General features: G+C 46.0%; 9 protein-coding genes and 1 pseudogene across 23 annotated transcripts; 5 read left to right on the forward strand and 5 right to left on the reverse strand.

Annotated features, from left to right (window-relative positions):
* The first annotated feature begins 3,214 nt into the window (after nt 1-3,214).
* Nucleotides 3,215-37,746, forward strand: ARPC1A (actin related protein 2/3 complex subunit 1A). Its single transcript, XM_066274273.1, has 10 exons — nt 3,215-3,349; nt 10,976-11,067; nt 14,411-14,515; nt 23,027-23,249; nt 26,051-26,158; nt 29,132-29,344; nt 31,851-31,926; nt 32,153-32,346; nt 35,222-35,312; nt 37,336-37,746. Exons 2-10 carry the CDS (start codon nt 11,004-11,006, stop codon nt 37,372-37,374), a joined length of 1,113 nt encoding a protein of 370 aa, XP_066130370.1. The 5' UTR covers nt 3,215-3,349; nt 10,976-11,003; the 3' UTR covers nt 37,375-37,746.
* Nucleotides 37,747-42,917: 5,171 nt separating this feature from the next.
* On the forward strand, nt 42,918-58,473 carry ARPC1B (actin related protein 2/3 complex subunit 1B). 2 transcript variants are annotated; one of them, XM_066274271.1, is made up of 10 exons: nt 42,918-43,262; nt 51,344-51,420; nt 52,173-52,277; nt 52,729-52,951; nt 53,665-53,772; nt 54,794-55,000; nt 55,085-55,160; nt 56,329-56,534; nt 57,770-57,860; nt 58,165-58,473. In XM_066274271.1, exons 2-10 carry the CDS (start codon nt 51,357-51,359, stop codon nt 58,201-58,203), a joined length of 1,119 nt encoding a protein of 372 aa, XP_066130368.1. In that variant the 5' UTR covers nt 42,918-43,262; nt 51,344-51,356; the 3' UTR covers nt 58,204-58,473. The 2 variants fall into 2 exon arrangements, with proteins under 2 accessions (XP_066130368.1, XP_066130369.1); XM_066274272.1 differs by lacking the exon at nt 42,918-43,262 and adding an exon at nt 43,929-44,081.
* Nucleotides 58,474-59,967: 1,494 nt separating this feature from the next.
* On the reverse strand, nt 59,968-71,048 carry PDAP1 (PDGFA associated protein 1). Of its 2 annotated transcripts, none has more exons than XM_066274278.1 (6): nt 70,893-71,048; nt 67,751-67,842; nt 66,385-66,495; nt 63,984-64,105; nt 61,786-61,937; nt 59,968-60,673 (listed from the first exon to the last, which is right to left on the reverse strand). In XM_066274278.1, exons 1-6 carry the CDS (start codon nt 70,903-70,905, stop codon nt 60,615-60,617), a joined length of 549 nt encoding a protein of 182 aa, XP_066130375.1. In that variant the 5' UTR covers nt 70,906-71,048; the 3' UTR covers nt 59,968-60,614. The 2 variants fall into 2 exon arrangements, with proteins under 2 accessions (XP_066130375.1, XP_066130376.1); XM_066274279.1 differs by having other exon boundaries at nt 66,385-66,488; nt 67,747-67,842.
* A 175-nt stretch (nt 71,049-71,223) lies between these two features.
* Nucleotides 71,224-85,271, forward strand: BUD31 (BUD31 homolog). The gene is made up of 6 exons (XM_066274280.1): nt 71,224-71,366; nt 72,725-72,844; nt 73,702-73,828; nt 82,744-82,866; nt 83,086-83,252; nt 85,024-85,271. The coding sequence occupies exons 3-6, from the start codon at nt 73,735-73,737 to the stop codon at nt 85,072-85,074; spliced, it is 435 nt and encodes a 144-aa protein (XP_066130377.1). The 5' UTR covers nt 71,224-71,366; nt 72,725-72,844; nt 73,702-73,734; the 3' UTR covers nt 85,075-85,271.
* Nucleotides 85,272-85,426: 155 nt separating this feature from the next.
* On the reverse strand, nt 85,427-104,491 carry PTCD1 (pentatricopeptide repeat domain 1). Of its 2 annotated transcripts, none has more exons than XM_066274270.1 (9): nt 104,298-104,491; nt 101,238-101,736; nt 98,664-98,804; nt 94,824-95,042; nt 92,956-93,057; nt 89,639-90,346; nt 88,427-88,543; nt 87,530-87,712; nt 85,427-85,877 (listed from the first exon to the last, which is right to left on the reverse strand). In XM_066274270.1, exons 2-9 carry the CDS (start codon nt 101,712-101,714, stop codon nt 85,695-85,697), a joined length of 2,130 nt encoding a protein of 709 aa, XP_066130367.1. In that variant the 5' UTR covers nt 101,715-101,736; nt 104,298-104,491; the 3' UTR covers nt 85,427-85,694. The 2 variants fall into 2 exon arrangements, with proteins under 2 accessions (XP_066130367.1, XP_066130366.1); XM_066274269.1 differs by having other exon boundaries at nt 104,275-104,491.
* A 193-nt stretch (nt 104,492-104,684) lies between these two features.
* Nucleotides 104,685-118,360, forward strand: CPSF4 (cleavage and polyadenylation specific factor 4). Of its 3 annotated transcripts, none has more exons than XM_066274274.1 (8): nt 104,685-104,925; nt 106,336-106,386; nt 108,224-108,376; nt 111,352-111,447; nt 111,836-111,929; nt 113,159-113,231; nt 114,766-114,936; nt 118,105-118,360. In XM_066274274.1, the coding sequence occupies exons 1-8, from the start codon at nt 104,823-104,825 to the stop codon at nt 118,171-118,173; spliced, it is 810 nt and encodes a 269-aa protein (XP_066130371.1). In that variant the 5' UTR covers nt 104,685-104,822; the 3' UTR covers nt 118,174-118,360. The 3 variants fall into 3 exon arrangements, with proteins under 3 accessions (XP_066130371.1, XP_066130372.1, XP_066130373.1); XM_066274275.1 differs by having other exon boundaries at nt 114,841-114,936; XM_066274276.1 differs by having other exon boundaries at nt 114,844-114,936.
* A 3,589-nt stretch (nt 118,361-121,949) lies between these two features.
* Nucleotides 121,950-131,773, reverse strand: ATP5MF (ATP synthase membrane subunit f). Its single transcript, XM_066274281.1, has 4 exons — nt 131,637-131,773; nt 123,793-123,900; nt 122,532-122,648; nt 121,950-122,075 (listed from the first exon to the last, which is right to left on the reverse strand). Exons 1-4 carry the CDS (start codon nt 131,647-131,649, stop codon nt 122,047-122,049), a joined length of 267 nt encoding a protein of 88 aa, XP_066130378.1. The 5' UTR covers nt 131,650-131,773; the 3' UTR covers nt 121,950-122,046.
* A 13,254-nt stretch (nt 131,774-145,027) lies between these two features.
* On the reverse strand, nt 145,028-204,263 carry ZNF394 (zinc finger protein 394). Of its 4 annotated transcripts, XM_066274311.1 has the most exons (4): nt 204,156-204,263; nt 203,537-204,050; nt 197,253-197,373; nt 185,574-186,642 (listed from the first exon to the last, which is right to left on the reverse strand). In XM_066274311.1, the coding sequence occupies exons 2-4, from the start codon at nt 203,987-203,989 to the stop codon at nt 185,582-185,584; spliced, it is 1,635 nt and encodes a 544-aa protein (XP_066130408.1). In that variant the 5' UTR covers nt 203,990-204,050; nt 204,156-204,263; the 3' UTR covers nt 185,574-185,581. The 4 variants fall into 4 exon arrangements, with proteins under 4 accessions (XP_066130410.1, XP_066130409.1, XP_066130408.1 ...); XM_066274313.1 differs by lacking the exon at nt 185,574-186,642 and adding an exon at nt 145,028-145,193 and having other exon boundaries at nt 203,537-204,227; XM_066274312.1 differs by lacking the exon at nt 185,574-186,642 and adding an exon at nt 173,079-173,195 and having other exon boundaries at nt 203,537-204,228.
* A 346-nt stretch (nt 204,264-204,609) lies between these two features.
* LOC136334294 (lysine--tRNA ligase-like) lies at nt 204,610-206,264 on the reverse strand (annotated as a pseudogene).
* A 5,008-nt stretch (nt 206,265-211,272) lies between these two features.
* ZKSCAN5 (zinc finger with KRAB and SCAN domains 5) lies at nt 211,273-232,760 on the forward strand. Of its 7 annotated transcripts, none has more exons than XM_066274283.1 (7): nt 211,273-211,908; nt 212,185-212,705; nt 216,546-216,684; nt 220,135-220,217; nt 220,496-220,631; nt 227,975-228,583; nt 230,987-232,760. In XM_066274283.1, the coding sequence occupies exons 2-7, from the start codon at nt 212,292-212,294 to the stop codon at nt 232,093-232,095; spliced, it is 2,490 nt and encodes an 829-aa protein (XP_066130380.1). In that variant the 5' UTR covers nt 211,273-211,908; nt 212,185-212,291; the 3' UTR covers nt 232,096-232,760. The 7 variants fall into 7 exon arrangements, with proteins under 7 accessions (XP_066130380.1, XP_066130381.1, XP_066130382.1 ...); XM_066274284.1 differs by having other exon boundaries at nt 220,499-220,631; XM_066274288.1 differs by lacking the exons at nt 211,273-211,908; nt 212,185-212,705 and adding an exon at nt 212,871-212,973.
* The last annotated feature ends 32,095 nt before the right edge of the window (nt 232,761-264,855 follow it).

Genomic DNA, 264,855 nt, shown 5'->3' on the forward strand with positions numbered 1-264,855 from the left:
AAAAAGAAAAAATAATCATCCTATGGCAGTGTTCAACCCTTCTCTTCCTCCTATTTCTTATTTTGAAGTATCACCTTCCCTGGAACTAATATTTTATAAGGCAGAGTCCTCATGTTGGATACCAGATCAATGTCATTACACAAGTCTAAAAAACAAACACTAATGCCTGACCAGGCGGTGGTGCAGTGGATAGAGCACTGGCCTGGGATGCAGAGGACCCAGGTTTGAAACCCCAAGGTTGCTGGCTTGAGCATGGGATCACAGACATGACCCCATGGTTGTTGACTTGAAACCCAAGGTCACTGGCTTGAGCCCAAGATCACTGCTTGAGTAAGGGGATCACTTGCTCTGCTGTAGCCCCCAGTCAAGGCACATATGAGAAAGCAATCAATGAACAACTAAGAAGCCGCAGTGAAGAATTGATGCTTCTCATCTCTCTCCCTTCCTGTCTGTCTCTATCTGTCCTTCTATCTGTGTCTCTCTCTGTCTCTATCTCCCATGCTAAAAAAAAAAAAAAAAAAAAAAAAACCCCAACAACAAAAAAAAACACTGAGAAATGTTCCTCAGAACTCCAAGGGCTCTTATGAAAGAGCACAATGGGATAACGGGAAATGCTCTGAACTAGGCATCAAGAGGCTAGACTTCTAGCCCGACCAGATGGTGGCGCAGTGGATAGAGTGTTGGACTGGGATGCGGAGGACCCAGGTTCGAGACCCCAAAGTCCCCAGCTTGAGTGCATGCTCATCTGGTTTGAGCAAAGCTCACCAGCTTAGACCCAAGGTTGCTGGCTCAAGCAAGGGGTTACTCGGTCTACTGAAGGCCCACAGTCAAGGCACATATGAGAAAGCAATCAATAAACAACTAAGGTATCCCAACAAGAGGCTAGACTTCTATAAAAACCTCATCAAGTCTCAAAATTCTTTGGTCCTGTTTCCTCAGTTACAGAATAAGGTGGTTCCACTTAAAGGGCCCAATTGTAGAATTAAGGTTCTACCATCTGAAATGACTCATAAAATATGAAATGAAATGTATCAAGTGTTAGGCTAAAATGCAAAATATTAACTCAAAAGATAGAACCCAGCGATTCATTTTCACTGTCTCACTGTTACATTTCTGAGGCTCTTTCCTTGTCATTTGTTATAAAAAAATCTGCTTTCAATTGGTGTTATTTTCATCTAGCCAAATTATAAACTCTTTCAAAGAAGGAACTATTCTTTGTAAAGAGCTAGGCTCTAAATAAAACACTTGATATTTTGACCCTGGGTACCACATACTTCCAATTGGCTCTTGTAACTTGCAAACACAGGCATCCTTGCTTTCATGTGCTGTCCTTCCTTTGCCAAATGTTGTTTCTGGGAGCAAGTAATGTTTAAAATGATCATTCCACTATCTCAATCTGTCCTCAATCTTCTAGGACCAAAAACTTTATAGCCATGGGACAAAGTAAAACCAGTTACTTAAAGTGCATTAGTGCTTCATGGCCAACTAAACTAACTCCAGAGGATATCGTGTGGCTCTGAAACTAGGAAACTGACAAGTTCACTTTTGTGAACATCACCTTACAGCCAAGCATTAGGGTCAAAGTCATAAACCACTAGAAGGAATAAAATAGGCAGATTAGCGGCAGTGTCCCCAAAGATGGGAGTGCTGCTCCTAAATTTCTGAGTTCAAGGGCAGCAAGTCTAGAGAGAAGTTCAAGGCATTTGTATGTTGATGAATGCATGTCTAAACCTATGGAAAAAAATTTTTTTTTCAGTTTTCTGAAGCTGGAAACAGGGAGAGACAGTCAAACAGACTCCCGCATGCACCCGACCGGGATCCACCCGGCACGCCCACCACGGGGGGGCGCTCTGCCCATCCTGGCGTCGCCATGTTGTGACCAGAGCCATTCTAGCGCCTGAGGCAGAGGCCACAGAGCCATCCCCAGCGCCCGGCCCTTAGCTGCGGGAGGGGAAGAGAGAGACAGAGAGGAAAGCGCGGCGGAGGGGTGGAGAAGCAAATGGGCGCTTCTCCTGTGTGCCCTGGCCGGGAATCGAACCCGGATCCTCCACACGCTAGGCCGACGCTCTACCGCTGAGCCAACCGGCCAGGGCCGGAAAATTTTTATATGAGTTTGAGTCAAAGTTTTAAAGGCATGCCTGGAAACAGAATCTCAACAGATTGAGGAGAATGCTCTGGAGAAGGCAGTTTTCGAGATCATTTTATACATTTAGAATCAAAGGGGAAACCTTCCCTCTTATAAGGAAGGTTACATGAAATCCATTGGTGGTAGATTAAGGAAGTGAGAAAAAGCAAAGCAGAGAAATGTCTAAGAGTGGATAAGAAGCAAACTGGAGAAGTACATACTTTTACTTTGATGGGTACAGGATAGTCACAGTACATAGATAAGGGTATGCAGACAAGATAGTTTCGTGGTTGTGCTTTCCAGATTAAAAAATTACTCCGATATATCAAAGGTACTTTATCCTAGCTGCATAAGAACAATGGACAGGGCTCACTTTAAGGTAGAGATTGAGCTTTGCTAAGGATGCCATAGGACTGGGCCATGACCTGCCTGCCCACTTAGGAATTGATTATTAGACCACCCCGCGTGGGTGATTACTTTAGTACAGAACTGAGCTTGTGAAGGGGTGGAGAGTGGAGCTGAGCTGCTCGGGTCTACTACGGCGCCCCTCTCTGTCACAGACTGGGCAGGAGGGATCTGCCCAGCAAGCAGTCTTCAATTGGGGGCATCCGGGAAGAGGATAGCTGCTGAATTCCCCCAACACCCACGTCCTGGGACGCCCATCTTGGTGCCAGGCAACCAGTGATTCTGACCCAGGACGGACCTCAGGTGCTTTCCACAGAGGGGGCTGGCTTTTTCTTTTTTGGGGAGCGGGGGTCTCTCTGAAGGAACGAACACATAGTCCTTCCTCGGGTCCCTGTGGCTGGAAAGGCCCCAATTATCAGTCATTTATTTCCTGGCAAAAGCTCTTATGAAACCACCAAGTATCCACACTATCGGTCCGCAAGTCTGAGGATATTTTGTAAGAAAGGAATAAGATGTCTACGCTTCTTTGTCACCACCTTGTAGCCCGTTTGTGACGCTACTTGAGATCGGGAAACACAGCTGCTCAAACGGGAGACAGGACCTCTCCGCACCAGCTCAGGAGACAATCGCGCGCCGAGTTCTACGCATGCGCGGACTGGCCGGCCGCCCTGCGCAGACGCCGTAACCGTTTCCGGGATCTGTCAGCCGCTCCCTCTGGGCCTCGGTCCTCTGCCAGCGCTTGCCGGAGCCAGTTCGCGTCGACTGACCAGAGTCCGCGAATTCTCCGCTCCGAGCCGGTCCGGACCGCCCCGACCCCAGGTAAGGGGCCGTTGAGGCGAGCTTCTGACCCTTTGGGCCTCCACTGGCCAGGCCTCGCGCCGGACTTGAGCCTGCGGGGACGATGAGGCGGGGGCTTAGGCCGCGGGGTCGGAGGCTGAGGGCGGGCCCAGGTCTCCCGGCCCGGCCTCCCGAGGGGCGGGGGATCCCGGTTCGCCGAGCTGGATCTCCTCGGTCACCATGAAGATCGCTTCTCTCAAAATTTTCGAGTTCAGGCGTTCTCCAGTGCTGGAATTAACAGCTCCTCCTCCTGCGCTTCCGTAGCCCTTTTTGCACCTCTGTAGTGGCCATTTATCACCAATCTGTAAAACAGTAGTCAGTGGAATACTCTCCCCCCAGTCGGGTGTCACGAGCGACCGTTCGTTTCTTTCTTTAGTCTCTAGAATAGATCCCTGCACACAATGAGCTCTCGTGGAACGTATGGCTTCTATCTAGGGCTGCCCTCGATCCTTCAGTTATTGGGGACCTTCCTAAACTCGAGGAAGACCGTCCCCCAGATTTCTTAAATTCCCCATCTCCTAAAGTAAATTGCAGATACCGGCTCCGTGGAACCTCGGCGCAGCAGCACCTGTCCCATCCCACCCCTCCCGTCGGACTGCCACCATTCTAATCCCGACACCGCCCCTTCCTGGTGTCACCTGGGCAGATTGCTTCTCTGAGTCCGTTTCCTCATCCTCAGGGAGGACAGTCATTCTTAGGGTTTTCTGAAGAAACAAGTGAGTTTATTTGCATAAATTGCTTAGAATAATGTCTTGCCCAGAGTAGGTGCTCAGTCAATATTAGCTATTATTACTGCTTCTGGGCATTCTGGGCATATTTATTTTCTCTTCCTCTCCTAACTGCCCTCACTCCTCACCAGAAAAGTGTCAGATTGATTTGTTTCTGGGCCCATGCTGGTACTTACTACACTGCTGGGAACATGGTAGGCACTTAAAAAATTATGGGTTAGGCTCTGACTGTAAAGCCATTTGTTCGCATACTGCGACTTTGGAACCTGCTGTTATCTACCTCAGCTCATTGCCTAAATTACTCTAGTTCTGTCCTCTTACCAGTTTCATCTAACATTTTGATTTCAGGTAGGGTCTGGGTTTTTCAGGTATATAGAAACAGAAGAGAGGATATCAGGAGGGTGCTTTTGCCCTCTTAGGGAGTAGGTGTGACTGGCTCCTTTCAATCACCAAGTATTCTGAGAATTTCTGAGGTTAATTCATCTACTTATCACAATTTAAGGAGAGAATCATCTTGGGAAAATTAAAACTCCTGCTTGAAAGAAGAGTGGAAGTATTTCAATCTAGTTGACTAATCCTATAATGAAACATCTTCTGCGTAAAGTTCAAAATGCACTGCTGGTGAGGCTGGTGCCAGAATTGGGACCTGTCTCTGAATGGGTGGAGGGTGTGGTGACCTTGTTGGAGTACCTGGTATTGCTGGGTTGGGTAATGAAAGCAATTAGACACTGGATGAATCATAGTCTTAAAAACTGATTCTAAACAGGGAACTGAAATTCTTACTGTACAAAGACTTTCAAGCTCCAGGGCCAAGTTCAGAGGATACTGACTGGTGTGTACTTGGGATGGTTCAAAAGCCTTGGGTCAAAGAAAGAAAGGGAACTAACTTATCGAGCATCTATTTTGAGTTAGGCTTTGTACATGTTACCTCATTTAATCCTCCTACCAATAGAGTTGGGATATCAGTGATATGTCCATTTTACAGATAAAAAAATGAGATTTAATTTTTTTATATTTTTTTATTTTTTTTATTTTTTCTGAAGCTGGAAACGGGGAGAGACAGACAGACTCCCTCATGCCTCCGACCAGGATCCACCCGGCACGCCCACCAGGGGGCGATGCTCTGCCCCTCCGGGGCGTCGCTCTGTTGCGACCAGAGCCACTCTAGCGCCTGGGGCAGAGGCCAAGGAGCCATCCCCAGCGCCCGGGCCATCTTTGCTCCAATGGAGCCTTGACTGCGGGAGGGGAAGAGAGAGACAGAGGAAGGAGAGGGGGAGGGGCGGAGAGGCAGGTGGGCACCTCTCCTGTGTACCCTGGCCAGGAATCGAACCCGGGACTTCCGCACGCCAGGCCGACGCTCTACCACTGAGCCAACCAGCCAGGGCCCAAAAAATGAGATTTAGAGATACTGAGTGACCCTCCCAAGTCTGAGATGTGTCAAAGGCAGATTCAAATCCATGTTCCCTTGGCTCCAGAGCCCATGGCTAACCATATAGCAGAATGAGTCTGTACTCAAAGTGACAGGTAAAGAAAGTAGTTTGAAAGTAGGAATCATACTGTACTATAGATCGTATCTCTTTCGATGCTGGACAATAAAAGGTTATCAGTAGAAGCTTGTTAATGTTACCACCTTTTTGTCCGTCCCTTTTTTTCCTCTCTGCCATCATTAAGACAAAGGTTTTCAAAGTTCACTTAAATATTTTTTTAACAAAATTTTTTAAGACTTTATTTATTCATTTGAGAGAGAAGAGAGAGAGAGAAGGGGGGAGGAGCAGGAAGCATCAACTCTCATATGTGCCTTGATCAGGCAAACCCAGGATTTTGAACCAGCGACCTCAGCGTTCCAGGTTGACGCTTTATCCACTGCGCCACCACAGGTCAGGCAAAGTTCACTTAAATATTAATCACAGTTTAGAAGTTATAATTATCACCTTATGACAGAAGGTCTTTTTCTTGGTATAAGATTCAAGCTATTATTCTTCTCCACTCAATGAGTTTCATGAATACAGGCTGTGTTTACTGGGTACCTTATAAATTTGACAAATAGGAGTGTTATCTTGGCCTACTGACTTAAAATAGCCACATAATGTATAAAAGAATTACAGGTCTGAGTTTTTGTCCTAATATGGAGCTTGAATAATAATAATAAAATTAGAAATGCAATTTTAGAAGTAATGAAACCATTGTATAAATGTTTATCTCTTTTGAAGGCTTTGTTACATTGCTTATAAAACTGAATTGAAGAATGAGGAAGGCCTGACCAGGCAGTGGCACAGTGGATAGAGCATTGGACTGGGATGTGGAGGACCCAGGTTCGAGACCCTGAGGTCGCCAGCTTGAGCGCGGGCTCATCTGGTTTGAGCAAAGCTCACCAGGTTGGACCCAAGGTCTCTGGCTAGAGCAAGGAGTTACTCGGTTTGCTGAAGGCCCGCGGTCAAGGCACATATGAGAAAGCAATCAATGAACAACCAAGGTGTTGCAACAAAAAACTAATGATTGGCCCTGGCCGGTTGGCTCAGCAGTAGAGCGTCGGCCTGGCGTGCGGGGGACCCGGGTTCGATTCCTAGCCAGGGCACATAGGAGAAGCGCCCATTTGCTTCTCCACCCCCCCTCCTTCCTCTCTGTCTCTCTCTTCCCCTCCCGCAGCCAAGGCTCCATTGGAGCAAAGATGGCCCGGGCGCTGGGGATGGCTCCTTGGCCTCTGCCCCAGGCGCTAGAGTGGCTCTGGTCGCGGCAGAGCAACGCCCTGGAGGGGCAGAGCATCGCCCCTGGTGGGCGTGCCAGGTGGATCCCGGTCGGGCGCATGCGGGAGTCTGTCTGACTGTCTCTCCCTGTTTCCAGCTTCAGAAAAATACTAAATAAATAAATAAAGCAGAAATTTACACACAAAAAAACTAATGATTGATGCTTCTCATCTCTCTCCTTTCCTGTCTGTCTATTCCTACTGTCTCTGAAAAAAATAAACAACAACAAAAAATCTTATTCCTAATAGAGTCTTTTTCTTTATTTGTGAGTTGTGCTTTGCTTTCTACAACATGAAAAATTTTAAAATTAATGACCTAAACATCTTTACCTCTAGGACAAAATGCAAATCATTGGCATTTCTCTGCCTGTTCAAGATGCCAGATATTTTATTTGAGGATGCACTTATCTCTCTTGGACTCTTGGGTTCTTTTGCAAATTAGCAGAGGCATTTTTTTTCTGCTTTCCACTGAGATTGACTTCTGCTTTTTTCTGCTGAACTTTGATTGTTCAGTTGACAACCTTCTGGTGGCCCTTCCATTCATTTCCTGCTTACATCAGAATTCCTATCTCACATTTCAGTCTCCACCCTAGGTTAACATGACTTGTACTATACTCAGTGTATTATTGTAACTTCAGAGTGCTATGAGAGTGCTTCTTAGAAATGATAAAATGGGTGGCTTTTTGAAAAAATTTCTTCTATTTCAGGTAATGCTTGCTTCTCCAATGGATCTAAATGCCTGCAAAATAGAGAATTTTATTTGATTTTTAATTCAATGATTTTTCACAGATTCTTGCTTTTTATTTAGTTACAATAAAAAGTTTCCACTAATATAACAAACGCTTGCATAGTTTTAGCCCGTATTCACCATTTAACATTTTGCTACGTTTGCTCTTTATATGTCTGCTTGTACTGAAGGATTGAAAACAAATATAGAAGACATGACACCTCACCCCTAAACACTTCATTATCTTTATCTTCTAAGTTGGAACATTCTCCCACCCAAGGGCAAACCATTATAGTTAATAAATTGAAAATAATTCTGTATTGCTACGGAATATGTAGCCCAAAATCAAATTTTCCCTATGATACAAAAATGTCTTTTTTTTTTTTTTAGACAGAGATAGGGACAGACAGACAGGGAGGGAGAGGAAGCATTAATTCTTCGTTGCAGCTCCTTAGTTGTTCACTGATTATGCTTTCTCTTATGTGCCTTGACTGGGGGCTACAGAAGAATGAGTGACCCCTTGCTCAAGCCAGCAACCTTGGGCTTTAAACCAACAACGTTTGGGATCAAGCCAGCGAACATGGGGTCATGTCTATGATCTCACACTCAAGCCAGCGACCCTGTGCTCAAGCTAGTGAGCCCGTGCTCAAGCCTATTGAGGCCGCGCTCAAGCCTGCAACCTCAGGGTTTCGAACCTGGGTCCTCAGTGTCCCAAGTTGACATGTTATCTACTACATCACTGCCTGGTCAGGCCAAAATGTGTCTTTTATAGCTATTTTAAAAGTACAGATTACAGTCCCTGGCCAGTTGGCTCAGTGGTAGAGCGTTGGCCCAGCATGTGGAAGTCCTGGGTTCGATTTCTGGCCAGGGTACACAAAAGAACCACCCATCTGCTTCTCCACTCTTCCTCCTCTCCTTTCTCTCTAGCTCTCTCTTCCCCTCCCACAGCCAAGGCTCCATTGGAGCAAAGTTGGCCCAGGCACTGAGGATGGCTCCATGGTCTCCATCTCAGGTGCTAGAATGGCTCCAGTTGCAACAGAGCAATGGCCCAGAGGGGCCAAGCATTGCCCCCTAGTGGACATGCCAGGTGGATCCCAGTCAGGCGCATGAGGGAGTCTGTCTCCCTGCCTCCCTACTTCTCACTTCAGAAAAATACAAAAAAAAAAAAAAAAGTACAGATTACACCTGACTAGTTGTGGCACAGTAGATAGAATGTCGACTTGGGACACTGAGGACACTGAAACCCTGAGGTTGCTGGCTTGAGTGCAGGCTCATTCAGCTTGAGCACAGGCTTACCAGCTTGAGCGTGAGGTTGTAGACATGATTCCATGGTCACTGGCTTGAGCCCAAGGTCACTAGCTCTGCTGAAACTCCCCAGTTAAGGACATGTGAGAAGCAATCAGGGAACAACTAAAGTGCCGCAACCATGAGTTGATGCTTCTTATCTCTCTCTCTGTCTATCTGTCTGTCTCACTTAAAAAAAAAAAATACAGCCTGAGCAGGCGGTGGCGCAGTGGATAGAGCGTCAGACTGGGATGCGGAAGACCCAGGTTCGAGACCCCGAGGTCGCCAGCTTGAGCGCAGGCTCATCTGGCTTGAGCAAAAAGCTCACCAGCTTGGACCCAAGGTTGCTGGCTCGAGCAAGGGGTCACTCGGTCTGCTGAAGGCCCATGGTCAAGGCACATATGAGAAAGCAATCAATGAACAACTAAGGTGTCACAACGAGAAACTGATGATTGATGCTTCTCATCTCTCTCCGTTCCTGTCTGTCCCTATCTATCCCTCTCTCTGACTCTCTCTCTCTCTCTGTCCCTGAAAAACAATAAATAAATACAGATTAGGTCTTGGCCGGTTGGCTCAGTGGTAGAGCGTCGGCCTGGTGTGCAGGGGACCGGGGTTCGATTCCCGGCCAGGGCACATAGGAGAAGCGCCCATTTGCTTCTCCACCCCCCCCCTCCTCTGTGTCTCTCTCTTCCCTTCCTGCAGCCGAGGCTCCATTGGAGCAAAGATGGCCCGGGCGCTGGGGATGGCTCCTTGGCCTCTGCCCCAGGCACTAGAGTGGCTCTGGTCGCGGCAGAGCGACACCCTGGAGGGGCAGAGCATCGCCCCCTGGTGGGCAGAGCGTCACCCCTGGTGGGCATGCCGGGTGGATCCCGGTCGGGCGCATGCAGGAGTCTGTCTGACTGTCTCTCCCCATTTCCAGCTTCAGAAAAATACAAAAATAAATAAATAAATAAAAAAGATTACAATCAAGTTTCATATATCAAACTTGATTTTCATAGCTCTTTTAATGTAGAACAGCCACCACCCTGAACTTGCCTTTTTTAAGTCAAGACCAATTGTTTTATAGTATGGCACACATTCTGGTTTTAGCTGTTTATTTCCCCTCTTGTGTTGTTTAAAGATTTTTATTAAAAATTTTTAATTTATTATGTTAACATAGTTTCAAGTGTGCCACTCAATATAACACCCTCAAACCTGCCTCCCCCCTTGTGTTCTTTAATTCTCTTTATTTCCTATAAACTTAAAATTGGGTCTGAATCTTGATTTGATTTAGAGTAAATATGTTTGGCATAAATACTTCATAGTAGCTTGTCTGACCTGTGGTGGCGCAGTATATAGAACATTAGCCTGGAATGCTGAGGTCGCTGGTTTGAAACCTTGGGCTTGCCTAGTTAAGGCACATACAGAAAGCAACTATGAATTGATGCTTCCTGCTACTCCCTCCCCCTCCTCTCTTCTCTTTCTCTTCCCCTACCATATCCCACCCCAGCCCCATCCTCTCTAAAATCAATAAATCTTTTTTTAAAAAAATAGGGTCCTCATGTGGAATTTATTTATAAAAAATACTTCATAGCTGGGTTGAAGTATTACCAGATTACACCAGCATAGTCCTATGACCTTTAGTCAAAGCATAATTATTAATAGTGCCTCCTTTTGCTCTCTTGAAAGTATTCTGGTATGGATGTTAAATGAAGTGGTCACTACTTATAAATGATGGTGTGTACTTTAGGTTGCTTCCCATCACGATGCCCTCAGATTATATTGTTTCACTATTTATGATATTAAGTTTGATCACTCGGTTAACGTGGTGACCGCCAGAATTTTTTTTTTATTGTAAAGGTATGTTTTTTCCTTTGTAATTAGTAACCTGATCACTTGAGACTGTGTACCCCAACAATCTTTAACCTATGGTTTTAGAGACCCTTGATGACCCTTGACAGAATAAATTATACATTGGTGGTTACAATGCTAGTTGTGTTTCAATGATTAAGATTTGGGATTGAGATTGATTCTTTTATTATAGGAGAACAATGTTTTATTTAACCCAAAACATTTCAAAATCCCCAGACAACTTAAATATTGGTGGCCTGCCATTTTAAACGCTTTTTTTCTGTTTCTCATTGCAGCTTTCTATCCTTTTAAAACACCAGGAATATGTCCCTACATCAATTTTTACTAGAGCCAATCACCTGTCATGCCTGGAACAGGGATCGTACCCGTAAGTATGCTATTAACTTCGTGCCTTTATTTTTGTACCTTTAATACTTTTCAATGTAGGCAATTTTAGGAATTATATATTTCATTATCACATGTGAAAAGGACAGGCAGATTCAGAAGGGAACTAGGTTACTCTTATGGTTTACAGATAAAGAAACTGAGACCTATACTGTTGAAAGGAATTTCCAGTGGTTACATACCAAGTTATTTTCAGAGCCATTGCTAGCACCCACGCCTTCTGGCTCTTTTTCCACTTCTTTTTCCATACCACTGAGGGACAGCTTATATCAGAGACATCTTTTATTGCCCTAAGAATCCATGCCTGACCAGGCTGTGGCGCAGTGGATAGAGCGTCGGACTGGGATGCAGAGGACCCAGGTTCCACACCCCGAGGTCGCCAGCTTGATCACAGGCTCATCTGTTTGCAAAGCTCACCAGCTTGAACCCAAGGTCACTGGATCGAGCAAGGCGTCACTTGGTCTGCTGAAGCTCTCTGGTCAAGGCACATATGAGAAAGCAATCAATGAACAGCTAAGGCGCCACAAGGAAGAATTGATGCTTCTCATCTTTCTCCATTCCTGTCTGTCTGTCCCTATCTGTCTCTCTCTCTCTGACTCTCTCTGTCTCTGTCACAATAAAAATAAAAGGAGAAAAAAAGCTTAAAAAAAAAAAAGGATCCAGTGTCTGGAATGGTTGTGCCATAATACCACACTCACCCAGCATTTAGTCAGAATTCTAGGACCTAGAAATAAGGTATTTCAGTAGGACATGGTTTATTCCTGAGGTACTAAGAGCAGTACTAAGTAGTATTTACTATGTTATCTCATAATAAGCTTAAGTTTCTAGTTTTGTAGCTCCAGCAAACTAGAAAGGGGTGGAAAAGACTCTTAGAAGTAGACATGGTACAGAAAGCAAAGTGACAGTTAATATGACAAGGAGGCGCACAAAAAAAATCTAGAAATATAAATATAGTATTAGGCCCATGAGTTATTTTTAAAAGTTTGGAGGCCCTGGCCAGTTAGCTCAGTAGTAGAGTGTCGGCCTGGCGTGCAGGAGTCCCAGGTTCGATTCCCGGCCAGGGCGCACAGGAGAAGCGCCCATCTGCTTCTCCACCCCTCCCCCTCTCCTTCCTCTCTGTCTATCTCTTCCCCTCCCACAGCTGAGGCTCCATTGAAGCAAAGATGGCCCAGGTGCTGAGGATGGCTCCATGGCCTCTGCCCAGGCGCTAGAATGGCTCTGGTTGCAACAGAGCGATGCCCCAGATGGGCAGAGCATCGCCCCCTGGTGGGCGTGTTGGGTGGATCCCAGTCAGGCGCATGCAGGAGTCTGTCTGACTGCCTCCCCATTTCCAGCTTCAGAAAAATACAAAAAAAAAAAAAAAAAAAAAAGTTTGAATTATATTCACTTTATTTTCTTCATTTATTTGAGGAGAGAAGGGGGGAAGTGGGAGAAAGAGAGAGAGAGAGGTATCAATTCATCCACTTAGTTCCATAAAGTTGTGCACTCATTGGTTGCCTCTTACATGTGCCCTGACCAGTGATCAAACCCACGACCTCCGTACGCAAGGACAGTGCTTTTATCCACTGAGCCATCTTGCCAGGGCCCATTCTTTTTTTTAATAATATTTTTATTGAGATACAGTTCACATAACATAAAATTCATCCTTTTAAAGTATACAATTCAGTGGATAGAGCGTCGGACTAGGACGCAGAGGACTCAGGTTCGAAACCCCGAGGTTCCTGGCTTAAGCATGGGCTCATCTGGCTTGAGCATGAGGTTGCTGGCTTGAGCCTAAAGGTTGCTGGCTTGAGCAAAGGGGTCACTCACTCTGCTGTAGCCACCCTGTTTTCCCCTCCCCCATCAAGGCACATATGAGAAAGCAATCAAGGAACAATGAAGGTGCTACAAGGAAAAATTGATGCTTCTCATCTCTCTCCCTTCCTGTCTGTCCCTCTCTCTGTCTCTGTCATAAAAAAAAAAAGATTGACGTGAAGTTTCACTTATAGATCCCAATTTTAATTCTAAGAAATCTTTATTACATATTTTTTTAAATGAGAAGTGGGAAGGCAGAAAGACACTCCCACATGCCCCCCTACTGGGTGATGCACTGCTCATCTGGGGCCTTTGCTCCGTTGCTCAGCAACTGAGCTATTTTAGCACCTGAGATGAGGCCATAGAGTCATCCTCAGCACCCAAGACTGACTTGCTCCAACTGAGCCATGGCTGCAGGAGGGGAAGAGAGAGAGAAGGAAGATGAGGAGGGGTGGAAAAGCATATGGTCACTTCCCCTGTGTGCCCTGACCAGGAATCAAACCCAGGACATCCATATACTAGGCTGATGCTCTACCACTGAGCCAACCGGCCAAGGCCAAAATCAGTTTTTTTAAATGTATAAACTAGAAAGGGTAAAAATCAGAGTAAGTCTAAAAATGTATTTTATATAGATACATGTTTTCTTAATTTTTTAGACTGGTCCAAGAGATTCCTTTTGAAAACAAGGATTTTATTTTATGATTTATATTGGCTTTATTTAAAAGAAACATTGATATAGTTTATCAGCAGAATCAAGTTTTTCTGATAAACTATGGTGGTTCCAACATGGGTTCATGATAGCTGTAATGAGAACCTATGAGCTATTTTTAGCATTTCAGAAAGTAACAGAAATTAAATATTTATTAATGTTGTACAAGTGAGCTAAAATGTCAAATATCTTTACTATGAGCCAAAGTTAAGTTGCTGCATGAATAACGCAGGGCTGCTAACCCCCCCCCCCATGCAGTTGAAAATTTATGTATAAGTTTGACTCCCCAAAATATGCAGAGGGCAACATCTCTTACATAAAATGGTGTAGAACAATGCATACAGTCAGCCCTCCACATCCCCAGATTCCCAACCACAGATGGAAAATCATGTTTTCTATCAGCAGTCTATTGAATACATGGCTCTGAAACCCATGGTTACAGAAGGTGACTATATTTATTGAAAGAAATGTGTTTATATTTGGACCTGCACAGTTCATACCTGTGTTGTTCAAGGATCAACTGTATATCAGCTAAGTATAGCAACATTGTGTATTTCTTACTGGTTAGAATCTTTAACTGACAGTTATATATGTCTCTGATAAAATGAAATTTTAAATTTAGTTTTTCTACAAAATATTTAAAATACAGGGTCCAAATAGAGTTAAAATAATAGAAGAAATTATTCAAGGGTGAATATTGAGAATCATTTTTTAAAACAGCTTTTCTATTCCTTCGATCTGTTTTTAAAATGCCAACTGTAACATGTCCCCTTTTTGTGTGACAGTTTCAGGTTCAAGTGTTAACTATTAACTTTTTCTCCAGAAATTGCCCTTAGCCCCAATAATCATGAAGTCCACATCTATAAGAAGAATGGGAGCCAGTGGGTGAAAGCTCATGAACTCAAGGAGCACAACGGACACATCACAGGTAACAGAAGATAACTGTGAGTTTAGTACAGTATTTTCAAATTTAGCACTCTTTTGTTTAAATAAAGAGCCTAATAAAGTAAGTCTGCCATAATATTCAAAGTTTGACAGCATTTACTGAGTTTTCTTTAGAAAATAGCATAATAGTGATCTCAATTTTTTTTTTTTCTTTTCATTTTTCTGAAGCTGGAAACAGGGAGAGACAGTTAGACAGACTCCCGCATGCGCCCAACCGGGATCCACCCGGCACGCCCACCAGGGGCAACGCTCTGCCCATCCTGGGCGTCGCCATGTTGCGACCAGAGCCACTCTAGCGCCTGAGGCAGAGGCCACAGAGCCATCCCCAGCGCCCGGGCCATCTTTGCTCCAGTGGAGCCTTGGCCAGGCCAGGCTCCTGTGTGCCCTGGCCAGGAATCGAACCCGGGTCCTCCGCACGCTAGGCCGACGCTCTACCACTGAGCCAACCGGCCAGGGCAGTGATCTCAATTTTTAAGTGTTTGTTTTAGTCCAGTTGATACACAGCAGTCTACTATAATGTATGGAAGACACTGAACCTACTGTGAGAACTAAAGAGCTTAGATTAGGAGATGAGACTGAGAGCAAAAACTAGACAGCATGTCAGGTGTATGAAAACGTCAGCCAAACTGTTCTGCATTCTAGTCCGATACTCTATCCACTGCGCCACCGCCTGGTCAGCAAACTGTGTTCCCATACTGCTGCAGGAGCTGACTGTCTTCCAGACATTTCCTATATGTTGTTATGGGGTCAAAGAAGACATTCCAAATACTGAAAAGAACAAAGAGTAATATAATAAACACGCATATTCCTGCCACCCAGAATTAACAACAAAAAAGATAAATATCTTCTTTTCTGTGCCAGAAAACAAGAAACAAGCATTTAATAATAAGAATATTGTCTAGATAATGGTAAAATCCCCTCTCACCACCAGTCCTGTTTCTGTCCCTCAGTAGGCAGTCTGTAATTTAGAGTGACATTGTGCCAGTCCATTTTTATTACTTTTACATACATGTATATATTCATAAGCAATCTCTAATACATACTAGTATTTTTAAATGCTACCAAAATGGCATTATATTATACATCTATTGCAGCTTACTTTTGCCCACATTGTTTCGTTTCTTTTTTTTTTTAACAGAGACAGAGAGAGAGTCAGAGAGAGGGACAGACAGACAGGAATGGAGAGAGATGAGAAGCATCAATCATCAGTTTTTCATTGTGACACCTTAGTTGTTCATTGATTGCTTTCTCATATGTGCCATGACCGTGGGCCTTCAGCAGACCGAGTAACCCCTTGCTCGAGCCAGTGACCTTGGGTCCAAGCTGGTGAGCTTTGCTCAAACCAGATGAGCCCACACTCAAGCTGGCGACCTCAGGGTCTCGAACCTGGATCCTCCACATCCCAGTTTGACGCTCTATCCACTGTGCCACTGCCTGGTTAGGCTGCCCACATTGTTTTCGAGCTCTCTATGTTGATGTATCTAGATCAAGTTTGTTCCTTTTAACTGCCAGTTGGCCTTTAATACCTTCATTTATTTATTCTTTTCTCCATTATGTTTCTAGTTTTGCCTTATTGAAGTGCTAAATCGACTGTTCTTGTGCATAGCATATCTCTTTGTACATGTGTGAGTGTTCATATATGGTAGAACTGTACTGCAGTCTCCCACAGGAATGTGTATATCTTCAACTTAGCTAGCTGTCATCAGATTGTCTTCCTCCCCAGTGCTTGTTTTCCCAAATCCCACACACACTTGATTATGGTCAGACTGATGAGTGAAAGAGTATTTATAAGTTGCATTTTCCTGATTAACAGAAAGGTTGAGCATCTTTTCAAATGTTTACTAGCCATTTGGGTTTTTGTGTATGTTTGTGACTTCACTATTTATAATTTCTGTACATTTTTTCATATTTTTATCTTTTTCTTGTTGGTTTGTAGAAGATTGGATCTTAAAGCATTGGCTATGAGGCAGATTCCTGAGTGTTTATTAACTTTCGTCTTTGGCAAAAATTATCTATGAGTAGATAAGTAGAAGTGGCATGCAGAACAGGGCTGAGTTTTATTAAGCAAGTGTCAAAGCTGGAGAATAGGGTGTAAAAATGTGGAATTTTTACAGTGGTTTTCAGAAGTTAGTGATCCAAATCCTGATACCAAATTTCAAGAGACTGTATTGCCCTGTTGTTAAGTCATGTCTGGCCGTTTAAAAATGTATATATATATAGACCCGGGTTCGATTCCCGGCCAGGGCACACAGGAGAAGCGCCCATTTGCTTCTCCACCCCTCCACCGTGCCTTCCTCTCTGACTCTCTCCTCCCCTCCCGCAGCCAAGGCTCCATTGGAGCAAAAGATGGCCTGGGCTGGGGATGGCTCTGTGGCCTCTGCCTCAGGCGCTAGAGTGGCTCAGTCGCAACATGGCGACGCCCAGGATGGGCAGAGCATCGCCCCCTGGTGGGCAGAGCATCGCCCCATGGTGGGCGTGCCGGGTGGATCCCGGTCGGGCGCATGCGGGAGTCTGTCTGACTGTCCCTGTTTCCAGCTTCAGAAAAATGCAAAAAAAAAAAAAAAAAAAAGTATATATATATAGATATTCTCTTATTGCTCTGTTCAGAAAGAACTCTTGTTCATTGATCCTTACTACTGTAGTTCCTTTTTTATTCTATTTTCTGGCAGAGTTGATTCAACCTTTTGCTTTAAACAGTTTGGCAAAGCACATAATAACTTATTTGTCATAACTTTTCAATTACAAATTTCTCACTGCAGTCTTTGTTTTCCCTTTCCTCACAATGATTTTGCACTTAAGTAGGCAGCAAAGGTACTGTTTTTTTTTAATTGGGCCTCTAGAATTTTGCTTCTGATCCCCTAACATACTGATTAGCTTAAAGATCTCTTTCCTCCAGATCAGAGAAAAACATGGCATGTTTTGACCTTCTGCACTCTTCACATTATATTCTCTAGCACAGGGGTTGGGAACCTATGGCTTGTGAGCCAGATGTGGCTCCTTTGATGGTTGCATCTGGTTTGCGACAAATCTTTAATAAAAAAATAATGTTAAAAATATAAAACATTCTCGCCTGACCAGGCGGTGGCACAGTGGATAAATCGTTGGACTGGGATGCGGAGGATCCAGGTTCGAGACCCCGAGGTCACCAGCTTGAGCACAGGCTCATCTGGTTTGAGCAATGCTCACCAGCTTGGACCCAAGGTCGCTGCCTTGAGCAAGGGGTTAGTCGGTCTGCTGTAGCCCCAGGGTCAAGGCACATATGAGAAAGTAATCAGTAAACAACTAAGATGTCTCAACGAAAAACTAATGATTGATTCTTCTCATCTCTCTCTGTTCCTGTCTGTTCCTGTCTATCCCTCTCTCTGACTCTCTCTGTCTCTGTAAAAAATAAATAAATAAAAAATAAAACATTCTCATGTATTACAATCCATTCATTTCCTACTGCTCATGTTCATGGTTGCAGGTGGCTGGAGCCAATCACAGCTGTCCTCCAGGACAACACCATATTTTTACTGGGTAATGCGTATGTACACGGGTCGTTGTATGGCTCTCACGGAATTACATTTTAAAATATGTGGCGTTCATGGCTCTCTCAGCCAAAAAGTTTCCTGATCCCTGCTCTAGCAGAAACTTGTGACCATCCCATTTTGCTTTTACTAGGACTTGTGTGTAATGCTAGTGAGCACCTTCAGCTGACTGGCTATATATATGTTTATTACCCAACCAGCACCAAAGAAATAATTTCTATTTTTGTTGCTATTGCTTTCTCACAACCTTATTTTTATTAGGGTTGGCCTATTTTCTCTGAGTCCCTTTGCCAGTGACCTTATGGCCTAAAAATAAGAACACTTATATTTTAAATCGGAAAGTTAGCATTAGGAAATACCTTTAAATGAGAAAGGGCTAAGATGAAAGACCAAAAAGATAGCCAAAAAATGTGAGATATTTAGTTGTGTCCTTTTTTTCTCCTGCTTCTTTTTTGGAATTCTTTGAACTTGGGCCTATTTTCTGTCCAAATGCTCAAATGATGTATTTTTTTTTAGTCTTAAAGAACTATTGTTGGGAAAATCTAAATATAACTCTGTGGCAGGAGACCAAGGATCAAACATATTTCCTCCAAAAGATAGTAACTACAAAAAAGGAAAAATTATCTTCTGGAGCTTTCTAGAAGAATAGACTAATCAGTACAACATAGAAAAAGAGTATGGCAAACATTAAAGGGATACCAGAGTCTTGGTGTTTTTTTCTGTGAGTTTATTCTTTTGTGTTAAAGTTTAATCACTATCTTTTTTAAAAAAAATTTACAATGGACAATTTTAAACAATAACAAAAATAGGCAATAATGTAATGAACCCCTCTATACCCATCACCCAGATTCAACAATTATCAACTCACAGCCAATCTTGTTCTCAGCTCTCTTCCTGTACAATTTTGAAGCACATCCCAGATGTTGTATCATTCCATATTTCAGTTTGTATCTCTAAAAGATAAGGACTCTTCAGTAATAACCAATACAATAGTCTGTTTTAGTTGGAATTCTAATAAGGTACACACATAGTTGTGATTAGTTATGTATCTCTTAAGTCTTTTGTTTTGTCTATAGGTTCACTATCTTCTCTTTCTTTTCCTTTGCAATTTATTAAGAAATTGAGAAATCAGGTTGTTTGTCCCATGGAGTTTTCCAGAGCCTAGATTCTGTTTGCAAGCCAATGGTGTTTTACATATTCCTCTGTTCTCTATATTTCCTATAAATTGTTAGTTGAGTTAGGTGATGGTAGGTTCTTTCATCAAGGAGGCATATAATGTCTAGTCATCTTTCTTTCTGAAATGTTCACAACTGTTGATGGTCAGTGCCCGTATCCATTAACTTAACAGTGACTGCAACATGGTGATATTTTCAATCTATTGTTTCTTCTCTACTAGTTAGAATATATTTATAAAAAATGCTTACCTCATCTACTGTTTGGTTGGCCTGAGATGTAGTTAGCATAGGAAAGACCGAATAGATGCTTGATTCCCCTCCTTTCCTTTTAAGTCTTTTATGCAAAGCTAAATTAATAAGAGATGAAAATTTGCCTTTGACTGAATATTTGCTCTTCCCATCTTTTTAACAAGTACGTGTTTTAAAAAGAGCTTAAAGCTATGGTCATCTAAAATAGTCTAAGGGGGCCCTGGCCGGTTGGCTCAGCGGTAGAGCGTTGGCCTAGCGTGCGGAGGACCCGGGTTCGATTCCCGGCCAGGGCACATAGGAGAAGCACCCATTTGCTTCTCCACCCCTCCGCCGCGCTTTCCTCTCTGTCTCTCTCTTCCCCTCCCGCAGCCAAGGCTCCATTGGAGCAAAGATGGCCCGGGCGCTGGGGATGGCTCTGTGGCCTCTGCCTCAGGCGCTAGAGTGGCTCTGGTCGCAATATGGCGACGCCCAGGATGGGCAGAGCATCGCCCCCTGGGGGGCAGAGCACCGCCCCTGGTGGGCGTGCCGGGTGGATCCCGGTCGGGCGCATGCGGGAGTCTGTCTGACTGTCTCTCCCTGTTTCCAGCTTCAGAAAAATGAAAAGAAAAAAAATAAATAAATAAAATAAAATAAAATAGTCTAAGGGTATGACTATGGTTTTACAGTTTTCGTATTCAAATGAAAGATGTAGTTACAGAAGTAGACTTAGCAGTCTAAGACTACCTGACCTGTGGTGACACAGTGGATAAAAAGCATTAACCTGGACTGCTGAGGTCACTGGTTCAAAACCCCAGGCTTGCCTGGTCAAGGCACATACCAGAAGCAACTACAAGTTGATGTTTCTCACTCCTTCCCCCTGCCTTTCTCTCTCTAAAATCAATAAATAAAATCTTTTTTAAAATGTTACAGTATTTAAAAAGAAAAAAGAGTTATAAAACTAAGCAGAAGGCAGCTTATATTTTTCTTAAAGCATAAGGCTCTATTGATTTTTTTTAAGGACCTCAAGTTTAAGCACATCAGGAATTCATATAAAACACATATGTGTTTAATTAGAGTGGTGGTCATATGGAATAAGGGGTGAAATTTGAGATTGTCAAAATCAAAAAATAACTAAGCTTTGTCTTACAAGACAGTATGCTGGATGGGTGAGGATATATTCATTTTTTATTGGTCTATAACAAATATATAAACTTAGCAGCTTAAACCAAACACATTTATCATCACACAGTTTTTGTGGGTTAAGAGCCAGGGCCTGGTTTATATGGGACTCTGCTTTGGGTCTCAAGCTATAAACAAGGTGTCAAACAGGGATGGGTCTTCATCAGAGGCTCGATCAGGGAAGGATCCACTTCCAAACTCCTTTAGGTTGTTGGTAGAACAGTTTTTCCTTGCAAGTGTAAGATTCATGGCAGCTTGCTTCTTCAAAGCCCACAATAAAGAGTGTGAGCGTCTTTGGCGAGAGGGGTCACACATTCTTATGTTTTGGAAGGGGGGGTGTTTGACACATTCTTATGTAATCTTGTACAGTAATCATGTACATCTCATCACCTTTCCCAGAGTCCACTGGTTAAAATTGAGTCACAGAACCTGCCCACACCCATGGGGAGGGGACCACAGAGAGGCATGAGCACCAGCAGACGGGGTCACAGGGACCACCCTGGAGTCTGCCCACCACAGTAATTTCAGAAACTTGCCTCTTGTTGTCAAGAAGCTTGTAATCAAGTTAGGAATATGAGATACTCGTAAAAATAACAATATTTTACATTACACTTCTAAGATACCATAAAGAGGTCATTTTAACCAGAGCAAAATGATATGTGCCTGAATGGTTGTTCCAGTGTTATCTATCTTAATAAGTGATTGGAAACTATCAAACTATCAACTTTCAAACAATGGGATGTTTAGGGGAATTATTATGATAAGATCATAGTTCTGAAATCATGAATAACCACTACTGATTTATAAAAAGCAAGAGAAAATGTTTGCCATAATATTAGTATTTTAGGGGGCAAATGTATGTGGACATAAAAAAACAGGGTAGGGCTTTACTGACTTTTTGCATGTTCCGTTGTGATTTTTGTCTCATAACAAAGTGTGGGTTTTGCTTTTGTAGTTATTAAAAATAAATTTTTAAATTTAATAAAAAGAGCTGAAAAATTATCCTATAAAGAATGAATTTGAGGCCCTAGCCAGTTGGCTCAGTGGTAGAGCATCAGACCGTTGTGTGGAAGTCCCAGGTTCAATTCCCAGCCAGGGCACACAGGAGAAGTGCCCATCTACTTCTCCACCATTCCCCCTCTCCTTTCTCTCTCTCTCTCTTCCCCTCCTACAGCCAAGGCTCCATTGGAGCAAGTTGGCCCAGGTGCTGAGGATGGCTCCATGGTCTCCACCTCAGGCGCTAGAGTGGCTCTGGTTGCAACAGAGCAAGGGCCCAGATGGGAGAGCATCGCCCCCTAGTGGGCTTGCCAGGTGGATCTCTGTCAGGCGGGAGTCTGTCTCTCTGCCTCTCCACTTCTCACTTCAGAAAAGTACAAACAAAAAAAGAATGAATTTGAAATGAAATACACATTTCTTAGAGCAAACTCCCTTGTGTCTTTTCCCCTTTAATGATGCAAATAATTGTGCTGACATTTCTTGTAGGTGAATGAATGAATAAACTCTTCATACTACTGTCACTATGATATATGACTAATGGAGATTTTGATTTATATTCGTCTTACTTGTATTCCATATATAGTAAATGTTAAGAATGTTAATTATTTTTAGGGAGATACCTATGATACTTTATTAGTAATACTTCCATAACTTCAGTGTAGAATTACATTTATAGAAAATGCCTCATCAATAGCTAGCTATAAAATGAGTGAGTCATAGCAGCTTTTAGTCTTGGTATATAACAAACTGACTGACTTTGGGATTCTTCATAGAGGCACCAAATAAGTAAAAGTATGGTCAAATATGAACAAGAAACCTTATATTTAGATGCATATGTAGGACTTTTCCTAGTTAAGATACAAAGATACTCAAGGACTCTTTCATAGAACTTGCTCAAACAGAAAAGGTATTTTAGGTTAGTTTAAATGACACAGACCTTCCAAAGAATATATAATAAAACTTACATTTCCCCTCTATATTCTGAAGATTTTTGTTTATACTGTATGTTTTATTTGGGTATCATATGACAGACTTTCAGTTAATATTAGATGTGTTAATGAATGAATAATAAAGGTACTTTGAGACCAAAAAAAATCTTAGAGAGAGGATAAAGGTCTTCAGACCAGATATCTTTAGAAACCTATGACTAGGTTGGGAAAACCATCCCTGCTTAGTTTTGTCACCTCTGCAGTTATAAAACAGCTCTGTTCTACCTGGCCTCATGTAGGATCCCAAGTTACAGAACTTTATAGAGAAGAAACATCTTTGCTTTTATGATGTATGTAATCAGGGCCACCTCTGTCCCTGACATACCAGTGCCCACTTCCCTATGTCCTGTCAGTTGTCATTGACTCAGGCAAAGCAGATGATGCCGTATCTCACTTACAGGTATCGACTGGGCTCCCAAGAGTGACCGCATCGTCACTTGCGGGGCAGACCGCAATGCCTATGTGTGGAGTCAGAAAGATGGTGTCTGGAAGCCAACCCTGGTGATCCTGAGAATTAATCGTGCAGCCACTTTTGTCAAGTGGTCCCCATTAGAGAACAAATTTGCTGTGGGAAGTGGAGCACGACTCATTTCTGTTTGTTACTTCGAGTCTGAGAATGACTGGTGAGCAACATCTGTTTTTTTATTTCTCTCTATAGAATCATACATTGGGACCACTATGTTCTTGGTGACTTCTTGAGACACTGGGTGAAAGCTAACTATAACTCATCAATAGCTAGCTATAAAATGAGTGAGTCATAGCAGCTTTTAGTCTTGGTATATAACAAACTTGGTATATAACAAACCGCAGTTTTGTTTTATAAAAACTGTTTTGTTTTGTTTTAAAAACTGAAACCGCAGTTTCAGTTTTTCTTCATCTGGAGGCTTTTTTCTCATAAATTTTCCATTCTTTCTGAATGAGCATTTTTTCTTCTAATGTGCACATTGAGTCAAATCTAATGTCTTTCTCTTACTGATATAGAGCTGTGGTTTCCATGCTCTGGTCTCCTAACTTGTATTACTACCCTTCTGACTCTGTACTGTCCACATTGCTGTTTTCTTACTCTGCTGTATAAATTAAGAATTTAAAAGATTCCCAGTGTCCTGAGAAATATTTTTTTCCCCTCACTATATTTATCCACTTAAAATATTTAGGATTCTTACAAATAACAATGTTCTCCTTTCTTTAAAGTTCATTTGCTAATCAAATCTGTGCCTTGGTATAATGCTTTACTTGTTTAAGCCATTAAAGTAAAAATTGACTAAGATCTTGGAAATATAATCAGTCTGTTATACATTTTTTTATAAATCACTTGTAACTAAGCCAGTCAAAATGCAAGAGGTTTATTTTATGACTAAGTAACATACTTCAACTACTCCTTCCTGCTTACTTGGATAAGAAAACGATTCTACCCTTCAACATGGAATTGTCATTTAGTAGGAAACTGGCAGTGTGTCTTTGCACTAAAAATAGCAGACTACACATCACTCTTTGTGTTAGTGTTACTGTTTGCTTTCTGCTGAAACAGTGGAAGGAAGGGATTATCATATTACACTTTATAATTTAGTAAAACCTCAGAAGTTTTTATTCTCTGGGGAAAAAAGTTTGAATTTGCAGCAAGATTGAATTATGACTTTAAGACATGCATTTTTCTTTCAAGCATGTGTAAAATTAAGGCTAACAAAATGTTGCCTGCTAAAAATGATTTAGAAGCTTCACTGTAATACATAAGAAACAATTTTTCTTTCTAGATAATCTTCAATGTCAGTGATTGTTCACATTTTTATTCATTAAAAAAAGTCTCAAATAGGCCCTGGCTGGTTGGCTCAGCGGTAGAGCGTCGGCCTGGCGTGCGGGGGACCCGGGTTCGATTCCCGGCCAGGGCACATAGGAGAAGCGCCCATTTGCTTCTCCACCCCCCCCCCTTCCTCTCTGTCTCTCTCTTCCCCTCCCGCAGCCAAGGCTCCATTGGAGCAAAGATGGCCCGGGCGCTGGGGATGGCTCTTTGGCCTCTGCCCCAGACGCTAGAGTGGCTCTGGTCGTGGCAGAGCGACGCCCCGGAGGCGCAGAGCATCGCCCCTGGTGGGCGTGCCGGGTGGATCCCGGTGGGGCGCATGCGGGAGTCTGTCTGACTGTCTCCCCGTTTCCAGCTTAAGAAAAAAAAAAAAGTCTCAAATATAAGTAACTTGGGCTTTACTGTAGTACAAAGTATTGTCATTGGAACAAATTGTATTTCAGGGGAGTTTCTCAGCTATGCAACGGTATTTTATTGCTATCATGTGAGTACTTTAAAACAACCTCTCAGTCTTTAATTTTAAAATAACTGCATTATTAAATAAGTCAAATATTAACTATTTTTCAGAATGAAATTTTTCAGATTCCTAAGAAAAGGATTCTTTTTCTTTTTGAGTGAGAGGAGGGGAGATAAACACACTCCTGCATATGCCCTAATCGGCATCTACCCGGCAACCCCTTCTGGGGTCAATGCTTGAGTACTAAGCTGTTTTTAACACCTGAGGCTGATATGCTCAGACCAAGTGAGCTGCCCTCAGTGCCTAGGGCCATGCTCAAACCAGTCAAGCCACTGCCTGCAGGAGTGGAAGAGGGAGAGAAGCGGATGGTCACTTCTCCAGTTTGCTCTGACCGAGAATCAAACCTAGGACGTCTATACACTGGGCTGACACTCCATCCACTGAGCCACCAGCCAGGGCCAGAAAAAGATTCTATAGAAAAATAATTTAACTTTTAAGGAAGGGCAGTTGGCATGATAATAAGTCTCTCATCTTGAACAACAGAAACAATTAATTTTTAAGTAGCAGTTTAAGGGCAAAAGTTGATTTAGTTATACCAGAATAATGACTATTTTAGACACGAATAAATTATTTAAGTGGAGCTAAAGAATTAGAGTCTAATCTCCAGCAAGAGGTCCTGCTGATTTCTTGGTTGTGTTTGTGAAAAAAGTGAAAAACTGCAGCTTCAGAAAACTTACTTAGCATTGGAAACTTAAAAAGGAAATTAATCTATCTTAACCTTTTAAAATAAATCACTAAATAGTTAAAATAAAAATTCAAGTAATTTTAAACCTCAGTTTTTATTTCCAAAGTTTAAGTCACACGTAATCTGAAACTCCATGGGACAGTATCAGAGTTAACCCATAAATATACGTACTAAAGAGGATCCCCTGGTAGCCAGAAAAGTTCAGAACTAGTTGATCTGATGGGAATATCAAAACCTAAAGGACAGGAAAATGGAAGTGACCGTCTATTGGTTCTTCTTCTCTCCCTTTAGAAATAAATGCAAACTTCTCTCTGGCAGACCTGGTAGCCACATAAGAACCATGCATTGATGTTTTCAATTGAGACATTTGTTAGGTCATTTGGGGATTGTTTGAAAATAAACTAAAATGAATTTTCTCCTTTTGTAGGTGGGTAAGCAAACACATTAAAAAGCCAATTCGTTCCACAGTCCTCAGCTTGGATTGGCATCCCAACAATGTTTTGCTGGCCGCAGGATCTTGTGATTTCAAATGCAGGTGGGAACAAATGAGAATTGGTAGACAGACTTGAACTGTTCATTGTTCACCTTTCAACAAATATTTTTAAAGTCCTTTTTTGCAAGGTACTATGCTCGGAACCATAAAGGTCTCAGAGATGAAAGGATCTTATGATCTAGAAAAGGGGATAAAGCAAGTGCATAAATCACTGAGGTAGAAAGAAGTGGACTTGGTAGAGGAGACGCACAGGCAGGGACTGGGAAGTTTTCCTTAGGCAGAACGTCCATGGTTTGGGGTGAGGGAAGTGTTGTCTGCTTCTCCCCGCCCCTCAACTACAGTAGTATTATCTTTTTTTTTTTTTTTTTTTTTTTAACAGAGTCAGAGAGAGGGATAGATAGGGACAGACAGACAGGAATGGAGAGAGATGAGAAGCATCAATCATCAGTTTTTCGTTGTGACACCTTAGTTGTTCATTGATTGCTTTCTCATATGTGCCTTGACTGTGGGGCTACAAGCAGACCTAGTAACCCCTTGCTCGAGCCAGTGACCTTGGGTCCAAGCTGGTGAGCTTTTGCTCAAACCAGATGAGCCCGCGCTCAAGCTGGCAACCTTGGGGTCTCGAACCTGGGTTCACTGCATCCCAGTCTGACATTCTATCCACTGCGCCACCACCTGGTCAGGCAGTATTATTACTTTTTTTTTTTTTTACTTTTATTAATTTTTAGAGAGGAGAGAGAGTGAGAGAGAGAGAGAAAGAGAAGGGGGAGGGAGGAGCAGGAAGCATCAACTCCCATATGTGCCTTGACCAGGCAAGCCCAGGGTTTTGAACCGGCGACCTCAGTATTCCAGGTCAACGCTTTATCCACTGCGCCACCACAGGTCAGGCCTTATTACCATTTTTTTTTTTTTTTTGTATTTTTTTGAAGCTAGAAACAGGGAGGCAGTCAGACGGACTCCTGCATGCGCCTGACCCGCCTGACCGGGATCCACCCAGCATGCCCACCAGGGAGCGATGCTCTGCGGCAATCAGAGCCATTCTAGCGCCTGAGGCAGAGGCCATGGAGCCATCCTCAGCACCCAGCAAACTTTGCTCCAGTGGAGCCTTGGCTGCAGGAGGGGAAGAGAGAGACAGAGAGGAAGGAGAGGGGGAGGGGTGGAGAAGCAGATGGGCGCTTCTCCTGTGTGCCCTGGCCGGAAATCGAACCCGGGACTCCTGCACGCCAGGCCAACGCTCTGCCACTGAGCCAACCAGCCAGGGCCCTTATTACCATTTTATAACGCAGGCAGCAGACTGCAAATTCCAAAGGGAAACTAAGAGTAACAAAACAGCTGAACAGTGGACTGCTGAACTATTATTATGCTATTATTTTTCAGTTAAAGCTTTTTATTTGTCATTAACATGAGGCCAGAAGAAACACAGCCACTTGGCTAAGAGCTTTAAGTACATACAAGTAATTGCTTTAAAAAAAAAAAAAGTTGTTCTTTATTAACAAGGCTTTTTTTCCCTTTAGCCAGAAGGAAGGCAGATAAATGTTGCTTCATGTTGACAATATGGTAGGTTGGGAGATGGGATGTATTTTTCTTTGGTAGGCTATGTGGAGAATTTCTGGAAAATCTAGCTAGTAATTTACATCCTAGAATATTCAAGGGACTTTTGTTTTGGGGTCCTTGAGTTTGGTTTTTGAGGGGTTTTTTTTTGGTTTTGGTTTTGGTTTTTAATATGTCTGTGGCAGTTTGACCGTGGGTAGGGGATACAGTAGTGTCAAGGCATTTTTGAGAAAAATACTGTTTATTCTCCATAAGAACCAGTATAACAGTGAAGAGCCTAGAGTTTTTCATATTTAGGAGTTTTATTTTTGTAATGTTACCCAGGGTTGTTCAAGCTCCCTTAGAAGATGGAGCTAAGTGGTACTGATCCATACCACCTGGATTATCAGGCTATGTCTAAAAAATCTGGTTGTGAAAACAGGTTACAATTCTTTTGTCAATAATAATTTCCAGAAATAAACTTTGCTTTGACATGTGCTCCTTTGAATATGGGTCTGTTCCATTCACACTCTCGAGTTGACAGTTGAGAACCACCTGTTCTTTCCCAGATTCAGATGACTAAAGAGGTAGCCATTGTGGTTCTAAGGTCACATCGTCTAGCTTACAGATAGGTCATTGTGCCCTTCCCCTCACTAGTGCCCTGAGTCTTCCAGAGCTGCTGCTGCCATTGTCATTTTGGGAGGAAATAAATACTCTGGATCATTTAGAGTTTCAGGTTCAGAAGTTTTTAAAGAGAAGCTTTATAAAGTAAATAATAGCACTGGAGGGCAAAAGGGAATAAAAGGATAGTGTCCCAGCTGTTCTTGATCCCATTTGCTTCCTGAATAAAGGAATTAGAGCAAGAGATTGATGATAACTGGCTGTAAGAGACCTACCTTGGACAGTGAGAGGGCCTGAGGGTCAAGCAAGCACAGCCCTGTGCCTGACAGGACTAGGAAAAGTCTGCCTGCTCTTCTAATGGTCTCCCTTAGCTAAGTGAGTTCATATAATTGACTTATTGCCGGGTAGTAAATAGTGTCCTTTCTTTTACCATTTGACTGTGTAGGATCCCTGGAATACTGTATTGAGAATGATGGTGAGGGAGATGGGAAAGAATGCTATTCTCATTCAGGCAGATTTCCCATGGGTGAGGGAGGGCGGGATAACACTATCCTTCCCAGAATGTACACTCCAGGAAGGAAGGGCTTTGTGTTCATTACCTCTAGAATGGTACTCTGAAAGCAGTGCCTGGCACATCGTAAGCACTCTGTAAATATGTGTTGAGTATGGATTTGCCACACTGGGATTGGCCTAGGCAACCTAGAGCCATTCTGTGTCTTAAGAGATTTGTGTATCTGAACTTGACCATCATATTTTGCTCTCTGCTTTCTGAGACACCTTGCAGCAGCTGCCTGTGGCTTATTTCTACTATATACATATATTTTCATTTACTTTTTCCTTCTCTCCCTGCCCCTTAAACTGCAGAGTGTTTTCTGCATACATTAAAGAAGTGGATGAAAAGCCAGCCAGTACACCCTGGGGTAGCAAAATGCCTTTTGGTCAGCTGATGTCAGAGTTTGGTGGCAGTGGCACCGGCGGCTGGGTGCATGGTGTCAGCTTCTCCGCCAGTGGGAGCCGCCTGGCCTGGGTCAGCCATGATAGCACCGTGTCTGTTGCTGATGCCTCAAAAAGTGTACAGTGAGTATTTGCTTTCTGTTTTGAGTTAGGAAGTGGGATATCTCAACAACTGGGTAAGGCTGCACTTCACTGGATACTTATGTGGGACACAAGTGTAAAAGTTTGACCCAGAACAGCAAGGCAGCCTTTTAAATCACAAGCACACATCTGAATTGTCCATTTGGGGAAATTTTAAAGAGTTAGATCTCACTTCCAGAAATACTTTTTTTTTTTTAAGTGAGAGGAGAGGAGATAGACTCCCACATGCACCCCAACCAGGATCTACCCAGCAGTCCCTATCTGGGGCCAGTATTCAAGTCAACCATGCTATCCTCCATGCCTATGGCTGACCCTCGGACCAATGGAGCCACTGGCTGCAAGAGGGGGAGAGAGAGAAAGGGAGAGAGGGAGGGGAAGAGAAGCAGATGGTCACTTCTCATGTGTGCCCTGATTGAGGAATGAACCTGGGACGTCTACACGCTGGTTTGACGCTTTGTCCACTAAGCCAGCCAGCCAGCCAGGGCCCGGAAACACTTCTTAATGGGAGTGCTGATAGTGATACATTTGAAGAACTCTCCTGGTTTGCTACCGATAAGAGTTCCTTTGCCTGACCTGTGGTGGCACAGTGGATAAAGCGTCGACCTGGAAATGCTGAGGTCGCCGGTTCGAAACCCTGAGCTTGCCTGGTCAAGGCACATATGGGAGTTGATGCTTCCAGCTCCTCCTCTGTCTCTCTCTCTCCCTCTCTCCTCTCTAAAAGTGAATAAATAAAATTTAAAAAAAAATAAAAAAAAGAGTTCCTTCAAATATCCAGTTAGTCTGTTACTATGAATTCCTTACAACTTATCAGTGTTACACACCAGCCTTACATAGGTGATGTGTTCTTCCTCTGTGTAATCAGTGAACAATGACTCCATTAATTTGGGACTTCATTCAGTAATACTAGAACATTCAAGCCAGTTCCTCTGGTATATGCTACAATTCCAATTGCTATGATTCATCTGTGCCTGCTCAGCCTTAAGGAGAGCATTAGGCATCTTGTTAGACACCAGAATTTGTATTTGTTCTACTTATGTCAGATGAAGAGTCTTCTTTCTGGTGCATACTTTTCCATGGGCCACCAAACGTAACCCTCCTTTAAAGGTTTCCTGACTTCTCAACCTATATTTTGAGGACTGGTCACATCAGGTAACTCCGGCTCCCTCTGCCACACAGTGACAACATGACACTAGAGAGGATGTTTTTTCCTAATGGATTGAATTGTATTTTTAAATTTTATGTTTTTTCAAAATACCTCCCCATTATAAATGATAGTCTTCTAGATTTTTATACTATATATAGGTACTTACATAGCTTTGGGTTTTTAATACAAGTGGCATTATGCTATACATTTTGTACAGCAGTTTGCCTTTTGTCATTCAGTAATGTTTTGATGTTATAGTTATTTGTGTACAATTTATTATAATGCATAACAAGCTCTTAGCACATATGCCCCTGTCTGCCCTTGCATTGATTTGTATTTGGCTTTTATGGTCCTGTAAGTCAGGTTATGTCCTCCATTCTTCCATTTCTCAAATGTAAATATTTCATATAGTGAAGTCCAGCTTTTCTACAGTAAGACCTTAAGATGAGGTGTTAGGACTTTAATCCAGTACCAGTGGTATTTGTTGAGGGTGGGAATGTTTGTTGAGAAATAGTTTTCAAAATGTATCATCTTTTACATGAAGTTATATGATCCTAATTCATCAACCTGCCATATCTGTATAACCTCTTGACCAGGTACTAGAGCAGATAACTACTAAATTATATACTTAGTATATATACTAAGTCTGCATGTGTGTGCACACACATACAGAACTTACCTATTGTGTGTAAGTTCCTGTCTGGTTAAGTCTATGTCTTGTCCATCAGTAGCCCTAGCTCCTAACCTAATACCTAGCAGAGGAAAGAGAATAGGTTTTCATAACTGTTTGTGGTCCCAGCCATCTAGGAGCCCACAGCAAGCACCGGTGAGGAGAAAATAACAGAGTTAAGGCATTCAGTCATGAGTGACAATAAGAACTTTAGAAGCTCAGAGAAAAGAGAAGCCACTTTAGGCTGATGTGGTCCAGGAGGGCTTCATGGAGGTAATCAGATTAGATCTGAGCTTCAGAGACTGGGATGGACTTCAGACAAGCAGGAGACCCGAGATAGCACGTTGTAAAGGGGTTGGGAGCAAAGGCAGAAATGGGAAAGAACAAGGGACTGGTGGGAAACAAGCTATAGACAACTTTTTCATGAGTTCAGGTGCCTTAGAAGAGAGTGGAGCACAGGCTAAAGAGAGCGGAAGGCCTCAGTTTCTGCAGCTTATCTCGGGGCCATCTCATGCTTGAGATTCCTGGAAGGCTAGGTCACGTGACTCTTTTTAAACATAAGTGGTCATTTATACTGCCAAAGCCCCTGTGAGAATTGGTCTTTTGTCATCTTCTGTATCTAAAGAAACTGAGTGGTTTGTTTTATCTTCATTAACAAGTGTTCTTGTGTTCAGGGTTTCAACTCTGAAAACAGAGTTCCTGCCCCTCCTGAGTGTGTCATTTGTTTCGGAGAATAGCGTTGTAGCTGCTGTAAGTATTTCTCTTAATCTTTCCTGTAGCACACTGTGTATAATTCTCTAGAACAGGAGTAATGCGTGCTCTGTGACTTTGTGCACTGGCACAGAATAGAACAGCCTTTTAGAAGAAACAGAGCTAGCCTGTAGGAGGAAGAGATGCCTGTAGTGGCAGACATTCTGCTGAGGGGTTTGTAGGTAGGCAGCATACCTCCCAGGGGCTGACTAATATCTTATTTCAGGGCCATGACTGCTGCCCAATGCTCTTTAACTACGATGACCGCGGCTGCTTGACTTTCGTCTCCAAGCTAGACATTCCAAAACAGAGCATCCAGCGCAACATGTCCGCCATGGAACGCTTCCGCAACATGGACAAGAGGGCCACAACTGAGGACCGCAATACAGCTTTGGAGACACTGCACCAGAATAGCATCACGTAGGTGCCACCCAGCCCCCTGGGGCCCCCTGGACCAGGACCTAAGTTCCTGGATGCCACTTGTAGCCAGGGCCCTGACCCTCTGGAGAGAAGTATTTAGGTGACCAAGATGCCCTTCTTCCCCTCTGCTTCCTGACTGAGTCTCTATGAAAGTTCTTTACACTACATGCCCAGACATCCTTTCAGGAATGAGAGTGAGAAGTTTGTAGCTTCCCACTTCAGGCTCTTATTTTCATCTCATGATAGAGAGTGAACTATACCTAGTCATTTTGTCTTTCAAGGTACAGATGGTACAAGACATCCCCCATGAAGAGTGCAGATACAACAGAAACTAACAAAGTAGAAACATTCATAGATACAGAGAACAGACTCTCAGCTGTCAGAGGCAAGGGTTGGGAGGCTGGGTGGAAAAGGTGAAGGGATTAAACAAAGACAAAAACACCATAGACACAGACAACAGCTTGGTGAGTACCACAGGGAAAGGGTAACAGGAGGTAGAGAAGGATAAAGGAGCAGTAAATGGTGATGGAAAAAGACTCATAGTGAACACACAATACAGATGATGTATTATAGTATAGAATTGTACACTTAAAACCTATATAATTTTATTAACCATTGTCACCCCAATAAATTCAATAAAAATTTTTAAGAATGCCTGACCAGGTGGTGGCGCAGTGGATAGCGCATCAGACTGGGATGTGGAAGACTCAGGTTCAAGACCCCGAGGTCTCCAGCTTGAGTGGGGGCTCATCTGTCTTGAGCAAAAAAGCTCACCAGCTTGGACCCAAGGTCGCTGGCTCTAGCAAGGGGTTACTCGGTCTGCTGAAGACCCTCAGTCAAGGCACATATGAGAAAGCAATCAATGAACAACTAAAGTGTCGCAGCGAAGAACTGATGATTGATGCTTCTCATCTCTCTCCGTTCCTGCCTGTCTGTCCCTGTCTATCCCTCTCTCTGAGTCTCTCTCTGTCCCTATAAATAAATAATAAATAAATAAATGAAATTTTAAAAAACTTTTAAGAAAGAGAATGAAAGAACTTCCTGTGTGTCACGTTCTTCTGGTAGTGAACCTGTAACAGGAAGATTAGTTATATCCTGTTTGAAAAGGTAATTCTAGCTATCATTTCAACCATGGATTTCAAGTACTGTGTGCAAGTAAGAAGATCATTTAATTAGAGAAACGGAATTCCTTAGTATCAGTATGACAAGCTGAGGTGTTTCTTATTTTTCATCAGGCATATTTGATTATATAAGGGAAAAGAACTGTGTTTTGTCCAAAAAGCTTGACTTTTTTTTTTTAAAACCTAGTCAAGAAATGCAATATACTTTTGGTATTTTAAATTGCTTTGTTCTGAGTTACGTTTCTCAGAACAAAGTTCTCAGATAGAAGTTTCTCTATTTGACTAGACTTTTCGTGTTGAGAGACTTTTAATGTGGTAACGATGGCAGAAAAAATAATGGAAACCTAGACTTTCTCTTTGAGAGAATTATTAATTCAGGTTATGCTTTTCACCATGGTCAGTGGAAAGGCCCACTGGACTTAAAATAGGCTGAAACTGTCTGTGCTCTATTTCAAAGTAATAACTTGAAGGCATAGTAAAACTTAACAGTTTCCAAGTTTCTCTATCTTGAATAGCTTTCAAAGTTATTGTGAATTTTTCTTAAGCTTTGTATCAGGAAGGAAACAGCTCTCACTGCCTGTTTAGGACATGTTTACTTTTTTTTTTTTTAATTTATTCATTTTAGAGAGGAGAGGGAGAGACAGAGAGAGAGAAAGGGGGGAGGAGCTGGAAGCATCAACTCCCATATGTGCCTTGACCAGGCAAGCCCAGGGTTTCGAACCGGCGACCTCAGCATTTCCAGGTCGACGCTTTATCCACTGCGCCACCACAGGTCAGGCCAGGACATGTTTACTTTTATGTACAGATATTAAGTCCTCTTTGTCCCAGAGCAGACTAGCAAACTTTTTCTGTGAGGGACCAGATAGTAAGTATTTTAGGCTCTTGAGGGCTCTCCAGTCTCCATTACAAGTACTCAACTCTTCCATTATGGTACAAAAGCTGCCATGGACAAGATAGTAACATGAGGGTGGATGTATTTCAGTAAAACATGGACACTGAACTTTGAATTTCTCATAATTTTCACATGTCATGAAATAATAATTTTGTGTGTTTTTTTTAACCATTTAAAATTGAAAAATCCATTCTTCTTAATTCCCAGGCTGTACACAAACAGGTGGTCTGTGCTATTTGCCATCCCCTCCCAGAACATAAGTTCTAGACATTCCAAAAGAGAAAGAAAAAGATTGAGCCACAGAATTTATTTTCTTGGAAGTATTTCAGAGTAATTAGGCTGCTTAATTTATCTGTTCCTCTGCTTTCCCTGGTTGGAATCTTGTGATGTGTCTGACTGTAGCTAATAATTATAATGATTAATTTCAAATGCAGGGAGAGTTATTGGTTTATATACCCTGACTGTCTGAGTGTGATTTGGGAGTTTTTGTTTGGAGCCAGCTGGATTTCATTGTTTTATTCTGCCTCTAGTTTAAAAATAATAATAAATTAGTTTCCATTTCCATCATGGCTGTGGTTCTGCCCACAGCCTGCTCCTGGGCAGTTTTCATGCTACTTCTCCACGTCACTAATTAATGCAGGTTCTTAACCTTTCCCTCATGTCAGTCTCTAATTTCCTGGTCATCTGGTAATAAAATACATTTGTATATTTTCTGAGTCAGATTGCTACAGTCTAATATTATAGACAACTTGATATTTAGGAGTTGATAGGCAATTTCCTTAAAATGCCCTTACACTGTTAAGAAGGTTGGGGCTCACTTCTACCACATACCTTGCAATCTCTTGTTTTTGTTTTATTTCAGTCAAGTATCTATTTATGAGGTGGACAAGCAAGACTGTCGTAAATTTTGCACTACTGGCATCGATGGAGCCATGACAATTTGGGATTTCAAGGTATTTTCTGCCTTTCAGAACAAATCTTGTTTGTGTTAAAACTACTCTTGTGAGAAAATGTTTCTCATTTCTTGAAACAAAATATCAAAGCCAATGCAAATCAGAATTGTTGGACATTAGTCTATAGTTGTCTTTAAAACCTTAAGGTTATTAGCAGGAGAAAACCCCACTTTGCCAGTGAGATGGAATGCATACTTTTTTCTAGATGTCCATCTACTCATTGAGGAAAGGTTGAGTGCTGTTTATGTAGCAGGCCCTGTGTTGGGCACCAGTCTGAATTTAATCATATAGATATATTTTTATGGTTTATACTAATCAATCTAATAAACATTCACTAAGTGCCCAGTGGGTGCTGGGCATGGTGCGTGCTAGGCACTGAGGGGCGTGGCTGGTAGGAGAGAGAGGAGGGTGAGGGGATTGGGTGGAGCCCCTGAGGGGCTCTGTTTTAACATCGAGGAATTGAGGGGATGTATGGACTGCCAACATGCAGAGAAGAGCTGCATCTGTAGACACAGTGGGATTTCAGGACACATGGCTGAGGAGAAGGGGGTGCACACGAATTCAGAGCTGCAGGAGCAGCCTGTGCAGACCAGGCCTGGAGCTCAGAGAGTGCACACTACATTCGGGGTACCGTCGGGGGTTTGGACTGTGGTGTGAGTCCTATAGAAGCAGCAGGTGGAACTAGAAAAAAGCCATGGCATGGTCTGGGAAAGGAAGCTGGGCTTTTTTTGCAGACATCTAGGAGCTGTTCCAGAACCAAAGAGTAAAAGCACCAGGCTAGAAGGCGTGGGTGGCCCAGGCAACTGAGAGCTCTGGGCAGAAGCTGCTGAGTCCAGTGAGCAAGTGACAAGGATATGAACTCCAGCTGTCGCAGGGTTGTGGCCAGGAGGCTCTGGACTGGAGAGAATTAGGAGGCCTGATAGAAGTGGGTAGTGACAAATCCAGGAGGACTCAGTACACTCCAGCTTTACAGAATTTTGCCACATGCCTGACCAGGCGGTGGCGCAGTGGATAGAGCGTCGGACTGGGATGCGGAAGTACCCAGGTTCAAGACTCCGAGGTCGCGCGCGGGCTCATCTGGCTTGAGCAAAGAGCTCGCCAGCTTGGACCCAAGGTCGCTGGCTCCAGCAAGGGGTTACTCGGTCTGCTGAAGGCCCACGGTCAAGGCACATGTGAGAAAGCAATCAATGAACAACTAAGAAGTCGCAATGCGCAACGAGAAACTGATGATTGATGCTTCTCATCTCTCTCTGTTCCTGTCTGTCTGTCCCTGTCTATCTCTGCCTCTGTAAAAAAAAAAAAAAAAAAAAAAAAAAAAAAAGAATTTTGCCACAGAGCATTTCCATGATGTTTTATTTTTATCCTCCTCTCCTTGGGAAAGTCTCTGGAATATTCTGGAGAAAAAAACTTTAAAAGTCACCACCCCCTTATCTTCATACACTTTAAGTCCTAGGCTTTGTGACTCCTGTGTAATTAGCACCTCCTGGCTCTGCCCTTTATCCTTTGTTCCCTCAGGCCATGTCCTAGATTTCTCTCTTTTTGCACCTGTGTAAGTTAGGAAGTCCCAGTGCAGTTTTCTCTTCAGTCCCCCTACCTTTCTGCACCTGCTGTGTTGTGCAGCAGGCTGGTTGCTGTGTTGCCTGCAGAAACATAGACGTGCCTGCCATTAGGACATCTAGAGTGTGGTGAAGAGGCAAGGGACATGTGCAGAGATGGCCCTCATAAGTAAGGGCTAGTGACACAGATAAGGAGGTATATGCCCCAGGAACAGAGGAGTGTGCCCAGAGCCCGTGGGCTGGGGTGGTGGGGACGGAGGAACACATGGCCTGGAAGGGCCAGCAGTCCTGGGGAGTCTCTGCTAGGCAGAGTCCTGGGAGTGCAGGTCTCAGATTTTCAGAGGTAGGGTGGGGGGCAAAGAGCCTGCTCTTCAGCCAAGGAGGGGGGGGGTAGTGTGGCACCATGGAGAAAGTGCCAGGATGGACAGTCCTCACTAACCGTTAGTGTTTTTCCTGCCATTTCTTAGACCTTAGAGTCTTCCATCCAGGGCCTTCGGATAATGTGAAGCTGAGTGAGCCTCCCAGATCCAGCATGACAAACTGACAGACTGCCCCACGGCAGCCCCACCATGTGCATGATGGTGAGGAGAGCCAGCCACTAGGAAACACTGAAGACACATATCTCGCAAATGTTTGTGTGGTTTTGTTTGAATATAATTGGTGAAAGTGTTGGTTTTTTAAAAAGCAGCAGTGATTGGGTTTTGTTTGTTTTTTGGTTTTTTGTTTGTCTTTGGTTTTTGTTTTTGCTATTTCATTCCATTTTTTGACCAAAGCTTCTCTTTTAGTAGTTTATTATGGAAAATTGTCACACTAACTTAAAAGAAAGGGTGGGGAGATATGTAAATTGCTAAAAAAATTAAATAAAAATACTGAATGTGTTTTGGTTTTGTTTCCTCATATTTCCATTTTTAGTGGAAAAACTGGATCAGTTCTTCTTAGACTAGTTTTTAAGATAAAATCCTAGATTATTAGTTTTTTGGTTTTTGGTGGGGTTTTTTGTATTTTTCTGAAGTTGGAAATGGGGAGACAGTCAGACAGACTCCCGCATGCGCCCGACCGGGATCCACCCAGCATGCCCACCAGGGGGCGATGCTTTGCCCATCTGGAGCGTTGCTCTGTCGCAACCAGAGCCATTCTAGCGCCCGAGGCAGAGGCCACAGAGCCATCCTCAGCGCCCGGGCCAACTTTGCTCCAGTGGAGCCTTGGCTGTGGGAGGGGAAGAGAGAGACAGAGAGGAAGGAAAGGGGGAGGGGTGGAGAAGCAGATGGGCGCTTCTCCTGTATGCCCTGGCTGGGAATCGAACCTGGGACTCCTGCACACCAGGCTGACGCTCTACCACTGAGCCAACCGGCCAGGGCCTAGATTATTAGTTTTTTAAATTGAATACAAATGGTTTTTCTTTAACCAAAAGAACTATTTATTAGATGCTATCTTTTAGCATTGCTATACTTTTGCAAAGTAGGTGAACTGTTCCCCTATTGCACACAAGGCAGCAGAGGTATCCACCACTATTAAGCAGCCACACCCAAATGGGAGCCTGCTCTGAGACCACAAGGTCTGGGCCCTTGGCCCACACACAGCAAGAGCAACCGCCATAATAGTGCATCCCCGTCGCTACTGTGAGTAAAGTGTGGTGGGGAGAGGAAAAGGACACATTATCATTTTGGTTTAGTGATTATGCCCAAGCTAAGTTACTTTCATCATAAATGGAAATGAAGTTTGACATTCCAAGGCTCAGAATCTTGAAAGGTACAAATATAAATGAATAACAAAGTAAATATACTGCCCATAAAAATTAGGGGATATTTTAAAATGAATATGAAGTGATAAAAGAAGCATTTGATTTTTTTTTTTGTTTTTGTGTTTTTTTTCTCGTTTGCACCTTCCCGAAGCTGGAAACGGGGAGAGACAGCCAGACTCCCGCATGCACCCGACCGGGATCCACCCGGCACGCCCACCAGGGGGCGACGCCCTGCCCACCAGGGGGCGACGCTCTGCCCCTCCGGGGCGCTGCTCCATCACGACCAGAGCCACTCCAGCACCTGGGGCAGAGGCCAAGGAGCCATCCCCAGCGCCCGGGCCATCCCCGCTCCAATGGAGCCTCGGCTGCGGGAGGGGGAGAGAGACAGAGAGGAAGGAGAGGGGGAAGGGTGGAGAAGCAGATGGACGCCTCTCCTGTGTGCCCTGGCTGGAATCGAACCCAGGACTTCCACATGCCAGGCCGATGCTCCACCACTGAGCCAACCGGCCAGGGCCAGATTTTTTTTTTTTAATTTTTTTTAATTTTAGTTATTCATTTTAGAGAGGAGAGAGAGAGGGAGGGAGAGAGACAGAGGAGAGAGAGACGGGGGAGAAGCTGGAAGCATCAACTCCCATATGTGCCTTGACCAGGCAGGCCCAGGGTTTCGAACCGGCAACCTCAGCATTTCCAGGTCGACGTTTTATCCACTGCACCACCACAGGTCAGGCTATATATATATATTTTTTAAGAACATCAGAAAAATAAACGACAGGTCAAAGAAAGTTGTTTGATTATGCAAATGAGATGCAAACCAGCTGGCCAGGTGGCTTGATGGATGGAGGAGACCCTGGTGAGAACTCTGCACCCTCTCAGTTTCAACCCCTTTCCCCAGGACTGACTCATTCACACAAAGGCAGCCAAGCAGCAGCAGCTTGGGCTGAGGGCAGGGAGGAGCTTCATGGTCTCAGGAGGTCCAGGGCTAGACTACCACCTTTTCAGGAGCTTTCATGGGTGTTATTTCTGCCTAGAACACTTTTCTACCCTGTCCCCACTTGACCAACTTCAGTTGATCCTGTAGGCATGGCTGAGAATCTTTTTGGATCACGCTGACTCTGATCCCCTCCCCATTAGAATTGTCCACTGGACTCCCAACAGGATCCTGTGCTCACAAGTCCCAGTTCCTATTGCACTGATTTCCATCCCTGCAGGAAAATGCACTATACAAAGGGCTGAAAGTACTGGAATATCTGCACGTTCCCTGATCCCCTAATTTTTGTGAGCAGTGTGAATAGAGTAGCCTCGAGCCTGGTCATATTCTTGACTCACTGGCCTAGGAGAAGTAAAGCAGTGGTTCAAACACAATTCTAGTTTTAGGCCACTGGTAACCGTGCTTCTCAGAGGATGCCATGATCTCAAAAGTTATTTTGCCCTTTTGGTGACTGGCAGTAGCATTACTTCCTGCAGGAGATAATCCAGCACCTGGGGTGCCAACTCGGTGGCCTGCCTCTTCCCTGTTTGCTGCTGTGTAGCTCAGCCTGATGGCTCCCTACTGGACGAGGCAGGGAATGGAGATGCAGTAGGGACCTAGCCCAGTTCAGTTCACTCAAGCTCCGGAGCAGGGGATGTCACCGGAACCCCTCTGATGATAGATACTTTGTGGGCTTTCATTATAGACCTGAGTTTCTCAACTGAACTGCCACATAAAACTGTGTGACGTGGAAGGGTATGCACAACAGGGTGCCAGCCCTATCAGAAAGCCTGACACCTAGATCAGGGCCAGGGATGTGGAATGCTGACTGTGTCCTGAGTCTCAGTGTGGTAGACGTCTGTCCTCCCAAGCTTCAGCCATCTCACAAATATGTGTGGCCTGAGGAAGGAGGCAAAGGCCCCACCCCCACCCCCATTTCTTCTGCTCACAGGGGTCAGGGGGCATCCATTGATCTCAGGAAGAGAGAGCATGGTCCATATTCAGGGGTGAGCACATGTTGAGACAGGAGAACACGCTGGGCTCTTCTGGGAAAGGATCCCCCCAACCCCCTGTGTCCCTCTGCCTTGGCCAGTCCATGGCATCTTGAGTCCAGATGTCTGAGCATGGCTGCCCCCTTGTGCCCAGGAGGCAGTAAGGCCAGTGTGGTGAGGAGGAGGGAATGGAAAGTCAAAGAACGCGAGGACCTGGAGATGACGTTGCACAACCCCTCACTGACTGCCTCCTCCAAGTCAGTTAGCCCTGAAGCCTGGGTGTGTAGCCACATTCCTTGGATACCTGAGAAGGTGAAAAAAGGAGTGCAGCATCTTCTTCCCAGGGTAGAGCGGGGGAGGGCAGATTCTCGGAAGAAACAGAAAGCTTTTGCATTGTTCTCAGAACTCCAAATGAAATTCTTCCACCCCAGGCTTCCCTCACCCAGGAAGTGTTTCACTTCTTAGACTTAGAAAACTTTGTCCCCCAAGGGAGCCGTTTCCGATAACAGCCCTACCACTTCCCAGTTCGAGCTGTGCCTTCCCGCCCAGTGTATCTTCCCTCTCACAGAGACTGCAGGACTGTAAGGGGGAAGCAAGCAGTGCTTGGCAAGAGTCAGCCTCACTTTACAGATGCGGAAACCAAGGCACTGAAGTTACGCTACAGGTGAGGTGGCAGAGCTAGGACTGGTTTAGTTTTCTAACACTACTGCCTGTTCATTCATTCGCTCACTCAGCAGAGGTACATTGAGTGCCTCCTATATGCCAGGTGCCGTTCTAGGCACCAGGGAGAGCAGCGAGCAATATAAACATGGTTTCTGCTGGCACTAAGCTTAGGGGTTGTCTTTTCATCAAACCAGGCTGCTCTAGTTCACTTTCCACAATGAAGAAAAGGGAGTCCAGGTATGCATATTTGTGAGGATGCTTTTAGTGATGAATAACAAAAACTCAACTCAAACCAGCTTTAAAATAGAGACCTCTGGATGGAGCAGGTTGGCTCAGGCTGATCAGTCAGAGATTGACTCGAGCTCTGGTCATTTCTCTGGGATTCTCTCCATCTGAGCTCTAACTGGCTCATCTGGCTTCCTTTGTGGCTGTTCCACTTTTGTGTTCAGATTCGTGCAGCTTGCCCGGAAGAGGCTTCTTTCCTTTCCATTGTTATCCAAAGTGCCGGGCTTTGCTTTAACCTGGCCAACTGAGGTCCTGAGTCCAGGATAAGGAGCACCAGAAACAGGCTGGGTTAGAGCACTCTGGGCCCACACCAGATGTGGGGGTCAGACCCTGCTGGGGTAATTTCCTGGGCATATACACTCATCTGGAGGGGTAGAACAGAAGGTAGAGGTACAGCAGGTGCCCATAGGGTCCCCTCACAATTGCACCTGCCCCCACAGGAAAGGGGTTGCTGGTACAGACCATCTGAAACTTTTTCTGGTTAGACTAAAGTCATCACTGGGATTTGACAAAACTAGATGGGGGCCCCCCAATAACTGCCCTTCAGTGTGTCCTCAGAGCCAGGTAGACTCAGAATCTTACAGATCTTAGCTAAAGTTTACTGAACACTCAGTCTATGCTCGCTACTGGAAGTGCTCCATGTTTAGACACATTTAATCCTGCAGGGATGGAAATCAGTGCAATAGGAACTGGGACTTGTGAGCACAGGATCCTGTTGGGAGTCCAGTGGACAATTCTAGTGGGGAGGAGATCAGAGTCAGTGTGATCCAAAAAGATTCTCAGCCACGCCTACAGGATCAACTGAAGTTGGTCAAGTGGGGACAGGGTAGAAAAGTGTTCTAGGCATAAATAACACCCGTGAGAGCTCCTGAAAAGGTGGTAGTCTAGCCCTGGACCTCCTGAGACCATGAAGCTCCTCCCTGCCCTCACCCCAAGCTGCTGCTGCTTGGCTGCCTTTGTGTGCATGAGTCAGTCCTGGGTAGAGGGGTTGAAACTGAGAGGGTGCAGAGTTTTCACCAGGGTCTCCTCCATCGTCGAGCCTCCCGGCTACATCTCCATTGATGAGGCAAGAGGATAGAAATAGAAAGATCCCTGGCCCAACGACCCAAGTTCAGGCGGCTGGTGGAACAGAGGTGCAAGAAGTCAGCACTGAAAGAAAGCGCTGGGCCAGCCAGAGTCAGCCAGGGGGCTGTGTGCACTCCTGCCCGGGGCCAGCGCCCCGGTTTTGTAGGGAGGACACTGAGACTCGGGGGTGGGGGCGGGACTGGCTGCCTTGGCGACGCCCTTCTGCACTTTTGGCGCCCAGCGGGTATCAGCTGGTGAAGAAAGGGGCGGACCCCGCCGAGGCCTGCAGAGCTTCCTTTCCTCAGTAGCTGGGTCACCAGCGTGTGAACCCAGAGCAGGCCTCACTCTTGGTGGGGTGGGAGGACATGCACACTGCCAGACTCCGGGTTCCCGCCCGCTTGCTGCTCAGACTGCGCACCCCTTTCTGAGCCTCAGTTTCTCCATCCATAAAGTGGTGAGAGGCGGTCGCGGACAACTTCTGGGGGCCCTGAGTCGGTGTAGCCCTCAAACCCAGAGAGTTGGGCGGGGCCTCTGACCTCCCTTCAGCCGCCAGGGTCCCGCCCCCATCCCTTCGGCGCCGAGGCTGCCAGGCCCCGCCCCCCGCCCACGAGGAAGTGCTTGCGGGTCTCTGAGCCGGTTCGGCGCGTCGACTGCCCAGAGTCCGCGGCCGGGAGCCCAGAGGTGAGGGGACGGGGCGGGCGATTGGTGGCCCCGAAGTAGGTAACGGGGGAGGGGCGCCTGGCTATAATGGGAGCTTGGGGGGACGCAGGGATGAGAGGGGGTGCGGGGACGAGCCGCCTGGAGGTGAGGAGGGACCCGCCAGGTGATGTGGGGGCGCGGGAGGTGAAGGGGCGCCGGGTGGGGCGAGGGGGCGTGGAGGGGAGCGGGGGATGGAGGGGTGTGGCGGCGGGCGAGGGATGGAGCGATGCAGGCGGCGGGCCGGGCCAAGGGTGGGCAGTGCAGGGCACCCCGCACCCGGCGTCTTGGGGGTGGCCGAGTCCCCGGCCCGCGCGTCCGCTCCTGCCCGCTCGGCCGCTTTCCCACCTCCCCGACTTTGCTCCACGGTCGGTGTCCCCCGTTATTTCGGTCGACGAGGGACCCACGCCCAGTCACTTCCCCTCCATCCTCCAGCCTTCCGGGTTGCTCCAGGGGGAAATGAGCTGGCGTCCCCGCCCGGCCCGGCCCCCCTCCCGGCGCCCCTGCCCTAGCCTGCCCCCTGCCCCCGGGCCAGGTTCGAGGGGTCCCTAACTGGCGGAGCCAGACCCCGCGGACCTGACCGGCCCCTCCTTCGCCAGCCGCCCTGCTAGGCCGCTCCGGCGGGCAGGGCCGGCCGGGACCGTGGGCAGTGACAGCAATACAGTGATGACTAGGGTGAAGCAGCAGGAAAGCTGGAGACTCTCCCCAGGTTACTTCAAGCTGTCACCAGGCTCCTCCTGCCTAGAGCTCAGACCTACCGAGTGGTTAAGAGCACCCATTGTTTGTCAAGTCTCAGGGACCTAGGTAAGAGTGCCAGCTTCTTCCTTCACTGGCTGATGACCTTAGCAAGCCCCCTCACCTCTCTGGGCCTTAACTTGCCTTATCTGGAAAATGGAGACCTTTCAAGCCAGCAGGCAGAAATATGATAATGTATGTGTAAGGCATTTGCCCATGTGCCAGATGCAAAGTATAAGATGGGTGCTGCTGTTGCCGCCATCATTATAAGGCTTGCCCACATTTATCAGTGTCTGGCCCGGTGAACCTAACCTCAGAGATTTGGGGTCAGAATTTGCTGTGTCTTTAAAGAACTGTGTGATCAGCAAATCTTGGCTTTTGTCTGAGTCTCAGTTTCCTTCTGTACAAAATTAAAGTTAAAAAAAATTAAAAAACCAAACACCAAAAAACCTCTTAGGCTTGCTTTAGATAAAAGAGAATAGAATGTATATCAAAGTCCTGGGAAATTGTGGGCATTTAGAGATGCCAAGTAAAGATAGTTTATTATGTATGTGTTTGTAATAAATAGAATCTGGTGGTAATGTCACATGTACCCTTTCCATATCTGTAGTCATTTGGATTTTCCTACCCTGTCCCCATTACAAAGAGGGTTATTATGAACATGTTTGCTTAAAAAAAAAAAAAAAAAAAAGTGGCTATTAGCACCAAAATGCATTTATGCCAACAAACAGTGTTAACAATCTTAATGTCCTGCTCCTGTTATTCTGTTCTGTTTGTTCCTACCCAGCTGTTGAATTGAGCATTATCATGTTGCTCTTCAGGAAGCCTGAACAAATTAACAAATGAGAATCTCTTTACAGCCCTGCCAGCACTGAGTTTTGTGTGTTTTGGGTTTTTGTTTTGAGTTACTGTAACTGAGGCTTTATAGTGCCTTATGATTATTTCTTTTGTGTTTCTTGACTTGAACTTTGCTTGGTTTGTAAGACTTCAAGAGTTGGGTGGAAGGATTGGCTGGTCTGTTTGGGGTGGCGAGGGCTGCTCCACACACAACAGGAAGTTGAGTAATTGCTTAGCATGCTGCAAAATGGCTCACTGGCAGCTCTTTCCAGACAGCCTCTGACTGGGTGGGAACTTCCCTGAGTGCCCGTAGAGCAGAGATCCTTGCTCTAGGCAGCTCCTGCCTGGTTAGCCTCAAACACAGCCAAATGTCTGGATTCAGAGAAGGCTGGCAAAAGCGTCTCTAAAAGTAAGGAAAAACCAACAGTTGGTGCCTTATCCAGCCCCAGCCTTTTCTGGATGGAGATGTGAGATGGCTCCAGCCAGTATGGATGGAGTTGGAATCTGAACCCAGCACTGTAGGAGCACTGACACCTGAGACCCTTCGCAGGGCGGCCTGAGGCTTCATCTGGCTTGCTTCGCTTCAGAAAGGAGCTGTGTTTTCCCCAAATCCTAAGAGGACCCTCTAGATTGCAAGTTTCCAAGCTTTTCTGATCATTGACTCTATCAGGAAAAAAATTTGAGCACATGCTCTTCAGTAAATATTTACAAATTGTATCCATGTGCCATGGAAGTAATATGGCATATTTTCTCTAGACTAGTCAACCTTTTTATACCTACCGCCCACTTTTGGTATCTCTGTTAGTAGTAAAATTTTCTAACCACCCACCAGATTCACAGTAATGGTGATTTATAAAGTAGGGAAGTAACTTTACTTTATAAAATTTATAAAGCAGAGTTACAGCAAGTTAAAGCATATAATAATAATTACTTACCAAGTACTTTATGTCAGATTTTCGCTAAGTTTGGCAGAATAAATCTTTATAAAAGAACTTACTATAGTTAAATCTATCTTTTTATTTATACTTTGGTTGCTCTGCTACCACCCACCATGAAAGCTGGAACACCCACTAGTGGGCGGTAGGGACCAGGTTGACTACCACTGTTCTAGACTATCCCTGAAGGCAGACGTGAAAGGATGTGATTAATTCATTGTATCACATTCAAGAAATACTTAATGGAGCACCTACTCTAATTGGTGCTGGGGATAGAAAAATGAAAAAAAATACCCCTATCCTCATAGGGCTTATATCCATACCCTGGTGTGTGTCTTTGGCAACCTCTGGATAGAAACCCAAACCCACCCTGAAGACCCATTCCCCCTCCTGGCCCATGTCACTCTTCTCTGCCCTCACACCCCAGCCGTGGCTGCTTCTGGGTCCATTCACACTGAGCATCCGCTGTATGTGGACATGGGGCAGTGCTTCTGGGACCACAGGCGGATCCTGGGTCCAGGCTGGCAAGAGCGGGGTGTCTGTCAGGGTTTGGCCCGTGTTCCTCCAGCGTCACTCAGTTCCAGAGGTGATGTGGGGGCACAAAGCGATGTGGACTGCAGGTCGCAGCGCCATCCTCAGGGCCCCCTCCTTTCTCTTTGTCTTTAACGGTCAAATGGGCCCACAGTGTGCTGGCTCACAAAGCCATGGTGACTAGTGGGTGGATGTCCCGGAGGCATCAACCTGAGCCTGCCTTTGTCTCCACCAGAAGCCCGTGCTGAGGCAACACACTTGGGCTAAGCAGCCCTGACAGCGTTTTCCTGAGCAGGAGGTTGGCTGGCAGTGAGCCCACTCCCCCACCTTTCTAGGGCAGAGGTTTTCCTGGGAATGATTAAGTCAAAGTTCCCGAGGCAGGTGGCCCAGCGTGAAGGCTGCTTCGCTGGGTCTGACCACAGGGACATTTCAGTGATTCCAGAGCTTGGAGGCTGCAGCCCTGAGGCCACAGTAGCTAGAGAAGCCCTCCCCTCTCTGGCTGGCACTTCCTTATCTGTGGGTGTGGGTTGGGAGTCACTGCAGAGGCCCTGCTGGTTTCAGTTGCTGGGCAGAAGTTATGAAAAACTTAAGAAAAAGGGAAATGCGTCTTCCCCTCACCCACTCCCTTCCGTGTACCCTCCCACCCCCTTTGAGGAAGTATTTCTGTCTAATTCATGCTGAAGTGTGGCTGTTGATAGGTGTAGCCTGAACCGCCCTCCCCTGCCTGTCCTACGCACATAGGGCCGGCTTTGCCAGGCGCTCCAGCTCCCACTTCAGAACCTGTGGGTCAGGGCTCCCCAAGTCCTCTTGGCTGCAAGGCTTGCTAGTATGCAGGACACTTCTCAGTTTACCCAGCCCCTCCATATTCACAGCCTGGAACTCTGGGACATCATGCTAGACAGGCTTTTACATGTCTGGACACTTAGCAAGACCTTGCAGGGGCAGAAATGCCTGGCCACACAGCACATCTGTGAAAGTTAGAGCTGGGAAGTTGGGCTCTGCTGACCAGCTCTGAGCCTGAGTCTGGGGCCCAGCGACCCCCACTCTCACCCCAGGCTGGGAGGGGGGACGATTGGTCTTAGCTGGAGTTCATGGAGTTCAGAGATTTGGAAGTGGGCTCTGTCCTTAGCGAGGCCCCTGCCCTGTTAGTGACCTTGGCAAATGCGGGTGGGCAAATTAGCATATTGATGGTCCCACTCCTCAGTCATCATTGTGGTGTAGACAGTGATGACACCCCGCCCCAGCAAAACTGGCTGCCAACACTGGCCCAGTCCAGATGCACCGGAAGTTTGGGGGAAACCCCTGTCAGGCCTGCTGACCTGGGCTGAGAGCTCCAATGCCACTTCCGGGCCTTACCCTTCACAGACAGGCCTTATAAGGAGAGAAGCTGGGAGGCAGCCATTGTGGGAACTGTGTGCCTGTGTGTGTGCAAGGCTGAACACATGGGAAGCTGTGCTTGGGTGTGCACAAGGCTGAACATGCATGTGGGGGAATGCTGTGCTTGTGTGTGTGTAAGGCTGAACACGCCTGAGCAGGTGTGGCCTGAGCCGGTGCTGCTGAGGAAGTAATGTTCACTTTGGTCTTTACAGAGGACTAGGACTTTGCCAAATAGAAGAGCTGTGGACATTGAGTGGTGTGGGGAGCATGGCACGTAGGTGTGGAATATGGACAGAGCTGGCCTTGAAGGCACAGGAAGCACATCCCCAGGAAGCAGCTTTCCCTGCATTGGGAACAGCATGTGTGAAGGCCAGGAGTTCTCTGTGCTCCAAGCGCAGAGATGGCTGAGGGCAGCAAGCTGAGCATGAGGAACAGCAGGCAGCGGGGAGCCTACTGCACAGCCTGGAGGCAGGGGCGAACTGCGAGGGCAGCGCTGGGGGGAGTCAGCCGGGCCAGGGCAGAAACAGCAGGCTGGGGGAGGCAGGGGCGACCTGCGAGGGCAGCGCTGGGGGGAGTCAGCCGGGCCAGGGCAGAAACAGCAGGCTGGGGAGGCAGGGGCGACCTGCGAGGGCAGCGCTGGGGAGAGTCAGCCGGGCCAGGGCAGAAACAGCAGGCTGGAGGCAGGGTGACCTGAGAGGGCAGCGCTGGGGGGAGTCAGCCGGGCCAGGGCAGAAACAGCAGGCTGGGGAGGCAGGGTGACCTGAGAGGGCAGCGCTGGGGGGAGTCAGCCGGGCCAGGGCAGAAACAGCAGGCTGGAGGCAGGGGCGACCTGAGAGGGCAGCGCTGGGGGGAGTCAGCCGGGCCAGGGCAGAAACAGCAGGCTGGGGAGGCAGGGGCGACCTGAGAGGGCAGCGCTGGGGGGAGTCAGCCGGGCCAGGGCAGAAACAGCAGGCTGGAGGCAGGGGCGACCTGCGAGGGCAGCGCTGGGGAGAGTCAGCCGGGCCAGGGCAGAAACAGCAGGCTGGAGGCAGGGGCGACCTGAGAGGGCAGCGCTGGGGGGAGTCAGCCGGGCCAGGGCAGAAACAGCAGGCTGGAGGCAGGGGCGACCTGAGAGGGCAGCGCTGGGGGGAGTCAGCCGGGCCAGGGCAGAAACAGCAGGCTGGAGGCAGGGGCGACCTGAGAGGGCAGCGCTGGGGGGAGTCAGCCGGGCCAGGGCAGAAACAGCAGGCTGGAGGCAGGGGCGACCTGCGAGGGCAGCGCTGGGGGGAGTCAGCCGGGCCAGGGCAGAAACAGCAGGCTGGGGAGGCAGGGGCGACCTGCGAGGGCAGCGCTGGGGAGAGTCAGCCGGGCCAGGGCAGAAACAGCAGGCTGGGGGAGGCAGGGGCGACCTGAGAGGGCAGCGCTGGGGGGAGTCAGCCGGGCCAGGGCAGAAACAGCAGGCTGGAGGCAGGGGCGACCTGAGAGGGCAGCGCTGGGGGGAGTCAGCCGGGCCAGGGCAGAAACAGCAGGCTGGGGAGGCAGGGGCGACCTGAGAGGGCAGCGCTGGGGGGAGTCAGCCGGGCCAGGGCAGAAACAGCAGGCTGGGGAGGCAGGGGCGACCTGAGAGGGCAGCGCTGGGGGGAGTCAGCCGGGCCAGGGCAGAAACAGCAGGCTGGAGGCAGGGGCGACCTGAGAGGGCAGCGCTGGGGGGAGTCAGCCGGGCCAGGGCAGAAACAGCAGGCTGGGGAGGCAGGGTGACCTGAGAGGGCAGCGCTGGGGGGAGTCAGCCGGGCCAGGGCAGAAACAGCAGGCTGCCTGGAGGCAGGGGCGACCTGAGAGGGCAGCGCTGGGGGGAGTCAGCCGGGCCAGGGCAGAAACAGCAGGCTGGAGGCAGGGGCGACCTGAGAGGGCAGCGCTGGGGGGAGTCAGCCGGGCCAGGGCAGAAACAGCAGGCTGGGGAGGCAGGGGCGACCTGAGAGGGCAGCGCTGGGGGGAGTCAGCCGGGCCAGGGCAGAAACAGCAGGCTGGGGAGGCAGGGGCGACCTGAGAGGGCAGCGCTGGGGGGAGTCAGCCGGGCCAGGGCAGAAACAGCAGGCTGGAGGCAGGGGCGACCTGAGAGGGCAGCGCTGGGGGGAGTCAGCCGGGCCAGGGCAGAAACAGCAGGCTGGGGAGGCAGGGTGACCTGAGAGGGCAGCGCTGGGGGGAGTCAGCCGGGCCAGGGCAGAAACAGCAGGCTGCCTGGAGGCAGGGGCGACCTGAGAGGGCAGCGCTGGGGGGAGTCAGCCAGGCCAGGGCAGAAACAGCAGGCTGCGGGAGGGGGGGAGGGCAAGGGAAGACTGGGTTTCCCACCTAGGTGTGGACCCACCCCTCCTCAGGCCCAGCTGGTTCCCCTACCATTGAGCTCACTTGCTCACCTGATGGGAGGAGGTTGAGAATGTGCAGTGGCTGAGTTGGGGGGCTGGGAGGGGCAGGTGGGAGGTCTGGTGGCTGCTGCTGCTGCCAGGCCTAAATCTTCAGTGCTGGGCCCGGTCCCCCTCCTCCAGGGACCTAGTTGACCCCTGGACCAGTGGTTTTCAACGTCTGCCAGAAATTTTGTGCCAGTCGCAAAAGAGTTAACCACCCCAGTGTTGTATGAATAGTCTAGAGCAGGGGTCTCAAACTCAACTCAGCATGTGGGCCGCAGAGCAAGATCACAGCCGGGCTGCACTAGGTCTACAAAAGGCAACTGTTACGCAACACTTTTCTCATTGCAGTTGAAAACAAAAAAAAATCAGTACAACAAGCACAATCATACATGCAGTTTACTCAGTGTCACAAAACGACCAGAAACTGTAGTTCACATCACAACTGCTGTTAACTAAGCTAATATCTGGCTAGGATGCTAGAGAAATGAAAAATACAAGTAGGCCCCTAGGCTTACTTAATTTTATCCAAAATATTTTGAACTTTGTGGATTAGTCTGCAGGCCGCACAAAATTGTTCGGCGGGCCGCGAGTTTGAGACCCCTGGTCTAGAGTCTACAATCACAAGGTTCATTGCAGACCACTGGTTAAAACCCACTGCGCTCGACCCTCCTTCACCTCACCTCCAGGCCACCCTGGGGCTGCAAAGACCCCACCAGCCACTCCGGGCCCAGTCCTGCCCATTCTCCTGGCCACAGGAGCAGCGAATGGGTTTTCTTGACGAGAATGGGATGTCTGTCTGCCTGTGCCGTCCCTACAGGCACCTACAGACCACCCCCTTCCTCACTCCGAGAAGAACAGAGAAAGGGGAAGACCAGGGCTCTGGATGTGGAGGGCCCTGCTCTCGGTTTTTGAAATTGTTTCATTTCATCCTCACCTTGTTGTTCTGGGAGGGAGCTCTGTCTATGAGAAAACCCAGGCACATGAGGGGTGACAGCCTGACTGATCAGGGTCCCAGCACATCCCACTTGCGGCAGTGGCTTCACCCACAGACCTGTAACCCCCACTCCATCCTTTGTCTGTTCCCTGGAGCCCTAGAGATTCCACAAGAGCTGTCATTTGATGAGGCAAACAGGCCCCAGGAGTGAAGGCAGGCACCAGGCCAGAACTGGGAGGCAGGGTGGCGTCCGCTGCCCTCCTGTGAGGTCAGTTGGGGCCTGCTCTGGGGCAGGGGTAGGGCTGACTTGAGTTCTCCCTGTCTTGGGCACAGGAGCTGAGAAGTCATGGCCTACCACAGCTTCCTGGTGGAGCCCATCAGCTGCCACGCCTGGAACAAGAACCGCACACGTGAGTGCCCTCCATCCCCAGAGCACGGTGGGCGTTAAAGCAGCAGGCGCCCTGGACTGTGGGCTCTGTGAGGGCTGTTGCTTCCTCCTTGTTCCCGGTCCCAGGTGTTTAGGAGGGAGCAGCTTCGGGACAAGCAGAGGCTGCTGGGCGAGTGGGCACTGAGGAGGGGAGGGACCTGCGCAGATCAGGCAGTCGGTGCAGGGGCACCAGGCTGGGGGAGGGCGGGGCTGAGAACAGAAGACACAGCCTGCAGTGGCAGGTCCTGAGATGATCTACAAAGAACACAAGGTAAGGGAGCAGTGGAAGCAGAGGTGCTGGTTTAGAAAAGGTGGCTGGGGGAGGCCTTTCGAAGGAGGTGACGTTTGTACAGAGACCTAAGGGAAGGGAGAAAGGTGTGGGTGCAGAGGCCCTGAGGTGGGGCAGCAGGGAGACCAGGGCTGGAGTTGAGAGCAGAGGGCAGTAGTGGGGGATCAGGAGAGGCTCCCAGAGGTCATGAGACCGCTGCAGGGAAGTCTATGTGGTACAGGTGAGGGGTGGCCATCCCCTGAGGAATCGTTACGGGGGGGCCCAGCAGGACCTGAGCGACTTCAGGGGCCCCTCCAAGGCAGAGTCTGTGTTTGCTGAGACAGGCGTTGCCCAGGTGTTCTGTGTAGGACTTTCCTGGTGGAGGGGAGTCGTGAGGGCGGGGGCAGAGATGGATCCTGGGTGTGCATACGTCCTCCAGCTCCCCAGCCCTGCTCATCTTTCTGCAGAGATCGCCATCTGCCCCAACAACCATGAGGTGCACATCTATGAGAAGAGCGGAGCCAAGTGGGTTAAGGTGCACGAGCTCAAGGAGCACAATGGGCAGGTGACAGGTGGGTCAGGCTGGCTGAGACCACCCTCCTGAAGGGAGGTGGGATTGGCATGGCCATCCGGGACCATCCATCCACTCACTGTAAGATAGGATATAGTAGGTAGGATAGTTTGGGTTGTAAGTAATACAGCCCTGATTCTAAGTGGCTTAAATTATAAAGGGATTATATTGGTTCATGTTACTGTAAAACTCAGTTTGTGGGCTTCAGGAAAGGTTTGATCTAGCAGCTCAGCATTACCAAGGACCCATTTCTTTTGTCTCTTGGCTTGATCTTCCAGCATGTCTTGTGATAGTTGAGGAAGCTATAACACCCCCCCAGTAAGCTCTAGTAGCACCCCCTGGAGCAGCTTTCATTCAGATTGTGACCTCTGAGCCCCTCCTACACGGACACTATAGTGTCAGCCACCTCTGCTTAGTTCACTTCAATCTAGTGTCCCCTCCTCACCCCTCAGGCATTGACTGGGCCCCTGAGAGTAACCGCATTGTGACCTGCGGCACAGACCGCAATGCATACGTGTGGACGCTGAAGGGCGGCACGTGGAAGCCCACGCTTGTTATCCTGAGGATCAACCGGGCTGCTCGCTGTGTGCGCTGGGCCCCCAACGAGAACAAGTTCGCTGTGGGCAGCGGCTCCCGTGTCATCTCCATCTGCTATTTTGAGCAGGAAAATGACTGGTGGGTGCCTGGGTGGGGCCTGGGTGGCGAGGAGGTACCCAGGGCTGCGCAGTAACAAGTGGTAGAATAGTGTCCCAGAAAGCCCCGGATGGGGTGTTGGGCCTCCTGTTCATGTGATCTTGGGGAAGTGTGTCTTCACTGGACCCCGTAGGTAAGGCGAGGAGTGCTACGCACTACTGGGTGCCCCCACAGCCCTGTCTCAGTGACGAGGGCACAGGCCACCCCAGGCTGCCTCTGTGGTCATCACATTGAGCCCTGCACACATACCGGCATTGACTTCCCCACCGCCCCCTGGACTGGGCATCTGTTGTCATACTCCACAGATGAGCAGAGTAAGGCCCTGAGGCAGTCACTTGTCCAAGGTACCCAGCCACGTCATAATCTTCTCTCCTGGGTCCCTGAAGGTAGAGGCAGGGCAGGAGCTCAGGCTGAATTCTGAGACACCCAAGTTCAAATCCCACTCTGGCCAGTTAGCAGCTTCACTGAACCCGTCCAAGGATAGAGTACCCACACAGTACTGGTCTGAACCTGGCCCTGGCAGGCCCATGCGCTGACAGTGCCCAGCCCCTCCCTCCTGGGCCCGGTGTCAGTGATCTGCAGGGCCCAGGGGGAACCTGGCATTCCTAGGGCACTGAGGCCCCAGGCACGGAAGTCAGGGGCTTGCCCACATGTGTGTCCCTCTCTTCCCCTGCCTGTCTGACTGCCGTATCCAGGTGGGTGTGCAAGCACATCAAGAAGCCCATTCGCTCCACCGTCCTCAGCCTGGACTGGCACCCCAACAACGTGCTCCTGGCCGCAGGCTCCTGTGACTTCAAATGCCGGTGAGGGTAGGGCTCTGACATTAATGCAGGAACAGTATTGGGGGTGGAGGGAAGCCCCATCCTTGGAGCCCCACACCCTGCCTTCCAGACCAGCTATAGACCCACCCTACTGTCAGCAGGGTGACCTGAGCCTAAGTCAAGCATCTGTGAAGTTGTGTTCTTTCAAGGAACGCCACTGGGTCTTGTCTCCAGCTCATGGAGTCTTGGCCTCTTCCTATCTCTCAGTGTCAGTAAGGTTTCTTTCCTAGACCTTCCTCTCCTGCTTCATTAGGGACCCCACCCCTTTAGTTTTCTGGCTTCTGCTGGAAGGAAAATGAGTGGGTACTTTTTCACGCTGAGGTATAAATGACTGGTAAGCTGGGATAAAGACAAACCTGCCTCATTATCTTAAGTCCTGGAATGTAGAGTCTCCAGTAGCCACAGGTTGTTCTTTATTCCTGGGTTGGGCAGCTCTGAGTCTCCCAAGACCTCCAGTCCCAGCTCCAGGCAGATGGACTGGGTCTCTGAGTCTCCACTTGGGACCCTTCCTAAGGAGGCTCTGTTGGTGGGTTGGCACTCTAATCTCTCAGGTGACCCCATGCTGCCCCTGGGCTGTAGAGAAGAAGATTAATATGTGAGAGAGCAGTGGTGTCCAGGGTGGAGCTGGCAGGACAAGGGACAGGATTAGTTCAAGGTGCAGAGTAAAAGGGAAATAGGGAATCCTAGGGACTGGCTGTGGAGTAGTGCCAGCATGATGGGGACCAGGACACCCCCTGGTGGCATGTCACCAGTGGATGATCAGTCCTGTGTTAAGGACCCCAAGGGCCCTGGGAGTTCATAGGACTCTGAGCTGGTAAACCTCCTGGCCCCACTCCATGCACAAAGAGGCCGCTGAGGCCCAGAGTTAACTGTGTGAAGATGCAGGTCATAAAAAGCTAGCTCTGTTCCCATAAGCTCCTAGCCAGTTGCTCTGGTTTGAGAAGGGCAGTCTCTTGTTAGGGCCCCTCAGACCTCATTATCTTAAGTCCTTTTTTATCTGCAGGATCTTCTCGGCCTACATAAAGGAGGTGGAGGAACGACCGGCACCCACCCCATGGGGATCCAAAATGCCCTTTGGGGAGCTGATGTTCGAGTCCAGCAGTAGCTGCGGCTGGGTGCACGGTGTCTGCTTTTCAGCCAGTGGCAGCCGCATGGCCTGGGTCAGCCATGATAGCACCGTGTGCCTGGCTGATGCTGACAAGAAGATGGCGTGAGTACCGGCCACCCAAGAGACGGACAACTAAGGCATAGAGCATGAGGGGGCTGGTGTGGCTGACATCTCTCTCTCACTTAGAGTTGCGACTCTGGCCTCTGAAACACTGCCACTGCTGGCCCTGACCTTCATCACAGAAAACAGTCTGGTGGCTGCGGTAAGGAAGGGGGAAGGAGGGAAGCAGTAGCCCATTAGAGCAGGGCTCCCAGTGATGGACAGTTAAATCCACTTGTTCTCTCCTTCCCTTCCCTTCCTTCCCCCTTTCCCCTCCTTCTACCCTTTCTCCCATCCTTTTCTTCCTTTCTTCCATCTGCCCTTCCTTCCTTCCTTCCTTCCTTCCATCCATCCATCCATCCATCCATCTTTCCTTCCATCCATCATCCATCCACCCATCCATCCATCCATCCATCCATCCATCTTTCCTTCCATCCATCATCCATCCACCCATCCATCCATCCATCCATCCATCCATCCTTCCATCCTTCCATCCTTCCATCCATCCTTCCTTCCATCCATCCTTCCTTTCATCCGTATATCTGTATTGATAAGTTTGTGTTATGCTGCAGTAATACACAAAAAAAATCCCCCAAAGCAGGAGCTTAACACAGTAAATATTTACTGATTGCTCACTTTATACAGCCCGTGCAGGTGTGTGAGAAGGGCTCTGCTCAGTGTAGATGGGAGCTTTGTCCCCAACATGCTTCCCCAGCAGCCATGGAGGGAGAAGGGGAAGTGGAGATCATGTCCTGGATGGATCCTAACTAACATCTCTGCTTATTTTATTGGCCAGTAAAAATGATAGGGCCACACCTAACTTAGAGTGGGTGTGTGGGGGCGCGTAGTTCTATCATGTGTCTAGAAGGACACTACTGCTCTCCCTTCATCTTTCTGCCTACCTATCTGTCATATCCCTGTCACCCGCAGCAAACATAATGGTTCCAGAAGGGATCCTGCTTGGCCTAGAGAAGCTTCAGCTGTAGGGTCTCTCCCAGAGCCCGTGCAACCTGCTGGTTAAGACAGAAGGCCCTGGGCTCCCAGAGGAGTCCCAGATGAGCTTTCTCATCTAGACGCTGGCCTTGGTGGGGTAGGAGCCACCCCTATATGCTCACCCCCAGCATCTGGTCCCTTCACCTGGGGTTGGCCTGGCTGTGTCCACAAGCTAGCATCAGCTTCCCCGTAGCTCCTCTACCCATGTCCCGCATCCAACCTCTGGGGCTGTCAGACTCATGGTGGCAGGCCTTGCCTCCAACCTCAGTTTCCCATGGGAAAAAATGAGGGCGTTGCACCTGCCCTCGGCCTCTTACAGCACTCCCGCCCCAACACAGGGCCACGATTGCTTCCCAGTTCTTTTTACCTACAACGGTGCCGCAGGGACGTTGAGCTTTGGTGGACGGCTGGACGTGCCTAAGCAAAGCTCGCAGCGCGGCTTGACAGCCCGCGAGCGCTTCCAGAACCTTGACAAGAAGGCGAGCTCCGAGGGCGGCGTGGCTGGCGGGGCAGGCCTGGACTCGCTGCACAAGAACAGCGTCAGGTGAGCGTGGACCTGGGGCGGGGCCTGGATTCCCTGCACAATTAAGGGGGTAGGTGGGGGCGGGCCCCAGGGGCAGGATGGGGCCTGGATGGGGTGGACCTGAGAACAGTGTGGCCGATTTGGACTTATCCCGGTAGCATGGATGATGTGAGTCCTGATTTAGGGAGCAGCAGATCCATCTCTCTCTTTTTTTTTTACAGAGACAGAGAGTCAGAGAGAGGGATAGATAGGGACAGACAGGAATGGAGAGACATGAGAAGCATCAATCATCAGTTTTTTGTTGCGACACCTTAGTTCATTGATTGCTTTCTCATATGTGCATTGACCACGGGCCTTCAGCAGACCGAGTAACCCCTTGCTCAAGCAAGCGACCTTGGGTCCAAGCTGGTGAGCTTTGCTCAAACCAGATGAGCCCATGCTCAAGCTGGCAACCTCGGGGTCTTGAACCTGTGTCCTCTGCATCCCAGTCCAACGCTCTATCCACTGTGCCACCACCTGGTCAGGCAGCAGATCCATCTCTTTAGGTTGCATAAAAGCCCCAGGTGGGGACAGAGCAGTCAGCCTGTCTCTGCATTTCTAGGATGTGGTTGTGTAGGGACCATCATAGGGGTGGGGCTCGTGGTTCTCTAGGGTAGCCAGGCAGTGACCAGTTTTCTTCCTATGGGGGGGCATAGCTGAAAGGGGTCTAGTGCTAGAAACTGGTGAACTGGTGGCAGAACTAAGGATCTGGCTACAGCCTCCGAGGAACTAGGGTGAGATGAGAGAAAAGACCCTTCAAAACTTCCAAATCCTGCCAGTCACAGCTGTCCACCCTGTGGCAAATGGAGAAAGAATTGTGGCAAGACTTTCTGACGGAGTCCATTAAAACCTGTGGTTGCAGAGTCCAGTGTTGGTTGTCTTCAGACCCAACACCTTTGCCTGGCTTTCAGAGCTCTTCAGAACTACCGCCAGCCCCATCCTTTGCTTTTTTCCAATTCTGCCACCCCGCTGTCACTATACCTATCCTCCAGATGTGTCCTTCATGCCCTCCCAGGCCTTTGTGTCCTGTTCCAGCTGCCTGGGCTGGCCTTTGCACCGTGCAAGGTTGCTGCTGTAGCAGACTTGATCCTGCACAGCCTGCCTATCAGGGTGTCCCTGCAGCGCACACCCCAGCATTCTCATTGAAATCAGCGCCCCCAGCAGCTTGTGGAGGGCAGGGTGGTTTTGAGTCTACAAAGCCCTCATCCTCTTTGCAGCCAAATCTCAGTGCTCAGTGGGGGCAAGGCCAAGTGCTCACAGTTCTGCACTACCGGCATGGATGGTGGCATGAGCATCTGGGATGTGAAGGTGAGGCTTGCCCCACCCCAGCCTCCCACCAGACCTCGCCCTGTTCTCCCTAGCAGCCACCCTAGATGTCCCATCCTTCATTCCTGCCAGAGAAAGGCAGTCGTTGAAATGAGGTGGGGATGAGAGACGGCCGTTACACACCTGGGCCGTGGTATGCTCTGGGGCACCTCCCTTTTCGGGCTGGGATTCAAAAGCCAAGCTTTCTGTCCTCTGCCTGGCTGGGGTGGGTGTGGATCTGGTCCCCTACAGGTAGGATGTCTTCAGGACAGCTAAGAACCAGCCTGTTCTGCTCATCTCCTTCCAGAGCTTGGAATCGACCTTGAAGGACCTCAAGATCAAATGACCTGTGAGAATGTTGGCCTCATCCCAGCTGCTGGGGGAGGGGGTCAGGGAAGCTAAGGCTTGCTTTGCTAAATGTTTCTAGGGTACCAATTTGGGTCCCCACAGGGGAGGGTGGGAGTAGGAAGCTTTTTTTTTACACCTATTTGAAGGAACATGTGCCTTTTTCTTAAATACTTCCATTTATTGTAAAATAATGTCCTCAAAGCACTCTGCTGGTCATGAACTGCTTTAGAAGATGGACGTAATAAAAATACCATTATAGACATGCTTACCTGTGTCTGAAAGGTTTTTGCATGGACAGTTTATTTTTGCTTGCCCCCAAAATTGATTCTTAAGCCCAAGAGCCTTCCCCCAAATGGTTCCTTCCCCACTGCAGCCCAGCCTAGGGGCTGCCAGGACTAGGTGTCTTTCCTGTCACTCATTCAGTAGTCAGATAGACAAGTAGTTGCACATTTCAGGCTGACTCTGGGCTTTAATGTAAATTTAATATTACTCTTCAGTATTTGCAGTTCATTTCTAGTAAATGCTTATTTTGTATGACTTTTCCCTCATTCTTATTCAGAGGATTATTTTTGTTTAATCACACTTTTTAGTTATTTAAAATCACACTATTTACCTATTTATATAATCATGGTTATCGTTCAGTCTAGGTAACAAGGGGTTTTCTGTAGGCCAAGGTGAGCTGCAAATGCTGGCAGCTGTGGTATCCCTCCTGGGGCACCCAGGGCTGTTGACCTTCAGCATGGTCAAGCCTGGGGGGTGTTGTTAGAGGTCACTGGGATTCAGGGGCTTGATTCCATCTCTGCCACTAAATCCTTCCGACTTCAGGTCAACCCCCTGCTTGGCACCCAGTTATTGACCTCTCAGGACCATATGCAAATGCTGCTGTTCACCAGGCAGAGTGCCCCTCAAGGGGGTGTGCAGAGGCAGGACCGGCAGCCCATGTGACTGTACTAGCCCCAGTGTCCCTGCTGCCATCCCTACCATACTGGGCAGTAAGAACTGAATGAGGGCCCTGGCCGGTTGGCTCAGTGGTAGAGCGTCGGCCTGGTGTGCAGAAGTCCCGGGTTTGATTCCCGGCCAGGGCACACAGGAGAAGCGCCCATCTGCTTCTCCACCCCTACCCCTCTCCTTCCTCTCTGTCTCTCTCTTCCCCTCCCACAGCCGAGGCTCCATTGGAGCAAAGATGGCCCAGGCGCTGGGGATGGCTCCATGGCCTCTGCCTCAGGCGCTAGACTGGCTCTGGTCACAACAGAGCAACGCCCCGGATGGGCAGAGCATTGCCCCCTGGTGGGCGTGCCGGTGGATCCCGGTTGGGCGCATGCAGGAGTCTGACTGCCTCCCCCTTTCCAGCTTCAGAAAAAAAAAAAAAAAAAAAAGAACTGAATGAGGTAACAATGCCTGACAGTCATGCTAGGTAATAGCTATCTGGGTGCTTCCTCTCTGCACTGAAAGCCTGAGGCTGTTACCTCTAGGCGGCAGCTGGAGGGCAGGACACGGAGGTCTAGAGCTGCTGCCAGCTTGCTGTGGGTATGGGTAGGTCCCTCCCTGGCCACTCTGGCCTAAGATCCCCATTTGGTTAAAGGAAGGGGGCTGACTCCTGTATCCTGAGGACTCTCCAGTTTGGATGTCCAGGGTCCAGTCCCCAAACCCTTTTCAGTGCCAACTGAACCTTGTAGTGAAGGCCTGCCTTGAGAATGACCATGTCCTGCTAGGTAAAAACGGCCCAGGCCCTGGGGCTCAAAGATGGATCATGGAACAAGGATTACGATAATGTCAAGTTTAATCTGCCAAATATACAAGTTGGATTTGTAGAGTATGTTTTGCCTGGGTGCTGTACAATAAACAGGTTTCTTGAAATGATCCATGGGTAGGGTTAAGAATGGGCCCTGGCCAGAAGGGTAGGAATGGGGTAGAGAAGGGCACAGGGGAGGCCATGGGACAAGCCATGACCCTCAGGGACCCATGGGTACAGGGACCCATGGATACAGGCTCCCAGGTGACAGCCCCCGAGCGAGCACCCAGGCAACACAGGTGGGCTGGTTGTTGCAAACTCACCAGCTGTCACCCAGCACAACCACCCCTACTATGCAATCTACTGAACAAATGGACACTTTTTTCCTACCCCACCTCCAACAAGGGTTCTGATTTCTAAAAACAGCAAACATTCAAACGGTTACATATGAAATGCTGTCCTGTATCTTTCTGTCCAAAAGACAGCAGCTGCCCCCTCCCCCCACCCACCATCCCCCAAAAGATTTCTGTGCCAAGATGAAGACGAAGCCCCAGGCTGTGGGGGACTCCTTGTCTTGAGGGGCTGCTGCAGCGGCGCCAGGGCACAGGGTGGGCGAGACACAGCAGCAGTCCTGGCCGCATGGCCCAGTTCCCTGGTATCTCCTTCCTCAGGCCACGCTACTTATTCAGGGAGAGGGACTGCATTCGTTTTCCTGACAAAGTTGCATCATCTTTTGCTGAGAGTGGAAAGAGAAGAAAAGGGAAGAGTTAGAACAATCCCTCCACATATACAAACCCACTCCCAGAAGCATAAAACTGTAAGTTGGAAAGACAGAAAACATTTACACAACTGGCTCACTGGGCAGATGAAGAGACCAGAGGAGGCCGCGTGATGCCCTCCAGGAGGAGAGATTTCTGCTGAAGCCACTGAACCCAGGTGTTGATACATTCTCGCTGAGTTTGGGGCCCACTCCATAAAGGGCCATCAACACAACCCATGACAGACAAAATCTCTTTCTACTGCCCACACCCCACCCCAGCAGAACCCAGTAATTCCTATCTCTTCCAGTGGTTCTAAATTCTCTAAAATTAGGAACAATGTTCAAACAGTTCCACAGGAAGTCCTTTCCTGCTTGGAATTTGTGAAGCAAGACCTGCTAGCAGGGAGTTGGGATAACCAGAAATCTCCAGTGTGGTAACAGTGCCCATGGGCAACTGGTTTCCCATTTCTAGGCCTCAGTTTGCATGCATTTGGAGAGAAGGCAGGATAGCAGGATCCCTAAGGGCCCTCATGGTCCCACGCATGTGGAGAGTGCATGAAACCAAGAGAGAAAAGAACATCAAACTAACTCCCACAGCCAACCTGGCCTACAGGAACCCTCTACCACCTCTGGCCCCACTGGAGGGAGGACACGGGAAGGACTCTTAGGCCAGATTTCATCTGAATCTGCACCATGAAATCCAGCCCACCCAGCCCCGCCTTCCCAAGCTCCTTAAACAGACAGTGGTTACCCCAGACAGCTCTCACAGCCACACAGAGCACCAGACCTTGGTGAGACCTTCCAGACTCGAAGGTCTGCACTTGGTACATCCCTGAGGCCTGCCTCAGATGCCAAGGACAGTGCTCTGCTAAGGTTCAAACCCATATTTGATTCAGTGCTGCTGCTGGACCATCCCAGGACCCTGAGGGAGAAGGGACAAGACCACCCACTTCTACCACACACACACAGTGTGGGCCTCTACCAAACAATATGACCCGACCCCATTTCACAAAAAAGGATGGTGAAATGCAGTGTTTGGTGCCTAGAACCGGAGTCAGGGAGCAGCACTCCAGTGACCCAGGACTTACCTTTCCTCTCTTCTTCTTTCTTCCTGGCGGCCTCCTCCCGCTGTTTCCGGATGATCGCCAGCCGGGCAAGGTCAGCCTTGGCTTGCTCTGTCTTCCCAGCTAAATGCATTTTCATGTAACGCTCTTTTGCTTTCTGCTTCTCAATTTCTTCTCTGTTTGGATAAAATGGTGTCAAAGGGGACATCATCCCCACTATTATCAGTTGAGGTGGATGTGGGAGCCAGAATAAAGGCCAAGTACTCAGGCCTAGGGCCCTAGCGGTGGAGGGTACCCTGGCTGAGAGGCCTTGGCTCCATGTGCCCCCTCCTTGATGGACACTCACCAAACACACACACAGAGGACCAGGCCTGGATCTCTGCATGACAGGCTCAAGGGGCTGGGGGAAGTTCAAAGTGGTGTATTCGGCTTCCTCAGATGGAAAACACAGGAAAGGGATGAGCTCAGCACCTGTGACTTTTGGAAAGTCTTAGCACAGTGTAGACCATGTCTGGCTGAGGTAGTGAGGGGGTGGGCAAGGTGTGGGTGACTATGATCTGGCGTTCACAATGAGAAAGGAGAACCAAAACCAAGGAGCCATGTGTCCAGAGCTGACCAGAAGAAGGCAGTCAATAGGAACCACATTCTATAAGGAGTGCAAAAAGGAGTGAACCAAGTGGTCACAGATGGGAATCAGACACGCCCAATCCAGGTGGGCACGACACAATCTAGGTGCCGCTTGGCACAATCTCAACCAGTGCAGTGCATATGTGCATAAGGCTGTTCCCAAGAAGGTGAGCCCCCAATAATGGGGGCGTGAATAAGAGGACTCCCAAGGGACAAAGGTGACAGCCATGCACCTGATAAGCAGTGAGAGGTGAGGGTCATTAATTTCCCTTTGAGGATCTTCTTCCTGAGCCTGAGGTTCTGAACAGGATTGGGTGCTGCCCTTCAGGGTCTGAGATTAGAGGGTCTCACTCACAGGTTCTTAGAAGAGCCAACTGTGGAGGTAGCAGGGAAGTCCTGTCTGGGAGGAGCTTGAGGAAGGGAGAGACTTGGCATCCCAGAGGCCTTATAGCACACAGGGTTGGGGAGTAACGAAAAACTGGGCACGGGGACTGGCCAGCGGGGAAGGAATGAAACCCAGCAACCAGAGTCGAATAAGCAGAGCTAACTCATAGTCTGGACAAGACACTTCCTACAGAGTTGAGATGGGTATACCTGCCAGCCCAGCAGCTCCTACCCTGGAGGGAGGAGGGAGCATGGAGGCATCTGGAATGATAAGGCTATCTGAAGGCTCTGCAGGGCCCCATCCCCACCCACAGTGAAGGCTAAGTACCAGGCAGGCGCACGCCTTTACGCTTTCAGTGCAACCCAAAAGGCAGGAGTAGCAACAGGATCCCTTTTCACTGGAGAGGAAGGCTACTGGACGGAAGAGTCTGTGACTGCCTCCAATCACACTCCAAACTCACGAGCCTTCCTCGTGGGTTTTCACAGACCCCACCACAGAGCCAGCACAGGACAAGCAGCCCAACCAGGAGAGAAAACAAGGCAGCATTCTCTAGCAGCCTTCAACCTCTTATTAGACCCTTGACATCACCTGGTGGCCATTAAAAGTAGACACACTACTAGTGGAAAACTGGCAGTGGGCAAGGCACTTTGGTACTCACTTGTGACCCTCACATAGCCTATGAGGAAGCTATCTGCAGCTCTGTTTTTCACCTGGGACTTAGAGAGGGCTGAGCAGCTAGTGGATCTCCCTACACTGTGTGACCTTCTGGACTCCACAGGCTGCAAATCCCCTCCCAATCTCCATGGCCATGACATTGCAGGTGGATGCAGGCTAGGCATGAAGAGATGAGGCTGGATAGGGAAGTGTCCCTGCAGTGGGCTGCTATGGAGACAGGAACTGTAGCTTAACCCTCTGTAACCCTGGGGATTATTTCTAGTGCAACACTCATGTCTGAATCTGCTCTGTTTCTATTGGTGAATTTTTAAATTCTGGTTTTTGCTGTGTTTTGTTTTGTTTTGTGGAAACATTTCTATAAAGCCCTTAGGGAATGAGATGAAACAGCAATCGATACCGTAGTTAGAACCCCCACCCAGCCACTGGAGACCTCAGAATCCAGGAAGTAAGGGCTTCAGAGGTAGGTTCTTCAGCCTCCCACAGGTCAGCCCCTGGTATGTGTGAGCATGTCACCAGGCCCAACAGCAGAGGTTACCGTTCTCTCCTTGAAAGCTCCTTGGGCCCATCCAGGTCCAGCTGTGTGACCTTTTTGGTTGTCTGTGCCACCCGGTTGGGGTTCTCAATGTCGATAAGGCCTTCTACACCTTTGCGCTTTTGCTAAAACAGGACAAAAAGCTGGGTGTTGGAGAAGTTTAGGTCTTGCAGAGCCCCTGAACGCCACTCCCTACATCTCCCAAGAGCCCATTTGTATGGGGAGAAACTCCTATTCCATCCCCAGCCCGAGATGATGCTTGGCCCAAAGCCCCACAGTGGGGATGGCATCCAGGAGTGTCTTCCCAGCCTGAGAAGTGCAAGGAGAGTGAGCACATGTAACTAGAGCCCAAACTGTGCTAAATCCCAGCAGCCAGGGATTATCATCCCACTTTCAAAGAGGACATAATAGAGGCAGAGGATTCAATAACTTGCCTAAGGCCAACCAGTAAATAGATGAACTGTGAACCCAGGCCCAAATCAAAAGCTCCCAGCGCACAGCTCTTACTACTCCTCCACTTGAAGCTTAGCCTCTAAAAGCAGGGGTTTTTTGTTGTGTGGTTTTTTGTTTTGTTTTGTTTTTTTACAGAGACAGAGAGAGAGTCAGAGAGAGGGATAGATAGGGACAGAGAGACAGGAACGGAGAGAGATGAGAAGCATCAATCATCAGTTTTTCATTGTGACACCTTAGTTGTTCATTGATTACTCTCTCATATGTGCCTTGACCGCGGGCCTTCAGCAGACCGAGTAACCCCTTGCTCGAGTCAGTGACCTTGGGTCCAAGCTGGTGAGCTTTGCCCAAACCAAATGAGCCCGCACTCAAGCTGGCGACCTCGGGGTCTCGAACCTGGGTCCTCCGCATCCCAGTCCGACGACCTATCCATTGCGCCACCGCCCGGTCAGGCTGAAAACAGTTTTCATTGGAATCTCATGTCAGATTGCAACAAGCAATGCTGGATCCCCAGAGTGGGGTGGCCCTACGATGGTCTCAGCATCAATTCTCATTCCTAGCTATCTAAGCTGATAGGAGAGAAATATAACTTGAGCCATCAGATCATAGTCTACAGAGCTGGCCCAAGAACTGAGAGCCTGTACCTCCCACACTCCTGAAGAAGTTTGAAAAGAAATGAGAGCACAAGTTCTCAATGTAACAGATTTGGTCAAAGTTTTAGACCCTATCAACCCGTATTTACCTTTTAATAAAGGGATCAGAAAGACAGCTTCTAAACACCAATCTGACCGCTATATAGAGCTGCAAACACCTACATCCAATCCAGCTGCACATATATATCTCAACTTGGATCCCTGACATTACAAACTTAATGTGTCTAAAACAGAGCTTGAAATTCACCCCTAATCCAGCTCGCTATTCACCACAACCTTAAGCATGGCCTTACTTTTTCTATCCTCAGCCCCCTCACCCAACACTCAACAAACCCCAGTAAGTCTAGCTATACAATATGGCTTGAATCTGCCCACTTTTCTACACTGCCAAGCCACAAATTCTTGTCTGGATACCTGCTAACATCTTCCTGCTTCCTACCCTCAACACCCTACAATTCACTCTTTGCAGAGAAGCCAAAACAATCTTTTACAAACAAGTCTGATCACCTCTCTCTCCAACTTCAATCCCTCTATCAGATGCCCACTGTCCACCTACAGTGAAACCTAAACCCCTTCAACAGCCATGCAGGTGACCTTGTCAACCTCTCCTCCTTCATCCTTAACCACTCTCATTCCAACCCCAGGCCCTTTGCACTCACTCACCTGGCTGCTCTGCATGACTGACTTCATCTTATTTTCAAGATCTCAGTTTAAGTCACCTCATCATCACACACTACTCCAAGTAACCTCAAGCACAGTCCATTTTACCTGTAATACTTCTCACTACTTGCAATTGTTATACTGTTCATTTTCTTCCTTATAGTCTACATAGTCATGTGCTCCTTAACAACAGGGATATAGTCTGAGAAGTGCATCATTAGGTGATTTTTGTAATTGTCTGAACATTACAAAGTATACTTACACAAAACTAGATGGCATAACCTACTACTGTACTTTTTATATGACTGGGAGTACAGTAGGTTTGTTTACACCAGCAACATGACAGACTTTATGTGAGTAATTTGTTGCAACATATTATCATGACTGTGACATCAGAAGGTGATAAGAAATGTTCAGTTTCATTATATCTATCTTCCTATCTTATGAGACCACCATCATATGTGGTCGATCATTGATGAAAACATTGTTACGCGGCATGAGTCTATCTCCCTACCAGAATGTAAACCGTAAGAGCAAGAACTCTGTCTGCATCCACCGTTGGGACTGGTCATCTACAAGCACTTAATAAATGTTTGCTGAATGAATGAGTCCAGGTCCCACGTGCCCACCAAACTCAGTACCTGGTAATCATCTTCCTCATCCTCACTCTCATCTGAGTCTAGTGATTTCTTCTCCTTTTTAGGGTCACCTGCAGCTCCATCTCCACTTTCTTCTCCTTGTTCTTCTTCTTCCTGTTTCAGAAATGGAAAACCTGCAGAATTAAAAATGCAAAACAAACCCCCAAGACTGTGACCCCCGCCCCAAACACCTCCAGATTGTGGACCTTGAGAAATTATACCCCAGCAGGCTGGGACTAAGGATGACAAGGGTCCTACTCCGAGACCCAGGGCCCCATGGGGGACCCGGGTCATAGGCAATCCATCTATTTGACTCTGCAGCCTGGAAGCCACTCCCACAGTCCACGAGCCCCTCACACAGCTAGAAAGGCCTTGCTCCCCTTCTCAGGCCAGGGTCAGAAGGACTCAGTCGTGGAGCTAAAAACCATAGTCCTGTTCAACTCCACTCCTGCTTACCCAGCTGCCATGTGCATGCAGTGCCAAATTGTACTTGCTTTCAAGTCCTTCCCTACTTTCCACTCCCACAATCAGTGGCAGGCCAGTAGCTCCAACCTGCCCACATGGATGCCCTGCTACACCACCCCCTGCTCACCATTTCCCCTGACTTTTCTTGCTTCCCCACCAAAGATTCCTTACAAAAGCTGTACATCCTTTCCCCCTCACCACTTGCCCATACCTTCTCCAAGGTCCTGCTCAGCTGCCAGGCCCCTCACCAGGCAGGGCCGTCACCCCTCTACTCTGGCCTCCCTACCCCAGCCTGACCGTTCGGTACTTCCTTCGGTCCTTACGCAGATGAGGATCTAATGGTATGGTAGTGGCCATGACCACCAATAACGACAGAAACGTATTCTGTTTCCTGACAGCGTGCTGTAAAAAGTACTGTGGAAACAGAGTAGAGGCAACTACTAAGCTTGCACTGGAGGGAGAAGGGTGGGCAGCACCAGTGAGACTCACAGAAAAGGGACATTAGGCAAGGTTTGCCTGGTAGGGGTGCGGGAAGGTAGAGCATCATGTTATGCTGTGTTTGGCAAGCAGTCCTGCATGGCTGGAGCAGACAAGGGGTGGTGATGGGAGGTCCATCGGGGGACAGGCAGGGCCTACTTAGCAGAGGGAGAGTCCTTGGAAGCAGGAACAAGAACAGAGACCCACGGAGGCAACTGTTACTGAGCAAACAAAGCTCTAACTGATCTAATCCAGGATGACTGGTATTGGATGTTCTGAGACTCCTGCCTGCTCCTTGCTGCTCCCTCAAACTCCAGGTGGAAGTTTCTTCCTGAGAATGGGCGGTCCTTGCCTGACCTCTCTGGGTGCCAAAGAGGCAGAGCACCTCTGTGGGACACTGGAATGGCCTGGACAGGCACATACTCACCCTGGCCTTCTGCTTTTCAGCCTGGAGCTGTGCGTCGATTTCCTCGGGGCTTGTGTACTGCCGTGCCCGGCCCTTGTGGCCTCCCTTTCTTCCTGCATGAGGATTGGCAGTTTAGGAAGATGGCAGGGAAGCAGCTTCCTTGACTGCTGAACCCCACTGTGTCCTGCCTAAGGCACTCTCATCAGAGGTTGCAGAGACCGCATCTGTTCCCCACCCTAACATGTTCAAAGGGACGGGAGAGGCACCATGCGACCACCTGATGCAGCACTAAACGAAGTGCTGAATGCAGGCGCCCATAAATAAAACCTGAGGGGATGATGTGGGGGAGAGCACGCTGGATGCAGTGACTGGCTATCCACCCGACCAGGATCCACCCGGCACGCCCACCAGGGGGTGATGCTCTGCCCATCTGGGGCGTTGCTCTGTTGCAACCAGAGCCATTCTAGCGCATGAAGCAGAGGCCATAGAGCCATCCTCAGCGCCCAGGCCAACTTTGCTCCAATGGAGCCTCGGCTGCGGAAGGGGAAGAGAGAGACAGAGAGGAAGGAGAGGGGGAGGGGTGGAGAAGCAGATGGGCGCTTCTCCTGTGTGCCCTGGCCGGGAATCGAACCTGGGACTCCTACACGCCAGGGCGACGCTCTACCACTGAGCCAACCGGCCAGGGCCTATAGTTCTTTTTACTTGCAATATTCTGTCACAGCCATGGGCTCATCTGATCCTCAGAACAAACTCATGGTGCAAGAGTCACAGCTGGTCCCACTTTATAGACAAGCAGACTTAAGATCAAATGGAGTTGGGGAAGAGCACAAATGCTGCAGTCTGACCCTGGGGTTCAAATCTCAGCTCTACCACTACTAGCTGTGTGATTTTGGGCAGGTACTTAACCTCTAAGAGTCTCAGCTTCTTTACCTGTGTCCCTACCCCATAGGGTCATCATGAAGATGGATTTAATTAACCTATGTGAAGCTGATGGGACAGTACCTGGCATGGGAAAGGCCCTACAAAAATGTCTTTTGTGATTGTCACTTTTCTAACATACAGTATTGGTGAGGGTGGGGAAGGAAACAAAGCCACATAGGTGATTTACTACAGATGTCGGGGAATGTAAAATACTTCCTGTTCACCTAAGTGGTATAAAAGAAAGAAAAAGATTAAAACCTATTGGAGGAAACTTTCTTGTGCTTAAAATAAGAAATATATTTAAAGTTATGGTTGAAAATAAACCCAACTACCACCTAAGAGTTGAAAATATGATTAACAATTACAGTTCATCTAAGATTATCAGTATTGCAGACTGATCCCTGCTATAGCCATTAGCCAGTTTTATAGCAAGGTGGTACCCCTTCTGCTAGTCCCAGAGAACACTGGGGTGGCTGTGGCCTTGACCCATCCCCACCTTTCTTGAATGCTGTGGTCCATCTGATTTCCAGTGAGTGGCTCACCGACAGCAAAGAATCTGTTTAGACAGCCAGAGCTGCTCTAGACTTCAGAAACAACAGAGATACTGGCCTCCCCTGATTTCCTAGACAGCAGCTGTGGAGCCATAATTGGGCTGCTACAAAGTACACCACCCATTTTTAATGACTACCTGGGTTCCCAGGAGTGTCTCAGTCGATGCTCATAAAAGTCCTATTGTGAGAGATCAAGCTTGCCATAACAAGAAATCAACACCCTCCCTTGCACTCTTAAGATTACAGACAACAGTTAACAACTGAAAATTGGTTATTATAGGCTCCCATACTGCACGTTTTGCTATGGGATACTGATCTCAGCTTGGTCTACGGAAACTTTTATCAGAAGCCTTGAAAAATGCTTAGCAAAATGCTTCGCAGTCATATAATGGAAACAAAAGTTGGTCCTTTGCTCCAGGGAATTTGATACTTTTTGTGAAGCAAATTAACACAAGAAATGTAAATCTTGTTTACACATAAAGGTTTTCACAATTCAAAAGACTCCCCATCTAACCAAGAATTCATATTTAGGACTTTCTAGTTATAACCTCCACACCTGGCTCAAAGTATCTTTGAAGGAGAACTCCTAAAGCCAGAATTCTAGAGTTGGAAGGGCGCACTTAGCATCCTCCTTGTGCAGAACAGGAGACTAAGGAACGTAAAGGAGACATGGATCTTCCTACCATAGAATAAACCAGTAGGGAGCTCAATTCAAATGGTGAAAAAGTTCCCTGTAGATTTTCCTATGGGCTGATAGATACATCTCAACCAACATGACACATTAGCTACCAACATTAACATCTGTTCCGTACCATGAGCTAACCAGGGACTTCAGGAGCCCTATCATTCTATGACCCCTAACCCCAACTCTCCCACCTACAGGTTATCAGCCAGGTGTTCCAGATGAGGCAAACAGGCTGGAAGAAGTTCAATAACTTGTTCAAAGCCCAGTTGGGCTTTGCACCCATAACTAGTGATTCTTAGGGGACAGAGGACGGAGAAGGATCAACAATGTACTGAGAAGCCATGGGTTCTTCACCTTCTTGGCCCAGGAACCGACCAAGTCTTATAAGTAACAATAGTTAACGCCTGCTGGGCATCTGACTGCCTGGCACCTGTACTGCGCACTCCACGTGGATTACCTACTTCCAGCCTCGCATCAGTACTATGAGGTAGATACAATCGTAACCCCCATTTGCAAATGAGAAAACCGAGCTACCGGGAGATTAAGTGACTGGCTCAAAGGAACACATCAAGCCGCTGATGAGTAGGGCAGTTAGAGCTGAGTCTGCCAGGCTCAAGAGCTTAGGTCTCATTAGGCAGGCCTGGCTTGCCCCGAGCCCGAGAGAGTCCACGTTTTACACGCGAGGCAGGCGAACCCTCCACAGGCGCTGGACAGGGTGCCTCAGTCCCCAGAGAGCCTAGAATAAAGCAAGCTCCAGGCCAGAAGGAGTGCGCCCTAGATACGGCCTTCTGCGTCTCCTCAGACCCCCGAGGGAGTGGCTCGAAGCTACTATGGTCCTCAGTTTCTCTCAGGACAATTCGGCGTCGAGGCCGAGGCCTGGTCCTCAGCCGGCAACGATGCCCTCCGTCCACGCCGCACTACGAAACGCCCACGGGATGAGTGGACAGTGGAAGCCAGACCCCGACCACTCCTCGAGGCCCGCGGGCCACGCGCGCCCGCCCCTCACCTCCTTTAGGCATCGCGGCTCCGGCAGCTGCGGCGGCGGCGGCGGCGGCGCCTCGCACTGACACCGGAACCGGAAATACCTCGGGCTCGACTTTTTCCGCCCAGCCCGGTGGCCTTAGCGTGCCGCGGCCGCCGCCGTCTCCGCGAAGACTGGGCACCTCAGGGAGGCCGGCACACGAAGGTGGACTGTCCCACGTGTCGCCTGAAATCAGGCTCGCCCGCGTGCTGCCGGGCAACAGAGTCCCCAGTCTCCCAGCCCCAGGAGACGCGTTAGTCGGCTGCCTAACCTCCGGAAAGTGAAGGCAAAAGCAACAGAGTTTCTGGTATTCTATACAGGCTGAGCTGCGGACACCTAAAATGACGCAATATTTGCGCGAAGTAAGGCGGGGCTCCGCGAAGACCTCATCCTGAAGTGCTCACCTGGATAGCGGAAGCGGCAAAGAAAGAAGCGACGGCTGGTGGCGTCAAGGTTCCGGTAGGTGTTTTTTCTCTGCTCTCGAATACCTTGGTAATGACTGGGGCCAGGGATCTAAGGTTTGCACTGGCTCAGAGGGCGATCTGAACGGCTGGCTTGGACCGGGTTCAGGCCTCTGGACTGGGAGTTCGAGAGAGGAGACGATGCCTCGCTCGTCCTGCAGAGGATGGAAGATGTGGGAGTTCTCTTGAGTCTACTCCCCCCCCCCCCCATACTGTTTTCTCTGCCGAGAACGTTTTCTGTCCAAAAACTGCTAGTTCTTGTAATCCTAGTTCAGATGCCGTCTTCTCTATGAGCATTTCCTCCAACTGCAGCTGTAACGTCTTCCTTCCCTCCGAAAGCTTTTCCACTCGCCGCCGCCTCTGCCCAGCGCTTTTACCTCGCCTGGGAGGCCCCCTCTGACTCCCAAGCTGGGCTAGGGGCCCCGAATTTCTCTGGGTGATAGAGTAGTTTTCCCCGTGTCTTTCTCCTCCCAGGCCTTGCGCACTGGGACAGGAACCAGATTACGTCTCACTGTATAGGCGAGACAAATTCGAAGACCACTGATTGAGAGTCAGGAGCCCCCAATCAGAGTCAGACGCTGCCAGTTCCCAGCTGTGTCACCGTGACTTTACATTTTGGAGTTTAATTCCTTATTTATATGGTTGTTACGGGGAATCCATGAAAGGAGGCTGTGTGTGGTGGGAGCGGCGGGGGGTGACTACAAACCGTCAGTCACCCTACAGAAGGGCTGTGCTGAAGGAATTTGAGACAGAGGAGTCTGCTATTTTTTTGTTTGTTTGTTTTGTTTTGTATTTTTCTGAAGTTGGAAACGGGGAGGCAGTCAGACAGACTCCCGCATGCGCCCGACCGGGATCCACCCAGCACGCCCACCAGGAGGTGATGCTCTGCCCATCTGGGGCGTCGCTCTGTTGCGACCAGAGCCATTCTGGTGCCTGAGGTAGAGGCCATAGAGCCATCCTCAGTGCCCAGGCCAACTTCGCTCCAATGGAGCAGTGGAGCCTTGGCTGCGGGAGGTTAAGAGAGAGAGAGGAAGGAGAGGGGGAGGGGTGGAGAAGCAGATGGGCGCTTCTCCTGTGTGCCCTGGCTGGGAATCGAACCCGGGACTCCTGCACGCCAGGTCGATGCTCTACCACTGAGCCAACCGGCCAGGGCAAGTCTGATATTCTTAAAGGTAAGAGATAACCTGAGTTCTCTTTGTCAGCTAAGAAATGCCATGGAGTTTGACAAAAGTAATTTGTTTATATTTGGGTTGGACTATTATATGGGCTTTACATGATTTGCCTCTATTTAGTATGTTTGTTGAGTTTAAAAAGAGACCTTGGCAATCCAACCAATCCACCATCCTCGTTTTACAGATGAGACTGAGGACCAGAGAGGGAATGTGACCTCCCCAAAATCTCAGAGTAATTGATAGAGCTGGACAAGAACCTGAGCCTGTAACTGAAGAGACCAGAAATCTTTCAGTTACACTCTTGGTAAGTGGCCCTAAGGTACTTTGGTTTGAGACTGGTCTTTTTCTCTTTTTTTTTTTTTTTTGTATTTTTCTGAGGCTAGAAACGGGGAGAGACAGTCAGACAGACTCCCGCATGCGCCCGACCGGGATCCACCCGGCACGCCCACCAGGGGCGACGCTCTGCCCACCAGGGGGCGATGCTCTGCCCCTCCGGGGCATCGCTCTGCTGAGACCAGAGCCACTCTAGCGCCTGGGGCAGAGGCCAAGGAGCCATCCCCAGCGCCCGGGCCATCTTTGCTCCAATGGAGCCTTGGCTGCGGGAGGGGAAGAGAGAGACAGAGAGGAAGGAGGGGAGGGGGTGGAGAAGCAGATGGGCGCTTCTCCTATGTGCCCTGGCCAGGAATCGAACCCGGGTCCCCCGCACGCCAGGCTGACGCTCTACCGCTGAGCCAACAGGCCAGGGCCTGGTCTTTTTCTCTTTTAAACACTCACCCTTCTCAGCTGCTACAACCATAGTTCTCACACTGTATTGTAATTGCCTTTTTACTTTCTACTTGGTAGAAGAAGATTAGCTTCTGAGGGTTAGAGATTGTGTCTTATTATGTTCCCAGAATCCAGTACAGGGTCAAGCTAATAGTTGATGTCAATTAATGATAGCCAAAAAAAACCTATTGAGCACACATTAAATGGCAGGCATGTTACATATACAATTGTAATTACAAGTCTTCACAATGACCTCATAACATAGGTTCTATAATCTCTTATTTTACAAATGAGGTAACAGAGTTAGAAAAGTGAATGTGTACCACAGTGGAGGCTAGTGAAGGCCTTTGGGGATCTGAGATTCAGAAACTAATTCATTTAATTTTTTTCTTCCAGATCTTTGCAAATTATCTTGTGGGGGGGGAAAGAATGCCTAAAGTCAAAAGAAGCCGGAAGGCTCCCCCAGATGGCTGGGAGTTGATCGAGCCAACACTGGATGAATTGGATCAGAAGATGAGAGAAGGTGAGTATGGTCATTTCTGTCTGGATGGGCTGTATCCAAGGGCCACAGGCTTAGATGCCTCTATGGGCCAGGCATAATGCAAGTACAGATACAAAGAAGGGACACCACAGTAGCCTCCTGACAATGACAGGTTTTGTTTGCTTATTAACTCATAGGAATATAGTAAGGGTCGGAAGTAAGGTGACACTGATGAAAAGGGCTTCAAAAACATTTTTGGGTCAATTTGAATATAAAAGCTGTAGGAAATATAGATCAAATAATTTACCTCTCTATAACTACTTATTCTTTTGTTTGGATGTATATTTTAAATTATACAAAATATATTTACTTGGAAAATCCTATTCTTTTTCCTGAAACATTTTTTTTTTACTTTTTTTTTCAATTTTTATTTATTCATTTTAGAGAGGAGAGACAGAGAGAGAGGAGAGACAGAGAGAGAGAAGGGGGGAGGAGCTGGAAGCATCAACTCCCATATGTGCCTTGACCAGGCAAGCCCAGGGTTTCGAACCAGCGACCTCAGCATTTCCAGGTTGACACTTTATCTACTGCGCCACCACAGGTCAGGCTTTCCTGAAACATTTTTATTCAGGTTTATATTGTGGGTTTCTGATGCTATTTTCATCATCTTTGTTTCTGCATCATCTACCAGTTTTCCAGAATGCACCATCTTCACTTCCCTCTAAATGTTATATGATCCTACACTTTGTGAGTCAGTGTAGTGTGCTGACTTTAAAATTTTTATCAGAAGATAAAAGCATCCATTTGCCTTATATGTTCACAGTGTAACCACTAACTAAATGCTTTTTATTTTTCCTTTTTTTTTTTTTTTTTTTGAAGCTGGAAACAGGGAGAGACAGTCAGACAGACTCCCGCATGCACCCGACCGGGATCCACCCGGCACGCCCACCAGGGGCGACGCTCTGCCCACCGGGGCGACTCTCTGCCCACCAGGGGGCGATGCTCTGCCCATCCTGGGCGTCGCCATGTTGCGACCAGAGCCACTCTAGCGCCTGAGGCAGAGGCCACAGAGCCATCCCCAGCGCCCGGGCCATCTTTGCTCCAATGGAGCCTCGGCTGCGGGAGGGGAAGAGAGAGACGGAGAGGAAAGCGCGGCGGAGGGGTGGAGAAGCAAATGGGCGCTTCTCCTGTGTGCCCTGGCCGGGAAACTAAATGCTTTTTAAAGTGATCTTTTCATTAAAGTTTTGAGGTAGCTGCCTTGGCCGGATAGCTCAGTTGGTTGGAACATCATCCCAATATGCCAACGTTGTGGGTTCGGTTTCCAGTCAGGGCACAAACAGGAATAGATCAATGTTTTTGTTTCTCTCTCTCTAAAATAAGTAAATAAAATATTAAAAAGAAAAATAAAAAAATAATAAAGCTTTGAGGTAACTAATCTAACTCTTGTTATTATGAAGTCATACCTCTAGCAATAATTACTAAATCAGTATTTAAATTACTTTGCCTCCTTTTTTCAAAACCTCTATTAAATACCCAGAACTTAAAGTAGTCAAGATCATTTTGGGCTGAGAGATTTCTTTCTCAAACAGATATTTATTTTATTTTTTGGTGAGAGAGAAAGAGACAGGAATTGAGAGAGATGAGAAGTTTTAACTCCTAGTTGTGGCACTTTAGTTGTTCATTGATTGCTTCCCCCTGCCTTGACCAGGGGGCTCCAGCCTAGCCAGTGACCCCATACTCAAGCCGGTGAGCCTGCGCTCAGACTGGCCTCTTTGGGGTTTCAAACCTGGGTCCTCAGTATCCCAGTTTGTCACTCTATCCAAAAGCATCATCACTGGTCAGGCCAGATCTTTATTTAAAATAAAGGAAGGTGGGGGCCTGACCTGTGGTGGTGCAGTGGACAAAGCGTTGACCTGGAATGCTGAGGTTGCCGGTTCAAAACCCTAGGCTTGCCTGGTCAAGGCACATATGGGAGTTGATGCTTCCTGCTCCTCCCCACTTTCTCTCTCTCTCTCTCTCTCTCTCTCTGTCCTCTCTATAATGAATAAATAAATTTTAAAAAAAAAAGGAAGGTGCCTGACCTGTGGTGGCGCAGTGGATAAAGCGGCGACCTGGAAATGCTGAGGTCGCCAGTTCGAAACCCTGGGCTTGCCTGGTCAAGGCACATATGGGAGTTGATGCTTCCAGCTCCTCCCCCATCTCTCTCTCCTCTCTCTCTCTCTCTCTCTCCCTCTCTCTCCTCTCTAAAATGAATAAATAAAATAAAAATTTTTTTAAAAAAAGGAAGGTGGTCTGGCCTGTGGTGGTGCAGTGGATAGATCATTGACCTGGAATGCTGAGGTCACCTGTCTGAAACCCTGGGCTTGCCCAGTCAAGGCACATACCACAAGCACACAGTGAACAACTAAAGTGAAGCAACCATGAGTTGATACTTCTTGCTCCCCCACCCTACTCTCTGTGTAAAGAAAAAAAAATTTTTTCAGAAAAGGATGGAACTTGGAGAGCGCTGTAATAGATAAGACTTTGTGAGTCCTTGAAAATAAATCTTCCATTTAAAAAAAAAAATTTTTATTTATTCATTTTAGAGAGAGGAGACAGGGACAGATAGAGAAGGGAGGGAGGAGCAGGAAGCATCAACCCCCACACGTACCTTGACCAGGGAAGCCCGGGGTTTCAAACCAGTGACTTCAGCGTTTCAGGTCGACGCTTTTACCCACTGCGCCACCTCAGGTCAGGCTAAATCTTCCATTTTTAAGGGATAACTTTTTGGGGGAGAGTATTTAAATATATGATCTTCTTTACCTCCAAAAGAAGTATTTTTTCTCATATTTTTATTTAATCATGTAGCCCTTCAGCATTTCTTTGCATTCCCATTTTATCCTTACTTTCACTATAAAGAAAACAGCGGGTGGCAGGTGGTACCAGACTTGGGTTCCATGTTGGGGGTGGGAACCACAGGGGAGCTCTGGGGATGTGGCAAACTGAAGAGGGAAGAAGCTGCTACTTACGTGGGGTCCATTAAAATACAGCCCGGGCATTGCCAAATTTGTTAATTTTTTTCCCCAAGAGAAGTCAAAGTCCAGCTATTTAATGTGAATTCTTCTGATTTAAAATTCACACTTAAAAAAGGTTTTGTGAGTTGGAACATCGTGCCAGATTGTGGAGGTTACCAGTTTGATTCCCTGGTCAGGACACATGTAGGAACAGCTCGATGTTCCTGTGTCTGTCTCTCTCTCTCTCCCCCCTGCCTCTCTCTCGCTGGCAGCTTCCAGTTTATAGCCTCCACTTCAAGTTTTGCCTATTGAATCTGTGGCCGTGCTTCTAGCCACGGAAGACCCTTGTGTGGCCTATGGCACAGAGAGAGGCTCAAAGCCATTGGTAACACCAGGCCTGTTCACTTGATCTGATGATCTGAGGGCCATTTACAGAACAACTCACCCTTAACTGAAGCATTTGGCTATTATATTAGGAGGGAATTTTTTCCATTTTCCTTTTTGGTTTGTCTCCAGTATTTCCTAGCTCAGCACAACTTAGCTCTTCATGTCTTTTAGCTCATTGTTCAAGTTTTTGTATAGCCACTTTCGCCCTATAAGCCCCCCCACCCAAAAAAAAGGCTGATAATAGGGACTGAGGAGCAGAGATGGGGGAAGTTAATGTTTGGCAGAGGATTTTATAGGGATTGACAAAGGCACTATTTTTATGGACTATAACCAGGACTTAATAACTTTTTATAAGGACCTTAAACTAATTGAAAATCAAGCATGATCAACACTTGCATTATAAGATTTAATTAGACTTTTTAAGAATAATTCTTTAAAAGAATTGTTTTGAAGTTAACGGGCAGTTTTGGACATTAGCAAAGAGGCAAAAACCTAATGGGGACATGGCTTCATGTCCCCTACCTCTGGCTTCTTTTCATATCCTCATAGTGATGGACCCTGCATCACCCACTGAAAGCGACCTTCCACTTTGTGTGTGAACCTGTACAAAATGATATCCAAGAATGTTCACATACTCTTGTGAAAATGGGTCCAAAAAAGGATTTTAACAAGACAGATATTATGATTAAAATATTGGGAAAAGACTCAAAAGCATACTTCCTACGCTTTTTGTAAGGAGCTCTCTGCCCCCCAGCTTTCCCTCACATGGCTTTCCACACTGTACCCAGGTGACCACATGTCTTCTCCAGCCTTGACTCTACATTAGACTCTGCACCAAATGCCTGTTGCTTGGTCCCATTTATATATCTAGAAACATCTCAAACTTAACATGTCCAGAACTGAATCTTCATTCATCCACCCCAAAGCTGCTTTCCTTCTCAGGCCACAAATTGTGGAGCTGTCCTTGACTCCCTTCTTTCTTTTATTCCTATTCAAGCATTGAAGACATCCAGATTTCTACAAAGAGAGGCAAAATTGTTACAGATAAATAAGAGTTGAGACAGATCAACCAAACACAACATCTGGATGATGTTTAGACCTTAATTCAGACACAGTTGTCAACAGATATTTTTGAGGCTATTAGTGATAATTGAATATGGATGCTAGTAAGGAGTAATGGCTGATTTTGTTGGGTCGGATATTGGCATTACAGATACTTAAAGTCCTTAGTATGTAGAGATACATACGTATTTATGAATGTAATGCTTGATGTTTGAGATTCATTTTAAAATACTCCTATCCTACCTGACCTGTGGTGGCACAGTAGATAAAGCGTTGACCTGGAAATGCTTAGGTCGCCGGTTCAAAACCCTGGGCTTGCCTGGTCAAGGCACATATGGGAGTTGATGCTTCCTGCTCCTCCCCCTTTCTCTCTCTCTGTCTCTCTCTCTTCTCTCTTTCTCTCCCTCTCTCTCTCCTTTCTAAAATGAATAAATAAATAATTAATTAAAAATAATTAAAATACTCCTATCCCCCCACTCCCAAAAGTGGGGAGAACCAGACAAAACTAGCTGTTAGTAATTCTTGAAGCTGGGTGATAGGTACTTGAGAGTTCAGTAAACTGTCTTCTTTTGTGTCTATTTGAAATTATTCATAGTGAAGTCTTAGAAAACTCGTATCTAAAATCTAACTCCTTTTATCCCATCTACTCCCACCACCTGATTCAAGCTACCCTCACCTCTGTCTGGATTGCTACAGTAACCTCCCGCTTCTCCTCCTCCCCCCCACCCCCCCACCCCGTCTTCTCCACAGGTCAGCCAGGGGGAGGGTTTTGAGTCATAAGTCAAATTGTATCACTGTTGCTCAGGACCTGCCAGTGGTTCACCGCCCAATCAGAGCAAAATCAAAGTCCTTTTGTGGCCTTTAGGTCAAACGTACTCTCACTCCCAGCTCCTTCTTGAGCTCTATCACTTAACTCTCTCCCTCACCTCCCCAACCCCCCAGCCACTTTCCTGTTCCTATTCCCCAGGTGCAGTCCTGCCTCAGAGCCTTTGCATTGCTTTTGGCTCTACCTCACAAGCATGTTTGCCCCTCATTTTTATATTTTTTTAATTGAGGTATAATTGACATAAAATATTGTATTAGTTTTAGGTGTACAACGTAATGATATGTATACAGGGAGGAGCAAAAGTAGGTTTACAGTTGTGAGTATGCAAAACAGAGTTTATTCCCTTTTTTTATTGATTTGAGAAAGAAAGGAAGGAGGAGGATAGAGAGGGAGAGCATTAACTCGTAGTTGCTTTACTTTAATTGTTCATTGATTGCTCCTCATATGTGCCTTAACTGGGGGCGGGGGCTCAAGCCAGTGACCTTGGGATCATGTCAGTCCCACGCTCAAGCTGGTGACCCTGTGCTCAAACTGGCGACCTTAGGGTTTCAAACCAGGGACCTCAGTGTTGCAGGTCAGCGCTCTATCCACTGCACCACTACTGGTCAGGCCAGGGTTTATTCTTAAGTTCATCATATGGCAGGCCTGTAGGAAATAACTGTTCCTTCAATATATATAAGGATAAGGAAGCAGCACAACCAGGGACAGGCAATTCTCTTAGCAGTTACCAGTTGATCTTTGTCTACCAACTTGACAAAACTCTTGTTGGTTTTTAGGGGGGAGGAAAAAGTGAGGCAGGGTAAAAAAAAAAGAACACATGGAAGGGGATGGCAAGTAAGGAAAGAAGGGATGTACTATTATTTATTTTATTAATTGTTGTATTATTTTTCTACATGAAAACTAGAAACCTACTTTTGCCTTAACCTGTATGTTACAAAGTGATTAGCACAGTATGTTTAGTAAATATCCATCACCTCACTTGTTAAATTCTTTTTCCTATAATAAGAACATCTGAGATCTCTCTTAATATAGTATTATTTAATTATAGTCACCATGCTGCACATTACATCCTCAGGACTTATTTGTCATATAAGTGGAAGTTGGTACCTTTGTCCACTTTCAACCCACCCACACCCCTTGTTTCTTTTTTTGTTTTTCATTTTTCCGAAGCTGGAAACAGGAAGGCAGTCAGACAGACTCCCACATGCACCCAACCAGGATCCACCTGGCATGCCCACCAGGGGGCGATGCTTTGCCCCTCTGGGGTGTCGCTCTGTTGCGTCCAGAGCCATTCTAGCGCCTGAAGCAGAGGCCACAGAGCCATCCCCAGCGCCCGGGCCATCTTTGCTCCAATGAAGCCTTGGCTGCGGGAGGGGAAGAGAGAGACAGAGAGGAAGGAGAGGGGGAGGGGTGGAGAAGCAGATGGGCGCCTCTCCTGTGTGCCCTGGCCAGGAATCGAACCCGGGACTCCTGCACGCCAGGCCGACGCTCTACCGCTGAGCCAACCGGCCAGGGCCCATACCCCTTGTTGTTTCTTCTTCTTCTTCTTCTTCTTCTTCTTCTTCTTTTTTTTTTTTTACCCCTTGTTTCTTATGGTCTCTGATTAGATGTCTCCTTTGTGCTTTCTTTGATCACCCGTAAAAGATAGCGTCCCTTCTTTCCTTACTTGCCATCCCCTTCCATGTGTTCTTTTTTTTTTACCCTGCCTCACTTTTTCCTCCCCCCTAAAAACCAACAAGAGTTTTGTCAAGTTGGTAGACAAAGATCAACTGGTAACTGCTAAGAGAATTGCCTGTCCCTGGTTGTGCTGCTTCCTTATCCTTATATATATTGAAGGAACAGTTATTTCCTACAGGCCTGCCATATGATGAACTTACAGATTTGCCCAGTTTCTGGAGTGCTGAGGTTGCCGGTTCAAGCCCTGGGCTTGCCGGGTCAAAGCACATGGCAAGCAAGCAATGAACAACTAGAGTGAAGCTAAAGTATCAGTTGATACTTTTCGCTCCCCATCTTCTCTCTTTCTGTAAAATTAATGTTTTTTTTTCCAAGAGACAGGAAGGGAGAGAAATGAGAAGCATCAACTCGTCATTGTTGCACCTTAGTTGTTCATTGATTGCTTTCTCATATGTGCCTTGATGGGGGGGGGTCCTCCAGCTGAGCCAGTGACCTCATGCTCAAGCCAGCGACCTTTGGGCTCAAGCCAGTGACCACATAGTGTCATGTCTATGATCCCATGCTCAAGTCCACGACACTGCGCTTAAGCTGGATGAGCCTGCGCTCAAGCCAGATGAGCCTACTCTCAAGCCAGCAACCATGGGGTTTTGAACCTGGGTCCTCAGCATCTCAGGTCAGTGCTCTATCCACTGTGCTACTGCCTGGTCAGTTTCAAGAAATAAAAAATTTTTTTAAAAATATAAATCAGGCCTGACCTGTGGTGACGCTGTGGATCAAGCATCAACCTGGAATGCTGAGGTCACTGGTTCAAAACCCTGGGCTTGCCTGGTCAAGGCACATATGGGAGTTGATGCTTCCTGCTCCACCCCTTCTCTCTCTCTCTCTCTCTCTCTAAAATGAATAAATAAAAATAATTTTTAAAAAAGATACAAATCAGACTGACTAGGCAGTGGCGCAGTGGATAGAGCGTCGGACTGAGATGCGGAAGGACCCAGGTTCGAGACCCTGAGGTTACCAGCTTGAGCGCGGGCTCATCTGGCTTAAACAAAAAGCTCACCAGCTTGGACCCAAGGTCGCTGGCTCCAGCAAGGAGTTACTCGGTCTGCTGAAGGCCTGCGGTCAAGGCACATACGAGAGCAATCAATGAACAACTAAGGTGTCACAACGAAAAACTGATGATTAATGCTTCTCATCTCTCTCCATTCCTGTCTGTCCCTATCTATCCCTCTCTCTGACTCTCTCTCTGTCCCTGTAAAAAAAAAAAAAGATATAAATCATATAATATAAAATTCACCCTTTCAAAGTGTTCAAATAAGGGTATTTAGTATATTCAGAGTTGGGCAACCATCACAATTTTACATTTCATCACTCCCCCAAAAGAAAACACCAACACTTTAGTTGTCATCCTCCCCATCTCCTTTCCCCCCATATCTCCCAGTTACAGGCAATCAGTAGTCTACTTTGACTCTAAAAACCTAGTCATACAGGGGGTGGGTTTTGGGGACTAGTTTCTTTCACTTAGTGTAAAGTCTTCACGGTTCACCCACATTGTAGCATGTATCAGTACTTCATTTCTTCCTGTGACAATTACTTTCCATTGTGTGGCTAGTTTACATTTTATCTGTCAGTTGATAGACACTGAAGTTGTTTCTTTTTGGCTATTGTGAACAATGCTGCTGTGAACATTCACATACAAGTTTTTGTGTTTCCAGTTATCTTGGGAAAATTCCCAGGGTAGAATTACTGAGTCATACTGTAACTCTTAGCTTCCTGAGGAACTGCCAGACTGTTTCCACAGCAGCTGCACCGTTTCACATTCCCACCAACAGCATGTGAGGGTTCTGATTTCTCCACGTACTCGGTACTCGTCTTTTTTTTCTATCATTTTATTTGTCACCATCCTAGTGAGTATAAGGTAGGATTTATTCTTTATTCCTAGTTATTGGGAAAAACCCCCACTACATCCTGTGTAGAGTAACTTTACCTGCCAAAACAAAACATCTTTTTCTCCCTAGCTGAAACAGAACCTCATGAAGGAAAGAGGAAAGTGGAATCTCTGTGGCCTATTTTCAGGATCCACCACCAGAAAACCCGCTATATTTTTGACCTCTTCTACAAGCGGAAAGCCATAAGCAGAGGTAATTGATAGAGAGTCTCTCTTGGCCTTTGCAACTTTAGTTTTGAGATTTAAGTAATGGCTCTATTCTTGCAACCTCAGCAATGATTTTTCTTACCACTAAAAAAAGGGGGCAGGGGCCAGTGTTGGATCCTCTTTTTAATGAAGAGTATTGATTGGCCAGGGTGGGGCAAGTTTTGTTACACCATCGTCTGATGCCCTTTCCCCATCTTTTTGACAGAACTATATGAATATTGTATTAAAGAAGGCTATGCAGACAAAAACCTGATTGCAAAATGGAAAAAGCAGGGGTATGAGAACTTATGCTGCCTGCGGTGCATTCAGACACGGGACACCAATTTTGGGACAAACTGCATTTGCCGGGTCCCCAAAAGCAAGCTGGAAGTGGTAATGTCTCTATCCCTGTTTGACCATTGAGTTTAATGTTACTTTCACTTCAGAATTCTGTCCGGATTGATGCAAAGGGATTTGTCCTCTGGGGGCTGGAAATAATTTGGTTGCTAGAAATGTTCTGCTGGCCATTCCCCCCACCCCAGAAATGAGTCCCTCTGCTCAGGAAGCCATGCTAGGCAGTTTGGCAGTACTTGTATTTGCTGTATCTGGGGGCCAGTCTCAGCCCCATCTTTGGGCACATTGTTGAACTCCATGCCTCATAAAATGGAGGTAACAGCACACCCGTAACATGGTTGGGCAGACTGACTCAGGGAAGGTGAGCCAGTCGATGGTGCCCACCCTTCAACTGCCCTTTCTATCCCGGCCTCCTTTTCCTCAGTTTGACACTTTAATTACACTGGGTTTTTGTTTTGTTTTTTTTGACAGAGACAGAGAGACAGATAGTGACAGACAGGAAGGGAGAGAGATAAGAAGCATCATTTCTTCATTGCAGCACCTTAGTTGTTCATTGATTGCTTTCTCATATGTGCCTAGACCGAGCGACCTCGGGCTTCAAGCCAGCAACCTTTGGGCTCAAGCCAGCAACCTTGGGGTCATGTCTATAATCCCACGCTCAAACCAGTGACCCCGTGCTGGTGAGCCCATGCTCAAGCCAGCAACCTCGGATTTCAAACCTGGGTACTGCATGTCTCAGTCCAATGCTCTATCCACTGCGCCACTGCCTGGTCAGGCTATACCATCTTCTGTGAGAACCTTCTCTTCTAAACTAGGCTGGGCAGCTCTGAAATGGTGCTGGGTATAGAGTAGCTAAGGGCACAAGCCCCTCTGAAATGGAGCTGCAGGAGGCAGAGAAGTTACTGGGCTGTTGGCTGTTAGTGGCCTTTTGAGTGCAGCCTCTTGGCTGACTGTTGTGGGTCCAGTTGGGAGCTCAGGTCAGATTTCTCCTTCTTCCAGCTTAGCTTTTTCTCTGCAGACTAGTTTATAAGTTCTAGCTCTGAGCCAAGGCCTTTAGCTCAGTATGCAGCTAGCTCCCTGAATCATCTGGAAAGTCAAGGACAGGCATTTCTTTGCTGTGGAAAGTGAACGAGGGCTGCCTCCCCAAGGGAAGTCTGGGTGTTAGTTTTCTGGGGGCAGAGAGAGATACAGAGCCTCAGAAGCCCCTCTCTTTGGAGAACACCAGAAGTCTATGGCTGTGTCTGGTTGGGGGTGCTGCCCCAGCCTTGTAGCCAGAACACAGCTTGCTTTGGATTTAGTTGGGTTTCACCATTAGATCTTGTTTGCTTAGATAAGGGTCTTACTCCAAAAAGGAGGAAAAAGGAAAATAAATATAAAACCTTTCTGGGGTCTTCTGTCTGCGGGGCAGGCCCCTGGCCAGACATCAGGCCACACCTGGCCAGGGGAACAAGACTGTTCCATTGCCATACAGATTCAAATGCATAGCGTTCTCCCCTCGAGCGTGCACTGCAAAGTTCCCCAGCCCAGAGGAAGCCCTGAGCCCCCTAAGCAGAAGACCCCCTGTAGTTCATAGCAGGGTATATCATGCTAACATTACAGAATAACAAGAATCACACAGACCTTCCCATTTTGGGGGGCAGTTTAATTTGCATAAGTTAAATGCACATAGAGATTTAACTGCTGTGTCAATAGCAGCTGTTTCAGTTTTCATGAGGGAACCAAATTTTTGCCAGCCTTCTCAGTGGGAGGATTATTGGGGGGGGGGGGTGGCACGTGGTCACAGCCGTGTCTCCGCTCTCTTCTGTTGCAGGGCCGAATCATCGAGTGCACGCACTGTGGCTGCCGTGGCTGCTCTGGCTGAGGCCTTCTGGCCCTGACCCCTTTCCACCCAGAACTTTGGACCTCACAGGTTTCTGCCTGTCGTGCCACCCCCTTTCCTGAGAGCAGCTGTTCTCACAGGGCAATGCCCCAGGCCCAAGTTGGAGCATGGTCTCTACGTGTGAAGGCTTTGGTGTTCATCAGCTGTGATTTGTAGAAATAAAACTTTTAAACCTTTGGGCCCTGCGTTAGTTCTTTCACAAAGCCAGGAGTCTGGAGCCCAGTGGGAGAGTGCCAGGTTCTTGGAACGCGATCCGGACTCCACTTTATAGGTGTCCTGTGACCATAATTAAGTTCACTTCCTCATCAGTGATGAGGATGACCACTGCAGCCGAGGATGGCTTGAGATGACATACCAAGGTGGGCCAAGATGTGCTGGGACCTGCCGTGAACTTGTCAGACACCTTGGGTCCAGAATTTGTTGTTACACCATTGCCTGCAAAATGCTGCAGCTCTCACTCTGGCCAGACCTTGTCCTTGCTTGAGGCTACACCAGCATGCTCATGTGTCTACTATGAAAGGAACTCCTGGAGTTCGCACAAAGCGTTGTGAAGGGGTGCACTTCATTCCAGCTCTGCTGGCGGACCTCTGGGGGTCCTCCCATCACCTGCCCCCAAGGCCTTTGTCCGCATCAGCCTCAGGAACAGTGTTTTGGTCCCCCTTGGGTCTGATCCGGAATTTCTGCCATGGGTGGGGGGTTTCCTCTGCTGGCATCACTTTCAGCCACTGCTTATAATAAGCTCGAAAACCATCAATCTTCTCCAAATAGGTGTTTTTCCCTTTGTACTGTAATTGGAAAAGCATGGAAGTCAAGGGTTCAGAGGAGCCACAATTAGAACCACTGCATGCTACCTACAACTAACCCCAAACCACAGCAGCTGGCTCAGGCCTCTTCCAGGTGCTTAAGGGGAGTGGGCACGAAACACCTGAGTATACTATAGTTTAAGTATACTGCAGAAAAGCAAAGTTGCTGTACCATTAGACGGACCCAGATCCTATCTGCTAACAATCCTTCCTTAATGTGTTGTTCTGCTCCTATACCTAGGGATGTCACCCTAGCTAGAATCGCTGGTCCCACCAACTCTGCCTCCATAGTCTGCCGAGCGCCTTCACATTGGCACAGTCACTGTCTCCCTTCTGAGGTCGGTCTCTCATCTGAGCACTGCTGCAATGATCTCTATGGAGAGGTGGCAAAAGGAGGAAACAAGATGTACCAGGCAGATACCAAAAGAAAGCTGGTACAGAAAGACAGGAAAAAAAAAAGGGCAAAAAAGTATCAGAGATAAAGGTCACGTGATGATAAAAGGGTTGATTCAAAAAGACTTAACAATTCTGAACTTACATGTATCTAATGTAGCTTGAAAGTACATAAAGCAAAGCCTTAACAGTCACAAATAGAAGTGTACACTCGTAAGGGAGTATGAATGTATGATTTGAATACAATAAGCTTTAAGTACTTCAGTAGTCTGGGGGCAGCTGACAACCTGAGAAGACCCTTAGTGGGCCCTATACCAGAGTGAAGAGGCAATCTTCTAACTAGGAGATATTTGCAACATGCAACCAACAAGACTAGTACCCAGAATATATAAAAAATAGGAATCAGTAAGACAAGACTAACAACTGCACAGAGGAACCCAGCTATGCCCTCTGCCTGGCACACTCTCCACTAATGCCTCACCAATTCTTACTAAGCCTTCAAAATGGCGCTCAAGCATCACATCTGCACAGCTGCCCTGCCCCCTGCCCTGACCACAGCTGCTCTGGAGGAGCTCAGCCCCGGGTCTGACTCAGTAGACCTAAAATCTGAACCCCAGAGCCTGATATCCTCAGAACCCTTGGGACAGCAGGGAGAGAAAGATTCTGTCACTGCCCTACTGTCACCCCTTTCACTCAACAGTCCGTACTGGTCACAGGCAGTGGTCAGGCACCAGGGGTCCCAGTGAGCGGGCAGACAGGCCCCCACCTCCAGGGGCTTATAATTTTATGAAGGAAAGTCACACATGTGCACATGTCGGTATAAGCTGTGAAACATGAAAAGGAAGAGTGCTGTATGTAATGAGGGAGGCAGCCAGCTGCGTGTCTTCTGAGAAAGAGGCACTGAACCTGAGACCCACAGGATGGGGAGCCAGTTACATGAAAAAGCCAGGGGAGCCTGGTCAAGGCAGAGAGAATGCAAAAAGCCTGAGGCAGGAAACAGGCTGTGATTATCTAGAAAGGACAGAAGTCCAATGGGACTGACAGTGAACAAAGAGGAAGAGTGGCCTGAGATGAAAGCCATGTGGACAAGGACTTGGAAGCTGTGGTCTGAGTCTGGGATTTCTAAGGGGAACCACTGACAGTTTAAAGCAAGGGAATGCCAATCCCAAAAGGCCAGAACCCGGGGTTAGGGTGGCAATGGCTAAGCAGACGATGGGCACATTAGAGTTTGGTGAACACACCCGGTCAAAGGTGGGTGGATACTGGGCTGCAAACTCCAGTTGGCGGATGACCACTTCATTCACCAGGACTCTGTTCTGCCTCATGTCCTGCAGGATGTTGATGAGGTAGGTGTAGTTCAGCTTCTTGATGGCCGCGTTGATGAGGGTGCTATAGATGTGGGTGTTGGGGGTCATCTGGGATTTCTGGAACATCACAAACAAACAATCAGCAAGACGATGGCGATTCTTGGGGCAAAGCCTGCTGGGGCCTGTCCAGCTTGGTGAGTTACCCCACCAGTCATCTGCTCTGCAGACAAGCAACCACAGACAAGAACAGCAGAATCTCACAGCAACAATGGGCTACCCTACCTCCTCCAAAAAGCAGCACAGGTGCCTCACTTTGTGGGTCTATCCCACACGGCTGAGGACCTAACCTTGTCAGTCCTGAATACCTCGGCGACAATGTTGCTCTCAGAGAGCACAAGACTCAGGCGGTAAACTATGGGCAGGAGACCATCTCCTCAGTTCTTGGGTGTGGATTTATAGCACTCCCTGCTGGCCCCCAAGACTTTCGGTACATCCCTGCTCTAGTCTACCCGCTATCCCTCCAGAATGTTGAAGCCAAGACCTGTCCCCCACCTCAATCTCACTGCACTACCACCACCTCCAAGATTCTACCATCCCTGCTCTCAATGCCCATTCCTATGGCAGCTCTACAAGGTCTACTTTCTCCCAAATCTGGCCAATGATCATTCTACACTTGAAGCCAGAATGACCCCACTTTCCCTGCCCCCCAACACACAATTTATCCTGTCTGAGTGCAGAGGCCTTGGGGTATTTAGGAGGACCCCAATACCTTCCACTAGATTTCTTCCTGAGCACCCCTAGAGTGTTCCTCAGCTCCATGGGCCTGCTCACCTTCATGTCTGCCAGCAGCTGCAGACCGTCCTCTGGCCTGTGGCACCCAATGGCCAAATTACAGAATGTCTGGAGGTTGGGGACGATTCCCCTCTTTGCAAGGACTGGCAGCAGCGCCTGTGCAAAAAGACATGGCATCGCCATAAGCTGAAAGCCAGCTCTGACAAGAGCTTTGTCTGTCCAAGCCCTTGGCTGGACACCGGAGACCCCAGGGGCACAGCTCTGCTGGCCACATGGAGCACTGGCCTCAACCAGCATTCCAGGGCCCAGGGTCCTGTCCAGCCTGATCCCCAGAATTCAGCTGCTCTGTAAGTAGACCTTGCCTGTCTCCAACATGCTGCCCTTCATACTCCTTTTCCTCTCTACTCCTCTGTTGGCCATCCATCCCTGCACTGGGGCCTTCAGTGTCAGCGGAGCACCAGGGGCCTTAGGGGCTCATGATCCTGCAGTCCCGGGTGAGAGACACTGACAACAGTGGTAAGTGCTGGCTGAGGAGCCGGGCAGGAGGTGAGGAGGTGAGGAGGTGAGGAAGAGCACAGAGAACACCTGCTCAGCCTGGCTGGGTCAGGGCGGGTCCCAGGGAGGTGCTCCATCATACTTAGCTTATCTAGAAATAGGTACGTTCTGCACTGTGGGCCTGCAGGCAGAGGCTGTGTCTTTGTCATCTCTGATGTTCACAAGTGCCCAGGTTAGTGTTCTCACAAAAGCAACATGCTGGAACATGTTGTATGAATGGACAAAATCTTGTGAGGGCCCAATGTCCCCATCTACGAAGTGGGGAAAGCCACATACCAGCAATGCCTCTTGTAGGTCAGTAAAGAAACAAACAGATGTGCAGTTCTTAGAACAGCAACTAGCACAGAGTAAGTGTGACATTATTGATGTAGGGGTGGCTGAAGAGTGGCATACTCAGGAGCCACCAGCCTGTCAGGCCACATGTCCCCATGGCCCTTGGTGCCCCTTGTCAGTGTAAGGATGTTTGGGGTCTGCCTCCCACCAGCCCGGGAGCTCCCTGCGGAGGGCAGGGAGGCTGCTTGATTCCCAGCTTTTCCCCGGAACCCAGGCCCAGAACAGGGGGCCTGGGCAGTCGGCCCACCGACTGTGGAAATGAAAGACACACCTGGCAGGGAGCCAGGTCCCACCATCAGAGGGCAGAGGAAAGAAGGGCACGGAGGGCTCAGCCCAGAGCCCGGGGCCCTCCTGCACACTCACCTTCGCTCCCTCCAGGTCGCCTAGCTTGCTCTTCCTCCGCATCAGAGTGTTGAAGAATGTCACATCGGCCTCCACCTGGTGCACGTCCAGGACGGTCAGCAGCGAGGATTCTGCAGGGCTGCCAGGCTCTACCACCTCAGCCAGCAGTGTGAGGGTCTTGATGTCAGGCCGGAGACCATGCTCTGCCATTTGGGCCAGGAAGCCTTCCAGGCCCCCCATCAAGGCCAGCCTGTCAGCTGGGGTGGTCACGGTCCCAAAGGAGACCACAGTTGGGGGGACCACCGCCATAGTCAAGAGGTTGGCCTCCAGCCCCCTGGGAGGTAGCTCTGAGGCCACAGAGGCAAGAGCCACACTGTGGTCAGAGTCCACCTTGGTGTCCACCTCAGGCTGGGCCTTGCTGCAGACTCTGGCCTCCTGAGGCTCTGGAGCCCTCTCAAGTGCCTGAGAAGGTTCCAAAAACAGCTGCCTCTCCAGGGTCTCCACATGCAACCTGGCTGACACGCTGTCGACTGTCCCCGCTTGGGCTTTCCTCCTTGCCTTCCGCCCCCCTGCCGGAAGCTGGAGCCGCGCCATCTCTTCCCTCGGCCTCAGGAGCAGTGCTGAGGCCACTTCCGGGTCCCCCAGGCCACAGTCCCGTGCTGCCCCCAACAGTAAGTTGTAGCCATCCTGACTCGGCTGGAGCCCCAGACTCAGCATCTGCCTCCATACCTGCCAGGAAGAAACAAGCCTCAGCCCATGCTCCCGCTCAGGAGGGAGCAGGCACTGAGAGCCAGCCACCAGCTGGCAAACTCAGTGTGCCCGAAGGACCCAGAGAGCAGCTGACTCCACACTAGGCTCTCGTAGCTAAGAATCCTAAAAACCTAGGCCCTCTATTGGAAACTTCAGGGAACACTACTCCTTTACTCCCTTTAGCTCACCCTAGAAGTGGTCCCTCAGTTTCATCCATCTGCCTCTGTTGGGGCCCCTGTACTAGGGACCAGGCTTTGTTCTATGTCTCTGCCCACCTCTGTACTCCCCTGGGGATGGATGGCCAAAGAGGCCAGCTTCTGGAAGAGTCTAGGCCAACTTGAGGATTGGATTCAGCTGCACTCTCGAGTGCCTACTGTGCGCCCTGACCTGGGCAGCCTTCTCACCCTTGGGACACAGGCACGTGTGGGTCAAGGGGGACAGCCAAGCTGGGAGCCGAGGTGCCCAGTGTCCTCACGAGACGAGATCATTTTCTTCCCACAGCAGAGTGTCCAGTATGCTCTGTGTTCTCCAAAAAGGTCTTCTCTGATCATTTCTGGGTAACTAATGCCACATGGGCTCAAGGTAACACTTGCTCATTTGTCTCTGTAGTCAACAGAAGGCCATACTCAGTGGGCCGAGAGCTCTGACTTCCTGTCCTCATCAGGGACCAGTGTGCAGATGAGGCAGGGGCTGGTCAGGCCCAGGTGGGCACACCTAGCAAGAAGGCTGCTATCCCTCAGACAGGGTCTTGAGGACCTCTTGGGAGAACACTGACAGAACTGAGTTTTAGCAGGGACACAGACTCTATCCCATGGTGGCAGGGATTCTTTTTTTTACTTTAAAGTTTTTTTATTATTCTTATTCATTTTAGAGAAGAGAGAGAGAGAAGGGGGAGGACCAGGAAGCATCAACTCCCATATGTGCCTTGATAAGCCCGAGGTTTAGAACCGGTGACCTCAGTGTTCCAGGTCTATCCACTGCGCCAACACAGGTCAGGCAAGGGATTCTGATGCTAAAGTCAGACAAATCTCAGTTCAAATCCCAGCTCCACTGCTTAGTGGCTGTGGGACAATAGGCAAGTTACTTAACCTCTGGGAGGCTGTTTCCTTATCTGGAGACTAATAGTGGCTAACTCAAGCAGTTTACTAAGTACAAGACACTGTGCATAGCTGCTAGAATTACAGATTGTTTCTAACTAGAACAGATCTAGGCCAAGGAGAGAGTAAGAACTAGGAGCTGGCTGGTTTTACTATAAAGCTTGCTGATGGCCAGAGTACGGCCGGTCGCCACTCCTTCCAGCTAGTCTGCATAGGAGAGGCAAACACTTGGTCCAGGGCTGTCCCAGAAAGCCGGGGCTTAAGCTCTGTGCAGACCAACTACCTGGGGATCCTGTTGAAATGCCGATCTGGATGCGGGAGGGGGGCTCTGAGACCCTGGCAAGTCCAAGGCGAGGCTGGTGCTGCTGCATTTTGGGCTATTATTGAAATAGGAGGGCTCTAAGTGAGCTGTGGGTCCTTCCTCTACTCTGAGGAGCTAAGAGAACAGCTGTGGTACGACTGTTAGTCCTGCCTACCCACATGATGAGTGGATTTATTCCTGGGAATAGAAAGTGGGATTAGAGCAGCACATCTCAACTTTGATGTCTCTGAGACTCTCAGGACCACATACACCTCCTGAGGATCCCCTACAGAGACACTGACAAGGGGCGAGGGCCACTGTGGGGGATGGATGAGCCAGTAGTCCAGGTGGATGTGCTGCAGGCATTCAGAGACCATAAACTCAGCTCACAGAAGGCTGCTGAGCATAGGAGAGCAGGGGCTGGCTGTGCCCTCAGTCTCAGGGCAGCCATGCTGCCACTGCCTCCGAGGGCTGCCTCTCCCTGCCATCTGTAAAATGAGATGGAGTGGGGAAGCACTGTGTTCTGGAAGACCAAAGTATAGCAAATATAAAAACATCCAGCCGCCTGACCAGGCGGTGGCGCAGTGGCTAGAGCATCGGACTGGGATGCGGAGGACACAGGTTCGAGACTCCAAGGTCACCAGCTTGAGCGCAGGCTCATCTGGTTTGAGCAAAGCTCACCAGCTTGGACCCAAGGTCACTGGATCGAGCAAGGGGTTACTCGGTCTGCTGAAGGCCCACAGTCAAGGCACATGTGAGAAAGCAATGAACAACTAAGGTGCTGCAACAAAAAATTGATCATTGATGCTTCTCATTTCTCTCCATTCCTGTCTGTCTGTCCCTGTCTGTCCCTCTCTCTGACTCTTTCTCTGTCTCTGTAAAAACAAACAAACAAACAAAACACCCAGCCAAGGGCAGTAGCAGGAGCTCAAGAAACGCACAAGGTCAGAGCATCATCTCAATATGCCAAAAGTGTGGTTTCAGTTGCCAGTCAGGACACATACAAGCATCAACCAGAGAATGCATAAATATGTGGGAAAACAAATAGATGGTTCTCATTCTCTCTCTAAAAACCTATCAATCAATCAGATAAATGCACACAGGATGACTGTACCACACACAGGAGCAGGGGGCGGGGTGGGGAGGGGGTGCGGCAGGACAGGCAGGAAGGCACAGCCAGGGGGACGGACCTGTAAGGCATACCGGAAGCCTGTCTTCTTGTCCTGGATGCAGCCCATGAGCAGGTAACTGAAGGTCTCCTCCGTGACCGCATGCCCTTTATGAACGATTTCCTGGGAGAGGGAATGAGGAGGCCCCACTGGAGAGGAAATGAGAAGCCCAGCCCACCCCATGGGGCTGACTCAGGGCAGACGTTCCGGAGGCAGGCCCAGGTTTGCACACTGTGAAGAGGTGAGGCCCGACTCTGGCTCAGAGACCAGCTCAGAATAGCTCCTGAGCGGAGCTGTCCCACTGCTGCCCGCACTTCCTCCCAGGCCTGCCTTCCAGCAGCTCCTGTCACTTCTGTGCAGCCCCTGCACTTGAAACTCGGGGATTGCAGAGCCGGCATCAAGTCCTAGCCTCACCCCTGGCCGGCTGTGGGAATGTGAGCAAGGCTCCCGGGCCCAGTTTCCTTAGTTGTGAAGCAGGACCACAGGCAGGATTTGCCTTTGAGAACCTTTGGAACAACCACACGAAATGGCCGTGACTGCACAGAGCAAGTGCTGCAGGCCCTAGTTACCACTAGTCTCTCTCAGCCAGTCAGAGTGGCTGAGACACTTCCACCTCTCCGCACCTACGGGTCGCCCCCTCCAGCCCCTCTTCCGTTGTCTCTCCTCTCACACCGGTGCTCCCACCCCTCTGCTGCCACTTTCCTGCCACCCCGTCACCAACCCTTCCTCCTCAGTGAGGTTTTAGTCTGTGCGCTCTCTCCTGCACAATCACAACTATCTTAACTGGTTCCTTCCCCCACCAGCCAAAGTGACCTGCCTAATACACCAATCTGACATCTCTCCTCAGGCCCCACTTCTTCCAGAAGCTGCAGGTGTTGGCCTCACCTTCAGCACCCTCTGGAGAGATATGTCCCTCACAGGGAGGTCTCCAGGCTGAAGGCCCCATGATCCTGCCTCTCCGGCAGGACAGGCCCACTCAAAGTGACCAACCCAGGAACTGACCAAAGGCTGCTCCGAACCACATGGTGCCTGGACAGTCCACCAGGTCCTCTCTCCTGGGATGGGCAGGTGGGACCTTGCTACGTACGGTAAGGAAAAGCGTCGGTCAGTGATGGAAGGAGACAGAAAGCAGTCGAGTCACTCTGGAGAGAGGGCAAGAACAGAGTGCGAGGTGCCTGGGAGAAGAGCACGAGGACAAGGCTGCCGAGGGCACGCCGAGCCCTGACACTTCCCCGGCTGTCCTGAGGTTTGCTTGTGGTGACTCAGCGCCTTCCCTCTCCCCAGAAAGCCTGTGTGTTAACTCAAATGTGACTCACCTCCTTGCAACCTGAGTCAACAGGACCACCACCCCACTCATGGTACTCCCTGCTCAAACCCCTTCCTGGTCTCCTTTGCAAACGGAGTAAAAAGCCTACGGGGCTGCTGAAGAGCACAAGACGCTACAGCAAAGCCCTCATGCAGACAGGCCCACGTTCAGCGCTCCCAGGTCTCCACTCATCCGTTTCCCTCGAACCCAACATACCACATGGCTGGACTCTACAACTTCCTGGATACCAGGATTTGGGCTCCTACTGCTCCTTCTATGCAGGAGGCCCTCCCTGGTGAGCAAACTCATCTTTAGCACTGTGAGGACTCTCTCCTCCGTGGCATCGCCGAGTCCCACACAGATGGACACAGCACACAGCAGTTTACACAACCCACTGTTTTCGTGGAGTTAGGGGTCAGTCTGTCAGCAAAGCCTCTGAGCCCCACATAGGTCCTGTCTCATTGGTACCTGAACCTTCCTGTGTGAGGGACACAGATGGCCCTTCCTGTGTGAGAGAAGCAGCCTTACACCTGCTACATGGGACAGGTCCTGGGTGGGAGGCAGAAAGCAATGGCATCCCTACCTTGAAGACATCAAGGCACATCCTGAGGTCTGCACACTTAGCAGCCATCTTCAGCAGGGCATGGTATGTTTTCAAGTTGAGCTGGAAGTTTCTGGCCTGGAGCTGCTGCCGTAACTTCAGGGCACTCTGTAGAGCAGAGTCCTTCCAGGGGGACTCAGCACAGACATTGAACAGGGCTGTATAGGTGGCATCGGAGGGCTCCAGGTCCCGCTTTTTCATCTGTGGAGATGGGGAGAAACTTGGAGGTGGCTCCAGGATCACCTGGACACACAGGTGATGGACACACAGCCATCCCAAGAAAGCAAGAGGACTCTGTAACTGCATTAAACAGGCCTGGGAGCAGGGTCTACAGTAAGGTAGAGCTGAGTGACACATCGGAGCTTGGCTTTCCAAGCCCAACTCAGCCAGAGGGACTCTGAAAACTGACCCCGCACCCCAGTTGCACCGAACCCAGGGCACTCATCAGCTCACCCTGAGCCAAGGTGCTTCAAGCAGGCTCTTCCTGATGCTCTCATCCTCTGCTCAGTCAGGCTGCCCTGGCTGTTAAGGGGCAAGGGGCAGTTCTGGTCTGGGCAAGGGTGGGTGATAGCAATCAAAGCCCAGCTCCAATGTTTTCGAACTGAAAGGTAGTAGGCAAGTTAGCTCCCCATTTAAAAAAAAAAACAGGAATGAGCCTGACCAGGTGGTGGCACAGTGGATAGTGTTGGACTGGGATGCAGAGGACCCGGGTTCGAGGCCCCGAGGTCGCCAGCTTGAGTGCGGGCTCATCTGGTTTGAGGAAAAGCCCACCAGCTTGAACCCAAGGTCGCTGGCTCCAGCAGGGGGTTACTCGATCTGCTGAAGGCCCGCGGTCAAGGCACATGTGAGAAAGCAATCAATGAACAACTAAGGTGTCGCAATGAAAAACTGATGATTGATGCTTCTCATCTCTCTCCATTCCTGTCTGTCCCTCTCTCTGACTCACTGTCTCTGTAAAAATAAATAAATAAATAAATAAACCCAGGAATGATACAGTCACCTTGAAAGACTGTTGAAAGTACTGGGTAGGAGAGGGGCCCCCAGACCAGGAGCAGCCAGAAGCATATAACTGCAACACACAGTTCAGGGCCCCTCACCCTGCAAAATCACAAACCCCACGCTGAGCCAACACTGTACTTATCAAGCCCTCCGGGACTGAGCTCCTGGTAAAGCCAAGTGCTCACTGTTTCCCAGAGCAGGGCCATCTGACCAAGGGCAGGCAAAAAGCTGCTAGAGAAGAGGGTGAAGAGTCCTGGACAGGCCATTTTGGGCTCAAATCCCAACGCCAGGGGTAACCTTGGACAAGGTACTTCATCTCTCCAGGCCTCAATTTCCTCATCCAAAAAATGAAGACGGTGATCCTGACTGTGAGGATGATGGACACTCTGTATGTATTCACACGTTCGACAGAGGTGTGCTAAGGACTTACTACAAGTCAGGCATTGGCTACCTGTAGTTATGAGGACCGATAGAACCCATCCCAGAGCCTACATTCTAGAGGGTGAGACACACAGCAATCAAGTAAGTAACCCAACTGTAGTAAGTGCTGTGAAGGACACCCACAGAACAGAAACTAGAAAAGGAAAAATAATACCTTCATGGTGGAGAAACCTGGCAAATGCCACTTAACCAAGTGACCAAAGTAAATGTCACCTGTGATAAGTCACACTGATATTGTGAAGCCCTTATATAAAGGCACTTCACCTCTGTGATATTCTTTCCTCAAACCTATAACCCCAGTCTCACCATGAGAATGTACAAATCTACAAAACTCCTGACCAGTACTACTCAAAACTGCCAAGGTCTGAAAAACACTGAATCTCAGAAAGTGTCACAGAGTAGAGGGGCAGGATGGGCACCTGGACTGGATACAGGAAGAGAAAGGAGGTGTCAGAGGAGAACTGGCGAAATTCAAATAGTCTGGAGTTCCGTTAACAGTAATAAACAGTGGTTTCTTAGTTTTGACAAATGTACCATCATAACATGAGACATTAACATAGGAGGCTGGGGATAGATAGGAGTATTTGGGAACTTTCTATACTATCCTTTCCTATAAATCTAAAATTACCCTAAAATAAAAAGTTTATTGGGAAAAGAAGCAGCGAAGTAATAGAAAATAACTAAGGTTAAATTGAGTGTCCTGGGCTTCTCTGAGGTGACATGTGGGAAGTCAGTTAAGGATCTTCCAAATGTAAGAAAGTACTGCTAAGGACTCTTAACCAAGAGCCACAATAAGTGTGTCACCACCGTCCCCAAACCCCTTCACTTAACTCCTGAAGGTTTTTCTGCTGGCTAGGTTATCAGGGCAGCCTCTTTTTTATGCCACGACATCTAACTGGGTCTTTTAAAACAGTGTTTTTCAACCACTGGTCCGTAGAATGGTCAGCCAGAAATTTCATGCTGGTCCTCAATAGAGTTAACCACCCTGATATTGTATGAAAATTACAGACTCAACGACCTTAGTCGAATTCGCTTATGTTCAGGGTGATTTCTGCCTTAATGGTCCCCAAAATAATTCTATTTTCACTGGTCCGCAACTTTAAAAAGATTGGAAATGACTGTTTTATTTTTTTATTTTTTATTTTTATTTATTTATTTATTTATTCATTTTTAGAAAGGAGAGAGAGAGGGGAGAGAGACAGAGAGAGAAGGGGGGGAGGAGCAGGAAGCATCAACTCCCATATGTGCCTTGACCAGGCAAGCCCAGGGTTTTGAACCGGCGGCCTCAGCATTTCCAGGTCGACGCTTTACCCACTGCGCCACCACAGGTCAGGCGGAAATGACTGTTTTAAAGAATATGTTACTTTATCATTTGTACAATATCCCCCCCTTGCTTTTAGCTAGAGATTATCAGGCCTGGAGTAGGAGTGTCCCAAATGATAAGACTAAGGCTCCCAAGAATCCTTGCCGGCCGAAGGAAAGGATGTCCTAGCTTCTGGCTGCAAGAGATGATGGGATCACTTCGACTAGGGTCCACAGCTCTTTTCTGACTCACAAAGAAAAAAATAGCTTCTTGAAGCCTCTGAGCATAACAAATATGACATGACCCAGAGGTGGGTGAACGTAAAGTAAAACCATCTTCCAAGAGGAATAGAAACCCTTTTCCAAAGGACCAACTTTGGAAGAAAGGTGCACGTGTGTACATGTATGTGGGGAAAGGACAGGGATGAGAGAAAACATATATAAACTTGGAACAGAAGTGGAAAAAAGGGATGGGCCTTGGCCGGTTGGCTCAGTGGTAGAGCGTCAGCCTGGCGTGCAGGAGTCCCAGGTTCGATTCCTGGCCAGGACACACAGGAGAAGCGCCCATCTGCTTCTCCACCTCTCCCCCTCTCCTTCCTCTCTGTCTCTCTCTTCCCCTCCTGCAGCCAAGGCTCCATTGGAGCAAAGTTGGCCCAGGCGCTGAGGATGGCTCTATGGCCTCTGCCTCAGGCGCTAGAATGGCTCTGGTTGCAACAGAGCAACACCCCAGATGGGCAGAGCATCGCCCCCTGGTGGGCATGCCGGGTGGATCCCGTTCGGGCGCATGCAGGAGTCTGTCTGACTGCCTCCACGTTTCCAGCTTCAGAAAAATACAAAAAAAAAGGGGGGGGGGAATGGGTAGGGCCTGCCATGGTCTAGGCAGATGCTGGAGGGCTTCCCATGTCATCTCATGTAATTATCCAAGATCACCCTCATTTTACAGATAAAACTGAGGCCGGAAAGGTTAAATCATCTGCCCAGAGTCATGTTCTAGCAGGTGAAACATTCAGGATTGGCAGACCCCCAGCTCTTTCCCATCCCAAACCCATGCTCCCCTGCCACCCCTCTGGCCCCACTCACGTCATTGTAGAGCCTGAAGGCCTTCTTCAGGTAGCCGGCCCGCCCACAGCCCCCAATCAGCACCGTGTAGTTGCACTCAAGGGGCTGGAGTCGCTCCTCTTTCAGCATCTGCCTCTCGAACAGGTCCAGGGCCTCAGCCAGCTGGGGAGGAAGGAGGAAACCATGGAGGGAACTCAGGGTGGCCTCAGAGACCCTCAGCAGAGAGAGGAAGTTTGAGATTGAAGGACTCTCCCTGAGCCCATGGCCAGACTGGCCCGGGAGCCAAACATCCACTCTGGTCCCTGTGCTTTGCAGCATGGGAGCTTTGCGGTAGCCAGGAAGGAAAGTCCACTGGACTCCCACCACCTCTAGTCTCAAGCCCACTGCCATGACCTCCTCCCTTCCAGCCAGTGTGAACTCCTTGAGGAAATGGGCCAAAGGTGTCTTGGCATCTCTGTGGGCCTAGTGTGGAGCCAGGCCCTAAGGAGGTGACGTGTGGGAAGTCCACAGAAAAGGTTAATTCAGTGAGTCTCAGGACCCATCTTGCCCTTGTTTCCTTGGTGACCCCATCCATAGTGCCTGTCCCCTGGATCTGAGCTGGATGAGAGGCTAGGTTCTGGTCATCTGCGGGCAGGCTTAGAGCCACTGTACTACACCATCACAGGGGCCATTCACAACAACAGCCTCCTGAGACGGTACAGGACGGCAGCACTGGGTGACTAGCTTCCTCCAATTGCAAACTCCCACTGCCTGAAGTTGTCTTTGCCCCCTCCCCACCCCTAAACCATTCCCCTTTAAATCCTTGGTTCACTCCCTTACTACTTATTTTTTCATCCAGTCAACCAGTTGTTAGTGAGTCCTACTATAAACAGGCAAGATTGTTTGCTGCCGATACAGCTAAAAACAAGAGGGAGCTCCCTCATGGACCTCATTTTCTAGTTTAGAAAGACAACCATCAAATGAGATAACTAAGAAAAATATATAGTATATCAAGTAGTGGTAAGAGCTATGAACAAAAATGAAGTAGTAAGTACCAGAACAAGGGTGTGGAAGATTCACTTTTAGATAGCCAAGCAGGGCCTCAGAAGGTTAACAGGTAAAGATCTGAAGGTGCCTCATGGCTATCTGAGGGAACAGCCAGAGCAAAGGTCCTGAGGCAGGAATATGGCTAGCTAGAGAGGAGGCTGGGGTGGCTACAGCAGGGGAGGGGGCATGGAGGAGTGGTGGTGGCAGATCTTACAGGCTTCTTAAGCCATTGTAAGGACTTTGCTTCTCTTTATTTCTCAACTTTTTATTATGACTACTTTCTAAAATATCCAAAAGTAGAGAGAACAGGTTAACCTTAATGATTATTAATGTTTGGCAACTCTTGTTTCATCTATACCCTGCACTCCCCCTCTAAACACAATTTTTTAAAGCAAATTCCAAACATCCTATTATTTCACTTATAAAATCTTCAGTACACACCTCTAAGAAAATTTTAAACATAAATGAAATGTCGCCCTGGCCGGTTGGCTCAGCGGTTGAGCGTCGGCCTAGCGTGCGGAGGACCCGGGTTCGATTCCCAGCCAGGGCACACAGGAGAAGCGCCCATTTGCTTCTCCACCCCTCCGCCACGCTTTCCTCTCTGTCTCTCTCTTCCCCTCCCGCAGCCAAGGCTCCATTGGAGCAAAGATGGCCCGGGCGCTGGGGATGGCTCTGTGGCCTCTGCCCCAGGCGCTAGAGTGGCTCTGGTCGCAACATGGCGACGCCCAGGATGGGCAGAGCATCGCCCCCTGGTGGGCAGAGCGTCGCCCCTGGTGGGCGTGCCGGGTGGATCCCGGTCGGGCGCATGCGGGAGTCTGTCTGTCTCTCCCTGTTTCCAGCTTCAGAAAAATGGGAAAAAAATAAATAAATAAATAAATGAAATGTCATTATCAATACCTAAGGAAACCAACATCTTCAACGTCACTGAATACATTAGGAGTTTTGGAGAGAGAAGTAATACTATTTGCTTTCTGCTTTAACAAGATGGCTTTGTGCTGTGAGCCAACATCCAAGCAGGAGGTGGCAAGAGTGGCACGGAGCCCTGTGACAAGTGTAATAACTGGGGGGGGGGGGGGGGCAAGGAGAAGGCTAGGCCTGGGTATCCAGCAGTGGGGCTGTGAGAACTCCTAGCACTGGCGACGTTCTAAAGTCAGAGTTGGTGAGGGAAGAAGTCGGGAATGACCTGAAGGCATGGCATCTGGCCTGAGCAGATGGAACAATGGGGCTGCCATCCAGTGAGGTGGGGAGAAAGGGTATGGAAAACAGGGGTTGGGAACAAAAATTTCAGGTCAATGTGGGTAAGCGTAAGGGAGACGGTGAGAAGGTAGTGGACACACAGATCGGGACTCCACAGGAAGGCCAGGGTGGTGATACGAATATGAGAGCTGCAGTGAAGAGGGGCCACTGCAAGCCAGGGGGCTGGCAAGTCAGCTGGCATAGCACGCAGGGTGAGTGAAGACAGAGGAGTGAGCCCTGAGCACCTGTGGAGACTGAGAAGGTGGGGTGGCCCCTCACAAGCTACTGAGCTGCCAGCGACACAGGAGCAACAGAATCGAAAGGTTCCCTCACCTTTCCTTCCTTGATCAGGTGTTTGCATCGAAAGAAGTACCAGTACGGGGTATTTCTCCGGCCCTGCCATGCTTTGGGCTCTAGCTCCCATTCCTCATTTTCTTCACCTTGTTCCCTGAGCCGGAGGTTATAAAACTGGGCTGTCGATTTGCGGAACATTTTCCGGGAGGAGTATTTATTGGAGAAAGTCCCAAAGTTCTCTTCCTCTTCATCCTCCTGAGTGGCCATGGGACTGCGCTGGCTCAGCTCAGAGCTGAGGCTATGTGTGTTCTTCTGGCTCCCCTGACCGAGGGGCAGCTGAGAGAGGGAGCTGCAGAAGGCGGCTGGTTTGGGCCCAGTCAGCCCCACAGCCCTCAGCCATGCAGGGCCCTCCCTACCTCCTGCCCTCCCGAGGCGGAGAGGTTCAAGGTGTTGGAGGATGGACAGTCCCAGGGGACGGGGACTGGAGAAGAGCCGGGCAAGTCTCACCAGGTCCATCTCTCGCTTTTATCTCCAGGGCCTGGAATAGGTCAGAGAAATAATAAAGTCAACTCGAGTTCATGGTCCAAAAAGGCAGAGAGAAGGCAGAGAAGTGGTTATAAGCATGAGCCCTGAGGTTAGGAAACCTAGGTTCTGACTTTAGCTCTGCCAAACAACCATCCATGAGTCCCTGGGCATTCACTGCCCTGGCCTCAGTTTCCTCATCTATAAACTGGGGTTGATTATAACATCGCCCACATAGCACTGTAGCAATGATTGAATGAGACGTCAGATATATATAGCGTGCAGCACAGCACTGGCACAGTAAGCACCCAACAGATACAAGCTAGTGATGTTATCAAGCCATGATCGAAGAGCATGGGTGTTGAGCCTAACCTATGGTGGCACAGTGGTTAAAGGGTCGAACTGGAACGCTGAGGTTGCCGGTTCAAAACCCCTGGCTTGCCTGGTCAAGGCACATATGGGAGTTGAAGCTTCTTGCTTCTCCCCCTGTCAATCTCTCTCTCTCTCTCTCTCTCTCTCTCTTCCTCCCTCTCACTCTCTCTTCCCCTCCGCCCTCTCTAAAATGAATAAATTTTTAAAAATAAAATAAATAAATAATAAGAGCATGGATGTTGAAATGAGAGCCGAGTTTGAGACCTGACCAGAGCTGTGTGACCGTGACCATTACTGAACCTTCCTGTGCCTGCTTCTTCAGCTATAAGATGAGGAAAATCCCACTCACCTCACCACAAGCTTACAAGGATTAAATGAGATTTTTTAGCATAATGCCTAGCATTTAACAGGTGTTCAAAAATTGCAGCTATTATCATTTATTATTAATAGGAAAAAAAAATGGCATTTTGGGTCTCTCTTCAGGAAAGGTAATTCAAGCACTTTTTTTCTGCAAAAAGTTGTGGACAAATGGGCTAGACCTGTGACCTGTGTTATCCCATCCAGTAGCTCCTCGCCACAGATGGCTACTGAGCTCACGAAGCGTGCCTAAGCTGAGTGGAGATGAGCTGTAAGTATAAAATACATGCCCTGGCTGGGTAGCTCAGCTGGTTAAAGCATCCTTCCAATAAGCCAAGGTTGCAGGTTCGATCACCCATCAGGGCACTTGTAAAAGTATCAACCAATGAATGCATAGTAGTAGAACAACAAATCAATGTTTCTCTCTCTCTCTTTCCCCCTCTCTCTAAAATCAATAAATAAAATATACTGCTCACAAAAATTAGGGGATTTTTAATTGCTTCATATTCATTTTGAAATATGCCCTAATTTTTGTGAGCAGTATGTTTTAAGGCCTAGTTACCCCAGATGACCGTTGGAAAGACCTCAGAGGTGATGGCAGATTGAACACATTAATAACTGAGGCCCAGGGAGAGCAGTGACTTGCTGGGGGCCAGACTGGTCAGTTGTGGAACTGGGCTGACTCTGAAACCAGGTCAAGGGCACCTTCTATTAAGTGCAAAGGACCTTTACCATTCTGTGTCTTGTGAAGTCTGCAACATAATGTGAGCACATACATAATTTAAAATTTTCAAGTAGCCACATTAAAGTGATTATCTGCATTAAATGAAACACACAGATTATAAAAAAATTGAGATAGGTATCACGGTTTTTAAAAACAAACATGCTATAATACTATATATGCTTCTTTTCAACACACTAAATAACAAGATTTTGTCATGTCAAAGAGTGATGAGTAGAAATGATAGCCTATAATATACTGCTCACAAAAATTGAAATATTTCAAAATGAATATGAAGCGATAAAAAAAAGCATTTGATTTTTTTTTTTTTTTTTTATTAAACAAGAACATCAGCCTGACCAAGCGGTAGCGCAGTGGATAGAGTGTCAGACTAGGATGCGGAGGACCAGGTTCGAGACCCTGAGGTCACCAGCTAGAGTGCGATCTCATCTGGTTTGAGCAAAAGCTCACGAGCTTGGACCAGGTCGCTGGCTCGAGCAAGGGGTTACTCAGTCTGCTGGAGGCCCGCGGTCAAGGCATAAATGAGAAAGCAATCAATGAACAACTAAGGTGTCGCAATGAAAAACTGATGATTGATGCTTCTCATCTCTCTCCGTTCCTGTCTGTCCCTATCTATCCCTCTCTCTGACTCTCTCTGTTTCTCTCTGTTAAAAAAACAAAACAAAACAAAAAAAAACATCAGAAAAGCAAACAAGCCAAAGAAAGTTGTTTGGTTATGCAAATGAGATGCAAAACCAACTTTTATTTCATTGGTGAAAATGCAAAGGCTGAAAGTACTGGAGTTATCTGCACGTTCCCTGATCCCCTAATTTTTGTGAGTAGTGTAGTTGTAGATACGCATTTACACTCATCCCCATTTGAAAACGCGACTTAGCTTAGGGCACAGCTAACACTACTCGTCAGTCATGGAAGGAAATGCTCAATTTCACACGGAGACAATAAAGGTGTAATTTTATTCTACCCAAGTTCACTAACCTGCCCAGGCTAATAACTCCTGAATTCAGAGATACACTGCCTCAGTCTCCCCTCGGAGGATCCGCCTCTCCCCCAGGGCCTCAGCCTAACCCGCCCGTCCACACTAACCTTTAGAGCCCCGGTTTTCTCACCGCACGCCCCTGGCTCGGCCGTGGCTGCGACACACGCTGCTCCTCCGGCCAATCCGGATTCCGGGCTCCTGAGAGGGTCAAATAGGAATTCACTTGAGTCCAGCCCAGTGAACACGGGCCCGGGGCCGGCGTCCCTGCCTCTTGCCTCGCCACGCCGCACACCCAGCTCGCCTTCAGCTCCACCCTCCCCCAGCACACCCTAGCGGACTTCGCGCAGGCGCACTCGGTGCCGCGAACTCCGGGCGCGTGCTTACAAGGTTAGACGGATATTCGATTGGCAGCTAGCCAGGCCTAGCGGAGCGGCCCGTACTGCGCGCTCGATTGGTCGAGTCTGAACAGGCAAAGGGCCGGCGCGGGCTCCGGGAGCTCCCGGCATACCTTGGGAGGCGGCGGTGGCGGTGGCGGTGGCGGCCAGGTTAGGCGAGGCGGAGGGAACCGTGTGCGGCGGTCAGTGGGGGTAGAGGTGTGAAGGCGGCTTGGTACGGAGGAGTAGCCGGCCGGTGGGCCGCTGCCGCCGCAGCCGCCATGCAGGAAATCATCGCCAGCGTGGACCACATCAAGTTCGACTTGGAGATCGCGGTGGAGCAGCAGCTCGGGGCGCAGCCGCTGCCCTTCCCCGGCATGGACAGTGAGCATGGGGCTGGGGCCGGCGGGCAAGGGGCGCAGACGACTCGGACCCGGGACCCTCCCCCTCGGTCCTGAGACTCGGACTCAGGAGCCTACTTTCTTCGGATCTTTGACCCCCTGGGGCTAGTTTAAGACAGTCTTCAGGACAAGACCATGTCCTGCTGTTCAGATAATTATTGAATGAAGGCAGGTACCCTGGATTAGAATTACTGCCCCCAGCCCCACACACTCCCCACACACTTCTGCAGTACATAGTACTACAGAAAAGTACTATATAACTCCCCCACCTCCAGCTCCCCGATGCGATCTCCCTCTTCTTGCTTTCATCAAAATTGGGCCGTTGGAGGGGTCTGACTGAGGGAAGGACCACCTCTCTCTGCGGAAGAAGTCCCCAGTTAGACCTTCCAGCTCCCTTCTTCGCCTACGACTCACACTTCTGGGAGCCTATCCCTCACTTGTTTTCTGGACTCTAACTCTGGGTCTTTCTTACACCCAGGCAGATGCTTGAGCTCCCTTTTCAGACTTTTTGCAAACAAGTGACACCCCCAGGATTACCAGTTCCACTGCTTTAAGTCCGTCCTAGCAAAATCTCCTAGCTCCCCATAGACTGAGGAAGGCCTTGAAAGTTAGCAAGCAGGGGCACGACAGAGGCCTTCATAGATGCTGTCTGTGGGTTTTCAGCAATTCTGAAATGCATGCTTCTGAGAGAAAACACTGTGAAACCAAAAGGTTTATTCTGGTAGCCGTGGCTGGTGAATTACTGGGCTCCTTGGAACAGCCCGTCCGGAGCCCACTGACTTCCACAGCACACACTCAGCCTGGATTTTCTTGCTCCCCTCATCTGAACCAGCTGCATCTGTACAAGCAAAAGACTGCTCCTTTAATAATTGTGTTGGAGCTGCATATTAAGTGCAGTTCTGCTCTGTCTCTTCATTTATGCTCCTCTCCCTAATAGCCTCTCTGGAGCCTGTCCCTCCTTAGAGTCCCTCTTCACATGTGTTTCCTGTGAGATCATTCCCTCCCTCTGCCTCACATTAAAGTGTCCGGGAATTAGCCCTCTGGAAGGTCTGAGCACTAAGTAATTAGTTGCCTTGATCTTGTGCTCCATCCATCCTTCCTTCCCCCACTCACTCCTAACCCCTCGAAATTATCTTTATTATAGGAGACTTTCAGAAAGCCCATAGTAATGACTGGTCTCAACATATATGTCTCATTTTGCAGTGAATGACTGAGATTAGCGACCTTTTTCTTGCTTTGTCTGGCTGTGCGTTTTTTTGGCCAGTCTGTTTACTGTATCATGAACCCTTTATAGGTCAAAGGCCAGAAGGGTTTCTTCTCCCTGTCTTCAGATGTTACCAGTAGCAATCACACCTTGTTTTGTTTCACCCCTCTACTTTTCTCCTTTCTACAGAGTCGGGGGCTGCTGTCTGTGAATTCTTTTTGAAAGCTGCCTGTGGCAAAGGTAAGAGACCCCTGGTTCCTTGATGCTCCTCCTGAGGTACCTTCGACCACTGTGCCCCCTAGCAGAATTGTAGGTTATCAGGTCTCTGGCTTACATTGCTTTCTCCAGACTAACAGTCTGTGGATGAAACTGTGGCTTGGATAGGCTAGGAAGATGATGGGATATTCTGCCTGAAACTTAAAACACAGGACTGAACCTGGCTCAGAATCAACCTTCTCACCTCACTTTCCCTGTGGCCACAAGCTGGCCTGTGACCTGAACAGAAGCTCCTACCACTGAGATGTTTGGGAACTTTCTCAAGGTCACAGAGTTAGTGAGTGGCTAAGCCCAGTGTCTGAACCCAGGCTTTTGTGATTCTACAGTCTACACAGGCTCACTGTCCTCTGTGTCTTCTCATCAGAAAACAAAAAAAAACCCACAATAGTCTGTCTCCTGGAGTCTTGTTCGTACCAACCAGGCCCCCAAAGAGGTGGCATGAGCCAAACTATTCATAAGTATTAGTTGGGTCTGACCTTAAATATTATATATAGGTCTAGCCAGCTTTCGTTCTGAATATTTGTAGAAAGTAAATTTTAATCACAAGCTTAAATAGGGAGCATAGAATTAGAGCAAGTTTGGTTTTAGTGGCTGATTTTGGCAAGTTTTGGTTCTATAATTCAGTCATTCAGCACTGAAATGATAGACCTGCTAGGTAGGTCCACCAGGTCAACGACCTCTAGCTATGTAATTGGAGTATCATTGCCCCTGGGCTCCTGGGCTCATTCCCGTGGCCTTGTTCAGTAATTCTGCCTTTCTGACCTGCCATCATCTATTAGCAAGCTGTCCTTAACATATACACTATGACTATCTCTTTGTTAACTAACGCATTTAACTAATAGCCACTAGGCACAAATGGTTATTCAAATTTAAATCAATTAAAATTAAATAAAATTTAAAATACAGTTTTTCAATCATACTAGTCATATTTCAAATGTTTACTGGCCACCTGTGGCCGCTGGCTGCCATATTGGACAGCATAAGTATAGAACATCCCCATCATTGCAGAAACTCTTGGACAGGGCTGGTCTAGGTCTTTTCAGTCACAACTTCATTCTGGTTGGGCCTTCCCAGTAGTCCCACCAGGCCACTAAATGTTGCTTTCCCAGAGTATGGCTCTGTCCCGTCTGTATGGATGATCACTTAGGTCCTGCTACAGAAGGCAGACCTCCCCCAGTTTATGTACAATGCATTTCTTCAGTTTTGTAGCAGATCTTCTTTCTTCGTTATTGGAAGCTAAGTAGGCACTTTTAACTAAAGATGGGGCCCGACTAGAATCCAGGTTTCTGCTCTTGTGTTCCTCTTTACCTTCCCTGCCTTTTAGGGCTGTGTTTCCCAAACCCTAGTCTTTATTTTACTCTCCCTATAATTTTTGCTATGTCTGTGTATCACTGGAACTATTCTTTTTTAAGTACACTGCTCACAAAAATTAGGGGATATTTTATAGCTTCATATTCCTTTTGAAATATCCCCCAATTTTTGTGAGCAGTATAAATAAATAAACTCACCCCTCTCCCACACCGCCATTGGGCTTGTCAAGCCTCCATCTTATAGTGAAATTATGATGTTTTAGTTAGATTTTACTAAAACACATTAAAATAAGATATGTCACTATCTAAACTTAGACTTAAAATGTGTGCCCATATACTGCCTAAAATCACATTATCTTCTGCCAGGGGCAGCCACCACTTCTGGGAAATGCTGCTCTTGGGTGCTTTATGGAGGTATAGGGAGAAGGCACCTTGGTCCCCCCAGGCCCAGTGCCCTGGGCTCAGGGCCACATCTCTCTCTTCCTCTGCAGGGGGCATGTGCCCATTTCGCCACATTAGTGGCGAGAAGACAGTGGTTTGCAAACACTGGCTACGAGGGCTATGCAAGAAGGGGGACCAGTGCGAGTTCCTGCATGAGTATGACATGACCAAGATGCCTGAGTGCTACTTCTACTCGAAGTTTGGTAAGGCAGTTCGGTAAGGTGTGTGGTCAGACCCCTCCCTCTCCCCAAATCCCCCCAACATCAGTAGCCTTGGGGAGGCTCCACTGAGAACCAAGACCCAGAGATGTTAAGCAGTTGCTCAGGCACCCACGGTATCTACCATCTCTCATCCTTCCATCTTCAGATGAAGCCTAAGGCATTACCCTCCAACCTTAGCTGGCCTGTTAGTCATGGAAAGTCATGGTTATTCTCTAATAATTCCTATGTCTCTGTAGTACTCCTCTTGGTTTGTTTGTTTTCTAATTGTTTGATTTTAGAGAGACAGGAGGGAAAGAGAGAGAGAGAAGCATTCATTTGTTGTTCAACTTAGTGCATTCATTGTTTGCTTCCCATATGTGCCCTGACTAGGGATCGAACCCACAATCTTGGTGTTTTAGGACAGTGCTCTAACCAACTGAGTTAACTGGCCAGGGCTATAGTGCTTCTGGTTTTTTTAGCACTTTCAAGTACTTTGGGAATTTGAGGCTGATGAGGGTTTCCTGGTGGGTGGGTGAACAGTGCAGCTGGCTGGAGGCATTGTTTCTACTCAAGTCAACCCTTTCCCTTAAATCAGCTTCTTCTTACTGTGTGGCAACTGATTGCCCCTTGGGCCAGAGTTGGTTTCCTTCTCTCTGGGCATGTAATCCCATGTAGTAGCTTATCTACCCTAAATATCCCTTAAGAATAGTAAATTTGGGTCCTGGACAGTTTGCCCAGTGGTAGAGCATCAGCCTGGTGTGTGGAGGTTCCCAGGTTTGATTCCTGGCCAGGGCACACAGGAGAAGTAGTGACCGTTTGCTTCTTCATCCCTCCCCCTTCTCTCATTTTCTCTCTCTCTCTCTCCTCCCCTCCTGCAGCCATGATTCAGTTAGTTCCAGTGAGTTGGCCCCAGGTGCTGAGGATGGCACCCTGGATCCTCCACCTCAGGCACTAAAAATAGCTCCATTGGGTTGCCAAGCAACAGCCATGATGGGCAGAGCATTGTTCTATAAGAGGCTTGCGGGGTGAATCCTGGTCAGGGTGCATGCCGGAGTCTTGTCTCTCTGTCTCCCCTCCTCTCACTTAAAGAAAAAAAGAAAGAAAGAATGGCAAGTTTGGTGGGCTGTATTCTGGTAGCAGAGAGCCCTACTCTTCACCTTGAAACTGAGGTCACCTTGATCCCCGCTTAGAGAACATGTGGCCTAAGCTGTCCTGAGTGAACTGCATGGAGAAGCGGGGACAGGCTGAGAGCAGTGGGGCTGGCACGGGGCTGAACCAAGCTGTTGTACTCTCATGGAACTAGAATCTCTTGGCTTTCTTCTCTGAGCGAGGCTGACCAGGAAAAAGCCTTGTTGGTCAGGATGAGGGCCAGCTGTCTCCAGTCCCACTGGCCCCAAGACCTGTGCAGAGGCCCAGTGGGAGGCTGGAAGCCTGCTTTACTTTTTGTGGTGGGCCAAGGAGTGCTACTGGACCGACTGCACACTTTCAAAGCACTACTGTCAGAGGAGGTTTAATTATTTTAGCAGCCCAACAGGCTTAGCCTGCTGGCTTACTAGAAATGTGGCGTTTTTTTTTTTTTTTTTTTTTGTAGAGGTAGAGCAAGCTGAAGAGCAAAAGCACAAATAGATAGAAAATAGGACTCTGGCTTTCCAGTTGCCTCGCTTCCTCGCTTCCCCTTCCCAGCAGCACTGGAACCAGCACTGGGATGAAACAGTGGCTTCTCCATGGGAGCCTTCGCCCATATAGCCGCTAAGGCAGGAGCCAGCCCTCGTGGGTCAACTCTTAAAGGTGCCTCTGCAGGCTGGTCTGGGTTCCCTACTTCTCTGCTGATGGCCCTGAGCCCAGCCTCCCCCAACCCCGCATCTCTGTGACAAATCCTTGCCTGCCATTCCCCTGCAGAGCTTGACCTGGTACAGACATATCATCTGCAGCTCCTGTCACCTGTGACATGGGTGAGGGTCCCTCTTCTAGGCCCTGAAGAGACTGATGAAAGAAGAAGACAGGTCCATTCCCTGCCCCATGGTGCTTTTGCTCTAGTGGCTCAGGGAAAGAGGCACCTGATATGCCAGGGAGACAAAGAAGAGAGCTGTGCATGACGAGTCCTCTGAAGGAAACAAACAGTGGTGGAACCCCATGGGAAACCTCCTTTAAGTAGAATGATTAGGCCTCTGAGGAGGTGAGACCTGAGCTGGGATCTGAGGGCTAAGCAGGGGCCAGCCCTGGCAGAGGACTCTCTTGGAACAGTTCGGAGGCCAGTGTGGCTGGAGGGGAGAAAGAGACTGGGGAGGGGTGGGCTAGACCACACAGGGACTTACGAGTCTGGGAAGGAGTTTGCATTTTCTCAGAGTGGCCTTTCATGTGGAATGTAGAACGGCAAGGAAGGGCAAGTGTAGAGGTGGCTGAGCCGTAGCTGGGTGAAGATGCTGGTGGCAGCTAGGCGGATTGCTCCTAAGACAGCTCCTCTCACAACGGCATCATTGCTTTCTACCCCAGGGACCCAGCCTTGCATTCCCAAATCTTCCCTACATTTGTCCTAAAAGGTAGACTCCTCAGACCTTCCCCCATCCCAGCTAGTCATGTGAAAAGCTGATCAGGAGAGAACAGTAATTTCCTGGCCTCAACTGGTACACTTGTATATGTGGACAGGCCCCTGCCTGGGGCTGTCTTTGGGTAAAGGGTGGAGGCATGGGTTATTTGATGAGTGTGTGTCCTGTGCCCAGCTCTGTCAGTGTCATTGACTTCATGGCAGCATGGACAGACGAGGGGAGGACCATCACAGCGTATGTGCAGGTCAGCAGACTGAGGTTCCGAGGCACTCTCCTGGGTCTCAGTTTCATCAGGCCGGGAACAGGCATCAGAACCACCTGGCCCCCTTTGCCACATAGTGGGCTCTGCCCTTGGGAAGCTGAGGTGGGTCTGGGTTCAGCCCTCCCAGGGAGAGCTGTCCTGGGTGGACGCATGTCTGGGTTTCCCTGCAGGGGAATGCAGCAACAAGGAGTGCCCCTTCCTGCACATCGACCCCGAGTCCAAGATCAAGGACTGCCCTTGGTACGACCGTGGCTTCTGCAAGCATGGTAGGTGTCCGAGTGGCTATGCCCCCTGGCAAGAGGCCTGTCCTCCCTCTGCCCACATGACCTTCTCTACCTGTCCTGCTAAAACATGGCATTAGGCATTTGAGGTCTAGTGAGGCTTTTTACATCGTCAGCTTACTTGACCCTCCCAAAGCCCCTGTGTGGGCTGCATACTCACCTGCGTTTTTTATAACACTAGTATTTGAAAGGTTGTGTGTCCTGCCTACCGTCCCCAATGAATAACAGGTAGAGCCAGCATTTGAAGCTTGAAGCTCTGGTCTTGCTCTCTGCTCTCCAGACAGTGGTCTGGGCAGGGCCTGACTGGCAGAGGGACACAAGGGCATCCCCTAAAGAGGGGATGGTCTGAGTGACCTGACACTTGGCTCCACAGGTCCCCTGTGTAGGCACCGGCACACGCGGAGAGTCATCTGTGTGAATTACCTCGTGGGATTCTGCCCAGAGGGACCCTCGTGTAAATTCATGCAGTGAGTAGCTAACGTCTATTCCAACTCCCACAACACTCCTGCCACAGACCCTGCTGCCCTCTACCTCTTTCCTGGGTTCAGTTGGGCTTTGGTCACTGGGTGGTATTGGCCCAGTGCCTGGGGCAGGGGTATGGGGTTGGGGATGGACCTGTAATGCTTCCTGAGCCTGGAGGCATTTCTCTCTCCCTAGACCAGCACTTAACCTTTATTGGGCACAGCCATCAGGAAATCTGATGAAAGCTATGGGCCCTGTGCTTTGGAAAAACTCAAGCACACATAGCCTTGCATATTTTATTTTAATTGATTTGAGAGAGAGAGAGAGAGAGAGAGAGATGTCAATCTGTTCTTGTATGTACCCTGACTAGGGATTGAACCAGCAACCTCTGTGCTTCAGGGCGAAGCTTTAACCAACCCAGCCACCGAGCCAGAGCTAGTCTTGCATGTTATTTAGGGCCTTTAGGTTAGGAAGTGAACTACAGTGTCAGGACCTTCTATATGGAGATACTGAGCTTGGGATTTCATATACACCAGTTCATGTAACTCTCACAAGTGTGAAAGAGAATGTCCTGTTTGACACATGAGAACACTGAGGCAGTTCAGCCACTGGCCAGGGTCAATGGAGGCAGGTCTGTAGGCCTCCAAAGTCAGGTCCTTGCCCAGTGAAGCAGTGCTCCTCTCCTGGGCCTCATTAAACCTGTCACTTTGGGTGGTTGAGGAGATAGGGTGACACTGGAACCATGGAGCAGTCTTCCCTCCTGTGCTGCCTCCATCTGCACTGCCTGTACTTTTACCAGAGCACAGTGTCCTGGTTGCTGCCACATGGTGGGCAGATGGCCTACTCAGTGGAACTCAAGAGCTTGTAGGTAGCCCAGGGGTTCCTGCTTGTGGGTCAGGCAGGCATGTCCTCCAGGGAGTCTGTGTTGTCAAAAAAGGTCTGGCATCTGAGTTACCCTGTAGGGAAGGGTGTACATTGGAAGGGGTTCCTGTGCTCAGAGCCCCTCATGGAGTAGGCTTGTGACTTCTGACCATCCCACCTGCTGTTACCGTCCTGTAACCTCAGGGGCAGAACTGAGATCAACACCCACCCTCTGTCCTGGTGGTTTATGTTCTGTGTTTGGGGAGACTGGCCATGATATTCCCTGGGCCAGATTTTGAGAACACCACCTGGCCTAGCACCTCTTTCATCTCTTCTTCTCTTGTTCTCACCTCCTCTGACTGTTGGTGACCAGCCCTCGATTTGAACTGCCAATGGGAACCACCGAGCAACCCCCGCTGCCACAGCAGACGCAGCCTCCGACAAAGGTACCGTGTCCTGGCCCCTCCTCGGCCCTATGGCACTGCCAGCCCTGGCAATGCCCTTGCAGCAGAGAACTCAATGCCACATCAGTGCATGGTCTGGCGTAGACCCAGCTGGAGACCTTGTGAGGGCTCAGGAGGAGGCAGGACAGGAAGGGAGTCACCCTGAGTTCCAGCAGAAAAATCAGAGAGCAGAGTGGTTTGTATCTGCCTCTAGAGGTGGAGGGCTGTCTGCTGGAGCCAAACACCGCTGGGTTTCTCTTCCCTTGGCGCCCCAGCAGTACTTCCCTGAGCCCGCCTCAGGAGCCATAGTGGAAGGCGGCATGAGCGCCACATGTCTGCCGCGCTTGCTTCTGGTTCAGACCCTTTCCTTTACAAATGGAGAAGCTGACACTTGTAGAGGAAGGGGCTTGACTGACGTGCCACAGCTGGGCAGGAGCAGATCTGGGAGCAGAACTAAGACTGTTCTCTGGCCAGTGCTGTGATCACGCTGTGTGGATATTCCCAACTGCAGGAATAGCTGGAAATAAAAGGTTGAGGGACCAGCTGCTCTGGTTTTCTAGACAAGGATCCTACAACCCAGCAGTCGGTTGATTCCCCTCAAGCAGGAGGAAAGGGGGAACTGCCATGGAAAAATGGGACTCCGCAGCATTCCCCTGCCCCGCAAAATCGAGGGCACCCTGGATTGGTTATTGGAGTATGGGTTTGGGAGCCCAGAGGCAGGGCTAGCTGGTATGCTGGGCAGGGTCTCACCAGGCGGAATAAACCTGCCTTACCTCTTCCCTGGCTGGACTCTGAACTTGTTGCCAAAGCCCCAGTAGGCCCTCCTCAGTGCTTGAGGCTGAACAGACAAGAAATGTCCGCTCTTACTATACTGACCTTCACCCTCAGGAGGTTCTGGAGCAGATCAGATAGAATTCCCTGTCAGCCAAGCTGGGAATTCCTGGGTATGGGTGTAGCCATGACAACCTGGGGATTCCTAGCTCGGGGTTCCTACATTTATGGAGGCCAGAGCCAGAAACCACTGGCTGGGTAGTGGCCTGGCTGTCCAGTCCCCACCCCAGAAGCCCCAGTCCCCCTTGCTCACACGACTCCCTAGTGGAGGGCCCTCTTAGCCCCTAGACCGCAGGTCAGCATGTCCGCCTCCAACTGTTTTTCTGTGACTGTTGCTCGCCGTGTAGGCTGCTAAACATCTGGCTGAACCAAGCGTTCATCCTGACCTGAAGCTAGAACCTCAGAAACAAAAGTAAGGCCTGCTCATGCCCTCGCCCCACTGCCCCAGAGACCTCCTTGTCTCTTTGTTTTGTTTTCTACTTTTATTTTTCGTTTCTGTGTGTCTGCATGGTATTTTTCGGGCAGCAGCTCCTGCCATTATCACCAGATGTTTCTTTTCTGCCTGCTCTCTTGATCAGGGCACCACAGAAGCCCTTCTTCCTGCTGGTCATGCGGGAGCAGTCCCGCCCTCTTTTTTCCTATCCCCATTGGTAGTCTGCGTGCACGTGTTTTCCGCAGTAAAACCGTGTTGTATAACTCTTTCCAGCAAAGTAACAATCCGCCATTACAAAGGTCGTCCTCCTTGATCCAGTTAACGAGTCAGAACTCTTCTCCCAATCAGCAGAGAGCCCCACAGGTCATCGGGGTCATGCAGAGTCAAAACAGCAGTGCAGGCAACCGGGGACCCAGGCCATTGGAGCAGGTCACCTGTTACAAGGTGAGTCATGAGAGGGGGGGGCGGTGAGGGATCTTCACAATCAGTGGCCGTTCCCTCATTCCCCAAACGGTTAATTTTGAAAAATGAAAGTCTTTCTTTTTTCTGGTTGTGAAAGTGGGCCATGTGGTGGGCTAGAGGCCATCCTATTTTCTTCCACAACACACCAAGGTCAGGTAAACAATCAAACACACACTTCACTGAATGGAGTGTACTTGCAGAAAAAGGAGGGAAATTTCTCAGTCTAGGAACAAAGTAGAGGCACAAATCCAGAGACAAGAATGAGCCCTGAAGCCTCTGTTTGTCCTCAGATTCCGTGGGGCACATTCACGGGAAAGGTTCAAAGCTTTAGGCCTGCACAGAGAAATCGGAATACCCTTCTCACCCCCCCCCCCCCCACACACACACACACATACACAAAATAGGACACTCAGGAAAGTAAACTATTTTTTTAAGTGAGAGGAGGGGAGATAGACTCCTGCATGCACCCCTACTGGGATCTACCCAGCAACCCCCATCTGGGGCTGATGCTCTAATCAACCACGTTATTTTTAGCATCTGAGGCTGACATGCTCAGACCAACCTAGCTATCTTCAGCAACCGGGGTCACTCACTTGCTGCGGGAGGGGAAGAGGAAAAGAAGGAGAAGAGGGAGGGGAAGAGAAGCAGATGGTTGTTTGGTTGTTTCTCTTGTATGCCCTGGGAATCAACAGGATGTCCATACGCCAGGCCAACACTCTGTCCACTGAGCCAATAGCCAGGGCCAGGAAAAACCCACTAGGAAACTTGTGTGTCATTCTTGGATCTGGATGAAAAGGGGTAGAGGTAGTCCCTTGAGAGTTTATAGTCATCAGCAGGTTCTTCCATGAGTTGGGTCCTGTATTCATGACCTTGGTGAGAGCCAAAAATATAGTGTTCTAATCTAAAACAGACTCAGATGGACTCCTGGCACCTGGCTGTTTGAGGGATTTATTCTCAACCCAGGTCACAGAATTCCCACAGCTAGAGGTCCAAAGAATGAGTTCACTATCAAAAATCACAAAACACAGAAACAAGCATCACCAAATGAGTCAGTAGAAACAACCAATAATAGAACTGGACTTCATAGACTTCAGGCTGGGGATTGACAGAAGAAATACGAAATTAGTACATACTTTTTTAAAAGAACTAAGTGCTTAGGATACAAAGTGAGTGTTGTCCTTTACTCCCTCTTTATGCAGTGTGTCCTTTTCTCATGTCTTTTGGTTTCAGTACCCCTTTACGCTGCAAAACCCCCTAAGGGGGAACCCCACCACTTGGAGAACTTCCCTTCTAAACTTTTATTCACGCAAGCACAAGGAGAGTATGTATTTTAATATAAACAGGCCCCTAATAGGTCTAATGTTCTATACTGTTTTTTTACAATATATTATAGATATTTATCAGTACATGTAAATCTCATCTTTTCCAGTGACTGTATAATATAACCATAATTTACTTTACCAGTTCTCTGTTGGTAGACAATTAAGTTATAATTTTTGCAGCTAAAAATAGTGCTGAATGTGATACTTAAGATATTTGTGAGCTGTTGTCTGATGATGTCAGTAGCATCCATGCCTGCAAGTATAAGGTCTAAGTCAAAAGGCATATATTTAAAATGTTTATAGCAAAGCCAGTCCACTGGGCACTTCCCATGGCCATCAGACACTCACTGAGCCCCTGTTCTGTGCCAGCTGTGCTGAGGAATCAGTGATGCTGTTCTCAGGGGAGAAGGCTGGTGCCCAAAGACACTAATGTTAAAAATGCACATGGATTCAGGGAAGGCCTCGGATTTCTGAGCCCGAGCCATAGCAGGTGAGGAAGAGTACAGAGGGGGATGTGTGCTGAAGTGAAGGGCATGCCTGCTCTGTGCAGAGCAGCTTCCGACCAGTCAGTTCTCAAGTACAGTGAGGAAGCAGGTGTCCTGAAGCAGCACAGCTGTCATCCTGCCTCCCTGCAGGACTCTTCAGCAGGGTTCCTATGAAGCAAGCTCTTCTAACTCCTGGAAACTTAGAAAGCTGGGGTGGGACCTGCCAACCTCTTCTTACCAGGGTGCTTCACGGGTAATTCCCACGAGGTTGCCTTGTGGACTTCACAGCTATCCTGGACTCCCCAGCTGTGAAGACCAATGGATATGCCAAGTACTATGAATGGGCCCACATAGTCCCTCCCTCTTACCACATCAGCCGAAGGACTAACTGGCAGATACACAGGCCACTGGTCCACACAAGTCACACATACAAATTAAGACAGACATGAAAACAGCAGTCTCAAGAATAGAGCAGGGAAGAGTTCTGGGTCATGCTGACCAAGTAGAGCCCGCACTTCAGGCTGCGGAAGTGTAGGGACTGGGTGGGCACTGAGTTAGTGCAGAGTGGGTACCCCTACCACCTCTGGACCCTGCTGTTCCTTGAGACTGCCATTCACTTCCTTTCTTAGAATTCAAGATTGAATGAAGGGAAGTTAAAGCAGGGACTAGAGCTGGGACAAATCAGGGTTAGTGCTAGATTTTTTAGGTGGCTTTACTGGGTCTGTTCTCCCAAGCCTAACCATTGTACCCTTCCTCTGCTCCTGTGACTGAAACCTGTCCCCAGAGGTAGCTTAGGCAGATGAGCAAGAACCAGGAATGAAAATCTGGGTGCAGCCCACACTTAGTGTCCACAGCAATGAATCCCTCCCTGCATTAGGGAGGATCCTGGTGGCTTCTCTCTCTCCTTGTTCCCACCCATCTCCAGGGAGTCCCAGAATGGTGCCTCAGAGGTAAGTGACTGGTTAGCCATACAGAGGAGATAGCTACCTGGACAGGTAGGGGAGCTCTGATGCCGGAGCTTCTCTTCACCCTGCCACCCACCATGAGAGCCCTTCTGGGGGCAGGCGCCATGTGTCCAGCTGGCTGAAGGAGTGCTCTCAGCATCTTCTGGCTGCAGGGGTCTCTTCCCATCTGATAAGTTGTTGGCTGCAGTTACTGTACTACTGTACATTCTGTAGCTTCTGTAGCTCCTTTTCCTTTGTGTTTGAATGAAAATATACACCATTGAGAATTTCAGCGTCCCCATTCCCAACGTGGTATTTGGTAGGTGCTGCCTTAGTTGAAAACTACATTTGAAAACTGTTTTTGTTTGTTTCTTCTCCTTCCTTTCCTGCTGTTCCCAGTGTGGTGAAAAAGGACACTACGCCAACAGATGCACCAAAGGGCACTTGGCCTTTCTCAGTGGACAGTGACAACAGCTGGAGACAGCTCAGAGCAGCCCAAGGAGACCCCTTTTGGGGACCACTCTGGGCCTTCTTTGGGAGTGTGCATTTAACTGTTCAATGCCAGTGTTGGTGCAACTCTGGCTGGAGCTGGCAGGCAAGCATACTGGGGTTTACCAGTCTGAGGGATTGTCTTTCAGTTTCCCTATCATTTTGCTGCAATTTCTTTAAAAAGGGGGGGACATGTACTCCAGTTCTGTCCCTCAAGTCAACATCATGTTTGTCTAGGCATCAACATCTGTCTGGACTTCCTGAATACTGACCTCAGAAGAGGGAAGTGGGGAAGCGCTTGTGCTAAGCAGTTCTGTATGAAAGACAGCCATTCCCCTCGGGCCTCATTAAGCACCAGTTCTTGGTGACCCCAGAGACTGGTGGATCATTAAAACTGCAGCTAGGTCATGCCTGTTTCCTCCATGTCCTGCTGAATTCAGAAGCTGTGCCTATCAATGTGATTTGAATGAGGCAGCCCTTCAGGGCGAACTCAAGTGGGCTTGTTGCCTCAGCCTGGTCCTGAACCAAGGTGGCAGCAATTGAGAGGAGGGGTGCTGGGCTCTCAAGTGTGAGGGTATTTTTCCTCTGGGCTTGTTTTCTTGGGGTACATGCTTGACAGTGTTTATACTTAAAGTTGGAGCTGCAGGCCGCCCTTTAAATAGATGAAGCAGTCCACTTGTGCACCTACCTCCTGCCCCTTCAAACGTCTGTACTGTCACTCAGACACCTTTGGCCTATGGAGACGACCCTGAGCCTGGAAATGTGAAACCATCACCTGGAACCTGCTGGGCAAGGGGCCTATCCAAGTTCAAGTATAAGAACAATTCTTTTTTTAAAAAGCTAGAGATTTATTGTTAATTTTGTGATTAATAAACTGTCAAATTGGTTATGACACTATCCCACACTGTATACCACCATTCGCCAGTACAAAAAAAAATTTAAAACCAGACTGAGGCATAAGGCAGAGAGAGCAAACACATGAATGTCATCCCTAACAATTTCCTGTAGCCATGCCTCCACCTTGACCTTCATACATGTTTTCCTCCTGGGGAAAGTGTCAGAATAGTGCATGGGCTGGTAGGCAACCTGACCTCTTGACCCTTTTTTTGTGTGTGTATTTTTCTGAAGCTGGAAACGGGGAGAGACAGACAAACTCCTGCATGCGCCCGACTGGGATCCACCCGGCACGCCCACCAGGGGGTGACGCTCTGCCCACCAGGGGGCAATGCTCTGCCCCTCCGGGGCGTCACTCTGCCTCGACCAGAGCCACTCTAGCGCCTGGGGCAGAGGCCAAGGAGCCATCCCCAGCGCCCGGGCCATCTTTGCTCCAATGGAGCCTTGGCTGCGGGAGGGGAAGAGAAAGAGAGAGAGGAAGGGGGGTGGAGAAGCAAATGGGCGCTTCTCCAATGTGCCCTGGCCAGGAATCGAACCCGGGTCCCCAGCACGCCAGGCCGACACTCTACCGCTGAACCAACCGGCCAGGGCCTTCTTGACCCTTTTTAATAGCAAGCAACTTACAAAAGTAATGGAATTCAAGTAGTATTTCCTGTGATTTTATTGGTCTGAACTCACTTTATGTAACTTTAACATTTTCCTGTACATGAGATACTACAATGACCTAAGAGTCAGCCAAATATATTATCCTAAAGTTATGTTTTAATTGGTCCTAAAGAAATGTACCACACCAACAATTTGAGAGGCAAACAACTTCTCTGGGCAGGAAAGAAAAAGGCTGTACAACAGCTAAGCGTAGGCAACATTGTTAAAACGGCTTTGTTTTTCACCCCTGAATGATAACTACACTGCAGTGTGTACAAAAAGTCATGGTGCACTTTTGACCAGTCACAGGAAAGCAACGAAAGATGATAGAAATGTGAAATCTGCACCAAATAAAAGGAAAACCTTCCCAGATTCTGTAGGATGATGTGGCAGTGTGTGTGCATGCGCAGATGATGTAACACCGTGTATACAGCAGAGCAGCCCACGGCCATGCCAGTCGAGATGTGGACGGTACAGAGAAGAGTTCAATGTGTTTTGTGGCTCGCTACATTCAAATCCATGACCAAAGTGCAACGTGAATATCGGGGCGTTTATAACGAAGTGCCACCACATAGGAATAACATTACTCGGTGGGATAAGCAGTTGAAGGAAACCGGCAGTTTGGTGGAGAAACCCCATTCTGGTAGGCCATCAGTCAGTGACGAGTCTGTAGAGCTATATGGGAGCCCTAAGGAGCCCTAAAAAATCTGTGTGTGAGCCCACATTGAACGGCACTGAACAGGTATGAAACTGGGAGAGTTTTCCTTTTATTTGCTGCAGATTTCACATTTCTATCGTCTTTTGTTGCTTTCCTATAACCGCTCAAAAGTGCACCATGACTTTACAGACACTGTATATGCACAGAGATTCTAATAGAATCTTGGTTGCCAGTATTATTTCGGCTGGCTCAGTCCAGGACAGATTCCCTACTCCCCAAGCTCCCCTTCTCTGAGGCTCTGAAAAGCGCAATATTTTAACTATTTCAGAAGTATCAGCTCATAGTTGATTCATTTTAGTTGTTCATGGGATTGCTTCTTGTATGTGCCTTGAGCAGAGAAGCCCAGGGTTTTGAACCTGGGGCCTCAGCACTCCACGTTGATGCTGTATGCACTGTGCCACCACAGGTCAGACTGTAAGAACAATTTATATTAAAGCTTGTTTTTTAAGCTGTCTCATTACATCAGAGACTCCATGCTAAGGAGAGGATCTTTGCTACTGGCTGTACTAGCTAGCTACCTGGCACAAAGATACTAGTGCCTGCTTGTCCCCCTTCAACAAACTTCTGGAAGGGCAGAGATGCTGCCAGAGAAAGGCCTTTTTACTGGCAAATAGAAAAGTGTAAGCTTGGACTTTATAACAGTCACCTAGTAGGTGTCCTTCCCTCATCTTTTTTTTTTTTTCCAGAGAGAGAGAGGGATAGATAGGGACAGACAGGCAGGAATGGAGAGAGATGAGAAGCATCAATCATTAGTTTTTCATTGCAACACCTTAGTTGTTCATTGATTGCTTTCTTACATATGCCTTGATTGTGAGGCTACAGCAGACAGAGTAACCCCTTGCTCAAGCCAGCAACCTTGGGTCCGAGCTGGTGAGCTTTGCTGAAACCCGATGAGCCTGCGCTCAAGCTGGTGACCTCGGGGTCTCGAACCTGGGTCCTCCGCATCCCAGTCTGACGCTCTATCCACTGTGCCACTACCTGGTCAGGCTCCTTCCCTCACCTTAAATGCTGAATGATATCTATTTAAATTAAGGTCTTCTAGGAGATAAACAGGACAGAGCCTCTCATTCCCCTTAGACTCCATGCAGTATTTAACAAGAAACCACTTCTGGTCTTTGTCAGTTTACTAGAGACCTCTGATGAAGAGTGCTTCCCCTCACCCCACATTTCACTGAGGTTCCTTAGGCATATACACAGAGTAATATCAAACAATAGTGGGAAAGACATTCTCAGAAACACGGCTTCTACTTTTCACTGTAAAAGCAACAAGGCCAAAATTGTTTAGGACACACAAGGCAAAGAGCAGGGAAACACTTGAAAGGGTAGTGTTAAATGACCTCACCCCGCAGTGAGCTGGGACAAGATCCCAAAGTGATGCAGGTGCCCACCAAGGCTTCATGGGTGAAGGCCCTGAGAGTGGGAAAGCAATCTCATTCCACCTTGTGCAAGGGGACTTCCTGGAGCACAGGGAAAGGGCCAAACCAGTGAAGCAACTCAGTACCAGCCATCATTTATTAGGTAATAATTACAATACGAAAGGATTCCGAGGTGCTGGGCAACAGTCATAGGAATGTGGAGTCCGCACTGGGCCCTCTTCAGTGGTACTTGCGTCGCCGCTCATGTTCTGAAGTTAGAAAGGCAAAATGGTAAGTTTCTTAAAAGGCACAGTAGAAGCACAAGATGGAGAACATCGGGCTAAAACCACGTAAAACCATCCTGTGAATTGCTTTTAGGAAATGACCTAGAACCTGCTAGCCAATGTCTCAGCAGAATCACTGACCCAGGGACACACAGGCACCTCAGGCCAGCCCCTTCCTTCCCAGGAGGACTACCCACTCTGGCAAACAGCCCCCAAGAACGTGCCTAGTCTTTGGAGTCAGTGTCACCTCAGATGCCACAAACTGGCAGGGGCCTGGATGCTATGAGAAACAGTCATGATACCTAGTCAGTGGCTACCAGTGACACTTTCTTGCATCTACCACTGGACAAGCTCCTTTGGATCTCAGAACCAGGACCAGCTATGCTTTTCCAGAGCACTGCACAACCCCACTGAAGGCAAGGTAACCCGAGGGACACTTACTGAGTTCTTTATAAGAACGGCAGTAGTTGAAAAGCACATAAGCTGCCAGCACCATAGAAATCCCAGCAACGCTCCCTTTTCTCACATCGACATACTTGTTGTAGTATCGGTAATAACCTGCAAACAGGAGAGGCAGTCACTGCCCTGCTTTGCTGTGAATACTCCATGCAGTGTAAAGTCAAATCTGGCTTAAATTCAGAGACCTAGCCCTGGTATGGCTCTTTAAGCCACTGACCCTACATTCATGGATTAATAAAGGGAAAAGCACAAATGCCCTACATTCTTGGGGTCTCCACGAGCACAGACGTTCCAGCTAGACCCACTTTGATTCTACCCCCACTCTTTGGCCTTGACCTTGTAGATGGCTCAGCCTGCTGCCCTTTGATCCTACCTCAGGCTCACCTCCAGCCCAGTACCTCTTACCCTAATTCTGACTGTGAATCCAACCCTCAATACGGGCTATTCAGGGAGCAGGAAGACTTCATTTGTTTTCTTTATTAGGTGCCCCCATCAGTGAGGAAATAACATCTGCCCTCTTGGGCCTCACAGCCTAGTAGACAGAAAAGAATGAAATGATCCTAGAAGGCGACTGTAGTGAGGGAAGCCATGAAGGAGCATTATTCATGCAGAGAGCTATAAGCATGAACAGGCCACATTCACCTCCACTGAGAAGTCAGGGACTGTTGATACCAAGTGTGGGGAAAAGGCAGAGTATTCTAATCTGAGGCAAAGCTGAGGAGAGGCCTCAGGGCAGGGGAAAGATGGCACACAACACACAGCCACAGGCAGGCCAAATTTAGAAGGAAAAATGGGGGGGGGGGGGGCGAGGCAGCGACGAGGCTGGAGACCACGCAGACTCCCATGGGATAATGCGGGTCGTTATTCTTGGAACGTGATGTGGGTTCCACAGGATTGTGGAAGTTGTACCTGGCAGGAAGATGAGCATTATACTTTAGACTGATGTCCACTGTGCTTCACTCATGTTCCTCTTAGAGAAGTCTTATGTGAAATACTCATGGACATTTCTCTAAGATAAGGACAATGGCACCAACTCCAAGCAACAGAAAACATGTTCTTACCTAAAATTAGCCTGTCTTTGAACAAGACCAAACAGAAGTTCAAGAGCTAACACTCTCCCTAGCCTCTATATAACTTACTGGTCTGAGACAAGGCCTTTTAATACCCAAATTAACTCAGAGGAAAAAGAACCCTGAAGAACCAGAGATTTGCTTTTGTTTACATATGTCCATAAGGCTCTGACCTCTCTGAAACGCTCCAGCAATGCCTTTAGGGGTGAAATCCCGCATCAGTATCCAGCTTGGCAGCTCCCCTAGTTTGACATCCATGAGTCTCTTCTCCTTCAATGGTACTGATTAGGAAAAGAAAAAAGAAAATACACACTGAAAAATCTCCCAACAACACAAACAGCACCTTTCTACATCATTTCAACCACTCAATAAAAGGGCACTCAATAATATTACTATGTAGAGGCTGGATATAAGTAATATGAATAAATATATCACATCAAATTACTACTTTAAGCCAGAGTCCATATAAAGGCAGAACTGCTGTACTGACAGATTTAGTAATAAACAGGATTTTAATAGCTTGCTGGGCATAGCTATGTAAAAAAAAAAAAAGACTTCCAGCCCTGGCCAGTTGGCTCAGTGGTAGAGCGTCGGCCTGGCGTGCAGGAGGAGTCCCAGGTTCGATTCCTGGCCAGGGCACACAGGAGAGGCGCCCATCTGCTTCTCCACCCCTCCCCCTTTCCTTCCTCTGTCTCTCTCTTCCCCTCCCGCAGCCGGGGCTCCATTGGAGCAAAGTTGATCCAGGTGCTAAGGATGGCTCTGTGGCCTCTGCCTCAGGCGCTAGAATGGCTCTGATTGCAGCAGAGCCACACCTTAAGATGGGCAGAGCATCGCCCCCTGGTGGGCATGCCGGGTGGATCCAGGTCGGGCACATGTGGGAGTCTGTCTGACTGCCTCCCCGTTTCCAACTTCAGAAAAATACAAAAAAAATAATAATAATAATAATTTAAAAATTAAAAAATTAAATTAAACATTCTCATGTATTACAATCCATTCATTTCCTACCGCTCATTTTCATGGCTGCGGGTGGCTGAAGCCAATCACAGCTGTCCTCCAGGACAACACCAAATTTTTATTGGATAATGCGTAAGGTACACGGGTCATTGTATGGCTCTCACGGAATTACATTTTAAAATATGTGGCATTCATGGCTCTCTCAGCCAAAAAGGTTCCCAACCCCTGCTTTATTTTATAAGGTGGTGGGGTAGGGGAGTGACTCAGAAAAGTTGGGTACCTTGGCTAAAGGTGCACAGCATGCAGGCAGTGGAGGCAGGACTCAACCTCAGGTCTGGCCCCCATATTCCTGAAGCCAATCTGATTTCTACCTCAAGCATCCTACCTAGGACCACAGTTGTCAGATGACAGTAAAAACCACTCCAAATGATCCAAAAAGTCCCAGACTACATTTCAATAAGAGTCTGAGGACTGGACAGGAAGAGCTCCTAGTTGAGGCCATTCTGTACCCATCTCTTGGCTTAAGACTAAATAAGAGGGGAACCAGGTAGGATCTGGGGGGGGACTGGAGCTATGAGTGTCCAGATGTTCATGAGGGAATGGTCTCCCTCCCACTGTTCTTCCCAACAGGTCAACTTTAAAAAGCTTCTTAGTAGGTTTCCTCTTCAGGGCAAGGGTACAAGGACTAGAGTACCTTCTTAAAGATGACCAGCCACATGTAGAGCCAGACCAAATCACTCCAAGGTTTCTTTGCCATTTTGGAGATCCAAGAAAATATATACTAATGATCCCTAAAGACTAGCCTCAAGAGTCTACTGAGGGGAATCCCTCAGGGTTCTTGACATCTTCCAAACCATAAACAAGGGCAAGGGCTGTCAAGCCATAAAAAGAAACAGAAGGCTTAACAGCAGCTTCTGGTGCAGTAGATAGAGCATAAACCTGGGACATTGAAGTCCCAGATTCGAAACCCCAAGGTCACCAGCTTCAGCGCAGGATTGCTAGCTTGAGCACAGTGTTGCTGGCTTGATCATCATCAACATGATCCCATGGTCACTAGGTCACTGATTTGAGCCCAAAGTTGCTGGCTTAAGCAAGGGGTCACTGGCTTGGCTTGAGCCCCCCACCCCCAGTCAGGGCACGTATGAGAAGCAGTCAATGAACAACTAAAGTGATGCAACTATGAGTTGATGCCTCTCATCTCTCTCCCTTCTTCTAATCTGCTGTAGAACCAGACCCTTGGCCTTGATGGACCAGACTGAGTACATGTCACAACAGACCAAAAGTGACAGGTGAAGGCATAAACCTATGACTTGCATACATCGAATAAGGGTTGCAGTTTTATGTTGCATGTCCCAAACAAACTGCGCCAACCTTCTACCTAGATTCATCTAACAAATATGGAGCACCCACTGCATGTCAGGTAGCACGCCAAGCACTGAGGACACAGCACTGACCACAGATGATAGCCTGATCTCAGGAGCTGTCTATTGAAGAAGACAACCATCTTATATCCACTTACCTTCCTGTGCTTACCACACTTGAGCCAAAACCCTTTCTGTTTCTCATACACAACAGAATTATTTCCACCTAAGTGCCTTTCATTTGCAGTGCCCCAGGTTCATCACAAGGCTATTGAACTTAAATGCCATCTCCTAAAAGGCCTCCTTCCCTGCCCGCCCTATCTCAAATGCCAGCACTTCCTTTCTATGTAATCTGTGAGCTCATTTCCCATCTGTAAAATGGTTTATTCCAAGGGTTGAATAAGAAAATATATGAAAGCATTTGGAACAGTGCTCAGAATAGTAAAGTTATTATCATCATTGAAACCTCATTAAGGTCTATGCAAAACATTTAAAGGGGGGGAAGTGGTGGAGGAAAAAAAGCAAATTAAACCAAACTTTAGAACCTTTTAACTATACAAGAAAGACTTCAGGGATTAATCTCATCCTTTAGCTCTTTTTCAAACAGAAAACTGTGATTAGTTTAGTTAACAATTAGTTTTAGTAATAGTTTTTGAAATGTCAGATAGTCTCAAATTAATTTTTAGATATGTCCCAAATCTCTGTTGGAGAGTTTAGTGTCAATGACATTAAGCGCGACATCAAACAATGTCCACCAAAAATGACCTATACCTTTCTCTCTCATCTTGTGTGTGCTAATTTTAGATCCGAGGTTTGTCTTCATTTGAATTAGTAAACTTTTAGTCCATGGATTACTATACCACATTCTTGAATAAGAACATAGTAATACCTTTCCTACACTCTCAAAGCCTTCTTTCAAGTGCAAACATGTTATTCTAAAACCATTTCTGGCTTTAAATATGGCTTTGTGGTAGGGAGTGGTGATGAAGGTATAGATGGAACTAGAATAGCACAATGTTGTTAACTGTTCATACTGGGTAATGAATACAAAGCACTTGTTACATAATTGTTTCCTTTTTATTTTAAATCTTCCATAATAAACATTTTAAAGTGCTTTTAGAAATACAATTATGGGCCCTGGCCGGTTGGCTCAGTGGTAGAGTGTTGGCCTGGCGTGCAGGAGACCCGGATTCGATTTCCGGCCAGGGCACACAGGAGAAGTGCCCATCTGCTTCTCCACTCCTCCCCCTCTCCTTCCTCTCTGTCTCTCTCTTCCCTTCCTGCAGCCAAGGCTCCATTGGAGCAAAGTTGGCCTGGGCACTGAGGATGGCTCTATGGCCTTTGCCTCAGCGCTAAATGGCTCTGGTTACAACAGAGCGATGCCCCAGATGGGCAGAGCATCGCCCCCTGGTGGGCATGCCGGGTGGATCCCAGTCCGGCGCATGCAGGAGTCTGTCTGACTGACTCCCCGTTTCCAACTTCAGAAAAATACAAAACAACAAAAAAAGAAGTACAATATGACCTGACCAGGTGGTGGTGCAGTAGACAGAGCATTGACCTGGAATGCTGAGGACCCAGGTTTGAAACCCTGAGGTTGCTGGTTTGAGTGTAGGATCATAGATATGAGCCCCTGGTCGCTGGCTTTGAAGCACAAGGTCGCTGGCTTGAGCAAGTGGTCACTGGCTCAGCTGGAGACTCCTCAATCAAGGCACATATGAGAAGCAATCATTGAACAACTAAGGTGCCACAACTATGAACTGATGCTTCTCATCTCCCTTCCTGTCTGTCTCTGTCTGTCTCTGTCCACATGTCAGGAAGAAAAACAGTATTTTAAATCAAAGTATTTTTGACAGCTGGTATAAAAAAAATAAAATAAGGCTACTTCTGGGCCCACTGAAGCTATCTTTTTCATATTCATACAAACTATGGAAATACATTCTGCATTCTCATGACCACATTCCAGAACTGACATGGTGCGCTGGCACATCAAAGGGGGGAAAAAGCCAACAATTTAAAATTTATTTTCTACATATTTATATCTCTGTACCATGAAGACAAGAGTGTTTCCTTAACCAAAATTAAGAAATTTATGCCTGACCTTTGGTGGCGCAATGGATAAAGCGTCAACCTGGAAATGCTGAGGCCGCCGGTTTGAAACCCTAGGCTTGCCTGGTCAAGGCACATATGGGAGTTGATGCTTCCAGCTCTTCCCCCCTTCTCTCTCTCTCTCTCTCTCTCTCTCCCTCCCTCCCTCTCTCCTCTCTAAAAATGAATAAATAAAAAAAAGGAAAAGAAATTTATAAGCACAGGGGGAAAAAATCACATTAGTTTTAAGGAGAACAAGTACAACACCATCACAAAACTCCAAGAGGCAGACTCACTAAAGATACATCTACACTTATTCCAAGAACTTCTCTCTTAGTGGAAGACAAAGACCTCCGTCCCAGGCAGCCATAGTGGACACTCCCTCAGCACTATTCCTCAGTGCTGCACATCCCTCTGCAGTCACTGGTTTACACCAGCAGAGCACAGAGAGTGGTAACAGAGCAGACTACAGAGTACAGTATTCAGAGTTTTGTGCCACTCTGTAGCTGTGTGCCCTTGGGCAAGGTACTGCCCTCTCTGTGCCTCCATTTCCTTCTTTGTAAAATAAGGACAAGAACAGTACCCACCTCGGTACTTGGCTTTAGGTACTGTGTAAATGGGAATTATTATTTGTCTTTCTGTCTATGAGCTATGTGAAGCATAAACACACACAGTTCCTGGTCATATCAGACTTTCAGTAAACACTGTGGAAGGACCTCAGGTCTGACCTGATTTTATGGCTTCAAGAAGCATACTTTTCACTTATCTAACGAGGCATGGAAATACAAAGTCTGGGTGCTAAACCCAATCCAGGGGATTGCCAGAGAGTAGAGTTCAGACTTTGCCGGCCACACAAGACCTCTGTAACACAATTTTTTTTTATTCGAAACAAATTTCTTAAAAGCATAAAAATCATCCTTAGCTCACAGACAAAAACAGGCCTCAGAAATTCAGCCTATTGGCTATAGTTTGCCAACCTCTGCTCTCACCTATTGCTATTAATTCATTTTTTAAAGGCCTGACCTGTGGTGGTGCAGTGGATAAAGCGTCGACCTAGAAATGCTGAGGTTGCCGGTTCAAAACCCTGGGCTTGCCTGGTCAAGGCACATATGGGAGTTGATGCTTCCAGCTCCTCCCCACTTCTCTCTGTCTCTCCTCTCTCTCTCTCTCTCTCTCTCTCTCTCTCTCTCTCTCTCTCTCCTCTCCTCTCTAAAATGAATAAATAAATAAAAGTTTAAAAAAAATGTTTAAAAAAAAAAAAGATTTTAATTCATTTTTTAAAGTATTTATTGATTTTAGAGATAAGGGATGGGGGGAGTGAGTATCACTCATAGTTGCTCCGCTTTAGTTGTTCATTGGTTGCTTGTTGTATGTGCCTTGACCAGGCAAGCCCAGGGTTTTGAACCAGCAACCTCAGCATTCCAGGTTGATGATGCTTTATCCACTGCACCACCACAGGTCAGGCTTAATTCATATTTTTATCACTTTATTTGCTAATGAACTAGTGGCTTTATGCTCTGGCAACAGACATTATTGACAAGCTCATCAGGACTTAAGAGACTTGGACTCCAATTCCTTTTCCTAAGCTGATACTGAATGGGCCAGATGTGACAGGACCATGCCCGAAGATCAGAGGTTAAGCTGGGATAACCAGCCCGCACCTGTAAACCAGGCAGTGTTCCAAGGACCTTACATGTACTAAGTTGTTAAATCCTTAGTCCACAGTGCTCTTCACAACAACCCTCTGCTTAAAGAAGATGCCAAGTCTCAGTGCTTCCTTTTCACATGTCTTATATAAACAACATAACCACCTGTGGATAAACATTCTCATGTCTGTTTCTAGAGATGGGAAAAACAGCATCATTCTCATCTTTCTGATCCCCTCTTCATTATTCCAAGGTGAGATTAATATAGAAACTAGCACTGGCCAGATAGCTCAGTTGCTTCGAGCTTGGTCACAAAACACAGAGGTTGCTGGTTCCAACCCCTCAGGGCACATACAGGAACAGATCAATGTGCCTGTCTTTCTCCTTTTCTCTCTCTCAAAAATCAATAAATAAAAAATTTTAATTCGATTCCCAGTCAAGGCACACAGGAGAAGCAACCATCTGCTTCCCCCCCCCCTTTCCCTCCCACAGTCATGGCTCCATTGGTTCTATCAAATTGGCCCCAGGCACTGATGATATCCACCGGCCTCCACCTCAGAGGCTAGCAGTAGCTTGGTTGCCAAGCAACAGGAACAACAGCCCCAGATGGGCAGAGCATTGCCCCATAGGGAGCTTGCATGGCACATTCCAGTCCCAGGCACATGCAGGAGTGTCTCTGCCTCCCCTCCTCTCAATTTAAAAAAAAAAAAAAGTTTTTAAAGCCCTGAATATTAAAAAGAAGATAATTACAGAAAGTGGGTTAAGACTCACATGGGTTAATCAACTCTGCCCTTATCATGCTGTGTGATCTCTAGCAGATCACAACACATCTCTGAACGTTATTCTCCTATTTTAAAGGATCAACATTTCCCGTACCAACTTCTCGAAAAGGTTACTGTGAGGATCTAAAACTTATACATGGTTTCCATATTAATAATTATATATAAAAAAGTCAGTGTGTACAATCCGATGAGTGTAGAAATTTAAACACACATGTCGCCGAAAAACCTGCTAGACCTAAAAACATCCTTGTGATTAAAAGCTCAGTTTAGCCTGACCTGTGGTGGCGCAGTGGATAAAGCGTCAACCTGGAAATGCTGAGGTCTCTGGTTCGAAACCCTGGGCTTGCCTGGTCAAGGCACATATGGGAGTTGATGCTTCCAGCTCCTCCCCCCTTCTCTCTCTCTGTCTCTTCTCTCTTTCTCTCTCTCTCTCTCTATCTCTCTCTCTCTTCTCCAAAATGAATAAATAAAAATTGAAAAAAAAAGTTTAAAAAAACCCTTGGGCTTGCCCGGTCAAGGCACATATGGGAGTTGATGCTCCCTGCACCTCCCCCCTTCTCTCTCTCTTTCTCTCTCTCTCTCTCCTCTAAAATAAATAAATAAAAGCTCAGTTTACCACGAGGCCCCAAACTCCTAGGTCTGAATCCCAGCTGAGCCTCCTCACTAGTTGTGACCTTGAATAGGTCACTTCACCTCTCAAAGCCTATTCAGCATACAAATAACATGCATGCGTCTAACCTTTGTTGTGTCAGACACTGTCCTCCTAGGCATTAAGCTTCTCCTAGAAGCTTAATCTGAGCTTCAACTTTGGAAAGGATACAATCGGCACGTAGGATTCAAGCGCAAAACGCCTGGGTCGCAGCGGGGACAAGAGCAGCTACTTCTCAGCGGAGAGAGGGAAGGAGTCCCGAGACGGCGCCATTTCCAAGCCCGAAGGCACATCGCCCGTCTGCCCTCGCCTTCACCCGCCACAGCGCGGCGGCGCGGCGCCGAGAGGAGAGAAAGGTCGGACGGCACAGAACCCTTAGCAAAGGAAAGGATCCACCGCGCCTCGGGCGAGATCGCGGTGAAGGCCCTAAACGAAAGACAGGCGGCTCCGCAGCTCCGTACCCTCCCAGTGCGTCTCTGAACCCCGAACCCCGGCTCCTGCTTCCAAACTGACAGGCCCTAACGGGGTCCCGGTACTCACCGATTGACGCCATCTTGGAGTCCGCGGTGTCCGCTCTGCGGGGCCGCGCGAGGACTGCCGGGTAGAGCGCACGCGCTCCAGGGTCGCGGAGAGCAGAGGCTCACGGGAAGCAGGTCGCGACTGATGCTCAACTGGGGCTGCAGGAGCGCCACAGTATGGAGGGCGCAACGTCTGGAAAGCAGAGCCTCGGGCGGGGGCGGGGAATAGGGCTCAGCTTGGGTCTCCATTGTAGGAGGGAATCAAAAAATGGGAAGTGAAGGGTAAAGAGTACCCTGGCTTTCTCACTCTGTCACCCTAAATTTGTTGTAAAAAGTAACAGGAGCATACTAAGGTCCTTCCTCCAAACTGCTGCATGGGAGGTAAGCTCTGACTCTCAAGGAATTCCCAGTTACCAGGAAAAGCTGTGTCATGAGACAGGCTCCAGGTAGGTTTGATTCAAGAGAACGTACCTATATGTGTCCCGGCTCTGGGCTGGGCTCTATCTACAAAGGTATGCAAGACCCTTGGGGTTCACACCTCCAGCCCGCCCTTCTTTTTGCCAGGTTTTTTTTTTCCAGATAGGGTGATACCTGACCACCTTATTTTTTGTGGAAAGGCTAGGCTCACTATTCCTGGTTAAGCAATTCTAACTTGGGCGTGATGCTCCGATTCCCTGAATTTTGGTTTCCTTGTCTGTAAATAGGGACGTGATGCTTACCTGGCATCCTTGTGGTGGGAATTAAGTGAAACAGAATGTGTGAAAATACAGGATTAAGAACTGGGTGGAGTCCTGGCTGGGTAGGTCAGTTGTTAAAGCATCCTCCCCATACACCAAGGTTGCAGGTTCAATCCCTGGTCAGGGCACGTACAATAATCAACCAATTAATGCATAAATAAATGGAAAAACAAATCAATGTTTCTCTCTCTTGTTAAATCTCTTGTTTCCTTTCTAAAATCAATAAATAAAAACACTTTTTAAGAACTGGGTGAGCCTGACCTGTGATTGCACTGTGGATAAAGTGTCAACATGAAACACTGAATTTACTGGTTCAAAACCCTACACCTGGCCCTGACCGGTTGGCTCAGTAGTAGAGCATCAGCCTGGTGTTCGGGAGTCCTGGGTCCAATTCCCGGCCAGGGCACACAGGAGAGGCACCCATCTGCTTCTCCACCCCCCTCCTTCCTCTCTGTCTCTCTCTTCCCCTCCCACAGCCAAGGCTCCATTGGAGCAAAGTTGGCCCTGGTGCTGAGGATGGCTCTATGGCCTCTGCCTCAGGCGCTAAAATGGCTCTGGTTGCAGCAGAGCGACGCCCCAGATGGGCAGAGCATCGCCCAGTGGGTGTGCTGGGTGGATCCCAGTCGGGCACCTGCGAGAGTCTGTCTGACTGCCTCCCCGTTTCAAGCTTCAGAAAAATACACAAAAAAAAAGAAAAAGAAAAAACAACCCTACACTTGCCTGGTCAAGGCACATATGGGAGTTGATGCTTTCTGTTCCTCCCCTCTTCTCTTTCTCCTCCCTAAAAATGAATAAAGTCCTTTAAAAATCTTAAAATAGAATAAAAAAAAAAGAACTGGGTGGACAGTAGGAATTGGGCCAGTAAACTGATAGCTTCATCAACAAAGTGACGTGGGTAGTTATAAAACTCTTATCAGCCATTTATTCATTCATCAAATATACTGGATGCACTGGGCACTAGATACACAGAAATCAGACATAGTCTGTAAGCTCTGGGATCTCTGCTATTGTGTAGGAGACAAATGTGTAGATAGGGATGAGCACAGTAATAGATATGTGCATGGGATCATTGACATGATTCCCTGGTCACTGGCTTGAAGCCTTAGGTCACTGGCTTGAGCAAGGGATCACTGGCTCAGCTGGAGCCCCCCAGCAGTCAAGGCACATATGAGAATGCAATCAATGAACAACTAAGGTGCCACAACTATCAGTTGATGCTTCTCATCTCTCTCCCTTCCTGGCTGTCCCTGGCTCTCTTCCTCTTGTTCTCTCTCTCATCAAAGAAAAGAGAGAGAGTGACTTGATCTATATAATTGAACAATAACCCAGGCTGCTGGGTAGAGAATAAATGGAGGGGTATGACTGGAGGATGCAAGCCAGCTATGTAGGGGTCACAGTTCTGTAGGATGCTCATGTCAATAAGTGTTGAGTGCTCCTTTGTGCCAGGCATTGAAGATCCTGGGCAAGCAAAGCAAATAAAAATCCCTGCAGAGTGAGCCACATGAGTGTCAAATGAGGCAGCAGGCAGATGGGGCACGTTTACAGAAGAGAAGCAATGAAGAGCACTGGACAGACACATTCAAGGGACAGATCCTCAGGGCTTGGGGTGGACTGTGTTTGATAGGTAGTTGTGGGAAGGGGTCAAGGAGACCTTCGGTGTTTTAGCCTGGGAGAAAATGCAGCATAGAACCATCTCTCAGATGGGAGGAACTACACCAGCACTGTCCCATAGGAAGTTCTGCAGTGATGGAAATGGTTTATATCTGCACAGTCTAATTCAATAGCCACCAGCCACACCTAGCTTTTGAATCCTATTTATTTAATTTTAATTGATTAATGTAGCCAGTGACTACCTATTAGCTGTTCCATGTTTTAAAATGTAGGCTTTAGTATTATTTGGATATGGAGATGTGGCGAGGTCAACTGATTACCATTGAAAAGGCAGAGCACAGGGGAAGCACCAGGTGGGGCAGAAGGCAGAAAGCAGAGGGAGAGGAAAATGTGGGCATAAGACTTTATTGTGGTTTTCTTGGGACAGAATGGTTGAGACAGGGTAAACAGGATTAAGATTGACAAATTAAAAAAAAAAAAGATTGGCAAATTTGAATCATGTCAGGAGGCTCCGGCAGGGGTCGTCAAACTTTTTTTAAAAACCGTCCACTTTTGCAGTGCTGGTAGACCTGGTCCCTACCGCCCATTAGTGGGCGTTCCAGCTTTCATGATGGGCCAATCGCGGCGCTGTTTGGTTGCACGGTAGGGACCAGGTTGACCAGCACTGCAAAAGTGGGCGGTTTTTTTTTTTTTTTTTATTTTTTTTTTTATTATTAATTTTTAGAGAGGAGAGAGAGTGAGAGAGAGAGAGAGAAGGGGGAGGGAGGAGCAGGAAGCATCAACTCCCATATGTGCCTTGACCAGGCAAGCCCAGGGTTTTGAACCGGCGACCTCAGTGTTTCCAGGTCGACGCTTTATCCACTGCGCCACCACAGGTCAGGAGTGGGCGGTTTTTATAAAAAGTTTGACGACCCCTGCTAGGCACTGGCGTGATTAGGGCAGGTGTTCTGGAGTGTAAGAGCCTACAAAAACGGTGGTTGGGGTATACTCTCTAGGATGGTTGGTTTGCATTTGAAAGGTGCTCACTGGTAGGCAAATTGCTAGAACCAAATTTTGGGATTTTGAGGCCACAGTGGAGCAGGGTTCCAGACAGCAGGCACCAGCAGAGTACAGCAGAGCAGTCTTGGTTAGAGCTGTCTGCCTCTGGCCACTTTGAAGACCATACAGTTTTCTTCCCTATTTAAAGAAAGAGCCCAATGTGAAAATCAGAAGGACTTGTGGTTATGTGAAAACCAAGAGTCCAAACAAATCCCAGGCTTACCATGCATGAGTGTCCCCAAGACCCATGATTTCTAAGTCCTAGCCATTCATCCTCGGAAGCAAGGACAAGGAAGGGGTATTATACCCCCTGGTCTTGAGGCTCAGCGTCAGAGCAGTGGGAACTGTCATATTGCTAGTGAGAATGCTAGTCACTTTGGAAGACATTTAGTTTCTTTTCTTTTCTTTTTTTTTTTTTTTAGATTTTATTTATTCATTATAGAGAGGGGAGAGAGAGAGAGAGAGAGAGAGAGAGAGAGAGAGAGAGAGAGAAGGGGGAGGAGCTGGAAGCATCAACTCCCATATGTGCCTTGACCAGGCAAGCCCAGGGTTTTGAACCGGCAACCTCAGCGTTTCCAGGTTGACACTTTATCCACTGCGCCACCACAGGTCAGGCCGACATTTAGTTTCTTATAAAACTAAAATACTCTTTCCATTCGATCCTTGGATCTATATGATCTCATACCCCTTGGTATTTACCCAAAGGAGTTGAACACTTACATCCACACAAAACCCTGCACATGAGTCTTTATAGTATCTTTATTTATAATTGTTGAAACTTGGAAGCAACCAAGATGTCCTTTAGTAGGTGAAGAGATAACTAAAATGTGGTACAGCCACACAATGGAATGTTAGTACTAAAAAGAAATGAGCTACCAAGCCTTGAAAAGACATGGAGGAATATTAAATGCATATTATCAAGTGAAAGAAGCCAAACTGAAAAGGCCACATTCTGTGATTCTAACTTTATGACATTCTGGAAAAAAGTCAAAACTATGGGAACATAAAAAGATCAGAGATTACCAGGGTTGGGGGATTGGTGAATGGGCAGGACACAGAGGATTTCAAGGGCAGAGAAATTACTCTGCATGATATTATTAAGGATGGATATATCTTATTATGCATTTATTCAAAGTCATAGAATACACACCAATTGTGAACTCAAAGGTAAATTATGGCCTGGCCTGTGGTGGCACAGTGGGTAGATCGTCAACCTGGAATGCGGAGGTTGCCAGTTCGAAACCCTGGGCTTGCACATATGACAAGCAACCAATGAATAACTAAAGTGAAGCAACTATGAGCTGATACTTCTTGCCCCCACTTCAATAAATAAAATAAAAATTTTTTTTTTAAAAGGTGAACTATGGACCTTAGGTATTTATGGTGTGGCAAAGTAGGTTTATTCTTGGTGAGAAATTCTGATGAGTGATATTGATAATAGGGGAAGGGGATATGTGGGAAATCTCTCTACCTCCCTCTCAATGTTTAAACCTAAAACTGCTCTAAAAAAATGGATAACAGCCACAGGCTGCAATTGATGTTATCTCTCTAGAAAGGTAGTAGCCATAGTTTTTTTTTTATGTTGTTGCTTTGTGTGTGTGTGTGTGTGTGGCAGAGACAGAGAGAGTCAGAGAGAGAGAGACAGACAGACAGGAATGGAGAGAGATGAGAAACATCAATTCTTCATTGCGGTTTCTTAGTTGTTCATTGATTGATTTCTCATATATGCCTTGACTGGGGGGCTACAGCAGACTGAGTGACCCCTTGCTCGAGCCAGCGACCTTGGGCTCAAGCTGGTGAGCCTTGCTCAAACCTGATGAGCCCGCGCTCAAGCTGGCGAGCTTGAGGTCTCGAACCTGGGTCCTCTGCGTCCCAATCCAACGCTCTATCCACTGCGCCACCGCCTGGTCAGGCTGTTTCTTTTTTTTAGAGAGAGGGAAAGACAGACAGGAAGGGAGAGATGAGAAGCAACAACTCATAGTTGCTTCACTTCAGGGGTCTCAAACTCGCGGCCCACGGGCCGCATGCGGCCCGCCGAACAATTTTGTGCGGCCCACAGACTAATCCACAAACTACAGTTTCTGGTCGTTTTGTGACACTGAAAAGTGTTGCGTAACAGTTGCCTTTTGTAGACCTAGTGCGGCCCGCAGAACAGCTGTGATCTTGCTCTGCGGCCCACATGCTGAGTTGAGTTTGAGATCCCTGCTAGTTGTTCATTGATTGCTTCTCATATGTGCCTTGACCTGGGGCACCAGCGAGGCCAGTTGACCCCTTGCTCAAGCCAGAGACCTTGGGCTTCAAGTCAGTGACCTTGGGCTTAAGCCAGGGCTTAACCATAGGATCCCGTGTAGACGGAGACCCCGCCCTCAAGCTGGTGACCTCAGGGTTTTGAACCTGGGTCCTCTTTGTCCCAGTCCAAAGCTCTATCCACTGCGGCACCACCAGGTCAGGTTTGAATTATTTCTTTTTTTTTTTTTTTAATTTATTTATTTACTTATTTTCTTATTTATTCATTATAGAGAGGAGAGGGAGAGACAAAGAGAGGGACAGAGAGAGAGAGAGAGGAGAGACAGGAGGGGGGAGGAGCTGGAAGCATCAACTCCCATATGTGCCTTGACCAGGCAAGCCCAGGGTTTCGAACCGGTGACCTCAGCATTTCCAGGTTGATGCTTTATCCACTGCGGCACCACCAGGTCAGGTTTGAATTATTTCTTTATGACTTTAACACCTTTGATTGTCTTTGCTTATTTTCCTCCCATTCTTCATTATCTGGAATAACTTCCTTTGAAGAGGCTTTTGCATGTGTTTTTTTTTCCCAAAAATGATTTTTTTTCTGCTTTGACTTCCATTACTATTCTGACAATGTTTTAACAACTTCTTGCCAGTTTATGGTGGTATTTCCAACAACAGCTGGTCCCAGTGTTCAGTCAATTGATACTTTATCGAGAAGAAAGTTCTATGAATAAAATAGTAATAATTAGAGTTCTGGAAAACTTGAAGAAATTTTGGCACAGAATAGAACCACCCGTCACCCTAGCAGAGCAATTAGCTATTGAGTCCATCTTATCAGGTTTTCTTAACAGAAAAAAATTTTCACTGAGGCTCTCTTCTAAGCCATATTCTTTTTTTCTTTCTTTTCTTTTCTTTTCTTTTTTTTTTTTTTTTTGTATTTTTCCAAAGTGAGAAGCAGGGAGGCGGACAGACAAGACTCCCGCGTGTGCTGGACCAGGATCCACCCGATATACCCACCAGAGGGCGATGCTCTGCCCATCTAGGGCTTTGTTCCGTTGCAATCAGAGTCATTCTGGCACCTGAGGCCGAGGCCGTGCCAACTTTTGCTCCAATGGAGACTTGTAAGCCATATTTTTAAGTTTGCATGACTATTAGTCCACATTGACTCCAAAAGGCTGCCTCTTGGCACCTGTCAAAACTACCACTATTCTCATTCTCTATTCCAGTCTTGCTCTACAGAACATGACTCTCGTTTACGTCACTTGGTCATCTACAGTACTGGATTTTTTTTGTGTGGCTCAATATCATTTACTGCTTGTGACAATAGTTGCATGAAACAGCATACATTTGTAAAAACTATAAAAACAAAGAGTGTCAAAACTGGATGTCTTGTGAGTTCAGATTTGTTTTTCTTTTAACCTCAACCATCGAGTATTCTCCATTAGTTCAGAAATCGCCATTGGGGCACCACCTACCTTTTCTGAAGAGGGAATAGTCTTACATTTCGGACTTCACATCAAGACACTAACACACTTCCGAATCACCCTTTCCCAGCCGGTTCCAAGGACTCAGCAGCTCCCCCTGGTGGCCTCAGACGCACAAGAGGCTGGGAGTCCGGGCGCGAAACGTGGAGCCGGATTCCGGAGATTCAAGTGTAGGACGCAGCAGCCCTAGCCCTGGACGGATCGAGGAGAAGGAGGAGGAGACGGTGGTCAATGGAAACCCAAGACCCGAGTCTGTGAAATGGACAGGGGACGGATTCCTTAGCAGAGTTAGTTGTAAAGGGCTTCTGGAAGGAAGGGATTAGCAGAAGGCGCAAAGAGAGAGACCCCCCCCGCTCTCTGAGCCCAGACTTGATCTGGCCAGTATCTGGCCTGGCACCTAGGCTTTTATTATTGCCCTTCACAGCCTGGCCAATGGGCGGTCGAGGTTCCGGGGCGTCACAATGGGACTCTCTGGTCCCCATCACCCCTCTTGATTCCATTTGTTGAAGACCATTTAGAACTACCCTTTGTCCCTGCCACTGAGCGACCTATTCCACCACAATCCTTCCCTTTCCAGCTCCTGCCTCTGTCCCCGCCGGGTCTGCTCGCTCTCGTGCAGAATCGGGAAATGTCTCACACTTCACACAGAAATTGCAGCGGTTGGCAGGCAATGTGACTGGCAACCACCACGATGGAAGAGGCACCCCCCAAATCCAGGGTCTCCAGGGCCTTGCTTTCTCCGGACCAGCTAATTTTGAGAGGCCGGGACGCAAGTCTGAACCTCAATATAGGAGCCAAGCAGAAGGGCTTCAAGGAATCCTTAGAAGGGCTGAGAGACCCTCTCCTCTCTCCTAGTACCTGGACCCTGCCCCTGCCCATTTCGAAGCTCCGCCCAGGGTGCGCACGCAGTTTACGTGGTGACGGTAAACAAAAACATGTTTAGCCCTGTTCCCGCACCCTTACCTGTGTAAATGAGGTGACTCAATAACAACCCAGATTCCCAGATGGGAGGAACTTGACCACTGACCACTGAGAAAGGGAGCCCATGTTGGGGCAAGCTGCTAGCTTGGGTGGCGTGGGGTTCAAGACACCGAGACCTGAGTTTGGATGGCCTGGGGTTCAAGACACCGAGACCTGGGGCTCTGTTGGGAGGGGCTACAGGCACTGTGAATGGGCATCAGCTACTGGGGGAACAGGTATGTGGGGAGGACACGTTTCATCTGGGAGGTTTATTTCCTGCATTCAAGGAGACAAGGGAAAATCAAGGTACCCTTTTGGCACCAGCTCCTGGTCAAATACCTTTAATTCAAAGCAATCAATATCTTTTTGTGTAATTTTTTTTGTGTGTGTAATATTTTAAGGCAGCCTGTCTTCAGCCTCACCAGTGCCTACAATGTTCACAGTGCCTACAATGTTCACAGTGCCTACAATGTTCACAGTGCCTACAATGTTCTAGGCTTTCTGGTATGCCTTTTTTTTATTTTTTTAAGATTTTTAAAATTTATTTATTCATTTTAGAGAGGAGAGAGAGAGAGAGAGAGAGAGAAGGGCAGGGGGAGGAGCAGGAAGCATCAACTCCCATATGTGCCTTGACCAGGCAAGCTCAGGGTTTCGAACCAGCAACCTCAGCATTCCAGGTCTGAGCTTTCTCCACTGCAACCACTACAGGTCAGGCCTCTGATATGCTTTTTTTTTTTTTTTTTTTCATTTTTCTGAAGCTGGAAACAGGGAGAGACAGTCAGACAGACTCCCGCATGCACCCGACCGGGATCCACCCGGCACCAGGGGCGACGCTCTGCCCATCCTGGGCGTCGCCATGTTGCGACCAGAGCCACTCTAGCGCCTGGGGCAGAGGCCACAGAGCCATCCCCAGCGCCCGGGCCATCCCTGCTCCAATGGAGCCTTGGCTGCGGGAGGGGAAGAGAGAGACAGAGAGGGAAAGCACCAGGGGAAGAGAGAGTCAGAGAGGGAAAGCACGGTGGAGGGGTGGAGAAGCAAATGGGCGCTTCTCCTATGTGCCCTGGCCGGGAATCGAACCCGGGTCCTCCACACGCTAGGCCGACGCTCTACCGCTGAGCCAACCGGCCAGGGCCTGATATGCTTTTTAATACAGCTTTCTCCACTGCACCACTACAGGTCAGGCCTCTGATATGCCTTTTAATAAAGACACAGCGTGTCTTTTTTTTTTTTTTTTTTTAGATTTTATTTATTGGTTTTATAGAGAGAGGAGATGGGAGGAATGAGAAGTAGTTGCTTTACTCTAGCTGTTCATTGGTTACTTGTTGTATGTGCCTTGATCTGGCAAGCCCAGGGTTTAAATCCATAACCTCGTGTTCCAGGTTGGTGCTCTATGTACTGTGTGCCACCACAGGCCAAGCAACATGTCTTTTATAATGACAACGTAAGTAAATATTTCTGATTAGAACCATGGTGCTTTCATCTGTTTGATTCTGCCCTGTTCCTCACCTGCATGACGAAGCTGCAGGAAGCTCCCAGGTTGGGGATACTTAGAGTAGCCAGCTTAAGGTAGGTTGTATTACTGAGACACCAAGAAAAGAATCTTTCTTGGGTTATTTCTACCCACACAATGGGACAGAAGAGCTAGTAGAACTTCACTTCCAATTATGAGACAAGTCAATGTTTTGAGAAAGAATCTGCAGATACCAGTCTCAAATGTTTGAAACTTTCTTGATAAGCTTGAGTTGGAAGTGGGTTGGAGATGCTGAAGAACATGACTGAATAATTCAAGCGCCTACTTTGCACATAGTACTGCTTCTCCTAATGAGGTCATTCAGTGAATATTTAATAATAACTTTGTGTGTGCAATACATCATGCTGAGAGAGATGGGGAGAAAAAAATTTTTGAAGAGCCTGACCTTTGGTGGCGCAGTGGATAAAGTGTCGACCTGGAAATGCTGAGGTCACCGGTTCGAAACCCTGGGCTTGCCTGGTCAAGGCACATATGGGAGTTGATGCTTCCAGCTCCTCCTCCTCTTCTCTCTCTCTCTCTCTCTCTCCTCTCTAAAATGAATAAAAAAATAAAAAATAAAAAAAAATTTTTGAAGAAACTCAAAAAAAAAGAAAAAGGTTGCAAATTGGTTATTCCAGTGGAGAACCCAATATACTCTCATTTCAAATCCCTGTAGAGATGATTGAGAAGGGAACCAATCATTGTTCCCTTCCCAAATTCTTGGCTTACATTGAAAATAGTCCATTAAGGCCTGGCCTGTGGTGGCACAGTGGATAAAGCATCGAGGTGGAACGCTGAGGTTGCTGGTTCAAAACGCTGCACTCGTCTGGTCAAGGCACATACGGGAGTTGATGCTTCCTGCTCCTCCCCTCTTCCTCTCTCTCTCCTCTCTAAAATAAATAAATAAATAAATAAAATTTAAAAATAGTCCATTTATTCCACATTTCCACGTATGGGATACCAATTTTATCTTTGTTTGATTGATTTATTTCCCAGAATACCTTACCAAAAGGATTTGGCTCCTGGCATTCAATAAAATCTCTGTCAAGATACTAGCTGGTGGGCCCTGGCCGGTTGGCTCAGGGTAGAGTGTTGGCCTAGTGTGCAGGAGTCTCGGGTTTGATTCCCAGCCAGGGCACACAGGAGAGGCACCCATCTCCTTCTCCACCCTTCCCCCTCTCCTGCCTCTCTGTCTCTCTCTTCCCCTCCCACAGCCAAGGCTCCACTGGAGCAAAGTTTTCCCGGGTGCTGAGGATGGCTCTGTGGCCTCTGCCTCAGGCACTAGAATGGCTCTGATTGCGGCAGAGCAATGCCCCAAGATGGGCAGAACATCGCCCCCTGGTGGGCATGCTGGGTGGATCCCGGTTTGGCACATGAGGGAGTCTGTCTGACTGCCTCCCTGTTTCCAGCTTCGGAAAAATTAAAAAAAAAAAAGATACTAGCTGGCTTGACCAGGCGGTAACTCAGTGGATAGAGCATCAGACTAGGACACAGAGGACCCAGATTTGAAACTCCGAGGTCACCAGCTTGAGCGTGGGCTCACCAGCTTGAGAGCAGGGTTGCTGGCTGGAGCATGGGATCATAGAGATGACCCCAAGGTCTCTGGCTTGAAGCCCAAGGTCGCTGGCTTGAGCAAGGGGTCACTAGCTCTGCTGTAGCACCCCTGAACCCCCATCAAGGCACATATGAGAAAGCAATCAATGAACAACTAAGGTGCCACAACAAAGAATTGATGTTTCTCATCTCTCTCCCTTCCTGTCTGTCCCTCTCTTTGAATGTGTCACAAAAAAATAAATTTAGAAAAGACACTAAAAAATCAGCTGCAGCTTACAGCGAGCAATAAAAAAAAAAGAGAGAGAAAAAAAAAACCCTGAAAAAGGGCAACAACCAGACTTTTAGTTACCACATTCAAAATGCTCATTTTCTTTTCTTTTCTTTTCTTTTTTCTTTTCATTTTTCCGAAGACGGGGAGGCAGTCAGACAGACTCCCGCATGCGCCCGACCGGGATCCACCCGGCATGCCCACCAGGGGGCGATGCTCTGCCCCTCTGGGCGTCTGTTGCATCCAGAGCCATTCTAGCACCTGAGGCAGAGGCCACAGAACCGTCTTCAGTGCCTGGGCCATCTTTGCTCCAATGGAGCCTTGGTTGCGGGAGGGGAAGAGAGAGACAGAGAGGAAGGAGAGGGGGAGGGGTGGAGAAGCAGATGGGTGCTTCTCCTGTGTGCCCTGGCCGGGAATCGAACCCAGGACTCCTGCACACCAGGCCGACACTCTAGTGCTGAGCCAACCGGCCAGGGCCAAAATGCTCATTTTCAACAAAATATTATGAAGCATGCAAAAAAGAAAGGATGGGTCTTTCACAGACTTTAACAGAAATTCTTGATAACACTGGTATAGCTGTTTTATTTTACTCTATAATTATAAGAATATACTGTAAACCAGAATTTCAGAATTTCTTTTTACTTATTTGTTTATTTGTTTGTTTATTTATTTTAGAGAGAGAGACAGACATGAAGGGAGAGATGAGAAGCATCAACTTGTAGTTGCTTCACTTTAGTTGTTCACTGATTGCTTCTCATACGTGCCTATATGAGGTTAGAAGGTTGGGGGGGGGCGGCTCAAGGCCATCATGTGACCATGCTCAAGTCGGCGACTTTGGGCTCAAGCCAGCAACCTTTGGGCTCAAGTCAGTGACCTTGGGATCATGTCGATGATCCCACGCCCAAGCAAGCAACCCAGCGCTCAAACTGGCAACCCTCTGTGCTCAAACCAATGAGCCTGTGCTCTAGCTGGTGACCTTGGGGTTTCCACCGGGGATCTTAGCACCCCAGGTTGACACTCTATTCACTGCACCACCACTGGTTGGGTACTAATTTTATTTCATTGATTTTAGAGAGAGATAGGGAGTGAGAGAGAGAGAGGAAAGAGAAAGATAGGGACATCAATCTGTTTCTGCATGTGCCCTGACCTGGACCAAAGCAGCAGCTTCTATACTTCAGAACAATGCTTCAACCAACTGAGCTATTCAGCCAGGGCTAATTATTTATTTTTTAAAATATAATTCAAGCTTTCAGAAAAGTGGCAAAATTAGCAAATGAATTCCCATATTCTCCCTAACTAGATATACTAGGTTTTCATTTAACATTTTGTTACATTTACTTTTAGGTATATAAATTCATGTATATATGCACATATATGGATATACATATACACACATATGTTCATACACATATATACATATTATTTATATTATTGTCACTTTTGTGAATCCCTTGAGGGTAAGTTGTAGACATCATGACACTTAATCCCTAAACATACTGTATTAGTATGTATCATGCTAACTTTAGCATGTATTATGCTAGAGAACAGAGTCATTCTCGTATATAGTCACAGTAAAATGATCAAGTCATGAAAATTTTACAATAATACAATAATACTGATATTTACAACACATTTAGATTTTAGAAATTGTCACAATGTTTTTTATAGAATTTTTTTCTAATTCAACATCTAATCCAGGATTATATATTACATTTAGTTTTCATGTCTCTTTATTTTCTTAAGACTTTATTTATTCATTTTAGAGAGGAGAGAGAGAGAGAAGGGGGAGGAGCAGGAAGCATCAACTCCCATATGTGCCTTGACCTGGTAAGCCCAGGGTTTCAAACTGGTGACCTCAGCATTCCAGGTCAACACTTTATCCACTGCGCCACCACAGGTCAGATTCTTGTTGTTAGAACTAATCGGAGTCTGAAAAGACCAGTGTAACAGTCTTTCTTGAAAGGAAACCTGCCGGGCTATCTCATAAGGGAGAGTCACGCCAGGCACAGACAGGACCATGCTTTAAGGGTTTGGGGAGGGGGGTATTCGCCAATTGGCTGCTGGACAAAGGATGGTCTTTTATGGAAGGTAGAGTATGTTTAACTTCTAGTGGCTTTCAATCATCCAGGACTTCTCGGCTTGTGACATCAGACATTCCTTTGCAGTTGGTCATCTGCCGCGAGCCCTGAAACGAGACTTACTGTCAGGGTTAAAGAGATGAAACCTAAGATTTGTTTCTTTAGTTTCCTTTAATCTGGTACCTTTCTCAGTCTGCCTTTGTTTATTTATTTAATTTAATTTTACTTTTTTTTAAGTGAGAGGAGGGGAGATAGCTGTGAGGGGAAGAGATAAAGAGAAGGAGGTGAGGGAGGAGAAGAGAAGCAGATTGTCATTTCTCATGTGTGCCCTAACCTGGGATCAAACCCTGGATGTCTGCACACCTGGCCAACACTCTATCATCCACTGAACCAACTGGCCAGTGCCACAATTTATTTTATTTTAAAGATTTCATTAGGCCCTGGCCAGTACGCTCAGCGGTAGAGCGTCGGCCCAGCGTGTGGAAGTCCTGGGTTCGATTTCCAGTCAGGGCACACAGGAAAAGTGCCTATTTGCTTTTCCACGCTTTCCCCTCTCCTTCCTCTTTATCTTTCTCTTCCCCTCCCACAGCCAAGGCTCCACTGGATCAAAGTTGGCCCAGGCCCTCAGGAGGGCTCCATGGTCACTGCCTCAGATGCTAGAATGGCTCAGGCTACAACGGAGCAATGCCCCAGATGGGCAGAGCATTGCCTCCTGGTGGTCATGCTGGCTGGATTCTGGTGGGGCGCATGCGGGAATCTGTCTGACTGCCTCCCAGCTTCTAACTTCAGAAAAATACAAAAAAGATACAAAAAAATAAAGGATTTTATTGATTTTTTTAGAGAGAGGAGAGGAAAAAAAGGGGGGGGGGAGCAGTGGGAAGCATTAGCTTACAGTAGTCACTTTTGGTACGTGCCTTGGCTGGGCATGTCCAGGTAACCAGCAACCTCAGCATTCCAGGTTGAGGCTTTATCCACTGTGCCACCAAAGGTCAGGCACAATTAATTTCTTTCCAGTTCTATAAGAAACTGGAGATATAGCCCCCCGGTGTTTCTGCGACTGACATAAGAATTATTTTTTTGTCTTAAAGATCTCTGGCTCAGGCTTGACCAGGCGGTGGTGCAGTGGATAGAGCGTTGGACTGGGTTGCGAAAGAACCAGGTTCGAGACCCCGAGGTCACCAGCTTGAGCGAGGGCTCATCTGGTTTGAGCAAAAGCTCCCCAGCTTGAGCCCAAGATCGCTGGCTCGAGCAAGGGGTTACTTGGTCTGCTGAAGGCCCACGGTCAAGGCACATATGAGAAAGCAATCAATGAACAATTAAGCTGTTGCAATGCACAACGAAAAACTAATGATTGATGCTTCTCATCTCTCCACTCGTCTGTCTATCCCTCTCTCTGAAAAAAAAAAAGAAAAAAAAAAGATCTCTGGCTCAGGCTGGAAGGCCCCATCAATACTAATGTTCCTAAACTCAAGATCTGCACAATTATCCGTTTCAAAGCCAGTCTGCCTACTTATGTCTTCCTCACATCTAACTTTTCCTTGTTAACTCATACCTAACTTTGTTTCTTCTTTTTTATCTTTCCAGTCAATACAATGGTTTTTCAACACTGCCTATACTTATTTATCAGCCAGAATGTTTTCCACCAAATCAGCACTAGCACTAAATTTACAGATTTGGGCCTTATAAGAAAAAATGAGAGGCCCTGGCTGGTTGGCTCAGTGGTAGAGCGTCGGCCTGGCGTACAGGAGTCCCGGATTCGATTCCCGGCCAGGGCACACAGGAGAAGCGCCCATCTGCTTCTCCACCCCTCCCCCTCTCCTTCCTCTCTGTCTCTCTCTTCCCCTCCCACAGCCAAGGCTCCACTGGAGCAAAGTTGGCCCGGGCACTGAGGACGGTTCTGTGGCCTCTGCCTCAGGCGCTAGAATGGCTCTGATTGTGGCAGAGTGACGCCCCAGATGGGCAGAGCATCGCCCCCTGGTGGGCATGCCGGGTGGATCCCAGTTTGGCGCGTGCGGGAGTCTGACTGCCTCCCCATTTCCAGCTTCAGAAAAAAAAAAAAAAGAAAGAATGAGAAATACTAGGGTAAAGACTATGTAACAGGTTCCCCCACCCTACAATTAATAACCAGACACTGAAGTCACTTGCAGCTTTTATTTATTTATTTTTACAGAGACAGAGAGAGAGTCAGAGAGAGGGATAGACAGGAATGGAGAGATGAGAAGCATCAATCAGTTTCTCATTGCGCATTGCGACACCTTAGTTGTTTATTGATTGCTTTCTCATATGTGCCTTGACTACGGGCCTTTAGCAGGCTGAATAACCCCTTGCTCGAGCCAGCGACCTTGGGTCTAAGCTGGTGAGCTTTGCTCAAACCAAATGAGCCCGTGCTCAAGCTGGCGAGCTCGGGGTCTTGAACCTGGGTCCTTGGCATCCCAGTCCGATGCTCTATCCACTGCCCCACCGCCTGGTGAGGCACTTGCAGCTTTTAAATGATAGGTTTTCATTTTATTCAGAAAGGAGATCTATCATGTGGGGAATTATTTCCATTTAAATGCTGACAGTGGCCTGACCGGGGGTTGCACAGTGGATAGAGCATCAGACTGGGACTGGCATTCCCAGGTTTGAAACTATGAGGTTGCTGGCTTGAGCCCGGGCTCACCAGCTTGAGTGCAGGGTCACTGGCTTGAGCATGGGATCATAGATGTTGGGCAAATAAGTTTGTAAAATGTGTTAGGTTGCTTGCTTAAATTTTGCATTGGCCCGGGCAGTGCCTTGTGTATGTGGTCTGTGAAAGGCTGTGGTGCTTGCCCTCAGGGCAACAGATTGCAAATTGCGAATTACCTTCCTGTTTGGGATGTGGGTGTTGCTAATGTGTGTTTGGAGAAAAGATTTTTTCCCTAGCCTGGGTTTTGCAGGAAGAGAAGAAGGATGGGCAGGCAGATGTGGAAACTACAGCTGAGGGGCTTTGGGAGCTTCGCTAAGGCTGCTGGGGACCTTTGATTCCAGGAGGAACTGGAGATTTTCCGGGTCGTGGAACCGGAGAATGCGTCAGGGCTTTGGGAGCTCTGAAGGAGAGGGAAGTGGTCTTCCCTGCCTATCTGCTTGTCTGCCAATGAGACTTTAATAAACAGAATGGCCCACCATTTTTTTTTGCTTCACTGTTTCTTTACCATTTACCCGAATCCAATGAGAACCTGCATGGCCACCAGGGCAGGAGCCACTGGCCTTACAATAGACTTGACCCCATGGTTGCTAGCTTGAGTCCAAAGGTCGCTGGGCTGAAGCCCCAGGTTGCTGGCTTGAGCAAGGGGTGACTCATTCTGCTGCAGTCCCCAAGTCAAGGCACATATGAGAAAATAATCAATGAACTAAGGAGCCCTAACAAAGAACTAATGCTTCTCTCTCCCTTCCTGTCTCCCTTACCTGTCCCTCTCTGTCTCTCACCAAAAAAATAAAAATAAATAAATAAATAAAGACTCGTGAAGACAAAACACTTTGGCAAGGCAATTCTTAACAATTTTTCTTCTGAAAGCCAGAGGGAAGAAGGAAAGGGAAGTGGATTGTTTTTACACCTAAGGCAGGCCCTAGGCTGGGTTTTGCCCCACCCCTGGGGTGTTGACCCTACAATCTTACTCTTAGGTAATGGGCGCGCCAGGGGGGTAAGGGAGAGGTGGGGATAGCATAAACTGAATGAGGGGGTTGGGGAAATTGCTGGAAAAACCGGATGAAGGGGGTTGGGGCAGTTCCCGATGAACAAAAGAACAGGAGGTAAAAGCTGTTTTCCCTCCACACCTAGACCCCGGCACTGGCGCGGTGGCCTCCAAGTGAGCAAGTGCGACTCCAGACACAGCCTCGGCCTCTAGCCTTTTGTCTCCTCGCAGCTCCGAGGTTTCCGAAGGTGAGTCTATCCACCCCTCCCGAGCACAGCCCCGCGGGGAGCCAGCCCGGTGGCCAAAGGCGGTCGGTAGCGTGTCCAGGGGACAGAGAAAGCGAGGCCCGAGACGTGGGTCTCCGCGACCCGCTTGTTCCTTCGCGCGGCTCTAATGTCTCTCGCTGCAGCCCAGGTAGAGCTTCCAGATACGGGAAACGGTTGGACCTCGCCTACGTACCGGCCTCAACCCTGGGCACTGGGCACCCTCCTGGATACCTCCCGCTGAGTCGCGAACCCGGTTAGCGGACTTAGTTGTGAGCGATAGCATCCCGAAGCGGGGTTGCCGCTAAGCCCTCTGGGAAGCGTAGTCCAGCAGTGTGAAGTGGGCGCGGTGGCCCAGGGCATTGTGGGAGTAGAAGTTCGGAGGCCAGAGGTGGGGAAAGCGCGGGCGCTTCACCTGCTTTTTGGCTTTAAGACTTTCACTCCAACATCTTAGAGTCTGACTGGACTTTTGGTACAAAAAGGAAAACTCTTGATCAGGCGGTGGCGCAATGGATAGAGCGTCGGTCTGGGACCTGGAGGACCCAGGTTCGAGACCCCGAGGTAGCCAGATTGAGCGCGGGCTCATCTGGTTTGAGCAAGGCTCACCAGCTTGAGTCCAAGGTCACTGGCTCGAGCAAGGGGTCGGTCTGCTGTAGCTCTGCGGTCAAGGCACATATGAGAAAGCAATCAATTAACAGCTAAGGAGCTGCAACAAAGAATTGATGCTTCTCATCTCTCTCCCTCCTGTCTGTCCCTCTCTCTGACTCTGTCTCTATCGCAAAAAAAAAAGAAAGGAAAAAATGAGAGCCATGTCTTACTCATTTCCCTCTATGCTTTGCTCTCTTAGTGTTTTTGTGCCTGCCTGTATTTGGTGACCATTCACTGCAAGGTGTTTGACTCGAAGTGTAAGGGAATCTCTGCCTGTATATTTTCAGGGTCTTAACATACGGAGCTGGTGAGGAATTGACTGTATAGGCCCCTGTATTAATTGCATTGTGCTTATAAATAGTGAAGATAAACCAACCAGGAGCCCTTCTACCATAATCACAGGCCAGTTTATGGACAGTTATGTGATTTAGGGTCTCATGGGAATTTCTGCATGGTTTGGAACCAGATGTGTGACTGAGTCTGAGTTCACCGCCCTGATTCTCTGTTTTTGTCTTGTTGTGGCATATAGCGACTCACTCATCTTGGTACTCCCAAGTGTGATCTTCCAGCTGTGCAGACTGATTTAGCCTAAATAATAAAGTTTCTAAGCAAAGTAGAATTACTTCTGAGACCCTAGGACTTAGATGCATAAGAATAAGCCTCCTCCAGCCTGACCAGGTGGTGGCGCAGTGGATAGAGCATCGGACTGGGATGCGGAAGGACCCAGGTTCGAGACCCCGAGGTCGCCAGCTTGAGCGCGGGCTCATCTGGCATGAGCAAAGAGCTCACCAGCTTGGACCCAAGGTCCCTGGCTCCAGCAGGGGGTTACTTGGTCTGCTGAAGGCCCACGGTCAAGGCACATGTGAGAAAGCAATCAATGAACAACTAAGAAGTCGCAACGCGCAAAGAGAAACTGATGATTGATGCTTCTCATCTCTCTCCGTTCCTGTCTGTCTGTCCCTGTCTATCTCTGCCTCTGTAAAAAAAAAAAAAAAAAAAAAAGAATAAGCCTCCTAGGACAGATTATAGGGAGATGACCCAAGGTGCAGGGATCAATTCCAGAGGAGGACAAGGCTAACCTCAAAATCTCTCTCCGGAGCTTCAGAGTGGAGTTGAATGATTTACACAAAGAAGCAGATTATGTATTGCTGAAAATTCATGTTTATCTCATCTGAAACTGTGAATGAGGAGGAAGTCATAGCAACAACAGGACGAAGAAGAGAAGCTAATGATGGATTATCTCTGACTGTTGAGGTTGAGAGGAAAAGTAAGAATTACAGAAATAAACATAAAATGTAAAGTAGGGACAAGTCGAAGAAATGCTCTGGTTGCGACTGAAGAGGTTTAGGTGCCCCCTGCATGGTAGAAAAGGGAAGCAGACATATGTCAGCAGAGGGCCTCAAAGTAGAGAAACTCAGTAGGTCACCATGTTTGGAAATCACAAAATAGGCTTCTTGTAATGCATTCTCTAATCTCATCTTTTTCTTTCAGCACTTTGATGCTCATCCCCATTCTCTGAAGCCATGGAAGGGAGAGTATTTCATAGTGCTTGCTTTTGTAAAGAACGTTAGGTCACAGTTTTCCACCTCCTGTTAGACTTGTGGATCTGTATTGTGTGTCTGTGCGTTTAACTTTTTGCTTAAAGCACTACTTTATCTTCATATTCTATCTTCGTCTAGCTTTTGAGTTAAGGAAGGTAGGAGATATAGATATATATAAAATATATATATATATATGCCTGACCTGTGGTGATGCAGTGGATAAAGGATTGACCTAGAACGCTGAGATCGCTGGTTCAAAACCCTGGGCTTGCCTGGTCAAGGCACATATGGGAATTGATGCTTCCTGTTCCTCCTCCCTTCTCTCTCTCTCTCTCTCTTTCTCTCTCTCTCTCTTCCCTAAAATAAATAAATAAAATCTTAAAAAAAAAAAAATATATATATATATATGTATATAAGGTCTACCGGAAAGTTCTGTCCGTTTCTATCACAAGTTTCGACATGTAAGCATATATTTATTTGGCGCATGTGTGCCTCTCTATTTTTATCACTTAATGTATACATACTGACGTAGCAAATTAACTAAAACAAAGTTGATTCACGTTAGCCTTATGTGTGAAGTGATAGTGTACCCATGGCTACTGATAAAAGTTTATTTACGCCACTGTATTTGATACGAATTTCAACAAGGAAGAAATGCTACAGAAGCATGTAGAAATTTATTGAAAGTGTTTGGTGAAGGTATAGTTTCTGATAGGACATGCAGAAGATGGTTCGAAAAATTCGAAACAGGTGATTTCGACCTTTCTGATAAGCCACCTTTCTGATGGGCGACCATCTTTGATCGATGACGATGTTATTAAGACCATGTTGGAGCAAGAACCTTTTCTGACAACATCGGAGATCGCAGAAAGGCTTAATTTAGCTCAGCAAACCATTTTGGACCATATTCGGAAGATAGGATTGGTGTGGAAATATATTATTTAATAAAGTTTATTGACGGTAAGAAAAATTTGTATTTTGTTTTATTCCAAAAACGGACAGAACTTTCATGTAGACCTTATATAAAAATTTGTATATAGCCTGACCAGGCAGTGGCGCAGTGGATAAAGCGTCGAACTGGGATGCAGAAGACCCAGGTTCGAGACCCCGAGGTCGCCAGCTTGAGCACGGGCTCATCTGGTTTGAGCAAAAGCCCACCAGCTTGAACCCAAGGTTGCTGGGTCCAGCAAAGGGTTACACGGTCTGCTGAAGGCCCGCGGTCAAGGCACATATGAGAAAGCAATCAATGAACAACTAAGGTGTTGCAACGTGCAATGAAAAACTAATGATTGATGCTTCTCATCTCTCTCCGTTCCTGTCTGTCTGTCCTTGTCTATCCCTCTCTCTGACTCACTCTCTGTCTCTGTAAAATAAATAAATAAATGAAATTTAAAAAAATTCATATATATATATATATTTATATAATTCAGCTAGCTTGTGATAACTTTTGTCATAGTGAATTTGGAAGTGGAAAGATAGAGTTTACCTCCTTGGTGGCTTTTTATTCCTACTTCTTCCAGACATGACTGCCAAAGAGGCCCTGCCCCAAATACAGAGTGCAGAAGAAATGGAACCTAGTGTCGAGCTCCTTCCTGCTGAATTCCAGGCAAGTTTGAGTTTAATTTCTCTCCACTGAAATCTTAACTTGGTGTTCACAGTGTCCTCATTTACTTCTTACCTCATTACCTTGCTTTAGAGGTCCACGAAAATCCCATTTAGAGAATTGAATCAAAGTAATTTTTCTGAAGACCTGAGGCCCCGGGGAGTGCTTAGGCTAGAGTTTTAAATTTAGGATTCATCTGTATGAACGATAGTTTAAACTCTGAAACTGTAATCCCTAAGAGAATAAGTGTATATAGAAAAAAGATGAGATATTACTGAATCCTGGAGCTTTCCAACACTTAGAGGTTAGGAGATGAAAAGGAACCAGCAAAAGAGACGAAGATGTGGCCAGTGAGGTAAGGGAAAGCCAAAACATGTGGCGCTGTTGCCCGTCAATAGAGAAGGATTTTAAGGAGCAGGGTGGGATCAGGTGTTAAATGCTGCTGCCAAGTTAAGTAATATGAGACCTGATAACTGACCGTTGGGTTAAAAAATATGAAGACCACTGGTGACTGCCAAGAACAATGTCGGAGTGGGAGGAAGTAAAGCCTTAATTAGAGTGGGTTTAGAAGAAAATAGGAGAAAAATTGGAACTGAGAACTACAGACAACTATTTCTGAGAGTTTTACTCTAAAGGAAAGGAGAGTAGAGTGATGATAAGAAGGATTTGTAAGACCAAAGAGGGTTTGTTGTTGTTGTTGTTTTTTTTTTTTTTTTTTTGCATTTTTCTGAAGCTGGAAACAGGGAGAGACAGTCAGACAGACTCCCGCATGCGCCCGACCGGGATCCACCCGGCACGCCCACCAGGGGCGAAGCTCTGCCCACCAGGGGGCGATGCTCTGCCCATCCTGGGCGTCGCCATGTTGCGACCAGAGCCACTCTAGCGCCTGAGGCAGAGGCCACAGAGCCATCCCCAGCGCCCGGGCCATCTTTGCTCCAATGGAGCCTTGGCTGCAGGAGGGGAAGAGAGAGACAGAGAGGAAGGCGCGGCGGAGGGGTGGAGAAGCAAATGGGCGCTTCTCCTGTGTGCCCTGGCCGGGAATCGAACCCGGGTCCTCCGCACGCTAGGCCGACGCTCTACTGCTGAGCCAACCGGCCAGGGCGGGTTTGTTGTTTTTTAAAAAAAAAGATGGGGGGGAAAACCAAGCCCCAGGCTACAAGGATTCTGCCTGCCCACAGCCAGCCCCCAACACACATTAATATCACCTGGGCGACGGCCTCCTTGTGGGCAGTGTCATCTTTAACAAATTCCTACAGGTATTTATTGATACACACAAATAGAAGCAGAGATGAGGATGAAGAAGTCAGGAAGGGGAACTTCTTTAGAGCAGACAAAAGGGTGTTGATGACAGAATCTGGATGCTTTATGACAATTTGAAGCCCTGAAATGACTTCTTGTGCCTTATGGGTGTGGGCAGGCTTGCCTCTGACATATGCGTTGCTCAGGTTTTATATTCCAGGCTCTGTTAGTAAGGGGACCAACTTTTTTACAATGAAAAGGAGGACAAAAATAAATTGAAGAAAACAGTATCGTAAAAAAAAAAAAAAAAAAAAAAAGATGGGAGCCTGACCTGTGGTGGCGCAGTGGATAAAGCATCGACCTGGAAATGCTGAGGTCACCGGTTTTAATCCCTGGGCTTGCCTGGTCAAGGCACATATGGGAGTTGATGCTTCCAGCTCCTCCCCCCCTTCTCTCTCTCCTCTCTCTCTCTGTCTCTCTCTTCCTCTCTCTCCTCTCTAAAATGAATAAATTAAAAAAAAAAAGATGGGAGAAATAACAGATTGTTTGTAAGTATGTAATAGCAGATGGAGAAGAGAAGATGTCTAAATAAAGACGGAGCTCTAGGGATCATGTACATTTGGAGCATTTTTCAAACATTTCAGTTATTTTAAACAAATGATCTTGTGAGTCAGGTGTGATACCTATTTCATAGTAAACTGAGGCTCATGGTAACTTGCTCAGAATGATGAAATGGATAAACTCTAATCAGAACCCAGGTATGTCTGATCCTAAATCCCATGCTTCTCACCACTTTGTTCTATTCTCTGACTTTCCCACAAAGTAATCTCCAATTAATTGTGGTCAACAAAGTACAGTTACATCACTGTCAATATTAGAATAGTTGATCATTTTCAATTTAAAATCAGTAAATCTAGTCATTCAGAACAACTTTACTTACTACAGGATAACAAAATAAATCTAAAAGGCATGGCCTGACCAATGGTGACACAGTGGATAGAGCATCGACCTGGAACACTGAGGTTGCTGGTTTGAAACCCCGGGCTTGCTCAGTCAAAGGCATATGCAAGAAGCAACTATTTAAGGGTTGATGCTTCCCGCTCAACCCTCTGCCTTTCTCTTTCTCTCTGTCTAAAATCAATAAATAAAATCTTTTAAAAATATAAATAAATAAAAATAAAAGTTATGCCCTAACTACAGAGAAAGAATTATTAGAGTAACAGGACTTGATATATACATTCAAGATATCAATCTGAATTTCTGTCAAAGCTCAGAATATTCCAGGAATCAGTATCATTTACATATATGAGCTTTATCCCATCTTCAACATAATTAGTAATTAACATTTGGTTGTCATTCAAAATATTAGAGTTACTTAGTAAACTGAGAAACAGGAAAAGTATAGTTAAAAGTATGACTTTGGAGTCAGACTCTCTTGTATAATTATTATTACAAAAGGTAATTCAAAGGATTTAGCACCTAGAAAATAAATTATAAATGGTAACTATTGTTATTTTCTCTAACACAGACTTATACTAAGAATTTAAAAATATTTCATTAAAATTGTTAAAACAAATGTTTAAACTTCATATTAAAAAACCCTTCCGGCCCTGGCTGGTTGGCTCAGCGGTAGAGCGTCGGCCTGGCGTGCGGGGGACTCGGGTTCGATTCCCGGCCAGGGCACATAGGAGAAGCGCCCATTTGCTTCTCCAGCCCCCACTCCTTCCTCTCTGTCTCTCTCTTCCCCTCCCGCAGCCAAGGCTCCATTGGAGCAAAGATGGCCCAGGCGCTGGGGATGGCTCCTTGGCCTCTGCCCCAGGCGCTAGAGTGGCTCTGGTAGCTGTAGAGCGACGCCCCGAGGGGCATCGCCCCCTGGTGGGCGTAGCGTAGCCCCTGGTGGGCGTGCTGGGTGGATCCCGGTCAGGCGCATGCGGGAGTCTGTCTGACTGTCTCTCCCCGTTTCTAGCTTCAGAAAAATAGAAAGAAAGAAAAAACCCTTCCACTTCTAGATTGTCCTCTTCCCTTAAGGATTACCAAATACTATAAAATATGCTTATTCTTCCAGGAATTGGTGACAATCAAAGATGAGGAAAGAGACTTCATCAGTGTTGAAAAGGAACAGCTGAATTCTGCCCAAAGCTACATGGGCACAGATATAAAGGTGGAGAATTGTGAGAGCCTGGTATTTCAGGGTAAGGAAGTTGTTTTGTACTGTAACTGCTTACTGTGGCAAAAACTTTTCGATGACTAATGGCGTCTGAAATGCCAAAGTTTTGTTTAAGAGTCAGAAAGACCTGATCCCGCAGTGCTTGGCAAATTGCAGCTCACGAGCTACATGTGGCTCTTTGCCTCCTTGAGTGCGGCTCTTCCACAAAATACCTCATGTGTGCGTTACCTCAATAAGGAATGTGCCTACCTATATAGTTTAAATTTAAAAAATTTGGCTCGCAAAAGAAATTTCAATCGTTGTACTGTTGATATTTGGCTCTGTTGACTAATGGGTTTGCCGACCACTGCTGGAGGGATCCCTTTTTTCTCTTTTGACAAGTAAAAGTTCACCATATGTGCACAAGGACAGCTTCATTATATTGATTTTAAGACTTATAGAACTATAGTAATAAAAACTGTGTAGTATTGCTCAAAGGATAGATGTAAAATAATGGAACAGAACAGATAGTCCAGAAATAGACACACATCTTTATTATATGCACCTTAAGTGTCTGTTTGTCGCCGATAGCTTATTGGTTGCTTGCGTAACTGTACTAGCCAATGGGGTGAACTTGCCACGGCTGAACGCAAATTGAGCGGGTCAGGGGGAAGGTGAACATTTGTTTGCATTGGCAATCATCTGCTTTTGAAACAGTTTAAGGCTGAACGCAAATTGAGCGTGTCAGGCGGAAGGTGAACATTTGTTTGCATTGGCAATCATCTGTTTTACATAAAAACTACGTCTTAACGTAATTTCTTTTAAGAATGCCTCCTAGAAAATACAGCACTGAAGAGGAGAGAAAAGTAGCTAAAGCTGCACAAAAACGGCTTTCTCGACAAAAAGAAACCACTGAGCAGAGAAAGACAAGGCTTGCTTCAGTCACAGAGCAAATGCGTCTTTCTCAGCAAAATGAGACTGATGAGCATAGAGAAACAAGGCTTGCCTCAGATGCAAGAGAAAAAAGCCTGTCTCGACAAAATGAGTCCCTTGGTGGTTTCCTTCACTGCACTCTACTTTAAGCAATTAAGCAAGTAGAAGGGGGAAACCCTGTGGGGAACTAAGCAAAGGGGCGTCCTCGCCGCTTGCCCTGGGTAATTCAGTTTGAATTAGCAGACACCTTTGCACAAATCATTTTAATTACAATTTATAATATCTAGAACAGCGGTCATTTCGTATGACCACCGGGCTTTCTAGTATTTATATATATATATATGGTCAACTAATTTCTGAGAAAGATGTAAAAGTAACTCAATGTTAGAAGGAAAACCTTTTCAATAAATGGTGGTGGGCCTGACCAGGCGGTGGCGCAGTGGATGGAGCGTCGGACTAGGATGCGGAGGACCCAGGTTCGAGACCCCAAGGTCACCAGCTTCAGCGCAGGCTCATCTGGTTTGAGCAAAGCTAACCAGCTTGGACTCAAGGTCGCTGGCTTGAGCAAGGGGTTGCTTGGTCTGTTGTAGCCCCACGGTCAAGGCACATATGAGAAAGCAATCAATGAACAACTAAGGTGTCACAACCAAAAACTGATGATTGATGCTCTCATCTCTCCTCATTCCTGTCTGTCCCTATCTATCCCTCTCTCTGACTCTCTCTCTGTCTCTGTAAAAAAAAGGAAAAAAAAATATGGTGCTGGGCCTGACTGGTGGTGGTGCAGTGGATAAAGTGCCACCCCAGAACACTGTAGTCTCTGGTTTGAAGCCCTGAGGTCCCTGGCTCTTGAGTGCAGGCTCATCAGTATGATGTTGTTGGCTAGAGCTGGGCAATTGTTCACAGGATCTTTTTTTTTTTTTTTTGTATTTTTCTGAAGCTGGAAACGGGGAGAGACAGTCAGACAGACTCCCGCATGCGCCCAACGGGGATCCACCCAGCACGCCCACCAGGGGCGATGCTCTGCCCACCAGGGGGCGATGCTCTGCCCCTCTGGGGCATCGCTCTGCCGTGACCAGAGCCACTCTAGCGCCTGGGGCAGAGTCCAAGGAACCATCCCCAGCGCCCAGGCCATCTTTGCTCCAATGGAGCCTTCGCTGCGGGAGGGGAAGAGAGAGACAGAGAGGAAGGAGGGGGGTGGAGAAGCAAATTGGCGCTTCTCCTATGTGCCCTGGCCGGGAATCGAACCCGGGTCCCCTGCAAGCCAGGCCGACGCTCTACCGCTGAGCCAACCGGCCAGGGCTCAAATAAACATTTTAATAAGCATTTTTTTTTTTTTGGTATTTTTCTGAAGTTGGAAATGGGGAGGCAGTCAGACAGACTCCCGCATGCGCCCGACCGGGATCCACCCAGCATGCCCACCAGAGGGCGATGCTCTGCCCATCTGGGGCGTCGCTCTGTTGCAACCAGAGCTATTTCAGTGCCTGAGGCAGAGGCCATAGAGCCATCCTCAGTGCCCAGGCCAACTTTGCTCCAATGGAGCCTTGGCTGCGGGAGGGGAAGAGAGAGACAGAGAGGAAAGAGAGGGGGTGGGGCGGAGAAGCAGATGGGCGCTTTTCCTGTGCGCCCTGGCCGGGAATCAAACCCGGGACTCCTGCACGCCAGGCCAATGCTCTACCACTGAGCCAACTGGCCAGGCCTCATCACTTTTTTCACCTTGCTGCCAACTCAATAGTTATTTTCAACACAGAGAACAAAGATTTGCACTTTTTATTTATTTCAAAGTCTGAATCATGTGAAACTAAAGAGTTCCTTTCAAAGCAGGAAGTTTGTTAAGAAATATCATCTGAAAGGGACCTGGTAATAGAAAGACTTAAAAAGGATGATTCCTAGAACTCTTGATATATATATAAGCCTGGGAATGTGAAGGCACATTAGAAAGGCAGTGAGGAAAACATAAGGCTTTAAGGCAAGTCATAATTAAACACAAGAAAAACCCTGTGGAATGTAGTGAAATTGAGGAAAACTCAAACCTAATTAAACATCAGAAATTTTACTCATTGAAAAAGCCTTTTGTCCCTGGCTGGTTGGCTCAGCAGTAGAGCATCAGACCAGTGTGTAGAAGTCCAGGTTCAATTCCTGACCAGGTCACACAAGAGAGGCAATCTCCTCTTTCCCTCCTACAGCCATGGCTCGAATGGTTTGAGCAAAGTTGACCCGAGCATTAAGAATGGCTCCATGAGCCCTGGCCAATTGGTAGAGCATCGGCCCAGTGTGTAGAAGTCCGGGTTCGATTCCTGGTCAGCGCACACAGGAGAAGCGCCCATCTGTTTCTCTACCGTTTCCCTTCTTCTTCCTCTCTATCTCTGTCTTCCCCTTCCACAGCCAAGGCTCTATTGGAGCAAAGTTGGCTCGGGTGCTGAGGACAGCTCCATAGCCTCCACTTCAAGCACTAGAATGGCTCTAGCCGCAATGGAGCATCGCCCCTGGTGGGCATGCTGGGTGGATCCTGGTCAGCCGAATGCAGGAGTCTGACTGACTGTCTCCCTGCTTCTCACTTCGGAAAAATACAAAAAAAAAGAAAAAAAGAATGACTCCATGGCCTTTCCTCAGGGGCTGAAATGGCTCCATTGCCGAGCAACAGAGCAGTGGCCCAGAACATCGCCTGGTAGGGGGTTTGTTGGGTGGATCTCAGTCCAACACATGTGGGAATCTGTCTCTGCCTCCCTGCCTCTCACTTAATAATAATAAAAAGAAATAGCCTTGGAAGTGCAATAACTGTGGGAATTCCTTCAGCTACTATTCAGTCTTTATCCTACATCAGAGAATTCATACTGGAGGAAAGCCCTATCTATGTATCAAATGTGGAAAGGCCTTCAGTTGGAGCTCATCACTTATCCAACATCAGAGAATTCACACTACAGAGAAACCTTACAAGTGTAACAAATGTGGCAAAACTTGCAGCCTTTGTTCAGCCCTTATTCAACATCATATCATTCATATCTGAGAAAAGCCCTATGAATGCAATGAATGTGGAAGGCATTGAACCAAAGCACATACCGTATTCGACATTAGAGAATACATACTGGATAGAAACCCAATAAATGCAGACTGTGATAAAGCTTTTTTTTTTTTTTTTTTTTTTTTTACAGAGACAGAGAGAGGGAGATAGACAGGGACAGACAGACAGGAACGGAGAGAGATGATAAGCATCAATCATCAGTTTTTTGTTGAGACACCTTAGTTGTTCATTGATTGCTTTCTCATATGTGCCTTGACCGTGGGGCTACAACAGACCGAGTAACCCCTTGCTTGAGCCAGCGACCTTGGGTCCAAGCTGGTGAGCTCTGCTCAAACCAGATGAGCCCGTGCTCAAGCTGGCCACCTCGGGGTCTTGAACCTGCGTCTTCCCCATCCCAGTCCGATGCTCTATCCACTGTGCCACCGCCTGGTCAGGTGGAAAGCTTTTTTGTGTGTGTGACAGAGAGAGGGACAGATAGAGACAGACAGGAAGGGAGAGAGATGAGAAGCATCAAGTCTTTGTTGTGACACCTTCGTTTTTCATTGATTGCTTTCTCATATGTGCCTTGACCAGGGGGCTACAGCAGACTAAGTCACCCCTTGCTTAAGCCAGGAACCATGGGGTCATGTCTGTGATCCCATGCTTAAGCCAGTGGCCTCGTGCTCTAGCTGGTGAGCCCGTGCTCAAGGCAGATGAGTCCACGCTCAAGCCAGTGACCTTTTGAACCTAGGTCCTCAGCATCTCCCAGTCTGACGCTCTATCCACTGCACCACCACCTGTTCAGGCTCGGAAAGCTTTTAATGACACTTCATCCTTAAACATCAAAGGGTTCATTCTGGAGAAAAACCTTATGAATGTAAAGAGTGTGGGAAAGTCTTTAGTGACAAGTCAGGCCTTACTCAGCATCAGAGAAATCATACCAGGAAAAGCCACATGAATGTAGCGAATGTAGGAAAGCTTTCAGTGACTGCTCAGCTCTTACTCAACACCAAGGAACCTGTACTGGAGAGAAACCTTACAATGATAATGAATGCATGACAGCCTTCAGTGACTGCTCAGCTCTCATAAGACATCAGAGAATTTCATACAGGAGAGAAGTCTTACAAATGTAAGGAATGTGAGAAAGCCTTCAGTCTGAGCTTATTTCTTAGAAAGCATCTGAGAACTCATATTGGAGAGAAACCACATGAATGCCATGATTATGACAAAGCATTCAGCGAGAGTTCACCTATTATTCAACAGCAGAAAATTCATATGAGAAAAAAATCCTACAAATTTAAGAAATGTGAGAAAGCTTTCACTGTGCCCTCAGCCTTTCGTCAACATGAAGGAATTCATAATGAATAGAATGCAATAAATCCCTGAAATAATTATATATTCTCACCTGATTTAGTAATAAGCAGAGTTGGAGGACTCACACTTCCCGATAACAATCATCACTATAACGTTAAAATACCTATGCTAATTTGTCACTAGTGTAGGCTAGATAAATAGATCAATGAAACAGAGATGAGCGGTAGAGCGTCGGCCTAGCGTGCGGAGGACCCGGGTTCGATTCCCGGCCAGGGCACATAGGAGAAGCGCCCGTTTGCTTCTCCACCCCTCCGCCGCGCTCTCCTCTCTGTCTCTCTCTTCCCCTCCCGCAGCCAAGGCTCCATTGGAGCAAAGATGGCCCGGGCGCTGGGGATGGCTCTGTGGCCTCTGCCTCAGGCGCTAGAGTGGCTCTGGTTGCAATATGGCGACGCCCAGGATGGGCAGAGCATCGCCCCCTGGTGGGCAGAGCGTCGCCCCTGGTGGGCGTGCCAGGTGGATCCCGGTCGGGCGCATGCGGGAGTCTGTCTGACTGTCTCTCCCTGTTTCCAGCTTCAGAAAAATGAAAAAAAAAAAAAAAAAAAAGAAACAGAGATGAGTTCTGAAATAGACCCACACACCTATATGGTCAATTTGTTTTCAAAAGAGGTGTCAAAGCAATTCAGCAAAAGGTACTTGAACAACTAGATATCCGTATGGAAAAAAACCTTTACCTCTATTGCATGTTATAGGCAAAAAAAAAAAAAAAAGAAGTATCAGAGACTAAATGCAAAAACTAAACTGTAAGACACTTGGAAGAAAGCATAGAGGATTTCCATTATGACCTCATGATAGACAAGGGATTCTTAGGACAGAAACACAATAACCATAAAAGGAAAAGATAAATGGTATTTTAGATTTACTGAAAACTTAAAACTTTTGCTTTTCTTTTTATAAGCCACTAAGAAAATAAATAGGCAACCTACAGACCTGAAGGAAATATTTGCAAATCATATATCCAATGAAGACATGCCCAAAATATAAAATGTAATCCTACAACTCAATAAAAAGGCTGACCTGGCTGGTTGGCTAAGTGGTAAGAGTGTCGGCCTGGCATGTGGATGTCCCAGGTTTGATTCTCGGTCAGGGCACACAGAAAACGTGCCCATCTGCTTCTCCAACCCTCCCCTTCTCCCTTCTCTCTCACTCTTTCTCTCCTTTCCCCTCCTGCAGCCATGGCCCAGGCACTGAGGCTCCATGGCCTCTGCCTCAGGCAGTAAGAAGAACTTGGTTGCTGAGCAACAGAGCAATACCCCAGATGGGCAGAGCATCCCCTCCTACTGGGCTTGCCAGGTGGATCACGGTGGGGTGTATGCGGGAGTCTGCCTCTCTGCCTCCCCTCATCTCACTGAATTAAAAAAATGAACGAACAGCCTGACCTATGGTGGCACAGTGGATTAAGCCTCAACCTGGAACACTGAGGTTGCCAGTTTGAAACCCTGAGCTTGCCTGGCCAAGGCACATATGGGAGTTGATGCTTCCTGCTTCTTCCCTTCTCTCTCTCTCTCTCTCTCCTCTAAAATGAATAAATAAAATCTTAAATAGAAAAACAAAAGCGAACAAACAAAAACAATCAAAAGGCAAACAACCCAACACATAAAATGGCAAGAGACTTGAGCTTCACAAAAGAAAATATACAAACGTTTAAGAAATCCACAAAGAAGTGCTCATCAGCCTTAGTCATCAAAGATTCAAATAAAAACCATGGTGAGATACTACTACATACATACTTCAACAATTAAAAAATAAAAAGTAAAATTAAATATACAAATGTTGGGTCTGACCAGGCGGTGGCGCAATGAATAGAGTGTCAGACTGGGACGCAGAGGACCCAGGTTTGAAACCTCAGGCTGCCGGCTTGATTGCGGGCTCATCTGGCTTGGGAGCAGGCTGACCAGCTTGAGTGTGGAGGTGCTGGCTTGAGTGTGGGATCGTAGACATGACCCTGTGTTCGCTGGCTTGAGCCCAAGGTTGCTGGCTTGAGCAAGGGGTCCCTTGCTCTGGTGAAGCACCTAGTCAAGGCACATATGATAAAGCAATCAATGAACAACTAAGGAAACTGAGGAGCTGCAACGAAGAATTGATACGTCTCATCTCTTGCCCTTTTTGCCTGTCTGTCCCTATCTGTCCCTCTCTCTGTCACCAAAAAATAAAAAAGTAGAAATGTTGGTAAGGCTGAGGAAAAACTGGTAGTCTTATGTATTGCTAGTGAGTATAAAATGGTACATTTTGAAAAATAGTTGGTCATAAAACAAAGTTAAATGCATGCCCTTTGACCCAGCAATTTCACTTAGTATTTTCAGTAGAAATGAAGACATACCACAACGAATAGTTTTTCTCAATTCATAATAGCTAAAACATGGAAACAATACAAATGTCCATCAAGAAAATAAGGGAAAATAGGCCCTGGCCGGTTGGCCCAGCGGTAGAGCGTCGGCCTAGCGTGCGGAGGACCCGGGTTCGATTCCCGGCCAGGGCACACGGGAGAAGCGCCCATTTGCTTCTCCACCCCTCCGCCGCGCTTTCCTCTCTGTCTCTCTCTTCCCCTCCCGCAGCCAAGGCTCCATTGGAGCAAAGATGGCCCGGGCGCTGGGGATGGCTCTGTGGCCTCTGCCTCAGGCGCTAGAGTGGCTCTGGTCGCAACATGGCGACGCCCAGGATGGGCAGAGCATCGCCCCCTGGTGGGGGTGCCAGGTGGATCCCGGTTGGGCGCATGCGGGAGTCTGTCTGACTGTCTCTCCCCATTTCCAGCTTCAGAAAAATGAAAAAAAAAAAAAGAAAAGAAAATAAGGGAAAATAAAACCATTGTATATTGATACAATGAAAAGGAATGAACTACTGATACGCATAACAACATGGATATATTTCACTAACATTCTGAACAAAAGAAGCATATACAAATGGAATGCATACTGTATGATTTCATTTATATGAAGTTTTAGGGGAGGCAAAACTAATTGTGGTCCTGGCTGGTGACTCAATAAGTTAGAGCATTTTTCTGAAACACCAAAGTTCCAGGTTCAATCCCCAGTCAGGGCACATCTGGGGAGCAGACAAAGAATGCACAACTAATTGGAACAAGGATTGAATGCTTCTCTCTCTCTCTGCCTCTCAAAATCAATCAATAAATTTTTTTTTAATTTATTCATTTTTTAGAGAGGAGAGGGAGAGACAGAGAGAGAGAGAGAGAGGAGAGACAGAGAGAGAGAAGGGGGGGAGGAGCTGGAAGCATCAACTCCCATATGTGCCTTGACCAGGCAAGCCCAGGGTTTCGAACCGGCGACCTCAGCATTTCCAGGTCGACGCTTTATCCACTGCGCCACCACAGGTCAGGCTTTTTTTTTTTTTTTACAGAGGGTTTTTTTTTTAACAGAGACAGAGTCAGAGAGAGGGATAGACAGGGACAGACAGACAGGAATGGAGAGATGAGAAGCATCAATCATTAGTTTCTCGTTGCGCATTGTGACACCTTAGTTGTTCATTGATTGCTTTCTCATATGTGCCTTGACTGTGGGCCTTCAGCAGACCTAGTGACCCTTTGCTTAAGCCAGCGACCTTGGGTCTAAGCTGGTGAGCTTTGCTCAAACCAAATGAGCCCACGCTCAAGCTGGCGACCTCAGGGTCTCGAACCTGGGTCCTCAGCATCCCAGTCCAACGCTTTATCCACTGCGCCACTGCCTGGTCAGGCTAAATTTGTGTTGTTTTTAAACTTTAATTTGTGATGGCAGCAATAGAAAACTAATACACAAATTTATTTTTTTTGTATTTTTTTTCTTTTTTTGTATTTTTCTGAAGTTGGAAACAGGAAGGCAGTCAGACTCCCACATGCGCCCGACCGGGATCCACCGGGCATGCCCACCAGGGGGCGATGCTCTGAGGCATTCTAGCGCCTGAGTCAGAGGTCATAGAGCCATCCTCAGCGGCCTGGGCCAACTTTGCTCTAATGGAGCCTTGGCTGTGGGAGGGGAAGAGAGAGACAGAGAGAGGAAGGAGGGGGGGGAGGGGTGGAGAAGCAGATGGGCACCTCTCCTGTGTGCCCTGGCCGGGAATCGAACCCGGGACTCCTGCATGCCAGGCCGACTCTCTACCACTGAGCCAACCGGCCAGGGCCAAAACTAATACACAAATTTAATGTGGAAAAAGAAATAGAACTGTGATTGCTGCTGTTAATAGGAAATGACTGGGAAAGGACACTAAAGAGTTTTCTTTTTTCTTCTTCTTTTTTTTTTTAGGTGAGGGAATGGGAGATAGTGAGGCACTCTCTGGCATGTGCCCTGGCCAGGATCCACGCGACAACGCTGTCTGGGGCCAATGCTTGAATCCATTGAGCTATCCTCAGTACCTGAGGCTGATGCACTCAGACCACCCAAGCTGTACCCATCATCCAGGGCCAGGCTTGAGCCATTCGAGCCACTGGCTGCAGGAGGTGAAGAGGGAGAGAAGAGAGAGAGGAAGTGGGGTGATAAACAGATGGTCGCTTCTCTTGTATGCCCTGAGCAGGAATCAAACCCGGGATGTCCATACGCCGAGCCAAAGCTCTATCCACTGAGCCACCAGCCAGGGCCAAGAGTTTTCTGAAGTGAGAAAAATGCTCTATGTTTTGATGTCAGTGTGGTAACATGGGCATAACCTGCTCTCAAAAGTATAATTAAAAATTATAATTGTGTAATTAAAAGTCATCAAATTGTGTAATTAAAAATTATATGTATTATATATATAAATGTTACCTCACCAAAAAAAAACTAAACATTGACCTATATTTAATAGGTTTGTTTATTGTGGTATGGATTGACAATTTCAAAATCAAAATATTCTTTAGATACATTAGTTAGGATATAATCAGAGATGCAGGACCACTGAGAAATTTATAGCTGGGAGCTGGAGTCTGTTGACGTAGTTTCTGGTGCTATGGCTGAAGTTAGCTGGGCTGGCAGTTGAAAAGAAAAGATGAATGTGGAGCGTAGAAGAAGAAAATAAAACCCGTATCTGCCTTTCCCCAGAGCCCATGTTCATCTCTAAGCCTTCAGCATTGATGAGGCAGGCGTTTCAGACTTCATTATAGAGCTGCACATGAACCTAACTTAGGATTCAGAGAAGCTGACATAGGAAATTTCATAGGAGCTGAAGGAACTGGAATCTTAGCTCTTGCCCCAAACTAGTGAGGGAGCTGGAGAAGCTGTAGACTGGGCTGCTGTCCCAGGCCAACAACTTGAGCCAGCAGACATGCCCATGGACTGCAATAGCCCCTGACCTTCTAAGCTTCAATGTGCTTGATGCTTGACTCCCTTTCCCATATCCCGTGCAGCTTTTTCTTCTGGCCAACCTAAATGAAAACTGCAGGTTAGTCAATTCTGAGAAAAGTAGGTTTATTTTAGCTGAACCTATACAGTACTGTATAAAACCACAGGATTCCACCAAAAAATATCCCCATGCTGCCCCTGGAAATCATTGATCAGTTCCTCACCTCGAGAGTTTTACCTTTCATAGATGTCATATAAACAGAATTGTACCACATAGAGTCTTTTTAGTTTGGCTTCTATTCAATTATCATAATGTGTTTAAGATTCTTCCATGCAGTTAGTTGTGTGCATCAGTGGTTTGTTTCTTTTCACGGGTAAGTAGTTTTCCATTATATTGGTATACCGGTTTGTTAATCTATTCAGTAATTGAAGTATATTTTAGCTGTTTTTAGTTTTGGACAATTTTTTTTTTAAAGCATCAATTCTTTTTTTAAAATTTTATTTATTTATTTATTTTTTATTTATTCATTTTTAGAGAGAGAGGTAGAGAGAGGGAGAGGGAGAGGGAGAGAGAAGGGGGGAGGAGCTGGAAGCATCAACTCCCATATGTGCCTTGACCAGGCAAGCCCAGGGTTTTGAACCGGCGACCTCAGCATTTCCAGGTCGACACTTTATCCACTGCGCCACCACAGGTCAGGCTATTGGACAATTTTTTTAAAATTATTTTTTATTTATTCATTTTAGAGAGAGACAGAGAAAGATAGAGAGAAGGGCGGAAGAGCAGGAAGCATCAACTCCCATATGTTCCTTGACCGGGCAAGCCCAGGGTTTTGAACTGGCAACCTTATGGTTCCAGGTTGATGCTTTATCCACTGCGCCACCACAGGTCAGGCAGTTTTGGACAATTTTTAATAAAGTTGGACTTTATTGCACAGAACTTGATGTAAACACAAATTCTCATTTCTTCCAAAGAATTGCCTTGGAGTGGGATTGCTGGATCATATTGTAAATATATATTTAACTTTAAAGGAAACTTGAAGTATTTAGCAAAGTGGTTGTACCATTTTGCATTCCCACCAGCAGTGTATGAGAGTTTCAATTGGTCCATCCACATACTTTCCAGCGTTTGCTATTGTCAAGGTGTCTTTTTTGGGTTTTTTTTTTTTTTTTTTTTGTATTTTTCTGAAGTTAGAAGCTGGGAGACAGTCAGACAGATTCCCACATGCGCCCAACCGGGATCCACCTGGCATGCCTACCAGGGGGCAATGCTCTGCCCATCTGGGGTGTGGAGAAGCAGATGGGCCCTCCTCCTGTGTGCCCTGACTGGGAATCGAACCTGGGACTTCCACACTCCAGGCTGATGCTCTACCACTGAGCCAACCAGCCAGGGCCGTATTGTCAACGTTTTGTCATTTAAAAATTTTAGACATGCTAATAGGTAAGTAGTGGTACCTAATTGTGGTTTTACTATGCATTTCCTTAGTGAATAATGAAGTTAACCATCTTTTCATGTGATTAGAAATAAAACAAAGTGAATAAAAAGTTCTCATTAAGAATATTTTTTCGGCCCTGGCTGGTTGGCTCAGTGGTAGAGCGTCGGCCTGGCATGCGGAAGTCCTGGGTTCGATTCCCGGCCAGGGCACACAGGAGAGGCGCCCATCTGCTTCCCCACCCCTCCCCCTCTCCTTCCTCTCTGTCTCTCTCTTCCCCTCCCGCAGCTGAGGCTCCACTGGAGCAAAAGATGGCCCCGGCGCTGGGGATGGCTCCTTGGCCGCTGCCCCAGGCGCTAGAGTGGCTCTGGTTGGGGCAGAGCGACGCCCCGGAGGGGCAGAGCGTCGCCCCCTGGTGGACGTGCCGGGTGGATCCCGGTCGGGCGCATGCGGGAGTCAGTCTGTCTCTCCATGTTTCTAGCTTCAGAAAAATACAAAAAAAAAAAAGAATATTTTTTCAAGTCTCGCATTACTTTTGTGAGTTCCTTTGCGTTCAAACAGTGATTTTATATGTTTTGTTACAGATCATTGCTAAAAACTAGTCCCTCTGTTCTTCCCATTTCTGAAAATGATTTGTTCGCCCCTCCCCACTCTACCTTCCTTCTGGATTTGACTATGCAACTTGCTTTGGCCAGTAATATGTTAATGTAACACAAGCAAACACTCCAAAAGTGCTTGCATGTTTGGAATTTCTACTCTTGTGCTTCTGCTATGATCATGAAAAGAACTTGGCTAGACTAGCCTGTTCTTTCCCAGAAGATGAGAAACAAGTGAAGCTGAGCCACTCCAATTTAGCCCACGTTAAATCTGCTGACCTTCAGCCAGTCTCCCAAAATGTGAGCAAGTCCACTCGAGATTAGCAGAATTCTTCAGGCAAGATCAGCCTAAGGAAGTCAATCACTAGGAGACCTACAGATATGAGAATAATAAATTATCATTGTATACCAGGAAACTTTTTTTTTTTTTTCTTTTCATTTTTCTGAAGCTGGAAACAGAGACAGACTCCCGCATGCGCCCAACCAGGATCCACCCGGCACGCCCACCAGGGGCGACGCTCTGCCCACCAGGGGGCGATGCTCTGCCCATCCTGGGCGTCGCCATGTTGCGACCAGAGCCACTCTAGCGCCTGGGGCAGAGGCCACAGAGCCATCCCCAGCGCCCGGGCCATCTTTGCTCCAATGGAGCCTTGGCTGCGGGAGGGGAAGAGAGAGACAGAGAGGGAAAGCACGGTGGAGGGGTGGAGAAGCAAATGGGCGCTTCTCCTGTGTGCCCTGGCCGGGAATCGAACCCGGGTCCCCCACATGCTAGGCCGACGCTCTACCGCTGAGCCAACCGGCCAGGGCCACCAGGAAACTTTTGTGGTGGTTTACTAAGCAGTATTGCACCAAAAGGTCACTGATATATCTGTCTAATATTTTCATTGTTTTGACTGAAGGGTTATACATTTTCTCATTTATTTCTACATTTCTGTGATTACTTTTTTGTGTGTGTGACAGACACAGAGTGAGGGACAGATAAGGACAGACAGGAAGGGAGAGATGAGAAGTATCAATTCTTCATTGCAGCACCTTAGATATTCATTGATTGCTTTCTCATATGTGCCTTGACCAGGGGGCTACAGCAGACCGAGTAACCCCTTGCTCAAGCCAGCGACCTTGGGCTCAAGCTAGTGACCTTTGGGCTCAAGCCAGAGACCATGGGGTCATGTCTATGATCCCATGTTCAAGCCAGCGACCCCACGCTCGAGCTGGTGAGCCCATGCTCAAGCCAGTGACCTCGGGGTTTCGAACATGGGTCCTCTGTGTCCCAGTCCGACGCTGTAGTCACTGTGTCACCTCCTGGTCAGGGTAGTTCCACTTTCTTCTCCAGTTTTCTCTTTCTACCATCCCTCTTTGCACATTATGCTCTAGCATTTATGATTATTGAAATCCTTAAACATTTCCTTTCTTGATTCAGGACCTTAGTATATGTAGTAGCTTCTGCCTGAAATATTCTTGTCATCTCCCTTTATTTGGTTTATTCCTATTCATCTTTTCAGTATCAGCTTAAGTTATCACATGAGCCAGAAGCCTTTCCCTCACCCTAAGCTAAGTTACTTACCTCTAATATTATGTCCTTATAACCTCCCCTTAGTTCTCCTGCTGTCATCATACTTTATCATCATTACTTGTTCAGAGTCTCCCATTCTAGTTGACACTTGCACAAGGTGAAGGTTAAGGGCACCAACCACTGGCCATCATACAGGAAGAAATTTGCATATAACTTCACTCCCCAATTAACCACAGTTCTGAGGGCAACTGGTTCATGAATGCCCCATGGTTACCAAAATCTGTAGATGTACAAGTTCCTTATATAAAATGGTGTAGAACAATGCACACAGTTGATCCTATGTGTGTATGGATTCCTAACCATGGATCAAAAGTACTGTTTTTCTTGTTTGTGTGAATGTGAAACTCGGAGATGTGGAGGGCCAATTGTAATTTATTGAAAAAAGAAAACATAAGTGGATTTGCATAGTTCAAAACTGTTGTTTAAGGGCCATGGCGTATGTGATATACTGATTATTTACTTGTTGAGGGTCATTCCACTGATACTGTAAATTCTCAATGGGCAAAGATATGATCTATCTTGTTCATTGCTTTATTCCTATTGTATAACACTTATTAGATATTGAATAAATAATAGTGAAATGGCAGAATCAATGAGCCATACCTAACTATATTTACTCAGGATGAATCTAGGATTTATTTTGGAATTAGAATCAACATTTGGACTGAATGGAATAGTCCTTCATTTGCTATTAAGTAATTCCATGATTATGGGTATGTCTCTTTCTTACCTTACAGAAGCACATTATCCTATTCTGGATCATGAAAATTATCAATTAGATAGTTAAATGTCTTCTAAATCTCTAATGCTCAGTGTTCTCTATGTTTGGGGTGACTAGGATCTTAAACTACCCTATTTATCTCAATAGAGAAAAATTCATTCCCTTTCAAAGTGAGAAAGTACAGATTATTATTTTAAACATAATTTCTCTACTTTGCTACCCCAGTTTCTAGCCCATGAGATGACATGTTCTGTGAAAAATTAATAAATTCAATGAGTTACTAAAGAGTTGCCTCTGGCCTGACCAGGTGGTGGCGCAGTGGATAGAGCGTCGGACTGGGATGCGGAAGGACCCAGGTTCGAGACCCCGAGGTCGCCAGCTTGAGCGCGGGCTCATCTGGCTTGAGCAAAGAGCCCACCAGTTTGGACCCAAGGTCGCTAGCTCCAGCAGGGGGTTACTCGGTCTGCTGAATGCCCACGGTCAAGGCACATGTGAGAAAGCAATCAATGAACAACTAAGAAGTCGCAATGCGCAACGAGAAACTGATGATTGATGCTTCTCATCTCTCTCCTTTCCTGTCTGTCTGTCCCTGTCTATCTCTGCCTCTGTTAAAAATAAATAAATAAAGTTAAAAAAAAAAAAAAAAAGAGTTCCCTCTGGTCTCTATGGACCTCTGTTGCCCTATCCCTGATGTTGCTGCAAGATGTTTCTCATTTCCAAGCAATTTAATCCAGCTTCAATGTAACAGGAAGCAACCTAATGGAGGATAGACACTCAGATAACTTTATTAGAGGAAAATAGAATTTATTAAAAGCCAGCAGAGCAGGCCCTGGCCGGTTTGCTCAGTGATAGAGCGTCGGACTGGCATGCAGGAGTCCCAGGTTTGATTCCTGGCCAGGGTACACTGGAGAAGCGCCCATCTGTTTCTCCACCCCTCCCCCTCCTTCCTCTCTGTCTCTCTCTTCCCCTCTTGCAGCCAAGGCTCCATTGGAGCAAAGTTGGCCCAGGCGCTGAGGATGGCTCTGTGGCCTCTGCCTCAGGCGCTAGAATGGCTCTGGTTGCAACAGAGCAAGGGCCCAGATGGGTGGAGCATCGCCCCCTGATGGGCATGCCGGGTAGATCCCGGTCGGGTGCATGCGGGAGTCTGTCTGACTGCCTCCTGTTTCCAACTTCAGAAAAATACACACACACACAAAAAATAAATAAAAATAAAAGCCAGCAGAGCACACAGAGCTAGTAGCTCCAAAGACATGTGCTCTCTGAAGTTGATTTTCTTACAGGTTATATACCTTTTACAGAATACAGGTTTTCAAGCAAGGGGTTCTTGATCCCTTTGTCTAGAGGTATGCGTTAGTCTCATGACTTCAGGATGGGAGGGTAAGTTTAGGTGGGTTCAGAGGATAAGTGTTGGAATTTTTAAACTCAGGTTTGTAGACATTGTTTCTTAAAAGCTTTTAAGAAAAAAGAGGAAGGTTTTTTTTAAATCCTTATAGGACTGCATCTGCGAAGTTTCTCAACTCATGGCCACACAGATGTTCCTCCTGACACCCCTCAAAGTCACCACCTTCCAATCTTCCCCTCCCAACGAGGCCCCTAATCAGCAGGAATTAGCTAGACAAATAAACAGCGCCCCTTTTCTATTTAGCACAAAAGGTCAGAATGTAAGGTTGGTGGATAATGGGAAAGGTCAGACCCGGCAACTTTGGCTAGGACACCCACAACCAAGTGCGCCAAAAGAAACTTCCCAGGAGCCCTTTGGAAAATAGGGACCGTCTGCCAGCCAATGAGATTTCACCATGTTATATTAGCTCGATTTCCCTAGAGGACCCTTTTAAACATCTCCCACGCGGTTTAATCCTTGCGACTTCCCTGGCCTCCATCTTTCCTCGGGGCCAGGGAATCTTGCAGAGTGGGATGCGCTCTGTACTCAATAAAGCCTTTTGTTATTCCACACTTCGTGGCTCCAGCACCCTTCCCTCCTTCTCGGTGGGGAAAAATACCTTACAATGTCCATCAACTTTTCAGGTGTGTTTTTTCAGGGTCATGGTCTCCATTGATTGGTCAGCGTGGGGGCAGGGGGTCATTTGTCAATGTAGCTGGTTTTGATGTCAGCCATGGAGTCACTTGTCTGGTTTTGCTGCTTTTCTGGGCCTGGAGCTGAAACACAATTGAGGCCTAGATATTATCTCTAGGGCTTAATGCTTAAAGTAGTGGTCATGCAAGGAAATGGATTAGGGGTTATACAAGGCCATTCTTTTGCCCCTTGTTCTCTAAGGGGGTCTGAATCCACATGACTAATGATATGGCAGGGAAGGAAAGGTCAGGGAGGATCCCAACCCCTAAATAGTGGTATGAAAGGTCAGGGGGTTTAAACCACAAGACCAGCTAAAGAGGAAAAGGTCAACCTGAGGGCAAGGTCCTTGTTTTCCCAGCTTTGCCATTGCTAGTCATCTGGGGCTTTCTGCCCTGGTGATCTTTGCCTTGTCTATAGTCCATGCTCTATTCATATCTAACTGCCTACTGCAATAAATAGAGTTCTCATTGAATACCTGAAGCATTCAGTAGAAATCCTAAGTATTATGCCTTAGTAAAAGTACTAAACTAGCCTTAGAATATTTCAAGATCTGTTTAAGTCTTCAAGCCAAGATCACACTCTTGGGGTGACTCACCCTCACAAAGCTTCTAAACAAGCCTTGAAAGAATCAAGCTGATCAAAGAGTAATTTGAACTGTCTTCCAGAAAAAAAATATTTTATTTATTGAGAGGGAGGAGGGGAGAGGGCAGTGAGAAGTATCAACGCATGGTTGCTTCAGTTCAGTTGTTCGTTGCTTGCTGTATGTGCCTTGGCCAGGCAAGCCAAAGGTTTTAAACTGGTAACCTCAGCATTCCAGGCTGATGGTCTATCCACTGCGCCACTACCACAGGCCAGGCCCTCCTTTTAGTAAAAATATTTTTATTGTGGTAAAACATACATAACATGAAAGCTTCCTGTGAAGCCAGTTGCCATGGTCACCATCACAGCTGCTTGGCCCATGCAGGTTTGCATTAGATTCGGAAAGACGGCAATGAAACAATGGAGCCAAGAACTGGTGGGCCATTAGCTTTAATCCTAACTTACACCCAGCGGGCAAGTAAAAACACACACTGGGCTCCAAAACCCACTTATTCAGTACTCACAAAGCTACTGACTTATCTGAGTTTTCTAGAATCAAAGGTTTCTACCTCACCAGCCTTATTCACCTCTGTTCCTCATCTTCTCTCTGAACAAACTCTGCACAAACTGGCTTCTTCAAAACTCCATCTTGGCTGCTTCTTCTGGCCTCCTCCACATGGCCTCTCTCTGCTCTCCTCTTTGCTCTCTCCTCTAATGCTAATCTCAGGAACTGAGAGAGCAAGCTCCCAGTCTGCCCCCATTGTATAGTGTAGAAATCAAAACCTTTAATCCAATATACAAATAAGGAAGTCTCTAATACAAAGTCACTTATCTGAGGCATGATGAGATTGCACCACCCCACATCAAAAAGGGTGGGAAAGGCTTATTCCTAAAACCAAGCCCCAGGCTACAAGGATCCTGCCTGCCCACAGCCCGCCCCCAACACACATTAATATCACCTGGGTGACGGCTTCCACATGGGCAGCGCCATCTTTAACAAAGTGAGCATAATATATTTTATCTGCTCAACACTTCCTTTTAAATCATTTTTCATTGTATAGTTCAATGGCATTAAGTACATTCACATTGTGCAATCATCACCACTGTCCATCTCTAGAATTCTCTTCATCCTTCTAAACAAGCTCTGTACCCATTAAACATCCATTCTCCATTTCATCCTCTTCTCAGCCTCTAGCAACTACCCTTATACTTCCTCTCTCTATGAGTTTGACTACTCTAGGTACCTCCTATAAGTAGAATCTTTATTATATGCGGCTTAAGTGTCTGTTTGTCGCCGATAGCTTATTGGTTACTTGCGTAACTGTAAGCTTATTGGTTGCTTGCGTAACTGTACTAGCCTCCCCATTTCCAACTTCAGAAAAATACAAAAAAAAAATTGATTTGTTTTAGAAAGAAAGAAAATGATAGCCCTGGCCGGTTGGCTCAGCGGTAGAGCGTCAGCCTAGCGTGCGGAGGACCCGGGTTCGATTCCCGGCCAGGGCACATAGGAGAAGCGCCCATTTGCTTCTCCACCCCTCCGCCACGCCTTCCTCTCTGTCTCTCTCTTCCCCTCCCGCAGCCAAGGCTCCATTGGAGCAAAGATGGCCCGGGTGCTGGGGATGGCTCTGTGGCCTCTGCCCCAGGCGCTAGAGTGGCTCTGGTCGCAACATGGCGACACCCAGGAGGGTCGCAACATGGCGACGCCCAGGATGGGCAGAGCATCACCCCCTGGTGGGCAGAGCGTCGCCCCCTGGTGGGCGTGCCGGGTGGATCCCGGTTGGGCGCATGCGGGAGTCTGTCTGACTGTCTCTCCCTGTTTCCAGCTTCAGAAAAATGCAAAAAAAAAAAAAAGAAAAGAAAATGATAGAAACTTTTGATTCGTTGTTCCATTTTTTTGGCATTTATTGATTGATTCTTTTTTTTATTCTTTTCATTTTTCCGAAGGTGGAAACGGGGAGGCAGTCAGACAGACTCCCACATGCACTGGACCGGGATCCATCCGGCATGCCCACCAGGGGGCGATGCTCTGCCCATCCGGGGCGTCGCTCTGTTGCAACCAGAGCCATTCTAGCGCCTGAGGCAGAGGCCATAGAGCCATCCCCAGCACCCAGCCAACTTTGCTCCAATGGAGCCTTGGCTGTGGAGGGGAAGAGAGAGACAGAGAGAAAGGAGAGGGGGAGGGGTGGAGAAGCAGATGGGCGCCTCTTCTGTGTGCCCGGGCTGGGAATTGAACCCGGGACTCCTGCACGCCAGGCCGACGCTCTACCACTGAGCCAACCAGCCACAAATCAATAAATTTAAAACACCAAATAAATTTATGGCTATTTATTTGTGTTACTACCGTAACACTTCCATTTCAAAGTGCATATTGCTAATATAAATGAATCAGTACTGATATTATTCTGAAATAATTTGAAATTTATAAAAAAAAATTGGAAAACACACCATTTACCTAGATTCACCAAATTTATCATTTTTCCCCTTCTTTGGGATTACTTTAGAGCAGTTTGAGTAAACTGGATTTCTATGTATAAGCAAAAATCAATCTAGTTCCAAAATGACAATTAGAGTAGAATATGCTCGGAAAATTCTAGAACCTGCAATACTACACTTATTGTTTAATGGATGTAAGATCTTATAAGTAAACTCTAAAATGGGGAAAAGGAGGATACATAAATTCAAGATAGTTATTCTTTCAGGTGAGAGAATGGAATGGGATTAGAGAGGGTATACAAGGGTCCTTAACAGTATATACAGTGTGTCCGTAAAGTCATGGTGCACTTTTTTTTTTTTTTTTTTTTTACAGAGACAGAGAGAGTCAGAGAGAGGGATTGACAGGGACAGACAGACAGGAATGGAGAGATGAGAAGCATCAATCATCAGTTTTTTGTTGCACATTGCAGCACCTTAGTTGTTTGTTTGTGTTTATTTTTTACAGAGACAGAGAGAGAGTCAGAGAGAGGGACAGACAGACAGACAGGAACGGAGAGATGACAAACATCAATTATTCGTTTTTCGTTGCGCTTTGCAACATCTTAGTTGTTCATTGATTGCTTTCTTTTTTTTTTTTTTTTAATTTTTTTTTTTTTTAGATTTTATTTATTCATTTTTATTGGAAAGAGAGAGAGAGAAGGAGAGATAGAGAGAGAAGAGGGGAGGAGCAGGAAGCATCAACTCCCATATGTGCCTTGACTAGGCAAGCCCAGTGTTTTGAACCGGCGACCTCAGCATTTCCAGGTCGACGCTTTATCCACTGCGCCACCACAGGTCAGGCCATTGATTGCTTTCTTATATGTGCCTTGACCGTGGGCCTTCAGCAGACTGAATAACTCCTTGCTCGAGCCAGCGACCTTGGGTCCAAGCTGGTGAGCTTTTGCTCAAACCAGATGAGCCTGCCCTCAAGCTGGCGACCTCAGGGTCTCGAACCTTGTGCCTTCCGCATCCCAGTCCAACGCTCTATCCACTGCGCCACTGCCCGGTCAGGCCATGGTGCACTTTTGACTGGTCGCAAGAAAGCAACAAAAGATGATAGAAATGTGAAATCTGCACCAAATAAAAGGAGAACCCTCCCAGTTTCTGTAGGGTGATGTGGCAGCATGTGCGCATGGGCAGATGATGATGTAACACCGTGTATACAGTGGAGCAGCCCACGGCCAAGCCAGTCGAGATGTGGACGGTACAGAGGAAAGTTCAGTGTGTTCTGTGGCTCGCTAAATTCAAATCCGTGACCAAAGTGCAACATAAATATCGGCGTGTTTATAACGAAGCGCCACCACATAGGAATAACATTACTCGGTGGATAAGCATTTGAAGGAAACCGGCAGTTTGGTGGAGAAACCCTCTTCTGGTAGGCCATCAGTCAGTGACGAGTCTGTAGAGCAGGGTCCCCAAACTACGGCCTGCGGGCCGCATGCGGCCCCCTGAGGCCATTTATCCGGCCCCCGCCGCACTTCCGGAAGGGGCACCTCTTTCATTGGTGGTCAGTGAGAGGAGCATAGTTCCCATTGAAATACTGGTCAGTTTGTTGATTTAAATTTACTTGTTCTTTATTTTAAATATTGTATTTGTTCCTGGGTTTTTTTTTGTTTTTTTTTACTACTTTAAAATAAGATATGTGCAGTGTGCATAGGGATTTGTTCATAGTTTTTTTTATAGTCCGGCCCTCCAACGGTCTGAGGGACAGTGAACTGGCCCCCTGTGTAAAAAGTTTGGGGACCCCTGCTGTAGAGGTTATACGGGATAACTACCTAAGGAGCCCTAAAAAATCTGTGCATGAGCCCACATTGAACTTCACTGAATAGGTATGAAACTGGGAGAGTTTTCCTTTTATTTGGTGCAGATTTCACATTTCTATTGTCTTTTGTTGCTTTCCTGTGACCGGTCAAAAGTGCACCATGACTTTACGGACACACTGTATTGTTTTATTTCTTTAAAAATTACCTGAAACATGTCTGACCAAGCGGTGGCACAGTGGATAGAGCGTTGGACTGGGATGCAGAGGACCCAGATTCAAGACCCCGAGGTCGCCAGCTTGAGTGCAGGCTCATCTGGTTTGAGCAAGGCTCACCAGCTTGAGCCCAAGGTTGCTGGCTCAAACAAGGGGTCACTCAGTCTGCTGTAGCCCCCAGCTCAAGGCACATGTGAGAAATTAATCAATGAACAACTAAGGAGCTGCAACGAAGAATTGATGTTTCTCATCTCTCTCCCTTCCTGTCTGTCAGTCCTTATCTGTCCCTCTCTCGGACTCTGTCTCTGCCACCAAAAAAAAAAAAAAAAAAATTATCTGAAACAAATCTGCCATGCTAATAATTGATAGACCTGTATGTTACATATGTGAATGTTCTTTAAAATAAGTATTTTGTTTATTTATATGTTAGCAACATTTCACAAACCTATGTTTATTGTGAAATAGTTCACAATTATATGAAGATATGTGAGAGTCAATCATTATAAAAAGAGCCCCCCTGCATCTTCATCCTAGTTAAGAAATAGATTATTTTCAGAATCATGAAAGCTCCTTATATTCCCTCCAAACTCATCTCCCTCTTCACCAAAGGTTTACAGATGAATTTTATGTTTAATCATTCCCTTGTGGAATATATACATACCACCTATTTATGTCTGGATACTATATTACTTAGTTTCGCCTTTTCTGAAATTTTACATACATGGAATAATATTTTTGTTATTTTACTGCACATGTGTTTTGAGAATCATCCATATTTCTGTGTAGCTCTGGTTAAATCGTATTCACTGATATCATTATTCCATTGCAGGAATTTACCACAACTTATGAATATATTCTTTTGTTGGTGGGCTTTTAGGGTATTTCCAGTTTGGGGCTATTACAAAACAACGTGTCAGCATGCCTCTTAGTTCTCTGTGAAAAGACCTAGAAATAAGATAAGACACATTTTCATGATGAGTCATACATTTTTCAGCCTTATGAATAATGCCAGATTGTTTTCTGTTAATACCTGTAACAATTTACACACCTAACAGCAATAGATGAAAGTTCCCACCACTCTATGTGTTTATCAGTACTTGGTTTGGACAGATTTTTAAAGATCTGATCATCTGTAAGGTATAAAATAGCTAATTGTGGTGTAATTTGCATTTCTGTTATTACTAACATAATTGAGCAGCTTTTCATTATCATGGGCTGTCTTTTCTATTTTGTCTTTTCCTAGTCTTCTTTTAAAAATTTTTATTTATTAATTTTAGTGACAGAAGAAGGAAAAAAGAGAGACAGGAATATTGAGCTGCTCCTGTATGTGCCGACTGGAGGTCGAACCAGCAACTTTGTGCTTCCGGATGATTCTCTAACCAACTGAACTATCTGCCAGGGCATCTTTTCCTAGTCTTAATGTAGTTGAATTTATCAATCTCTTTTTTTTTTAGTTCGACTTGGGCATTTAATTGGCATGATTTAAGTTATAGGATAAAGCAGCTAGGAAAATAAAAAGCACCTTCTCCCACACCCCCACTGAACAAATGCTGCATGGGAGACTACATCTGAGGGGGACTGAGGTAACATGCTTCTGCAGAGTAGACGGTTTCTGCCCAGCGTGGTTGTGCGTTTCTTTTCACTGCGTGAAGGCACTTGGCCAAGAGTCAAGAGGGTGAGTGGGGCTGAGACTCGTGCCTAGACCCCATGCAGAAGTCTCCCCAGAGACATTGCAGGGCCATTTTAAACAGGCACAGAGAGCTTCTGGAAGGCCAGCATGCAAGGAATTGTCTTCAAGGTCCCAGGTCTGGGGCGTTTTTCTTGTGACTCTGTACCCAGGTACCCATTTAATCCTAATTAGACCAGAGCTGTGTGTCGTGAGAGACATGGAAAGTGGCACAAATCACTAACTGTCGGCATATGTTTTCCCCAGGGGGCTTTGCCAAATATGAGACATAACAGAACCTCTCCAGAAAGTGAGGAAGATAAAGCACTGTGGGGGACAAAGCAGGGAAAATGCAGAATTCAGATTTCCCTGTCTGTTTCTAGGGGGGTGGTTTCCGGAGCAGGTGGCCACTGTTGCTTAAAAATCTCTACAGACCACGCCACGCCATTGGAAAAAAAATACAGCAGAGAGGCCCCATGCCAAGGAGTCATCTTGATGAAAAAACCTTTGGACAAAATGTAAGTAGTTGGGAACAATTTAAAATTGTTATCTAAGATGTGGAAAGAACGAATGGTTTAACAGTTCCTTGCACAAGTAAAAGCCTTGGCCTTGTTCTTTCCCCAGGGATCAAGGCAGACTCTCCAGCTCAGAGGTCAGGATCAGGCCATCAGAATCAGCGGCTGAAGACACAGGTGAAGAAAATGAGGCACGACACCACCTCCTCCTTGGGCTACCTTGAGGGTGTCTTATCCCACCTGCAACTGGGTGGGATATATATATTGAGAGAGAGGGAGAGAGAGAGAAACAGACAGAAAGGGGGAGAAATGAGAAGCATCAACTCATAGTTGGCGGCACTTTAGTAGTTCATTGATTGCCTCTCATCTGTGCAATGACCAGGGGTTTCCAGCTGAGCCAGTGACCTTGGGCTCAAGCCAGCGACCTTGGGTTTCAAGCCAGCAACCTTTGGGCTCAAGCCAGCAACCATGGGATAATCCCTGTCAATAATCCCACACTCATTGGCAACCCTTTGCTTAAGCTCGTAAGCCTCCGCTCAAGGCAGCTGAGCCTGTGCTCAAGCCGGCAATCTTGGAGTTTCAAACCTGGGACCTCAGAGTCCCAGGTTGACACTATCCACTGAGCCACCACCAGACAGGCTATATAATTTTTTATTTGATTTAGAAAGGGGAGAGTGACAGAGACAGGATCATGGATGTTTCTGTATATGCCCTAACTGGATATTGAACCAGCAACCTCTATGCTTTGGGATGATGCTCTAACCAACCTAGCTATCTTGCCAGGGCCAGAATTTATATTTGTTCTTCTTGGGCACAGCTGGATCCCATTTTACAGCTGGTATCATTGTTTAGTGTGTCTAGGTGACCAAGTCCTAACCAATGGAATATGAGTAGAAATGATGTGTGCCTCTTCTTTGCTAGGCCCATGAAAGCCCTCTCATACCTTGTGCTATTTTCTCCCTTTCAGTTGACTAGGTGAGAAAACCCAGGGCATCTTGGAAGCCATGTATTGGAGATGGCAGGGCTACCATTAGACTGAAGGCTTGGAGGAGAGCCACCCTGTCAATCATGTATTTGTGCCTTAAACTGTTAACAAGAAATGTTCTTCAGAGCCGTTATCATTAAGCTAACTTAATACATGTTTAAGATAGTCTTCACTATCTGAGATCAGAAAAATGCCTTTTATATTATTTTCAAAAAGACTTGAGGCCTGACCTGTGGTGGCACAGTGGATAAAGCGTCGACCTGGAAATGCTGAGGTTGCCAGTTCGAAACCCTGGGCTTGCCTGGTCAAGGCATATATGGGAGTTGATGCTTCCTGCTCCTCCCTCTGTTCTATCTCTTTCCTCTCTCTCTCTCTCTCCAATGAAAATGGATAAATAAAATCTTAAAAAAAAAAAAAGACTTGAAGTGTTTCAGTAAAATATGGAATGGATTATTGAACAAATGACTAAACTAAGCTTAGTCTTTTAGCAGTTTCCTTCCGTTTGAGGCTAGTTGTATATCCACCCCCAAAAATGTTTATGTTGAAATTCCAAATCCAGAGGCAGATTAAGGTCAGTTGAGGCCCCGGTCACAGAAGAAAATATTGGGCCCCTTAAAAAAAAAAGAGAGAGGGAACATAAAAATACATGTTAACCATATTTTTAAATAAATAAAAAATATTATGTACTATTGATGTTAAAATTGCACATATGAAACCAAACTTGGTATCATTAGAAAAAAGTGTAAAGTTGGGGTTTTGCGGGAACTTCAGAACTTGGGGTCCAGGGCGTGTGCCTGGTGTGCCTGCCATTAAATCCGCCTGAGTGTATAAGTAGCCATAAATGTCTGCAGAAGGTAGAAAAGGGAAGATAATTGGAGAAAAACTGAAACTGGAGAGAGAACCGTCAGTCTGTTCTGTTTGCAGTTACTAGAGTACAAAGAACACTAGGGTCAGAACCTGTACCAAGTTATATACAGGGTAGAACAAAAGTGGGTTTACAGTTTGTATGGAAAATAATACAATAATAAATAATAATACAATAAACTGTTTCACACAACTATAAACCTACTTTTGTTCCACCCTGTATATGACTGTCACTTATTAGCTAGCTATCTGACCTTGGCCAAATAACCTTAATAAGCTTAGAGAAAACACCAGTGTGATCCAGTTAATGGCCTGCTTAAATTTTTACCATTGCCTCATGCTCAGCCTACTTCCTTAATACTAAATTTCATTTAAATAAAAGTAAAATACTCGCCTGACCAGGCGGTGGCGCAGTGGATAGAGCGTCGGACTGGGATGCTGAGGACCCAAGTTCAAGACCCTGAGGTCTCCAGCTTGAGCATGGGCTCATCTGGTTTGAGCAAAAGCTCACCAGCTTGAACCCAACCAAGGTCACTGGCTCGAGCAAGGGGTTACTTGGTCAAGGCAGATATGAGAAAGCAATCAATGAACAACTAAGGTGTCGCAATGCGCAACAAAAAACTAATGATTGATGCTTCTCATCTCTCCGTTTCTGTCTGTCTGTCCCTGTCTATCCTTCTCTCTGACTCTGTCTCTGTAAAAAAAAAAAAAAAGTAAAATACTCCATATGACACTCCAAAAGTCTGAACGCACCGAGGCCAGCCCTCTCACAGTCCCTCTTGTTAGTTATAAGCAGGGTCAAAGGTGAAAGCATGCACTGCTATCCTACCACATCCAAGGTCGAGGAAATGAGTTCTGAAAGGCAATAATTTGGTTTTGGTTTTTGTACATTTAGGAAAAAAGTTAGTATGAGGTGAGGTGAAAAGGATAGAATGAAACTGATGTTGGCTTCAGGAGAAACAGGGAAGGTATATTAAAAGCCAAAAATAGTTGACACACTGATAGAGTTCCACCTGGGAACCTAGCCTTAGCTTCTACAGAACAACTCAAAATATGCTAAGATTACATTTATATTCAATAGATTTCTTGCAACATAAAAAGTGAGAAATGCCTGAAAATTCCAATAAAGGGAAAATGGCTCGATTGTTATATCCACTTGATGGAATATGGTGCAGCCATTAAGCATAAGGTTATGAAAACTATGTCAAATCCTTTATACATAATATTGAAGATATGAAATATAAAAACTATGGTTTTTATTATATAAAAGTATGCTTAGGAAAAAATAAGGCAATACAGTTGATCCTTGAATAACAGGTTTAAACTATGAAGGTCCACTTATACACACATTTTTTCCCATAAATATATAGGTGGCACTCCATATCCACAGGTTTCACACTCGTGGACTCAACCAACCAGATGGAAGACAGTATTTTCAGCCAGTGGTAGGAAATCCGCAAACATGGAAGGATGATTACATGTATTTTCCTACACTGTTTTATATAAGGAACTTGAGCATATGCAGATTTTCCTATCTGCAGGGGTCCTGAAACCACTCCCCATTTAAACCTGGGGATGACAAATATTGGAGGAATCAAAAGTTATATGTGGATTTCCTGCTGTGCAGAGTGTAGGGACCCCTAACCCCCATGTTGTTCAAAGTCCAACTATAAATGCTAGTCACCGAGTGTGGGAGTATGGGGTGATTTTTTTCCTGCTGTTTCTCCAAATATTCAATTATGTGCTTATATCCCCCTTAATTTAAAAAAAAGGTTCAGCAAGAATTTTGATGCAAAACATGTTACCAGTGTGCAGAACTGGCAAGAGAAAAAGATAGGTGTAGGCTCTAATCCAAGTCTTTCGTTGTGCCTACGGCTTAACTCAACAGGGAAAGGGGCTCTGCAAAATTCAGTATTTTAAAAGTCAAATGTAGTCGTTCTCTCGTATACACTGAACTGTATTGTAGGGAATCACTCATTTAACCTTGAACCCTCTATGCCAGGCGTCCCCAAACTTTTTACACAGGGGGCAGGTTCACTGTCCCTCAGACCGTTGGAGGGCCAGACTATAAAAAAAATATGAACAAATCCCTGTGCACACTGCACATATCTTATTTTAAAGTAAAAAAACCAAACGGGAACAAATACAATATTTAAAATAAAGAACAAGTAAATTTAAATCAACAAACTGACCAGTATTTCAATGGGAACTATGCTCCTCTCACTGACCACCAATGAGAGAGGTGCCCCTTCTGGAAGTGCAGCGGGGCGGATAAATGGCCTCAGGGGGCTGCATGCGGCCTGCGGCAGTAGTTTGGGGAACCCTGCTCTATGCCTTGGGTTTGGGAATTTTAGTTAAAAGCCCTGAGTGTATGTCTCTTGGATGCAAACACCAAGAAAATGTGAGTGGGTGACCTTTGTGCGGACTCAAAGGAATGCACGTGGCTGGCTTTAGAAAATGAGCCTGAGGTTCTGGATTGCCCCTTCCTTTGTGTTTGTTAATTAGCAAAAGAATATTCTGATCAATTTAGCCCTTCCTGCATGTCAGCAAAACAGCCATTAATCCTTCTTCCCCTTGTCACCTGATCTCCCTCCCTCGTAATCAATCCTGTTACCTCTGTTCTGCTTCTGGTAATAAAAGCTAAGGGAGGAGATTCAGGAGGTCTCGGCCTCCCTTGGCAGCCCCCCCTTCCCCTTGACATAACTTTGTGTCTTGAGTAGGTTTTTTCCACGCAACACTGGTAGTTCCCAGTGGGCTGGAGTACCACAAAAGACAAATCTAAGTGACCAAAATGAATTCTTAGGGAAGTAATTGGAGTGAGCAAGATTTGGTCCAAGAGTAACAGCCATAGGAAGAATGAAGAGACGAGGACAGTCCGCATCAGCCCTAACTTCTCAGAAGTCTCCTCCACAGAACCACTTACAGGAAGGGCTCCCAACTTACATGTTTCTCCTTCACAGCAATACTCTATGAGCATATGTCTTGCAACTTAAGTCAGACTGAATTTATCTTGGGTGTGATCCAAGGAAAGAGGATGCACAATTGACTGAAAGATTCCAAAACTGAGAGAAAGTATTCTCTGGGCAATGAAAAAAAGAAAAGGAATAAAACAGCTCAGGCCCTGGCTGGTGGCTCAGTGGACAAAGTGTCAGCGTGGTGTATGGACGTCCCAGGATCAATACTAGTGGGGAAGCAACCATCTGCGTCTCTCCCCATCCCTCTACCCCTTTTCTCCCTCTTTCCCTCTGGCAGCCAGTGGCTCAAGTGTCAGCCTTAGGAGCAAAAACTAGCTTGGTACTTGAGCATCCACCCGAGAGAGGGTTGCTGGGTAGATCCTAGTATGAACACAAGTGGGAGTCTGTCTCACTATCTCCCCTCCTCTCAAACAAAAAAACAGCTCATGCAGAAACATGTCAAAATGATGGGACTTTATTTCTATGGATCCTCTGGTGTCGGAGAAGATGTGGCCTTTGTCTAAAGCTTTCCCCACATTCAAGACATTTACAAGGTTTTTCTCCAGTGTGAGTTCTCTGGTGTATAATGAGGGTTGCACTCTGACTGAATCGTTTCCCGCACACAGAACACCCATAAGGCTTCTCCCCAGTGTGGATTCTCTGATGCTTAGAGAGGTCTGCGCACCGTTTGAAGGTCTTCTCACATTCTTCACATGTGTAGGGTTTCTCCCCTTTATGGATTCTCTGATGTCTAAAACGGTTGGAAATACGGCAGGTTTTCCCACACTCAGTACATTTATAGTGTTTCTCTCCTAAGTGGACTCGTTGATGCCGATTGAGATGTGAGCTCTGTCTGAAGCTGTCCCCGCATTTGGGACACGTGTATGGCTTTTCCCCTGTATGTGTCCTCTGGTGTTTAACCAGGGCAGCACTCTGACTGAAGCTCTTCCCACATTCTTGGCATTCATAGGGTTTCTCCCCAGTGTGGATTCTCTGGTGTTTCAAGAGGTCAGAACGCTGTTTGAAACTCTTCCCACAGTTATCACATTTATAAGGTCTTTCTTCCCGGCGCTGCCTCTGGGTCTCAAAAAGGCCTGAAGTATGGAAATCCTCACTGTCAATAGATTTGTGAGGTTTCAGCCCATCTAAGCCCTGTTGGCGCTTGCTGCCACGGTCATCACCATTAATGGACTTCTCTGCCTTCAGGCCATGCTGACAAAGAAGCAAGTCTGAACTTCTGGCACTATTCCCAAATACATTATTTTTGGAGTCCCCCTCTTCAGTGGGACCGGTCTTGAGATCCGAGATGCTGGGGAGTCCTTGCTCCTCAGGAGAATCTTCACGTTTCAGGAACAAGGGGCTTATTGCGTGCTTTTCTAGCCTGTCCTCATGGGTGTCACCACACTTGCACAATAGGGGAGCCTTCCCCTGGGACTCTTCCTGTAGCTGCACCTGTGGCTCCTCTTCTAGAATTTCTTGCTTTAGAATCAACTCTTGGTTCTCAGTTCTGGTTTCCAAACCTGAAATATTAGAATACAAATTGCTGACAGTTCATCCTGTGTAAGAGTGAAATAGACAAGTACTAGCAGAAACAGTCCCCCAATAGCCTTTTTAATCTCCATGAAATCACCCCGAAGTTAAACTGTTTTAGTTTACCTGTCAGATGTGCTCACACTTTCCTGTACAAACCTCGTTTCTCTGCTTTTATACTCGTGCCTGTGCTCCACCAGCCCATCTCTTGTCCCCCTGCCCCAATCCACTGTTGTATGAGTCACCATATTATGACAGGCAAATTTGGAAGGGGTGTCAGGAGACGTGGTATAGCTTTTATCTTATGTCTGAAGGTTGGCTTAACAAGATAAATTCTATTTGTGTGATTAGTTACATGGTATTAGACATACCAGGAGCCTTCAATGTCTGAAGGCAAGTTCTATGTGGAAGAGACATCTAGGACTGATTCAGTCGATAAAGAAACACTCAATATACCAGAATTCTTAGTTTACAGGAAGGTTAAACCAGGTAAATTCTGGATTAGGGACATCAGGTACAGCTAAGAATAGGCAATAAGTACCTCTTATCATATCAAGATAATCAAGTGAAAACGTACAAAACGAAAGAACTTCAAAGTACTGTCCTCTCCTCAGCCTTAAACTATTGGCCCCAAAGTATCCTCTAGACAGAAAGGGCAGAAACTTTTATAGCAGGGATTTCAGATGCTTAAGCCTTATTGTATGACCATCTAGAATAGCACCAGGTTCACTGAAGATACTCAATAAAATATATTTTTTTTTCTTTTTTAAATCTGGAGAGTTTCAAATGTTTGGGTTTTTTTTTTTTTTTAGTTTTTTATTTTATTTTATTTATTCATTTTAGAGAGGAGAGAGGGAGGGAGAAAGAGACAGAGAGAGAGAGAGAGAGAGACAGGGGGGAGGAGCTGGAAGCATCAACTCCCATACATGCCTGACCAGGCAAGCCCAGGGTTTCGAACCGGCGACCTCAGCATTTCCAGGTCGATGCTTTATCCACTGCGCCACCACAGGTCAGGCTCAATAAAATATTTGTTGAATAAACTCTCTAGGGTAAAACTTACCAGCCCAGGCCAAAAGACTAGAAATACTGACAGGACCTGATGGCTGACCCCATACTGAAGATCACCACTATTCAGTCAGAATTATTTACTTATTTTCTTCTTTTTCCAAGTGAAAGGAGGGGAGATAGACTCCTGCATGCACCCCAACTAGAATCCACCTGGCAATCCCCTAAGGGGTGATGCTCTGCCCATCTGGGGCCATGCTTACAACCAAGTTATTTATTTATTTATTTTTTAATAAATTTTTATTAATGGTAATGGGATGACATTAATAAATCAGGGTACATATATTCAAAGAAAACATGTCTAGGTTATTTTGTCATTAAATTATGTTGCATACCCCTCGCCCAAAGTCAGATTGTCCTCCGCCACCCTCTATATAGTTCTCTGTGCCCCTCCCCCTCCCCCTAACTCTCTCCCTCCCTCCCTCCCATGTCCTCCCTCCCCCCACCCCTGGTAACCACCACACTCTTGTCCATGTCTCTTAGTCTCATTTTCATGTTCCACCAATGTATGGAATCATGTAGTTCTTGTTTTTTTCTGATTTACTTATTTCACTCCTTATAATGTTATCAAGATCCCACCATTTTGGTGTAAATGATCTGATGTCATCATTTCTTATGGCTGAGTAGTATTCCATAGTGTATATGTGCCACATCTTCTTTATCCAGTCTTCTATTGAAGGGCTTTTTGGTTGTTTCCATGTCTTGGCCACTGTGAACAGTGCTGCAATGAACATGGGACTACATGTGTCTTCACGTATCAATGTTTCTGAGGTTTTGGGGTATATACCCAGTAGAGGGATTGCTGGGTCATAAGGTAGTTCTATTTTCAGTTTTTTGAGGAACCACCATACTTTCCTCCATAATGGTTGTACTACTTTACAGTCCCACCAACAGTGAATGAGGGTTCCTTTTTCTCCACAGCCTCTCCAACATTTGCTATTACCCGTCTTGTTGATAATAGCTAATCTAACAACAACCAAGTTATTTTTAGTGCCTGAGGCTGAGACACCACAGAGCCATCCTCAGTACCTGGGGCCGATGTGCTCGAAACAATTGAGCCATGGCTGTGGGAGAGGAAGAGAGAGATAAAGAGAGGGGTGGAAGAGAGAGAGAGAGAGAGAGAGAAAGTGAAAAGGGGGACGGGTGAAGCAGATGGTTGCTTCTCCTGTGTGCCCTGACTGGGAATCAAACCTGAGACATCCATATGCCAGGCTGACACTACCACTGAGCAAACTGGCCAGGGCCTCCAGTCAGAATTCTTATATTTGACTATTAAATACAAACAGAAAGTGAAAGATTACCAACATTTAAAGAAAACCTCTAATAGAAATGCCAATGAAAACATGCAATAAACAAAATGAGAAAATTTAATAACCTATTCTCAGGTAAATAAGAGAAGACACTACACATCCAGGAAACAAGGGGGCTATAAGAAAAGGAATATCTTTTTTTTTTATTCAGTGAGAGGAGGGAAGGCAGCGACAGACTCCCAATGTATCCAGACCAGGATCCACCAGACAAGCCCACTACGGAGTGATGCCCTGCCTATCTGGTGCATTGCTCCGTTGCTCAGCAACCAAGCTCTTCTTAGTGCCTGAGGTGGAGGCCATGGAGCCATCCTCTGTGCCCAGGGCCAACTTGTTCCAATTGAGCCATGGCTGTAGAATTAGGAGAGAGAGAGAGAGAGAAAGAGGGAGAAAGAGGGAGAAGTGAGAGGAGGAAGAGGGAGAAGCAGATGAGCACTTCTGTGTGCTCTGACCAGGAATTGAACCAGGGACATCCACCATCCACATGCCGAGCTGACATTCTACCACTGAGCCAACTGGCCAGAGCCAAAAAAGGAGCCTCTAAAGAAGAAAAAGCTCTCGAAAATTTGAATGAAGGCCTGACTTGTAGTGGCACAGTGGATAAAGCATTGACCGGAACACTGAGGTTGCCAGTTCGACCTGGGCTTGCCTGGTCAAAGTACATATGGGAGTTGATGTTTCCTACTCCTCCCCTCTTCTCTCTCTCTCAAAATGAATAAATAAGCCTGACCAAGCGGTGACACAGTGGATAGTACATCGGGCTGGGATACGGAAGACCCAGGTTTGAGACCCTGAGGTCGCCAGCTTAAATGTGGGCTCATCTGGCTTGAGCAAATGCTCACCAGCTTGAGCCCAAGGTCGCTGGCTCGAGCAAGGGGTTACTCGGTCTGCTGAAGGCCTGTGGTCAGGGCACATATGAGAAAGCAATCAATGAACAACTAAGGTGTCGCCACGTGCAACAAAAAACTAATGATTGATGCTTCTCATCTCTCTCCATTCTGGTCTGTCCCTGTCTATCCCTCTCTCTGACTCTCTCTGTCTCTGTAAAAATAAATAAATAAATAAATTCTTTATTAAAAAAATATGAATGGGCCCTGGCTGGTTGGCTCAGTGCTAGAGCGTCACCTGGCGTGCAGGAGTCCCGGGTTTGATTGCTGCCAGGGCACACAGGAGAAGCACCCATCTGCTTCTCCACCCCTCTCCCTCTCCTTCCTCTCTGTCTCTCTCTTGCCCTCCTGCAGCCAAGGCTCCACTGGAGCAAAGTTTGCCCGGGCACTGAGGATGGCTCTATGGCCTCTGCCTCAGGCGCTAGAATGGCCCCAGATGGGCAGAGCATAGCCCCCTGGTGGGCGCATGCGAGAGTCTGTCTGACTGCCTCCCCGTTTCCAACTTCGGAAAAATACAAAAAAAATTAAAAAAATTTAAAAAAAAAATGAATGAAAGCAAAAATATTTCAATATAAGAGTTGGAAAATAAAGCTTAAATCTCCTAGAACTGTGATGGCGAACCTTTTTATAAAAACCGCCTACTTTTGCAGTGCTGGTCAACCTGGTCCCTGTGGGCAGGAGGGGCCAGGTTGACCAGCACAGCAAAAGGGGGCGGTTTTTATAAAAAGGTTCGCCACCACGGTCCTAGAAAGTTAAAAAATAAAGAAATAGGAAGAGGATTGGGGGATTTTTTACAATCAGTCCACGAGTTCCAACATCCAACTGAAAGAAATCCCAGAAACAACACAGTAAAAATGAGATAAAAATAAGTAAATAGATAAATAAAAGAATACTATACAAAATTCCTCACCACTTAAAGATATAGGTGTCTTTATTATAAGGGCCTACCAACTACTCAGAACAATGAATGAAAAAACAAACATCTCACACTAAGCTACATCTATTGTGACATTTCATATTAGCAGAAAGAAAAGCTTTTAAAGGCTACTACACAGAACAAGTAGATTGCATACTAAGGATAAAATAGCACAGTGATATCAGATTTCTCAATAGCAACATGACAACCTAGCTAGAAAATTTACTGTCTTAAAAATTCAAAGGTAAAACTATTTCTAACATAGAATACTGTATCAGCCACACTATAATCCCAATATGAGAGGAATAAAGATGTTTTCCGACATTCACAAAGTTTCAAAAATTTAGCTCTCAAGTATATATTCTCTGGAACACACCAGAAAATGTTCTCCATCAAATCAAGGGGATAAAACTAAGGAAGAAAATGGTATGGGGTCCAGAAAAGAAGAAAGGAATTTCCAGGGTGACGAGGAAGGAAAGTTCTAGAACAATAGCTGTGTAACAGGTTTGAAGAAACCTATTCACACTGGTGCAGAGGAAGCTTCTGGGGACTCTCCAAGGGGATATGAAAATGATGGCATATCTGATATATGTGGATACACTGAGAGGAGTTTTACATTTCTAACAGAAGCTTGTGGGTGAACTAGTGTTCAGGAGTTAGAAAAGTAGGCACATGCAAAAGGCGTTTTTTTTTTCAGGAACTGAGAGAGAGAGAGTCAGAGGTCAGAGAGAGGGATAGACAGACGAGAACAGAGAGATGAGAAGCATCAATCATCAGTTTTTTCGTTGCGCGTTGCAACACCTTAGTTGTTCATTGATTGCTTTCTCGTATGTGCCTTGACCGTGGGCCTTCAGCAGACCGAGTAACCCCTTGGTCAAGCCAGCGACCTTGGGTCCAAGCCAGTGAGCTTTAGCTCAAACTAGATTAGCCTGCGCTCAAGCTGGCGACCTGGGGGTCTCAAACCTGGGTCCTCTGCATCCCAGTCCGACGCTCTATCCACTGTGCCACTGCCTGGTCAGGCTAGGAGGCATTTTTAATTCCAGGGAAAACTGTAAAAGTGTAAAAGCTGTAAAACAAGTTATTCAATATATGGGTGAATATATTGAATAGATAGTATTTATATAGGCATAATACTGAAACTATATACATGAACAAAAAGACTGACTTATCTATAATGAGAAAATTACAGACCGCTAAATATGTGCATGTCTAAGGGACAGAACTCATTTTTCTCAGTAGGCAGTTAACAGATAGTAACTAAAATTGGGTGAAAATAGCAGAACAAGCTATCTTATTTAGAAATATGAAAATAAGTAACACTGGAAAGAGTTAAAAAGATTTTAAAGTTGTGTCTGCAAAGTTGGAACCAGGATTGAGAAGGGCCTGAGATTTTCCTAAGATGATTTGACCACAAAGTAATTTTTAAGAAGATAATGGAGATAAGGAGGGAGGAAATAAGGCTATAAACAGGCAAGTCACAGGAGAGGAAACCAGAAAGTCCAAAATATATCTGAAAAGGCCCTGGCCAGGTAGCTCAGTTGGTTAGAGCATCATCCTGATATGCCAAGGTTGTGGGTTCAATCCCTGGTCAGAGCACATATAAAAATCAACCAATGAATGCAAAACTAAGTGGAAAAACAAATCAATGTTTGTTTCTCTCTTTCTCCCTTCCTATCAATCAATAAATTTTTTTTAAAGAATCAGCCAATGAATGCATAAATAAGTGGAACAACAAATTGATGTTTCTCTCCCCTTCCTCTCTCTCTGGGGGGGAGGTTGGAAATATATATATATCTGAAACGTATGCAACCCAACTAACCCAGTAGAAATCAGTGTAAGGCAAGTTAAAACCACCAGATACCATTCATTAATTAATCTAAACAGTATTTACTGAACACCTACTCTATGCCAGGCACTATACTAGGCATTTGGAATATATTTATGAACAGAACAGTCAAGTCGCCTGACTAGGCGGTGGCACAGTGGACAGAGCGTCGAATTGGGATGCGGAGGACCCAGGTTCGAGACCCTAGCTTGAACGCGGACTCATCTGGTTTGAGCAAAGCTCACCAGCTTGGACCCAAAGGCCACTGGCTTGAGCAAGGGGTCACTCAGTCTGCTACTGCCCCCAGGTCAAGGCACATATGAGAAAGCAATCAATGAACTAAGGTGTCGCAGCGAAAACAGTCAAAAGTCTTTCCTTTTGTAGAGTTTACATTCTAGAGGGGGTGGTCAGAAAATAAATACATTACATAGGATGTTACAGGGTAATAAATGGTACGAAGTCAAGCAAGGCAAGGGATCAGTCAGCAGTGTGGGAGGAGGAAACAGTGGTAGCAAACTGCAGTATTAAACATGCTAGTCAGGTCAGGCCTTACTGTGATGTGTGATTTGAGCAAAAACTGAAATAAATCAAGGAGTTTGATTAGTATAGATCTGGAGGAAGAAAGAGGGATCAGTGAGAGTGAAGACCACGAAGCAAAGTTGCCAGCTATGGTCAAACACAAGGTCAGTGGAGCTGGATCATAACGAGGGAGAGAGTAGGAGATGGGCTGGCAAGGTCACAGGGCCATGTCACATTATGTCACATTAGGCATCACAGGCTTTTTACTGTATCAAATGAGTACTGCAGGCCCAAGTGGAGGCATGACATAACCCAGGTTCTCAAAGTGTGCACCAGGGCACACTAGTGCACCCTAAAAGATCTCCAGGTGTGCCCTATGGTATTCCAGAGAAATATGTGCCTGTTGGGGACCAAAAATCCAACAGGGTTTTTGGAGTTTAGATTTTTGGGGGACAGGGGTGTGGGGAACTGGCTGTAAGCTGACAGTCTGCCCAACTCCCCCTGCCCCTCACTTGCTTGATTAGGTTGCAAAAGGCTGTTAAGCTGTGTGTTGTGGACCGTTAATGGCAGGAAGCCATTATAGATTCGAGGCTTAGCAAAAGGCTAAGTTCTCCCCCCTCCATCTCCATATTTGGCTTTGATGCTAAGTGTTTGCACCCACTCCACTTCCTTCCTTGGGTTGCAGGAAGCAATATATATGCCCTTCCTCTGACTCTTTGTTTGTTTCAGATGTTTGTAAATTTCACTAATGTATCCTGTTTTTGCCTTGGGAGAGTTCCTGTCTTAGTCTTTGATGTGCAACTTTGTATCAGGGTCCTTGATTTGCATAGGTCCATATAATAAAGCGAACTGGGGCTGTGAGGCACTCAGATACTGCCAGGCAGTTTGAAGAGTCCTCCCGGTCCCATTGGTTTTGTTCTGACAAAGTGTGTTTCCTTAATTCCGCACCGTTATTTGGAGCTGCGCTGGTCCTCAGCAGCTGTGGTGCTGGATTGTTTACACTAACCCCCATGTCCCAGGGAAGACTGGAGGCAAGTTTCTTCTATCCTTTGTTTGGTGTAAAGTTCAGATGATATGTATGGTGGGGATTTTCTGCACTCAACACAATTAAGAGTAAAAAGAGAGGAATTCTTCAATGTATTGATGAAGAAATGAGAGTTTGCCTTTCAAATATATGCCCAAACATTGAAGAAATCACTTCATATAGGCTCATGTTTCTCATAAACACAAGAATGAAAAAACTTAACACATTCACACTGGGACCTGCCGAATTTACTAACCCTTACTAAGGATGTATCTATATATATAAAGATAACTGGGATGCAGAGGACCCAGGTTCGAGACCCCGAGGTTGCCAGCTTGAGCGCGGGCTCATCTGGTTTGAGCAAAAGCCCACCAGCTGAACCCAAGGTTGCTGGCTCCAGCAAGGGGTTCCTTGGTCTGCTGAAGGTCCGCGGTCAAGGCACATAGGAGAAAGCAATCAATGAAAAACTAAGGTGTTGCAACGCACAATGAAAAACTAATGATTGATGCCTGACCAGGTGGTGGCACAGTGGATAAAGCGTCGGACTGGGATGCGGAAGGACCCAGGTTCAAGATCCCGAGGTCGCCAGCTTGAGCGCGGGCTCATCTGGCTTGAGCAAAAAGCTCACCAGCTTGGACCCAAGGTCGCTGGCTCGAGCAAGGGGTTACTCGGTCTGCTGAGGCCCGCGGTCAAGGCACATATGAAAAAGCAATCAATGAACAACTAAGGTGTCACAACGAAAAACTGATGATTGATGCTTCTCATCTCTCTCCATTCCTGTCTGTCCCTATCTATGCCTCTCTCTGACTCTCTATCTGTCCCTGTAAAAAACAAACAAAAAAAATGATTGATGCTTCTCATCTCTCCGTTCCTGTCTGTCTGTCCCTGTCTATCCCTCTCTCTGACTCTGCAAAAAATAAATAAATAAAACAAAATAAAGTAACATAAAAATGGTTTTTAATGTCAGAATAAGTTTAATTTTGTAATATTTATTTCATTATATACCATAAAAGCACACTTGGACTTTATATATTTTTCTTTAATATTTGACTTTATAACATATTATTATAACATATTTCTCAGAAATTTGTATATAGTGCGCCTATAATTATTTGTAGGATTTTAAATGCGCCCCGACTTCAAAAAGTTTGAGATCCACTGACATAACCATTTTTTAAAATTTATATTATTTTTAATTTATAATTATAGTTGAAATACAATATCATAGTTTTAGGTGTGCGCCCCAGTGATTAGATATTATACAACTTATTAAGTGACCATCCTGCTAACTCTCACACCCATCTGACACCACAGTTATTAGGATATTATCGACTCTATTCCCCATGCTGTACTTGTTACCACGACTATTCTGTAACAACAAATTTGGACTTAATCCCTTCACCCTTTTCACGCATCCTTCCTAAGCCCTCTTCCCATTGGGCAACTGTCAAAACATTCTGTATATCTATGAGTCTGTTTCTGGTCTGCTTGCTCGTTTATTTATTTTTCTAGATTCCATTGTTGATAAATATGTGTTTACTGCCATTTTATTTTTAATCTTTTTCTTCTTTTAAAAGGAATACTTGGGACTACTGTCTTAAGGCATCATGCCATCAGTTGAACACCAAGGTTGACAGGGATATGAGGAAAGAATAATTCTTATATACTGCTGGTATCCTTTTGGATGGCAAGATGGTAACTATCCCTAAGAATATTCCCTTTGGAAACTCCTACACATGACCATAGGGAGAAAGACACAGAATGTTCATAGTAATACTGTTTGTAATGGTGAAAAACTAGAGGCCTTGATGTCCACTGATAAGAGAATGGACAAATGAACTTTGGAATATTTTACAATGAATATATGGATGTTAACATGAATAAACTAGAGCTACATGTATCAACACGGATCAAGCTAAAAAATGTAATGTTGGGGGCAAGGAAAAGTATAAAAGAATTATACAGAGAGAGAGAGAGAGAGAGAGAATGTGGCTACATGAATATGTAGAAAGAATATAAAACATACATGGAAATGATAAATATGAAAACAGGATATTGGTTACCTCTGGAAAAGGAGCAAAGGGGCCTGACCTGTGGTGGCGCAGTGGATAAAGCATCAACCTGGAAACGCTGAGGTTGCCGGTTCAAAACCCTGGGCTTGCCTGGTCAAGGCACATATGGGAGTTGATGCTTCCTGCTCCTCCCCACTTCTCTCTCTCTCTCTCTCTCTCTCTCTCTCTCTCTCTCTCTCCCCTCTCTATAATGAATAAATAAAATCTAAAAAAAAAAAAGTTTAAAAAAAAAAAAAAAAAGAAAAGGAGCAAAGGAATAGCCTTCAGGGATGTTAAACAGGGCTTCACCTATAACTGTAACATTTATTTTTAAAAAATATGAAGCCAAATCTGATAAACCTGGTGGCAGATACACAGTTGCCCATTATAGTTTTATAATTTTCTGTATTAAAAATGCATCAAAATTGCCTGATTAGGCAGTAACGCAGTGAATAGAGCATCAGCCTGGGACACAGAGGACCCAGGTTCAAAACATCGAGGTCACAGGCTTGAGTATGGGCTCACCAGCTTGTGCGTGGGGTCCCTGGCTTGAGCCCAAAGGTCACTTGCTTGAAGTCCAAGGTCGCTGGCTTGAGCATGGGGTCACTGGCTCAGCTGGAGCTCCCCAGTCAAGGCACGTATGAGAAATAACCAATGAACAACTAGGTGCTTCAAGAATTGACGCTTCTCATCTCTCTCTCCTTTCCTGTCCGTCTGTCTCTATCTGTCCCTCTCTCACTAAAAATAAAATAAAATAAAATAAAATGTTAAAAAAACTGCGTCAAAACAAGAAGCTGAATCTAGCAGCTCTCTTAGCACAGTGGGCAGTGCATCAGCATAATCTGAAGAACTGAATCTATCACCTAACAATTCAGAACAGGAAAGGTCTTGCTTAGATCATAAGAGACTCTATATCTGCGAATGGCAGACTGGCTCAGGGATCAGACTGAAGCAAACTTTTCACAAATGACACACAGCTAGAAACAAGCAAAGTCACAACACTTACCTGTCTGGACTGTGTTCCCATAATCCTTCAGTGTGCTTTCCCTGTAGAATTCCCTCTGAACTGGGTTCAGACGCTCCCACTCCTCCCAGGTTAGAGACACATCCTCGACCTTCACCAAACCCTGAAACAAAAAGAGACTTCCCGTTAGCACCTGCTGTCCCAGTACAGCCTTACCACTCGTCTCAGGATGAGGCCAGACTCCAGAGGAGGAGTCGGCCAGTACTGAGGTGGAAGCACTGCCAAAGAAGTAACAAACAGGTCTTTCTCAGTGAATTTTGTACTGATGGGGGAGTTTCAAAGTGACCGAACACGGAGGCCGCCATTCTCCTGCAATCCCAAAAAGCCATTCTGTGGACTGTCTACACTAATTTGGGGTAAGAGCACAATATTCATTTGAGTTACACCACTATGATTTATCAAGACGGAAATCTGATACAGATTTAAGATGTACAGATAACCAGAGAGTTCTAAGTTTCAAAGTTGGCCCTGACAGTTTCCTCACGTGTGAAATGGATACAGATGTCTCAAGAAGACTGAAGATACCTGACCAACAGCAAGTGCTCAGTAAAATTTCCTTTCCCTTCCTTGACTATTGCACAACACGACCTTTTGAGGTGGCTTATCTAAATGTAAGTTGATTATTCACAGAAGGTAAAGCCATAGTTCTTAGAAAGGGAAGGTTCTAAAACTGGGGCAGGGAGATGGTTGTCTAGGTTCCAGTGATAACTCACAAACTGACTCCAAGGATCTGTTATGTTTTGTTATATTTTCTGTTATGTATTGACATCTTAAAAAAAAAAAAAAAAAAGAACTTTCTGGCTGGGGAGACTGCCCCTCCCGGGACTAGCCAATTTTTAGAGAGCAGGGGGCCCCACTGACACTGGTTAATCCAGAGATGTATTTTCTCTCACTGGCCTGTACACTCAAGGAGGCAAGATTCCTCTGCTTTAATCAGCCCACGGCCAGGTACCAAGGCAACTACCTACCAACCACTGCAATAATTTACAGCTAACTAAAATTATTTCAAGTAACCACTTCTGCCATGTTCTTCCTTTCCCTCTGAAACCCCAATTCAGGCCCTGGCCTAAACTCTTCCCCCTGTGCCCGTCAGCTGCCTTCTGACCAGCCTGGTGTATTTCCCACAGGTTTCGTGTGGCATGCAGTGCCTCCTATGTCCACGACCTCAGTGTAGTCTTTTCCCCCTGAGCCTCTCCTCTGTTTCTGTGTAAACGAAACCACACTCCTGTGTGTCTCCTCTACTCTTAATGCCCTGAATACTTCCCTATAACACTGCTTTACTTCTAACACCAGATGTGTGTGTTTCCACACATCAAACAATTCTCTAACACCAGCTGTGCTCTACAGTTTAACTCAATTCAGAGGCTACTTGCCTGGAGCTGGGCTCAGATCCCACAGGTTAAGGCAGTGGTTCTCAAATTTTTAGAAGTTAGGGCACATTTAAAATACTACAAGTGGCCCTAGCCGGTGGGCTCAGTGGTAGAGCGTCGGCCTGGCGTGCGAAGGTCCCAGGTTCGATTCCCGGCCAGGACACAGGAGAGGCGCCCATCTGCTTCTCCACCCCTCCCCCTCTCTTTCCTCTCTGTCTCTCTTCCCCTCCCGCAGCGGAGGCTCCATTGGAGCAAAAGATGGCCCGGGCGCTGGGAATGGCTCCATGGCCTCTGCCCCAGGCGCTAGAGTGGCTCTGGTCGCAACAGAGTGAATGCCCCGGATGGGCAGAGCACTGCCCCCTGGTGGGCATGCCAGGTGGATCCCGGTGGGGCGCATGCGGGAGTCTGTCTAACTGCCTAACGGTTTCCAGCTTCAGAAAAATACAAAAACAAACAAACAAACAAAAAAACAAAACAAAACAAAAACTACAAGTAATTGTAGGTGCATTATATATAAATTTCTGAGAAATATGTTATAATAATTAAGTCAAATATTAAAGAAAAATATAAAGTCCAAGCCTGCTTTTATGGTAATTAAACAAAATAAATATGACAAAATTAAATTTATTTTGACACTAAAAAACATTTTTTTATTTATTTATTCATTTTTAGAGAGGAGAGAGAGACAGAGAGGGAGAGAGAGGAGAGAGAGACAGAGAGAGAGAGAGAAGGGGGGAGGAGCTGGAAGCATCAACTCCCATATGTGCCTTGACCAGGCAAGCCCAGGGTTTTGAACCGGCGACCTCAGCATTTCCAGGTCGATGCTTTATCCACTGCGCCACCACAGGTTAGGCTAAAAAACATTTTTATGTTACTTTTTTTTGAGTTATGCTTTTTAGAATTCATAAAAAAGAGGGGTTAAAAATAAAAAAATGACAAAAAATTTATCTTTTTATATACATAGATACATTCTTAGTAAGATTTAGTAAATTAGGCAGATCCTGGAGCAAATGTGTTAAGTTTTTTCATTCTGTGTTTATGAGAAACATGACTGATGTGTCCTAGAGATTTCTTCAATGTTTGGGCATATGTTTGAAAGGCAAACTCTCATTTCTTCGTCAATACATTGAAGAATTTCTCTTTTTACTCTTAATTGTGTTGAGTGCAGAAAACCCCCACCATACATATCATCTGAACTTTATACCAAACAAAGGATAGAAGAAACTTGCCTCCAATCTTTCTGGGGAACATGGGGGGTAGTGTAAACAATCCAACACCACAGCTTAACAGCCTTTTGCAACCTAATCAGGTAAGTGAGGTGAGGGGTTGGGCAGACTGTCCGCTTACAGCCAATTCCCCACACCTCTGTCCCCCCAAAATCTAAACTCCATGGTTTTTTGGTCCCCAATAGGCACATATTTCTCTGGAATACCATAGGGTGCACCTGGAAATCTTCTAGGGCATACCAGTGTGCCCTGGCGCACACTCTGAGAACCACTGGGTTAAGGGGTCAGTCCTACAAGACTAACCCCTCCTTGTAGAGATCCTGAATAAGAACATAGAACAGGGACAGAGTTCAGTGCCCTGAGGCAAAAGCCACAGTGGTGTCACTGATAGAAAATAACAGAATGCAGAACATAGCCCAATAGAGATAAAAAGAGCAATTCTGATTAATAGGTGGGGATATTTAAGCTACTTCCCTTACTCTTTTATCTGCTCTAAGAAGTTCCCCTTCTTGACTTCCTCATTCTCTTCTCTGCTTCCTCATTTTCATCCCTGCTTCTATTTGTGTGAGTCAATAAATACCAGGAAGGACTGGGGGTTGGGGTGTCTCACAAAACCTGTATAAGGGATTGTGAGGCGTCTCCCCTGGGTTCCTTGGTGCACTCCATGTGGTCTCTGAGTAGTCACTATCTCCATTCAAGTGGTGCCCCGTGTGAGGAACAGGAACCAAACAATACTTCCCCAACTTCAGCCACTAATGCAAGTCCATGACCTGTTTTGACCAACCAGTTTTAGATCAGAGCTTCTTTCCACCCTCTCTTTGGGTTCAAAATTTATATCCTAGAGCAGCTCCAGAACTCAGGAAAACAATTTACTTACTAGATTACCAGTTTATTATACAAGGTTATAACTCAGAAACAGTGTGTAAAGCCAGTAGCCATGGCCACCATCACAGCCACCTGGTCCATGCAGGTTCAGGTTTGATTCAGACAGACGGTAATGAAACAATGGAGCCAAGAACTGTTGGGCCATTAGCTTTAAACCTAGCTTGCACCTGGTGAGCAAGAAATACACACAGTGGGAAAATACTTCCCTTTCCATTCAGGGCTCCCAAAGCCACTGACTTACCTAAGTTTCCTAGAATCAAAGGTTTCTAGCTCACCAGCCTTATTCACCTCTGTTCCCCATCTCCTCTCTGCACAAACTGGCTTCTCCTTCAGCACTCAGCCATCCTGGCTGCTTCCCCTGGCCTCCTCTACCTGGCCTTTCTCTGCTCTCCTCCAGCATGGCCTCCTCCTAGAACGTAATCACTCTTCCCTGGAACAACGTGATCTCTCCTTTTAAAACCTTTTGGTGGGAAAGCTCTCCCCCAACATACATTAATATAACTAGCCAATCCCAAGCAAGAAGGGCAACTAATATTACCTGGGCAACAGGCTTTCATGTGGGGAGCGTCATCTTTAACAAAGTGAGCATAACATATCTTATCTGCCCAAAACAGTGAGATGGAAGAGATGCATAGGGCAAGGTCTGGGAGGGTTCCAAGCTCAGAAGCTTCTGTTTCCATGGAGCTGGGAGGTGTTGCTCTTCCGTTAAGTGATGTGCTTACCAACCTGAAAGCTCCCTAAACCCCATACACTTGGAACTTTTATGGAGGCTTTATCACATAAGTATGATCAGTAATAAACTCCATTTCCAGCCTCTCTCCTCTCTGGACTACTAATGTTATAAAGTACTGCACCCCAGATTCTGAAAGGCACCGTACCTCACTTCATCGAGTCCACGTAGAGACACCCAGTAGAGATGAATTTTGAAGAGTTTTATTGCAGGAGGAAATTTGTTAAATATGCCGGCTTCATATGGCTAACACGGGGCAATTCCAGACCCAAATCGTGCGCCCTGAGTATATTTCAGGGGCTGATTATATTCCCTTTGACCACATACAGGTGGGGGGGAATGACAGCATGATACAATCATTAACAAGATCATAACATTTGAGAAGATTTACGTTATATTAACAAGATTAACATTTGTCTAGGGCAGGGGTTGTCAACCTTTTTATGCCTACCACTCACTTTTGTATCTCTGTTAGTAGTAAAATTATCTAACCACCCACTGGTTCCACAGTAATGTTGATTTATAAAGTAGGGAAGTAACTTTACTTTATAAAATTTATAAAGCAGTTACAGCAAGTTAAAGCATATAATAATAATTACTTACCAAGTACTTTATGTTGGATTTTTGCTAAGTTTGGCAGAATAAATCTTTATAAAACAATTTACTATAGTTAAATCTATCTTTTTATTTATACTTTGGTTGCTCCGCTACCGCCCACCATGAAAGCTGGAACGCCCACTAGTGGGTGGAAGGGACCAGGTTGACTACCATTGGTCGCAGGCGTCCCCAAACTACAGCCCGGCAACGCAGCCCCCTGAGACCATTTATCCAGCCCCCACTGCACTTCTGGAAGGGGCACCTCTTTCATTGGTGGTCAGTGAGAGGACCACTGTATTTGGCAGCCCTCCAATGGTCTGAGGGACAGTGAACTGGCCCCCTGTGTAAAAAGTTTGGAGACCCCTGGAGGGGATTTACAAGAAACGTTAAAACTTTCAAGGTAGTGTGACCAGGCGGTGGCACAGTGGATGGAGCGTTGGACTGGGATGCAGAGGACCCAGGTTCGAGACCCCGAGGTTGCCAGCTGGGCTCATCTGGTTTGAACAAAGCTCACCAGCTTGGACCCAAGGTTGCTCGCTTGAGCAAGGGGTTACTCCTTCTGCTGAAGGCCCACGGTCAAAGCACATTATGAGAAAGCAATCAATGAACAACTAAGGTGTCACAAAGAAAAACTAATGATTGATGCTTCTCATCTCTCTCCGTTCCTGTCTGTCTGTCCGTCCCTGTATCTATCCTCTCTGACTCTCTCTGTGTCTCTGTAAAAAAAACCCCAAAAAACCTTTCAAGGTAACACAATCAAAGACATTCACAATTCCCTTTAGTACAATATATATCTCTCCTCTTTTGCCTAGAGGTACATGTTAATCTCCCATTCCAGGAAGGGAGGGACAGCCAGGATCAGTGTAGGGTGGTATGTTAATTTGGTCTCTTACTAAAAGAGAAAGGGAGTTCTTCAGATAACCTTAATCCTTTCAGAGAATTTAAAACCAAACGACCCTAGTCGTCCTTGTAAGTCAGGAGACCTCTACATTCCTTTTCCTCCGTTTTCCAAAGAAAGGACAGGAAAGCCTTACCTTTTCTCCCAGAATATTAATATTAATTTGCAGTTTTTTGGTACCTTACAACACTATTATCAATAATGGGCGGAGGAAGTTGTCACACCATTAAAAAATAAGTAAAAAGGGATCCTCACATTCTAAGTCATGGGGAATTGCTGCTGCAGCATCCTGACATGTTTCCCTCTCCAATATTTAGTTAGACAAATGTGTCTCACACGGGTAAACAATACTCCCGAGTAGGTTTTGTGCTGAGAGGTCTATAACTTAGGGATCATTTCCTGTATGGATTTGTTACTGGTTCCTAAGAAAAGGAAAAAGTTTTATGCACATCCTGAAGTTCACACAAAACGTAGTAAGAAAAAAAATTTTCTGAAGCTCATAGCAATCCATACACCTCCTGTTTCCCCACTTTCCCACCACCAGCATACTCTCTCCTTACCTGTAGTGAGGTCCCACCAAGCGCTCTCTGAAGAGCCCGCACTATGGCTGCAGCCTCATCTCCGCTCCTCGGGTTGTGCTTCCTCACGCGGTCCTGGAGCTCCGGGGGCAGGCTGGCCAGGAACTGCTCCAGCACCAGCAGTTCTAGGATTTGCTCCTTCGAATGCATCTGAGGCCTCAGCCACCGACGACAAAGTTCCCTGAGCCGGCTTAGCGCCTCTTCGGGTCCGGCCACATCCTGATAACCGAACCGCCGAAAACACTGTCGACAAGCTTCGGGATCCAGACAGTCTACCCGTGGGTTGAATTCCAGACCTTCAGGCCAGTCTTCCTCCACTTTCACTATCAAAAGTCCATCATGCAGGGCCGGCGCAGCTACCCTGGCCCCTGCAGCCACCATCCAGGCCCCTGGCTCAGCGTCATTGCCTTGACTTGCGATCAAGCTCGAACTCATCTTTCTCCGGCACGTGCTGACTTTCTTGGAGTTTTGCCTTCAGGTGAAAAGAGAGCAAACCCTGCAAAAAGCCACGGAACTCATCGTCCCTCATTAAGCAGAGGCGAACCCTGCCCGGCCCCCCGCAAGAGTCCTCCTAACCGCAGCTATGCCACATAGAACCTACCTTGTCCCGCGACCACAAAAAGAAATAGAGGAAACAAACAAACAAACAAAAAAAAACCCCTAGTAACCCAAGCCGGAAGTGTGCCGCTGATTCTGCCAGGCATTTCCTGGATCTCTCTAGGCGTCCTGGAGGACTGAGATGAGTCTTGGTGGTTTGCCATCCGGCACTTACCAGGGATGCTCTTCTTGCGTATACCTTGCTTTGTGGAGATTACAATCCTTCAGGTTACAGAACTGAATGATATTCTTCTTTTAAAACTTGAATGTTAATTTTTAAAAGAGACGAACGGTGTATTCAGTAACAAGGAATAAAAAGAATTCTGAATTCCTTTTTTCTCTGTGACTGAACTGCAGTAGTCAAATGGATAGCAATAAACAAGAAAAGAATTCCCTCGCAGTCCTTGATATTTTGCAGAAGTGCAAAGATGGGAGTTAATGTAACTTGCAATTATTTTCTAGATAAAAGTGCTAGCTGTTGTGCTTTCCAATGTATCAGGAGCTGCTACATTTTCCTTCTTGCCTTCAGGTTTCATGGCAGGAAACAACTGCTTCCTTGATGTTATTGGAGTCTGTGAGAAATATGGTGACTCGGTTGATGCCTGTGCCCCTGCCAGTTGTAGGGGACAGCGGGTATTCCAAGGCAGTGCAGTTTTCGTCTATTAATATGGCCTCATTGTCAGTAACTAGCCTTGGCCTGTTAGAAAAGCTGTTGCTCTCTCAGAAGTTCATTCGCCTTGGTGTAGGCATTGCATATTTCCTTTTTCATGACAAAAAGCTCAAATTGCTCAGTCAGAACCTCTTTAGAGCAGCGCCACTGGGCCAAAGGGCTCATTATCTGTGGGTGATCACAGATAAATGCAGTACTGATGCATGTCAATTCTAGGAAATCCCCAACAAGTTTATCAAGGAGCCTGGCTGTGGTCTGAGGTGGAGGGCATTCAACAGATTTTGCCACTCAGATATCATCAAGAATTTTGTGAGTTTCACCTGCCCAGGCGGTGGCGCAGTGGATAGAGGGTCGGATTGGGATGCTGAGGACCCTGAGCGGGCTCATCTGGTTTGAACAAAAGCTCACCAGCTTGGACCCAAAGTCGCTGGCTGGAGCAAGGGGTTACTCAGTCTGCTGAAGGCCCACGGTCAAGACACATATGAGAAAGTAATCAATGAACAACTAAGGTGTCGCAATGCGCAACGAAAAACTAATGATTGATATTCTCATCTCTCCGTTCCTGTCTGTCTGTCCCTATGTATCCCTCTCTGACTCTCTCTCTGTCTCTGTAAAAAAAAGAAAAGAAAAAGAACTTTGTGAGTTTCTTCTGTTGCAAAGAGGTTAGTTTTCGGCAGCTTCACCCCCAGCGCTTTCACAAGCTCTTCTACCATGCTGATTTTCTGGAAGGGTGAGATGAAGTTAATCTCATAGGGTTGGCCTCCTGGGCCATCTGGGTGGCAGGTGACCTTGTAACCACCTGCAATGTGCTTTACCATCCCTGAAATCATCTCTGTGATTCCCATGAAATTGTGATAGTCTGTGTGGGCCATGTAGAACTCACAGGTGGCGAACTCAGGATTGTGAGTCAAATAAATTTCTTCATTTCAGAACTGGCATCCAATTTCATAAACCCAGTCAATGCCACCAACCACCAGCATTCTTATGGTAGAGTTCTGGAGCAATATTCATATACAGATTCATGTCTAGCTCATTGTGGTAGGTAAAAAAGGCTTGGCCACAGCTCCCCCTGGGATGATGTTCATCATGGGAGTTTCATTCTCTAGGAATCCCAACTATCCAAGAAATTTTTTATGTATGTGGTAATCTTAGAGCAAATGATAAATTTCTGCTTAACAAATTCATTCAGGATCAAGTTCAAATATCTCTGATGATATTGTGTTTCCTTGTCTTTGAGGCCAAAGTGAAGATGAAGCAACATATGCAAGCAAGGAGAGAGCAAACAAGTGTGATCTTACAGGGATCAGCTCTCAGCTCGCCCTTCCTGGTTTTCCTAGGATTCCCCTGAACTCCAATTATGTCTCCCTGACACAGTTTGTTATTGATAAGAACAACTTTTTCTGGTTTATAATTCCTAGAATTGACCATGACTTGCAACTTGACCCTCTCTCCTTGAAGGTCATAGAAGATGAACTTTCCCCAGAAGCTCTTTTAGCACGGATCCTACCTGCCACCTTTAATAAAACGTCACTCAGGTGGTCCCCAGGCTGCAGGTGACTGTATTCTTGGATGAAGTGACTTGTTGTTTTTTTTTTGTTTTTTTTTACAGAGACAGAGAGTGAGTCAGAGAGAGGGATAGATAGAGACAGACAGGAACAGAGAGAGATGAGAAGCATCAATCATCAGTTTTTCATTGCGCGTTGCAACACCTTAGTTGTTCATTGATTGCTTTCTCATATGTGCCTTTGACCGCAGGCCTCAGCAGACCGAGTAACCCCTTGTTGGACCCAGCGACCTTGGGTTCAAGCTGGTAGGCTTTTTGCTCAAACCAGATGAGCCCGCGCTCAAGCTGGCGACCTCGGGGTCTCGAACCTGGGTCCTCTGCATCCCAGTCTGACGCTCTATCCACTGCGCCACCACCTGGTCAGGCATGACTTGTTTTTTAAGTCAGTAAGTTTGGGGGTGGTTTTTTGTTTGTTTGTTTGTTTTTTGGTATTTTTCTGAAGCTGGAAACAGGGAGGCAGTCAGACAGACTCCCACATGCGCCCGACCGGGATCCACCCGGCATGCCCACCAGGGAGCGATTCTCTGCCCATCTTGGGGCGTCGCTCTGCCGCAATCAGAGCCATTCTAGCACCTGAGGCAGAGGCCACAGAGCCATCCTCAGCGCCCGGGCAAACTTTGCTCCAGTGGAGCCTTGGCTGTGGGAGGGGAAGAGAGAGGCAGAGAGGAAGGAGAAGGGGAGGGGTGGAGAAACAGATGGGCGCTTCTCCTGTGTGCCCTGGCCAGGAATCGAACCTGGGACTCCTGCACGCCAGGCCGACGCTCTACCACTGAGCCAACCAGCCAGAGCTTGGGGGTGTTTTTTTATGCAACAAAAGCTAACAGATATACTTTTAAATCTAGACCAACCAAATTCACAATATTAACAAAAAGGATGATACTTAGAATATAGCAAAATATGTGCAAAATCTATATAAAAATATTTAAAATTCTCCTAAAAGATCCCAAATTAGGCTTTTCCCCCCACATATGGAAAGACATACCATATTCTTGGATAGAAAAATCAACTTTGTAGGGATGTCAATTCTCCCTAGATTATTCTAAATGAAAAATGATCTCAGTACAGATTTAATTCTGGAATTAGAGAAACTTATTCTAATGTTAATTTGGAAAAAAATAAAGAAGCCCTGGCTGGTTGGCTCAGTGGTAGAGCATCAGTCTGGTGTGTGGATGTCCTGGGTTTGATTCACAGCCAGGGCGCACAAGAGAAGCACTCATCTGCTTCTCCTCCCCTCCCTCTCTTGCTTCTCTCTCTTTCTCTCTCTTTCTCTTCCTTCTCCTCCTCCCCTGCAGCCATGACTCAATGGAGCAAGTTGGCCCTGGGTGCTGAGGATGGCTCCATGGCTTCAGCCTCAGGTAGTATACAGGGGTCGGGAATCTTTTTGGCTGAGAGAGCCATGAACGCCACATATTTTAAAATGTAATTCCAGCCTGACCTGTGGTGGAGCAGTGGATAAAGCATTGACCTGGAATGCTGAGGTTGCTGGTTCAAAACCCCGGGCTTGCCTGGTCAAGGCACATATGGGAGTTGATGTTTCCTGCTCCTCCCCCTTTTCTCTCTTTCTCTCTCTCTCTAAAAAAATGGATTAATAAGTCCTTTTTTTTTTAAAAAAAAAAAGTAATTCCATGAGAGCCATATAATGACCCGTGTACATTGCACATTATCCAATAAAAATTTGGTGTTGTCCCAGAGGACAGCTGTGATTGGTTCCAGCCATCCACAACCATGAACATGAGCAGTAGGAAACGAATAGATTGTAATGCATGAGAATGTTTTATATTTTTAACGTTATTATTTTTTTTTATTAAAGATTTGTCTGCGAGCCAGATGCAGCCATCAAAAGAGCCACATCTGGCTTGCGAGGAATAGGTTCCCAACCCCTGTGCTAAAAAAAAATGGTTCCAGTTGCAGCGGAGCAAGGACAACCCAGATGGGCAGAGCATTGCCCTCTAGTGGGCTTTCCGGCTGGATCTAGGTCAGGGAGCATGTGGGAGTCTGTCCCTGCCGCCACCTCCTCTCACTAAAAATTTTAAAAAATAATAATAATAATAAAAAAAAGAAGCAGCCTGACCTGTGGTGGCGCAGTGGATAAAGCGTCGACCTGGGAATGCTGAGGTCGCCGGTTCGAAACCCTGGGCTTGCCTGGTCAAGGCACATATGGGAGTTGATGCTTCCTGCTCCTCCCCCCCTTTCTCTCTCTCTGTCTCTCCTCTCTCTCTCTCCCTCTCTCTCTGCTTCTCCTCTCTAAAATAAATAAATTAATTAATTAAAAAAAAAAAGAAGCAAGGCTACCTTGAAAAAGAAACACAATTGGGAGCATTCAATCTAAGAGATATTAAACCGATTATCAATCCTCAGTAAATTAAAACATATATTATCACATCCACATACAAATAGATCATTGAAACATAACAGAAAATCTAGGTAGATCACAAAATATACAGGGATTTAGTACATGATAAAGGTAGCATCACAAATCAATGGGGAACTGGGTAGTGATTTGGGGAAAAAAAGTTGGATCCATACTTCACACTATACACTAAGATAATTTTGAACAGATCAAGGACCCAATGTTTCAAAGTGAAACTATGCAAAGTACTAAATGTAAAAAGTGAAACCATAAAAATACTACAATGAACCAAATATGCCACAGTTTCAATTTAAGCCTCTCCAGCTAAAGGTCTCTCTAGAGAAGAGAATGTATTTCTTCATTCTCGTAAGACAGACTACATTGCTAGCAAGTCAGTCTTTTTTTTTTTTTTAATTTTTAATTTTTTTTGCATTTTTCTGAAGCTGGAAACAGGGAGAGACAGTCAGACAGACTCCCGCATGCGCCCGACCGGGATCCACCCGGCACGCCCACCATGGGGCGACGCTCTGCCCACCAGGGGACGATGCTCTGCCCATCCTGGGCGTCGCCATGTTGCGACCAGAGCCACTCTAGCGCCTGAGGCAGAGGCCACAGAGCCATCCCCAGCGCCCGGGCCATCTTTGCTCCAATGGAGCCTTGGCTGCGGGAGGGGAAGAGAGGAAGGCGCGTCGGAGGGGTGGAGAAGCAAATGGGCGCTTCTCCTGTGTGCCCTGGCCGGGAATCGAACCCGGGTCGTCCGCACGCTAGGCCCACGCTCTACCGCTGAGCCAACCGGCCAGGGCCGCAAGTCAGTCTTAAACCCCATCTCTGATTGTTGAAAATTCTTCCCATACACTAAAAAATAACTATCCAAGGATGTGTGCCTTCTGATTCAGAGTGAAGTAGGTGAACCTAATTTTGGCGATGTGTAAGAGTGGCGATAGGGACTTGTCTTGCCTTTTGAATTTTAAAATTTTTTATTTATTTTTTACAGAGACAGAGAGTGAGTCAGAGAGAGGGATAGACAGGAACGGAGAGAGATGAGAAGCATCAATCATTAGTTTTTCATTGCGCGTTGCAACACCTTAGTTGTTCATTGATTGCTTTCTCATATGTGCCTTTACCGCGGGCCTTCAGCAGACCGAGTAACCCCTTGCTGGAGCCAGCGACCTTGGGTTCAAGCTGGTGGGCTTTTTCCTCAAACCAGATGAGCCCGCACTCAAGCTGGTGACCATGGGGTCTCGAACCCGGGGTCCTCTGCATCCCAATCCGACGTTCTATCCACTGCGCCACCGCTGGTCAGGCTTGTCTTGCCTTTTGAATAGCACTGTAAACGGATACAAAAATGAGAAATCGCCTAACTAGGTGGTGGTGCAGTGGGTGGAGCATCAGACTGGGACTTGGAGGACCCAGGTTCCATAAATCCCTAGGTTGCTAGCTTGAGCATGGGCTCACCGACTTGAGCACGGGGAGGGGGATTGTCGCTGGCTTGAGCATTGGATCATAAACATGACCCCAGGGTCACTGGTTTGAGCATAAAGGTCACTGGGCTTGAAGCCCAAGGTCGCTGGCTTGAGCAAGGGGTTACTCGCTCTGCTGTAGCGCTCCCCCCCCCCCCCCCCGCCCCTCAAGGCACATGTGACAAAGCAATCAGTGAACAACTGAAGCGCCGCAAGGAAGAATCCATGCTTCTCATCAGAGGAGGATTTAACTGTGGGCCCCCACTTCTGAAGAGCCCCGCAAAACCCCACCTTTACACTTTCTTTAAATGACACTATTTGGTTTCATATGAGCAATTTTAACATTAATAGTACATAATATTTTTTTATTTATTTAAAAAATATGGTTAACATGTATTTTTATTTTCCCTCTTTTTTTTAAGGAGCTCAGTATATTCTGCGCCTGGGGCCTCAACCGACATTAATCCACCTTTGCTTCTCATCTCTCTCCCTTCCTGTCTGTCCCTATCCGTACCTTCCCTCTCTCTGCCTCTCTCTCTCATCACACACACAAAAATAAAAATTATTAAGAATGGGATCCCGTTGACTGAAGTAGCCCAAAATACACCACTCCCCTATAGCGCCAAACAGGAAGAAAAGGGACTTGGCCACACACCGCCTTCCAGCTGTAGGCGCCGGAGGAATTACGCTCTCCTTTCCCGCATTCTGATAGGCCCGCTGGGCTTCCTGGGAGATGTAGTTCGTGTCGTCGCTGGCTACCTCAACGCGCGAGTTTGACGTTCGAGGTTTAGGCTTCGTGAGGTCACAGAGATGGGTGTGTCTTGAGACGGGGTGCGGAAAGGGGTGATATTTATATGAAAAACTGAAGGGTTCAAAATTAAAGAGAAGGAAGGGCTGTGGGCTACTTCGATTTGGGGCGCAGAGCGTTGTGGGTGGAGGAGTGCAAGTCTCACGGCAAATAGGTTACTAGCAACTGTTGCCTTAACAACCGCTCGGGACACCTAAGGCCCCGCCCCTGCCGCACTCCAAGGAAAGGGGAACCCGAGCTGTATAAATGGCTTTGGGGGTTGGGTTGGGTTCCGTTTGCTCCGGGGCTCTTGTGACGCTGTCCCTTAGGTTCGGAGGGCGTTCGACGCCCGGTTTAGAGACATAAAGGACTGGCTCCCAGGCTGGCATCCCGTTTCCCGACCGATGGGCACCTGCGACGGGCCTTTCTCGCCTGCAGCGAGGCGAGGACCTCCGGGATTCCTAGAGAGGACTCGGAAGTCCTCTCGGGGGTGGGATTTATGGCTCACCCTGTTGGACAGGGAAAGCTTGGCTTACTTCCGGCGGGGAAGTGTTGCGAAGTGACGGCTTCGGTTTTCTCTCGGTTTGTGAGAAGAAACCCATCTTTCCAGCCTTGATTGCGGGACCTTGGTCTTCCAGGAGCGCTCCCCGAGGCTGGAGCCTTGAGGAAAGGGAATGGACTTCAGACGGGGGTCCTGTCCTTTACCTTGACCGGCCCGGTCTCCTTGTGTTTGGGGTCAGGGTCGATTCTGAGAAATCCAGGTCCAAATCAGTATTTATTGCCCTGACGATGAAGTCTCCCGTTGGTCAGTCATGTTTTTGTGGCTTGAAGGACAGGACCACTTTTGACCATTGTAATGTTTTTTACCCCTGATCTTAAGTTTGACTTATGGTAGAGAGCAGGAGCGACTGCGTCTGGACTAGTTAGTAAGTTTTGTCCTATTATTTATATGAAGTTTAATGTTCACCAATAAAATTGTGTTGGTTGGGCCTGTTGTCAGATTTTTATGGCTCTCATATACGTTTTCTAAATGTTTGGAATACTCCCTATTAATATGGATGGAGTGACAGCTGCCTTGTAGTTAATATTTTTATACTTTTATAATATAATTTCTATTTTAAATTACTCTGTTGAGCGGTCGTCTTTATCTTTAATGACTTTTTTTGTCATCTCTTTGCTAATAATGATTTCCAATATATCAGTAGGTTGCACACTATTGAAAGTGTCCTTCAGAAGATCTTAAAGAACAGAAAACAGATGTGATCAGTGTAAAACAGTTAACCTGGAGAGACATCCCTCTGAGTTTGGAATGATAATGACAGAATCTGGGGAAGTTATAGACTTGGATCCTCCAGCTGAGACTTCACAAGAGCAAGAAGACCTTCTTATAGTGAAGGTGGAAGAAGAAGACTGCACCTGGATGCAGGAATACAATCCACCAGTGTTTGAGACTTTTTACCAGCGCTTCAAGCACTTCCAGTACCATGAGGCATCAGGCCCCCGGGAGGCACTCAGCCAGCTCCGGGTGCTCTGCTGTGAGTGGCTGAGACCCGAGTTGCACACCAAGGAGCAGATCCTGGAGCTGCTGGTGTTGGAGCAGTTCCTGACCATTCTTCCTGAGGAGTTCCAGACCTGGGTGAGAGAACATCACCCAGAAAGTGGAGAAGAGGCTGTGGCTGTGGTAGAAAATATACAGCGGGAACTAGAGGAGCGCAGACAACAGGTGAGTAGAAGAGAGACATTAGAGCAATGAGGAAGGAGAGGAAGAGAGTTAAGGAGCTGCTGAGCAGGAGCGAGGTCTTTAGCACTCTGGTGCTTCATTCATATTCTTTTGTTCTCCTGGGATTAGGTACACTGTGGAGATTTCCTGCCATTCCTGCAAAAAGAAGCAGTATTCAGTGTGTTAACCTGGAGAAGACAATCAGCGATTTTATTTATTTTTATAATTATTGTATTTATTTTTTTGAGTGACATGATACAAAATTCAAAAGGTACATAAGGTTGTAATGAAAAGTAAGTTTCCTTCCCACCCCTAATTCCCCAACTGCCTAGTTCTCACTAGAGATAACCATTTACATGAAAGATGTATATCCTTACAGGGGATATACTTCGTACATATAAGCATATGTGTATATGACATGCTTGAAAAAACACGTTTTAAAATCACTGCGTACTTCTGCCTCTTGCTTTTTTTCTTATAGCTTGGTTTGTTTCATGTCAGTGTAAATAGAACCACCTCACTTTGAAACTGCATTATATTCCATCAATTGTATTATGTACCATAATTGAACTGCTAGAGGGTCATTTAAGTTGTTCCTTTAGATTGCTTCTGACTTTTACTGTAATCAACTTTGCTGCAATAAATAGTCTTTACATCATTAATTGTAGAATGAATGCTGAGAGGTACAGTTGTTGGCTCAGAGGCCGTATGCATTTGTAATTTTGACAGCTGTTGATAAATTGCCCCTCATAGAGGTTATACCAGTTTATATTTACAACAGCAGCAATGTATGGAATTCATTTTTTCCCTATAGTCTGATAATACAATGTTATTCAACTTTTTGATGATTGCGAATATGAAAGTTGCAGTATTCCAATTCTGTGCAATTTTAATGCATTTTTCTTATGGGTTTGACCACAGTACATATTTTAAAGGGCTATAACTATACCCCCTTTTTTTTGTGAGTTATCTGTTTATGTAGTTTACTTACTAGAAGAAATAAGGACTGAAAAAAAAGTAAGGACTGTGTCTTGTCATTGAATTGCAAATGTTGTTTTTCCACATTGTTGTTTGTCTTTGTTTATGGAGATTTTTGCTTTGGGTGTTTTATTTTTATGCAATCAGTGTAAATCTTTTATATTTTTTGAGATTTGTGCCATATTTAGAAATACCTTCTCCACTACAGTATTACAAGAGACTTTTCTCATAGTTTCTTCTTGCTGTACTTTTTTGTTACACTTTTAAATGATAGGTCTGTCTGGAATTCATTTTGTTTTAAGGTGTTTGGTATGATTACAACTTTACTTTTTTCAGATATCTATCCAGTTGCCCCAGCAACTTATAATCTATCTTTTTCCTCTCTGATTAAGATGCCATCTTTATTACATACCAAATTTCTGCATGTATTTGGGTTCTTTTGTGATTTTTTTTATTCTATATATTTTATTGAACTCATTGTTCATGTATTCGTGTTTTAATTATTTAAGCTCTATGAAGTGCTTTTGTACATGATAGGGCTACCATTCGTTCTTCCGTTAACTTTTCAGTATTTTCTTTGTCCTTGTGGCCTTTAGAATTACTTATTTAGTTTTCACTACTCCAAAGATCCTGTTGTTTTTGTTGGGATTGCATTAAATCATGTATTAGTCTGGGCAGAATCAATACCTTTATGTTGTTAATATCTTCTTATACTTTCTTACTCATTTATAACCTGACCTTCTACCTTACTGTTGTTGCTAGACTCACAGTCTCTTAAACTTTAACTTTCTCTTTATAGCAAAGAAACAACTCATGGGATAATAGGTCTACAAGAGCTAGTTAGAGTATTTCTCTCATTCTTCAGAGCTATTGCAGTTCATTGTAAGGTACCAGTCTCACTATTCACCTCTGGGTAAGGGATTCTTCAACATTCCAGAACATCCTCAGGCCCTTCAGCTGGTTTAGTTCATTCCATGAGGCAAGTGGGCAGCAGAGAGAGTTGCTGCTGACCCACAGCCAGACCCTGAAGCTCTCCTGAATAATTGTCCTGAAGATGGGAATGTCCGAACCTTTCTGTTGCTTCTTTCAGATCACAAGGTAATAAATGGTTCAAGTTGATACCTAGTTATTATTATTATTTTTCAGCAATAGAGACAGACAGAGAGAGGGACAGAGAGACAGACAGGAAGGGAGAGAGATGAGAAGCACTAATTCTTCATTGCAGCACCTTAGTTGCTCATTGACTATTGACTCACATGCGCCCTGACCGGGGAACTCCAGCCAAGCCAGCAACACCTACCCCACCCCCACCCTGCTCAAGCCAGTGACCTGGTGCTTCAAACCAGTGACCATTGACCATGGGGTCACATCTGTGATCCCATGCTCAAGCAAGTGATCCCGCACTCAAGCTAGTGAGCCTGGACTCAAACTAGTGACCTTGGGGCGTGGAACCTGGGTCCCCAGCATCCCAGGCCAAAGCTCTATCCACTGCGCCACTGCTTGGTCAGGCGTAGTTATTATTTTTTAGAACCTAATTTGGAACTTTAATGGACAACCTTTTTCTTTTTAGTAATAAATATTCAAAAGAATAATTTAAAACAAAAAGCATCTTTTAATAGAGGACTTCCAGTAGGTATTACACACTTACTTTTTGCTGTGTGATATGCAGCCATCTTTGGAAGGGACACAGAGAAAAATCATTTCTTAGTGGTAGTCAGGATTTGAGGCCCAGAGAGGTTTCCCATGGGCCTCCACAGTGCACTTTGCCTTTATGCCTGCTGCCTCCTGGGTCACTGACATTTTTCTTCAACTTTATCTCCAGGTTGGTCTTGTCTCTGCAGACCTTTTCCCAGGCTTTAGACTTACTCTTTCCTCTCTGGTTTCTCTGTCTTAGTCACAGGGGACGTCAAGGGCTGCTTTGGTTCTTTGATGCTCATGATGCCCTTTGACATACTTGGCATCATCTTAACTCTTGTTCTGAGCAGATCCACAGGACTCAAACTTCCATACTGAATATATGCCACAACTGTCTTTGCAGCTGCCTCTTAATGTAACTCCTGTACCACATTTGCCAGTACTAGGAGGGTTAGGAGGATTAAAATCTAAAGTGTTTTGAAACCATAAGGGAGGGGAAAGGGGGATGGCAATTCTATCTCAGTGCAGGATCTTATTACCTGCTAGGTTGCTGCTGAGCTAATTCCTTCCAGAACAGGCCGATTGCAGAGACTGGTTTGGCAGAGTAATTGAGTATACCCTAGGGCTGAGCAAGAGCCAAGATCAGAAAGATAGAGGACTGTGTGGCACACTAGACATGAACTAGCTCCAGTCTTGGTGCTGGTCTGCTGAAGAACCGAGTGTGACTTCCTGAGTCCTTTCTTACCTCTGTTTCCCTTCGCTCGACTTGACCCACGCTGGGCTTCCTGAGATTCCTTGGCTGCACCAAACACCTGCTCTCTGCCTGAGAGTCTTTGCTTAAATTGCTCTTTCTGCCTTTGACACTTCTTGCTTTTCTCCTGGCTAGCTTCCTTTAGGGTGTTTACTTAAGTGACACTTCCTCAGAAAAGTCTTTAATTGCCACCCAATCTCAAGTAGGTCTCATCTGTCTCATGGTTCTTTCTTTTCCTTTCTAACATATGACATAGTTTGTAATTACATATTTATTTTTGTGTTGAAATATATAATGGAGCTCTCTTCTTCAAGTAGACATAAACCATGTTTTTTAAGCTGCTGTATAATCAGTGCCTGTCTCATTATAGACACACGTTAAATATTTGGTAAAGGGATGAATGAAATAATAATGTGAATTTACCTGATTCTTAATAGCCTTCTTGGTAATGTACTGATTGGTGTGGTTGTGGTTGTTAGATTGTGGCATGTCCTGAAGTCCTTTCTCAGAAGATGGTGCCACCAGGAGCTATGCAGGAGTCCTTCAGTCACCAGCTCCTGTCTCTGGACCCCCAGCCTGAACAAGAGCCACAGAAGCCTCATCTTCTGGAGGAAAATGGTGAGGATTTGTGATTTAGTGAAACAGATGTGGCTAGAGATTTGGCGTGCTGGCCACGTGGGCAAGCAGTGTCTGTAACAGAGAGACTTTGGGCTGGGCAGCGTCTCTGCAATCAGCAGGATCTGGAAGTCAGGAAGGTCTGGGGACTTGGAATTGAGTCCCTGGTGTTCAGAGAGGTCAGCTAATAGGATGTCTGGAAACTGGACCACAGTTCTATTCAAAAGCTATAGTGCAGATGATGACAACTTTATGGGTACTGTTAAAATATCTACAAAAGTATCAATTTTTTTCAAGAGTGTTCCAACTCTACCTCACAGATTTTGTTGTCTTAATGCTTATGTAAAAACAGCTGTCTGCTCCTGATTGCATTCAGTTCTGGCTGCTTATTCACCTTAACATCTTATTTAGTGCTTCCTCATGACCTTTAGAACATTTGTTCTCTCTCTCTCTGTTCCCTCCCTCTAGCTATTTTATTAGTCTGCATTATATATATCAAGGAAGAAAAGTGATTGGCTGAGTATCTTATTTATGATATATGCACAGAAATCTGTAATCTCTAATCAAGAACTCTTGCTATCAGACATATTTTAGAATTCAGAATTTTTCAAATTTAGTAAGGTAATATGACTTATATACCATATATTACAGTAGCAACAGGATTTTAGGTGGTATTCTATAATCACACACATTACTATTTCGGCAGTGAAATGTATGTATATTTAATTGGTGGATTAAATAAAAACTTTGAATAGCTTCACATATGTTCTGGTCAGATTATGTTGTCAAATTAGTTCAATGTCTAACTTCATGGAAAAAATTGTATTAGGTATTTAGAGCTTTGGGATTTCAGAATTATGGATTAGAAATTATGAACCTGTGTTTCCTGCTCAGCCCCTGGTTTTCTGCTACGTTCCCCTTGGTGGTTAGGTCTTTCATTAACATGTGCAAGGCTTTCAACTTTTCCAGCCTTCCTTTCACTGTGGTAATAAAGATAAAAGCAGCAGAGCAGCAGCGACACTTCTGTGGTGCTTACTGTGTGTCAGGACCTGTTTTAAGCTTTACCTGTAGGAATTCATTTAACCTTCAGTGAACCAGGGAAAACAGTCTTTATTGTTACCATCTGGGGCCAGTGGATCTTTTTATTTTTTTTATTGTTAAGTCATTTTATGTATAATATACAACAGAATTAAGGGCTAATAAAAACAATAAGAATTAAAATTTTGGCCGTGGTTGGTGGCTCAGTGGATAGAGTATTAACCCGGGGTATGGATGTCCCGGATTCGGTTCCCGGTCAGGGCCCACTGGAGAAGCGGCTATCTTCTTTTCTTTCTCTTCCCCTTCTCTCCCTCTTCCCCTTCTCTCCCTCTTCCCCATAGCCAGTGGTTCGACTGGTTCGAGTGTGGCCTGGGCGCTGAGAATAGCTCTGTTGGAGCACATCAGCCTCAGGTGATAAAAATGGCTGAGTTGCTGGGTGTTCAGTTGCTTAGAGTGTCATACTGATATGCCAGGGTTGTAGGTTTGATCCCTGATTAGGGCACATACAAAAATCTACCAATGAATTCATAAATAAGTGGAACAACAAATTGATGTTTCTCTCTCTCTCTCTCTCAAATCAATCAATCAATAAAAGTTTAAAAATCTGATATAAATCTCTTTGAAAAAAAAAAAGTTAAGGCCTAAAAAGGTTAACTACCGGTAATTTGTTCAAATCACAAAGTTATTAAGTGACAGAGCTGGGATTTTAACCTTCTAAGTCTATACATTTACCTCATTCTGAGCTATCCTGCCTTTACTTTACCACCAAGTGCTCTCATGCAGAATTCTGGCCTCCTTAAATCATGTCACCTTCCCTCTACTTTCAGAAGCACATTAGATCTGGTTACTCTCTGTTCCTAGGTGCTGCTTCCCTTCTCTGCCCTGTTAGTTAGACCCTTGCCAGTTTCTTTATTCCAACGAAATTACTATATTTTTTTATATACACTGGGGGCGGCTGCTTCCCTCATGCCTTTGATAGCACTGAAGGCTAGTTTTCTGCCTTAGAGACTGATTTGAGCTTGAGAGGAGGGGCAAAATCATTTACTTAAAAGCAAAAGAAACAACGATTTCACAGGAACTTCAAAAAGTAAGTAGAATTATTTAGAATGTAAATATTTAATAATTCCAATTATAAATGGAATGTAGTCTACACTTGAAATTACTGTGTGAGTATAGACTACATTCATCCCTTTGTTCAAGTCCTAGGCACACTTCTGGTTTCAGACTTGTCTCTGTTTTTGTCTTTGATCCATAACCATTATCTCCTTTCTGTGTCGTTGCTCATTACTTCCTAGTCCTTGGACACGAAGAAGCTACATATACACATACATGTCCAGGACAGAGGAAACCATAACAGGGGCTGAACTGTTGGGTTATTTATTTTTTTGTTTTTTGTTATTTTTTTCTTTAATTTGTTGGGTTATTTGTTCAAGTTCGGTCACACGTAGACATTGAGATCTGGACGTCTAGATGCTCCATGAATCTTGACAAATAACAAGCAGAGGTGACAGCAGAGGGCCCAACAGTCCCCAGCATCTAGAAGTCAGACCCTCTAGACATTGCACGTTACTCCACCTGCAAAGCGGCCTTACCCTTGCCGCACCCACCCCTACTCCCTGTGGAAAGGCTTTCCTGATGCTCCCACCTTCCACACTCCACTCTGTAGGTGCCCCTGCCTCTGTGTTCCTACAGGGTGAACTTCAAGTATAGTATTCGTCATTTCCTGTATTCTGAAAGTAAGGCTTACATGTTTGTCCTCCCTGTTAGTGAAGTTTTGGAAGCAAGAATTGTTTTACCTGCCTATTCCTATAAAACACAGAGTAGATTTAATAATATATACTGAGTAGCTGACTATAAACCAACCACAGTAATTTCTTGAAGGGCCTGTTGACTAAGGCCTTGCTAATCAGTGTGGCCCAAAGAGCAGCAGGACCAACAACACCTGGGAGCTTGTTAGAAATGCAAATGTGGGGACTGCCCCAGACCTACTAAGCCAGAATCTGCCCTATACCAAGACCCACAGGGGATTTGTTTGCACATTAAAGCTTGAGAAGCCCTGGGCTCTAGGTAGTGCTTCAGATCTTGGGAAGCTGTGGAGCTCTGGTTATTCTTTGAGATGATTAGGTTCGATCTCAGCAGGGCCGAGTGCATCTTTAGGGGAATGAATGGCACAGTCTGAAGTCAGCAGCAGGGATTAGCCTGACCAAAGCAGGGAGTCTAGTTTTTTGGGTGGAGAGGTGAATATAAGGTAAATATGGGAGGGACCAGATGTCAAGGGTCTTGAGATTCAAGCAGAAGAATTTGGCTTTGAGGTGGCAGGACACCATTGTAGATTCTTGACCAGAATTGGAATAGGATGGCAATGGGAACCAAGTAAAGATATTCTCACTGACACCTCTTTTTCTCCCCCTTCAGCCCTTCCTGCTCTCCAAGTTTCTTCCCTTCCCTTGAAGGACAGCCAGGAGCTGACAGCCTCACTTCTTTCAGCTGGGTCCCAGGTGAGCTGGCGTCCCTGTGCCTGCAGTCAGGACCCATGTCTGTTCTTGGAGAAGTAGCTGCCTGGATCTTGAATCTTTATCAGTAGTTCTGTTTCTTTAACTACAGACCAGGCCCACCTTGGGTTTATAATTTAATGGCTTTTTCCATTCTACCCAGCACTCCTCATCCTCTTTGAAGCGTAGTCCCTTCTATCTCTTTCCTTAATGTTTGCAGTTCTTTCCCTCACTCCAAGTTTGAACACAGGGAATGGGAATTTAGTGGAGATCTCATGTTTCAGAAGTTGGTGAAAATTGAAGATATGGCTGATGTAGCTGTTTCCTTCATCCTGGAGGAATGGGAACATTTGGACCAGTCCCAGAAGTCTCTCTATAGGGATGGCAGGAAGGAGAATTATGAGAGTATTGCCTCCATGGGTAAGACTTACTTTGTCTGCATTGATTAGGACATCTTAATTTTGTTAAGAAATATTCTTACAAAGAATATTTCTAGTACATCTTATAAATGCATGTATGTTTTAATTGCTGTGACTTAGCTTACTTTTTTCTGTGAAAGAGTAAATCAACCCCGCTTATTCAGCTTATTCTGATTATTTCCATCATAATAAGGGTATGACTGAAGACTGATAATGCTTGGGGGACAGTATTTGCAAATACTATCATGTACCAGTTTAAAATGAAAGATCTTAAAACTAGCAGGTTTAGATTCTAGTAGATTTGTAATTATTGTATTCTGTTCCTTGACAGATTGAATAATTCTTAACTGAATAACTCTCATTTGTAAAAGCACCTGACTTTGCTGAATAACTTTATTGTAGCGGTTATTACACTATCTTAATGGCATTCATTATTTTCCTTTCTTGTAATGTATGGATGGCTAGTTGTTCACTCTCTTACCATTATCAGATCATTGACCTAATTTTATGATGTTTACCCTGTTGGCATCTACATTCTACATGTCATATCCCTTCTTCTTTTCCTTCTTTTTTTAATCTTTTAAAAAATTCTTTTGTTTTTTCTTTTTGTTGTTTGTCAATATTTCTTCTTGAATTTTGTGCCCCAAATGAGATTTTGCAACTATTTCTAATTTATGATCCTAGAAACTAATATTTGATTGTGCTGTCTGGAACAATTATAATAATTTTAGCACTGTGGCAAACGTTTTGGAGCTTATAACTTTTAGCTTCCTTTGAATTAATTCTTTGAAAAAAACCACCATATATCAAGCACACTGGTAGACTTTGGATGAAATACATAGATAATGCCAGGTTTCTTTTGAAAAATATTATACTGGTTTATGTTGTAAGCGATTGTTTAATTCACAGGCTTTTATATAAAAGTGTAAAACTGATTCCTGCCCTTTTAAAGTTTCCATTCTTTTGTTCCATTCTATTTTTTTTTTTTATTTCCTTTTCATTGACTTAATTGTACATGCCCCTTTCTTGTTTATCTGTTGAGATCTAGTGGCCTTTCCTCTTAAGGAATTTTTTATGTAGTGTAAGTATTATATTTTATGCAATTTTTAAATTCTCTTTTTAATTAAATTCAATTACCTCACTTGTTGAATTTGAGTCTATTAGTGTTTTATCTTTTCCAATTACAGTATCGGTATTGATGGGTTTCAGAGTTTAGGTTATTGGCACTGTTCTTTTCTATACTATTCTCCAAGAAGTCTTAAATTCTTTCTGATTTTTTCTTCTTATTATCCATCTGTTTATTACATCGGTTTTACAACTTCAGTATACTCTTCTCCATTAAGAGCACATTCAGTGCTTTCTGCCTCCTTAACTTCCATAGCCATATTAGATTATTTTTATGCTTGCAGGTTCCTGACAGTATCAAAAAAGGTCAAGATTTAAAAAAAAAGTCAATAGATTTAGAAACGAGATTTTAAACAGTAAATAAATGAATCTTGGAAATAGCTGTTTCCGTGGAGTAACTAGGACATTTGGGAACAACAGGCAGTTTCACTGAAGATCGCAAAAGAGAAGAAATTTGAGAAAGTTCTTGTAGATAAACTTTCAAGAACATGGATTAGATGGATGGATTATTTTAGTATGGTTTTTTTTTTTTAGTGGGAGAAGTTCTAATCATACTTAATTGCTACTGGAAAAGAACTGGTAAAGAGTGAGTATGAATTGTTGGGGCAAGGAAGAGCATATAATTGTTGTTGGGAGGACTCTGGAAAATAGGATGGCAGGGTGAGATCTAGGTTACAGGGGAAAGGATTGACCTTGGCTAGGGAGAGAGACGGGGAGGATGAGAGAATAAGGCTGCCAGCGAGTTTGAAGTTGTTATAGGATGCTGAAGGAGTTCCTGACTAGATAGTTTTGACCTTCTTGAAATACAGGATACAGAGCCACCTGTGGAGAGTGAGTAGCTGATTGGTAGGTGGTGGAGTAGATGTGTAAGTGCAGTGGAGAATTTTGGTTTTAAAAAGGTCATGCATGTATAGCGCAGTGGATAGAGCATCGGACTGGGATGCGGAAGGACCCAGGTTCTAGACCATAAGGTCGCCAGCTTGAGTGCGGGCTCATCTGGCTGAGCAAAAAGCTCACCAGCTTAGACCCAAGGTCGCTGGCTCCAGCAAGGAGTTACTCGGTCTGCTGAAGGCCCCCAGTCAAGGCACATATGAGAAAGTAATCAATGAACAACTAAGGTGTCACAACGAAAAACTGATGATTGATGCTTCTCATCTCTCTCCATTCCTGTCTGTCTGTCCCTATCTATCCCTCTCTCTGACTCTCTCTCTGTCCCTGTAAAAAAAAAAAAATGTCATGCATGTATATAGTAAAAGATATTCAAATAGTATAAATGAGCTTGAAGTGAAAATTGAGTCTCCTATCCCTGATCCTCAGTCTCCTAGTTTCTCACAGAGCTGGTGACTATTATCAATTTCTTGATTGTATCTCTAAACTTACTTTATGTGCATATATATAAGTTTGAGCAAAATTCTATTTTTAAGTACAGTGATCTATGTTGGAGATCATGATGGAAGTATCTTAATGTAGCTGCTGAGAAAAATGAGTGGGAAACTAACAAACCTTAGAAAAATCAGGAAACCAGCAAACCTTAGAAACATCGAATTCCAAATAGGGCACTAGTGAGGTTGAAGAGTGTGAATTTATAAAGTGCCAAATCTGCCTAATTGGGTATTTTTTAACTCCCTTACATACACACTAACACACTTACACACTCACACTTATACTCTATTACTCAGCAGCTGGGCATAGCATTGAGCTGTGAGTTCAATTGAGCTATTGAGTTATGTTGTTATGAGTCGGGGGCACAGAGAGAGAGATCAGCAGACGAAATCATCAAGGACTAGCAAAGGACCACCGCTCGTTCAGGCAAATGGCCCCGAGTTCACGCTGTGTCCTAATTTTATTCACAAGACTTCAAAAAGCTTGTTTAATGAGAAATTGGCATAAAATCAAGTGTAACTTTTACTTAAAGATACATGGAGTGCACCTGCAAGATAGTTTAGTAACAACATAATATCAGAAGGCATTAATTGCTATTGCTTCTATGGTTCTCACAACATTTCTCTCCTTATCTCAAGGGATAACCTTGGAAAGTACAGAAATCTTATGAGAATGTTTTACTGAGAAAAGCCTAGCAACTGCCTTCAGTCACATAGACCTGTTTCAGTGATCCGCCTTCAAGTCACAAAACAATTTTCTTGGCAAAACATTCTTTTCTTGTTGGCTGTGTTCCCATCCAAGGCCATGCAATGGGTTATTTCACTACAGAGTTATCTGTCAAATATAGAAATAAACCAGGAGAGCCAAGAGAAAGCTTGTCATGCACCTGGAAAAGAGGCGTGGAAGGAGAATAAAAGCAAATCTGTAAGCCTGCTGGTGTAACAACCTGTATAATTGCTTTTTCTAGAAAAGGGCAATTGTTAATAGCCCCAAAGAGGTACATTGGACTAGTATGATTTTTTTAAATGCACCTCCCAAAAATAAAGCTAGGTGTCTGACTTGTTGAGTGGGAGACTTTTTTTTAGGTGAGAGGAGGGGAGATAGTGAGGCAGACTCCCGCATGCAACCTTGTCTGGGGCCAACACTTGAGTACTGAGCTATTTTAGTGCCTGAGGCTGATACATTCCGCGGAGCTATTCTCAGGGCCCGGGGCCATGCTTGAACCAATCGAGCCACAGTGGGCTCTGGGAGGGGAAGAGGGAGAGAACAGGGAGGAGGAGGTGGGCAGAAACAGATGGTCACTTTTCCTGTGTGCCCTGACTGGGAATGACCCTGGGACATCCATATGCCAGGCCGACACTCAATCCACTGAGTCACTGGCCAGGGCCAGAAGAGACTTCTAATAATAATAAATGTATGAGCGTAAGTAGTGTGAATAAAGAGGGAAAAAAATTTGATAGCTGAAATTACCAGCCTAGTTAAGTGGAGGAGGAAAAAACATGTAAAAAGTCTGGTTTTGTGATGGAGTTTTTTGTTTATGTTTTTTTTCTATTTGACTATTAAAATGTCTTTTTAGGAAGAGAATTAGTAAAAATAGAAGCTGAATCAAAATTGTCTTCATGGTACAAGAATTATACTTCTCACTATATATATAAAAAAGGATAGTAATAGTATCTACCTCAAAGAGTCAGTAAGGGTTAAATGCCATAAAATTATAAATTCCTTAAAGACATAGTGCCTAGTCTGTATACATACTCAGCAAATGTTAGTGCTTATTATAGTATTATGTAATGCTTGAAAACAACTTTTCTTTTCCCAAAAAAATTTATTAGAAAGTTCTCAATAGGCCATGATCTCTCTAGCATTTAAAAAATATTATTCCTTGTTTTTGTTATTTGTCTTTGCAAACCATATTAAATGTGTTTTGAGTAAAACATATGTTGCTCATATAGTTACATAGGAAACTGATAGCAGTATCTTTTTTTTTTTTTTTTTTTTTTTTTGTATTTTTTTGAAGCTGGAAACGGGGAGAGACAGTCAGACAGACTCCCGCATGTGCCCGACCGGGATCCACCCGGCACGCCCACCAGGGGCGATGCTCTGCCCACCAGGGGGGCGATGCTCTGCCACTCTGGGGCGTTGCTCTACCGCAACCAGAGCCACTCTAGCGCCTGGGGCAGAGGCCAAGGAGCCATCCCCAGCGCCTGGGCCATCTTTGCTCCAGTGGAGCCTTGGCTGCGGGAGGGGAAGAGAGAGACAGAGAGGAAGGAGGGGGTGGAGGGTGGAGAAGCAAATGGGCGCTTCTCCTGTGTGCCCTGGCCGGGAATCGAACCCGGGTCCCCCGCACGCCAGGCCGACGCTCTACCGCTGAGCCAACCGGCCAGGGCCGATAGCAGTATCTTAAACCTCTATATTCATCAGTAGCTATTGAGTGTTAATTTAGCTCTTGACAATAGTATGTCTTTTCTAGGTATGGAAAAAATGCCTTTTTTATTTTAGACTAATTCATACCAAACTGAGATTCTTTGGGGATTAAAGAAGCTAGAAAGATCCTCTTTCTTCTCTAAGCTCTGACTGGACGGGAAGAGGAAGGTTAAACCTGGATTAGCTGCATAACTCAATATCAGATGTGATTAAGAATAGTTAATATTGCCTGACCTGTGGTGTTGCAGTGGATAAAGCATTGACCTGGAAATGCTGAGGTCGCCGGTTTGAAACCCTGGGCTTGCCTGGTCAAGGCACATATGGGAGTTGATGCTTCCATTTCCTTTCCCCTTCTCTCTCTCTGTCTCTCCGTCTCCTTTCTAAAATGAATAAATAAATAAATAAAAATTAAAAAAAAAAAGAATAGTTAATATTCAGCCTGACCAGGCAATGGCTCAGTGGATAGATCATCAGACTGGGATGCAGAGGATCCAGGTCTGAAACCCCGAGGTCGCCGACTTGAGCACGGGCTCATCTGGCTTGAGCATGGACTCACCAGCTTGAGTGTGGGGTTTCTGGCTTGAGCGTGGGATCATAGACATGACCCCATGGTCACTGGCCTGAGCCCAAAGGTCGCTGGCTTGAAGCCCAAGGTCACTGATGTGAGCCCAAGGTTGCTGGCTTGAGCAAGGGGTCACTTGCTGTGCTGCAGGCTTCCCCCACCACCCCCAGGACAAGGCACACATGAGAAAGCAATCAATGAACAACTAAGAAGACTAAGAGCTGCAACAAAGAATTGATGCTTCTCATCTCTCTCCTTTCCTGCCTATCTGTCCTTGTGTGTCCCTCTCTCTGTCTCTGTCACACAGAAAAAAAGTTAATATTCAGGTATTCACAATTGGGTACTCTAACACAGTGGTCCCCAAACCCCAGGCTGCAGACCGGTACCAGTCCGTGGGCCATTTGGTACCGGTCCACAGAGAAAGAATAAATAACTTACATTATTTCCATTTTATTTATATTTAAGTCTGAACGATGTTTTATTTTTATTTTTATTTATTCATTTTAGAGAGGAGAGGGAGAGACAGAGAGGAGAGACAGAGAGAGAGAAGGGAGGAGCTGGAAGCATCAACTCCCATATGTGCCTTGACCAGGCAAGCCCAGGGTTTCGAACCGGCGATCTCAGCATTTCCAAGTCGACGCTTTATCCACTGCGCCACCACAAGTCAGGCGATGTTTTATTTTTAAAAAATGACCAGATTCGGGCCCTGGCTGGTTGGCTCAGTGGTAGAGCGTCGGCCTGGCGTGCAGGAGTCCCAGGTTTGATTCCCGGCCAGGGCACACAGGAGAAGCGCCCATCTGCTTCTCCACCCCTCCCCCTCTCCTTTCTCTCTGTCTCTCTCTTCCCCTCCTGCAGCCAAGGCTCCACTGGAGCAAAGTTTGCCCGGGTGCTGAGGATGGCTCTGATTGTGGCAGAGCGACGCTCCAAGATGGGCAGAGCATCGCCCCCTGGTGGGCATGCTGGGTGGATCCTGATCGGGCGCATGCGGGAGTCTGTCTGACTGCCTTCCCATTTCCAACTACGGAAAAATACAAAAAAAAAAAAAAAAAAAGACCAGATTCCCTCTGTTACATCCATCTAAGACTCACTCTTGACGCTTGTTTCAGTCACATGATACATTTATCTGTCCCACCCTAAAGGCCAGTCCATGAAAATATTTTCTGACATTAAACCGGTCCGTGGCCCAAAAAAGGTTGGGGACCACTGCTCTAACATACCAAGAAGATATCATCTTCATTAAATAGAATGACCAGTCTCATTGGTTTGAACTATTCTTGCCAGCTCTTTCTTCCTTAACCTGTCTCCTGATTAAATATGCTTAACCCCAACACGAGCACATTAAGTTGTTAAAATGACTTTTACAAAGTCATATGCCCACGTTGTCTTTTATTATTATTTTGTATTCCTAAGTAATTTTTTTTTTTCATTTTTCCAAAGCTGGAAACGGGGAGGGAGTCAGACAGACTCCTGCATGCGCCCAACCGGGATCCACCCGGCATGCCCACCAGGGGGCGATGCTCTGCCCCTCTGGGGCTATGCTCTGTTGCAACCAGAGCCATTCTAGCGCCTGAGGCAGAGGCCACAGAGCCATCCTCAGCACCCGGGCCAACTTTGCTCCATTGGAGCCTCGGCTGCGGGAGGGGAAGAGAGAGACAGAGACGAAGGAGAGGGGGAGGGATGGAGAAGTAGATGGGCGCCTCTCCTGTGTGCCCTGGCTAGGAATCGAACCCGGGACTCCTGCATGCCAGGCCGACGCTCTACCGCTGAGCCAACCGGCCGGGGCCCCTAATTTTTTTTCTTCTAATGCAGGAAATATAGCTAAATTTTCCATTTTTCTTCTATTATTTCAGATTATGAGTCCAGGAATGACAATATGGAACTCATAGTAAAGCAGATTTCTGATGAAGCCAACTCGCACTGGATGACATCGGGAAACACTGAAAGAAATGTTCCCCAAAGTCAAGAGTTTGTAGAAGTTAGTGACCTTCATGGCATGGTAGAAAGGTGGCAGGTAAACCCCAGTGTGGGGACATCAAGGCAGAACCCTTCCCAAAAAAGAGATCTTGGTGCTATCACGGACATTAACCATAAGCAAAACACAAATGCCGAGAGAGGTCACAAATGTAATGATTGCGGCAAATTTTTCCTTCAAGCTTCAAACTTTATTCAACATCGGCGAATCCACACCGGAGAAAAACCGTTTAAGTGTGGTGAATGTGGGAAAAGCTATAATCAGCGTGTGCACCTTACTCAGCATCAACGAGTCCACACTGGTGAGAAACCCTATAAATGCCAGGTGTGTGGAAAGGCCTTCCGTGTGAGCTCCCACCTTGTCCAGCATCACAGTGTGCACAGTGGAGAGAAACCCTATGGATGTACCGAATGTGGGAAAAACTTTGGTCGCCACTCCCATCTGATTGAACACCTGAAGCGACACTTCAGAGAGAAATCCCAAAGATGTAGGTGTGAAGAATTTACATTGGAGACTAAATGGAGGCAAAAAAATTTTGATAGCTTAGAACAGATGGGTTGTGATAATGGGAGCAATGGGAAGGGGCAAAGATTATAGTCTACCTTATTATTATTTATACTTTGTCAAATTAATAGGTAAAACCCTATGCCCTCTCCCCTATCTCCACAACCTCTCTTTCCTTCTGCTTTCATCTCTATTTTCTTGTAATTCCATATTTTAAATAATTCTGCTACTGCTTTCCTCATCAGTTTCAGACATTATGTATTGAGTTTCTGTTGTAGTAAATGAGGAGATGTTGGTCTCTTACTTGCTTCTTCCTCTTTTCCAACATTTTCCAATTTAGTTATTTCACTTATATTATTTAAAAATGATAGGAAGTTTGGAGGAAAGAGATTGAGAGGAAAAAGATCACCCGTGATCCCACCATCCTAGCCAATAGAACTATTACTTTATAGTGTATTTCTATCCTCTTTCATAAGCTTATTTTTATATAGTTGTATCCATGGGGTGCAAATAAATATTAGACATGCACATTTTCCAGTGTCACTTGGCCCTCCTGTTTATTTTTATAATCTCCCATTGTGCGGAGACATCATAATTTACTCAGCTCTTCCCCAGTTGAATTTCTAAAATTTTCATTTTTGTCCTGATAACTGTTCTTATGCCTTTTTCTGTTTTTAGGATTATTTTCTTAAAATAGATGCCCAGAGTGTGATCAGTGGATGAAAGGCCAAAAACATCTTTATGGCTCTGATACATATTGCTAACTTGCTTTTTTTTTTTAATTATAATTTTATTTTTTTAATGGGGCGACATCAATAAATCAGGTTACATATATTCAAAGATCAACAAGTCCAGGTTATCTTGTCTTTCAATTATGTTGCATACCCATCACCCAAAGTCAGATTGTCCTCTATCACCTTCTATCTAGTTTTCTTTGTGCCCCTCCCCCTCCCCCTTTCCCTCTCCCTTTCCCCCCTCCCTCCGTAACCACCACACTCTTATCAATGTCTCTTACTAACTTGCTTTTTAAAACAACTGCACACATAAAAGAGTTATCGGTTGTACTAAATTTTCTTCCAGGGTTAGCAAAACATTTTTTTTTAACAGATTGCATAAGCAGAAGAGAATTCTTTGCTGTTTTTATTTTTCATTAATTTGGTTTTGAATATAGTTGAGTAATTTTCCTATTTGTTTACCTATTTTCTTATCTGTTTAAGTGAACTACATAAGGATGAGATTATTGTAAACTGCTGTGAATTTAAAGGCTCTTATTAACATTCTTCAGAAAACTCTATGACAGGCTAAAGCATTTATTTTTATTTTTAAATTATGCCTTTGATGTCCCCAAGCCCAGCTACTTGTCACTCACTTTAACAGCCACTGCTACCTCTTCTGTCATACAATAGAAGTTTATGTAGTTCATATTATTTTGAAAGTTCTGGGTTGAGCTGATCTATCTCCTCAGCCGGTTCTATCCCATTCTACTTTGAGACGGTCTCATTGGGGAAATCCATCCTATAGGACTCTGGACTTGGAAAATAATGTTTTTTCTTTTATATCTTCCCTGCTGTTGTTCTCATGACTAGTTTTCTGGTTAATACTTATCCCCCCCCCCCCCTTTTTCTTTAATCAAAGGAGGGATACTCTGTGTGCTCATCTAGCCATATTTATTGAGCCTCTAGTGCTGGGTGCTGTGATACAGGAGTAATCAGAACAGATGCAGTTCATGCCCTTGTGGAGCCGATGGTCTGGTGGGTGTAGCAGTCATTGAAGGTGATGAGCATTTCCAGAGGAGCTGTATCAGGTGCTGTGGGAGGGAAACTGAAACTAGAGTGTAGCTAAGGGTGGAGAGAACAGAGACTGATGTATCAGCTACCCTTCTAACAGGATTTTACACTGGCTGTTTCTCCTTTATTTGGCTCCTAATAAGGTTTTCTTCCAACTCCATAGCCCCTCTAGAACCCTTTGTTTTCCCTTCTTCCAGTTTTTGTCAGTTCTTGCCATCTAATTATGTATTTTTGTTCTGTCTCATCCTGTCTGCCTACCTCATGTTGGGACCATTACCTTCCGCACTTCTACCTCCTCTCCCATTTCAGAATTCCTATCTCTTCTTCTCATACAATGAAAGTGTTTTGCTGATCCTTGTGATTGCCTAATCTCAGTCACTCTTATCCCCCTTCTAAGTAAGCTCCTTCTTTGTCCTGCTCTTTTCACCGGAGCAGTACCAAAATATTCTTTTCATTTCTGTTGGCAGCAAGTACCTACATCATCCCCCTTTGTTACTCCTATTACATCATATTTTCATTTGATTATCCTTTTTTTCCTGACAGTGTGTTTTTCTTCTGTAAAAGAACTAATGACATTTGCATTTTCTCTATTTTTTCAGGTAGTGACAAAAGAAGTAAAAATACAAAATTGAATGTTAAGAAGAAAATTTCAGAATTTTCTGAAGCAGACACGGAACTATCTGGAAGGATACAAAAAAATGTTTCTCAAGTTCAAGATTTTGGAGAAGACAAGTTGGATAGAAAGCAGGGAATTCCCATGAAAGAGATACTAGGACAACCCTCTTCAAAGAGGATAAATTTCAATGAAGTCACATATGTCAACAAAAAATCCACAGGAGAGAGACCACATAAATGTAATGAATGTGGAAAAAGCTTTATTCAGAGTGCCCATCTTATTCAACATCAGCGAATACACACTGGGGAGAAACCATTTAGGTGTGATGAGTGTGGGAAAAGCTATAATCAACGCGTGCACCTAACTCAACATCAGCGAGTCCATACTGGTGAAAAACCCTATACCTGTCATTTATGTGGGAAAGCATTTAGAGTGAGGTCCCATCTTGTTCAGCATCAGAGTGTGCACAGTGGAGAGAGACCCTTTAAATGTAATGAGTGTGGGAAAGGCTTTGGGAGGCGTTCACACCTGGCTGGGCATCTGAGACTTCACTCTAGAGAGAAATCCCATCAGTGCCATGAATGTGGAGAAATCTTTTTTCAGTACGTTAGCCTCATTGAACATCAAGTGCTCCACATGGGTCAGAAAAATGAAAAAAATGGCATTTGCGAGGAAGCATATAGTTGGAATTTAACAGTGATTGAAGATAAGAAGATTGAGTTACAAGAGCAGCCTTATAAGTGTGATATATGTGGCAAAGCCTTTAATTTTAGTTCTGACCTTATTCAGCATTATAGAACTCATACTGTAGAGAAAACCTGTAAATGTGATATATGTAGAGAAAATGTTGGCCAGTGTTCCCACGTAAAGCAACGTCAAAAACCCTATACCAACATGAAATCCCATCAGTGTAATGAATGTGGCAGAGGCTTTACTCTGAAGGCGCATCTTAATCAACATCAGAGAATCCACACTGGTGAGAAACCCTTTCAATGTAAAGAATGTGGAATGAGTTTCAGTTGGAGTTGTAGTCTCTTCAAACATCTGAGAAGTCACGAGAGGACAGATTCCATAACTACCTTAAGTGTATAGCTGTTTCTGTTGCACACAGCTCTTATTCGATTTAGAGATGCCTTCCTGAAGAGAAACCCCACTCCTATAATGAATGTAGTAACAACTTCAAGCAATTTCTCCAGCATAACCATCAAACCTACAGATATGTCTAAATCCTTCAGTTAGAATTAAGGAACACTGGAGAACAAGAAATACATAATCTTTGCTTTTCCCACAGAGAAATGCTTTCATTAGCATCTTCATGCTTGAGAATGTAGACAAAAGAACCCATGGGTAGGGTGGGTGAAGGAAAGCCGTCAGATGGCACTTATTCTTCATTTGAATCTTAGAACAGTGACACTGGGAAAAGCTTCATCAAATAGTAGAAATAAGCTTTATTTTTAGTTTCTGCCTTGTAACAGCTTATCTATTCAGGAAAGAGAACAGGTAAAGAAAGAACTCTTCAGCATGATACCTGTTTTGGTACCTGGGCAATGAACCTTTCCTAGAGGTGATTATCTCGGCCAATAGAAGGCTCCAGTCATTGTTCCCATCATAAGCATTAAACTCTTTGAAAAAAAAAATTGACTTGAGATATTTCTATTTTGGCAAAATTGGGGTTCAGAGGCCGAATGGTATATGTTCCTTATTGTCCTGTGCAATCTACAACTTCTCTGTGAAACTCCTTTTTTGTTTTGTTCTGATTCTGCTAACATCAGTGAGGCATTCACTGTGGTGAACTGGGATGGTATACATGTGGAAAGGGATGTTCTGGCTTGGGCAAGGTTGAGTGAAAAAAAAATACAAAGATTATGGAATTTCTGAAAGTCACTGATTCCTTGAAGAGAAAATGACACACTCAGAACAAGTAACCATTAAATGCAAAGTGTGTCAAAAGTCTTTAAGAGCATTAAGGAGACTCTTGACTCTTGTAAATAGAAACACAGAGCTAAAGGTCAGATATATGACTTGAGAATAACAACTTCAGTAAAGCCTAGTGTTAAGGTTTATTGAGCATTTATCATGTTCTAAACTTGCTAAGTGTAGCCTTGGCCGGTTGGCTCAGTGGTAGAGCGTTGGCCCAGCATGTGGAAGTCCTGGGTTCGATTCCCGGCCAGGGCACACAGGAGAAGCATCCATCTGCTTCTCCACCCTTCCCCTTCTCCTTCCTCTATCTCTCTCTTCCCCTCCTGCAGCCAAGGCTCCATAGGAGCAAAGTTGGCCAGGACATTGAGGATGGCTCCATGGCCTCTGCCTCAGGTGCTAGAATGGCTCCGATTGTAGTGGAGCAAGGGTCCAGAGGGGCTGAGCAATGTCCCCTGGTGGGCATGCCAGGTGGATCCCGGTTAGGCGCATGTGGGAGTCTGACTGCCTCCCCGCTTCTATAGAAAAATACGGGGGAAAAAAAAAACTTGCTAAGTGTTTTATGTGGAGTGTCTCAATCTTCCCAACATTATGAGGTGGTTTCACTTATCAGCACTCATTTTTAAAGTTGATAAAAACTGTGGTTCAGAATATTTCATTCACTTGCCCAAAGTCACATGGCTGTCTGTGGCAGAACTAGCATTTGAACCCAGATTACTTTGCCTCCAAAAGCTAAGTTCTTAAGCACTAAACTATACTCTGTCATATAAACATCAAACATTACAAGGTGATAAAACTGTTCTTGTCACCTGTGTGAAAAAGTTTTGATTCAAGATATAAAAAGTCATACAATTACAGAATTATAGAATTATAATGAGTCTCATGGGATCATCAAACCCACCCTCCCACCCAGTGGAAGAACCCACACGGAATTTGTAGACAGGTGCATGTAACAAGTGCTTAATACCTGTGAAACTGGAGAAAGCATTTCCTGGCAATTGACTCCTGTTTCTGCATGAAACCCCTTCAATGACGGAGAGTTCATTTTCCAAGGCAGCCTCATCCATTTTAAAACAGCTCTGATTTCCAGAAACTTGTTTCTGAGGTCAAAACTATGTTGATCTGTAGTCTGACATCTTTCCTCGCTCCTAGTTGCAGGAAAAAAAAAATAATTTTTTTTTAAGATTTGAACTTTTGACTGACAAATGTTTTGCTTCTACGCAGTCACCAGTCCGTCATAGCCTTCCCTCCTAAACCTCCAAAAGGAAAGTGAAACAAAACATTAGGTAGGGTCACATATTTTGTTTGTTCAAGTTTGGGCAAGTTAGAGCAAGATTTTTTTTTTGTTGTTCAAGATGCTATTTTCTTATCCTTTTAAACATGAAAATGTTGTAAAGGACTGAAGGCAAAAAAGGAGCAAAACGGCACATTCAGCATTGTACTTACATCAGTAAATGGGTGCACTGAGCATGTTGGTTGAATTTTATAGAAATCTTTGCTAAGGTGCTGGGGCAGGGAGGAACCTGTGGCTGATTCTATAAAAAATTTTCTTTTGGCCCTGGCTGGTTGGCTTAGTGGTAGAGCGTCGGCCTGGTGTGCGGGAGTCCCAGGTTCGATTCCCGGCCAGGGCACACAGGAGAGGCGCCCATCTGCTTCTCCACCCCTCCCCTTCTCTTTCCTCTCTGTCTCTCTCTTCCCCTCCCGCAGCCGAGGCTCCATTGGAGCAAAATTTGCCCAGGCGCTGAGAATGGCTCTGTGGCCTCTGCCTCAGGCGCTAGAATGGTTCTGGATGCAACAGAGCAACGCCCCAGATGGAGCATCGCCCCCTGGTGGGCGTGCCAGGTGGATCCCGGTTGGGCGCATGCCGGAGTCTGTCTGACTGCCTCCCCATTTCCAACTTTGGAAAAAAAAAATTTTCTTTTTACAAAAGTACCAGAACCGTCTGAGTGTAATCAAGTCCTGGTCATTAGCTTGCTGTCCTTTCTCTGCAGAAGGAGCAATTAGAAGCAGATACTGTACATTAGTTCTCAAAATTTGTGAACTGCACCTTCCACCTAGGAGGCTAGGTTCCCCATTAGCTATTTATACCTTTTTTACTGGTGAGGAGCTGCTTTAAAAAAAAATTTTTTTTAATTGATTTTAGAGAGCAAGGAAGGGAGAAAGAGAGAGACAGGAACATCAATCTGTTCCAGTATGTGCCGTGACCTGGGATTGAACTGGTAACCTCTGTGCTTCAGGACTATGTTCTAACCCAGGGGTCCCCAAACTTTTTACACAGAGGGCCAGTTCATTGTCCCTCAGATGGTTGAAGGGCTGGACTATAAAAAAAAACTATGAACAAATCCGTATGCACACTGCACATATCTTATTTTAAAGTAAAAAAACAAAACAGGTAGAAATACAATATTTAAAATAAAGAACAAGTAAATTTAAATCAACACACTGACCAGTATTTCAATGGGAACTATGGGCCTGCTTCTGGCTAATGAGATGTTCAGTGTCCGGTTCCATATTTGTCACTGCTAGCCATAACAAGTGATATGACGCGCTTCCGGAGCCGTGAGGCGTGCGTCTGGCGTCACCGGAAGTAGTACTTTATGTGAGCGATGCCCCGCAGCGCATCCTGTGCTCCTCTCACTGACCACCAATGAAAGAGGTGCCCCTTCCAGAAGTGCGGCAGGGGCCAGATAAATGGCCTGAGGGGGCCGCATGAGGCCCGTGGGCCGTAGTTTGGGGACCTCTGCTCTAACCAACTGAGCTAGCCAGCCAGGGCGAGGAGCTGCTTCTTAACCTTGGTCTTAAGTGCAGACTGAGTTGGAGATTAGATTCCCCCTAGATTTATAGAGGAATGCTCAGGGAGACCCACAAGACCTGGTAGATTCCTAGTGAACACCCATGGGGTGGAGTTCTGGGGTTGGGGGCAGGAGTGGGATGCACTTAGGCTTTGTGGGACTTGGTCTATTGTCCTGAAGATCCTGTGTTCTGCTTGAAGTCCCTCTTCAGGACCGACCATGCGGCTCTGAGTTCCCAGCCCTGCTTTGTGCCCTTACTTTTGCTCTATTAGGAAAGGCATTGGAGACAAAACCTAAGAAGCATTTTTCTGCCCTTGTACAGAATCAGGATATCTTCACCATAAAGTGCAGCTCTGGTGGTTTGGACAGTGGTGGGATTCAGCTGGTTCACACTAGTTCGGCAGAACCGTTACCTAGTTTTTGTTGAGTTCAGTGAACCGGTTGTTAAAACGGCACTTGTAATCAGGGTTCTCTCTAAGGTGGGTGCCTAGGCAGCTGTCCAATGTGGAAATCACAAATTTACATGCCTTACTCTTTTTTAATGTTCATCTGTGCAACAGCATATTCTAAGTGCCCGTAGTAATGTTCATTCTGTCCATAGGTGAAAAAAATTTGACGGAACCATGCTTGTAATATTTATTTATTCATTTTATAAAGCTCATTATACCTTTGAGAAAATACTACATTTTAATTCCCTCACATATGTTACTTCAGTAAACAAACATATACCATAAAGAGAAAACGTGCCAAACAACCAGGGGGTGACAAGCTGTCATTGGAAATTCTTAACAGTTTTATTGTTTTTCTTCAGGTATTATTTAATATTTTTTCATTAATATTTAAAAACTCATAACAATCTAGTTTTGTGTACCTCTTTTATTGTTCTTAAGTATTAAATACATGAAATAATAAATGACCTTTCAGTGTATCATTTTTTTTATACTTAAAAATGGTCATTAGGGCAGAGAATCGGTTGTTAAATTACTTGAATCCAACCACTGGTTTGGACCCAACGAGAAAGAAAAGAACTTAGAGAAATTCCAGAAAAAGGAAATGACTAAATTTAGGGTGAACACAGATTTGAACCTGCCAAGTCACAGGTAGTAGAACTAACAGCATTCCTTGAAATCAGAATTAGATAAGGAGAAAAATTATCCCTGGCTGGATAGCTCAGCTGGTTAGAGAATCCTCCCGAGCAGCGGAGGTTGTCGTTTCAATCCCTGGTCAGGACACATACAGGAACAGACTGATGTTCCTGCTTCTCTCTCTTCCTCTCTCACTAAAGTAAAAAACCAAATACAAAACAAAAACAAAACAACTTTTGCTTCATGGGTGGTAAACTAGTAATGTGCATACAGAGCTAGAGAAAATATAGCAGATTAAAATATTAGGGAAATTCAAGGGTGAATGGCAAAATAGAGGAACTGGTATGTATTGCAATTGATGTCAGTGACAATTTCACCCTTCACAACACATCTGTCACTTTGTACTACTGACAGAGGCAAAATGACTAACATATAAATCATGAGTTTGACGCAATACTGCAATTGCTTTGTTTTGAACCAGCGACCTCAGTATTCCAGGTCAAGGCTTTTATCCACTGCACCACCACAGGTCAGGCAACTGATCAAACTTTATGTGAATTAAACTTTGACTTAAAAGAAATAGAGGCCCTGGCTAGTTGGCTCAGTGGTAGAGTGCTAGCTTGGTGTATGGAAGTTCCGGGTTCGATTCCCAGCCAGGGCACACAGGAAAAGCACCCATCTGCTTCTCCACCTTTCCCTCTCTCCTTTCTCTCTAGCTCTCTCTTCCTTTCCCATAGCCAAGGCTCCATTGGAGCAAAGTTGGTCCGGGTGCTGAGGATGACTCCATAGCCTCTGCCTCAGATGCTAGAATGGCTCCAGGCTCAATAGAGCAATGCCCCAGATGGGCAGAGCATCGCCTCCTAGTGGGCTTGCCAAGTAGATCCTGGTTAGGTGCAAGTGGGAGTCTGTCTCTCTATCTCCCTGTTTCTCACTTCAGAAAAAAATAAAATAAAATAAAATAGAACCTAACCTATATATAATCTGCAGCACCAGCCAAGGAAACCAACCCATCATCTACAGCAAGGGTAGTCAACCTTTTTATACCTACCGCCCACTTTTGTATCTCTGTTAGCAGTAAAATTTTCTAACGCCCACTGGTTCCACAGTAATGGTGATTTATAAAGCAGGGAAGTAACTTTACTTTATAAAATTTATAAAGCAGAGTTATACCAAGTTAAAGCATATAATAATAATTACTTACCAAGTACTTTATGTCGTATTTTTGCTAAGTTTGGCAGAATAAATCTTTATAAAACAACTTACTATAGTTAAATCTATCTTTTTATTTATACTTTGGTTGCTCCGCTACCACCCACCATGAAAGCTGGAACGCCCACTAGTGGGCGGTAGGGACCAGGTTGACTACCACTGATCTACAGTAACTAGCCTAGAAAGCCAATCTACTACTCTGAGGTCAAACTTGTAGGAAGTGAGACCACTGTCTTTAGCAACCAGTCTGAGAAGCCAAACAATGACCCCTTTAACTATCATCCCAAAATAACCAGTACTGGATTAGTCACCGACAGCTTCCCTAATCTTTGCATTCTATTTCAACTGGAGGAAGACAAATTTGTGCCCTTAACCATTCACAGAGGATGCTCTATCTCTAGTGAGCTTGCCTAGCAGCCTCCAATCAGGGCACACCTAAAGCTTTCCCTTTTTTCCATTCCTTTGCCTGCCTTTGAGTCTCGACCAGAACACAAGTGATTGTGGCTGACTACCTTGCTATAGGAGGCTCTGAATAAATAAGCTTCTCATTTGGGTGATTTCTGTTTGATTCCACAGCACCAGTCAGGTGACTAAGGGGAAACACTCTGTTCTAGGTAGAGGGAACTGAAAGGAGGTCTGTGTAGCTGCCGCAGGACGGACTGGAGGAAGAGTGGTACACGGTGAAGTGGGAGGGGTACAAGAGGGCTGAACATCCAGGGTCTTGCAGTAAAGAATTAGATTTTATTCTAAATGCAATGGGAAATTATTAAAGAGTTTTAAGCAGAGGAAAGACACGACCCTGTCTGTAATTTTTAAAGTTACTGCTGTCTGAAGAATGGGAGCAGTGAGTGCAAAAAAAAGCAGGACCATTTAGGTTAGACTCCTCACTGTCTTAAAGCACAGGTGCTGGTGGCTTGGACTCTAGTGGAAGTGGGTTGAAATGATGTGGACTAAGTCGGTTCATATGTAGAATGTTGAAAAGATGTGGACTAAGTCAGTTCATATGTAGAATGATAAAAAAAAGTGGAATGATAAAAATCATTGAATTTTGCACTTACAATGGTTAGATTTTGTAGTATGTAAATTATGCCCCAAGAATGCTGTTTTCAAAAAGTACAATTGGCAGAACTTAATGACAGGCATGTTGGAGGTGGGGTAGTGAGAGAGATAGATGTCATTGATTACAGGGTTTCTGGATTCAGCATTGGTGGCATTTACTGAGCTGGGAGCAACTGGGACAGGAGAAAAGATGGGATTGATGCGGTACGTGCAGGGCATAGGGAGAGAAAGGTTTAGTTTTGGACATGTTATGTTTTGAAATGAATGAGAGAACCTGACCAGGTGGTGGCGCAGTAGATAGAGCATCAAACTGGGAGGCGGAGGACTCAGGTTTGAAACCCCAAGGTTGCATGCTTGATCGTGGACTCATCCGGCTTAAGCGCAGGGTCACTGGCTTGAGCCCAAGGTCGCTGGCTTGAGCAAGGAGTCACTTGCTCTGCTGTAGCCCCCTGGTCAAGGCACATATGAGAAAGCATCATTGAATAACTAAGGTGTCACAATGAAGAATTGATGCTTCTCATCTCTCTCCCTTCCTGTCTGTCCCTATCTGTTTCTCTCTCTGTCTCTATCACACACACACACACACACACACACACACACACACACACACACACACAAAATGAATGAGAGATATCCAAGTGGAGATATTTAGCAAATAGTTTACATAGTCCTAATAAGTCTGGGCTGATGATGTGAATTTGGCACTGGCAAACTAATCTGTATTGATGGTGTTTGAAATGATAGGAATGGCTGAGATCAGTTATGGAGAGCATAAAAAGATAAAAAAGGAGCCTGGACCGAGTCTGTGAACTCTCATATTTAGGAGCTAGGAAGAGAAGAAGGAGCTAGTACAGAAAAAAGAAACAAACAAAACCAAACCAAACAATGGATTATAGCTAAGAGACTAAAATGTTTTGAAGAGAAAACGGTCAACTTCTGAAAGGTGACTGAAAGTGCAAATAAAGTGAGGATGGAAAAAAGAATCATCACTGTATTTGGTTACATGGAAGCCAGTGGTAATTCTGGCAAGAGCAGTTTGAGTGGAGTGGTGGGAGGAGAATCTAGACTGGAGTGAAGAGTGATAGGAAATAAAGAACAACCCGCATCCCTTGTACTGACAGCACTGGGAAGCATGAGGTGAAACAGGTGAAAGGGTGCCTGGGACAGTGAGGAGGTCCTGTAAGATGGGAGGTATCAGGACAGGTTTGTACACTCATAGAAATACACCAGGAGAGAGTGAGATCGGAAGCTAGAAAGGAGAATAAGAGAATTGAAGTTCTTGAGAAGGAGAGCATGGCACTAGGAGCACAAGTGTAGATATTTGCCTTTAATAAAACCACCATCTTGCCTGACCAGGCGGTGGCGCAGTGGATAGAGCATCAGACTGGGATGCGGAAGACCCAGGTTCGAGACCCCGAGGTTGCCAGTTTGAGCGTGGGCTCATCTGGCTTGAGCAAAAAGCTCGCCAGCATGGACCCAAGGTCACTGGCTTGAGCAAGGGGCTACTCGGTCTGCTGAAGGCCCGCGGTCAAGGCACATATGAGAAAGCAATCAATGAACAACTAAGGTGTCGCAATGCGCAACGAAAAACTAATGATTGATGCTTCTCGTCTCTCTGTTCCTGTCTGTCTCTCCATGTCTATCCCTCACTCTGACTCTCTCTCTGTCTCTGTAAAAAACAAACAAACAAACAAACAAAAAAAACCCCACCATCTTCATTATATAGGAGGAAAAAAAGAAAAAAATGGTTGGAGACAGAAAGGCTATAGATTTGGTGGTTAGGAAGATCAAATTTACAATTTTGTTTCTTAAGTAAGAAATGAAATACAAGACAAGATCATCTACTGAAAGGTGGCAGAGAGTGGAAATAGGAGAGGTTTGGGGGTGTTAAGAACTTGTCTAGATAAAATGGCTCTTATGACTATACTTGTCTTTTTACATATCTGGGCACCTGTCAAAATAGCAACTGAAACACACCATTGAATAATTCTCTGTCTAGCCAAGTCCTTCAAGTAAATGTTCACTGTCTACATCAGCGGTTCTCAACCTGTGGGTCGCGACCCTGGCAGGGGTCGAACGACCCTGGCAGGGGTCAAACGACCAAAATACAGGGGGCTCCATTTTATTCCCCCATGACTATTTTGTAACTACCAATTTGTACTTCTTAATCCCTTCAACTTTTTTTTATTTTTTTTATTTTTACAGAGGCAGAGATAGACAGGGACAGACAGACAGGAACGGAGAGAGATGAGAAGCATCAATCATCAGTTTCTCGTTGCGCGTTGCGACTTCTTAGTTGTTCATTGATTGCTTTCTCACATGTGCCTTGACCGCGGGCCTTCAGCAGACCGAGTAACCCCTTGCTGGAGCCAGCGACCTTGGGTCCAAGCTGGTGAGCTCTTTGCTCAAGCCATATGAGCCCGCGCTCAAGCTGGCCACCTCGGGGTCTCGAACCTGGGTCCTTCCGCATCCCAGTCCGACGCTCTATCCACTGCGCCACCACCTGGTCAGGCAATCCCTTCAACTTTTTTACCCAGCCCCCAACTCCCTCCCTTCTGGCAACCCTCAGTTTGTTCTCTGTATCTGTGAGTCAGTTAGTGTTTTGTTTGTTCATTTATTTTGTTCTTTAGATTCTATGTGTAAGTGAAATCATATGGTATTTGTCTTTTTTCTGTCTGACTTATTTAACTCAGCATAATACCCTCTAAGTTCACCTATGTTGTCACAAATAGTAAGATCTCATTCTTTTTATGGCTGAGTAATATTCCATTGTGTATGTGTACCACATCTTATCTGGAACAGCTATTCTGAAAACTTGATAAGGAAGCTGCCTTTAAAAATGTGATATTAACTGTAAGTTAGAAAGTTCTGAGAAGTCCATGTATGGAGGTGGTGAGGTCAGAGTACTGAGCTGCCTTTCCCTGGAAGTGGTGGGCTGATGACCAATCCAAAGATCTTGCAAGAATGGCCCTGTACTGCATGAAGAATGGACCAAGTGACCGTTCAAACCATGTGCCTGTCTACCAGTGAGTCTGTGAAGCTGAGCTAGCTCAGGAAGGCATTATGGAGAAGGTGGCCTTGCAAGGCAGACATGACTTGGAATGCCATGGTATGTTAATGTGCAGTTCTGCTTTCCATGCAAAATCTCCTAAAAATCCCTCTGTCCCTTCTTTCCTGGCCATTCCCAGGGTAAGGTAACAACTTTCTAATCATAATCTGTCAGAGGGTCCAAATTTGACTCTGTACCTCTATTTCCTGAATAACTCTACTGCCAGAAACTCAACACACCTAAGGGAATTGGGCCAAATCTAAACTGCTTCAGCTTTTTGCAGAGAAGATGCCTCTCATCCCCATAGTGGTGTGTGGGCAAATTATAATAGCTGGAAACACAGTAACAGTGGTGGTGGGTTTTGCTGCTGCTGACTGGGCACAAGAAATGTAATTGGAGGTGCCTGTCCCTCTGCCATGTAGGGAGATCTGATCCATGGGAGAAAGCCTCTCTGAGGTCACAGAAGGCTCTATTCTACCCCCGCCAATCTCCACCCGTTTCTGCCAATTTATCTCCCTGTTTTTGCTTCAGTTCTGCTTTCTCAAATTGCAGAGGTTGTTCCAAGCCACCGGCCTAACCAGTTTCTCCAGCAACACTGGGGCAGAGGGCTCTGCAAACGATCAGGGTATAGATGGGAACTGATAATGGGATGTTAATAAAGTGCCTCTTATAACTTAGTATTCTTCCACTACCCTGAATTGTCTCCCCACACGTGTCCATAACTTGTGTTCTGGCACTAGCACTTACTTTACATATATTGTCTTTGGCGAATCTCTTTTGCCCTGTGAGATGTGAACACGCTTATGGTGTTCTGCCCTGGGGTGGAAAGCTGACCAATAGTGTCTTCTGCCTCTTTTCCTTCTCTTCAGAGCCTAGCACAGGTCTGTCATGGGAGTAGCTGACAACTGACAGTAAAATGACACTGCTACACCCTCCTTTCTTAACGTTGCTATTTCTTTCTTTTTTTCTTTTTTTTTTTGTGAGAGACAGAGAGAGGGACAGATAGGGACAGACAGACTGGAAGGGTGAGAGAAAAGAAGCATCTCTTCGTTGTGGCACCTTAGTTGTTCAGTGATTGCTTTCTCACATGTGCCTTGACCTGGGGGCTACAATAGACTGAGTGACCCCTTGCTCAAGCCAGTGACCCTGGGCTCAAGCTGGTGAGTCTTGCTTAAATCAGATGAGCCCACACTCAAGCTGGTGACCTCGAGGTTTTGAACCTGGGTCCTCGGCCTCCCAGTCTGACGCTCTATCCACTGCGCTACCGCCTGGTCAGGCCTAACATTACTATTTCTTTTTCTTTTTTTTTTAATTTTTTTTTTTTTTGTATTTTTCCGAAGCTGGAAACGGGGAGAGACAGTCAGACTCCCGCATGCGCCCGACCGGGATCCACCTGGCACGCCCACCAGGGGGCGACGCTCTGCCCCTCCGGGGTGTTGCTCTGTTGCGACCAGAGCCACTCTAGTGCCTGGGGCAGAGGCCAAGGAGCCATCCCCAGCGCCTGGGCCATCTTTGCTCCAATGGAGCCTCGCTGCGGGAGGGGAAGAGAGAGACAGAGAGGAAGGAGAGGGGGAGGGGTGGAGAAGCAGATGGGCGCTTCTCCTGTGTGCCCTGGCCGGGAATCGAACCCAGGACCCCTTGCATGCCAGGCTGACGCTCTACCACTGAGCTAACCGGCCAGGGCCAACATTACTATTTCTATTCAGCATTCTACTCTCTTCTTTCCCCTGGAATTATACCGTATGATCCTTTTTCTTTGGTGTTTGACCTCCAGTTTTTGTTCTAGTGAGTAAGAGACAGCAGCTAGCCCTCCAAAGGGGGTGTGGGAGGTACAAATAGCCCATATATCACCTGATGGCTGTAGGCTATAAGCAGCCATACACCTTCTGTCAGGGAGTCACCTCATCCTCCTATATGAACACAGACTTTTCCCCTTTTGGCCCATATACTTTACCCCCACTCATACCTCCCCTCACAGCCCATGGAGGCTGTTAGTGCCCCCAAAATAGAGTTTGAGAAGGCACACTTGAAATAAAACACGTTTTCAAGATTGTTAGTTTGACAATGGAACTGTGTGACTCTAAGGCAAACCAATTAGAATATGAAAGTTATTATTTATTTTTTAAGAGAGAGAGAGGAAGGTAGAGAGAGAGGCATCAATTTGTTACTCCACTTAGTTGTGCATTGATTGCTTCTCATATGTGCCTTTACTGAGGATTCAACCGGTGACCTTGGGCTCGAGCAGGAGACCTTGGGATAGAGCTGGCAACCAAGGGTTGAGCTGGTGACCTCGTGCTCAAGCTGGCAAACCTGAGCTCAAGTCAGGGACCTTCGGATTGAGTTGGTGACCCCAGGCTCGAGCCAGTAACTTTGGGTTTCAAACCAGTAACCTCAGCATTCCAAATCAACATTCTATCTACTGCACCACCACCAGTCAGGCAAAAGTTCTTTTTTAAATTGAGTTTTCCTGGCCTGACCTGTGGTGGCGCAGTGGATAAAGCGTCGACCTGGAAATGCTGAGGTCGCCGGTTCGAAACCCTGGGCTTGCCTGGTCAAGGCACATATGGGAGTTGATGCTTCCAGCTCCTCCCCCCTATCTCTCTCTCCTCTCTGTCTCTCTCTGTCTCTCTCTCTCTCCTCTCTAAAATGAATAAATAAATAAATAATAAAAAAAATGAATAAATAAAAAAAAACTTTAAATTGAGTTTTCCTGCTTGTTAACAGTGCAAAAGGCATAAAAATTAAACTGTGCTCTCTTTAAGAAGAAAAATCCATTTTAACATTAGAGCAATTGATTATTAACATTTGGGGGTCAGGTAATCCTTTTACAATCTGCTGAAATCTTCCAGTCTCTCCCTGAAAAGTGTGTATTTATACTGAGTTTTATGCACAACGTTAGAGTGTCTGTGGACCTGCTAAAATTCCAAAAGAAGGGCACAAGAATCGCACCAGCAGGAATCACAGCAGGGGCAAGTTGGAATGGAGGCCCAACAATATCTGAAGTAATAGAACACTGGAGTGCCTGGCACAAGCTGGTTGCTACTCAGATGACAGAGATTGAGGGAAAGGCAGTTTGTGGATACTGCATTATGACTGAGAAAGCAGAGAAATACTGTACTTTTGCAGCCCAGAGAATAAAAAAACCCAAACAGGAGAATATTAGTTTATCTTTTTTTTTGCTTTGATAGCATATATTCTTATTTATTTATTTATTCATTCATTTATTCATTTTTAGAGATAGAGGAGAGAGAGAGAGAAAGAGAGAAAAGGGGAGGAGCAGGAAGCATCAACTCCCAGATGTGCTTTGACCAGGCAAGCCCAGGGTTTTGAACCAGCGACTTTAGCATTCCAAGTCAATGCTTTATCCACTGTGCCACCACAGGTCAGGCTGATGGCATATATTCTATATGTACTAATCTTTCAATAATATTCCACAAAATATTTGTATTTTTTAAAAACCTGAAAGTGGTTGTTAACCTGAATAATATTTATTTGGAAGAGCCAACATGCTTTACCAAAGGCAGCAAATAAAGCCAAAAATGACAGGTGGAGGAGAAGGAAGAAACTCTGAGATTTACCCTAAAAACCAGAGTTCATGGTGAAATAGTCCTATTACAAATTCCAAGGGTTGTGTTCCTTCATGTCAGAGAAATCTTGTCTCGGTCTCAACACCTCTGACCATTGCTCAATATTTTTTTCATTGGCTGCATGTAAAGACAGGAAATGGGAAGCGAAAAGACACACTCTCACATGAGAATGCCTGGACTGTCTCTTCAATACTGTGCAGTTAATCTTGGGGGAAAAGGAAATCAATAGTTTCGCTCCTATGGTATTTTATTCATGAGACAAGTCAGCTTTGAGGTAGTATATTCTCTCCTTTGCCTCATGTAGTTGCTTATGATCAAGGAAATATAATGCTATAGAACTTTTCTGTCAACCATTTCTGAGCTGTGGGTTGTCTGATATCTTAAAAGATGAGAGCTGCCATCCAATCTCTTCTGTGCATGACACTGCTAAGTTTTCTCTCCCAGGTAGATTCTATGATGTAAAATTAAGCTGGTGCCATGACCAAAACTTTCCCACATGGAGGATTTGAAGGGCTTCTCTCCTGTGCATCACAAAGGTTATGTTGAGCCCTAGCCAGACAGCTCAGTTGTTTAGAGCATCATACCGATACACAGAGATTGCTGGCCAGGGCACATACAGAAACAGATCAATGTTTCTGTCTCTCTCTCTCAAATCAATCAATAAATTTTAATAAAAGGTTATGCTGAGGCTAGAAGACTTCTCACACCCACTGCACTGTAGGTTCTCTCCCCAGCTTGATTCTCTGGGGTATATACCACAAGACTTGAGCTTTACCTGAAGCTTTTCCTACACTCACCACAAAGATGGGGCTTTATCCTCAGTTTGGTGATCTGATGACGAGATGCTGAGCTTTGTCTGAAGCTTTTTTGCCACTGACTACATTTTGAAATTTTGTTCAATCTGGATTCTCTGACACACCAGCTGAATGGCACATGTAAAGCTTTCTCATAGTCAAGTCAATGATATGGCCTGGTATGGGGCATGGCCAGAGCTAAGGCTTTTGTTGCACTCACTGCACCTTCAGGACCTCTCTGAGTGTGGGCTCCCAGCTCTTTTCTGGCTGAACTTTTCCCACACGCCTTACATGGTAGGGCTTCACTCTGGTGTGTCTTCTGATGGCATATCATGTTAGAGCTCTGCCAAAGTTTTACCCATTTCCCCCTGTGTGGTTCAGGAAGACAGCCAAATGGCACTTTCACCAAACACTTGCTCTGGGGCTATTTTTCCAGGTGTTCTGTAAGCATCTGCACATTGCTCACTCTCCTGCCCAAACTTTCACAGCCTTGCCCACCATGATGGTGAGCCTATTGTTTGGTTTTCTTATTAATGTCCTGGAAGTTTCAGTTTTCTCACCGTTTTTGGCCATCTTATTCTTTTTCTTCACTTTACTATCCAAAGGAAAACATAAGAAGAGAAGGTGTTAGTCTTGAAATAGGATTTGGATCAGAAGGGAAAATAATTGGAACCATTACATTAGACTAAATAAAAGTACAGGTTCTTCTGAAAAAGGTAATTCAGAGTTAAAGTCAAAAAGAGAAGAAGGGAGGCTTGGGTGACTGTCCAAACAACCCTTGAGCAAGGTCATATTCATAGCGATGGTTCTGAATGTTCATTTTTCAGTGTTTTGTATTCACTTCTTCTACAAAGACTTAATTAATTCCACCTCCCTCTGCTCTATAGTCCCTCATTTAATTGAAATTACTCATTTGTAACTCTTCCTCCCTCCTCCCTCCCTCCCTCTGTCCCTCCTTCTACCCTTTTCCCTCCCCCCTCTCCCTCCCTTTTCTCTCTCTCTCTTTTTCTCAGACATGTATATAGTCCTTCTATAGGTTGGGCACTCTCCCAGGTGCATTATATATATGTCCCATCTTATAGAGAGGGAAAGTGAGCCACACAGAGGGTATCTTGCCTAAGAACAGGATAATGTGTGCTAGAGCTAGGATTCCCTCCCTGGCAGAATGGCTTCAGTGTCTACACTCTTCAAGCTTCCTATGTGAGTATACGTAATCTCTCAAGTTTAGAAAGCAACATTTGAAGAGTAAGTATTCTGCCTCTGATTCTTTTGAGCGCATTGTAGAATCCAAATATGTATTTTCAAAACCCCAGAGAAAAGGTGTCTTATATGCCTAACAGGAAGAGTGCAGAATCCATCAAGTTGGTTGAAGAATATACAGGGGTGGGCAGAAGTAGGCTTACAGTTGTCCATATGGAAAATAATACAGTCATTAATAAATAATGATGTAAGAATAAACTCTGTGTTTCCCGTACTCACAACTGAAACCTACTTTTTCCCATCACTGAAATGTTCCCCGGTTGGATGAAATTGAAAAATTCAATTTCAATGGAACAAATTTGGCTTTGGCAACCCAGCCTGGGACTCCTGCTTATCCTTTTTTCCTCTCAGCAGATGCTCACAGGCCCTCTATTATACTGAGAATTATCCTAAAGCTGTACATCTGCTGGAAGACCTGGCCGGTGTCCTCTGTTCTGCTACGCACCTGAGATCTCCAAACCCTCCCTCCCTTTTCTAACTGCTTTCAATCTACTTTTCCACCCATTTTCCCACTCCTCAAAGACCCGTACCTGTTCTTTTACCTTCCTAATAATTTTATGTGTGTGTGCTTACTTATGCCAGCTTCTCTGTACATCTTTATAATGCACATCTGTCTGAGGGAGATACTTGCATACCTGGAAGCATGGACATAAAATATGACTGTAACCATATTTATTTATTTATCAAGAGGTGTTTTTCTTCCATGCAGGAAAGAGTGGCTAGGAAAAGACTGGACTTATGAATAAGTATAGTTGTATATATCAGATCTTTAGCTATTTATTTATTTATTTTTTATTTTTTTGTATTTTTCTGAAGCTGGAAACGGGGAGAGACAGTCAGACAGACTCCCGCATGCACCCGACCGGGATCCACCCGGCACGCCCACCAGGGGCGACGCTCTGCCCACCAGGGGGCGATGCTCTGCCCCTCCAGGGCATCGCTCTGCCACGACCAGAGCCACTCTAGCGCCTGGGGCAGAGGCCAAGGAGCCATCCCCAGCGCCCGGGCCATTTTTGCTCCAATGGAGCCTTGGCTGCGGGAGGGGAAGAGAGAGACAGAGAGGAAGGAGGGGGGGGGGTGGAGAAGCAAATGGGCTCTTCTCCTATGTGCCCTGGCCGGGAATCGAACCCGGGTCTCCCGCACGCCAGGTCGACGCTCTACCACTAAGCCAACCGGCCAGGGCCTATTTATTTTTTATTAATGATAAAACTAAGAGTAGCAATAGGCCCAATTGCTTTTTCATTTATATACTAAGCAATATTTTCTTTAGTAAAACTGTGGCATGAGCAGGAAACTGAAAAGACTCTATGGTATAGAAGATTGTTGTAATGTGATTGGATATATATCACTCTGTATTCTCTGGTCATTGTTATATTGTAATTTCCAGCTGTTTTCTTGCCATGCAACATAGGCTTTTGCATCAGGCAGACTGTGGTCTGAATCCTATTTCTGTCATTTGGTAAATGAGACAATGGGTTGGTTACTTAGTTTTCTGAGCATTTCCCCATCTGTAAAAATAGAAAAATAATAGCCTCCTATAATATTACTTTAAAAAATTTTAAATATTACTTTAAAAAAAGTGAAAGCACCTAATGTAGTGCCAGGAACATAGTAGGTGCTCTATAGATGTAACTTTTATTTATTTATTTTTTTATTCATTTTTAGAGAGGAAAGGGAGAGACAGAGGAGAGACAGAAGGGGGGGGAGGAGCTGGAAGCATCAACTCCCATATGTGCCTTGACCAGGCAAGCCCAGGGTTTCAAACCAGTGACCTCAGCATTTCCAGGTCAACGCTTTATCCACTGCGCCACCACAGGTCAGGCTATAGATGTAACTTTTCTTCATTCTCTCCTACCTCTCTCCCATGGTTGTCCCCATTCAGCTTCTGCTTTTGTTCTCATATGGAAACAGGGGTGCCCAGTTGTTCCTTTGTGTCTGCCATCATTCTTGACTGATTAGGGAGTGAAACCTGAGCAGTGGGGAATCAATACTGAGAGTGTTAGTCTAGGGGTAGAGCCTACGTGTCCCAGAAGAAAAGATGTTTGAGAAATGTCCTTTAGTTGATTCTTTCCTCAACCCACAATGGTGACCCAGCTTTCCCTCTCAGGCCCAGAGGGCTATGTCAAACCAGGGAGTACAGAAACCCCCAGGCTATGGTCTAGGAAAGCCAGAAATCTTACCTAGTCGGAAAATATTTTTGGTGCTCATTGTGCATGGTGATCCTGATAAAGTCCTTGTAAGGAATAAAGCCAAAGGTCCTGCCCTGAAAACCTAGAAAAACTGGAGAAGAATTCCATAGCAAATGGCTTAAAGAATTATAAGAATCTGGTTTCCCAAAAGTAACAAGAAACCTAAAAGAAATTGGGAGCCATAGTGGGATAGGGAAAAAGGTTGCCAACATTGTCATCAGATTTTGTCACCCTAACTTCCTCTCTCTTATTGTTATAGTCTACTGGCCCCTATATCATTTTCTTTTATTTCTCCTTGATTTTAGCTCCTGGATCACCATCATTCTTTAAAACTACTACTGTCTTAATTCTTGGTAATTTCTATATAGAAAGAAATGGTTCTTCTAACACCCTGGTGTCTCAGTTCTCTGAGTCCTCTCTTCCAATGATCTTGTCCTCCATCCTACACAGTTACACGCTCCTGTAGTCATACTTCAGACCTTGTCATTACCTGAAACTCAGCTTCATGCATTTCATCCTGTCACCACTTTCTTTCCAGCTTCCTTTCTCTAGTATTCAGACTCCAGCGACCTTTCAATATTGTCAGTACCTCCAATCCATTGATGTTGCCATGTTTGCTGTCTTTCACCCATTGAAGTTCTTCTATCCTCCTTACCCAGCAAAAAGTTCATGATAATCATTATAATCATTCCACTCCCCTGACTCTCTTTGCACTAGCATACTCACTTGACAAAATCACAGTCATTACTGAATTCCACCTCTGCCTACTCAGTACTTGCACTCCAGTCATTGAAAGAGACTAAGAAAATATATGTATTCTAGCCAACTCTTCTTGTTCTAAACTCATGGCCATAAAACTTAAGTGAGATTATGGATGCTTCTACTTCTTGGAAGTGGAATACCTTCCCTACTCCTCCCACTAAGTACACCTAACTCCCCTGGACATTATATGTAGAACAAACATAAGAAGACTGAAATGTGGAAAGGAAACTGCCTTTAGGCTTTGGAATCCTAGGGTGACACAGCAGTGAGTTTGCTGGTTTCTCTTCCTATCTCATATGTGCCAGACTAGGTGCTAGAAAAGATGGCAATCTAGAAAGACCAATGAGTACAGACTTTAAAAAGCCACAACAAAATCCTTCAGGAAAGGGGCAACTGAGCAAGAGAGATAACTTTTAGACAACAGCCACTCTATTCCAATTCATACACTAAAAAACTATGGTCTCATTCCTTTCCCCATCAGCAGAGGCCGGTATCAGTGGAGACCATGTGGGTAACCTGCACTTCCTCCCTCACCCAGCGGTAACAAGGCTCCTCCTCTTCTCCTCTACATACATGAGTACATTTACAAAGAGAGAGAATCAATGGAAAGGAGGATATTTTTGTGTGTGTGACATAGACAGAGAAAGAGACAGATAGGGACAGACAGCAAGGAAGAGAGATAAGAAGCATCAGTTCTTCTTTGTGGCACCTAAGTTGTTCATTGACTGCTTTCTCATATGTGCCTTGATGTGTGTGTGTGGGGGCATCTACAGCAGAGTGAATGACCCCTTGCTCAAGCCAGCGACCTTGGGCTTCAAGCCAGTAACCTTTGGACTCAAACCAGCGACCATGGGGTCATATCTACGACCCCACGCTCAAGCCAGTGACTCTGCTAAATCTGGTAAGCCCACGCTTAAGCTGGATGAGCCCATGCTCAAGTCGTGACGATCTTGGTGTTTCGAACCTGTATTCTCTGCTTCCCAGTCTGATGCTCTATTCACTGCACCACTGCCTGGTCAGGCTGGAAAGGATATTTAAACCAGAAGATAATTTTGTAGGATCATATCCCAGAGACAGAAAGAATGGCATGGAGAATGTAGGCTGTGAAGTTCATCTTTGAGGATACTAGAACACTAGTTCCTTAGATACAGAAAATGTAAGGACAAGAGGTGAAACTACTGAAGTAGAAGAGGTATAAATTAAGGACAGCCTCCTCTGACATTCTCCTGCTGTCTTTGAAGAAGGGAGAGTGAGAGAGGCAGTGATGGATATGAATGCCCCTTTCTATTGATTCATTTTCTTTAGTCATATTTTCCCTATACTTAAAAACAAAATATACTTTCCTGTAGACATTCCCCCCTCAAAATCACATCTCATTTCTCTTCTCATTTCCAGGCAAACTTCTAAATATTTGTAGTAGTCTTTCTGTCCCAGGCCTCAGTTTAAAGTGTAACCAGTGACCTGAATAGCACACATCTGACTCCCAGCAGTCAAAGCCTTTTACCGTCATTTTCCAATCTTCTCCCTTTGAGAACTCTATGTCATTCCCACAGCACGCTGCAAGCTTTCTGACTTTGGCAATGTTCTCTTTGGGTGGAATGCCCTTCCACCCATCCCCTAGTTTTCTAGTCTTAGTGTTTAGATGAACTTTAAAAAAATTTTTTTAAATTGATTTTAATTTATTGTGCTTACATAGATTCAAGTGTCCCACCGAATATATCGCCATCCCCCCGCCCCCGTGTTTCCCTTGATACCCCCTTTTTTCCCTCCCCACAACGCCTTCCCCATTTCCCTTCAGGATTTGCTGTCCTGCTCTCTATAATGCTCTCTCTATATAATTTCACTAATCTCTTTCCCGTCTCTAATCCCATCCTCTCCTCCCCTTTCCCTCTGACCGCTTTCCCTCTGGTCCCTTTGACCCTGCCTCTACCTCTATTCTGTTCTTCAGTTCACATTGTTCATTAAATTCCTCATAGGAGTGAGGTCATATGATATTTTTCTTTCTCTGCCTGGTTTATTTCTCTTAGCATAATATTCTCCAGGTCCATCCATGTTGTCGCAAAAGGTAAGATTTCTTTATTTTTCATGGCTGTGTAGTATTCCATTGTGTATATGTATGACAGCTTTTTAATCCACTCATCCACTGATAAACACTTGGGCTTTTTCCAGATCTTAGCTATTGTAAACAATGCTGCAATAAACATGGGGGTGCATTTCTTCTTTTGTATCAGTGATATGGTATTCTTTTTTGTTTTAAAGTTTTATTTGGATCTTTTTTTTTTTTTTTTTACAGAGACAGAGAGTCAGAGACAGGAATAGATTGGGACAGACAGGAACAGAGAGAGATGAGAAGCATCAATTATCAGTTTTTCGTTACTTAGTTGTTCATTGACTGCTTTCTCGTATGTGCCTTGACCGTGGGCCTTCAGCAGACCGAGTAACCCCTTGCTCGAGCCAGTGACCTTGGGTCCAAGCTGGTGAGCTTTTGCTCAAACCAGATGAGCCCGCACTCAAGCTGACAACCTCAGGGTCTTGAACCTGGGTCCTCCACATACCAGTCTGATGCTCTATCCACTGTGCCACTGCCTAGTCAGGCAGTGATATGGTATTCTTAGGATATATTCCTAAAGCTGGGATAGCTGGGTCAAAAGGCATTTCCATTTTTAATTTTTTGAGGAATCTCCATACTGTTTTTCACAGTGGCTGCACTAGTCTGCATTCCCACCAGCAGTGCAGGAGGGTTCCCTTTCCTCCACATCCTCGCCAGCACTTATTATATGTTGTTTTGCTTATGAGCGCCATTCTTACTGGTGTGAGGTGATGTCGGAGAGCTTACTGCCTATGTTTTCTTCCAAGATGGTTAAGGTATCACGACTTACATTTAAATCTTTTATCCATTTTGAGTTTATTTTTGAGTATGGTGTAAGTTGTTGGTCTAGTTTCATTTTCTTGCAAGTACCTGTCCAATTTTCCCAACACCATTTGTTAAAGAGACTGTCTTTACTCCATTCTATGCTCTCATCTCCTTTGTCAAATATAATTGTCCAGATAGGTGTGGGTTTATTTCTAGGTTCTCTGTTCTGTTCCATTGATCTGTATGCCTGTTCTTATGCCAGTACCAAGATGTTTTGAGTACAATGGCCTTATAGTATAACTTGATATCAGGAAGTGTGATACCACCCACTTTATTCTTCTTTATTAGGATTGCTGAGGCTATTCGTGTTCTTTTTGGTTCCATATAAAATTTTAGAATATTTGTTCTATATCTTTGAAGTATGCCATTGGTATTTTAATAGGAATTGCATTAAACTTATAGATTGCTTTGGGTAATATAGACATTTTAATGATGTTTATTCTTCCTATCCATGAACACAATATATGCTTCCACTCGTTTGTATCTTCCTTGATTTCTTTTATCAATGTTTTATAATTTTCCGAGTACAAGTCTTTAATCTTCTTGGTTAAATTTACACCTAGGTATTTTATTTTTTTGGTTGCAATAGTGAAGGGGATTGTTTCCTTAATTTCTCTTTCTGACAGTTCATTGTTGGTGTATAAAAATGCCTGATTTATGAGTATTAATTTTATATCCTGCCACTTTGCTGAATTCATTTATCAAGTCCAGTAGTATTTTGACTGAAACTTTAGGGTTTTCTATATACAATATCATATCATCTGCAAATAATGTTAGTTTTACTTCTTTTCCAATTTGGATGCCTTTTATTTCTTTTTCTTGTCTGATTGCTGTGGCTAGGACTTCCAGGATTATGTTGAATAAGAGTGATAAAAGGGGGCACCCCTGCCTTGTTTCTGATCTTAAGGGGATTGCTTTTAATTTTTGCCCATTGAGTATGATGTTGGCTGTGGGTTTGTCATAGATGGCCTTTATCATGTTGAGGTATGTTCCCTGTATTCCCACTTTGCTGAGAGCTTTGATCATGAATGGGTGCTGTATTTTATCAAATGATTTTTCTGCATCTATTGAAATTATATTTGGTTTTTCTCCTTCCTTTTGTTTATGTAATGAATCACATTGATTGATTTGCAAATATTGTACCAACCTTGCCTCCCCAGAATAAATCCCACTTCATCATGGTGTATGGTTTTTTTCATATATTGCTGGATCTGGTTTGCTAATATTTTGTTGAGAATTTTAGCATCTATTTTCATCAGGGATATTGGCCTATAGTTTTCTTTCTATGTAGTGTCTTTGCCTGGTTTTGGTAAAAGGCGAAAGATTTATACGATCTGAAGAGAAACCAGAGCATTTTTGCCTGGTTTTGGAATCAGAATTATGCTCACCTCATAAAAAGAGCTTGGAAGTCTTCCCTCTTGTATTTTTTGAAATACCTTGAGAAGGATAGGAGTTAGTTCTTCTTTGAATATTTGGTAACATTCACCTGTGAAGCCATCTGGCCCAGGACTTTTGCTTGTTGGGAGTTTTTTTTTTTTTTTTGGACAGTCTATTTTTTTAATTAATTATTTATATTTATTTTATTTTATTTTTTTTACAGAGACAGAGTCAGAGTGAGGGATAGACAGGGACAGACAGACAGGAACGGAGAGATGAGAAGCATCAATCATTAGTTTTTTCGTTGCGCATTGCGACACCTTAGTTGTTCATTGATTGCTTTCTCATATGTGCCTTGACCACGGGCCTTCAGCAGACCGAGTAACCCCTTGCTGAAGCCAGCGACCCTGGGTCCAAGCTGGTGAATTTTTGCTCAAACCAGATGAGCCCACGCTCAAGCCGGTGACCTCGGGGTCTTGAACCTGGGTCTTCCGCATCCCAGTCTGACGCTCTATCCACTGCGCCACCTCCTGGTCAGGCTGTTGGTGGTTTTTTGATAACTGTTTCAATCTTATTTGAAGTAATGGGTCTATTTAGGTGTTCTGATTCTTCCAGATTGATTTTTGAAAGATTATATGTTTCAAGGAATTTGTCCATTTTGCCTATTTTGTCTAATATTTTGGCATACAGTCTTCATAGTATTTTCTTACAATTCTTTGTATTTCTGCTATGTCAGTTGTTACTTCTCCACTCTCATTTCTAATTTCTTTTATTTTAGTTCTCTTTCTTCTTTTCTTGGTGAGTCTGGTTAAAGATTCATCAATCTTGTTTACCTTTACAAAGAACCAACTCTTTGTTTCATTGATCTTCTGTATTGTTTTTAGCCTCTATGTCATTTATTTCTGCTCTGATCTTTATTATTTTCTTCCTTCTACTTCCTGTGGGTTTTGTTTGTTGTTCTTTTTCTAGTTCTTTTAGATGCAAGGTTAGATTGTTTATCTGGGATTTTTCTTGCTTCTTAAGGTATGTCTGTAATGCTATAAACTTACCTCTCAGGACTGCTTTTGCTGTGTCCAATAAATTTTGAGTTGTTGTATATTCATTTTCATTAACTTCAAGGATTTTTTTTTTATTTCTTCCTTGATCTCATTGTTAACCCATTCGTTATTTAATAACATGCTATTTAGCCTCCAAGTGTTTGAATGTTTTTCAGTTTTTCTATTGTGGTTAATTTCTAGATTCTTGTCATTGTGATCAGAGAAGATGCTTGATATAATTTCAATCTTCTTAAATTTATTGAGGCTCGTTTTGTGTCCTAGCATGTGGTCTATCCTAGAGAATGTACCATGAGGACTTGAAAAGAATGTATATTCTGCTGCTTTAGGGTGAAAGGTTCTGAAGATAGCTATTAAATCCAGTTGATCTAGTGTGTCCTTTAAGGCTGCTGTTTCTTTGTTAATTTTTTTCTTGAGGATCTATCCATTGATGTTAGTGGGGTATTGAAATCCCCTACTATTATAGTATTGCTGTTGATCTCACCCTTTATGTCCATCAAAATCTGCTTTATAAATTTAGGTGCTCCTGTATTAGGTACATAGATATTTATAATGGTTATATCTTCCTGTTGGATTGCTCCCTTTATCATTATGTAGTGACCTTCTTTATCCCTTACTGTAACCTTTGTTTTAAAGTCTATTTTGTCAGATATAAGTATTGCTACCCCAGTTTTGTTTTTTTTTTTTTTTTTTTTTTTTTTTGAGAGGAGAGAGACAGAGAGAGAGAAGGGGGGAGGAGCTGGAAGCATCAACTCCCATATGTGCCTTGACCAGGCAAGCCCAGAGTTTCGAACCGGCGACCTCAGCATTTCCAGGTCGACGCTTTATCCACTGCGCCACCACAGGTCAGGCCTACCCCAGTTTTTTTTTCATTTCCACTTGCATGAAATATTTTTTTCCATCCCTTCACTTTCAGTCTGTGTGCCTTTTTTGTTTTGAGATGGTGTCGGGAGCCGATCCACTAGTGCTGGCTAACAAGGTCACAGCAGAAGAAGATCCACAACTGCTGGTTGACAAAGTCACAGCAGAAGAAGACCAATGGCTGCTGGTTAATAAAGTCACCGCAGTGAAGACTAACAGCTGCGGGTTGACAAAGTCACCGCAAAGGATGGGCACAACGATACTTCCCCCTTTTGACCTTTTTGAATTAATCTGGCCTTATATCCCCCCTTTTCTGGGTGTGTGCTATCATTTATGGCACAGGGATAATAGTACCATGCTTTCCCTGTAGATTCATAGTAATTTCTTTGGAAATGAGACAGAGGGTGTGAGTTCCACAGAAAAGCCTGTAAGCCCCTTGAACTGGGCTCATAGACATAAGAGGCTGGCTATGATATCCCTCATAAAGGGTTAAGTTGGTAGGAGAACTTCTTCTTATTAATCATGTTAGAAAGAATAGATTGTGACTTATGAATAGGTAGGAAACAGTAACTATACACAGAGTACTTTTCAGCCTTCACTTAATTCATCACTTTACCTCCCTGAGCCTTTTCATGTAGTAAAGAAACTTTCCTTTCTTCTTGCATACCTGACCTGCAGGTGGTGGAACACTCTGAGAAAAATAGAGTTAGAACTTAACTAGAGTATGAATATAGTAATAAATAAAATTTGATTAGACAATAGCATCATAGGTAAGGTAGAGTTGTTATTCAGTACTGATCTTTTAGAAGTTTGTACCAACATTGTTATTGCTGTTCAAGTTATTGTATAATTGTACTTTGAATGATTTATAGTTTATAGAAATGAATTAACTGTTACCTAGAAAATGTAACCATAGTGAAACAAAAACAATGATTAATCAATGTATTCTGAATACCATGTGATTGTAACTTAGTGTGTGTGCATAAAAAGAAAGCTGGACCAGCATTTGGCAGAGATGCCTGGCAGTAAATGCTAACTGGAGAATAAAGAGAAAGAAAAGAATTCAGCTCTCTCACTCGATTTCGTGCCGACGCTGTCTCTTCCTGTGGGACCCCTGGATCCTTTCCCCCGGGGCTGGACCCCGGCAAGATGGGTCTCTTATAGACAGCATATGTATGGGTCCTGTTTTCTTATCCAGGCAGCTACCCTATGTCTTTTTTTTTTTTAAATACAAAGAAAATAACAATAAAGTTAACAGAGTTGATGTCAAAACACAAATAGGTTTGAAAAGCTATAATCACTTTGTTTCATTAGACCTCTGTCCATCCTTGATTATTTTAGGGAGCATCTCTGGCATATTCCAGACTGAACCTTAAGCACAATGTATCCAGGTGATTCATCATGATTTTTTGATTGGGGCATTTAGTCCATTCACATTTAAGGTTATTATTGATATGTAGTTGTTTATTGCCATTTTATTCTTTAAATCTAAGTTCTTTTTCTAGATTCCCTCCCCCCCTTTTATGTGTTTACAACAGGCCCCTTAACATTCCTTGCAGCATTGGTTTGGTTGTAATGAATTCCTTGAGTTTTTTTTTTTGTCTGGGAAGCTTTTTACTTCATCTTCAATTTTAAATGATAGCCTTGCTGGATAAAGAAGTCTTGGTTGTAGGCTTTTGTTTTGCATTACTTTGAATATTTCTTGCCATTCCCTTCTGGCATGTCATCTTTATGGGGGCTCCATAAGGAGCTCTGTAGGTAATTGACTGCTTTTCTCTTGCACTTTTAGTATTCTTTCTTTATCCCTTAATTTTGGCATTTTAATTATGGTGTGTCTTGGTGTAGTCCTCTTTGGGTTCCTCTTTAATGGGACTTTGTACTTCTTGAACTTGTGTGACTTTTTCTTTTATCAATAGGGAAGTTTTCAGTTATGTTTTCTTCAAACAGGTTCTCTATCCCTTGTTCTTTCTCTTCTCCTTCAGGAACCCCTATGGTGTGGATGTTGTTTCTCTTCATGATGTCACAGAGCTCTCTTAGAGTTTCCTCAGACTTTTTAAGCTTCTTTTCTTTTTGCTGCTCTGCTTCCATGCTTTCATTTATCTTGTCTTCTAAATCGCTGATTCGATCCTCTGCTTCATTCAGCCTACTTTTAATTCCTTCTAGTGTATTCTTTTTTTTTTTTTTTTTTTTTTCATTTTTCTGAAGCTGGAAACAGGGAGAGACAGTCAGACAGACTCCCGCATGCGCCCGACCGGGATCCACCCGGCACGCCCACCATGGGGCGACGCTCTGCCCACCAGGGGGCGATGCTCTGCCCATCCTGGGCATCGCCATGTTGCGACCAGAGCCACTCTAGCACCTGAGGCAGAGGCCACAGAGCCATCTCCAGCGCCCGGGTCATCTTTGCTCCCATGGAGCCTTGGCTGCGGGAGGGGAAGAGAGAGACAGAGAGGAAAGCGCGGCGGAGGGGTGGAGAAGTAAATGGGCGCTTCTCCTATGTGCCCTGGCCGGGAATCAAACCCGGGTCCTCCGCACGCTAGGCCGACGCTCTACCGCTGAGCCAACCGGCCAGGGCCTAGTGTATTCTTCATTTCTGATATTGTGTTTGTCATTTCTGACTGGTTCTTTTTTATGATTTTAATGTCCTTTTTGATGCTTGTTATTTCTTTATTTAGGTGCTCATTATGTCCATTTATTGTTGCTCTAAGATCTTTGAGCACCCTAACAATCATTATTTTAAACTCTGCCTCTGATAATTTGGTTATTTCCATCTCATTCAGTTTTTTTTTTCTGGGGATTTCTCTTGTTGATTCATTTGGATTGCATTTCTCTGTCTTCCCATTTTGTCTGTGTATAGACTCCTCCTTTAGGTGTGTTGTTGTTTGTGTAGCTAGCTGAGTCTAGGGTTGGTATTGCTTGCCTCCAATTTCCAGTTGTGTTGTTTCTAGATTTTCTTGGGTTGGCATCAGCTGTTGTTTGTAATCTGCTGTGGGCTACTTATCTGCTGTCACTGTTCTTTTTGCTATTTGTGTCACCATTTTCTATGTCTTAGCTGGGTCAGATGTGAGGAGCCCTTCCTTAAGATACCAATCTAACAAGGGTTGTTAGGTCCTTAACTGATGCTCTCAGTATCTGGCCACTGGGTGTGCCCACCCTAGACATCCCTGGCCATAGCCTGGCGCAGATCAGTGGGGTCACTGCCTATGACTGGCCCTTATCAACCTTTTTGGATCTACAAGCGATCCAGATCTTGTGGCTGTCTTTGCTGGGCCCAGGTGCCATTGTAAATATCAATTGCACTCCTAGGCTAGCTTTTAGATACTCTTGGCCTGGGAAAAGTTCATTTAAAAGTTCAAGTTCCCTGATATCCACCTTCTGCCACTTCTTATTGCTGGCTACTTGTTGGGCTCAGTACTGTAATTCAGATATTAGGTATGGTATTGGATATGGCTTGCCCCTTAATCTCAGGTGTCATTCTATCTAAACTTTTTTTTTTCTATTTTATTTTCTTCTTCTTTTTCAGCCCTCAGAAGAATGTGGCCACATGAGTCCAGGGGGTGTGGCCACTGTATTCCGCATGTGTGGTCTGTCTGCCCACCTGCTGCCACTGCTGCTGTTGCCTCGGGCATTTGGGCTTGGGCGCTGCTGGCACTAGCCTACTGCTATGGCCACCATAGACTCCACTGCCACAGGCAGGCTTGCGTACCCATGCCCAGGCCATCGCCTCGGCCTCCCCAGTTTCTGCTGCTGCAGGCGGGCTTGCGCAAGTGCGATCCTGCTGCAGCTGTGGCCACCCAGGCCTCCACTGCTGTGGGTGGGCTTGCATGCATGTGCTTGGACACCCGGGCCCATGCAGCTGTGCTGGCCACCACCGGCTTACCTGCCCTCTGGCAAGTACTCAGCAGCCTGGGAGGGTGGTGTGGCTCAGACCTCAGCACTCACTACCTGTGTCCCTGATGTGCTCCCAGCTTCTAAGTGCCTTCTTGCTCTGAATGGAGCAGGAGAGCTTCTGGTGGGCAGGGTAGCTTCTACCCTTTGCTGATGTTGCTGCTCCCAGGAAAATGGTCACTTTGGATTTGGGGAGTGACTCAGCCCCAGGGGTTAGGGTGGCTGTCCCTTAAAGTGTCTCTCCCGGCCCTGGCTGGTTGGCTCAGTGGTAGAGTGTCGGTATGGTGTGCAGGAGTCCTGGGTTTGATTCCTGGCCAGGGCACACAGGAGAAGCACCCATCTGCTTCTCCACCCCTCCCCCTCTCCTTCCTCTCTGTCTCTCTCTTCCCCTCCCGCAGCAGAGGCTCCATTGGAGCAAAGTTGGCCCGGGTGCTGAGGATGGCTCCACGGCCTCTGCCTCAGGTGCTAGAATGGCCCTGGTTGCAAGAGAGCAACACCCCAGATGGGCAGAGCATTGCCCCCTGGTGGGCATGCCAGGTGGATCCTGGTCGGGCGCATGCGGGAGTTTGTCTGAATGCTTCCCGGTTTCCAACTTCAGAAAAATACAAAAAAAAAAAAAAGTATCTCTTCCTGTGTCTCCGAGATTAAACTCTCCTCTGGCAATTCCAGTCCTCTCAGTGCTCCATGCTCCTGGAGCCCCAGGCAAGTGGCTGTGAACGAGGTTTTCTTCATTGTTCCTTTAAGACAGAGCCTAGGTGTGAGAGTTCTCTTTCTTGCAAACAGTATCCTGGCTCTTTTCTCAGCTAAATACTGTCTGTATGACTCTTCTAGGCTGTGGGGCTCTAGGCTGGGGCTCCGGTCCTGGGACTGAGGACCCACAACTCTCTGGGCAACCCACCGCACCACAAGAGTCCCTCCAGGTCGCCACTCGCTCCTGGGAGTGGGGCAGCCCTTTCCACATCTCCGCCTTTCCTACCAGTCTCAGTGTGTTTTCTTCAGTGTTCCTTGGTTATAGAATCTTCTTAGTTTAGTCCAAAGTTAGTTTTTCAAGATGATTGTTCTTAAAATTAAGTTGTAATCCTGTTTGGTTCCAGGAGGTAGGAGTTGGAACATCCACCTACTCCATTGCTTTCTTGCCATCCCTCCTAGACTGACTTCTATGAATCCTTTATCATTCAAGTTCTCTCTTCCAAGACCTACAGAAACTTTTTTATCACCTGTATTTTATTTAAATTTTTTAAAATTTATTTATTGATTTTAGAGAGAGGAAGAGAGAGAGAGAGAGAGAGAGAGACAGGCAGGCAGAAACATCAATCTGTTTCTGTGTGCGCCCTGACCAGGGATCAAACTCACAACCTTTGCACATCAGGATGAAGTTCTAACCAACCAACCTATCCAGGCCAATGCCTCTCCTTATTCTTTTAGCACCTTATTCTTTCTGCTTACATTTTAGTTAGTTGTCACCTCCAAGTGTGCCCTCTTCAAAGGGTTTCCCTCCATTCAGAGGCAAAGACCATAGTTTGATCCCCTTTGATTACCTGTGTAGCATCTAACACAGCTTGCCATTAGCATTTTCCAGGCATCTCAAAATAATGCTGGAGCAGTTGGGACTTTTGAGATTCTCTGCTTTTCACTAACTGTCCCATCCCATCTCTACCTGCCCATCCACTTTATGTTTAGGTAAAATTAAGAAGGCAACAGTCAGGAAGGAACATTAAAGACAATAGGTGGCATGGGGGAGATGCCAGTGGAAGGTCAGAGGTGCTGTGGCCTGCTCACATGTGGAAATTATGCCTTTCACGTTGATTAGTGTCCATTGTTGACTTACAAAGAGCTGTTGCCTCTATTCTTTGTCCTCTATCAGACAAAAGTAAGGCACTAGAAGGACTATTCTTGGATGTATGCCTTAAGAATAAAATGCAGATTGTGCCAATTTACAGGTGCAGCTGAAGAAAAGTTATCGGCTCAATTATCCTGAAAAATGGATAAGCCAAAATAAATTTTCCTCTATATTTCGAATATATACACATTTTTTTTCTTTTTCATTTTGATTCATTGGTTTTAGAGAGACAGGAAAGGATCAGAGAGAGAGGAAGAGAAGGCAAGAGAGAGAAACATCTGTTCAGGTCTGTGCCCTGACCAGGAATTGAACTGGCAACCTTTGTGCGTCAGGACGATGCTTTAACCCAGTGGTCCCCAAACCCCTGGGCCGCGGACCTGTACCAGTCTGTGGGCCATTTGGTACGGGTCCGCAGAGAAAGAATAAATAACTTACATTATTTCCGTTTTATTTATATTTAAGTCTGAACAATGTTTTATTTTTAAAAAATGACCAGATTCCCTCTGTTACATCCGTCTAAGATTCACTCTTGATGCTTGTCTTGGTCACGTGATACATTTATCTGTCCCACCCTAAAGGCCGGTCCGTGTGAAAATATTTTCTGACATTAAACTAGTCCATGGCCCAAAAAAGGTTGGGGACCACTGCTCTAACCAACCAAGCTATCCCACCAGGACTGGGATATATTTTTTAACAATAAAATTTCCTTCTTAATTGTATTGTATTGAGCCTAAAATTAAAATATTACTGTAATATAAAGGAAACAACATGGGAAGCATGCAAGGTCAGGAGTTCTATCTTTTTTTTTTTTTTTTTTCATTTTTCTGAAGCTGGAAACAGGGAGAGACAGTCAGACAGACTCCCGCATGCGCCCGACTGGGATCCACCCGGCACGCCCACCAGGGGCGGTGCTCTGCCCCCCAGGGGGCGATGCTCTGCCCATCCTGGGCGTCGCCATATTGCGACCAGAGCCACTCTAGCGCCTGAGGCAGAGGCCAAGGAGCCATCCCCAGCGCCCGGGCCATCTTTACTCCAATGGAGCCTTGGCTGCGGGAGGGGAAGAGAGAGACAGAGAGGAAAGCGCGGCGGAGGGGTGGAGAAGCAAATGGGCGCTTCTCCTGTGTGCCCTGGCCGGGAATCGAACCCGGGTCCTCCGCACGCTAGACCGACGCTCTACCGCTGAGCCAACCGGCCAGGGCCGGTCAGGAGTTCTAATCTTGGCTGGTGACTCAGTTTTCTCACCTGTAAAATGAGAAATTATTATTTTTTTCTTAACTCAAGTGAGAGGCAGGGAGGTGGAGAGACAGACACTCACATGTGCCCAAGACAGGGATCCACCTAGTCCCCCGCTTCTGGGGCTGATGTTCTGCCCACCTGGGGCCACTGCTCCATTGTTTAGCAGCCAGCTATTTAAGCGCCTGAGGCCAGGCCTTGGAGCCATCCTCAGCACCCAGGGCTAACTTGCTCATTTGAACCATGGCTGCAGGAGGGGAGAGAAAGAGAGAGAGAAAGAGAAAAAAAGAGAGAAAGAAAAGGGGGAGGGAGAGGGATGGAGAAGCAGATGGTTGCTTCTTCAGTGTGCCCTGACCGGGAATCAAACTTGGGACTTCTACACACTGCCAAAGCTCTACCACTGAGCCAAACAGGCCAGGTCAAATGAAGAAATTCAACATGATCTTTTTAACATTTCATAAAGTTTTTTAGTTCACTGGACCCACACTGACTGAATGGTGACAGCCAAGGAAGGCCACACAAGGCTAGAAACCAGTCTCCTAACTCTGGGACCTGGTGCTTGGGCTGTAGACCCACCTCTGCATCACCACTTTGCACCAACCATAATGGTAAGAGCTGTAAGAGTTTGCACATGTAGTAGAACAACCCCCAGTATGTGGTGTTAACAATAATCATTACACTTAATAATGTATAGGGACTGTTTGTAAAACATCCTTATATAAGAAAGGATAGCGTCATAGCAAACCTGGGCCAGTTCACTTAGGGAGTGACAAGTCCGTGACTGGACTTGGCCTCGACTCCTGTCTGTGGGACCTTCTGCCATTATTCAACTTCTATCTCTCATGTCACAAATAGTCAATTTCAGCACTTTCAGGCCATGGCCCAGGTGCCTCACTGCCACTTTGCATGATTCCAGCACTCCTGACTTAATGATGGCCCAGAAGGGGTGCAGTTTTGGCTGCACTGCAGGCTTCTTCGCTC

The sequence above is a fragment of the Saccopteryx bilineata genome, chromosome 4 (genome assembly GCF_036850765.1).
Source record: "Saccopteryx bilineata isolate mSacBil1 chromosome 4, mSacBil1_pri_phased_curated, whole genome shotgun sequence".
Lineage (NCBI taxonomy): Eukaryota > Metazoa > Chordata > Mammalia > Chiroptera > Emballonuridae > Saccopteryx > Saccopteryx bilineata.

Excerpts from the sequence above, each read along its gene's own strand:
- ATP5MF (XM_066274281.1), bottom strand. Across the intron at positions 122,649-123,792 it reads TGCTGGAGCGTTTCAGAGAG|GTTATTACCGATACTACAAC; the intron begins GTCAGAGCCTTA and ends TCCTGTTTGCAG. Across the intron at positions 122,076-122,531 it reads CCGTTCTTATAAAGAACTCA|AACATGAGCGGCGACGCAAG; the intron begins GTAAGTGTCCCT and ends TTCTAACTTCAG.
- ARPC1A (XM_066274273.1), top strand. The coding sequence starts at position 11,004 with ATGTCCCTACATCAATTTTTACTAGAGCCAATCACCTGTCATGCCTGG. Across the intron at positions 23,250-26,050 it reads TTCGAGTCTGAGAATGACTG|GTGGGTAAGCAAACACATTA; the intron begins GTGAGCAACATC and ends CTCCTTTTGTAG. Across the intron at positions 26,159-29,131 it reads TCTTGTGATTTCAAATGCAG|AGTGTTTTCTGCATACATTA; the intron begins GTGGGAACAAAT and ends CTTAAACTGCAG.
- CPSF4 (XM_066274274.1), top strand. The coding sequence starts at position 104,823 with ATGCAGGAAATCATCGCCAGCGTGGACCACATCAAGTTCGACTTGGAG. Across the intron at positions 111,448-111,835 it reads CCGTGGCTTCTGCAAGCATG|GTCCCCTGTGTAGGCACCGG; the intron begins GTAGGTGTCCGA and ends TTGGCTCCACAG. Across the intron at positions 111,930-113,158 it reads CCCTCGTGTAAATTCATGCA|CCCTCGATTTGAACTGCCAA; the intron begins GTGAGTAGCTAA and ends GTTGGTGACCAG.
- BUD31 (XM_066274280.1), top strand. The coding sequence starts at position 73,735 with ATGCCTAAAGTCAAAAGAAGCCGGAAGGCTCCCCCAGATGGCTGGGAG. Across the intron at positions 73,829-82,743 it reads GGATCAGAAGATGAGAGAAG|CTGAAACAGAACCTCATGAA; the intron begins GTGAGTATGGTC and ends TTTTCTCCCTAG. Across the intron at positions 83,253-85,023 it reads CCAAAAGCAAGCTGGAAGTG|GGCCGAATCATCGAGTGCAC; the intron begins GTAATGTCTCTA and ends CTTCTGTTGCAG.
- PTCD1 (XM_066274270.1), bottom strand. The coding sequence starts at position 101,714 with ATGGACCTGGTGAGACTTGCCCGGCTCTTCTCCAGTCCCCGTCCCCTG. Across the intron at positions 98,805-101,237 it reads ACCTGATCAAGGAAGGAAAG|CTGGCTGAGGCCCTGGACCT; the intron begins GTGAGGGAACCT and ends CTTCCTCCCCAG. Across the intron at positions 93,058-94,823 it reads TGTGCCTTGATGTCTTCAAG|GAAATCGTTCATAAAGGGCA; the intron begins GTAGGGATGCCA and ends TCCCTCTCCCAG.
- PDAP1 (XM_066274278.1), bottom strand. Across the intron at positions 64,106-66,384 it reads ATGAGGAAGATGATTACCAG|CAAAAGCGCAAAGGTGTAGA; the intron begins GTACTGAGTTTG and ends GTCCTGTTTTAG. Across the intron at positions 61,938-63,983 it reads GAGCTTTCAAGGAGAGAACG|AGAAGAAATTGAGAAGCAGA; the intron begins GTAACCTCTGCT and ends TTATCCAAACAG.
- ARPC1B (XM_066274271.1), top strand. The coding sequence starts at position 51,357 with ATGGCCTACCACAGCTTCCTGGTGGAGCCCATCAGCTGCCACGCCTGG. Across the intron at positions 52,278-52,728 it reads GCACAATGGGCAGGTGACAG|GCATTGACTGGGCCCCTGAG; the intron begins GTGGGTCAGGCT and ends CTCACCCCTCAG. Across the intron at positions 57,861-58,164 it reads TGAGCATCTGGGATGTGAAG|AGCTTGGAATCGACCTTGAA; the intron begins GTGAGGCTTGCC and ends ATCTCCTTCCAG.
- ZKSCAN5 (XM_066274283.1), top strand. The coding sequence starts at position 212,292 with ATGATAATGACAGAATCTGGGGAAGTTATAGACTTGGATCCTCCAGCT. Across the intron at positions 220,218-220,495 it reads TTCTTTCAGCTGGGTCCCAG|AAGTTGGTGAAAATTGAAGA; the intron begins GTGAGCTGGCGT and ends CTCATGTTTCAG. Across the intron at positions 228,584-230,986 it reads CAGAGAGAAATCCCAAAGAT|GTAGTGACAAAAGAAGTAAA; the intron begins GTAGGTGTGAAG and ends CTATTTTTTCAG.
- ZNF394 (XM_066274311.1), bottom strand. The coding sequence starts at position 203,989 with ATGAGTTCGAGCTTGATCGCAAGTCAAGGCAATGACGCTGAGCCAGGG. Across the intron at positions 197,374-203,536 it reads TTGGTGGGACCTCACTACAG|GGTTTGGTGAAGGTCGAGGA; the intron begins GTAAGGAGAGAG and ends TTTTTGTTTCAG. Across the intron at positions 186,643-197,252 it reads TGGGAACACAGTCCAGACAG|GTTTGGAAACCAGAACTGAG; the intron begins GTAAGTGTTGTG and ends CTAATATTTCAG.